The 288358-nt window shown below is 41.9% G+C and overlaps 11 protein-coding genes and 6 long non-coding RNA genes across 60 annotated transcripts; 6 read left to right on the top strand and 11 right to left on the bottom strand.

The window, feature by feature from the left end:
• Positions 1 to 58782: 58782 nt before the first annotated feature.
• nanos1 (nanos homolog 1) lies at positions 58783 to 61210 on the bottom strand. Its single transcript, XM_057043563.1, has one exon. It carries the CDS (start codon positions 61056 to 61058, stop codon positions 60381 to 60383), a length of 678 nt encoding a protein of 225 aa, XP_056899543.1. The 5' UTR covers positions 61059 to 61210; the 3' UTR covers positions 58783 to 60380.
• A 3942-nt stretch (positions 61211 to 65152) lies between these two features.
• Positions 65153 to 67008, bottom strand: LOC130531525 (uncharacterized). The gene is made up of 2 exons (XR_008952128.1): positions 65421 to 67008; positions 65153 to 65348 (listed from the first exon to the last, which is right to left on the bottom strand). It is a non-coding gene; the product is annotated as an uncharacterized LOC130531525 (long non-coding RNA).
• A 36752-nt stretch (positions 67009 to 103760) lies between these two features.
• On the bottom strand, positions 103761 to 115751 carry LOC130531321 (uncharacterized). The gene is made up of 4 exons (XR_008952071.1): positions 115520 to 115751; positions 113596 to 113681; positions 112966 to 113027; positions 103761 to 104019 (listed from the first exon to the last, which is right to left on the bottom strand). It is a non-coding gene; the product is annotated as an uncharacterized LOC130531321 (long non-coding RNA).
• An 8853-nt stretch (positions 115752 to 124604) lies between these two features.
• Positions 124605 to 126821, bottom strand: LOC130531214 (catechol O-methyltransferase-like). Its single transcript, XM_057043101.1, has 4 exons — positions 126669 to 126821; positions 125528 to 125814; positions 125095 to 125291; positions 124605 to 125021 (listed from the first exon to the last, which is right to left on the bottom strand). Exons 2-4 carry the CDS (start codon positions 125784 to 125786, stop codon positions 124692 to 124694), a joined length of 786 nt encoding a protein of 261 aa, XP_056899081.1. The 5' UTR covers positions 125787 to 125814; positions 126669 to 126821; the 3' UTR covers positions 124605 to 124691.
• Positions 126822 to 127612: 791 nt separating this feature from the next.
• Positions 127613 to 169994, top strand: limch1b (LIM and calponin homology domains 1b). 14 transcript variants are annotated; one of them, XM_057042991.1, is made up of 28 exons: positions 127613 to 127884; positions 142063 to 142133; positions 143910 to 143979; positions 146765 to 146871; positions 148736 to 148766; positions 150768 to 150878; positions 151747 to 151945; positions 154628 to 154898; positions 157019 to 157363; positions 158279 to 158314; positions 159075 to 159201; positions 159282 to 159439; positions 159517 to 160000; positions 160845 to 161126; positions 161280 to 161385; positions 161509 to 161597; positions 161678 to 161780; positions 162404 to 162478; positions 162837 to 162862; positions 163495 to 163608; positions 164937 to 165029; positions 165114 to 165278; positions 165408 to 165502; positions 165597 to 165743; positions 166156 to 166254; positions 166930 to 167038; positions 167370 to 167472; positions 168203 to 169994. In XM_057042991.1, the coding sequence occupies exons 1-28, from the start codon at positions 127783 to 127785 to the stop codon at positions 168226 to 168228; spliced, it is 3744 nt and encodes a 1247-aa protein (XP_056898971.1). In that variant the 5' UTR covers positions 127613 to 127782; the 3' UTR covers positions 168229 to 169994. The 14 variants fall into 14 exon arrangements, with proteins under 14 accessions (XP_056898971.1, XP_056898970.1, XP_056898972.1 ...); XM_057042990.1 differs by having other exon boundaries at positions 163492 to 163608; XM_057042992.1 differs by lacking the exon at positions 158279 to 158314 and having other exon boundaries at positions 163492 to 163608.
• Positions 169995 to 171117: 1123 nt separating this feature from the next.
• Positions 171118 to 173743, bottom strand: phox2bb (paired like homeobox 2Bb). The gene is made up of 3 exons (XM_057043005.1): positions 173194 to 173743; positions 172370 to 172557; positions 171118 to 172224 (listed from the first exon to the last, which is right to left on the bottom strand). Exons 1-3 carry the CDS (start codon positions 173432 to 173434, stop codon positions 171796 to 171798), a joined length of 858 nt encoding a protein of 285 aa, XP_056898985.1. The 5' UTR covers positions 173435 to 173743; the 3' UTR covers positions 171118 to 171795.
• LOC130531168 (uncharacterized) lies at positions 172414 to 175484 on the top strand. Its single transcript, XR_008952027.1, has 2 exons — positions 172414 to 173410; positions 174340 to 175484. It is a non-coding gene; the product is annotated as an uncharacterized LOC130531168 (long non-coding RNA).
• A 16839-nt stretch (positions 175485 to 192323) lies between these two features.
• LOC130531264 (uncharacterized) lies at positions 192324 to 202724 on the bottom strand. The gene is made up of 2 exons (XR_008952057.1): positions 202112 to 202724; positions 192324 to 193395 (listed from the first exon to the last, which is right to left on the bottom strand). It is a non-coding gene; the product is annotated as an uncharacterized LOC130531264 (long non-coding RNA).
• Positions 194162 to 206996, top strand: tmem33 (transmembrane protein 33). The gene is made up of 9 exons (XM_057043188.1): positions 194162 to 194171; positions 203528 to 203574; positions 204252 to 204321; positions 204537 to 204631; positions 204725 to 204912; positions 205174 to 205241; positions 205352 to 205485; positions 205730 to 205813; positions 206017 to 206996. Exons 3-9 carry the CDS (start codon positions 204274 to 204276, stop codon positions 206144 to 206146), a joined length of 747 nt encoding a protein of 248 aa, XP_056899168.1. The 5' UTR covers positions 194162 to 194171; positions 203528 to 203574; positions 204252 to 204273; the 3' UTR covers positions 206147 to 206996.
• A 500-nt stretch (positions 206997 to 207496) lies between these two features.
• On the top strand, positions 207497 to 212628 carry bbs7 (Bardet-Biedl syndrome 7). 2 transcript variants are annotated; one of them, XM_057043185.1, is made up of 19 exons: positions 207497 to 208061; positions 208166 to 208231; positions 208320 to 208382; positions 208487 to 208662; positions 208731 to 208917; positions 208997 to 209066; positions 209150 to 209257; positions 209373 to 209503; positions 209830 to 209914; positions 210067 to 210169; positions 210270 to 210462; positions 210553 to 210627; positions 210704 to 210772; positions 210921 to 211060; positions 211142 to 211306; positions 211406 to 211515; positions 211601 to 211704; positions 211803 to 211926; positions 212112 to 212628. In XM_057043185.1, the coding sequence occupies exons 1-19, from the start codon at positions 208026 to 208028 to the stop codon at positions 212243 to 212245; spliced, it is 2139 nt and encodes a 712-aa protein (XP_056899165.1). In that variant the 5' UTR covers positions 207497 to 208025; the 3' UTR covers positions 212246 to 212628. The 2 variants fall into 2 exon arrangements, with proteins under 2 accessions (XP_056899165.1, XP_056899164.1); XM_057043184.1 differs by having other exon boundaries at positions 208997 to 209069.
• A 466-nt stretch (positions 212629 to 213094) lies between these two features.
• ccna2 (cyclin A2) lies at positions 213095 to 216365 on the top strand. 2 transcript variants are annotated; one of them, XM_057043187.1, is made up of 9 exons: positions 213095 to 213200; positions 213507 to 213721; positions 214130 to 214379; positions 214490 to 214596; positions 214681 to 214904; positions 214982 to 215186; positions 215270 to 215383; positions 215642 to 215775; positions 215846 to 216365. In XM_057043187.1, exons 2-9 carry the CDS (start codon positions 213512 to 213514, stop codon positions 215895 to 215897), a joined length of 1296 nt encoding a protein of 431 aa, XP_056899167.1. In that variant the 5' UTR covers positions 213095 to 213200; positions 213507 to 213511; the 3' UTR covers positions 215898 to 216365. The 2 variants fall into 2 exon arrangements, with proteins under 2 accessions (XP_056899167.1, XP_056899166.1); XM_057043186.1 differs by having other exon boundaries at positions 213133 to 213721.
• A 1042-nt stretch (positions 216366 to 217407) lies between these two features.
• LOC130530970 (uncharacterized) lies at positions 217408 to 227957 on the bottom strand. Of its 2 annotated transcripts, XR_008951977.1 has the most exons (3): positions 226929 to 227957; positions 224228 to 224343; positions 217408 to 220175 (listed from the first exon to the last, which is right to left on the bottom strand). It is a non-coding gene; the product is annotated as an uncharacterized LOC130530970 (long non-coding RNA). The 2 variants fall into 2 exon arrangements; XR_008951976.1 differs by having other exon boundaries at positions 224228 to 227957.
• Positions 221566 to 231881, top strand: anxa5a (annexin A5a). The gene is made up of 13 exons (XM_057042590.1): positions 221566 to 221620; positions 221715 to 221745; positions 223763 to 223847; positions 224259 to 224353; positions 225801 to 225914; positions 226960 to 227050; positions 227820 to 227899; positions 228238 to 228288; positions 229540 to 229633; positions 229821 to 229916; positions 230002 to 230060; positions 230471 to 230593; positions 231502 to 231881. The coding sequence occupies exons 2-13, from the start codon at positions 221743 to 221745 to the stop codon at positions 231559 to 231561; spliced, it is 951 nt and encodes a 316-aa protein (XP_056898570.1). The 5' UTR covers positions 221566 to 221620; positions 221715 to 221742; the 3' UTR covers positions 231562 to 231881.
• On the bottom strand, positions 228078 to 230780 carry LOC130530971 (uncharacterized). Its single transcript, XR_008951978.1, has 3 exons — positions 230437 to 230780; positions 228344 to 228464; positions 228078 to 228231 (listed from the first exon to the last, which is right to left on the bottom strand). It is a non-coding gene; the product is annotated as an uncharacterized LOC130530971 (long non-coding RNA).
• Positions 231882 to 234730: 2849 nt separating the features above from the next.
• fgfbp1a (fibroblast growth factor binding protein 1a) lies at positions 234731 to 236119 on the bottom strand. The gene is made up of 2 exons (XM_057042591.1): positions 236009 to 236119; positions 234731 to 235560 (listed from the first exon to the last, which is right to left on the bottom strand). The coding sequence occupies exon 2, from the start codon at positions 235539 to 235541 to the stop codon at positions 234918 to 234920; it is 624 nt and encodes a 207-aa protein (XP_056898571.1). The 5' UTR covers positions 235542 to 235560; positions 236009 to 236119; the 3' UTR covers positions 234731 to 234917.
• A 642-nt stretch (positions 236120 to 236761) lies between these two features.
• On the bottom strand, positions 236762 to 274941 carry prom1a (prominin 1a). Of its 25 annotated transcripts, XR_008951957.1 has the most exons (31): positions 274369 to 274941; positions 261206 to 261264; positions 260901 to 260927; positions 257952 to 258157; positions 250030 to 250150; positions 249782 to 249845; positions 249402 to 249491; positions 248945 to 248968; positions 247658 to 247887; positions 247338 to 247412; positions 247179 to 247242; positions 246907 to 247066; positions 246511 to 246663; positions 246182 to 246305; positions 245897 to 246000; positions 245550 to 245634; positions 245235 to 245381; positions 244814 to 244885; positions 244413 to 244505; positions 243651 to 243668; positions 243108 to 243161; positions 242940 to 243020; positions 242795 to 242863; positions 242537 to 242626; positions 242226 to 242341; positions 241660 to 241683; positions 241194 to 241262; positions 239697 to 239799; positions 239487 to 239537; positions 239133 to 239159; positions 236762 to 238679 (listed from the first exon to the last, which is right to left on the bottom strand). XR_008951957.1 is itself a non-coding variant. In XM_057042580.1 (29 exons), exons 1-28 carry the CDS (start codon positions 274595 to 274597, stop codon positions 239144 to 239146), a joined length of 2664 nt encoding a protein of 887 aa, XP_056898560.1. In that variant the 5' UTR covers positions 274598 to 274941; the 3' UTR covers positions 236762 to 238679; positions 239133 to 239143. The 25 variants fall into 25 exon arrangements, 4 of the variants coding, with proteins under 4 accessions (XP_056898560.1, XP_056898562.1, XP_056898563.1 ...); XR_008951955.1 differs by having other exon boundaries at positions 239487 to 239799; XR_008951956.1 differs by lacking the exon at positions 239487 to 239537.
• Positions 274942 to 276258: 1317 nt separating this feature from the next.
• On the bottom strand, positions 276259 to 287674 carry tapt1a (transmembrane anterior posterior transformation 1a). Of its 4 annotated transcripts, XM_057042585.1 has the most exons (15): positions 287446 to 287674; positions 286078 to 286208; positions 285576 to 285694; positions 285228 to 285260; positions 283852 to 284014; positions 283405 to 283540; positions 282926 to 283023; positions 282759 to 282828; positions 282270 to 282350; positions 281760 to 281869; positions 281597 to 281656; positions 281414 to 281482; positions 281213 to 281289; positions 280083 to 280255; positions 276259 to 278523 (listed from the first exon to the last, which is right to left on the bottom strand). In XM_057042585.1, exons 1-15 carry the CDS (start codon positions 287633 to 287635, stop codon positions 278237 to 278239), a joined length of 1797 nt encoding a protein of 598 aa, XP_056898565.1. In that variant the 5' UTR covers positions 287636 to 287674; the 3' UTR covers positions 276259 to 278236. The 4 variants fall into 4 exon arrangements, with proteins under 4 accessions (XP_056898565.1, XP_056898566.1, XP_056898568.1 ...); XM_057042586.1 differs by lacking the exon at positions 285228 to 285260; XM_057042588.1 differs by lacking the exon at positions 287446 to 287674 and having other exon boundaries at positions 285576 to 285735.
• Between the last annotated feature and the right edge of the window lie 684 nt (positions 287675 to 288358).

The raw sequence follows: 288358 nt of genomic DNA, 5'->3' as shown, positions 1-288358 counted from the left end.
CACTATTTCAATTTAGTCCCGCAAAGCATAAAGTGAAAAAGTCCATATCATCTCTGTTACAGTCTGAATATTTAGATTAAAATATGTGGGGAGGAAAGGGAAGAAAAACTACAGGCTCAATTTGTCAAAACAACCACAACGGGTCCTGAGACTGCTCTCATTGCTCTCAGTGGGATATAAAAACGCAGCTTTTGAGCACAGCAACAAAGCAGGGGCATTTAAGCTGATAATGATTCCCAAACCTACACTCACAGCAGTCTAGAACTCAAACTTTTCGGCCCTTTTCGTGAGTTTGATGAGTTCATAGGAAAGAATTAAAAGGTTTTCCATTATCTAATTGGGACATTAAACATCGGAGTAATCACAGTTACAATTGAATCAAAATACAACATATTGTCATGTGTTTGACATTAGAAAACAGACAAATAGAGCAGCGCCGTCTGTGCCAGAACACCGAGACAGAGATCTTTGTCTCTTTATCTTGTTATTGTCGAGAGGTTTTTTACAGCCCTCTTACGTTGTAAATATACTTGTCATTTTGCTGAAGGCCATCCACTTTAAAATTGGTTAAAATTCCAACTGTCAAATCTACTATGTTTATTTGTGTACATCATGTGCTGTTGAGTCATGGCCATCTGCATTTCATTTTGCTTTTTCTGTGTTGTATTTATTCACGAATAAGCTCTGAATGAGAATAAAATGTGAATCTTTTCATGGTGAATCCTGGAACAAAACTTTCAACACCCTCTTGGGTCATGCAAAATGCTAGTTTGTCAATCACTCTGCATATGATGCCAATGAAATGTTCCAAGCCGAACACAAAAGGAGGAGCTCGTTGCTGCTAAACCAGCAGGGGCACCGGCTTTTCACCCCTCTACGCCAAAACAGCCTCATTCACAATAAAATGGTGAGAAGAAGCAAACAGAGGTCGAATCCATGCGCTCGGATTAAACTTTCCCTTTGTTTTGGTTTTTATAAAACAGACAACACGCTCTTGGCAGCGGCTCCTTCAACAGCATTTGACCTCTCCTCAAGAATGCAATGGAACAAGAGGATGAAAAAAGAGAAAGCAATGCAAACGAAATGGGAGGCCCGAGCGCCCCGCTCATATCTCATCTCTATTAACGGTTTTACGGGTGACCCCAGGGATCCTCATAAAAGTTTACGTGCGGGTTTCAGTTAGAGTTGCCTTTAAAAAAAACCGAAAGAAATTGGCTAGTTTATGGTTAGCCTTCAGAATTTTATTACATGTTTTACTTAAGTTCTCATTTTTACAGATCCTGGTTCCAATTAGCGTAGCAGCAGTGCAGAAGGCTAAACTGAGCTCCTCTCTACTCTTGGGCTAAAACAACAACAAAAAATACGAAGGAACACGTAATTGACTGTCGATCGGCGAGGACACATTCAGGTCAAGTGCAGAGGCGCAGAGACGAGGTCTGAAGAGACTGAGGAGTCTTTACCTCTTCTGCAACAAGGTTGAAACAGAGGAAACCTCAGAGAAGGAGAAATGAGACACTTTTGACAGCTAAATATCGAGACTTTGGTGTCAGAGAGGTGGTTAGTGATGAGGTTGTTAAGTTACATTTTGTCTCTAACAAAGACAAAGAGGTTGGTGAGCGAAGAGATGTTGATTTTATCCAAACTTCACAGTTTGGTTTCATTTTCATTTGCTTTGTCAGTACATGTTTCTGTTCGGGTCTGCTGTTGAACAACCATAAAGCCTCTATCTTGTGCCTTCATTATGGAAGACAGACAGGTGAGTGCTACAGGACACACTGGGCCAACTGGAATCAATGAATCACGACATGCTCATGGCAAATTGTCAAGTTGGTGTGTAGCAACTGCTGTTTACACAATGAAAAAATGAGAGAACTTACATATTTATAGATATAAGTTGAATTGCTCAATTTTATTGCATATTCGGAATTATCAGCCTAATGTTCTACATCTGTCCCAGCCGTCCTCCTCCCTGGATTCAACCATGTGCAGATTTCTCGCTCTTTATACTAAAGCAAGATTTTATTTGTTGCGACATTTATCTATTGAGGTAAATGTGGACTACATTAAATTACTCATAAATATGGAAAAGTGCATTGTGCCTGAAATTCTCAACCAGCCTCCCCAGCAACGCCACTGGAAGCACCATAAAAACTCAACTTATTTTTGATTTAAGTAACTATACCAGTCAGTCAGCCAGGAGAAGACAGGCTGATTACTGCAGAAGAATAAAGCTCACGGTGGTAATCAAAGGGCATCGGCGGAGGACGGGGGGCCACTTGGCCGTTTCATGTCATCTCTAAATCACCAACACGCTACAGCCATCATCGCCACCACCTCAGTGTGTTTACAGCTCTACAAACAAACTGTCAACGTGCTGCATGAAGCCTGTTTAACAGTTCAGACACACACTGGGAAACAGCGTGCATGTTGTTAGAGATCCTCGCCTTCCTGGCTGGAAATCAAACACGTTTTACTGTCTGATTCACAATCCCAGCACCATTCCATCGACTTTTCTTCTCCTTTAGTGAAATAAAGCCTCTTTTGTTGCTCGTCTTTCCTCTCTTTAAAGCTATGAGATTATTATACAAGCTCATGAACTCAGGCTTTCATCAGTCTGGTGTGTGTTTTTACTTGTTATTGTAAAATTGTATTCCAACCAAATATCTTGAGATGTAATTAAAATGTAATGAAAAAACAAACAATCGGTGAAGAAGTTTATGTGATATGTGATTTAATCACAATCGAGTCAGACATGCAGCAAAGGTGAAGGGGAACTCTCTCTCTCTCTGTCACACACACACACACACACACACACACACACAGTGTAAAGTATATCTTACCCGACAAACAGTGTCGGTAATTAGATCAGTCATTGTTACTGAAATAACAGATGAGGCTTTGTGGTGTATTTTCCTTTGATTTACAGGAAATCCTTCATCTGGTCTCATGCGCACACACACACACACATACATGTGTACGCGAAATAGTGTGTCGGAGAAACATTTTGAAGATGTATGTCTCTCTGGTCCGTAATAATACAGTCGAGCAGAACAACAACGTATTATTACAATTTATTATACGTGCATGTGGTTACCAGAAGAGAAACGATGGTTCATCCCTTCAAAAACACACGCAAGGAAAACCATGAAGACATTAAGAAAAAAACATTTGTCCACATACGTGCTTATAAATACACACCTACTTGAAAGAGTCCCGCACATATACACGCCAACACGGTCACACACATCCTGCGTATCTCCGGTGTGCCTCTGGGCCATGCTTTAGGAAGGAACCATACCCATAACACAGTGGTTGTTTTCCTGCCTCCAGGAGCCGTAATAGGCAGTGGAGTAGCTGACTCACTGGGCAGACTGCGGATGTCTTCCCTGAATCATGACGGCAAAGGACACTTGCTTCTGAGCATTTGCTTTCTGGTTTTTGCACAATATACATAAATGTAAATGCACAAAACAACACTCACATTTACTATAGAAATATATACACAACTAAGGATTCCTCTATTTTTATTACTTAAACTGGTATCAAAACTAGAGTTTTGTAGTTGGTCTGGTGACCAAGGGCAACCAGGAAATCCCCTGGTGTGTGTGAGAGTTTAGGACGCAACTTCCTTTCGTCTTCTTCTTCTTTACAAAAGGCAGCAAACTATCGAAATCGGATTTCTGCATTAAAATTTTCCACATTATTTTTGATTTCTCAGCAGACATAAAAAGCTGAACCAGCTGAAGGGGCCTCTTTATTTCATAGTTTGGATTTATGTTGGACATCATTACAAACACCCAGAAGCCGTCGTGTTTTGACTCATTTAACTTCTTGGGACAGAAGCAAACGCCTGTAGCCTCGCCTGACCTGACCCAGAGGGGAGGCAACAGCGCTTGCCCCCAGGCAGAGTCCAAATGTGGCCTGGCCCTCACAGCTATCGTGAAATCCAAACTGGAACCCAGAGAGAAATGCAATTCGCTCCGCATGGCCGGACACAGAGGAGAGCTGGCTGCACTTTCTGCATCTTTGTTCGTCTCGCCCTCATTCAAACTGCAGCGTGATCATCTGGAGATGTTCAAATGAATTCTTTATGATATTGTCGTAGATTTATTTCATGTGCAAAACTGTCAAGGCTGGAATTTAACTGTGAAAATTCCACTGTAACTGCTACATTTAAGTGAGAACAGACATGCGGCTCTAATGCTGATCTCAACACAAGCTCTGCAGTAGTTTTTGTCTTCCTCTGTCCTCATCTAGTAATGAAAAATGGAAGCAGCTGTAGAGCCTGGAATAATTTGTTGATTTTTATACATATACTGTTGTGTTTTATGCACAAGTTAATTGCCGTAAATCAATTGCAAATGTGCTCATTGAAACAGTGATTCACAGGAATTTTATTTACAAAAACACGCTGGGGTGGAAGTTCCCAATAAGAAGGCAAAAATGGGGTTGTATACAAAAAGATTGCATGACATTCAATTGTGAATGACTATAGATCTTGGCAGATCTTTGTCAATCAGGAAGTTGTCTTATCTGAGCTGGCTTATTGCTCCATGTTGTGGTTGGACTGACTGCCAAGAATGGATTTGTTTCTACAAGCATCCTGTCTCTGTGCTTCATTTAACAGATGTTTTGGGCATGAACTTTAGTTGTTTGGATTTATTATGCTCAAAAAAATCCCGATAACATGTCTGCCGATCATGAGATTTTGTTTTTCATTTCTCATCCCTGAACAGAAATATTGTCTTTGGCCTGCATGTATAACACCTGCGTCTTTATGCGTATTTTAGGCTTTTTCTTTGATTTGAATGTCAGATGAGATGACTTGAGTCACCGTTCTTCCACTTTCTTACCTAGATTTACGGGAGGGTGATTGTGTGAGTAAAAGGAAGCGTGACGGCTGTTCATACAGAGAAAAGGAAACTGTTGGAGAGGAACAATGACAACTTCAAATGATCGAGGTTGAGAGATGGCAAGTGCCAAAGTACGGGGACAAACAAATCAAATGGAACTTCTGGGGTTTTTTTCTAAAAAAGGCAAAGAAAAGGAAGTGAAGCCCAGCTTTATTATATCCTAATATGCCTTCCATACTCAGCTGGCGAGCAGAAGAGCACAGAGACATAATTATATCCCCTCCCGGGCCGTCTGCCTGTATTAGCGTCTCCTCTAGTTCACTGGCTGCGACAGAGACAAATGGGAGAGTTTTTCCAGCGGATCATTCTCATCCGTTACTGCCAGTTCCGTGTGATAGATCGTCGGAGCTAAAGCGGGGCAATAGATCACAGCGTAAAAGAGACTCGCTAGCGTACCCCAGCGGAGCGTAGCTTTACAGATCATCGCCCACCTAATGCACACGTGGGTTAAGAGTCAAATCCCTTTAGCTGGAGCGTGCCCCCCTAACACAAGCCCACCAAACCTTTCTCTGCTCTTATTTCCATCACCTCTCACTTCCTCTGCTGCTGATTAAGTTGGAATAAATGGGTGCAGTCATTCCATCAACCTCTCTATATTACTGCGTCCCGGGTGCTGCTGCTGCTGAATGAAGCTGCTTGAAGCTTTTACTCCGAGGTCGATGCAGGATGGATTCCAAGCATCACAGCTCCATTGTTCCTTTAAATATTTGACAGATGAATACGCTTTCTCCTGTACTGTTTCTGTTATTTTGGCTTGGTAGCATCCTTTGCCACCAGAATCTGTGACCCCGAAGATGAGCGGTAGGGTCAGCTTCTGTGGCGCAAGCGATCATCTCATGTTTGGATTCAGAATCCTGGAAGACCTCCAAGAGCAGAAACAGTGTCTTGAAAATGAAAGCTATCGGCCACAAGATGCTTCAAAAGCTTCAAAATGGATTTATACATTTTTGGGTCCTTAGCCTATACAATAACCTTGCATGTACGCACAGACTTCGCTGCACGGCTTCTATTTTCTGCCCAATGACAATAACAGCAGGGGTCAATAAGATCTCACAGTTCATATGGATCATAAAGAAAGACTCCAGTGTCCTTTTCTGCCAGCTCTAAGTGGACTTTATTAACATCGACCACTGTTAATTGTAGCACACATATTTCCTTTTTGTAGTATTTATAACGTATACAACCCGAACCCATTTATATGGTTGTTTCAAAGAGTGCTGCGTTCCTTTGTGGTTTTATTGTCTAATGCTAACTAAATGAGAAACCTCATGTAACTTCAGCTCAGTCGGACAGGACACATCCACAGACATGGTTCAAGGTGAAGCAAGAACAGGCTTATTTGTGCCACATCAGAGCCATGAGTGCAAGAACACTATTATTAACACAGTGTTGACAATGTAAATCTGTTCTGAAAGAGTTTAGGCAGTATCAGATAACGTGCCCCGTGTGTACCTAATGTGCACACACGGTGAGAGAGTCTTTGTAGATGGATCTCATTTATCAATGTTGCTGCATTACAGTTACAGAATCGGCCTTTCTGTGTTCTATTCTCAGGCCCGTATCTGTACGTCTAAGAGAGAAGTGTGTTGTTCTTCACATAATCTTCACACAGTTTCAGGTAAATGAGGGCATTGTTCCAGACCACAGCATGTGAATGTAAACCTCACTCACAGTTATTTGAATTAAGCGCAAAGCCGAGACAAAAGCAGCCGCCCCTGTTGCTGCACCGTTAAACGTTTAGCTCCTGTCTCAATCAAGCTCAGTGAATAGACGTCTCTAAATGGCGTGATGCTTCTTTATATGCTGCTGGTAACATAGCAAATTAGCGCCGCTGCACAACATTAAAGATTTCAATTAATTCTGATCAGCACAGATGTTGGATAATTCCAACACAAGGCAGGCTCATTTTTATGTAAATTGAAGCTGTTAGACTGAGACAGGGATTCTGGGAAACTGGAAAATGGATGATGATGATGCCCGTGTTATGTTCTCAGGTAACATACAGCCTGGTGGGTTTGCCTTATGGTGTGTGCTCTCAAAATTAGGTTATTTGGGCCTTTTAAACGGGACCAACTGGTAAATAGGTTTTCAATTTTCTGTTTTGAGCACTAATGAGATTTTATAAGCATTTTTGTAACGCTAAAGCTACAGAAGTGATGATACACTGCAGTCAGATACAAGACAGACATGTCCGTGTTGGTCTTCAGTGAAAAGTGTTGATGGGAACTATGGGAGCCCCCAAGGGTCAAAGGGGAAAACACACCTCCCCATTACCCAAACAGGATATGCTTAAGCAAGGTTGATGACAAAATCAACATGTTTCTTTTTCTGTAAAACATGTCAAAGGACTTGTGTTTCTTTGTTTTCACATCATGGATGTGTGGGAACCGAGGCTGCGGTGACGACAGCAACAGTGGCATCATCAGCTACGTGAAGTCTCCCCCATTGTTCATGTTGGTGCATCATTTTGGTGAACGTGACCTCTGCTGACCTCCAGATTACATGCTAACACTAACCAAATATTGTAGAAATCTAGATAAAGTGAAATCAGTGTTGCATAAAAAAGGACTTTTAAATTAGTCAGCAATCAATCATAATTAGGGCAGATTTAATTATGATTAGGTGGTTTCAGTTCTGCATTTCAAGACAGCCTATGGCAGAGCCGAGCCTACATCTTTGCCCTCAGTGTCGTGTTTGTGTGCTGTCTTCACATAATACCTCCACCACAAAAGGAGCGAGACTCCTCACAACAGGTGTGGAGGTCAGCGGCGAGGTCACGGCTTTCACATTTGGCTTGCTAAAGACTGGCGACAAGAAACCTGCAGCCAGAAAAGAATCCAAGATACTAAAGGTTGTGATTTATCACCTCTGCCAGACTTCTGCCAAGACTGTATGAAAAACAGCTACAAGGGTTAGAAAACAGGGTCTGTTGTCAATTTTTTAATCCCAGCGTGTCCACAGACTATCGCACAGCGCTCTGCTTTGGGAGGGGGAAGAGAAATGGGGCAAAGGCCACATAGCAACTTTTCATTTTCTTCAAGCTGACATTTTCATCAAGTTGACCCACAAACTTTAAGATCTCTCGAGTAGTATATTAGACAACTTAAAGTGTTAAAAGGACACATCATTTTCCAGTTGGAGCGGTCCAGGGTTTCCAAACACACTGAGGAGCTTCTTTGTGAATAGGACTCAATAAGAAAACTGCACAATCTCTGGAAAATTATTACACAATCAAGCAAATATTTCCTGCTTCTAATTAAAAAGGAAGCACACCCAGCTTTTTATTAGCTTTTGTTTGTTGCTGGGATCAGAACCTGACAAAGCAACATGCATGCTGTACTGCTCCTACTATTTTTAATACCTATTCCAAGATGGTCACGCAAATATCGGCCACCCAAGGGAAGTTCTTCTCACAGGGGTTGATGATTAAAATGATTTTAATCCTACCGATGTGCGGCAACCCCCCTCAGACACATTATACTTCCACAAGCTGTCGTCTCCCACCTTGAAAAATGATTAGAACTAATTAATCCGATGAAACACATCACATGTTAATGCAGGCCGCAGACCTTCGTGCACACATTAAAGTGCACAGCATGCACACACTGCCACGGAAATCCACTTCGCTACTAAAATGATGAACCTTCAACTATAAAGTGACATTGAGAGATTCGTTTGCACGCCGACCGAACACACACGTCTGGACTTCTTCAATACACCCCGTGGCTTCAGAATATCAACTATCCTGCGAGTGGTGGTCGTGTGAATTTGACACATAGGGTGGTGGGGGAGGGGTGGGGGTGGTGTGTGTGGGGGGTGGCAGCAGAACGAACAGCCAACCTAATAATTCTGAGCTGTCGCCCTGCAACAATCCCCGCGGTGCCTCCACCCCTGCCCCCGTCCCCAAAACGGCGGCATACGGCTGTCATCGCCCAAAACAAGATGTCGTGTCAGGGTGGGAAAATTACACCATAACGAGGCCCACTTGAGATTAGGCTAATGAGAAAATCAAAACACAATTTAATTCTTGTCACCGGGAAGGCGTCTTTAAATTACCTCTCACGCTCAGGCTGATTAAGAGAAGTCTGCCACTCAGCCCGCTGCCCACTATAAATAGCCCCTGGGCTTTTTAGACCCAGGTCGGCTTTTCTCATCGCAGAAGATATTAAATGCTAGAACGCACATGCACGCACACCGTGCCCGTGTGCACCAGGCTCCACATAACAACCGAGTCTCAGCCTTTCAGCAACTTTTATTTTCAGCGTCTTCAGACCTGTGAATTTGATGAGCACTGTTGTATTTAGACGAAGCTGCGTTGTCGCTGTCACGGAGGTATTTGGAAGATGCCGTTTTCATCACTACTCATCAAATATATATAGACTGCAGATCCAAATAAGAGAGCAGGGCGGCTGCCTGTATGGGACGCATCAGTTTTACGCAGCTTTAGAGCTCACAGATGAATTATCTGCCAGGCTGGACTTGATTGCATTTATTTACTATGTTGAATTGTTGTGATGAATAAATCCTCCAAAATGGCAGTACTGTGACCTTATATCTGTCTTATATCTAACTGTATGGAACTGCTGGTTATTCTTGGGCAAATACTTAGAAAGTCAAATGTCACCATTAGTAACACGCAGCAGATGTCCGATAGCAGACTGCACTTCAAGAACCACATCATTTAATACTGATGTTCACAGGGGTATAATTTATTATCCGGTAGATCTGAAAACACACCTTTAATCATAAAGACTTCCTGATCTCTGCTGCCTTCCTCCCTCCTTCAGAGCTTTATGCCCGTGCCACAGCTGCAGCTCCCTTCCAGTTTTGATGTCACGATGATAATTAACTGGCAGCGTGTAAGCTACAGCAACCCATGATATGGCCACGTCACTATTCCCAAACAACCTGCTAGCATATGGCACCAAATGTTTCATTTCCCTAATAGCCCCTGAGAGGAGTGGTGCTCCCATTATATTAAAAAAGGTGGTGTGGGGGGTAGCAGTGATCTCACAGCACCAACAGTCGAGCTGAGACCTGTCAATTCACCCTGCCAACATCCTGAGCTGCTCGGGCTCTGCGGTGCCTGGAGCTGCTCAGCCCTCACAGATTAGAGACAAGCAAGGCAAACTGTTCCCTTATAATTAATTAGAATATTTTGTCACTGGCAGCAGAGGAGACTTCCTGCCACACTGGTCTGGACTTTGCCCTGCAGCGGTTTGTGGCATCTGCTGTCAGGAGGTTTCTTTGTTGTCGTGATTCAGTCCCTCGGGAATTTCAGAGATTTTCGAGCCGTTTTCACAAGGAGACGGTGCAATGTCACCGAAACGAAGCCTCTCTTCTGTATATTGTTTTACTCATTCATTTTTATGTGATTTACAGCACCATCTATGATCATTTTAAAGTACTTTATAAAGAAAGTTATTATTACTGTTGTTGTTGTTATTGTTAATATTAGGTTACAGGACTTAATTTCAATGTTACCCTCAACAACAAAAAGATGCAAAAGAGCAAAATGATGTGTGTGTGTGTGTGTGTGTTTCTCTGCCCTCATCAGAAGTCACTTGGTAATTTGTGCACGTTAGCGGATGGGACCCTTGTCAGATCTGCAGCCAGAGCGACCAGGCCCGTGAACGCTGCTTCACGCAGGCTTTGAGCAGCCAAGCAGTTAACGCCGTTTTCACCTTTTTTCGTGCTCCGCTGCTCTCCCCACCGCTGGCCTCGCTCAGCCATATGGCTCATGGACGCCGTTCCCATTTTTCAGATATCTTCTCGAGCGGGAGGATGGAACTCAAGCGTGACGGAAATGTCACAGCAGGCAGAGTTTAAGAGAGTGGAACAGTTATTATTAGCTGGTCAGGGTTCTTCAGAGTGCTTTTTAAAAAATATATATTGGTCTTTCGATTTAAAACCCTCAAAATAAACTGCTTAAATGCCGAATTATTTCTGATTCAAAGGTGTAACCTCTTTACAATGACGTTAAATCGATGTCCTTTTCTGTGTTTCACTTTGAGTGAGTGTTAACATCCCTCTCAAACATCAGGATGGTGTAAATTGTTGTGATTTGATGTGTGTCGTCCACATCTCGAGCCCCAGAAACCAACTGTAGAGGTTAGCATGAGAGCGGCCAGCTCCCCACATTACCTATGCATCCCTCCTTTCTCTGGCTTCTTCCATCCTTTGTTCTCGGCATTCCTTAAATAGCTGCATCCTCAGAGCTCTCAAAGGACTCTGCTGCCGAAAGAGTTAAGACTTCCTCTCCTGTCGGCCTGATGTTGGCAATGCATGACAGCGCCAGTTGACAGTGCCGGCTATGGATGACAGATGACAGTAGAGGAGGGAGTGGTTTGGTGTGTGTGTGACTCTGTGTGTGTGTGTGTGGTGGGGGAGAAGGAGGGGGTGATTATGAAGATAAGGACACCTTTCTCCCTCTCTTTCGCAGACACACAATGATACACACACACACACACACTCCTCGCAGGCACCATCCCATCTATTTGACACAGTAATTACAGCACACACTGATTCCAATGATGGATGAACTCCCAGGCTGGGATGAGCAGTCTTCTCCTTCCTCCCACTCTCTCCTCGTGCTCTCCCTCCCTGGCTCGCCACATCCTCCAGCTGTGTTACATGAAAAGCTGTTTTACCTTTAATACTACTCCTCAGCGACGCAGAGGATGGCAGCAGAAATAAATCTGCTAGATTGTCAAAATTTAACGCTGATTATTCCTTTAAAGCTGATAAAGATACATTTACACCACCGCTTCGCCCTTGTCTCCTTTCCTGTCTCTTCCTTTCTGCCTCCGCCCATCGAAATTTGAAAAACAAGAGAGTGACACAGTGTCTGACTTATTTGTACCAGACTGTCACGGCAGCAGATGCTCACTGGCATTTAATCGACTTGTTAATGCAGCTCACAGAAGCAGACGCACCCTCCTTTGTATCTGGCTGTTTCCATCTCAGCCAGGTCGTTTTAGCGCTCATGTTAAAGAATCATAGGACACCTGGTGGGGGCCCAGACACTCTACCCTCAGCACCAGGTATGACAATGACAAGCTTAGCTCCAAGCTACGTCTTTAACATATTTGTACTGATTTTGTCGAACCGAACACATTTTAAAGTGTGAGTGCTTATTATTTTGCATATAAAGTTTGATTTTATTTTCTGCTCTTATCTACTTGTTTTAAATCATTCTTAAATCTTCTATATATTTTTTAAATGCAATAAACAACATGGTTGGGATCTTTGCATTTGCATGTTTTTATTCCGGCTTTAAGTGTAAATATATTTTTATCCTGTTTGATGATATATTGTTTAGTCTCATCAGTAAAAGGCTTTAGCAAAAATCAAACGCCAATAAAATAATTGGTAGAAATGTATTTTGCATGGCTCCTAGATAAATACATTACACATAAATACATTAACATTACAGATCAGTGTTTAAAATCGAGAAATTCTAATTCTTCTGAGGGTTGGAAGCTCAGAGGGGGGAGGAGTGATGTCGCCTGAGGCCGTGAGTGTAGTGATGCTGGGGGAAAAGTCCGTCCTGCCCACCCTCACCACCTGGCTGAGGAACCAGCCACGCCCCGATGCATCAGAACCTGTCAGGAGGGGAAAAGAGACACTGCGAGGTCACAGCGGACCGGGTGGGCGACCTTCTCGGTGCCTGCTGATGTCTTTTTCATTAGTCGCCGAGGGGAGGGGTGCGGGATGGGGGTCTGCAGATTCGGTCGGCTGCCCCAGTGAATTGGCCTGAAAACACGAGGCAATTGAGGCTAATGTCATTGCCCACGCAAATTAATGCAACTCCACAACGCCGTGAACGTTGCGATTAATACGGAGGGAGAATCTCTGAGGAGTTATCTCATCTGCTCCTGCATTTCATGATCTATGTAAATGAACGAGCAGGATGGAACTAAAAAGATGATTAAAGTGTCAAGGGTTCGATGTGAAATGAGCTTTCTCTGCTGTAACTCTTGGCCTGTGCAGGCTTTTGCTGCGTTTCCGATTAAATACGGTAAAATTCAAAAATGGGCTGTTTGTTTTCATTTTTAAACAAAACAACAGAAACTTTTCGGCACTTTTAAATGGATTACCTTCTTCGGAAAGGACTCAGCAGACCACCATCAATAACAAACTCCAGCCGCACCTCCATTATTGACTTTTTCATATAAGCTAATGATTCTTTAGCATAAGTGGTGGTAAATCATTGATGTCAGATAATCACCGATCAATAGCAGCATTTAAGCCTCATTACAGTTTCAAGCTGCTACAGTTTGTATCTGTCAACAGTTTTGACATTAACGTATGTGTTAATTTTTACCACAGCAACTCTTCATGAACCTCTGCGCTCCTTTCCTGAACATCTACATTATATTTTTATATTTTTACAGTCATTTAACTCAAGTTTAATCCCAATATGTCCATACTGGTTTGGTTTTACGGCTAAAAACATGCTAAACAACCAGAACATGAAGAAAAAGAACCCTTCCTCCTTACGTATTGTCACAGAGAAATGTCATTTTCCCCATCTAGGCTGTTTATGTAACGCCTATGTGGCTCTTCAGGATTTATTTATAAAAAACCTTGATCTGACTTGTATCCTTTGAGAAACAAGCCAAATATCAACTACTGGTCATTCAGATGAACCCCCCCTCTGGGAGTTTGCTGGCTCTGGCTGGAGTGTTAACTACTAAACTGTTCGTGCAGCGTAACATGAATCACGGCCACACACAATAGACTGCCAGCCCTCATATAACTGACTCCTTTTCCGCTCCGAAATATTGCGAGGGACCGGGGAAAGGCAACGCTTCCACAGAGGATGTGAACATGGGTCGTGGGCACATTGTTGGCCTTGAGTCTCACCGCGCTCCCTTGCAGGCGGTTTGGAGTGAAGCGGTGGTGGTCTGCTCCTGCAGCTTCCTGCCCGCCTGGCCTTTGGACCTACAAGACACCGGGGACTCGGACACAGAGAAAGAATATCCAAAGGAGGCGAGTAAATCCCCTCCTGACGTCAGAAACATGTGGTGAGCTGAGAAAAAGATGAAAACGAGCAGGCTGGACACCAGAACACTCACTCACTCAGGCCAGACGATGGAGAGGTGGGTTCAAAATGGCCATCACTTTACTGGTGGTGGATATCAAAGGGTTCTGCAGACGTTGACTAGGTAAAAGTTGGCTCTCTGAGATATTTCATTGTTTTACAAGATGCTGTCTCATGTCAACTTTGCAAAAATCTTGGCCGAACTGTCAGCACCTCCAGAGAGGAAGACATTATCAGGCTCTGTATCCTTGTCATGTTTGCACATTGCTCTGACCCCCCATTGTTGTGCAGGGGCAGAAAGTAGCTCTTTGATGCGCTAAGTGATTTACAGCGCGAGAGGACACAAACAACGTGTTCGTTCAGGAGCCTGGACAGGAAGTGGCCTCTAACTTCAAACAGTCTCTCTGAATAAACAATAGCCCGAGGTCGATTTCTCTCCTGTCATTTTATTTTCCCTCGCTGCCGGAGCTCAGCCACACAGTGCTGGACCGGAGTGTTTTACCCTGAGCTGCCATGAATCCTGCTTTATTTGGCAACGTGCCTTTTATATTTCAGCCCTGAAACTTCCATAATAAACAATTGCAAATCATTCTGGGAAATAACGAGCCAGAAAGGTCCATAATGAATGAGGAGGCCATTTTTAGATCCTGGAGGTTCCTCATATTGAATCTACAAATATAGATACAAATTCCCCACAACTACTGCCTAGTAAATAGCAACTGATGATACAGTGAACACAAATGAACACAACAACCTGCTTGTAGCAACTATCCTGCTTTAATCTAACATGTATCAAACAACATTTGCAGGTCCCAGGTGGAGGCTAAATCTCATAAATCTCCATCTAACAGCAGTGTTGATGTCTTGTTTCACTCGGGGGCTGAACATCCTCTCCCCAGCTTGGACCGCTGAGGATACTCAGCATAGAAGGTGAGGGGATGGGGAGCAGGGTACCCTTTAAATCAGCATCCTGTTGTGTTACAAAGTGAGAAATAATCATTCATTAACCCCTCTGACCCCCCTCTGGTGGTGTTGCGATGGAGCCCCTCATTGTCTCGCTCACTGTGCAGCTGGGTCAGCCGAGTGACAATACACATAATGATCTTAAATGGATTAACTGGCCAAACACGGCCTGGAGTTTCCTTTTCAATTATGAGGCGAATCGGTTTATAAAGCAGGGCCTGGTGTGGATGGAGGGGAAAAGAAGACCCCCAGGGATTACATGCAGTGTGTGTGTGTGTGTGTGAGAGAGAGAGAGAGAGAGAGAGAGAAAGAGAGGGTTGGGGGGGGGGTTGCTGCCTTGTGGCCAGGCCGAGGTTTGGAAATGTATTTTAGAATCTGAGTGGAGGTGATGTGTGTGCGTGTGTGTGCGTGTGTGTGTGTGTGTGTGTTCCTGTGCCCGAGGGTCTCAAGCATGTCATCGCACAATGAGCTCCCTGAGGTACAGAGTTTATTGTCGCAGTGAAGAGCCTGACAGACAAGTTAATCAATCTGGCAATTTGGTGCTGCATACGTCTCTGGTGTTGCTCCTACCGACACACGCGCGCGCACACACACACACACACACACACACACACACACACACACACACACACACTAAGGAGTTACACAGCAGCAGTAAAATTATCTACTTGTTATCTGGTTTTTTTGACAAAATAAATCACATGAATTTGATTAATTTCTTTGAAGAATCTATGAGGAAATTGTCTCAGTCTGAAACAGGAAAAACCTGAAACGCAAAGAAGAAAAATGTGAATTTTGGATGCGTATTTATACCTCTTGCCTCCCTAATTCCAAGTGAATAAAAATACCAGAGAGGGATGAAACATTGTTCTTCTCCTCGTTGCTCTGTGTTGGAACACATGTGGACAAAGTTTTGATCTTGATAAGTGTTGAAACCGGTGGGTCGATCACGTGACTTGAACTACATTTAAGTGTCAAAATAAGGTGGTCGCGAGTGGTTCGGACTCCACCCACCAAGGTTTTGTGTGATATCGCCACATGTTCACCTTGTTTCCATACTGTTGCTGGGTTATATTTCATGTTTCCTTTTTAGGTCTAAAATGTACTAACTTTTGCCTTTTATTTGCATTAAAAGGGTTTGTGTTTTGTCTTCTTCTGTGGTTTTTTTCCCTCCTTTGTGTGGGTGTGGTTAACAGGTGTGTCGCCACCCTTCACATGCGCACCTGCTCTTGATCACCGCACCGTCACATACCTGCACACCAGCCGTCCCTGCTCACCTGTTCGCAGTAAAAAAAAAAAGTCCCAGCTTTTCAAGAATTCTCTGACCTCGGGGAGGTTGTCCGGCAGATCATCGTGATGAACGCCACCTGTGCACAGCAAAAACCTGTGAGTGTCAGTAAGTCTGCACAGCACCTCAAACATGAACCATCACAACTCTGCAGTCGTCTTCTGAAATGTGTGTGTGTGTGTGTGTGTGTGTGTGTGTGTGTGTGTGTGTGTGTGTGTGTGTGTGTGTGTGTGTGTGTGAGTGCTCTGAAGAACAAATGCATGTGGAGCACATGTCTGCATGCCTCCTTTGCTGCACGTCCAAGTGTTACATGATCTAAGTGGTTTCTGGATCCCAGTGCGGAGTTGACCGCAGCACTCTTCTGTGTTGTGACAGCTTTGATTAATTTGATAATGATGACCTATCGTTGGGGCTTTATGCTAAGGTAAGCACAGCTGTCTGCCCGGGTCAAGAAGAGCAGAAGGAGGTCGCGGTTAGAAGAGAGTTAACTTTGTTAATAGAGAGAGGGACGAAAGGAGACACTCGGACCAAGGACGGCGATCAATGAAACAGTTTTTAATGAAATGGACAATAACCTTGAAAGAGGGGAGGTCGGGTACACTTCATAATATACACTCAAGCAATGCGCCTGAAGACCGCCAGCGCTAGTATCCTGAAGTGTTCTGGTTTGGCTTTCGATTGTGTTTTCATCCCAGTCTTATTTTGATATTTAAAAGCAATATTTTTGTATACATGTCAGAAAGGCTCTTTCGTTGTTTCATAGTTCAACCTCTTAACCGAGGCCTCAGCGGAAAGCTGCCTCTTACCCGTGAGCTTTAGCCCTCACTGCTAGCCTTTTCTTCTTTCTTACTCTCTTAACTGGAAGGAAACCTGACACCTGATAGCTGTCGGAGCTGGACAGTGAGTCATCCCTTTCCAGCAGCGGATGAAACCCGAAACTTTAATCCCAAGGATCTCAGAATCCGGAGAGTTGCAGATTCCTTATCATTTACATTAATCTCAGGAATTTGCGCCATGCCAGGAGACACAGGCTCCTCTTACTTTAACTGACATAAAATATGGCCCGAGCCATGATGATCCTCATTCGGTTTAAGCCACACAACCAAATCACTCTCTCGGTTGTAAATAACAAGTTAATAGGATTGGAGCAGATGTTTAACACCTTTTTTCATATATTGGGCATAATTAGAAGCAAACATTTTCTTTTAAAACACAGAATTCATTTGTCTTTTGCTTGAATTATTGATTTATATCATCCATCTTTGAATCAATTGGCACGGCTCATCGAAGATTTTATTACTGCCTCAGCTGTGAAGATCTGCAGCTCTCACCTTCAGCTCAGAGTTCAACCTAATCTCCTGCCAAGTCCTTTGAAGTGATCCTTGTAGAAAGAAAAACTCCAACACTTGCCCATAAACCATGCCAGGCCTGTACCAGTGCCCATATGTGAAATTAATACGTGTTTCGAAACTAGCAGCCTCGAACTGACCCGCTTGCGTGCTGTAATCTGTCTCATGAACCTTGCGCGGCACAGTGAGAATGAAATCAGCCACGTAAAAGACAAATTGTCAATAAATCTTGTCCGCGTTTGTGGAAAAATATCTGGATGAAAATAATGGCCAGGGAAACCCTATCTGTTCTTTGGAAATGCTGCATCGAGGTAACCTAAGACATCGCGGCAGCTGTAAGGATGACATAGATCGTTTCAAAATACCCCGTTTCCACTTCTCAATATCAGAACACTGTAGCTGCTTGAGATTTCTTTACAAGTCACCAATGAAAGCTTTGGCTCCGACCTATCTGATCACATCCAAAGTGAGAGCATCAAAAGAAACTTACTGGATTTGCTCTCATGGGCGGGTGTAACAGAGCCAAAAGCACAGGCTGTTAAGAATCTCAGCAATGGAGTCCATTTCTAGTGTTTTTATTACGTAATTCTGGGGGAAAAGATGCAAAACAAGAGATCTGAGATGTTAATCTGATGCACAAATAACATAAAGGAGTTCAGCTAATGGCTTGCTCCTCCCTGCAACACAATGGATTTAGCCTGGAATCTCAAATCAGTCTCAGGTCGTGCAGCAGTGCGTCTGCTTATGAGGTTATGTCATCTCAAAATAGCTGAGCTTTGTAATCTGTGCGCAGCGGCTCCAGAATGTGGCGAGTATTCGTTAATGGTGAGAGCGATCCTCGAGTCACAGCAGGTTTCGTCTCCTGTGACCAACAACAAGGTTAAACCCGGATGCTTGTTGGTTCAGAGATGTTTGTGCCGCGATGCTGATAGCATGCTGAGCATTGCCGCCACTGCTCAGGAAGGTGTAGGAAATTTACAGCCCCCCCAAAGAATTTGCTTATATTTATTGCTTGTATTGCTGGTCAGGTCCTCACTCATTAGCTTTAACTCCAGGAGTTAACATGTTTTTTGTTTTTATCACATATCTATTGTGTCATATCAATACTTTGTGCATTTTCTTCCTGCATTTTCAAGACTACATTCTTGTACACACTTACACAACTATTCTTACAACATTAATAAAAATTAGAGACCAAGATTGATGAAGGATTTAATTACTTTTCACAAGCTAGTATTAAAACATATTCATTATCACAAAATGCAACATAATATCTCAAATCAGTGTTGTGAAGATTATAATTCCAAAGTTTCCAAAGAGGAAAAAGTAAAAATTCAGAATTCCCTTTACCTACAAACCAGAATCAGACCTTGGCATGATGTGCACCCAGCAGCTGATGTAAACTTGATCCACTACATGAACAATGTGATTTTTGTGCTGCTTTTCTGTGTATAACATTACAGTCTGCTATATAGTTACACCATGAGTAGGAATGTTGATGTTTGTTGTTTGCCAACCGTGAGAGGTGTTGCAAGTTAGCCAATAAGATTGGACACAATTAATAAAAAGCTGACATCCTGAGATGAAACAAAGGGAATCTGTTTTTCCTTGCTTTTCAATGAGTGTTTTCATGCACCGATGCATATAATATGTAATCAATATTCATATGCACATGATTTTTGTCGTTCACACAGGCCTATTATTGCTGACAGTTGAGCATGCACAGCATCGAGGATGAGGTGGAGTACAGGGATTTTGCCAATAATCAGTCAACACATTCACATTGTCTTTTTTTTAATGGACTTTTGCCAGCTGGTGATGCAATTTCTAGGATAACATTAAAGAAGAGCAGTTCGTTTCTCTATAGTAAAAAAGAAAATGCTGCAAATGTGACTTAAATATGGGGCCCAGGCATTTCTCAGGCATCTGTTAATCAACTATGTTTTAAGGCTTTAAGGCTTTAGCGGGTAGGTGGCGTAGCCCGTAACGCCATAATAAAAATGTAAGCAGGTAACCAAAAGTTCCCATTTACAGCCTGGAAAGTGAACATGGCGCTTTAGAGTTTGATGCCTTGCCAATGCCAGAAAATGTTGTATAGGAAAATGTTTGCTTTGCTCCTCTAAAAACTCTAAATTTAGAAGCAAGTGCCACAAATCAGGAACAAATCCACTGAACATTCATCAAGTGATTTGTAGCTTTGCTCATCCTGATAGATTCTTGAATCCTGCACGTAATGGGGATCCCCTTTGCTTTTACTTTTGTGCAGTTCCGAGCGTCGTCGAGGAAGCGGGCTAAAGCCAAGATAAAGGGCCAACCCTAATCACAAAGCAGCAGGAGATGGAAGAGTTGGCTTCCAAGGGAAGATATATGTCTAGAATAAGACCAGGATCAGCTCCTTTGGGAACTTAAAACCTGGGATGACACTGAGAGCCATTAATAATAATAAGATGAAGAGGCTCTTCCTGGCACCAGCTGGTATGGTTAGAAGTTTACCCTGTTTAACACAAATGAGCAGTGTGTTTGTGGATTACTCACAGACACAGGCTGGATCTATAACAACACTCACTGCACCTTTGCAAAGCTTCAGAAGTCATTTTCAATACATGTGGGTATTTAGCCACTTTGTTAATTTCTCTGTGCAGCCTTCATCCATTACTAGTGCAGAGGTATGAGGGTGTCTGCCTCACCTCATTTTGGGAGTATCTCACCATGGCAGGTAAAACCTCCCAAATCAATAGCACATATGTTCCACATTACACTGGGAAAGGCCTCCAAAAACCTTTTTCCTCCAGAGTGGCTTACATTGATGACAGACACGTTTTGATTCCACATATGTTGAAATGTAGAAAGCGTTACATGGCCTCTTTGATACTGGATGATTTATAGGGTCCTGACACCAGTTGAAAATGTCTCTGGTGGGGGCACGAAAAGGCCTGTGCAGCAAGTGGATAGTGTCAATCATATCCCGTTCAAAGACACAACTTACCTTCCCGCTTTAAAGTTTCCTGTCTTGTTACATTTGCAGCCCTTATTGGGTCATTGTCATCTGACAAAGAGCTGCTCCTGAAACCATGAAAGGGCCGGCAGGGCTACATGCCAGTGTAGTGTGTTCACCAGTTTGCTCAGGATGCCATCTGGAGGGAATAAAATGTGTATTCTCGTGCAGATAGTTCCTGCTCCAGTTAGACGGGGTTTGTGGCAGATACAGACATAAAAAGAAAGCAAAAACAAAGCTCTGCCCAGCCTACACCGCGGACACTGCCAAAGTGCTCTGCAATACAAATTAAGATTGGCTGGGGTCACTGTCTAGTGTGGTGTAATTATATCATAAAACTAAGCCTTTTGCTTTGACATAATGGTAGATAAACAGAGTCTGATTTGTCACAGTTCTCAAGTTCAAATCCAAACCAATGCAGATAACTCAATTAGCAAATGAGGGATCGCCAGCCTTTTAATAGGGCTTGGTGTGGATGAGCGAACGTGTTCTTAAAAATTAATTGCCTATCACATTTCTCATAGTCGAAGCAGAGCAGGCTAATAGCATGGCTAAATCCATATTCAGGCGGTGCTCATGTTCCATTAGATACATCACTCAGTCACTGTAGTCAGCTTTACTCTTGTCTCGTGCCCTTCAAACACCCTAGCATGTAAATGATGTCTTTAGCCATGTGCCTGCAGTAATTTGGTTTAAAATACATATATAAATATTTGATTCAAAACTCTTGGTCACCCAGCTCACGTTCACACAAAGTGTCTGCAAGGGAGTAATTAATAATGTACAGTTAGAGTTGACAAGCCAGCAAAGTGTAAAAGGACGTAAGTGAAAGGATACGTTTGGCGGTTAAATGTCAGTTCACATCTGTTTTAGACCAGCCTTTATTGAATTATGTATGTATGATATTAAACCCGCGCTACACTGACAATTAAAATAAATCAATCATGACCTTTCGCCACACTTACTACTTAGTTTATTGCTTTTATTCAAAGTGTGGGAAGTTGTCTAAGAAACTTTATGAAGTCTGACATTGCAATGAATTCATGTATTACTACAGGCTGACTGAATAACTGAATTAACAATTCGTTTTGATCAACTGAAAAACACAAGTTTACGTTTATGAATTGTGGTTTATGCTAGTGATGCTTTTTACATTCTGACTGTACATATTTCAAAGTTCATTTTGAAGGTGAACTCTGCTCCAGGGTCACAGTGCAGACTGCCAAAGGCTCACCAGAAGTGAGGCCAGATCATTTTTGACCATCCCCTTGAGATGTATTGCAATAAAACTGAATTTGTGTTATATTTAAGATGTCTGCAGGGCCACAAGCTGCAGTTCATGCAAGAACTATATTTATGTTGGAATTTATACCCTCTCCCTGTGTCTCTGTTACTCTGCATTTATTTCATGCGCTCTCTAACATCCAGTCCCCGTTTGTGGAATTTGCCTTCCACAAATTTGCACAAATCTGGCATACTGTGAAAAGCCATGATACAAATGCTTGTAGTGGTAGGCTTACAGCCAAATCATGCTTCTGTGCTTCTTTTGTCTGGTCTTTAAAAAGAGCCTACACTGAAGCATTCACTGCAGGAGAAGAGCCACGGCTAACAAAGTAAAATGTCAAACATTATCTCTTGGAGTTACTTTAGTCAAACTTATCACCATTTCTTCTCCTGAGCTCAGTTTTAGCGTACATGTAAAGCCATCTCAACAACCAGTAAAACCGTCACGCCGTTAGAAAACTCCCAGAGAGGTTAGGTGGAGCAGCCAGAGGACAACCAGGAAACTTTTGCTCCAAAAAAAAAATCTATTTGCACCAAACCCAGTGAATAATCCAAATTCTGATATGAAATATTAAGCTATTACATGCCATTGGAAATTGATTGTTGGGTGGAAATCAGGTTACTGAAAACAGTTGATACTCCAAAGGTTCTAAATGACATAAGAATGGATGGGGAACATTTCTGTAAAATATGATTTTTCTAATCTAATTTCTAATCTAATCATCTTTACTTGAAATGACCCAATCCTCTGCTCCTCCCTCTGTTTTGCCCTGCAACTGTGGATGCAGCACGCAGGAAGGGGCTGGCAAGAGAAAACACTAACCTGGAAGCCATGAACTCTGCATGAAGTTGAGAAGTAATTTAAGACTTCTGTCAAAGTGCTCTGGGTCTTATCAGTATCAAGCGAATGAAATAAGTCATGACAAACAGCAAATATAGCTTAAACGAACAGTAATTTGTAGTATAAGTATTACAACAACTTTGTATTTCAGTATGTTCTTAGTTTCAACAAAGTCCGTTCAACAAAATAGAGTTGTTTTTTATTTTTTGTATTAAAATAATGTAGGAAGTTAAATGAAATACATTGACAAATAAACTCCTTCAACAGTCTATTGCCTTGGTGATAGAAAGATGGTGCACGGTGGACTGACCTTTAAACCACCGGCCAAACACCAGCAGAGCCTGAAGCTGTGAACACAATGAGTCTTCACACTGTCAGGTTGTTTGTTTACATGTGGCCTGAGATAATTAGCCCAAAAGTAATGACTGCTCTCTGATGACAGCCGCTGAAACCTGATCCGCCACTGTGACATGCTCCCCCTGTCACTCTCTCCTGGCCAACAACTGCTGCAGGGTTATTTTCTGCCTTGCCTAGCCTGGCGCCAGCCCCAAGGACCCAGTGAGCTAAGGGGCTGACAGGGCCATCGCTGCCATTTGCCCTATAACCTCCTACGCCCTGCCAATGCCAAACCTGGAACCCAACACTGAGGGCACTGTCATGGCCCCGTCCATTGACAGAATGGAATGGCAGAAATGCTTGAGATTTCTGCTTTATTCCTTTTAAGCTATGCTTTCATTAAGCAGAACCCCTCTGCAGTTGGATGGTGGTGCTGCATTCTGGAAACCACTCCAACAAAAATGTACTTTTCTCAGCAGGAATAAACAACTGACACTTTTTGACAAAAGTTACCCTCTTTGACTGTGTACTCTTCTTTTACTCTGGTTTCTGTTGTACTCATTTCAAGAGTCCCCTCAGTCCCATTTGAATTTTTTTTCATCTTCCAAAGGTCAGTAGATGTGTCCTGGGACAGAGCTTAGCTTCAGCAAGATTTTTATATTCCACAAATCTAAAGCAAACAGGCACAACATGGCAACTGAGCCACACTGCTTCACTACTGCTTTAGAAGGAAAACAATGACTTTCCCTGATTAGCTATAAAAGCTCAGCTGCCTGCCAAGTGCAAAGGCCTTACAATCCATTGTACTGGGGGATGGCGAGGACTCTCGCCAGTTCCCAATCCCCATCTGACACAACACTCAAGCAATGGACCAATGTCAACATCGTCCATATTTCATCTATGAACTCAATACTTAGAGAAAACCGCTTCCCAAAACATTTCAAATCAACCTATAAGCTAAATTTAGTAACCATGATAGGAGGAGTTTATGTGACTCAAACCATGAGGGTTGGCATTGCTCAAGTAACTAAAAGACAGGTCTTTTGAAGATGATCCCAATTATGTCATTGCCTGTACTGGTTCCATCATTTATTTTTTAAAGTGGGAAAGGAGTAGGAAACAGTTACTGAAAGACAAAAGTTTTATATATTTATGGGGTCTTTTTGCATGGAGGTCTACAGCCTATCCTACCATGAGAGCAGTGATGTGCAACACATATCTCTTTTCCTCTCAAAGGTTTAGAGGTCACATCCTTGCTCTTGAAAGGCAGACACTAACATTTAAAAGGCCTGAAGTACTGAGGGGTTGCCACTTGTGACCTCCAAATGGTATTCATTCCTTGTTGGTCCTGTGTGTGAAACATTTCTGTTGACACTTTGCAATGCAGCGTTGATGACTTAATCTAGCAGTTGAATGTGTCCTTTAACTACACCCAACCTCCTGCAGATTTTCAGAAAAACACCCAATATCTCTACTGGAGCAATGAAAAAAAAGAGGTGTTCCGCTGGATGTAAAAGACCAGCATCATATGTGAGACGGTGGCCCTCTGCACACAGTGGACTGTCCAGTTCATCAAATTGGAACACAATGGTTTTTTTTTATTATTTATCTTGGGTAGGTCCTAAAAAAACCCCAATAACTTTCTTCTCACACTTGGAGCACATAGGAAGTGAGTTTAGACAAGGTTTCTGGAACTTGTATTCTCCTATTATTGGTGAACCATGGCCCCTTGTCCTGCACGTCCCAGTGGAGACCACAGGAATAGGGCAGTAGAACTACTGGACACTACTTGAACCGTGCTGGATGGGCTCCAGGGTTGCGTGAGATCAGGACAACAAAAATAGGGTTAAAGTATGTTCACCCCTTAGTATGAAATCCACACTGAGGCTCAGCACTTTATTGTATGTGTGGCCTGCTCTGTGGATATCGTTTACTTCTCCGAACTATCTTGTAACCTGGGCTTATTAGGCAGCCTTAATAAGGCTCTCTGACAGCTGAGGCGAGTCCTTTTCAAATTATCCCAATTCCAGCTTTAACAATGGGATTTTGTAGCTGCACTGGCATGACAGGCTGCAACATATGATGGGCAGAATTGCTGTTGCTGTCACATATTTTTCTTGGACAAACTAAAGGTGAAGCTTAAAGCATCCCATCAGCGCATGACTTGGACCAATTCAAACACCTCGGCCTTAACACGGGAAGATTTGTTCCAGTCTTGATGGGTTAGAAATTAGGCAAGAACCACACAATAATTTCAGCCTCACTGATATCAGCATATTGACCTAAAAAAAATAAGATAATTGTAATCTTATGAAGAGACACAAGACAATTTTTAACTGTGGGAAAATGTGGCTCATCTTGGGGGTGTTGGGTGATGGGGCTGCACTGAAGATATATCTGAAATGTGGTAATGACCAGTGTATCCTTTCCCACTGACAGCTCTTCTGACATCTTGGAATTTATCTCTTGCGGCAAATTTTCTTGGGCTTTAAGCTGCGCTCTGTGGTCGCCTCATGGGTGTATCTCACTTACTGTATGGACAGAAACAGCTGTAAAGCTGTGTTGGTGTGTGTGAGCGAGAACAGGACATTTGTTTGCTTTGACACGTCACAGTCACTTGAAAGCGCACCATCTTCTTTGTGTGAGTGCCATTATATTTCTCTTTATGGGTAAATTGATGTGTCTGCTGGGCTTCTTAATGACTATATGGCAAAGGTAAACGTCCATCAACCTTAGCTCATTAGCCTGCTGCTTTGACACCAGATCCCCTACGCACATTATGTGGAAATGTGACAGAATAAACCTCTTACAATGCACATTATGTATTGCATGCTGCAAGTTACATTTTTTCTTTGGAAACCCACCCCCGAGAATAGGTGCAAAATATCTTAGAATGAGTTCAAAACATGTGGCTTGCATGTGCATTGTTTTACTAAAACTGGCAATAAACTTGTCAGACCATCAACATTGTTATGAACCTGTTTCAAAGGGGAAGCCAGTCTGTTGTGAAAGGTTTGTCACGCGCTTGCTGGCTGATTGGGTCAATGCTGTTTGGGTCAACCTTCATGTTCCTCTTTCTGATACTTCAGGAACCTCAACCACAGCAGTGAAATGTCGGAGAGAAAAGATCCATTTATTTCTGCAGCAGCCAGTTGTTCTTGTCTTTAACACCCAGACACTCAAGACACAACATGATCCCATTTGTTATCTGTTGCCTCGGCACAAGTTATTTAGCCTGTCAGCAGAATGATAAACTCTCTCTTGCCATGGGTGTCACTTTGACAGCTCACCCTCACATTAGCCAATAAAGTAATAAGGTGAAGAGGAACCTCAAGTTTCCAAAATAGGACATCAGTCACTCAATAACGTGGCAGCTGCTCTTACAGACGGATCAATACCACAAAATGAAAACAAGTGGTTTTTTAAAATTAATTAATTTATTAGCAGAGGAAGGTTTTTACAGTCTTCCTTAAATCAGATATAGGGATTGAAGACCCTGTAAAAACATATATGTGCTGTATAGGCTTGGGACTTTAAAAAGCTGTTATAAATGCTTTGGGTTACAGCAGAAATGCTGTGAGCTGGATCAAAGTTCTGGGTTTTGTACAAAGAAGAGATGGCGTGCCTTGTACCGCCATTAATCACAGCTAACTTGACATTATAGGACTTCTTTATTGGAGGCTAGAGTTAGAGGTGGAGTTGGTCAAAGGTCAAGACAAGGTTCATTTCTTTGAATTTAGCTGCAACGTTTCCAAACCTTAAAACAAAAACAGCTTTCGCCAACTTTTCCTCCCACAGCAGTTCATATCTGCTTTCCCTTTTTACTTCTGTTGATTTCACTGCCACTCCTACATGATGGTTACATCTTGAAGGTTAACAAAAAAAGTTAAAAAAAAAGAAAAGAACTGATAGTACAATGGCTAGTGTTTTGCTAGTGTTCACTCATGGACTTTCAATGGTCAATCATGAGGAGGTTTGGGATCAAATGATTAGCTCTTGGGGAGCAGCCCTACGTGGTGTGGTGTTTTTATGATAGCCCAGTGTGAAAATTGTCACCTCTGATTAGTTTCCTGTTACCAACAGTTTATGAATAACTGCTTGTGTGGGTGAGACTGTAGAAAATCACTGCAGTTGAGTTTTATTTGATTTCTCAAAGGTATGAAACTGACAGCAGGGGCAGAAAAGATGAGGTTCTACTGGATGATAAACAAAACCAATATGTTCATTATTTTTGAAAATGACTTTTTTTAATAAGAGTGCTCAACGTGATTGGGTCACCCAAAAACAGCAACTTTTTGAAAATTCTGCATGTGCTTCAGCTGCAATATTGAAAAGATTAAATTGACAGGGGAACGATTCACTGGGTGTTTGAAGCCAATAAGAGGAGCTTACGGCTGCAACATGCAGGGGGAAAATGTATAAAATTAAAATTATGACCGGATTAACATTTTTAACATTCTATCTATGTGTCCGAAGAGAGAAATCATTTTAAAACTTCCTGCCAACACAGATATGCAGCCTGAGTTGCAGGATATTTTATGAATAAGTATTATCATTTCAATAGCTTTAAAGGCTTTACGTTTTCATTTTTAAGTCCAAATCACGAGATAATATTAATCCCATTTTTGGAAATTTTGCTGCCGTGGACATTGAGAAAGAACATTTGGATCCAAACTCTACACTCTTGTTGCATGCTGGATGTGACCCCAGTTTTTGGCTGCTGCTCTTTCTTTTATGCATCCTCCCCACCACAGCAGCTCAATCCAGCTGGCGGTCAGACACCAAGCTGAGGTCTGACCCCTGCTGACAGACATGAGATTTGTATTTAGGACCTGTTGCTCAGCCGTTGAATAGTAGAGCAACATAGCGGCACTATACCTGCATCTAGTGTTAAATTAGTTATGGGAGACCGTTCAAGGATTACAAGATAAGATGTTGAAGCTATTGCTGTAGTGAATGTTTGTGAGAGAGAGAAAATGGGAGCTAAGCCTTTTACCTTTTATTTGTTAGCATTTAACATTTTCAGTTAAGCATTCATGCAAGTAAACATACCTCCCATTTTTACTTTGCTGTACACAAGCATGAATTTGAATGCGAGTGTTGCTTTCAAAGCCTGTTGCTATGGTGTCAAACAGTCAAAAAGTCTTTGCTGACTGATGGCCACCTGCTAGGGAGAGAAGCCCCTCAGAGGTGGGGAGGGAGTGGAGTGGGGATGAGGTGACAGAGAAAACGAGGACAGTGTCTACATGATCCAGCATCAGGATAAAACCGTGATAGTAGGTGAAAAGTCACGGATGGTCATTTGAACTGTTAATGAACTCGCATGTGAGCAACTTATACATGCGACACTCAGAAGATTTGCTGTGTGAAGGACTCACTATTTCTCCTTAGCTGCTCATGAGGGACGTGTCGAATGCCTCAATGTATCTAGAATCTACAATTTAATAAGGCTCCAGTGGAAAGTTAACCTTGGCCTCTGTAACCAGAGACTTATATCAGACTTGCTCATACAGCAAGCAAGTTGGCTGACAAAGTTGGATGTAGCATGAGCCTGTCATCATGTACTATACACATTTCATATACACACTTTATTGCCCCCCACCCCCCCAGTTTATTTAAAGGACAACAATTTTAATTTCCTTTTTAAAGGTATAGCTTTTGTTACATTTTGTGTAGTAAGGCTCTCTGCATGTGTTTGCATGAAACAGCTGCTGTTTTGAAAGATACCAGCGTTGACATATGCTGATTACTGAATCCCAGAAAATTGTGGATATGTTTGTGCTCCAAGTGTGGATCCTCCATTTCATTTCTTCATCCTCTACAGTTCACCAACAGGTGGCACTTTAATTAAAACCTCATTTTCACAATACTTATGAGCCCATAGTAGTTTGGAAAGATCACGGAGCTAATCTTTAATATTTATGGTAGATTAGAGACTCTAATTTGCCCCTTTTATGAGTTTGCCTGGCCTGTGATGGATTTGGTGACCTCTCCGGGATTCTGCTCATCAGTCTGTGAATGCTGGGAGAAGCTCCAACACCAAAACATTCTTATTTCTGTTTTAGCAGTCTTTATGAGGAATGTTCCTTTAGTTAAACACGCGTGCTGAACTACTGACTACATCGCTGGCCAACTGTTGTTTCCTCATTTGTATTGCTATTTTGATCACGTTAGCCTGGACATTGCGGACAACATTTAGCCAACAACGAAGCCAAATCCCCAAATTTGGCTCTTTCAGCACTTGAGCGTATGCTTCTATTTCCTCACCAGTTGAGCCATCATTGTAAAGTCCAGATTCTTCAGTTCTTCCCAAAGTGCAAAAACTGTAAAAGAAAATAAAAATTTAAATGCAGAAATTTTAGAAGGTTTGCAGGGAGGGTGTTTTGCATTTCTGCAGCTGTTAGAATGAAAGAATGTGGCATTGCTAATATCCACATTATCCATTTTGATGTGTGCTATGATTATTTCCATCTTCTTCAACTTGTGTGTTTTGAATATAACTAATTTGCTTAGTATTCCTGCTTAAAAATATGCACCATAAAGCATGTTTGCAACTAGCTGGCTAAAACTGCAACAGTGGCAAAGACATACTAAGGTGAAAAGTATCTGTTAATTTCATCATTGTGTAGTAAAGGATTTAGGTTTTGTGTATTTTATTTTTTAATTGCATACCCACGGTTTCGTCTTTCAGCAGCACCTGTTAACTCCTGTTCTATAGTCATACTCATGTAACCGATATCCTGGGGTGGAAAGTTAAGTACATTTCCTCAAGTTCTGTACTTAACAACTAAAGTTTAAGACTATCCTATGCAACAATATACTTCAACCCAAAGTCATCTCCTATTTATACTCTATTTCCAAGCCTTTTTCTTCTTAATTTTGTCCTTTTCGAGAGGTTTTCATCACCACATCAGATCTCATCCACTCTCTCGCTTTAGGCGCACATGCCAAAGAGTTTAATATACCTTCATTGTAAAGTTTCACATGACTTGATCGGCTGACGTGGTTTGATGTACTTTCCAAAGTGAGAAATGCCGAGAAGGGTGGGGATGGTGTCCTGCGCAGGATTATATATCATAACAAATTGCAACGTGTCTTGTGTCTCAGCGAAGAATTTGAGCAACAATCGGGTCAATTCGCAAAGGATGCGACATAGATTGAACTCAGTATTGCATTCCATTCCATCTGCATTTGCCTTAAACTCCACTCGTACATTCCAATGTACACTTAGTTTGTCATCTTCTTCCTCTCTGAATGAATTGCTCCCTCCCTTTATTTAACGTTACTCCAGTTAAGGGTAATTCAAATCTGAATTTTGACAGTGAATTTTTCTTGCTCTGCCGACATGATTTGGTGGGGATGTCATTTAAAATTTTAAGCCTTTGTCATCTTTGATTTTTACGTGGCATCATGCAATATTCAATATCATTTGATAAGAATATTATGCTAAAAATATGGCTTAGTTAATCTACATAATCAATAAAAACTATTATAAAGATTGTTAGTTAACTGGTCTAAAATGTTTTGTAAAAGCTGTAAAAATATTAAGAATACGGTAACAAATAAAGTCATTCTGTGGACGAACAGAGGGAAATATGCGTTGAACTGAGCTAATTTTGTAAACATGCTAAGGTCAGTTAGCGTTTGATTGAATGCCCACTGGTGACAGCTATCAGCAGAACATGGCACACGTCCACATATTTAACTTCCATCACTCCACTATTGCTAACCGTCTATTTATACAGTGCGAGCAAATGGCAGTATCAGGTTTTTGAAAACACGACATTAACAAGCAGAAATGTCTGAACAAAGGCCCTGGTGGATGCGAAGGGTTATGTGTGGAGGGGAAAGGCAGCTCTAAGATATTCGACATGACTTCCTCATTGTTGAACAGCGTCCACTTCCTCAAACTGGTGTTGGAGATCACTTTCAAAGGTAGTGGTGTTCATGTTCCATTTACCCCAGGGGATTGGGTACAACTGGGGCAGTCTGGGAGAGTTGCCACACCCCACCTCCCTCTCTTGCCAGATTTCACCCCATGGCTCAGCCCCCCTGGGGTTTTAACACAAGCTGGACCACCTTTGGTCTTCGTCACGCATTGTTCACAACTGTATTGCGACAGACCCCATTTTACATGGCTGCATTTGGACATCTGGTCATCCAGAGGCTGCCACCTGTTCTTGAAGGGGGGGTCGTTCACAAAACTGGGATCCATGATAGGCCCATTTGTCAGCTGCATTAGTTGCAGCACATCATGTGATGTGACAGACTAAGCTCTTTGCTCAGTACTATCTCAAATTTCCCATTAAAGATGTATAGAAAGAGTGCAGAATGGGGACGTGGTAATTAGTGTTTTCCATTTATTTTAATACGTATGCGCGCGCGTGTGTGTGTGTGTGTGCCTGTGTGTGCGTGTGAAGGGGGCAGGGAAATGCAGTGTTTTTCAGTGAATTCGAACAGAGCCAAAGATTCTACAGATGTAGTCAGTGGTGTTTGAAAGTTTTTGAGCGTTCCACACTTTTCTCAGTTAATATGATCAAAAAATTATCAGATTTTGAAAGTCCTAAAAAGAACTTTTGATTCTTTGAGAAGCAAAACAATCATTGATTTGAGTATCCATTCCCTTTTGTATGAGAATAACCAAAGTGAATGTTTCCAGTAACACTCTTTTTGGAGTAATTTCAGTTCTTCAGACAAAACTTGACTCAGATGATCTTTTCACCTTCTTCCACATTAGATTTACTGAGATTTAATTAAATATTGCTCATCGTTTTCTCTAATAGGAACATTCACTTTAATGCATTTTCAGTACTTTCTCTCAATTCTGGTGCAGCAAAAGTAATATAAAAAAAACACACACACAAAAAACAGATCTCATGTAAAAGGACATTTATTCACACAGTTTGAATGTCTGGTGATGCATTACACCACCACCACCTGTCAACAGGACCTTAACTGGCTTTTTAAAGTGAGAGAAGCCAGTTAAGGTCTTGTTGACTTTATGCTAGCACATAAAATAGTGCAAAACGAAGTCAATATCTGATGTGGAAGAATAATGTGCTAAATACAATTCATAGCCCAAACCTGCAGTGCTTGTGATAGTCCTAAAGAAAACTAGAATTGTTGTATAGTGTTATACAGCACTTAGCAACGGTTACGGCCATTTGTTGTCCTTTCCAAAACCCGTTTCCAGATGTGCTCCCCTTGAACAGCCGTGCTGTTAATAAGGTGCCAAAAGCAACAGGAGGACAGCACATCAACAACATGCAGCACCTCTGGAAAGAAGAGAGAGAAAGACAGAGAGAGGACGGCTGAGATTTGTGTCAAAATAATGAGCAGATGTCTCAGAAGATGTCAGCAGATATCACCGTTTTTGAAGGAAAAGTCCTCCAAACAAAAAAGGCACCATGAAGATACCACACGTCTTCTGATTTATGATGATCTAAACACCAGGAGGGAGGTGAGACTCTTCATCATTACTGTTCGCTCCTATAAGTCAATCTTAATGAAGTGAATCAAGCACGGCGCTGCATTTGCTGGGTAATGCAGAGAGTTAAGCAACAAATGACCCCGTCCAGCTGTAAATCTTTGTGATAAATTCCCAGTGAAACAGAGTGGGATTCTTCTTATGTACGTCCAGCATGCAAATCTTCTTCCTGTGCTCGTGTGAAATGTGCGCGTTGGAATTTAGGCCTCTTTGTTTGTTAATCAGTGTGTGAGAAGTTGCTGGCAGCAGTTGGAGTTATTGTAGGTCGGGTTAGGGTCCAGGAAAGCCTGTCCAACTTCCTGTCTGTGAATAAAAACCTCGTTCTGAGGGAGGCCGACTGACCTGGTGGGTGTTTCCCATCAGGGGGTAAAAACAACCAAGAGCTGGAGTTTCTTCACACCCACGTTGTTAATTAGCTTCCCAGTGGTGCTTGAAAAGTTCTTGACTCACCTTGCTCAGCAGGGAAGAGCAGGGGGAAAGCCGTTCACGGGGAAGAATGGCCGAGCCAGAAAGTTATTCCAGCTCAGTCTGGTGCGAACTGATTGATGTGCAGGTCTAATTTAAGAGCAACAAAAGAAGAGATCTTTAACGTTGGCTTTTCCGACATGACTTAAATGATAACTGTGTCTTCAACACTGCTGTAATTGGAAACTTGAATTCAAAGGGAATGATTTGGTTGATCTTTTGCTGAAGAGTCGCTGAGATTCAAAGAGTCAGAGAGGACGTGAGGACATTTCCTGTAGGGAGTCAGGAGAGCGTGAACAAGGAGAATGACTGTCAAATTTCTCCCAAATATCATGACATGTCCCTGAGTTTCCTGGCTTAAACTTCCAGGACACCGACTGCACTGGCAGCAAAATTGATTAGAATTGTGGGATGGCTGAATGGTGTCAATGAATGCTAGGCGTCACATTTAAATACCATAGGTTTATCTGTTTCTTTTACATTATCCTGGTAATACATTAGACAGATCTTCGAGAGAATCATGAGGTCATTCTTGGATTTTGATAGCTTTTATAAAGTTTAAACTGATGCAACCCATTTTTAACACTTCAAACCAGACACCTCACACTCATTTTTCCATTCCTTCTCTATTGATCAGAGGCCTGTATGGAACCTTTGCCTCTCTGCTTATTGGATTTCTTCACTTCATTTCTTTTGTGAAAAAGCTTGGCTCAACGTACAGAGCGTACAGAGAAATGATTCCACGGAAGGATTCTTCAGATGCTAATCCAAGTCGATTCAAGAGGTCACACTGATTCATCAGAAGTTTAGTTTAAAAACCCCAAAAGACCAAGGTGACTGACAATGCAGCTGAAACCATTCGGAAGAGAGTTTGGGATCACGTCCCCGCGTTAGGCAGCTGTTTCCATCCAGAGGTCTCCTATAGTCATCCATCATGAAGAATTTAATTTTTTGACCCTTAATGTGGGTTACGCGCTGTGCTGGAACCCACAGCAATGATCAGAATCTGACGGATAGGATCGAGGACTGAGAGCACTCAAGCACTGGCATCATCATCATTGTTCCTCATTGATTTGTCAGGAAGAGAGGGAGTAGACATGTTTGAAACGGAGGCATGTTCGCCGCAGCAGTGCCAACACTGGGCAGGATCAAATATTCAGACGTATTTCCTTTGCCAAGGACGGCAATTAAGCACATTCCAGCCTAGACCCAATCCCGGTTTTAAATGTCTCCAATATTTCCTTTTAAACAATTGTGGAAACAGTTGGGATTATTAACATATGTGTCCACTCAGTCCAGCACACAGAAAAAAAAGAATTGTTCAGCTTTGATGAGGGCTTTAATAAATAACCATATTTGTAGAGAAACACATTCCTTTGAAAAGCAGCCATTGGTTCCATTTCATACATCCGTATAAAACCTTCTGCGAGCATTAGTTTCCAGACTTTTAGACAAAAAACAAATCAAGCTGCTCAGGCCTTGTTTCAGATTTCCAGACCATCATACATCACTGTGTTCACCCTGATGCTGGTGAACGTAACTTCCACCACCACACAGATTGTTTTTGCAAGTAAAACACAACATTACCCAGCGGTGGTATGAAAAAATCACAGTGAGGGAGCTGACTGAATCTCTGTGAAACGTTTCCCAGAAACCCTCAAAATTAATAATTGCACACATGATTAATTACACCCAGTGACGGTTCTTTCTTAATGGCCCATTACACTTGGGCTCCAGTGTAATAGGAACAATGGACGAAGGTTGTTCTGAACAGGCTCTTGTGTGTGTCACAGACTGCTGGCTAAATTAAGCTAACGAGTTTACAGTTAGATATCGCTCATTGTGAAACGCTTCCTTAGGAACATGCAGCACTGAAAATATGACGTCTGTCCTATTAGCTGGTGAGAACAAATGGATGTATTTGGTGTGACTAATATAGTCATATTAAATAAACAACATGCAAATTACTTTATGAAATTTTGTTGTATAACTTACAAGTGTTTTTAACAACGGTAGAATTTTTTTAAAAAAAAAAGAGGATTATTCAAAAGCAGTAATTTTAAATGTCAGACTATTTTCATCACATTCCTTATCGTAACATTGAGGAATATTAAATGTTCTCAATCACATTAAATCCAATTGTCACGGCTCCTATTTCAGCTTTCCCGGCCTTAGGAAGCATTTATTAAGATGACAAATGGATCGCGGCCCATTATCACTGCGATTACTGTGTTTACGGTACTGCCACCAAGCTGGGCTCCTCTCAGATCTTTATCACAGGGCCTTAAGTATTTGATACCCAACATCATGCTGTGTTTATGGTACCACCAAAGTCTGGGTTACAGTCTCAGCTATCACAACAGTAGAAAGCAGAAAACTTGCAGGCAGGCCTTTTACATGGCAGCACATATGCACGGTGATAGATGTAATCCCCTACCCTGTTACCCTCTGTTTGCTATCGCCCCCTTTTACAACCCCTAATAACAACGATCCCCCTTCAAGGCTGCAAACCCACGCAGCGCTCCGGTCTGCCTTCATGCTTGTTGACTTCTGAAGGCTTTGATGTCGTTACGAAGCGGGCTGGCGCTTTGATATGGTTCCTCTGGAATTTCATGCTCCCTGTGCTCCAAAACTAGCGAAAACACTCAGCTGCAGGTACAGTAGAAATTGGAGTTTTATTGCCTTTGCCCAGGAGGATTACCAGCCAGCTCCAAGTCAGGGAGGGGGCAGCCATGGCGGCAATGTCGCTCTCTCTGCCTTGAACCTCAGAGGCAAGCATTTCTCATGCCATCTAATCTGAAAACATGTCTCAAATCCTACTAATCTCTAATGCAAATTGATCCGGGGTTGTATCGCATTCACTCCTCCAGAGGCATCTTCGAATAGGAGTCAGTTCACTGTGCAATAAGAGACATAATAAACATATCAAACAAGGAAGAAATGTTGCTTTATGACTGTGAGTCTGGGGTGTCTCTTTGTTTTTGTATGTGAAATAAAAGACCTTATACTGAAATCAAAGAGGTGGAATGAGGGAAATGAAAGAATGTATTATCTAAATCCATTGTGGACTGAAACAACCTGAAAGATAAAGCATCTGCATTTGTCAGAAAATTTTGCAGTATGTTGAGGATTTAGTGGAATGCAGGGTATTTGTTTTTAGGGGATAGACCCACATGTTCAGTGTCTTTCTCACTGCATAGATCTTTATTACATCAAACAGGCTGTTCGATGTCAAGACAATCACAAGAACAAAGCCTTGCTTATTTCCTATCATACCTTTAATGATGTAATGTATTTTGCCATCGCTAGCGGGGGCTCGCAATCAGCCGGGATATATGGCATTCCTACATGATTTCGGAGCAGATCTTCAGTTTACGGCTGCACTTGACAAGGGGACAAATTTATCATTTGGTTTACGATATCCCTCAAATCTGTTCAGAATGCTTTTAAAAGAGGCCGCAGGGAAGCAGCAGAAAGACACATGTGAGCCTGTTCACCGTGAGGCTCCCTTCGGAACATAAATTCTAGACTTCCACAGCGGGACAGGTCTGAAGCAGCATATTTTACTAATAAAGAGTTTTCCAGCTTTGTGAATAACTCTTCAACTAACGTCAGTTTTTTCTGCATTTGTTTGTTTTGCCTTGTCAACATATTTAAGACTCCTCTAATGCGCAGGAGCTATTTTAAAAGGTGAAGGGATGAGCAGCAAGAACAATAATAGTCAGTTGCTAATTAATAAATGGGAAGTATTTTCATTATGTTGTAAACAATAACACTGTCCTGATAATAAAATCAACACAGTGCTGCATGAAGTTGAAGCTCTTGTGTACAAGTCTCCAAACGTAGCAAAGAGACATTAACATGCTTGTTAAGATCCTTCTGGAGGGAAAAAAAACGGCATATTTTAAATGCATTTCCTACATTTTTCGAGCAATAACTACATAATGTCATTACTTGAATGGGAAACTGCACTTAGATTTGCATTTGTAGATAAGTGTGGTCCTCATTAGTCATTGCTTAAACAACAGTGTCAAACTTGAATTAATTACTATACGATCAAAGGCAATAAATTACACATTATGAAAACATCCAGTGTGCTGTATCAAAAGTCTTTGCAGCATTTTTAGTACTGAATCCCACAAAACGGTCTTACTAACAATAAAAACACTCAAGTTAAAATTAAGATGTTTGTGGTTATTGCAAGTGCAACTCTCCATATTACCATCTCTTTAAGTTTTATGTGGTTTATCAAAAAAAATACCAGTTTTTTGCAATGCACCCCTTTATTCTGTCCCACAAATCTAAATTATGAAGAAAATTTAGAGAAGGCAACTTCTGCTCAAAGTTTACAAACGGCATTTTTTACGTTTAATTGCTACATTTATTCTTCCTGATGCAGAGAGAGTCCGATAAATCCTGCAGCATTCTGCTGCCTAGGGAGCAAAATGAGCAGGAATAAATGTAGAATTTGATGCCAATTAAACACTCAACCACAACTTTTGGAATTTATTATTTCCCCTTTTCCCTCAATAACAGCCGAAAATGAATATTGTGTTTGGCTGTCGTCGGACAAATAAACTGCTAGCAGATAATCTGCAGTGTGTTTGAGCTGCGTGTTTGCTCGTTCTGAAGTTGCTTTCGGGAATGTTTGTTGTGTCAAGGCAACCTCAGCACAGGGTCAGAGCCTTTGAATAACTATGGCGTTATGATGTGGCCAGCTGCTCAGGATGTGAAAGGCTGACATTCAAAATGAGGGGTTTTGGTTGCAGCCTAGCCTAATTTACTGGACAGAGAACGTGCTGTGCCTGAAACCAATAGCCTCTAATCAACGAGAACAATGTATCAAAAGAGCTGAAGAACACATGAAATATGGAAAAAGAGTTTTAAGGTTAGATATAAGGCAAAATATTAGTTAAACAGATGCGACTAATTTCACTGGGTAGATCGTCTTTACAGGAAGTTTTCCATTTAAGCTTAAAAACATAAGTCAAATTCTGCCATATAATAGATATGTATAATAAATATAATAGTAAATGCTCAGTTCTTGCGATGAAGTGAATTTAAGGTTGCATCTTGTTGACCCTACTCAAAGACACATTTGCAATCACCTGCAGCTAATGATGAACAGAGAACCTTTCTAAAGAACTTCTTTATATGTGAGGAATCCCAGCATGCAAAAGTTGGAAGAGAAATAATGATCCGTCAGCACGCACACATAACTCGGTCCTGCAAAGGCTTTTGTATGCGACTGATCCCAAGCCAAAAATGAAGTTCCTAATTGTGGAGCTCAGGAACAACTGGGATTGATTAATATCCTGCATTGGGAACCGTCCCGAGGAACGGAAGAGAAATGAAGGCTTTTCATTGGAAGCGAGTGACGTGCGAGCGTGAGATGTGTCTTTCAGCAGGAGCTCTGGCTCTTTGCTGGGACACCTTGTTGGGAGTGCTCTCTATCGGAGGGACACCGCAGCTGGAAGCTCAAGAGACGATGAGCAGCAGACCAAGTGATGATGGAGTGTCCGTCTTTGATCTACCCATTCATGTTTGTTCAGTCATTCATCTCTAATGGAAAATTAATTTTAATTCAAAATGAAACCTGTGGAAAAGGTCAGATTAGGTTCAGTGACAAGACAGCCAACCTTTTTCTTTCTTTCTCTGCGGAGGGCTCAACTCAAGGTTCTGCCGTTGTCTAAAAATGATGCTGGTGTATTTCTGATAGTAGTCTGGGAATAGAAGGTAAATCATGGGGAGAAATGATCAAAAAACTAAATAATTCTGGAGCTGGAGCTCAGGCTATTGAGGACTGGGTAGGGTTGAGCTGGAGGGCTTCTGGTTCATGTCTTTCCTGTAAAGTGTATGTTCTAAATAGTATCAACAGTAGTGTTACGGTGATTTCTCCTCTCTGTGGACTACTACAATGTTCTTCCACCCTGTTCTTCATCTAAATTGTTTAAATTAGTAAACTACTTAGTAGAATATCATTGCACTGAATGTTAACAAAGACTGCTGTAAACAGACACAGCTTATATGTAATACTTAAAACGAGCTTCTCTTTGGGAACATTTTAACTTAACAAATGTTCAGCACTGCCGAGTCAGCAGTTTTTCGATTCTGTCGCGCAAGTGTGTCTGAGAGACAGTAAGCGGCCCTTCAGCCCGTGCGTCTTAAAAAAGGCCTTAACAGCCAGCCCACAATAACAACAGTAACGCTGTCACAGATGCTCGCCTCTTTTATGGTGCTCGCCGAGGCCCCTAGAAGGATTGATGCATCTCCATAGCAACACTGACCCTTAAAGTCTCAATGCAGCCCGAGTCAGAGCAAAATTTATGGGCGTTTTTAGCTTGTTACAGCAGATTTATCTTCTCAATAAAAAAAGAACAACAATCTGCAGAAAGCATTAAGGGGAGTCTGCTGGAAAGCCTGGCTGAAAGGCAAAGGTGCTCTATAGGAGCTGCTGATAAATATTGTCGATGTGATTAAGTAAAAACTCCAGTAAGAACCATTGTGTCTATTATTCTGGCCAGAAAGAAACAGCTCCAAGAGGAAGCCAAATTGGATCCAATTTGATGATGTCATGTGGTTTTCTGTATCGTATGTTGACAGGAAAGGACCGTTTGAAGGTGTTTCACTAAAATATTTTCTTCTTTGATTTTGCAGCTGCACTCCTTTGTGAGTGTAACGCCGAATCCTTCTTACATGAGTGATGAAGCAAAGATATTCAATATCCCAAGACTTATGTCGCCACGGCATGCTACTCAAGATTTCCTCAAGAATTTCAGTGGGGCTTTGGAGATTAATCCATTAACATAGTTTGAAGACAGATGGTGCAGTGGTGAAAACAGTCCGAATGGGGACGATGGCTGGAATTCTGAACAGGACATCTTCATTCTTCCTGCAGACATGAGTGATTCTGCTCCATTTGCTATGGTAGGAAGATGTGTGACCCTGCACAAGGGATGCGCTGTTGGGCCAGCCAGCAGCGCATCCCTTAAGCAGGCTTGACCGACCCGCAGTCACACACCATGCGGTCAAGCCCTGGGCAGGGGTATTTGAGATGTGACAGCATAATCAATTTCCATGATTCATAGTCACCCCAAAAAGGAGGGTGTGCTGAGTGAGTAGGCAGCTGAAAGAGGAGAGCGGGGGGGGGGGACGCTGACGACAGCAGTCAGCAGACGTCTACAGCAGAGGGGACTCATCTTCTGTCTCTGGCTGCCACCATTTGCACGATCCTCCGGGAGACATGACCACAATGTGAGACTTTAGCGACCCCGGAGGGAGGATCGTGGTTTCATTGGAAAATGTCCAGAGGAACGTTCGAGTGGAAGCGGCTTGCTGTGATTTCAGTTCAGCTTCCCCTTAATGCTCAGAACCAGTTTCAGTGTTTTTGCAAGTTTGCTAACGTCGGTGTCAATACTGGAGGAAGAACCCAGCAGCTGCCTTTCATTCCTTTGTTTTGTGAGTTTGCAGGTTGCAGATCAGAGATTGCACCCGTCTCCACCATGATCATCATCACCTTCTCCATCATTTCCATCATCAGCATCACGTTATTGCTGGTATTCCATCATTGCCTTTCCTCTAAAAGCAGCCTTGAAAGTGTCTTCAAACCCTTATTAAAATCTTCCTCCGCATTTCAAATGCATCTGCCACAGCAGGTCACTGGGTGAAGAAGTGAAGCAGAGGTTTTCTGCCCCGGTGGGACTGCAACTTCAAACAGCAATACTTTATGTGTGATGCTGCAAAAGTGCACCTGGAAGGGATTCTGCTTCTCTAAAAACGCACACGTCCTGTCAGATCAGACCAGGTTGTTGATGTTTCCATGTGTGCAATTGAGCTGGACATCTGAGCACAGGACATATTTGCTATGAACCGTATCATCATAGAAACGCCCAGGTTAATGATTTCTTTGAATCAAAAAGCTTTTGGATTTACTGCAGGAAGGAGCAAATTGTGTCGGGAGAGAAAGAACTAAATCACGATCAGTCCAACATACCACAAAGGCAGCAAACGCTTCTCAAACACGTGCAGCCTCTGCTGACTGCATCTCAGCTCGGAGCATTTGAACTTTTCACATTATTGACAGCTAATTTCATTTGAGAGTAATCAGTGTTCAATCAGCACTGAATGATTAACAGCTTACAGGCCCCACAGCTGAGAAATTCTGGTGCTGTGAATAAGAATAATGACTGAGACTAATGAGAGCAATGCCATCTGGAGGTTAAGACGTTAAATCAAGGGCTCAAAACCTTTTTATATAAGGGATTAGTGTATTCAATAAAGGACTACTGTATACACAAAAATGGTCCATTTATTACTTTTAACATTTTGGTTGCTTGTTTTAAAAGGCCCGTCTAGGCAAAATTCTTCTCTTTAGTTGAGGAATGTTAATAAAAATGACAAAATGTAAAAATAAAGTCATAAATAAGAGGCTGGTTAGTTGTCAACATGTCGTGTCGAGCTCCCTCCTCGTTTGTTTGTGCAGCTCTCAAGGTCACGGTCTCTGGCCCATTATCAGACTTCAGTGACTCTCGGAGCTATACATGGAAAGGACTGGTGTGAGTGTGTGTGTGTGTGTGTGAGAGAGAGAGGAGGGGGTTACAGCCAAAGAGCTAATATGTCTGTCTCTCCTCGGCCAGCAGGAGTTTGGCCTCTTCTGCCCAGACGACCGCTGACCCCTGTGGAGACAGTTCAGGTTGCTGCCGAGTCCCTTTGAAAACACCTCAGCCCTGCTTGAGTGATTGGCCATATGGGCGACAATGCCATCTTGGTGACCCCCGCTGTGCCAGGCATGTTTTGGGAGGCACTAATGGAAAGCATGGCAACCTTCCCCAACTCCCCTCATATTCTAGTCATCTTGTTCTGGGATCCACACGCAGGCCTTTGACACAACTACATGCCGAAAGATACAGATGGTTAAGTCAGGACTTCCCCATTACATTACACACATTCGGCTCAAGCGCAGGTGTGTATGTAAACACAATCTCACACATTCTGCAGCTTCTTTCTCACTGCAGTTATATAACTTCCAGTTTTCTTTTAACCTTCCAAACTTTATTTTATTCCAGCATTAGCTGAAATAGTTTGCTTGTCAAACAGCCTGTCCAGACATGGAGGAAACCAACTGGATGAGAAAACCAGACAAGGCTGGCTGTTTGCTTCCAAGTTGAATTTATTTTATTCACGCCTGGTTCGCACATACCTCATAATAATAAAGTGGTCACACCAGTTATCCGGTGTTGTCAGAGAGGCCACGGTGGAGTTTGATTTCACAAGTTTCTGATCTTCAAACACCAAAACGGCACCTGCAGAGCATCAAGCCGCAGATCTGTGGAAGCATCCGTAAATATAGCAGTCCAGGTGGACCGAATGGCCCCAACTTATTGACAACAGCTGAAGAATGAAACGTGTTAGCCACCCTTCAGTGGCTGATTTATTTAGACCTGATAACGAGAGGTATAAAATGATTCCCGAGGCCCCTCCCCATCAGCCTCCCTGCCAGCCTTCCCGCGCTGACAGGCTTAGTTTAAAACTGCTGCTGCTTCTGCTCGGGCAGCAGTGGAAACATTTCACCGGGGCTGTAAATCTCCTCGCCAGATTTTCTCTTTGATATCTGCTTTCTCCTCTGCTTCCACCCCCACCGTCCACATACATCAGCCCGTTTCGCTTACGCGAGGCCCCGCAAAGCCTCAAAGACATTTCTGGCAGCAGGGAAGAGATTCGGCAGATTAAAACACGCAAAAGCAGTTTTTTCCCCCCGCATTTACAAATTTGTTCACATTTCCTTTCAATTAAGAGCGAGCGCTTTACGAAAGGCTTGGGGGAAATCCCCCTGGTGTTGCCGTTTCCAGTCCATATGCTTTGTCTCACATGGTTTTCCTTTTTTCTTAAAGTTACCAGGCCATCTGGTTCTGGCCTGAGTCACTCTCAGGTCAAACTGTACTTTCACTTCACATCTACAGAAGAGCTTTTTTTCTTGCTCCTTGACTCATGGAGTGCAGGGAACGTTACCAAATACGAAATGATGTGATAACAGAAATGTGTAAGCTAATAATCCCATATGTTATCACATCTCCAACTGGGATAAGCCTTCTTTTCACTCTTTAACTGGTGATACGGACATTGACATACATGTGTTGTTCCAATTAAATTTATGTCCCAGCAATAAATCTAATATACCTTTAAAGAATGGCTTTTTATTCAAACCTGAAGTGCTGAATTTGAATAATCTCCATTCTTGATTTCTGATGCACTAAACTGACATCTGCCCTGCATCACAGCTGCAGCCTCGCACTCTTGCGCTAACCACTGTGTTTTACAGTAATTATCTAATTTTAGTTGTTGTTTGGCCTCCGGTCTGACACTCTTTATTAACTGGAAAGTCTACTGGGAGAATGAAAAAAGTCCAACAGTTCCCCAGATCAGATGCAACGTTCGTTTGATCAGCCAGCTGCAGACTGACGAAGGCAACGTGAATCAGTTGACAGCAGATTGACAGAGGTCATAAATGAAGTCAAGGTGTTAAACAGGTGTGAAAAAGGTAGAAAACAAGAGGAATCAAACTGACTATAAAGAGATGCTGAGAAAAGCGGTTGAAAGGGCATTTCACTAGACAAATTTGTAATAAATTGTAGGTCGTTAAGAGTCTGGACACCTCCTGGCAGCAGCTTCAAAAGAAGAGAGGTTCTGCCTGTTACCTTCAGATTTGGCATGGAGGACAGGCAGCTAACGCCTCCACATCTGGTTGGCAGCACCAAGGCCAAAATTGAGACTTTCTCGCTCTTAAACGTTTCTCGTGACATCTTTATGAACTCTTGCTGTTACCCACTGCGGCGCCCAGCACTTTTCTGGCCGCATCTCTTGAACTCTCCAGCCCACAACCCCAAATATCTTATTCTCACCTGTTGTTCCCAAATCCAGCACCCCTTGCAGCAGTGAAACCTTAATGCAAAGCAGCTGTGCGCTGCAGTAGTTTTCCGTTGCATGGCCCTGTGAAAGTGCTAAGTGGAACCTGGCAAACCCTCTGCGTAGCTCTATAGGGAGTACTTTGACCAGCAGAGGCGGAACAACCTGCACACCTTGTCCGTATTACCCCAATGAAGGGCTTTTATGTTGCTATCCCATCATTGAACCCATTTTGCCTACACTGATTTACCGTTTGCCCCGACAGTGCACCCCCTAGCCATCAAAACCTGAAAGTTTTTCCTTTCTTGTACGAGGCAAAAATAAAAGATTGGAGTGCACTTTTTTAAACCTCTGACCTGGACGGCACTTGCATATCTACTGTCACCATCTCTTTACAGCCCTGGCATAGAACCAGTGCTTTTTGTGGGATCAGAACAGGTGTAGGGTGTAAAGCACAAGCCAGAGAGGGTCTATAAATCAGACGGGGGGCTAAATCACAAAGCTCAGATGCCATGTTAATCTGTCAAAAGCTTTGAAGGCTGGGACAAGTGAATTCAACCTGGGAAGAAAATAAATGTTGAAGTTCCGCCTCTGCAGCACTCTAGTCCCCTATAAGCTCAATCACATGATAGAGCATTTGCAGACTGATGTTTACAAATTGCTGCATTTCTACCCACGATATCTTCATTCTAAAAGTTGGAAGTTGCAGAAATGTACAGTCAAATGTGCATAAACGGGATGTTTTCTGTCTATTCTGCTGCACTTCCTAACCTGGATGGAAGCTAACGTTTGTTGATTTGTGGTGTTTGCTTTGTTTTATCACTTTAACTTTCCCCTTTTGTGCACTGAGGCTACGCGGCTGCTCAGCCTGTATCGCCATTGACTCGATTTACCTTTCTCTCAACAATTCGTGAATAAATATTTTACATGTGAAATTTGAATCTGCTGCAGCGACCCCTGACCCTTGCACTAATTGTTGCAATTACCAGGCTAAAAAAACTTATGTTGTGTCTGTATTATTTGTTAATGTGGAAAAGCATCTCAATTTCCTTTAGGAAGCCCAGAACATCCCAGTTTCTCTCTTCCTTCTGCAGCCTGTTACAGCTACACACCTGTTTTCACTTCCCTCACTTACCTGGACTTCCCACCCACCTCCTTAGCTGCACCTCATTCAATCATCAGCCACTCAGCATATAAACCAGCATGTTTCCCTTCTATGAGATGTCTGTGGTCACTTTTTAGTCTTCCTGAATCTCATCCTTTTGTGGAAGTATAGTTCACTGATCTTTGCACCCATCTTTTTCCAGTTGACCTTCCTCGGTGTATTGCATAATGCTGTAGATCTCTGAAACACAACAGTTAGGATGCACAGTATATAATCCGAAAAGCCCTAAAAGTGGAGAAGTACGTGCATTGTGTTAAAGAACAGAAACCTGAATGCCACTGAGACAATTACGATGATCTAACTCACAAGTCTTTTAAACAGGATTTAGCCAAATCACCAGGATGGGGTGGATAATTCTTTTTTTCCCTTCTGGTATCTCATTTGACTTATGCTTCATTTCTTTGTTGTTGCGCTCCTGAAGATCCTCATGTATCTCACCAGCGTCTTGTTAGCCCCATCCTAATTTGCTGCACCCATGTGGATCTCCACATTTCACCCATGTAGACCTCTTCACAGCATTCTGAAGAAGCTAGAGCGTCTACAGTTCCTCCCAACCCACTTTCTCCATTTCTCACCAGTCACAAACATGATAGACCTGCTTGGAGTAAAGCTTGGTTTTAAACATCTCTAATCATTCTGGTCTACTCAGCTCTTAATCTGTATGTCACAGATATGAACCTGCAGATATTCGACAGGAGGCAGAAAGTATCTGTAGCATGGGGGAGAAGGGGGGTTGTTTATGGCTCTGGCATGTGGCAGGGACAGCGATGAGGTCACATGTGTCGGCTCCTGTTGGCGCTGTCCACCACACCCTGTGACCGTGATGTGTTCCTGGTTGTAAGACTTATTTTCCTCCCGAGTGAGTCCTTGGGCTGTCATCACCCGTGGGCATCGTACATCTGACCCCCCTAATTCACAACCACATTGCTCTGCATTTACAAGCAAAAATTTGCACGTGCAGAAGGAATATAGATGAGACTATATTTATTGGGAAGTATTGATACAAAGGTTTTTGCGTGGAAAGCATTTCCTTCCTTAAAGGAGAGAATAGAAGCTAAGGCCAAAGTCAAAAGTGTGTCATGGTGGAAAAACACTAAAAGTTGCAGAGGGACAGCTGGGAGCTTTCCTTTTTTGGCTTTGACAGGAGAAATAAATCACCACAATTATGGGCCAGCTCGAGGAAGCAGGGACAGATCCCCCTTATCACTCCCAAGTTCAAGGTGTTTCCCAATCGTCTGAGTCAGCTCAGCAGTTGAGCTCCGGCGAGGCCAGTGAGATCTCGATGTGCCGTGGATGTCGGTAAAACGAGAGCGGGCGTCTGGTTCCTGTGCGAACGTAAAGGAGAGCTTTTCCAGCCCACATAAATGCCTCAGTGTTACGACTAAAATGAGCGCAGACATTTCACCGCGTTTTCAGCCCTCAACCTCTTTCATGGAATCCTCTCTGTATCCCTTTGTTTCTCTGGTAGGTCCATCTGACCAGTTTTTTCATCTTTTCCTGTTCATTCCTGTTTCCCCCCCTTTTCCTCTCCCTTCCTCTCTCTCCTGTGGGGGTGAGTAGGGTAGCGCAGGACAGGGGGAAATTGGTGTAATGAATTTAGGGCACTCATGCTTGCTGAGGCGAGCCTCCCTTGGCTGCTCGTAGCCATTAATCTTCCGCACTCTGTCAGAGCAAAATGTGCCCACAATAGGCAAAGGGGGAGCTCAAATTGACTACCAATTACGCGCCTGTGAATAAAGGATATGGAGAGAGGAGGGAGGGCACAATATGGTTCAGCAGTAACGTTTATTTTAACCCTGCGAGCGTCACGGGAGCGTTAAGGCCTGGAGATGTGTGTGTGGGTGTGGGTGTGGGTGCGTGTGTGACTGCTCAAGGATGAAGATTCTTTGGTTTATCTCAGGGTGAGGACGTTCTCGCCACCATGGGTTCAACACCCTGTCAATACTATCTACTCCATGTTTCTCCTGTCAGTGATCGACATCTCTGAATGAAAAAAGTCACCCAGGAAGAAACTTTTCAAAGATGGTTGGTCCTGCAGCCACCAAAAATCACTTAAACCAGAAAAGCTGGAGTGTTTATACAAAAACGTCATTCAATAATCATCAAACATAAGGAAAACCTGTAGATATTGGAGAGAAAATCCACCTGGACTTCCAACAAATGATGATGGAATTGATTTTAAATGGCTTAATTCTTTGCGAGGCTTATGTTGGAGCACTGACGGTTAATAATTTAACCTTTAGTCTTAACTCAGCCTGTTTAAGGGATGGTAAAATATGTTATCTATATTCAACCACATCAGTAGAATTTGACTCCTCCGCTCTCTGTTCTGAATATGCCATCATTAAGAATGAGCTAAAATTCTTATTCTCATACAATTTGGGTGTGCATTTACAAGAATGGACCCTGGATAATAAAATAGTTTTCATTTCTCGAGTGACATTGTGTTTATGTAGAAAATGATCACTTTTACAAAGGCTATAAAAATGTTTTTACAGAGCTTAACACATTTGGAGCAAAGATGTATGCTTTAAAGGCAGAATAATGCGCCGCACAGCTGAGCCAGAGGAACTCGGTTGTTAGTGCAACTGCAGCCCTGATGGTTGCGATTACTTGAGGGTGGTGTTTATTATATTACCGACAAGAACATGGCAAGAACTAATATGTTCCTTAATTGTATCTGATTTCATTCAAGCCTAATTTTGCTATCAGAGACACGGGCCAGTTTGGTTGGAAACCAGTTCCCTTGTAATAAGACCATTACACGAAGGGCGTGCTCAACATGTGGCTGAAATGAAAAAGACTTGATGACGGTGCTGGAAGATAAATCAAGTCCTTTAATGAAGTTTGACTTTCCAGATTAGGGAATTTAGGCCCACGAGTTGCTCTGAAGATCTGCACACTTTTGTAATTCCAAGGAAAACTCTTGCAGCTAGAATAATACTTTTCAAAGCGGCGCACAGTTGGAGCTTCGCTCGGCTCTGCTTGGTGATTTTCAGTCAAGACTGATGAAGTTCGGGCTGTAAAGAATGTGTGGCATGTAGCCTCAATTACTTTAATGAATTTGTGTTTAAACAGGAGACGGCACGGCGGTCTGCTGCTCGCCACAGTTGCTTTGTATTAAGACATTTCTGTTTTTTAGTCCAGGTTTGGGGTCTTTCTTTGTGGAGTTTTCATGTTCTCTTCACGTCTGCATGTGTTTTGTTTCTGGGTGCTTCAGTTTCCCCTCATGCTCCAGGTTGATTAGCAACTCTAAATTACCCCAAAGTGTGAGTGGTGGAAATGTGCCCTGTGATGAGTCTGCAAAGAAGGTTTGGACCTGGTGACCTGTTCAGTTCGGAGCCTTCCAGCATCCATTTACACCCTAAATGGATGAATGGGTGTTTACGAGCTGTCAGAATATTTAACAAATTATCATTATATTCTTATTTTTATAATTATTCTGACTTTTTAAAGCCTTAGACAACCATTATGCATTATCTAGATGAATGATTCAGAATATAGTCAGTACCACAATATTTCTACTGTGGGAAATTTCAGTTTTAATAAAGTAGCGTAGTTACTAACTCTTGGTCTTCAACGCCACAGCGGAAAACCTGTTTTCATTGAGCGTCCTGCAGTGGACACTATATCAGAAATGGGGTGGGGGCAGATGGACCATGTTGTTCTGGGTGGGATGAAAGAGCCGTGAAGGCGGCGCAGTCAGCCAACTGTTCAGGGTCATGCAAGGGTTGTGCTCTCCGCTTGAAAGAGAGAGCGAGAGAGAGGCAGGGTAACCATCACACACTGTGTGTCACACACTCCCCAACACAAACATTATTAACAGAACAAACAGTCTGACTGATGAGAAAATGGACGCGTTGTGTACCTGTTCTCAGGACTTCCAGTTTTCAGTTTAGCGGGTCTCATTTGTCTGGATTAGATACTGGAGGGAGTCAGATCCTGGATCTGGACTTTCCTTATCTGGGAAGGACCTTAACATGTCCTGGAAGATGGTGAATGGAGGTGACTGAGATTTATAACCTGCTCTGTAAACAGGAAAATACATGTTCCATGATGTAATAAAACGAATATGACCTCTCATCTTCCCCCACACTGGAATTATACCAAGGAATTAACCCCAGTGTTAGTGATAATAATGAAAAAAAGGCCAAATAAAAGGAATCGTGCATAGAGACACAATGTCACTGATACGGTCACCAAAAACTCATTTCGCTCAGTTGATTTTAACCCTGGAATATCTTCCTCACAACTTCACTAAACTGACTAGTTTATGTAATCTCATCCGTCGGGATTTGAACCCTTGTTCTCTTTATCTGTATCCGTGTTTTTTACTGAGAGAAACTTCCTGAGATCCCCTGAACTGTTTTTTTTTTAATCTCCAAACTCAAAGGTTTTGATCCGCTTGCTTAGATTCTGTCATGCCGATATTTTGACACGTCTGCAGCTTTGTGACCTCCTCGGACGGCTTCATCTTCTTCTTCCTGCTCCAACCTGCAGTCTGGTCGGGGAATACAAAGCGACGGCTGCTGGGAGAAATTGTTGCAGCTTCGTCACCCCCTCACACAGACAGAGGGAGACATTAATCTTTCACTAATTCCTTCAAGTGTGAAACGGCCCTGATGGCGTCGGCCAAGGAGGGGGAAGACGGTCCAGGCAGGCCGGGGGGATTGAATGAGGGGAGGTCAGGGAGGAAGGATGGATGGGAGAAGAAGGGCCTCATCGTCACAAATACTCTTCCTTCTGAGTCCCCCCCTTTCACCCCAACCCTGCAGTCGACACCCCCGGACAGCCGACCAGATGGCGGCGGCGTTAACCCAACAAAGACTATCTAATTAGGGGTACAATGGAGGGAGTGGGGGCCTGGTGATATCCTGATGGACGGCACGCAAGAACAGCCAGGAAGGCCTCCTGAGACCAAAGCAAGTCAATAGCATACCTACACCCCCCCTCCCACCCCCTCACACACACTCTGGACACACTCATACACCCCCCTGGCAGTAATATAGGGGGCTATGACTTTATTACCCCTCATTAACACAAATTAGACCACTTGAGCCTCCCTGAATGGTGATGACAAATTGAATTAAGTGTTTGGAAACAAGTCAGTCTCCACCCCTGGCCAGGCTGCAACCATATTGCATTAACAATCACTGGAGGGGGTCTTGGAAGAGCACGAGTAAGTGCAGCCATAAAAACAACAACTGAAAAATGGGCTATTATTCAGAGGGAAATGAGGGGTTGGAGGCTTTGAATGGTGAAATTCTTTAGAATATATTGAAGCTGTGAAGTGTTAACGCGAGCGAGTTAAGCAATAATAAAAGGCAGCAGATGGAGGATTCAGTTCTTGTGTTTTATCTGGAGATGATCCACATTTATTCCATTAATAAAGAAACTGCAGCACAGAAGCAGTTAAAGTAAGTACATCGTACATTAGAACCTCTTACATTTAAGGTGATGAATGTTGAAGCTGATGCAACAAAGAAAATCTTTACTTTAATATAACAGAAGGCAAAAGAGCACGTTCATATTAAAAAGGTTCCGTTGAAAAAGTCGCATCAAACAATGAGGAAAAAAGCTCTCGGAGAGTTCAGATCTGTTGTGACGTGTGTGGTATTGTGTATACTGCAGTAACACGAGGTTACACAACATTGCCGGATTCTTTATGATCAATGGCTCTTGGACTTGAGCTTTGGAAGATCAAAAGGTCAAAGTTTCTCCGGAATCATCGCCAAAATTGAGTCGTCTTTTCCTTCACCCATGACCAACGTTTCCTCAACATTTCATTAAAATCAATTCACGACCAGACAGACAGACGGACAACTTTGTTGGCAGAGGTAATTAAAGCTTTCTGTTTATTACAACTCAGCATTAGGGAAGGTTAGGATAGATAGATAGAGAGAGACAGAGAGAGACAGAGAGAGACAGAGAGAGAGAGACAGAGAGACAGAGAGATAGAGATAAAGATTTCATGTTCAAACAGCCTTGAAAAACATGACTTTCCAAATACAAACCTATTGGGGCGAAATGAGTTTAAATCATGTGTACTGACTCTTTTTGAAAGCAACTATTGAATATTTGCTCCTTTTTTCCACTCATCATCTGCTGCAGAATGAGTTTATTTGGCTACTAAAGGTTGTAAAAGCCTGACATCTTGTGGTCAATAGTAAAACTGCAGTCAGTCGATATCAACCAGCCATTGGATGAATTATAAACTGGAGGTGAAGCATCGTTTATCCGCATCGCCCTATTCACAACAACGGCCTTACAAGTTTTAGCCTTTTAAATGAAATAATCCTGGATCCTTTGTCATTTACCTGGTTGCACTGTTTGGCTGTTGTGGAATTCACATTACCTCCTCCACATTCCAATGTTTCTTTTGTTTTTCTTTACATGCTGTTTCATCAACAAAGGCCCAAAGTTAATAATCGAGTGTGAGCATTTTCTGGAAATGCAAATAATAAGCTGACAGTCGTTCTGGTTAATTCTGAATCTAGTGGGAGGATTTTTGTCAACATATTACAGAGACTTGTTTTCTGTGTTTGGCTGTGTAGTTGTGTATGGAACACATGCACACACATGTTCTCTCTCACACACATCATTATTGCTCGGAATCGTCCTGCCACTTGCAGATGTTTGGATTTGGCTGCGAAACAAAAGAGCCTGATTTCCTTCCTCATCCATATTTAAAACATCTGTTTTATTTCAAACACTCATTTCTGGTGCTTTTATCCCCCCCCCACACACACACACACTAAATATGGGGGATTTTTTTAGAGAGTTGTTTTGTGTTTTGTGTGTTTTGTTCCAGCTGATGAGGAATGGAAGGAAAAAACTTTCATTTGTTCCCAGTTCCCATCGTCTTGTAGATGCATATAAACTAAAATAATAATCATAACTACTAGAGTAATGACACATAAAAAGCTCTCAACAATCCCATCTGAGGTGGATCTTAAATCTCATCTAATATGGAACTGATCTTTCTGGTATGAAGTTCTGAAATGCAGCTGAAAGGTTTTTTTTTAGTATTTTGACATGGAAGAACAAATGAAGGTTAACTTTTTATGATTTTTTGGCAGAAGATAAATTAGATACATTAAATCACACAACTCAACTTACCTGTAAAACTGTAGTTGTAACTGTTTTGAAGAAATGTGAAGTTAGTCTAATGCATTATGATCAATGCCCTAGATTTTCACCAATTAAATATAAAAGTAGTTAACGGCCACTGTCACACCAGCACCAAGATGTTTGTCACTGATTTAAACATGAACTTACACAGCGATTTAAACTGTAGTCCCATTTTTAAACACTAGATGGAAGTAAAGAGTAAACTGAGCAATATTCACGGTTTAGTGTTTTGTTTTAAAGGTTTAAATGTGTCGTTGTATTAAAGATGTTACGACATAATATAAAGTCAATAAATAAACAAACTAAAAAGTAATCCTGGAACAATTGGAAAATAACAGTGGTTTAAAGCCAAGTGGGAAACTTTTAAATCAGGATAAACAATTAGAGTATATTGAACAGATGGCTGACAGACAGATTGTTGATTATGCCAAATGTCCCCTGTGGTCAAAATCAAATGAGCGAAAAATACATGTGCATTGTTTTAAATAGCTTTTTTGAAAATGCAAGTCTCTAATTGAGCTGTGGTTTCCAACTGGGACACAGACTCAAACCGGTTACTTAGGGTGGAATTCTATTATAGCACCTTAAAATAACAAACATTTGTCCAGAAACTCAACGGGGGAATGCACAAATCATATTTTAAAAAAGCCAGACGCTTCTTTTAAACAATGGCTAATCAGCCTCATTTACTTAACACAATAACAGCCAACAGGCCAATCAAACACCCAGGAACAAAGGAAGAGAAAACCTAATCAAATGCTGATGCGAGTTATGTAAAAAAAAAAGTGTATGTGTATGAAAGAAGCCACATAAAGTTTCCATGGATGGTCAGTGATGACAGTCAGTAGTGATGACCCTTAAACTTGGGAAGGAACACACAAATACAGGCTAAAAATGTTTCTCCGCTGTGCCTTTTTCACAATAGGTCATATTAAGGATATTTTAATGCTAATGAGTAATTACCAGAACTGTAAATCTATTTTAATCCTGCTTCGTTTCCATGGTCACAGTCCGTGATCTTTGAACAGAGAAGCTGTACGAAGCCTTATGATTTTAATGCCCCGCAGATGCAGTACCCCTTCTAAACGGTAGGTCGTGCTGTTGAACCTTTTCCTGGCGCCTGTTCCAAATCAGATTCAGGGGTGTTGTTTGGCTCCTGACTGGCTCAGTATCCACCTGGAAGTGGTACAAAAGCACAGTTGTGCAGGAAGCGTTTGCAATTTCCTCCTCGTTGCGTCACAAACGCATTACTGTGCCTCTTACCCAAACCACAACCACATGGGACCCAGCGCAGCGCTGGAATTTTCCCACTGACAAAAACACACAAACAGTGCAGCAGCAGCAGCCTCGTCTCTAAACTTGAGCTTTACCTTTGCTGTGACGGCTTCCATGAATGAGCCCCTTTCACAGCACCTGTCACGGTTTATGGGGACAGTGAGTGGACAGTCTCGGTCCAAACCTGCCCGCGGTGTCTGTTTTTACTGTCATTTCAAATGACAATCACTCGTGTGGACTGAGTTTTGGTTTATTCGTATCTGATCTGATTGAAAAGTCGTACTTGTGACTGAAACAAGGATAAATATGGAATCTGCCTCAACTTGGTTTTGGGCTCGAGTGAACTCCACGGCTGAAACTGCTATTGATCCAGCAGCAAATAGAGAAATAAATAAAAGCTGTGGGAGCATTTTCCAGAAACAATCTGGAGTAAGTGGCTAAGACCACCCTCTGGCACTTTTAATCTACTACATTATTAAATAACAAAAGATAGAAAACAGATCAATTTACCACTCGGGGTGTGATCAATGTCGGCAAACACAATCACAAACCCACCCTGAGCTGGTTCATCAGGAACATTTTGTCTCCTGGAATGAAGTAGATGTTAATGACAGCAGATCTCACGGCAGGAATGACAAACACTGGAATAACTAATCCAGTGGTGCTGAGCTTCTGCTGATTAGCAGCTGTATTGGTTTTTGCAGGCTGTTTTCCAGGCGGTTCAGGCTGTGCTCAGAGTTATTTTGGGCAGTCACCAGCACCTGCATGGCGCTGCGTGTTAATCTAGTAAAGATCTAGTAAAGATCCGATTGCTGTGCTCTCGCACAGACGGCAACTGTCGTTATTTATTGATTATTGCAAGCACACGCCAGCGCTGAAGGTTCTGCACTCCCAGCTCAGCTCAACACCTTTTTTTTCACAGTTTGTGTGTTCTGCTGTCGCAGGACAGACGCCTGCAGCCAGGGATTAATAATGCTATGATGCTGTAATCATGTGGAATAAACAAGAACGGGGGATACAGGAAGAATGCAAAAAAGAGCTGAAGCTTGTGTGTGTGTGTGTGTGTGTGTGTGTGTGTGAGGGGGGGCAAGCAAGGTGACCTGGGGCCATTTGCCAATGTGACAGGAAACATGAAACGCGGCAGATTCAATATTAATATAATTGATGTTTTGCTCTGGATTAATATTAATATCGGCATTATGTTGGTGTAAGTTATTCAAAAGCAGAAACTTTTTTAAGAGCCGCTCTCAGTAGATGGTTTTAAATGGGCACTATTGTGAGGACTGAAGATGGGATCCTCTTTAATTCTCTCTATCGAATGACTTTCATGCTTGGCTGGTGTCCAATTTTATCTCCAGGAGTTGCTAGGCGACAGGAAGATTCTCATTGCCAGTGTATTCTGGGAAATGATGAGACCAATGACTGAATTCCTCAGATCTGTAGCTTGTTATCTGCTTTCAACACCGTCACGGCGCGGGTCAACGACACAAGCGGCGTTCTGTGAAAGGGTGGCGAAAGAGCGTAATAACAGTGAGTAATGGAGCTTTCAGGGCTTCAGGTGAGTCAGGGTGCTTTTGATGGTGCAGCTGTGCCAGTTGGGTTCCTTAAATTCCAAAGTGACACGTTCTAAAATACCCAAAAGTCAGAAATTCTCTTGAACACCCTTTTTAAAAGTCACCTTTTAAACAAAATTAAACTGACGCAACACAAGTGTTGAATCCCTTCCCACCAAAGTGCCACCAGTTTTACTCACAATCCTATATTCCAAATGATTGTATGAACATTTTGACAGTATTTATTTTACACGTGAAAGGTTGATGTTTCCTGACTGATAAAGCTGGGGGACGACAGAAGCTTTCGGAACATGTGGCGAACAGGTCCGACAGTATTTGTTGCATTCCAACATTTCCTGCCGAGCTCGGCGGCTTTGCTGACGGTATTCACAAGCTCGCACGGTTTTTCAGCCTGTCTTTGTTTGGAAAAACATCACAGGAGCTCAAAAGAAAAGAGAGGACGCTGTGTTGAGCGTATCTGTGGCCTCCTGACATGAAACATTAAAATTCTCCTGCTGACGTGTTTCTGAAATATTTTATTCATGACGTTTCTATGTTTAATCAAATAATGCATTCTTCTGGTGACACGCGCTCCTTTGGAACCTTGATTGTGATTCATGATATGTTGAACGCTGGTGGCGTGTTTATATATAAAGACTGATTGATTGATCTGAATCTCCCTTAAAACTTGGCATATTGATCAGGGCAGTATTTGCGAATTGATGAATTTAAAGCTGTATTACAATAAGCCTCCTGTTCTACAGAGGAAAGACAAACCAAAGATGATGCGTTTGTGGCTGCGTTGCCTTTAGCAAGGCCATATTTTACACAAACAGCAAGCTGCTCTTCACTTCTTCATGGCCACTAAGGCACAACCACTGTGCTGATGGAAACCCGCAAATATCCCGGTTTGGAGTTCCTGATCCATTTCATTTGAGCTGGTCCACAAGCAGAAGGAAATGAAATGGAAACACGTTGTAAACAAATGTGGTTTGTGAGGATGCCAGTAACATTTCTGGTGCACATATGTCACAAAGGTCTGACCACGGACCCCCACCCCCACCCCCACCACTGTGCTCCCCTCTGCTGTGACTGGGTGAAATTGACAACTGATCATTTCACATTAGGTCTAATATTCAGTGACTTTTTAAATGATTCCTGCAGTATTAAAGCATTTGCTGAAGGAAACGTGATTTATGGAAACAATTAAGGCAAATGGGCACAAACCTTAACATAAACACGGCCTTGTTTTCTTATTTATATTCATTTTCTAATAAGTTCAGTTCCAGGCTGTGAGTAGAGTCAAGAGAGACAATTAATATTTTGAATTTGGCACCGCTCTCAGGACCACACTTCATTGTTGCAGGATAATTAGTGACAGTTCTGTTGCTTTTGCAGGGCAGAGCTTGTCCGGATGTGCTGCAGCACCTCGGAGGATGATTTCAGCTGACAGTACAGAGAGATAAGCCGATCATGCTGTGAAAGAAACTTAATAACCTGTCTGCTTCTCTTAAACAACAATGAGTTTTTGCTTCAAACAAACCCTTTGTGAAATTTCAATTACAGCGCCAAAGCTGTAATCTGCCCTTGCGTGGCCAGAGCTGTTAGCGTGAAGTCTGGTAAACGGTCGGCACGGAGATTTCTGCAGAGAATTCCAATGACACTGAACTCGTCATTGTGATTCTTTCCATGTCACTGGCTCTGAATATACAGTGGCAAGTGTTGAAAACCGGTACAATGTTTTTGTAATGTCTTTTATCGCCACTAGAGGCAGTAATGCATCTAAAACGTGTGGTGTTTTTTTAAAACCCTTCAAAGGATTTTTCCGTCCATTTTTAAAAAAAACAGCTTGCACACAACAGCCAACAAGACATCTCATCTGTAGACTAAGAGATGTTGTCTTCTTTACATCACTCTGTGGCATGTTTTTCATGCTCAGCTGCCGGCCAATTCTCTGGGAGTTGCTAGGCGACAGATGCATCCTCATTGCAAGTGTATTCCGGGAAATGATGGGAGCCACAAATGAATTGTGCCGATCTCTAACGTATTACAGCCTTCCACCGAACTCTCCAATCTGGTCGTTGAAAAGGAAGATGTTATGCAAATTAACTACTTAGGTCATTCAGCAGAGTCATCCTGTTTAAGGGAATGCTTTCACGCCTTGAAGAGAAAAGAGTTTATTTTCAGTGTAATCATAAATCTTTCCATTGTTTGAATGCCACTAAAAACACAGCAAATATGCGGCTCCCAGATCTAAATGATCTTGAGCTGGAAATTCTGTTTAAAATCTTGCTTTTGGATAGTTAAGAGGGACACATTCGGCTTAAATAAAAACCAGTATTATGTGTTTGAAAAAAAAGTAAGACATTATGTTGCCTTCACAAAGTAGCTGTTGCCATTGTTAAAGAAAGGGTGCAGCGAGCCTTAAAACACACTTTATCTGGAGATCTTGCTGATTTTGAAAGAACTCCCAGCTGTCGCCATGGATCAAGTGCAGCCATTGTGTTCTCTCTGCAGTGAAATATTATAGAGCCAAGCCTTGAAGATAACTCATCTATCACCATAACGTGACAAAGGAGTCCACCTGAATGGTCCATGGTGCCACAATGACAAGAGTAGCCGTTGTAAAGCACAGCGAACAGCAATTAATACCCCCATGCCCTGAATCACAACATGAAAACTAACTAGTCCTGCAGGTCGCACTAACTCAGAGACTTCTCTGTCAAGCCCTGCCCAGATGATGGAAATTGATGTTTTTATATTACATAAAACATCCAGCTAAAACATTTTATAGAATCATGAAAGATACATATCACATAAATGGTGCAGCTAACTGGATTATATGGGTCTTGTCTGCAGAGTGGCTAATGGAGGCTGTGGTGCACAGGGAATAAGACCTGTTAGCTGACCACGCTTGCATGAAATACTAGCCTCCCAGGCTTTTTTCACCACAGGTCTCATGGAGATAAAGCCCTGTTGCACTTAGTAGTCATCCATTTTTAATGTTGCAACCTCAGCTGGAAAGATGCACCAAGCCTAAGAGGAGGTGGATACAGGCAGGGTTGAGCAGTCAACCAGCCAGATGCTTCTGGCTGAAGAATATTTTATAGTCCTTTTTTTATATTTATAGTCTTCTTGATGTGTTCTTGTGCTCTGGTACAGAATGGTCAGCAGCACTTGTGGATTTCAGTCCTATATTGTTCGGTAAAGTCAAACTGACAGTAGAGTCATTCATGAACACGTCATAATGGCTAATTTACTGTTTCCTTTTGGTTCCTGGGACGAACACACTGTTCATAAGCAGCCCCAGCGGCACAATTCTTGACAACTAGTCACAAGAAAAGAGAAAAAAGAAGCAGCAGAACTCCCTGCCTGTTCTGAGCCCCTCAATATGTCCGAAGCAACCATTCCACAGATGGCAAGAAGAGAAGGGCCAGCAGGACTCAGCTATTCAATTCACTTCATTGCAAACATGATCTGTTTGAATGGTGAGGCAAAAGCCAAGACATTCTTGTGTGGGCAGGCCCCCCTTTAGCAACCACAACAGCCACGGCACTGTGTCCCCTCTGAGGAAAACCTTTCGCTACAAGAGCAGCATGAATTAAACCAAATGCTTCCAGACTGAGTGTGTTGCTGTCAGCCTGTAAGGCCGTCACATGTGCAGCCAGTTTGTGTTAAGAATGTCCTGTAAGTAAAACCCGCCTGATTTAATCAGCCCATCTGCAAATCACTGAACTTTGCTCCTTCACGAGGTTTCTCATTCCAAAGAAAAAGTACAACCACATGGAATCAAATATTTGATAAGTTTTTATTTCTCTAGTGGATTCATATGTTATTCTGCACAGCAGCATACAGGAAATTGTGGTAAAATATAAATAACAAAGTTTAACAGTGTTTCTTTTTCAATTATTCATTTAATCCCCCCCTCAAAAAACAACAAACCCTCTGTTAAAAGTGGCAAGTTTTGTCCACCTTCTTCAACACTCTCTTTCACTCTCTCAAGAATGTAACATCGAACAGCTAAACTTTCAAAAGAATGGGTAGAATCATTATTTACAGACATTCACCTTCTGGTGAGCAATGCTTATAGCTTTTTGGAAATTCACTTCCATAATGTTAAATGCAACAAAAGGAAAATACAATTATGTTATACAAAGATCAAAAATACTATCAAAAACCCTTATTATAAATGGCAGCACTATATCAATAAACTGCTGTTGACATTTTACATGTAAGTACAAAATCCGGTTGAGGTAGCGCCCTCTGAAGTCACTTGTAATGTTAAAATACTGAATAAACATCACTTTGTACACACTACAGCAAATCTCATTGCTCTCTTCAATGTAATCGGATTCCTTTGGTAAACAAAACTGTCAGAAATGTGCAGTCCTGAAAGTGACACTTTCAATCTTACATTCACAACATTTTTGCATCTTTGTTTTGGATTCTTCAGAACTGAAATGACGGGATCGCGTTTGCTGACATTCGTTTGCTCTTTGTCAGGGAAAGGTGACGGAGTCGCTCCTGCCCGAGAGACTTCCTGGAAGAGGGCAAACCAAAAGCACAAAAAATAAAATAATAAAAAAAGAATCAAACACCGTAGAGAGGAAAGGAAACCTGACGGAGAAAAGAAATCCAGTGTGTTGCCCACTTATCTGGGAATGTAAACATACAAAAATGCAGGCTTGGTAGCTCTCATTTCTGAGCAAATGTTAAGTCAAATTATATTCTCATCTCATCCCACAAGATTACGATTGATTTTAACACTCCCCAGAGAATGTGTGCTCAAAGCAGAGGCCACATTGTCGTGTTGTTTCTGTCTTTTCTCTCAGATTGAAGATCATGTATTAGAGCAAGTTGGAAAATAGTTATTTGCGCAGGCAGGCGAGAGCAAAGGACTTCCTCCTGGAGTCTGATGCACACTAGTCTACGAGTTAATGACACATTCTTCAGCTTCTTTTAATGGCAAACATAACTTTGGTTTTCTAAGACGAGAGAAAAGAAAAATCATGACGAGCTGAGCTCAGCATACAAAAATACTTAATAAAAATATGACATTCATCCCCCTCTTTTTGCCAATGTCTGCCCCTACGTGATCAAAATACTTCTCTTTAAATGTATTCACTTTGTGATTATTGATACACATTTATATGCACACACTCAAATGACTACAAACTAGCAAGAAAAATAAATCCCATGTATAAAGCATAAAATTATTCTATGTGGATAAAACAACTATAAAAATATAAGAGATCTTAGCCAAATAAAGGAAAAAAACGATTAAATCAATATGTTTATGAAATTGGGATAAAGGCTAGAGCCGAAATTAAAACAGTCATCTGGAAATTGTTCAGTGCAAATCAATTTACTTTATAGTCATATCTTTTTTAGAATATTTTCATCCTCTTACCACCCACAGCCCTCCCTCCCTTTAATGGTCGCTGGGATGGTTGGTCTTTTGACAGTGGACAGTATTTTATTGTATGGGCATTGTCCCCGTTGGCACTGCAAAGGGGACATGTATAAGCTCTGAGAATTGGGCACACAACCCTGCCGTCCGGGGTCTTCAGGACGTGAGAGCCGTACACCTCTTCGGGCGCTCCGTTATTTCGGCAGAAGACGCAGATTTTGGGCTCTTGTTTGCTTCTGGAAGCAGGTTTGCGTATCTTCCTCTCCATGCCGAACAGGTCGAAGCCCGCGAAGCTCCCACCGAAGCTCACCTCTCGTTCAGGTTGGACGTCGAGTTGGTTCTGGAACGGGCTGAGGATCGAGAAACGCTCCTTCAAGTCCAGGATGGAGGCCGGCGGCGGGCTCCCGGACGGGCAGCAGCAGTCCATGTGCCCGCTCTCCCCAACGCTGCCCGCGATTACGCACGGACACGTCGGGGAATCGTCCAAACCCAGAGTCGCCTTCAGTGACTCGGTGATCGAGTTGGGGTTCTGAGGCATGTTGAGCTTGTTATTCTTCGTGACCAACGTTGTCAGCCCGAGATAGTCGTTCCAGAAATTAAAAGTATAGTCATATGGGCTGCGCGCGTTCAAATAGTTGTGATTGAGAAAATCCATGGCCACTTCTGGTCGTTTGCTCGATCAAAAGGCGAAACAACCACCGTAATCCGTAATTTTTTTGTAGCCAGAGTTCTTCTCCAAGACTGGTTCATGCACGACGGTGTGGGTCTCCAGTGTTCCTCTTATGTTTGCGCGTCCAGCGTCTGGTTTTCTGGTTTTAAGGAGCAGGAGGGCGGGGCGCTCTCTCCTCAAAACCAAATTTCTGATCAAGGTTGAAAGCAGGGCTCTTTTCATCAAAGACACATTTAAACCGACTTCTTGTCTCACGGGCATGTGCTCGATCCATATCAACCATTATCTCAAGGCTCGGGCATTTTTGTTATATATATACAAAAGTTGGTGATGATATTAAGCAAGTACGCGGAGAGACGTACGCAGGAATAGCGCCTCTGGTTCATGACTTTAATCGGCATCAGAGCACCCCTGGCACCCTTTCTGCCCTATTACGAGGGGAAGGGACGGTTTAAGATATAAAGTACAGTGTGTGAATACATCCTTCTATCTACCTGGACGCCCCTTTTTCTTCTTTTCAAGGAACAAACATTCCAGTATTGCGGTAATGTTAAAACCGAATAGCTATGAGATATCGTTTTTCTTTATTTTGAATAGAAGCAGAGTTCGAAATCGTATTTTTAACGAGTCAAGAGACCGTGTATTGCATCTCTTTCGTTAGATGAACTCTTCATTGTCATAAAACGCAGTCAAAACAACGCACTGATCCAGCGATGCGGAATGTAAACACAGGGGTGCTGTCTTTCAACAGGGGGCAGCAGAGTGCAAACCCAGCTCACATCCATTCAGACCAGCAAAACCCCCATGCCGAGTGCCAACCAAAACCTATAGTGCTGACTTCTAGTAGGAAAGTTAAAAGTTTGCCATTGTCTTCACCCAGCCGTATATCACAGATGTAGAGATAGAGAGCACGAGATGTACTCAAGCACCCTGGACACTGTGGACCTACATCATCACCTGAACTCTGCTCAACCACTGCAAAGCTGCATAAACAAGACTAATGATTCTGGAGGGGAACTCATCAATATTCCAAGTTATAGAACAATGTGCTTCCCTAAACACTTGGAACATTTGCAGCGTTAGTATATCTGGGATAATAATAATGTTCTGGTAGATTGTTTGTGGTGTGAAACCAGCAGCTTCCTGAATCATCAACCAATACTATGAAACTAGTGTTCCATGGAAGTCTGCCTTCATACAACACAAACATGACCTTATCTGACAGGCACAACACACATCTACGGTTTATCATGAGCCTGTGGGTTTGATTTGAATGTGCTTGATTATAACACAGAGTTTCAGCTTCTGATGTTTCAAGGTGAAATCCAGAGGGGATCCGGAGCAGCAGCTCCAAACACTGAACTCCTTTTTGAACTCTGATCCTACGATGGAGTGGGCAGCTCAGGAATGTGGAAGCATTCCCCTTGAAACAACAATAACGCGAGTGACTGGTGTTCTAATTAAAACTTCCAGGGGGATCTTACGGGAACTCACCGGCTTGGAATGAATATCTATTTTTAAGGGATCAACTAAGGATGTAGACAGGGTGATAACAGCCCAACAAAGATGCACTTCAGCGAATTCTTACGTTTCAGAAGTCATTTCTCACTGTTCCATGTGTTCAGCAAGGTAGTTTGAAGCACTATCGACTACTTATTGGATTTTCTTCACTCCCTTGCACCGTTTGGCTGGTGCAAATCTGAATTTTATGATGAGGCATTAATAATGTATGTAATCGCCAATTCTTTCCTCGCAGGCCGGGGCAGGTTGTGGGAACAGATTCTTACATTGCTGCAGTGTAACTGAAATATTCATGGTCACATTACTTCTTAATTTTGTTGTGACTAAGAGGGATTAATACTCATCCATTAAACAAAGCTAATTCTGCAGCAGCCATGGAAGCCATTAGACAAGAAAGCAAGATTAGAAGGGGAGCGATGCATAACATCAGCAGGGCAGCCGTGGCTGTAAATCGATTTTGGAATCCCTCTGACCAAGTGATTGTTGTACGGTATGAATAGGGAGAGGAAGAAAAAAACACAGATCATCAGGAAAAGTGGTGGCTGGTTGAGGAAGCTAATGATGAAATAATACTCCATGTACAGGCTCATTAGCAATATGAAGTCCGCATCTAAATCATTTCACTGCCTTCCAGAGCATAATGCAAATAAGCTAAGATGTGCCTTTTTATTTTCGCTGAGTTGTGCATTTGGTAATGAGTGTCTGGTGCTATCTTGTGAAGCGAGACGCAAACGTAATCCTCTGTAGCGACTTAAGCTCAACTGAATGAGAATCAGGGTTTAGAGTCTGCTGGATTCCTAGCTGAAGCAGTAATTAATGATTGATGTTATAGAGGAATGATTAATAAAAGCCACTCCTGTTCTTTTTCACTCTGAACAGTAATAATTGAAATCCATCAGTTGGGTTTTGAACCACAGACATCAGATATGGTTCCTTGTGCAGAATCACAGAACACTTTTCCCGGCTAAATCCTTGATCTGTGATTCTGTTTCTTTGTTCACTGTTGCTGATTTCATGAGGCAAGTTTGAGCAGCAGCCTTAGACAGGCACATGCATTGAGGGGGATTATGCACGCACAGAGGACGTCTTTGTGTACTGCTGCCAGAGGAAGCTCATTACAATACTCTGCTCAAGGGTATTTTAAAAGTGGGCATTCTCCTCAGCCATGAATTAACTGATAATTCAGACTAGAGCACCACCCAAAATGTCCCTATCACACTTCTTTTCAGACCCATCCCCTCGGCCTGCATGTTTACAGTGACATATTGAAGAATGAAACAAATACATGAGGGTTTTGAAGGAATAGGGGGGGGGAAAATCCATTTTGCTACATTGATTGCTGTAATGAAGATAAATGCAGACTCACCTTGCAAGAAATGGTTCTTTCACATTTGCAAGCTGCATTTTTCATTTATTTTTTTCACACTGTGAGGACTGCTGACATTTTTCAGCCTCACAGAATACCATGTGTTTCCATTCACAGGCATTAGAGCTCTGTTTGCGATTATGCAAATTAGAAAACATGCAGGAAATTTAATCAGAGCACAAATTTGATTTCACATGAAAGATTGCTTGAGGGGTGAGGGGGTCGGGGGGTATGATGGCATAATACTGAACGACCAAATTATGCTCAATGTTTGTTTTCACAATGGGCCTCGGACACGCGGCAGCTTTAGAGGCTTAAGGTGTGTCCTGGTTGGAGGCTTGAAGTTAACAGCCCTGCAGAAGGTTTGGTTATCCCTTTTCCCCCCAGAGATGATGAATGGAAACTGCAATTATTGGGGGTATTATGTTCCCTACCAGCAGAATAATAAGTATGCTTGTGTTCATGCATTTTTATTATTGTTGCAGTTCTTAATTTCCCTGTTCTCCTGCTGAAAACCAGAAAATGGGTTCTTTTGCAACGGTGCATAAACTCAGAGGGCTGCATTGTGCTGTTGTCAGTGCCAGCACAGATAACGGGTGATTAAACCGAGGCGTGGCAAAATTGAAACTAATAAAGCATGTCAGTCAGTGAGAGAGGTTGTTCTGCTAATCAAGTTCGGTGATGTGGCACAAACGATCCTCATGCAAGTTCAGCGGACGTAGTTCAATCATACTGTGACGTTAAGTTTAAAGACATATTAGTCTACCAAAATAGGAAAACAGGGAAACCCAATCTTATTCATTCTCTGGAATATTGAAATAAATACTAAAGGTTTCAGTGGTGCTGACCCTCCTTTCTTTATCTCATACTCGGGGAAGCTTACGGTTTGCCAAACTGGTTACAAAAACCTGTCGATGGCAGTGATGTTGCCCAGATTCAGAAGTCCAACTTGACTCCCTTTCTGACAGAAACAGCCACAACATTCATCAGCGATGCATTTGTGGGTCCAAGCCAAGCTAACACCTCTTCTGCATTCAAACATTACCTCTAGTTCCTCTTCGTTCTAGTTCCCAGTTGATAATCAGCCCACTGTTTTCATATGGCTGCTGGAGTGTGGCAACAGAACAAAGCAAAACCATCAAAGCTCAATGTGAGATGGGTGATCACTGATGACATCATAAACTGACCCAAATATTTAGAATCGTTTATTGACATTCACTCATGAAGGCAATAATGCACCAAAAAGCAACCAATGCCTGGCCACGAAGTGTATGCTGAGGGAACAGTCACGGCCCCATACACGCAATCCTTCTCTAATGCAAGACTGTTCTTGCTTCCACTTTCTCCTTTGTATGCACTCATCACAACCTGGAGCGTCCTCTCTCGCCCTACGAGGGGGAGGGAGAGAGACTGTTAGAGATCAAATGCTGCAAGCTAGAGTTTTAAATGCATATGGTCACCCATGGCTCTCCCCAGGAGTTTCCACACAATCCAGTATTCCGTTCCGTTGGCGACTCCCCGGGCAGCAACACTGATTGATTTCAGGGGACTCCAAGTATTCAGAGGAGAGACCGCCAGTGCAGTCATCAAGGTTCTCTGTGGTTATGACTCCACGACTGAGGAAAATAAATCAGCAGTAAAGGGTGTGTTTTATTTAGTTGTTTTACGCAAAACCTGATTGGGCCACTGGATTAGATTTCTGCTGTCCTTCCTTCCACTGGTGCGTCCAAAGTCCTCAACTTTCCCCAAAGTGTAGATCTTTAAAATGTTGCATTTCCTAAAAGTTGTGCATTAAAAGCCTTGTTTCCGGTTTCTATGCTTTGGTAATTGTTTGTCCTATTAATGTTAAATTCATGAAACTTTCATTGAGTCAGGCGGTGACTGGGGAGACTGGTTCTTACTCCGCAGCGCCCGGTAGCAGGTCTCATCGGGGACGCCATGTTGGTGGGCGTACTCCCACACTTCTCCACGGTCTCCTCCATGGTAGGTTCCAGAATTGGCCCTGTCAATCACATGGTGGACTGAGATGTAGGCAGATGGCCATCTTTCTCTATGCTTAATGTTGATGAACAAACTTCCAAAATAAACCAGCATTTAGTATATTTGTGACAAAATCTTCGGCACTAAACAACCAATTCTATAGTTTTGTCAACCCAATAGCAGACATTTATAAATGGAACAATGGAGCCTATCCTGGTGCCCATGAGCCCAGAATGAGCCACAATGCCGAGGGATGCGCTGGCTGGTAGTTACACTGGCATAGTTGATGCCATTTAGATTCCTCCAGTCCAGGACGTTGGCAGTTGAGTGAGGTTAAGAAGTTCATGAGGACGGGCAGAGGTTCTAAGGAGAAATGTAAACTCAAATGTAAACTATTCAGGCCTAAAAGTGATTGGAGAGGAGAAAGGAAGAAAATCTGAACGGCCAATAGTGATAAAGTGCCAGCAACCACACAATGAGACAGAAAAAATCTAAATGAACACAAACAGGAAATAAACTATTTACTAACTCTAAAATAAATAAAATAATTTTCATCAGTTATTTCAACCTCATGCCAAATTTTGGTTTCCTCTGCCCTGGCTGATAAGAAATCTCTTGGTAAACCAGCAGGCATCATGGGCATTAAACCAAAAAACAAAACCAAGTCACTGAGCCAGACAGAAGGAAACGGTCAACTCTGGTTTGATATAAATACCCGATGGCTTGCTGTGGGGCCTCAAGACTTTCTTGCTGTTTCCTTAGATTTTCTTGATTTGGCTCAGGTGTAAAGGAGGTAAATTTGTGATTCATCAGGGGTTTAAACCCAATCCTCAAGGGCAGTAATCCAGCCATGTTTTCTGTCCTACCAAGTAAACACAGTTTTCTGGTGGGAGGACAGAAAACCCGGGTGTAATACGGTCCTGGAGGACTGGGTGTGGACACCCTGGAAAACAGGTGCAGCAGACACATGGTGGCTGCTACATGTAAGCATAGTAATAGTATAAAAGGCTCCAAAGAGACAAAATTAAGATGGATTCATTTTAGATTTAAAAAAAATAAGAATCCTGATTAACCTTGAGTGTATTAAAGTAAAAGGAAGAAGTTACCTATATAGGTCACTGTCTAAAATAACTATTTTATCCTGAAGAAGGCATGCTAACCAGTTAGCAGTAGCTGGGCCTCTCTGCAATGCCACGTCTGTGTTGAGACAGATGGCAAGACATATTGGTATTTGCAGCCATATAGATAGTATAGCTTCCATTTAGATTTGAAGATACTGACAAAGAAACAATTAGAAGCAACCAACAAGAACAAGATGTCAAACAAGGGGAAAATGTTTCAAGATAGTGTTTGTGGAGTACAATCATTCAATTTGATGCCCACCTTGCAAAGATTCCTTCACACTGGTAAGTAAAATAATTTATCAGCTGTTCTTCTTTTTCCATTTCACTCTCTTAACAAAAAACACATCTCCTACTCAGAGACATGGACAGAGGAATAAAATATTCTACTCAAGCAAAAGTTCTTTTGATTTTCTGAAGTTTACTCCTCTCTTTTTTAATGTATTGAGGCAATTTCTCTTGCCCGCAGTCCTTATTTGCTTTGCTTGATTGTTGGACATGGCAAAGTCACTTTATAGATGATAATATTAATTTACTTTACATTGGTTTTTTTTAGCAAAGATTGAGAATGGTTGGGAACAAAAGTCATTTAGTATTAGCTCAGCCTTTGCATATTATCTTTCAAATGTTGATGTTTTATTGATGCTTCAGCCTTCAACACAACACTGTCGGTAATCTTTTTCATTCCCAAATGTCTCCTAATCGTTCTGTTTATGCTTTTGTAGCTCTGTGATAACAAAGACTTTATCTGCCTACACAGTGTGAGTGCTAACAGAGCATGGTACTAATTGACTGCCTGCCATCCCTTCTCATCTGCAGGAATAGAACGTCATATTTAATGCCTTGATTAATATCTAATTCTTTCATCTGACTCGGAGATGAAAGTAATTTTGGTGTAATGGAGGCTATTAATATTTAGATATAGAAAGGAAACCAGCTCCCAGAATTGTAATCATGTTTGGAATGGGGAATAATGTTTAAGGCTGCCAGCAGGATGGAAATGAAAATGTTTTTGCATGGATTCTTTTGTGGTTTTTTTTGTTGCTCTTGCATCTGTTTTTAAATTCATTTATTTATCCACGTGCCTTTTGAAAAGATTAATGAGACATTATTCTTCTTTCTCCTGCACCAGGTTAGTTTTTGATTTATCAGCAATTTTCGTCTGCGGGTGGGGGGAGGGGTTACATTTAACTGGTGCCCAAGCAAGTAAACACAATTTATATATTTCACATTTACACTTGTACGTATCTTTAATTGTTCTGTATAAAAGTTGTTCAGCTAAATAGGTCCAGCAATGTTGAGAGTGGAGAGCATGTGTTGTCCCTCACAATTTGTGACTTGCGGTAACTGTGCTAGCATGGTGACAAACACAGCTACAGATGATTACATCCTGATATAACTGCACCGGATTTAATAATATCAGTTCTTCTTCTGCAGCCATCTTCAAAATCTCATTGTATTTTCTAAATTGCACCATTAACAGCTCCAGTTTCTTGAATCATGGTATCAGTGATACAAACGTGTGTGTGCATTTAAACGGGCGCGGAAATCCATCGCCCACCCCTGGTTGGCAGTACTCCAGATGCAAGTAAAGGCACATTGGGTCCAGGCTGAATCAATGGCTCACTCAGCAACACAATGTATTGTATCGGTGTGATATCTCTATAATTAGCAGCGTTAGCTGCCTTCATGAGCGTGTCCCCTTCCTCATTAGCGTCAACGGCATCATTAATACACCCATGAGTCATGTGATTTGTTTACGCATCTGTGAGTGTTGTTGTGTCCCATGGGGACAGAACTGTTTACACGCTGTTTGTGTATGTCTGTGCATGCAGGAGGGAGATAATATCCACTGCTGCTGATCCGTGTCAGAGCTGGAGGTCACTGGAATTTCTCTGGCGTGATTTCTTGCCTACATTTCTTTTCACTAACTTGTCAGTTTTCATGGAAAAAAGACATGTCGGCCAAAATCAGGCAGCCAGAGGCGAGTTTTAAAGCCATAAAAGATGCCTTTTTTATCCTTCCATAGAAAAATTGAATTAAGTCTTGTTACATTCAGTTTTCTTGGATAATAAATCGGAACATGCCCAACCAGTAATCCTACATAATCCTTTACACTACGGTGGTCGTTCCAGTGATACAAAGGTCAATGGTTCGATCCCGGGCAACGTACGCCACATGCTGAAGTGTCCTTGACCAATACCGGGATCCCTTGATGCTTATCTTAATCTATCTAATCTGGTTTTGCCACGAACAAACGTTGTTGATTTGGCCTTTAAAAAAGTCTATTTTTAAAACCAAAGGGTGTTAAAAAAAAGCCATGTAATTTAAGAATAATGGCAACACAAATTTATGTTTTGCTCTAAACTACTGAATCACATGACTGTAGCGTGGATGATTTAGACCATATTGCTGCAAATTTTAGTCAAAATGTGGATTAAAGGTACAAATTACTAAAAATCAATCACTTACTCACAATATAACAATTGACAACCAATACTGAATAATGTATTACAGTTATGTAGTACATAAAATCTTAATGAATGCCTTAAGGTATAATTTAGTGTGTAACTTTACATGTTTAGTTATAGTTATTATTATTATTCATCTTTTCACAAATTTTTATGGGTTTTACTTTCTTAACTGGTCGCATCATATTAATCAGTCATTTTTCATTTAACTGTTCTGGAGTGCTTACTATGATTAGAAAAATAACCATCATGGTATTGACGTAGATAAAATCCCTTATTTGGCGTGTGTTGTCTTAAAAAGCAGCCGATGTTTCCAGATGAGGAGATTTCAAAAGCTCCTGTCTTGGCTCTGGAGGCACCTGTCCACCCAGACCAAATCCCTCCTCTTCAAAGTCTCCGTCGGGGGTTTCGTCACCCAGCAAGCCACTTCACATTCAATTGACTCGACTGATGCTTACAAAGCCACAGCGATGACAGACTTGTTATGCACATTTCAGTCAATGCAGCCCTTTAATAGAGTGAACATTCAGAAATGGCGAGAGGACACAAACCTCAGGATTGGGGGCTGTGCCCAAGCCCTGTGATCCTTAACAGTTGTGTCGTAAAGCCAATAATGTTAACTGCCCCTGTGGTTCATGAGAAGTGAGGGGAATAACAAAGGTCAAGCAGATACGGAGGTGTGGATGAATTGGTGTTAAATCAAATGGACTTTTAAGGATATTTAAAAAGCTCAAATCTGAGTGAGCAATATTAGCTTTGTAAAGAGCCATAACCAAACAACTTTTATGGATGTTCCTGATCTCCCCGTGGCTTTTATTCTCAACAGTGATTGGTCTTTCTACTTATGTTCAAACTACATGTTATTATTGGCTACCATGGGTTTTGTTTCCTGGTATGGTATGATACCAGGGTGTATGACCCAGTCATTTAAAAAAAAAAAGGTACAAAAGTCAGTCATAAAGCATTTCTCTATTCACTTTAAATTCTCTTTACTTGCAGTTATTGACCCTTCAAATGATGGCTGCTGTTCACAAATCCTCTCTTTCACCTCGAGCGTGTAACTTTCAGACACAATTTTTGTTCATGAGGCTTTCCATCTTTCTGAACGAAGGTAGAGCTTTTATGTGCAGAGAAATTGTTTCGGTTTTATTGATGAAATATTATTTTATTCTTAAATGTGTGAACTCCAGAGCCAATTAAGACCTTCACACATGTTGGCACTTCTGCGTCCGTGGTGAGCCACTTAGACATTGTTATTCCAATCATTTCTGACCTTCTCATGTCTTTAATTGTGCTGTGTCACATCCTTCTTTGGTTTCTCTCAAAAAAACAGTCTTTGAGATTCTGCTGCTGTGCCCTTTTGAGCCCGTGCCGCCACCCTCAGCGATGTTCTGTGTATTAATTGTTCAACAGCACTCCTGAGCTTGCACTTCTTATTGATTGCTTGATTGGTTTAGTTATATTTAAACATTTCTTTCCTGTGCACGCTGTGATTTCCCTAAGCAACGTTTCTTTGTGCAGAAGTGAACGCCACCAGGCGTTATTGCACCAGGTGGGGATGTCAAGATCAATGCTGTTTTGTTCTCTGGATTGTACGCCCACTACCCAGGATTTATGAAAAAAAAAAAAGCTAAAACAAAACACAAAGGCAAATGATCTCTCTCATAAAGGTAAACAAATCAGAGCTAAAAGGAATCATCACTGTGTTATTAATAAGCTGCATTGTAGCTTTAGAAATGACTTTTCAATATAATCTCTCAGATGTATCTTAATCCTCTTGCATGTCCGCCACTTTTTGGAATTTATCCCCCAGGTGCTTCTTTGGATCCTCGGCCTCGATAACGTAAGCATGCATAGAGGACACATCTGCAGATGTAATGAGTTTGCTGAGCTTGGTTATCCGTTGGCTTCAATGCACCCAGTATCCCCTTTCTTGTCGCTAAGCATTTGCAGTCGCACCCCCCCACCCCACCCCCGCCACCACCTCCCTCTGTGATCCGAGTTTTGTTAAATGAATCTTTCAAAGTCAAGTCAAACAATCTGAAAATGGTGGCATGCTTTAATGCTTGATTCTCACTAATCCCCTGCCTGAGCACCCCGTCTCCTATAGAGTGAAAGTATAGTAGTGTATCCACTGATTGTGCACCATAAGGTCAAATTTGTTGGGCTGGGCGGATCACCGCCACAGAGGACTAATCCTGTAGAATTAGTCAATCCAGCGACCACCTCTTGACCAGAAGGCATTTGGCCATTAAAATGGTTACAAATGGAATGCCTGAGTCCTCTACAAAGGATTTTTCCCCCCACAAGGTAAAGGTAACCCACAGAGAGAGTTGAATTTCCCTCTCCAACTCGGTTTGAAACCCCAAATGTCATTGTGCACATTGTTTGTACTTATTAAACATTTAGGGAGCTTAATTAGAGCAGGAACAGGCTTCCTCTGCAGCAGGGCCATAAGGTGCAGCTGAGCAAGCTTTGATTTTTATTTTGTAAATCAGAATTATCAGAGGCTGGTGGAAATCTGCTTTGTGTGGAGCTACAGACTCTGACAGCTTTAAACATCTTTAACACATCAAGGCCAACGGCCACAAAGAAATACAAAATCCAAATGCCTTTGAATCCAGGACATTCTTCTCTAGTACATGACCATTGTTACCAAAGTGCCACTTTTCATTACTCGTATTTTTATTCCAAATTGAGACCCAATTCTAGAAAGTGCTATTCCCCCTTGTTGAGTGGTCTTGACAGAAGCTATTTCCCATTTCTAATCGAAAAAAAAACTTTTTCTTCCCCCCAATTGGCACAATCCTCTAATCCTAACAATCCTAACCCTACACAGCAAAACCAGATGTGTCCCAGTAATACTCACACACACACACACACACACACACACACCACACACACACACACACACACACACACCGATGAACAGATCAGGTAAATGGCTGAATTTTTACCACAGAAAACAAAATGGGCCAAGACTTACAATCAATGTTCCACCATAGCGAAAACCCCAACTCCACTATTCCAATTTGGTAATGCAGACCATCCCTACCAAATGAGAGTCAATAATGATCTAGAAAAGTTCATAAAAACACGTTGTTCTTTTTACTGGATATTACACTGTGTTTTTACTGAATATGCTATAGCTTCATTCTTCTTAATGAAGCATTCATCCGTACCCTCACTTTATATTGCAGTAACGTTGCAGCCGGGCCCATCTGTTGTTTCCGCTTGGTATGAAAGGCAGGTGGTCAGCCGCTAATGCGCCCCAGCTTTTTACCACCATTCATCTCGGCCCACTCGTTCTCCACACAGCAATCAAAAGCAACTTGGCTGCTAAATACACCAGCTCATGCATATGCATGACGCGGCAAAACAGACTCCGCTGACACCATTAGTTGTACAGTCACACCGAGGGGGCCTATTTGGAGAATTTGCATGTGGACATTAGTAGATTAATCATGAGTGACAGTCGAGGGAAGGCTGTGGTCACAACCCGCACAGGAGCTGAGATGGACTCTGACCCACATGTACCTGTTAGATTGCCGGCCTGGTTACAGAGTCAGGTGATTAAGATGACCCACTTTCCTTGGACAGAATAATGTTTTGTTCCTCACGGTGGGACAGTTTTTCACATGAATATTTAAATTTGCAGCTACCAAGAAACACAATGCTTCATGGTAAAAGCCTCACGTAGTCTGGACAAGCTCGACTGCGTGGCCATTTAATGACCATTTTAAAGTAAAATAAAAGGTTAAAGCACATTTTTGAGGTGAGATTTTAAAGGCAAGATAAAATTTGAACTTTAAAAATGTACCAATCTTCTGTTTATCGCTTCTTTAGATAGATGATTCCATTTGTCTATTGTAATGTGTATGGAAGTTCAAGTCCTCTCTGAAAAGGTGCAGGTGGACCCTTTGCTTCAGCATAGAATTTACCTGTTGCAGGGTCCCCCAGTGAGTGTGGCTAAAATTAGAACCAGCAATATCACCCTGCACCATGGAAATCAATCACATCTATCTCTCAGAGCAAGAAAGAGAGACTGAGGGAGCTCAAGAGTGAGGGAGGGCAGGGGGACTGAGAGGGATAATAAGAGAGAGAGATTGGCAGAGAGGCGGTGACGGACAAAGCGGAGTGTTTGACAAAGACGAAAGCTGTGCAGATTCCCTTTATGTCAAAGTCTGAGACAGATATAGGATACTGAAGCTACTTTACTCTTTGCTTACCCGATATCTTTCAAACTGGATGACGTTAAATGCAAATCAAGTCGATCAAAAAGTGGCATGGCACCATTTTTCTGAAGGCCTTAAATGAACAGTAGTATAATTGATCTTGATAATGAAACGCTGCAACGGTTTCGTGGTATGTGTGCTTTGCTCCAGCTGCTCCTCGGTTGTGAGCAGCCTTCCTTGATGCAGACTCTTTTATCGGTGCTTTTCCCTTTAGTTTTTCAGACCACAGTGCAAAGGCTTGTACACCTTATATCTCTCAGCATTCTACAATGATGCCATCGTGACTTTAAGCACAGGGCTGCGCTCGTGTTTGAGGAAAAATCGTTACGTGTGTCCTGGAACAAAAAGTGGGACTCTTCTCTCTAGGGGAAATCTGTTCAATATTTTAGAAATGCATTTGGGCCGTCGGTGCACACAGAGAAAAGAGAAGTACACAATTAAAACCTCAGATATGGAGGACTTGAACAACAATGCCTCTGTTACTCTCCCTCTACTCAAACTACACAGCCATTAACTGAAATGTGTAAGAAAAAGAGGAAATACTTCAAGATTGGGTTTTATTACTTTTAAATTTCCCTCCCAAAGATGCCTTTCATTTCTGTTTGCATGTAGTTGGCGATTAAGCAAAAGCCCTTGAGATTGTATGAAATGCAGGTGTGTTTCTTTGACACAAGTAATCCTGGGTTTTATTGGCTCTGCATTCCTCTTCAAAGGCCCGCAGCCACTTGAAATTCTTTACTGCAAAAACTCTGCAGTTTCTGAAGCCTCTTTAGTGGGAAGAAGGAGGAGCTGGGCCTCCATTTACCCTGATTTCCTGTCTTTAAAAGGATGAATGACCAGCTTTAAGCTATTGAGAGTGCCCTCACCTATGGCACTCTGTTTGATCTCAGCATCATGGCCGCAAACAGGTTGAAAGAGAGAGGGCCCTTAATGTCAAGGCCATTCTTAATGAGTCCTGCTGGACAGGACCAACCACAGGCCCCTAAGAAAATGTAATCCTCTGCTTTAGCACAATCACTTCCTGTAATGTCCCCTAGTCTCTTTGATTCTTCCGAATCAGCTCGTCCTTTGACTTGGGGAAATATTGAATGTTTTTAATCAAATATTACTTCCTATTATTGCTCTTATTTTTAATTGTATTTTACTTTTAGTATTACTTATATTAATCTGAACCTTGAATTATTATTTTAGATGTCTGAAGTTGAATTTGGACGAATTAGACTGACATTTACTGGCAAAAGCAAATCTTAATAAGCTCGTTTGCTTGTTATTGTCATGTTTTTGTTGGCAAGACTTCATTTTCTGGCATTCTTTATGTTTCAGTTTCATTTAAAGCGGTATCAAGTCTTTATCAGTTTATTGTCAGCTGCTGTAGTTTGACTGACCAAACGAGCAGCGTTAAGCACTAGAATGAAATGACTTTGGCCCCGCTCCATTTATGTGTGGAAAATTACTGAGAATGAATGCAATTTAATCACATCTCCAGTGGTGTCATTTGCATATGTTAATGTAATTCCATGCTGGGAGGAGAGAGACAGGGAATTGATGTGAAATGTGGTTGTTGTGCACACCAGCAAACTGCAAATTTCCACATTTGAGCGTTGAGACGTGCCGTCTTTAGTGAAAGGCAGAACAAAGCACCGTGTACTCTGGTGTTTAACAGTGGCTTGGCTTTTGTGTGAGCCTCTCCTGAAATCTTCCACTGTGCTAGGTAGCCCCTTTGTGTCACTGTATTCCCTCGGCTCTGTTCCACCCCTTTGTTTGCTTTAGTGCAGTTTCCGTGGCGACTGAGCCCTGGGCCCCCAATCAGAGGCCCACACCACTGACAGGCAGGGATAGTGGGGGGAGGGAGGAGGCAGGGAGTGGAATCGCACAATCACTCAGACAGTTAATATACATGCATGAACATGAGCACATGTATCCATGAATTCACAATCACCCTGGCGCACGCGCGTACTTACAGGCCATCAATTATCAATGGAAATATCTTGGTCTCAGCTGCCATAAATCTGGCAGCTTGTGTCAATGACAAAATGTCCTTGCAATAACACAGCGAGCTGCGACGACTCGGGAAGTCATCTCTGTCCCTCCCACTGTCATGGCAACCCGACCTTTCATCTTAAAAAAAAAAAATCCTGCTCGCCTATGCTGAGCATTCCCCTTGTTTATTTCTCCCTCACAAAAAAAGAGAGAAAAATCATAGGAGTTTAGAAGGCTTATACTTTGAAACGTTAACTACCACCTGCCAGCAGGAGTTTTTGCACAGATTTCCACTTTGTAGATGTTTTACTTGACCTGTTATTCAAGTGTTTGAGGGTGGGAAACCCCTCTAATGCAATTTAATCGCTAATGCTGTCCAGCAAGCACATCCTTGTTTTATTTTCCGAGGGGGTACATTTTTGACTTTGGACTTCAAAGGGGTTTTGAAAGTTGATCATGTTGTGCCGCATCACTCCATTATGCCTCCCCCATCCTCCCGCCTCCGCTCCATTACCTGGAAACTAGGCAGTGTGCTCATATTGCACATTGCTGATTGACTTGCAGCCGTGTTGTCACATCTCCTGATCATTTGTCAGGCTCTAATCATCTGTTGTTGGCTCTCTGCCCCGCAGTATGTGTGTGTATATCTATATTTGTTGAGGGCTGATTTATTTTTTGTGCACAGTTGGCATGTACTTGCAGTTTTGCTGCAGGTGATGAGATTACTGATTGCCTCAGGGTCTCCCTGCAGCGTGCCACATCTGTTCCTCTGGGTCTAATGTGAAGTTTGTTTGCAAATATAGGATGAGGCGGCAGGGGGAGTGTAAATAATTCCAAATTGAGTGAAATTTAAAACATAAAGCTCAGCTGACTGAAATATAAATCTAATACACACACAAAGCAGCAATCTGCCTTGAAGTTCCTTGTACTTAAGTCTCAGACATGGAATGATTGTTGGAGTTGATGTGTTAATACTTGACTATGTGGATGAGTCAATGATGGGTTTTTAGCTGCACACCAAAAGAGGTGTGAAACACCCAGAAGTATTTCTCTTGTTGCTCTGAAAACTTGTTCCTCCACAAACCCAACCCCGATCTAACAACCCGCCTGCAATATAAGTCCCATGGAAGCTGTAGCATTCAATATTCAGCCCAATATTCTTGCAGTGTTATTTTGTGTCTCGGTTCTAAAACTCCAAAAGAAACCTGATCTTCACGTTCTTGTTTTCTGTTATTTTTAAAGAAGAATCTTGTGTTTATTCAGGATGCAGCTTCTGATTATTCACAGTATTTATTTTGTCCCTATTTCAAACTCCTGCATCTCTTATATTGAGAGGGGTTATCTAAATGCTAATGTCTCCATACATCAAACTGAAGGCACAGTTGGCTCCACAAACCGAAAACATCCTTTGTTATCAGAGGTGTAGTGGGGGTGCTGGTGGAGGTGGGTGGGGTGATAAAAGAAGGCAGAGTTTTATTGAAGGGTTTAGGACATAAAATAGATGTCTCCAACAATTCCCCATTCCATTTCCCGAACCTGCACAAGAATTAGCACAAAGGAGGCATCATTTAGATTTCCGATAGGGTAAGTCGGTGCAACTCATGTTAAAATGTTCCATTTGTGTCGTGAGCCCTTCAGTATCCCCACTGTATCCTGTATCACAAGGACATCGTGTGTGTGCTTGGGGGAGGGGAGTTATGAAGGATGTTTTTATTTGGTTTGGCACAGGATCAGGGCATAATTGAGCTGAACGTCTTGTAGGATTTTGCTTTACTGAGACATTAAAGCACTTTAGATTCTTATTGTAATAAAATGATTCTGGCCTATCCTCCTAACCACCACTTTCATCCCCATCCTGCCCTGTCTTGTCCCACCATTTCCCATCCATATCATCACCCATTGACCTCGCAGTGGCCCTGCACATGCTGAAGGTTCTCCTTGGGCTGAACTCCCTCAGCCTACTGTCAATTCAACACGGATTCTTCTACTTTCAGATTGATGGCGTATTGCTGCTGATTCCTCAACAACTCATTGCTGATGTTGATCTTCTGCACCACCAAATCTTAGAGGTGTTTACTTTTATGGTGCATTTTCACAAACATCTATGTTTAAAGATCTATTGTGTTGCAAAATCCTTCGTCACCCCAGAGTATCACTGCAATTTAGGGCATAAAAGGTACCGTAGTTTCTTTTAGCCATTTCTGATTCCGTGCTGTAAAGTTAGATTCAAAAGTCAGCTCTCTTGCTCCATTCCCTCCCTTCCTTATTGTTTTATCCACATTTCTTTCACCCCTTTGTCTCTCTGTTCTCTCCTTCTGCTTCTCCTCTTCCTCAGGAGAGGGATAGGCTCAGAAAGTTGGCTGTAACTTGAAATCCCCTGAATAAAGATAACACCCCCAAAATAACCTTTCCCTCCTCTCTTGTGGCTGATGAACCTGACAAACAGAATTTTAATTGCCTCACCTTTCACATTCAGTTTGATGATGGCAAAATCCTGAAAACCACTTGCATACAGACAAACACCAACCTTTCCCTGTGACATTTTCCCTCTGTTCCCCTCTATCTCACTTTCATCCAGTCTTTTCCCCTTCTCAACTCTGCTGGATGTAGATAAGCCTTTAAATTACCTGCACCATAATTATGTTGTTATTTTCTTCTCTTAGATTTCCAGAGTCACCTGAATGACACACTGATTTATTTATATGGTATTAAGTGTGTCTTCTATGACCGACAAAGCATTTCTAAATAAACTATCCTTTGCTGAGCTTTTTGATCACTATATTTCTGCTTGCTCAGCAGTTTTGAGTGTACAAACTAACCTTTTCCCTCCTGGCACTGATTAACTGATGATCACCTTGGATTAGATCTTCTATTTTCTTCCCAATATCCTTACTTTTTTCTCGTGTGAGAATGCCTGAGCCTGGAAATCACCTGGCTACAGATAAATACCCTTGAGGAATTTGTGTTGCTTCTGAAGTCAGCTAGGCGAGCGAGTGAAAGCCCTCCACTGTGCCCTCCTCCTCCCCACCCCTGTGTTGTATAACACTTCTCTAATGGAATCTGACCTTCACTGCATTCCACTTTTGTCAAGTGTTGGCCACAGCAGCGGTGAACCATCGGGCTGGCTACGAAGTCCGCTAATTCATATACCACAACCTGACAATTCATGAGCAAATACTCACGTGGAGACACTTTTAGTGCTTCTATATAATTGTTTTGTTTTTTTGGGAAAATCACGACTATTGAACCTACATCAAATGTTTTTCAGTAGTGAATTTAAAAGCCCAGCCACCAACATGCAGGTGTGATCATATGTCAAATGGTAAGTTCTCGGCAGGTTGACTGAAATTGTGACTGACTGATTTTGTCTGTGCCCATTGGAAACATTTACAATGGAACACACTCAAAAGACGACAGCAGATGGTCTTCGGTGGATGTGCCAGTGGGAGTTGCAGCCTCTGCAGAGGTTATTGAGGCAAAGTAGCCAGAAGCAGCACAAATGATTGAAATGAATCCATTTGCTGTGTCAGTGAAAGATGTTTAAATCAGTTAGATGTCCTGGGCACATAATGTATGCAGAGTGTACCATCTTTATTTTGTTTTGCTTTGATTCTTTTCATTTCTTTGACTTCCCACTTTCTAAGATATTACATACTGCCTTTCCCAGCGTCTCTTCTGTTCTGAAACTGACTTCTTTACAGTCTGGCTGACCTAAGTTTGCATTCCAGACTAAATCCATGGCACTCTGCTGCTGTTTGTATTGACAGAGAAAACATTGTAGGTTGCTCATGGACAAATATTGAAACCGGAGTTGTCCTAATCTTTATGCAATGATGGGAAAAGAACAAAGAGTTATTTTTAAAATTTTAACAAGACATAACAGAAAATACAATTTTATTCTTATTTGGGTTACAAGAATTTGGAGTTCGCCCTTCTGTTACCAGAAAATTAGTGCAAGGGAGGGAAATAAGGAATCTTCTCTGTCAATCTCTATCTCTATCAAACAGGAAAATCTGTTGTCAGTTCTTTTTAATATGGCACTTTACAGAGGACCGAGACAAACTCACTAGACTGAATGCAGTTTTGTGATGGTCACTGAGATATTCTGATGTGTTTCAGTGAATCTACTGCACACCACAAGGCAGAGGTTGATTTCTGAATTATATCTGGGATCATTTCTTGTTTTCCTCTGATTTCACTGTGTAATCACTGCAGCAGGGCTATCCAGGAAGCAGCACAATATAATCACAAACATTGACACAATACTCTATTGATGCATGCCTCTCACTCTGCTGAAGCTGCAAGTTTCTCTGGGAGAGGAATCCCTGCAGTGTGGGCATATTTCATCCTCCGGAATGTTTAAGTCATGAGACCAATCTTCTGTCCAGAGTTGTGCAGGCATTTGTCTTTGTGATGCCTTTTTTCCTTTTTTTCCCTCCACATTTTCTCTCTTGCTCTCCCCCCACAACATACCATCTAAATAAATACAAATCAGCAATGATTTGGTTTAAATTTGGAACAATTGTTCACAAAATGAAACAATAATAGAGAGAAAATCTCTCTTCTCTCAGCATCTGAGCTAAATGCAGCTTTGCTGACATTTAGAATTAGAAACACATTTCAATATTCAGACAATCACAATCATTCCTCAGGCAAAACTGTGCCTTGTTGCAAGGTGTGGATGTATTTTAAAGTTAAATGGCAACATTGACATTGTAACATGATACTGCACCAATTAACTATCATTCTTGATGGGGAATTTTAAAAGGTTATATCATGATCTCATTGACAACCACTGTTATCATGCAAGAAATTCAGAATGTTATATTTAAACTGAAATCTCTCAGAATAATCAAAGGCCAAATAGTGCATAGCAACTGTAATCATAAAATCACAGTTCAAAACTGCGGGCATTATATAAAGGGATGGTTTTTCATACTGCGGGTAGTAAGTGGTAACTTTGTTAATAGCATACCATGCTATGCATCCACCCGAGCAATGTTCTCTGCCTAATGGTGCAGAGAGAGCCACCCATGACTGGGACACAGCCAAGCAGAAGAAATCATTCTCGTTGGAAGGTGTGCGCACAGGTCTGGCTAGGGAATGTAGAAGAAAACGGTGAATCAGAATCTCCGGTGTGAACTGTATTTTATGGTCATGGAGACTTGGTGGAAAGCGGAAAAGTTATTAAATCTTACTGCTGTTTTAGACAATTTTATCTGGTCTTGGTCTCAGTGCAAAATCACTTTTTGGAAAATGGTATGCATCGTTAAACACACCAGGTTCTATTTTCACTCCATAATTTGGTCCTGGCATAAGACTAAATTGAGTGTGAATGATGGAACACAAGCAGCTTCATCTATCAAACTTTAATAAGGGGAATAGATTTTCTTCCATATTAGTGTATCTAATATACTAAATAACCAGAGGTTGAAGAGCTTTTCCTGCTTGTTCTTACATAAACATTCAGTTGTAATAATTTACACAGCATTTGGATGCATTTGATTTTGAAATGTGCGACTGGGTGTGTATGTTTGTGCTGTTTCCTGTCTACTTTGCCCAGAGCGTTCTCCAAGTTAACTATATTCACATTTCCCTCATCCAAGTGTTGCACACCATCACACGAAGGCATGAACTCAAGAGACAGAGATGACGGGGAACATTATTCAGAACATTCTATTCCATGGATATTTCAGTCTGTTTCTACTCACCATATTTCTGCTCCATATTTCTCCGCTTCTGCACATGCTAGGTCTGGCTCTGCATGCTATCACATGACGGTTTACCTCTTCAACTTCTTGTTATTCTTTTCTTAGGTGGCCAGTGATCCACAGCTTTCCCCTGCACAATTGCTGAGCCTTGAGCTATTTAATTAGAGCTCATTAAAAGGCCACCGTGAAAGAAATGTGGCTCCTTGCCACTGCTGCTTAAATACAGGGAGTCCATTTGGCCAAAGTCTACGACAGGTCTTCATTTCTCTGCCTAATCCGGCACGACTCGAAGAACATTGAAAGCTCCTTTTTCTTTAGACCTCATTCAGGTCAGGATTGAAATAGGGCAGAAGGTGTGGAGGGCCCTTATTAGAAACTTGGGGATGCAACACGCTGCTATTCCTGGATGGGATTGTTTGCTTTTCTAAAGTGTCTGCTGCAAAAGGAGGAGGGGAGTTTTTGAAATAAAAAAGATGATTCTTGAGCCCAGCAGACAAATGCAATGTGGCCCCTGGGTTCATCTAGGCTGCAGGTAGACTAAAGCCCCTTTCACACTGCACAAAAATAGTGAGTTGTCCCGGGATGATGCGGGTCTTTTCAGCACTGTGAAAGGGTTGTCGCGGCATTTCGTCCACTGTCGATTGCAATCGAAATCAGCATGACGAAGCAGGTTGCCTGCAATACAAAATCCGCCCTGCATCGTGCCAATAAATTACCTGATGATGTTGATGTTCCTGCCTGTCGCCTTTTGATTTAGTCAGTGGACATCCTGTCACCAGAGACGTATCTGAAGGGCAGTGATCCCCCCCCCCACCGGTTTTCAGTCAAAGTGTAAAGGTGCATGTAAAGGTGTATGAGAGGGAGAGAAAACTGGCTGCACCCGTCTCAGCGGGAGGTCAGACCCGCTACTGCTAGCATTGTGCCCAAATGCTGAGCCAAGGCGGGTCGACCCGTGTTCTTGTGTTAACGTGCTAACTTTGGTGTGAAAGCAGTAAAAGGAATCCCAAGGTGTACGTAACTTTGTCAAGGTGCTTTCAGTAAAGTCACCCCCTTCATCACTTCTGATTATTATCATTATTGCTGCTGCTGATTGCATACAGAACACTGCAGGCCATAAGAGACAAAGTCAACACTGTGTTTGTGCCCTTCATAGTCCTCGCCACCCAAAACCCCTCTTCGTGCTCAAAAGACCATGACAGTACTCACATCAGCCACTCGAGCGTGACAGTTCTGTAGCTGAATATGTCCTGTCTCCTGCTGCAGCCTGTGCTTCGGGTTCATGTCTTTGAGCACAGGTTAGGGCAACAGACACGACTCAAACTATTCCTCCTGGATGGCGTCTGTATCCCTGTTGCTAATGACTTTTTTTTCCTTTAAGAAAATGTTCACCGTGAAAACTAAAATGTATGTAACCATCAAAATGATACCCTTTGCAATCACTGGCTGCATCCAGTTACATCCAGTACCTGCCAGTCATGCGACTACCAATAATGAAATTGGCCCGTCAGATACAAACCATTCAATTCCAAATCAATGACTGTACCTCTCTAACATAATTAAGAGCTTAAACTATTCCTGTATAGATTTTGTTTGGTTGCGTTTGCACAGGCAAAGAACAAATTCAGTTTTGAAGGTCAAGCCACCATTTTTGCATTTTTCTGTCCATTAGGACTGCATGATTAATTGGATTTTTAATCATTTTGCCATTTCAATTAATGCCGTCAGTGTCAAGATTGGCAAAAGCCCACCATGCCCCTGGCTTTATTAGCCGTGATGAAATTGTCAAACATGACATGTTATGTTTTATTCATAATTTGTGACTTCCAAAACATTTGCTCTTAATATTTCTGCGGCCAGACAGATGCAATGTGTTCTATGAATAATTGTTCACATAACCGTTGAGCCAGAACCCCCATTTCATTTATACTTTACATTTTCTTTCATTGAATATTAAGATGTAATGGTGAAATTATGGTAGTTTCTGTAATGGTTGAGGTATTTCAGTTCCAGTGCATATTCATTTTAAATGATATAAATAAACATTTATGCCATATTTGACCTGTTGTTAGTTCAAGAAAATAGATTTGCACTTGTTTTGTCATCTCTTTCCAGCATCCATTGGAATTGTGTGATAAAAGTAGGTGAACAACAAAATTAGTTTCTGTTCTCTCCTGATGTTTGAACATTTGCAAGGACTGTCGTGAATAATGGGTCACTTATTGTTTCGGATTTCAAAAAAGTATGAAAGTGCTTCTATCTCCAAAGACGTGCCGTTGATTTCAAGTATGCTAATAGAATATATGTTTTTTGGGTCCAAATGGCGGGGACAATGGAATACTTTTAATAGCCTTAATGGAAGTTCTAATTAGTGAATATAATTTGCTTTATTGAAATACTTAAGTCATTTATTGTGTTGAACTTGCATAATTCATATTGACTAAGAATGCACAGAAAAAGCCAATTTATTTCACACCATGAGGTTTCTGTGTCGATAAAGGAAAAAAAAGAATTCATTATATTTGCAAATGGCAAGTGCCTCCCTGGAGTCTGAGCACTCAGCCCTCCATTTACCCGTCTTGCCCAACTGTTATGCCTTCTGCGGTCCAGATTTCAAAACTGAATTTCAGCTGCTTATTTATTCAAAAGTCCTTTCTTTATTGCTGACACCCTGCGCTTCGTGCTAAATGGTGCAGCGTCACTCGCCTGCTTCCTTTGCATACCATATTTCACACACTGATGTTCCCATTATAACCTGCCAAAGCCCCAGTGTCCTTCCATTCAGGAGTTTAAAAACACAAACCACTTGGCTTGTCTGTATTGACACAAGCACATTTTCTACACTGACTCAGCAAAGACTCGTGGTGAGGGGGCAACTGGCCAGGGAGAAGAAGGTTTGCAACTGATCCTGTCTGAGCAGCTTTTTACAACCCATAGTTATGTTTTAGGTTGAGGATGTCGAACCTGTCCATATCTTTGTTTAGGATAAGAGTGGGACAAGGCTTCAGATGTTCCCGCTGAAATGTGGTGACACCCATGCACAAAGCCGAACTCTGGAGGAGGAACTTTAATGTTAGGAGGACAGGAATCTAAATTTAACACATTACTGAAATCTGCCTGCTGAAATCCTATTAATCCTATTACATTCCATATCTTCCATTCTTTCCTAGTAAATGAAGAACATGTTGATAAGCCAAAGGAAACCTATTTCTGATCATGTCCTCTAAAGCAAAAGAGCGTCAAAGAGTCTGATTTTTGCACACGCTGCCGCTTTTATTGCTGCAGAGTGCTGCGAGTGATGAGCCGTTATCATAAGCTGCTTAGAACATCTTTACAAGGAAGACAAATGAATACAAGCTCTATTGCAGTTGGACGTACAGTATGTGTGTGTGTGTGTGTGTGCGTGCGTGTGTGTGCGTGCGTGCGTGTGTTCAGATGACAAATGGTAATGTGCAATGTGTGTGACAACAGTGCAGCACGACCGAGAAGCTCTGGCTCTCGAATCAATCACAGCAGGCTTGAATCAGATATTGTCTGGTTCCAAGTTGACAAGGTGCATTTGTACAAATCATGTAGCGATGATATCGGGATGTTCTACACAACTTTGATTAAAGATGCAAACACTGCGACAGTGCTTCCACCCCCAGTCGATAAATGTAATCGAGCCATAATCTAAACATCAACCGCCAGAGGTAAACTGGAATCATTCCAAGGCATCAAGATGTACAGCACAGGAATCTGCTTAAAAACAAACCCTTTTAAAGGTTTTAGTGTAATTAAAAGAACAAATAAATGCAATGTTAGCAACAGTGATAAATTATGATGGCTGCTGGTAATAGATTTAAAAATTATTGTATGATTGGAATTAATGGGACACAACAGACTACTAAAAGCATTAATGGAATGAGCTTCTGTCTAAGGTCAGATGTGCAAGGCTTTGCCAAGGTGGAATAAAACACAGACTGCAGGGAAGCAAACAAAAAATATTTCAATGGCAATGCCGCCCATGCACAGATTTATTCACTATTTTTAAAAAGCCCACACTTTTGATTATGAATAAAGGTTTTACCTTGGTGTATCATTATTGTTATGCTTTATTGATGGCTCCAAGTTGGCCTCTGCCAAAGAGTGCATGTTTTCTTGCAAAACATCTGCGCCTTCATTTCTGTGATGGATGGATCAACAATAATTAATTCCCCAGCAAGAATTACACATGCATAGGAGAACCATTTGCACATTTTCAAATCATACCTCAAACAAAAAATGGAAGGGTCTGTTCCCTCCACACACCAGACTCAGTGTTGCCCACAGGAAAATCAGTGATGCTCCTTGGGTAAATATCACCTTTATATTTCAATAAAAAAATATACATATAAACCCCCATAGCTGTTCAGTTCTGTTATGATGATGTGCTAATGTTGCAGAAACACAACATTGATTCAGAGGTATAAACTGTTCCATATAGAAGCTAATAAATTAAATGAAGATATATTTTGGAGTTAGTCATTGCGTTAGGAGAACAGATTACAGTAAAGGAGAACAGCTGGCCTGCATATCACTAGCCATTTCCACATTCAAGCAAAAGGACGAAAGGCCGTTCCAAATGGTGACACATGGTAGGCTCAATGTAATTAAGCAGCTGGACTTTATAGCAGCGCAATCATGAGTTATTTCTCAGCGTTTCAACAGATGTTTGGAGGGAAACTAATCAGACTGTTGAGACATGATAGGGATCACTGTTCACATGGTCCTCTGCGAAACATTCCTGTCCGTCAGCAGTAGATGTGAGGAGAATTACATGTTGGGCATGCTGTCCCTGGGTCATACCAGACCCTGGGAAAAGCTGTGCAAAATCAGACTGGGAGGCTACTGAGCAAAACCTGAGAGAACAGATTCACATTTGAAGTGATTCTGAACTGTCCATATCCTACATTCAATAGCTACCGAAAGTCCTCAACATTCAAAATGGCATAATATGTACAGGAAGTAAACCTTAGTGTGTGCAGCAAAAAAAAAAAAAACTTGTGACCAAACTCCCACTGTGCCCACTTTTCTGAATAACTCGGTTGCTGCATCGGCTCGTATTATGTAGCATGAACACGAGGAAAGACCTGGCAGTGCATGAATGGGGTTAGTTAGATTTCAAACCTCTCCTGATGAAAAGCACCCTGGCTGCATTTGGAGACACTGGAGCTGCTCCCGGCAGCTCCACAAAGGCTAGCTTACAAAAAAGAAAGGAGATGAGGGAACCAATGGAGGGTTTTTTTTCTTTCGTTGTCTTTCTTTCTCTTTCCTTTACCTCGCCTTCCATGCAACCAGGGATAGAAGAGATTTTGGAGAGTCAGAGTGGTTCGATATAAATGAAAGGCACAAAGAAAAGGAGAAGATGGGAAATTTGCCAGGAAGAAGAACAAAGATGAATAGCAGAAACAAAGGAATGGTGGAATTAAAAAGGAGGAAAAAGACTTTTGCTGATGTATGGGTTGAGATGTGCGGTAAGTTGGACTGTGAGCAATCACGATCGCTCAAGTCGTGAACGCACTGTGATTTTTCACAGCGCAGGAAGGTTAAAGGTGTTGTTAACCTTGATAAAACTTTTGGACATGTATTGCTTTCCAAAAAAAAAAAAAAGAAATCCAGTCGGAGACTGTCTGCTGCTCGACTTCTAAAACTGTAGCTCCTGTCAGAAAAACAATCCAGTGTGGAGCTGCAGCCCCAGTGGTGAAGGCATCAGAGTATGTTTGTCTGCAGTTTTTCCATAAACTAACGTAGGTTGGCACATTCATACCTGCACAGAAATGCACTTTTTTCATATTTTCATCCATCATGTTGGTGCTTATTCCAAGAAAGCTTGCAGGGGAAATAACACACCCAGCAGGAATGAACAAGCTGCGTTCGAGAACTGTTCTCTCTTTCATCCTGGGAATCAAAAGATACAGATAATCTCAATACATCTTAAAATGCGCTTGGATGTGGAGAAAACAGCCAGATGTCTGGAACAATGGCATATTTGGGCTTCAAGATTGGACCTTTAGTTCCCGTAAAGCTTGACACTAAGTAAAAGGTCAGTAAGTCCGAAGGGTTTTTCCAGTTTTTGTAAAGCCAGCTTAGATCCATCGTTTTTGTGGGGAAGAAAAGGACAATCCTGGGCAGAGTTCAAACTTCATCTCTGAGCAAACCCAGCTCAACCGACATGAACTGGAATGCAACATGCAAGCCAAAGTCTGATCTCCCAACATCAGCACTCAACTGTGCTAATGCTCCCATGGTTACCAGTATAAAAGTCTCTGGAGCACAATTTTAAGATCCGATGGGAGGTCTTTATGGTGAAGATCTTTTGGATGAATATGTGACCAAAAAGAAGGTGGAGAAAATAAAGGCATAAAGTGTCATGTGGGTGAAAGAAAGAGAAGAATATTTCAAGGATATGAAGAAATGGCAAGATGTGGTTTGAAACAGTAACTTAGGAGTATTTGTAAAAGCAAGAATATATGAATGAGTAAAGGGGGGGGCGATGTGAATAAAATGGTGTTGAGATGGAGACAGATGAATGACAATAGCAAGTAAAAGGATAGGAGCCTTGCAAGGGTGAGAACATTTAAAAAGGAAGCAGAGAGCGAAGGCAAATGTGAGCTGGGTGAGGGGGCGAGTCTGAGGAGTCCTGCTGCAAAATGCCAGCTCAAACAAAAGAACAGGTGTCTGGTGGTGTAAGGTTTCAAGCAGAGGGAGCTGACGGGATAACAGGGATGTTACCGTTCTGCACCACAATGGAGCTCCTGTTCATGGTCGTTATGTTGTTTTAAGGGAGAACATGCATAAAAGATTAAGGCATTATGAGATGCATGACGATGACGGCTATGAAATGTTATTCACTGGATATCTCGGCCTAGATCTTTATTATGTTCTGACAAATCCAAACAAGGATGCGGGGAGCATAAATTGCTTAATTTATTCGAACATTTTTGTCATCTTGAGCCAAGAAGCACAGTTTTGTGTTCAACATCAAGTCTGTAGAGGCATTGATTTCTGCCTACCTGAGACGTGAGTAATATTCTGTGAAGAAAGAAATCTGATATCTTTTAAAGCACACCCCCCCGAGGGGAACAAATTACTGTTTTAAGTGTCACATGTTGACAGGTGAGAGGCCCTGCCTTCACAGCTCATTTATTGCCGCTCTTTGTCAAACGTTATTGTCCATTTATGAGCTGGAGGCAAACCGAACCGTTGACGCCGCCGCTGACGTGCGATATGCTTTTTGTCTGTGGATTCTCTGTCATGGCGGTGGAGACATTGCTGGTAAAGTATGCGTCTACAGTAAACGGACGGGTTAAATTGGTTTCAGATTGGGACATTGCTATTGATTTGGCATTTGTGACACAGCTGTGAGCTTCAGCCTATCCTTTAAATTTATAATCTCAGCACTGGCTGCATTACTGAGGTGAAAGCCAGCCACATCAATAAGAACATACATCCAATAGTTACATAAAGGAAGTGCTGGAGGACTTTTCTACCACAATACTGGATTTCTACCTTCGTGCTTCAAAGTGACCTGAAAAGAAATCATAGTTTCAGAGTGCTGTGAAAGGATAAAATGAGAAATGTGTGCTTTAAAATACCATTCCTGACATTACCAATAATGGTATTTGCTCCTGTACATCATTACCTATGTATTGGAGTCATATAGTCAATTCTAATGCCCTTTTACAAAATGGGAAGGCCGAATAAGATATGCAACCTTTGATAAATTACTGAGCGTCTATGCAGCCCACCCTCATAAAGATAGATGAGACAATGTGCAGGCAAATTATTTTATAGTGACCTTAGACAGACGCCATCCACCGTGAATGCCACATTGTGCATAACTGTCTTTAGTTTATTTGTTCTAAAACCTTTTAATGTTGAAAAGCAGACATGTTGAATAGTTTCATAAAACATGAAAAAAAGAGAAATGAAGAAAAAGATTATTATAGAAGGACGGATACATTTATTTTCCCTGAGTTCAAATATGCTGTAATAAACCTGGAAGGAGCTGGAAGATTATATTTCCATGCTTCCCAGTATGATTTCATACACTAAATTTGATCAATACACATTTTCACGCAGTCCCTGTGAAAAGGAATTTCCAAGATAATAGTAGTCAGAGTGCAATATACAACATTGTCTCACCTCCTTTCCCCAAAACATCAGATTAAACAGAATCAGGAAAGAACCAATGTTATTGCAACTGTGTCCAAAAGCATGTTCACTGAATAGGAGCCAAAACACGGTAAACTCAGATGTAAGGTCTATTTCTCCATCAAGAAAAGTCCAAAGAATGGTGGGTCAACCCCCCCTCCTCCTGTAGGTGTTTGTGATGTAGTTGGAATATTAAGAATTCCCAGGGGAAATTTGTGATGCAACAGACACTCAAGGGCCTGGCCTGCATTTCTCTTTTTTTTCAAGTTTTAATTTATGGGTGTAACAGCTGAGGTTGTTTTGTCTTCAGTCCCATTTACATTGGTGAGAGCCACAGTTGTTTTCACCCCATGGACCTCAAACCCTGTGCCTTCCAACTTCCTTCCAAATTGTGACCTGGCCTAGTTACAAATGAAATTTTATCAGCCTGGGGCCTCTATTTTGAACCATTCTCTTCCCTGGCCATATTTCTGGAGTATTCTCACAAGGGCAAGATATGTTGCTCCCAGGCACAAAGCAGAAAAGTGCTGTAGACGGAGGGTACCCAGCAGAGTCGGCTGTCAGGTGCGACAAATTAATGGCATATCTAACTCTGCGCTGCTGCCAGGCAGCTAGGGGTGGCAGCTGTTCAATGAGAGACTTGCTCTCACTGCTGCGTGCATTAATATGGTGTGGAAACTTGTCTCGGGAATTACTGAGACAATGTTTACGAGCACCGATTCCTCCTAAAAGGTGCCGCGTGGACGGAGGAGAGGCAGAGACCAGCTGTCAGTGAAGCCCAATGGATTTTTAGTCAGCAACCAGGTTCTGTTAATCACTGCTCTCAAGGATAAATTTCACACTGTGGAGAAAATCAATGTGTACAACAGATGGCCTGAAGTGAAAATTATCGGTAACTTCTTTCTTGTTTTTGAGTGGAGGAATTCCAAACACATTCAACTTTTGATGTTGTAAAAGTCTTAGGTTTCACATGATATTGAGTTGTTTTTTCCCCATGAAGACTGACTTTCATTTTCTCCACCATCTCCTGTACAAAGGCAAACCAGTGAAAGTTAGCACGTCATCGTAAGTTCATTGAGTCTGAAACTGTACCCTCGTGCGTGCCCTCGTCCTCTGTCCCTGCGTCACTGCCGCTGAACTGAAACTGACTAATTCTGAAACCCTGAGCTGACCTGAAAACAGCTTCCAAAAATTGAAAATCGCCCCTCCTCCCATCTTTAATCCATCTGATGCATGATGGGAAAGCGGCCCCCTCGTTCACACATCCAATCAGTGTCTTTAGAAAGATCAAAGGTGTCTCGGGACACTAATGCATATCTCCTAAGATTAACACCGGATGAGACCATTGGGACATGGAATTTTCAGCAACTAAAACCCTAAAAACAACTGACAAGTAAGATAAGTCAGTAGCAGCAACAGAGACCAGCATGAGGCCCATTCTGCTTAACTAGTGACTATGTCCCCTTTCCTAAATGATATTGCCACGCTATGTTAAAGGAGCCTTTAGCTTCTAGTTCTGCACTTAAGTTTTTTCCCCACATCTATACCTCTAGGAAAACATCCCTATTGCATCAATGCATAAAGCCAGTATAGGCGGGCCAAGATTGGAAGCTACATCGGAAAACTGTTAGCTACCATTCTAGGTTTAATACTAGTTTGATTCATTGTTTTAGTTTGGGTATAACTCGTTCTGCTGCATGGCCTCTATTAAAAGGACTTAATAGAAACAGACTGACGATAACTGAAAGCATGCAGCAATCTGTGTTAATAAAGTTATTTAACCAATTGAACTAAACTGCAAGAAAAACAAAGTGCATTTAAGTGATCATGTGGGAGAAGAAATTCCATCTTAAATATCATTTCATTTCCTTTCTCATCCCGACTGAATTGACTTTATTTATTAGTCCAAAGCAGAAGGAGCCACTTCAGCTGGAGCATTTTTTTGGAAAGCCTGGCTGAGAGAATTGTGTGCTTGCTCATGCATTGCGTGAACATCCAGTCACTGGTTTGAGCTGGTGCATCAACTAAGTTTCAAGTTGTGACAAGCTCAGATGGCTCCCTGACTCTCTGGACACGGTATTTATTAAAGTCTATTCAGCTCTGTGTCTTGCAAAAATAAACAGAGTGCCAGGCTGCAGGGGAAAGTGCTGACAGTGAGCATACTTCATCCAGGTTGGAATAGAATAGGACTGAGCCTTATAACCCTCTGGATACTTAGCCTGCATGGGGACGAGCAAAGCAACACCGGCTAGATGGAGTCTGACTACATGAGCCTTTCCAGTTGACTTCAGGTGCAGTCGTTTGCAGAAATGACTGAGCTTCTGGAGAGCAAAGAGGAGGTGTGTGTGTGTGTGTGTGTGTGTGTGTGTGTTTTTAAAAAGTACAGTTCAAATCTCTCCTGCCAAAGAGGGTAATGAGGAGAAGAGCTAGGGAGAGAGCACGCAGTTCATTGACAAGCTAGAATGTCAAAGGTGAAGGAAAAATCACTTGTTAAGCCTGCAGCTTGCCTTTTGGAGTGTAATGATGTGAGCTCTGGTGTCGTACCCCCTGCTGGGCTGCTGCTCAGTCATGACTCCAGCCAAAGAGGCTTTTATATATCGGCAACATCGCTGAACATCGTGACAAAACAAACAGGTTATCCCTTTACCTCCAACGTTGTGAGTGAGTCGGCCCGCAGACAGCAACAGGAGACTTTTCCAGAGGATATTAAATAGTCAAGCTGCGCCGCCTTTTATGTTGATGAATAATTTATCAGTGGTGCTAAAATGCACATCATTATGTAAATTTCTATATTTCTTTTGGCTTCAGATACAGTTGCCATCAGCTTTTAAGCTTCCAGTTCACCAATTTGGCTCAGTGTTTTTAGTCTAGCTGTTCATAACAGTGCTTCTTATTAGCTGAAGAGTTAAAGAAAGAAAATCCTGCCGTCTTCGAGGCAGACACCAAATGCAGTGCAGTGAGATCATTATCTTTGTATGTGCTCAGCCAGCAAAACTCTCCGCATCACCATTCAGGCAAAGAAGGGGAACAGATGTTTTGCACTTAACAAGTTTGTACCAAGTTGGTCTCAGTCAAATCATTATGTTAAAACAATGAGTGTTAAAACATTGTTTTAATATATGCCTATATATAATTGTGTTCTAAATGCACCTGTGTTGATACATTTTGTCTGCAGGGTGATTTTCCGTTCATTTCCCCACGCACGGAATGTAATGATGCATAATCAAAGGGTAATGGGTAAAAACAATTGCTTTATGATTAAAACAGTAGAAAATAGCTTCCAAACAGTGTTTTTCTGTGAGAAATTGGCTTCAAACAGTCCTGATGGGTTTCAGCAGTGGATGATTGAAGACAGAAGCTGTTGAGCAAATGAAATATATTTAGATATGATTCCTATAATCAATGCTTTTGATCATATGAGAACTAATTACAGACCAGGCCATGTTTTTAGACTTTTCTCCATATCGGGAACCTCAGGAAATCCATCTGCACCTCCCCCCTCCATCCATTAATGATTTTCAGTGCAGTTCAAAGTACAGTATGCTTGCAGCTGCTGCTTGATGCAAACACTTCTGCTGCATCTGCATTCTTGTGTTCACTCTGGCGTGCAGCGCTTCCAGCTTGGCATCCGGTTTGTCTGGGGTGGCGGTGAACGCTGAACTGATCTAAGGATTCTTCCCTCGCTTCACTGGCTAGCTTCCCTCCTGTCAGATTTACCAGACAAACATCTGCCCTGGAAAATGAAGGCAAATTGAATATTTTCTTCAAAAAGCCCCTCCTGACTGCTGATTTGAATCTAAAATCAAGCTTAATTAGGTGTTGAAGTTATATCTTGGCAGTTGCTGGTGGTTTCATCTTGGGAATAATTAAATTTGAGCTTGAATTATTCTGCTCTTGAGGTAAAAAAAGGCAAAAAACATTATATATGACTTTTGGCTGGTTATGTGTCTGGTGATTTTATAGGCTGTGAATAATGATAACAGCAGATATATCCTATAAACAATTTCTAAAACTTTCTGCATTTTGTCAGAAAAGTGTCCAATCTAAGTGGAATTAAATTTGAAATGAAACTGAGATGAGTGTGGAGGCTCTTGTTGCACAGTGAGTGGGTGGAAAGCCCTTAGGGAAGAGGATTTACACAGCTGGGGAGGCAGCGGCGGTGGGGAGGGAGTACCAGAATCATTGGAATTCAATTTCAAGATCAGAGGGTGATGACCCCACTTTTAGGGAGAGCCTCAGGATAAGAGCTCGGAGATTGGCTGCCCACACTCAACTCCCACCAGTTGGCCTTCCAACACACACCAACACACTCATCTTTTGGTATCTGAGGAGGGTTAATCACTTCCTGAGACCTTGAGATGTGGCACTAGCCAGGGCCAAAATGGGGCGCGACTATTCAAAATGCATTTTTGTGTCTGTCTCTTCATGTATCCATTTCTCCATGGCTCTTCCAAGTGTTCTCTCCCATTCCTGTAATAAACAACCTTTTAACATTTTATATTGGAAAGAAACACTCCAGCCAACAGACAGAATAAGGACTACACTGACGGAGTTAAATGAGCCAGCTGGGCTCAGTGCTCTACTGTATTCTGATGTGCGTTGTCTCCTCGCTCCCTCTCACTTCCCTCTGCTCCCCGGTGGCCTCTCCCACTCAGACTGTGAATACCGATTCAGGCGGTGGAGGCATGATCCGAAATGTCAATTGAAGAAAACTGGTGAGCCTACTTGTGGTGGCCGGGGTCGTTTGTCTGCACAGCGCTCTGTTTGCACTGCCCTCAAGAGGTTCTGCAGGATTCTGCAGAGTGACTCTAAAGAGCAGCAGTGTTGGTGTTCAGAGTGATAATTTGGTTCCTGCTTAGAGCCATAGTTCCTGTTTAGTAGACACGCTTTTTATGAATCCTCTTCTTATTTAAACAGCTGCTTTTTAAAAAAAAAAGTAGTACTATTACTAAAGTCGTGATAAATGATCCAGTTTGTAAAATGGTGCTAAAAGTGAAATAATAGTTTATAAATGACAGTATAGCTTATAAAATGGGAAATACTCCAATAATAATAATAAGCAGCAACTGTGGAGAGAACTTTTTCTTTGGAACTTGAGGCTTTTATCATTTATCGTTGCTTTCATGTTTCCTCAGGGACGCAGTGGTTGCTTTCGCGTAAGTCAATATGAAAAGGAAGGAGGAACCCTTATAATACAGTCTATTGGAACAATATTTTGTTGGATAAAATTGCTGCAGGAAAATGGATTCTGCGGTGTTTTAAAAATTAGAAGCAGCTTTTATTCATGGTGTCATATTCTATTCTAAAATATTGTCTGTGATGCATAAATAACCAAATGGTGCCACTCTGACTTCATCATTTGGCGCCACTTCATGAATATGCACTCTTACTGAGCCATTAATACATAGAAAAAGAAAAGTTTTGGCAAAACAAGATACTTTTCAGTAACTTTACACTCAGCAGCAAACAATCAAATGCGGCAACCACAGATTTAAAGTAATTGCGAAAGAGGAAGAACAACAGTTACGCTGTCAAGCATGTGCTGCTGAGGAACTACTTTGGCAAATCCACAAACAGAAACACAGCATGAAAGTGAAAAAATTCCACTGTAGAATTCCAAACATGATCCTGCACCATGGCTGCATGGACTTGTGAGCGACTGCAGCTCATTGATTCGCAAATCTTGAAAGGAAAGCATGCACGCGCAACATATGGAAGTGTTTTCCCAGAACCAGGTCCACATGGCAGCGTTATCACATCAACATGACATGTTCAGAGCTGGGGGAGGCAGGAGGCTCGCTCTCTCAATCCTATATATTTATTTATTTATTTATTTGTTTATAAAAAGACCAGTATCTGATGGAGGGAAAGCGACACAGTGCTAGCAGAAGAGCCTGTCCTCGCATGGAGGCAATTACATCAAATGGTACTCTTGAGCTCTCCACCCAGCTGAAATGAAATCACAGAAATCTTTATGCCTCCTGTCAGATCTCCTGCTATTAGTCCGGCTGTGCAGCATGCCCCATCCTCATCTCTGCACACCCTCACCTTCATCATCATTTCTTTCTCCTGCAGCAGTGCCTCGCTGATGATCAGAATCTCTAGAAGTCTTATTTTAAGACACAAAAAAGGCTCTCATTGTGCAGTATATGTGCCAGGCTTTGACTTTGAAACGTCTTTGTTCACCACTGCAGAAATAATTAACATAATTGTCCATTTTAAAATTTACCTCAGGTGAAATCTTTCAGATTATAATCTTTTTTTTAATGTTTTAAGTTCCTGCAGCACATTTTAAAAACTACATATACCTGGTTTGTTTGATGCATTGTATACAATAAGAACGTCCACCGACGCCATTTCAAAGTGGCGCTATGGGTTGGTCTCACCTGTAGAAGGAGGGGGTGCATGTCAGGGAATTAGCATATTGTTCTACATAAGTTTTGCAGAAGCATAAGCACATGTGGAATTGCACTCATTCACACATCACTGCAGGAGTGAATAGGCTTCAACTGTATATATAAAAATGTTCTTTTCCTCCATTTATAATTAATGAATCCTGTTAGAACAGCTTCTCGACATTCCACCCATCTCGCGGCTCATTCTAGCCTCCGCTGTTTGTCTAGCCTGCTGGTGCCCTGCAGTGGAAGTGCCACAGATTTGCTCAAACACAACAGAGTTAATCAGGAGAAGGAGCCCTGAGAGATTGGCAGGAACAGCCAATCAGACCTTTCAGAGAGAAAGAAATGGAAGCTGCACTTCTGTTCTCAAAAGAAATAAAAAAGAGCACTTTTCTTTCCATGTATGTTTTTCAGTGTTGAGTTTTAATGCTGGTCAGCCAGCAGCACTTTATCCCAGTTTGGCTCTCATCATCTGCTAACACACTTGTAGAATTTTAGCAAACCTCGGCATTTTAAGAGGTTTAACAACAACCATGAGAGGAAATTTTTCATTGGATCTGATTGAATCCAAAATGGAATCTTGATTTATTGGCAGTGGTTGACCTCGTGAGTTCCTCTCAAAACAATGGAGCCAGAGTAGAATGTGTCTGATTAAAATGATATCGGTTTGGGATGCTCATCAAACTGTCCATAGTACACGTGAAGAAGATGATGGTGTGTAAATGAAGGCAGCCTAATAGGTGTTTGAACTACACGTTCATCGAAATCCTGCTGAAATTTGAATATAGTCAATAATGAAGGAAATGACAGCATATTTGAAGGAAATAAATCTAATTATTTCATGTGATCTGATGCAAAATAAGAAATTATTTTTCCAAAGTAGTTGCTTCACCACAATTTTTGCAACTTTTAAAAAATAATATTGCTAGTTGTATATATTATTTGTATGTATTTGGCTTAATTATATGCTGCAACCAGCTATTTTCTGTGCTGTAGGACAGAGCAGAGCCACAGTTTGGGCTCCATCAGCCACCTGCCCATCCATGATATTACAGCATTTATGGAGCTGGGAAAAAAAGAAAAATATACTCGGAGGATTAAGTGCACTAAATTACAGTTCATCTTCTGACATAAATAAAGATGTGAGTGAAAAGATTTTAATTTGACATTCAAAATTATAAGAAAACGTTTCTCTAATCGCTCCTTAACAGAATTCTTTCATGCATGCGTTACTGTGCTGGCTACAGAACTTACAGCTGTTTTGAATTGCTTATTGTAAAACATTTAAATAAAATGGTGAAATCAATAAATGCTTTTATGTAGTCTGAATGCATTGATTCATGGATTTAAATCAATAACTATATGGTAATTTGCAGTAACAACTCTTTGTTATAGTATATCAGCCAGGAAAGTTGGTGCAGAAATTCCCAAAGCAGCTGTGTAAAAAGCTGCCTAGTTCACTAAAGTTTAATAGGCCAATTTTCTTAAGCAACAAGAAAATCTGTGTTGGAATGCATGGAGAAGCAAGGAAGCTAGTTTAACCTCGGGTGTGAAAACAATAATGCTGAGATTAATTTTAAAGGTTATGAATGAAACAATTTTAAGACTGCAAAGTGTGCAGCCTCTCTCCATGCTGTCAAGACCATTTTGAGCCACACAAAGTCTGAGTATCGCAGTTCCCCCAGACATTAATATTCACCAGCAAATGCTTCAAAGAAAATCCCTTTACAAATCCAGGAATGTATCTCCTGTGGATTTCAGGCTTTGACATTTCACACATGTGGATGTCCCCCTGGCTTAACGGCTTGAAAAGTGCATCTTCAGCGCTTCATATTATGTATTATTCCTCCTTATTTGCCAAGTGAAGTCTGTATAGGTTATATATAATTCATTTTGTTCCTCATCCAAGGCAAGGTCAGCTCTGTTTGGATAGCATTCCAACAGCAACTAATATAAATATGTATCATCGAGGGGAGCTTTTCACAGTCTAACTCTCATTCTTTCAACGTCAATCAAGACAGCAAAAGAAAACAAGCACTATACACTTAATGATCAACTGGAATAACAGCGGTGCATGAATAAACACCATTCCTGGTCAAAACAAATGTAGACAAAGACCATCAAAGCTCCCAGCTCCATCATAATAGTTACCCTGGTTGCTGGCCCATTTTAGCAACCCTGCAGGGCTAGTATAAAAAAAGCTCCCCCATCGATCACTGGGCACACGTGTCAAGATTGCCCTAATAAAACCAAGGTGTAAATAATGTTGGGGGTACGATATGACATGCGGCACCATTTGCTGCCAGAAGATATAGGCTATAAAAACACAGCAGCACTGTTTGTCTCAATCTGAGCCACTTTATTTTTCTTTAGTTCCAGCACAACACCCCTCTGCATGCAAGATTTTCTTTGTGCTTTTCAACATGGTTTGTTTGCATTCTCGGAAATATATCTTTTAGGTAATTCCCACAATAAGGCAATGCAAACATCATACATATTGATGCTATTTAGGTTAGTGAGTTATCTAAGTAAAGACTAAAATTTGATGCTAACAGGAAAACTGCTACATGCAAAGTTTGCTCAAGGTGAAAATGAATGCTGGTATTTCCAGAGCTACAAAAAATAAGCCCCTTTTTCCTTTCATGAACCAGAAATGGTGCTGTTGTAAATAATGTAAATGTATAAAGAACCATTCCATTGTGTAACACCAGTGTTTGAATGCTCACTATTTATTTAAGGTTTGATGCCAAATAAAATGTGATGTTATTTAAATCAAGGCGAACATGTTTATAGGAGCCAAAAATCAATATTTACATCTACATTTATGCACATGATGGTCCTGTCTCACAAATTGCACATTAAAATGCTGCATTTATGGCCTTGTTGGGAGAAATGTCAGCGATCAGTAAAGTCGGCCTCCCAATAGCATTAATGTCTCTTTTGACATAATACAACCTGTGACACAATTTGTCCGACCCCATAAGGCGATCAGAACGACGCTCTCGGAGGAGCCTCTTACTTCCCACCTTGTCTGCGACCACTGACGTTTGCTGGGTTGGACATTCTGATGTTTAGAGCAGAGGCTTGGATTCATGCTTCGCTGTCCATATTCATGTGTGAACACTCATCTCCATTTGCTGGCTCTGTCGGCGCTGGAGAAAACCAGACCGAAGCCCATCATTGACAACAAAAACAACCTCTCCAGCTCCACCAAGTGCACTCTCGTGGGCACTTCTTGGATGTGATGGCGATGAGCGCATGATGGAAGGCAATGACTTTGAAAGCGAAGATAAATTGATATATGAGGGTCCAGTTAATTGGTGCCTTTTATGAGGAGATGCAGATCATTCTGCCCTGTTACAGGAGGTCTGGCTGAGTTCCACTGGCCTCCACAACATGACGTATTTATGACTGAAATCAATTTTCTAAATGAAATATTTATGTCACAAACTTTAGTGAGGTGGTTCGTGTCCACGAGTTCACAGGCTGCAGGAGTTCTGCGTTTGATGGCTCAGACGGAACAAAAGTTAACTTAATTTATGAGTTTATCAGTGACAATATGTCTGTGTGTCAACTTCTGGCTGTCTGTGGCCAACAGCCATTCAGGCAGAGTTCTAACAACACCTTGAGATGAATTGCACATACCAAGGCTGGGATTTTTAAACACAAAATCTAAACGCAACAGTTGTTTTCCCTTCCATTTTTTTATGAGCTAAACTGAAAGATGTGAGGTGGATAGATTATCTCTGCATTGCAGAAGTGTTCAGATTTGTGAATTATATTTGTACCCAGAACAAGTCTTAAGTCTTTGACTTGAAAAATGGGAGCAAAAACAGAAGTGCTGCATTTTTATTTTTGTTCAGTGTAATTGTAAAGGTTGTTGACGAACACATTCACCTCTGCTGTGTCCAAGTGACGTTCACAAACAGCAAGAGTTAAATGGAACGCTATTTTTTGAATGGAACATAAATTCAATAACCACAGGACACATTGTGAGAAGTTTTAAGTTAATGAAGGCCACAGCAAGGACAATCATTTATATATGGTTGCAAATGATGCCTTTCCTTCATTATTAACAAGACTTAAGTAAGATGATGCAAAAACTCACTGTGGAAACTTGCAGAGTTTACCATGCAAACATGGCAGCCTTGACTAAACAGGTCACTCTTCAGTTCTGTTTTATTTGCCAAAAGAAATCAAAGCCCCCAAAAATGCAAAGTGTCACCAGAGGAGCTGCTCTCTCATCATCGGAGAGGGTAAAGCTTAAGGTTGTGGAGGTGGTGCAGCCGGCCAGCAGGAGCTATCATACCTTTGAGCCTCGCACTCTTGTGCCAAAGAAAACACGGCAGCAACAGCCGGTCGACTATACCTGCACCTGGCTGAGCATATAGCAGGTACACTCATGAAAGTGAGTCGTCAGACAAGAACTTCTTTCAAACTGCTGCTTGTTTCCTAGACCACAGACTTTTTCAGATGAGCTGTTGAAGGAAAAGAGTGGAAAATCTCTTTAGCTTAAAGTGAGACTGGATGGTTTATTTACTGAAGGTAATATTGTTTTTAAAATTACTATTTTTGTTCATTTGAATAAACAAACACCTGAAATGAAATGTATGTGTGTGTGGGGGGGGGGGGGGGGGGGGGTAAGCTCCAGCTCCCTCCCATGACCCTGAAAGGAATAAAGCGGTCAAAAGGAATTAAATAATATCATCTGAATATAGGGCTCCTCCAGACTATTCATTTAAAGAGCCCTTATGACAGTTGTCAGTAATAGTGTGCATGTCCCTAACTCACAGTGAGGAGAAGATTATGAACTAACCCCTAAAACATGGCAGAAAGGGATCTTTGCTTTGCAGGAACCTCATTTAAAAGGAAAATAATGATCAGAAATGGTACCTTTTAAATGGTTTACAGAATCATCAGACATCCATTATGTTCACAGCTCAGTGATGAATCTGGGTCCATTTATTCTGTGTTGGTCTAGTTTAGGTTTTCTGAGGGGGTAAAACTGCTTAATGTTGTATAGTTGAGCTACTTTTGTGTGTTTATTTACCACTGAGCAGTTAGCCTTTTTAGCCTTCTGGTCCCTCTCCCAACTGTGGATCAAAAACACTACACCTTTTTTTAATTATTAAAATAAAAATAAAACAAAATAGTCCTATATGCACATCATATTTTATACCAGTAATGCATTTTTGCCAGAGGCAGCAGCATGTACAGCTGCTGTGAAACAGCTTTATTTATTTCAGTGTGGTGCAAGCAGTCACCAGTCTGAATTAACAATCCTCTTCTGAGGAAGAATTAATCAAGTTATAAATAAATGAACATGAACAAATAAAACAGTGACTCATCTGAAGAGTTCCCACTGAGATTTTCTATAAAGCTCAGGAGTTCAGCGCAGCAGCTGCTGCGGAAAACAAATTCTGTGAGGCGTTCCTTGGCAACCTCAGCACTGATGAGGGTAAATGGATTGTGTTATGTTGCGCCTTTCTGGGCGTCTTTGTCCATTCAGTGTCTATACTTAAAAATGCATTAATACACTTGGGGAGGTGAAGACGCCACAGGGTTCCAGCTCTTCATGCTCACAGATATCCAGTTGTGCACATTCATACACCAGAAATTCAGCTTTAGCAACTGGGGTTAAGTATCTTGCTCAAGGGCACGTTGACATGTTGACTGAAGGGTTCATATCACTGGAGCTTTGCGCTCTAAATATAATGATCTTGTTGCTGTTCTTCTGACATTTCATCCCAAATTTGATTTCAAAACTCGACAAAACACCATGGAAGACAAACAAACTCACAAACTAATCAGCATGTGAGGATAAACATGAGTTCATGACTTCTGCTTTTACAATGCGCAGTATGACAGCTTTGTGCAGGAGAACCATGCAACGAGAGGTGGCACAACAGCCCTGTCAATCATCCGCTGCAGCATTCGACTGCAGTCCAGTGGTGGTCTTTGCTCCTCCACAGTGAGGGGTCTTCAGGGTAGGCCAAGGGGTACCAAGGCCCCCGCTTGGACACCAAAGATGTATGCGTTGAGCAGGCGCCAGCTGGTCGTGACTACTGTAATCTCTGCCACCATTTAAATGGGCTTCCAACTGGAGGAGGGGGGTATACCATGTCCTGATGGAGCACAGCTACAGTGGAGAGAGTCTGGCAGAATAGATGAACACACCCTGTGCTGTTCTTGAAAGGAATCAACTCTGACAGCCCCAGAGAGGCATTACCTGCTGTGGGGGTCTATAAGACCAGGGGAATTTTGAAAGACAGTGGCTGGATGGTCATGTGAATAGAGGTTTAGAGATTAGCGTCAAAGCACGCAGACATGCGCTGATTCCTCTGAGCCATTAAGAAAGACACAGCCAATATATAATATTCTATCAGATTGTTTGCAGAGTGTTCTAGTCTATTTTCAGTCCCAGGGAGGATACAGGTGAGACCAGGATAGAGCTCAAAATCTTTACCCATCCATCCATTTTCTAACTGCTGTATTAAATCAATTTTCAAGAGGTTGTGGAGATGCTAACACAACTCCGCCATAATCTATTTTGTGTGAAAAGCAGGCAGTGGTCCAGCAGTGTTCAAACCAGTAGCATGTTTGCATTATATGCACCCAGTTGTCTGTCTGGTAAAAAAGAAAACCTTGATGGATTGGGGTCCTCTATAAGACTGGATTGGGCACCTCTGTTCCACAGCAACTCTTTAGTTCCAGGTGGGAAAAAAGTCCATTTCAAGATTTTTTTTTACATCCTGTTAAATGTGATTGATGTGATCAGAAAATATGCTGGGTTTATTTTCAGCAAAATGTCATAGCCGAAAAGACAAAAGCATAAGCCCGTGCCTTTAGCATATTCATATTTACAGCATAGAAAGGTGCATATAATGCAAACATGCTACATGAAAGGCATGCCAACATGAAGAATAGAGTTAATAAAACTGCAGCTGTGTGCTGGAGTGGTAGTGAGGATAGTTTTTAGCTCGAGAATGAGGCTTTGTAGCCAAGCTGCTTCAGCAAATCCTTACATGATGCATCTCAAAGTCTGAGAATCCTTTATTTTTTAGAAAGTACATGCAATACGCGGTGGAAAAGTAATTTCAGAGACAGCTGTATTGATTAACCATATTAAATCTTCAGCAGATGCCTTTTTTCAGAGAGTATAAAACATTATCCTTTGGGTATTACTCCCTCAAAAGACTTCACATATGGTTTGATGTCCTAATTCACACAGCTATGGACTCACCAGCCATGTAATTTCTTCTTGAGAGCACACGAGAGCCAGTACATCACACGGCAGGCTGCTGACTGGAAATTCAAGTTATAGCAGGAGCTGATGTGCTCTTGGGGGGGGCTAGTTTTCCGCAGGGCTTACCTGAGCTGTCAGAGGCGATGGACGACAGGGTTCTCCATCTAACAGCCTCGCGCTCTAATAACTGCAAGTCCCATCTCAGCGAAAGCTGGGCTGGTGAGTGATCAGTGTCGACAGGTAGTTTCAAGGCCACCGCTCATATCACCAGAACAGAAAACAGCCCATTTTCCACAGGCCTCAGCTGTATATGCCTGTTACATTATACAATATATCTGTGCAAGGATGGAAATGAAAATCCTCAAGATAGGTAATAAATAAAAGTCATGAGGTATCTATATTTAAAATAAAAAAAATCAGTGGTATACTCGACAATATTACTGTAGCATGTTTAATATAATAAAACCAAACACTTCACCCAGAATATTAAGCTGAAGCTACTTTTATTGACAATATCTACATATTGAAATATAACTCTGGGTTTGATATTTTAATGAGCTCGGGGAAACATGGTGAGCTCATTCAGAGAGCAAACATATTTATGCTGTGTAAATTTCCTCCTCCTGCTTTTGCTCCTTCCTGGGTCCAGCTTTCCCTCCAAAGGCAGCGTGTCATATGTTCAGGCAGCAAACACCCACCATTGGTCGGCCACAGTTTCCATGGAGACCACAGCCTCTGTTCCCTCCTGAGAAGGTGCAAACAGTGAATGAACATGAGACGATTCACATAAATTGTTCCCTAATCTTGTTATTTTTCATTTCCATGCCACTATGGATATTGGATTACAAGTATGCAGGGAGTTGAGGGGAGAGGTTTTCATGGTTTGACATTTCACTGGAGTGCAGATGTGCTGTGAAATGAGACATCGTTTACTCATTAAATGAGGCTTATAAAGAAAACACACTCCAGCTGTTGGGTTTATTGTAACTGTGTTTCTTATATTAGCTGTATATTTATACAGTTCCAGAAAAGTTTCTGAAGATCAAGTCTCAAACTGCTAAAATGTTTTGCATTCCACTCACTTAAATACACTTTATGCTTAAAGAAAAGTGTGAAACTGTTTGAGATCTTTAGTTTTAGCCACACCTGTAGTCCTGTGTCTTGATATTCCGGTGCTATTTATTGCTTTTATCAACCATCCACATATCTTGTGTTTACCAATAACCTAAACAAACTTTGTCAAATTTGTAGATCATAAGAAATATTTTGTGCCACTCTCCAAAGTGCCAGACTTCTGCCTTTTTTTTTCTTTCCTTTGTGCAATGTTGGCTGTATGTGGTGTGAAAAGACTATTTCTTTGCTGTGCAGGGGGTTGAAGATGAGATATGGATTCCAAACACGCCCACTCCTGTCAGGCAACCTGACCTATTTGGATCTGGGTAATCTCTTACTCTTTTGTGCTGCTTTTTGTGACACTTTACCTATGTCTCTCCTTTACCGAGCTGAAACAAAAGACAGAGGAGTTAGCTGCTTCACGGCTCCTGCATTTGCTGGTCTGCTGCGTTTCAAAAGGAAGAGCTATCTTTGCTTCCCAGAAGTGTAATGTCCCCAGGTCAGGGCTCTATATCACGTTCAAATATGAAAAGGCTGTCAGCAGGGTAGGGGCCCATGAAATAAACACCTATTGACCACCAGGACCATTTGAATCCATCATCATTCTACAAGAGTCACTGTTGCACCAATTATTGGAAGCATAAGACAACATAAGCTGAAATCACACTCTGCTCATACTGGAGCTAATGTTAAAGTGCTGCGCTAAGCTTCTTTTCTGCTTGCGGGTGAAATGATGCCACTTAAAGGCGCCACTACAATTCATCATGTTTTGGACACAGGTCTCAGAGTAGGGTGGCCTCCCTGCTGCAGTGTTAAATCACATAACACCAAAAGCTGCTAAAAGTCAGTGTACTAGAAACTGCTACCCCTCCCATTGTGTGTTTACATTTCCATTTGATTCCCATTTTGCTGTGGGCTGAGCTGCATGGTCGGACTATGTTAATCCCCAGAATTACATCATCTCGCTTGTGTTGAGAGTAATGTGTCTGACTTGATGATGTGAATCCAATCTTTTGTGCTTCTGCTGAATAAAAACATCAGTGATGGGTTTTGCAAACGCAATTAGTGCTTTCACTGCTGATTGTAGGAGCTTGCTATTGTGTATTGATGGCAAAAAGCAATTAGCAAAGTGAAGTCATTGCAATCATCATTGTTATCATCTAATCAGGCATATTAAAGACAAAACAGTTCCTCAATGACATGTATGGATCATTAATAATGGTGAGGGAGGATCCAGTGACTTTGATTGTGCTTTCACTTTCATGAAGTTCCAGCGATGTCAAACTAAACTGCTTTTCTTCACTTTCAGGGAAGTGGGCTTTTTGCCATTCCAGGCCATAGACATTCATTTTAAGTATCGTAATAATGATGCCATCTTTCACTTTGAACTATAATAGTTATATAATTATTAAGCTGTGCTTGCTGCTCCGTTATGGCAGTTGTCCAGAACAAAAAAAAAACCAACATACATTCAAGTCTTAGTTTTGATGTATGGATGGCTTCAATGTCTAGTGCTAATAATATATTTACAGCAATTATCCTCTTGGATAGAAATAGTGGACAGAACATTCTGTTTTGCCTCCAACAGCCACCATAGCTTCTCCAGGACCTGACATGCATTATCTTATTGTTAATTAGTATTACACACAATTTCTAGGTCAGTTGTAATCACAATGTGCTATGTAATACATTACTGGAAAACAACCCACAAAACAAAATAATAAATGATGAAACATAATGTGCTGAAAAGGATTTCGGAATTTACCAGAAATTTCCCAGAGATGCAGGCAGATTTAGAGCATCGTTGACCATAGCTGTCATCATGTGCTTATGGAAGCACAAAACATAATATTAGTCTTCCTCAGATGGTTTTAGTTAGCCAATGTAAAATCACCGACCATGCTTAAGTGGGTCCAAGTACATTTCAACTGTATTCTTACAGCACACGATTATAAGCTCATGAACGTCTGCATATTAGCAGAGAGCAACTGGTGAGATAAACTGGAATCTGCCAGTTTGTTCAAATGGCCACATATCTTCTAGTCTGTTTACCAGATTTTCTTTTACTCCACTCCATTCCTCCTCACTTAAATCCCCCCACTTGTCCCATTGATTTAGAGTTATTACGTTGGAGAGGAAGAGCTCTGGGATTAACGAGACCAGTGATAAGAGTGACAGAATCCAGCTCTCGAATGAGGTACCGCAGCTGGGCCCTTGGGATTCGATTGCACAGCAAATGAACCAACAGCTGAAGTTCTGGGAAGTGGGTCAGTTGGGCAATGCAGGAAATTAGCTTAGCGGCTGCTTGGTGTAGCTTTGTGCAAGCAGAATATCTGGTGGCAGGCAGTGAACACCCAAGAAATTGGCACATTTGTCTTTTCTGGGAAGATTAAAAGGGGGGGAGATCCTAAAAGTCAATGTTTTCATCTGTTTCCATCCACTGTAGTGTTTTTTTCATTGAGGACAACTGTTCTTTCTTTTGAGGTGGAAATAAGTTTCATCGGTATTTTTATCCCAAAAATAAAAAAATAAACAAAAAACAATTACCAGGTTTAACACTTTTCACTTGTTACTATCTACATTTGGTACTTTATAATTCCATTTAAAAGTTTATAACTGAAATTTAAGTTTGATTGTACCATTGTTGCAGAGGACAAAGGACCACTGATGCCTCCATTCAGATGTTGCTTGGAGTGGAAGTGTGAAAGACCGATGAAAAAAAAGAAGCGAGGGTGCAGAAAAAGTCTCCTTCATCTGTATGCGTACAGAAGATAAAGCTCAGCGGTGTCTGGACTCAAATGCAGTTTTCCTGTCTTTGCAGTCTTGTTTCGTGCAATGCTTTCTCCTCTTAGTCACGATTAATAGATACACTGTGCTACTTGTGCTCTCACAGGGAGGTTTTAGAGTTAGAAGAACTCACAGCATCGGTTTTGGTATGTTTGTTGTACTGAATCAGTAATCGGAGCTTTGTGGAGAGCAAACATATGACTGTGTCTGTGTTTGACACTCATGTTGTGTGTCTGTGCTGACATACATGCACGCAGCCTGTAATAAGGCATGTAAGGCCCACAATCAAAGGCTCTGCAGAGTCTGGTTTTATGAGCACTAAATAAAAGAAAAATGGGGTCTTTATGTGAAAACTCAGAAAGCATAAACCTCGCAGGCTTGTAGAAGAATCACACTCCGTGACTTGCTGTGCTCTCACCCAGTGCTGGGCCAGATTACACATCACACACATGCATGAGAAAACACAGCCGTGGCCTCTGTGAGCAAATTCAATGCATATCAAACTGCTCAGTCTGTGGTCAGTTCAAATCCCAGCATGATATTGTTGGTTCTCTGGATATAGCGGGTTGTTTTTGTCCTATTTTGACAAACGTGTTATGGCACGTCTGCTGGTTGCCGCGCAGCAATTGCAGAAAACTCATCTTCTATTCTGAACTTTGAGACCTTGGTTTTAATTGCTCCCAGTGAAAGAGGGGGAATGGATATGGAGTGAAACATATGTCACTTATTTAATTATGAAACACTGTAAAATACTGCATGAGCTGTTTCTAGAGTCTTCTAAATGAATGTAAAAAGAAATCTGCACATATGTATTCATCACACACTGCTCCTCTACATGTACATTTAAAACAAATCAATGTTCTTCCAGTCGAAGCCTTACAGTGGTTAAAGATTTTAACATTACAAGCTTTAATGGAAATGCTCTGAATGGCGGGTATAAAATCAATAAGTGCACACATGCTCTCACCATGGGGGGTCATTAGGAACATCTGAACTAAATTCCCTCACATACATCAAGCGTGCTGAAACACAATAGTCTTTAAATCCTGTTTTCAAATGGCTGACTTGACATGAGGCGGCTTTCCGCCGTTGTGTTCCACAAATTTACTTCAACCATGTGGTCCTCAACTAATCATTGATTAATCCCTCTGGCTTAATGACCTGTGTAAGGTAACATTACCATCACAAACACTGGAAACTGGGCCCTGCACCTCATATTTACGGGGACAAAGGGGGGAAAACACACACAAACACACACTTCTAATGTTTTGTGATAATATAATGATGCCATATTCCGGATGATGTGGATATTTGTCATCAGGGACTCAAACTCATATTTAGAGCAGAAAGTAAAACTGGAAATAGCGTTTGCAGGTTCTGGACTGAGGACGTATGAGGGGGATTGAGTGCGCTCCTAGTGAGGCGACTAGAGATAAATATATCAGGACATGTCAGCAAATAGCCTGGATTTTGGTCCGTATCTAATATTTAATCATTCAGTTAAACTCAGAGCCAAAATCCCTCTAGATATAATACTAAGCAGCAGCTAGATGGAATTTACCATAGGTGTTTAAAAACTGTTAATAATTTATTGTGAGCTAGTGTTTTCATTCTTATTTTGCACAAACCATCAAGCCCACAAAAATTGCAGAATAGAATAAAGCATGACTAGACAGTTGCATCTTGTTATCCCCCCATATGAAGTTCCCAAAAGTGTCAGGTGTTAATTGGATAATCAATCTCTCATAAATTGTAGTGGTCTAAGGCCTTGCTGGAGCACTTTATCAATGTCACCATGTCAGCACTTCCCCTGTCCTCATTTCCTCCCTTCAGTAAGCTGCAAAGTTCTCGGTGTAACAGCAGAGGATTTATCTGTGAGAATCTCTCGATGCTAGCAAAAGGGAGGAGAAAACTAAAGGCTATAGGAGACAGACAAAAGCAAATGGGAGGGAGCAGCTTTCCAAGTGATTTATATATCTTCACAGGGAAGTTCACTGGGGGAATACACCTCATCTGATATCTGCCACCTTTGACCCTTAGCCAGGCTTTTACAACTTATCTTGTCAGGAACTCTGGGAGATTAAAATCCCTCCCTTTGCAGCCTAAACTCTGAAGGCAGATGTTTATGGAAGGGCTGGCCTGGCATCCCCCCACTTAGCTGCTCTGATGGAACTCAGGTGACAGGAGGTAACAACATATGGAAAGACCATTAGAGACTGCATTAGAAATGACCTTTTAAAACCAGCACCGGTGCTATATTTTATCATTTTGGACATTATCAGGCCTAGATTCAATGTAATTGGATTAGAAAGTGCACTGATGTCTGAATAAGAATGCTCACATTAGATGTGGATGGATGTTTATGTGCACAGAGCATAGACTACATTTGGATTTGTTTATTTAGTTGTTCAAAACTGGTCAGAATTCAAAACTTTAATTGGTGACTGCTCAGTCCAGATGGAAAGCTCCTTTAAAAGTACTTGACACATGAGTGCGTTTTTTAGTTCTTTTCTCCCTTTTTTTGTAACTTTAAGCACATAATTACGGGGGGAAGAATTGCTGACTGGAGTGAGTAGATGTTTGCATCCAAACAAGAAGCAGATTTTACGACCTCATTACCACCTCATGGCAAGAAAGTTCTGCCTTCACAACTAAAGAACTCTGGGGCCTGATGTGGAATCTGCATGTTCCCACTATGCCTGCCTGGGTTTACTGCTGTGCTCCAGTCCAAAAACATGATTTACTCTGTGCGTGCATGCGTGTGTGTCCAGAGTGCCTCTTCAACTAAATTCCACCAGTTGCCAGAACCTTCCACGGGATTTCGAGAGAACACACAAAAACCATTTTATGATGGGCTGGTTAGAAAATAAGCTTGAACGACCTTTTATTCTCAGAGCAGTAAAAGCCAAATTGCACACTGACATTTGGTTTGAAGTTATTTGATTAAGAGCCCAGTTTTAGATTTCTTGATGATGATCCCTTTTTTTTACAATCTGACAAATTTGGCAGCAACACTCGTTCAAAAGGTTCAGAAATTAAATTAATAAATTCTTCAGACTGAAACACAGTTGGATAAAAATTTAACAGGGAATCTGTGTGTCTTCAAACCAGCAGTCCAATTATGTGCACAAATTAGATTACCAGTACATGTGCCTTCATTTTTTGGCTCAAACTGAGACTCATTTGCATCTGCAGGCTGAGCATAAATGTCAAACTGCACTCTCCAGCTCATTAATAATAAAATGGAACATCCAGATCCCATCGCCTGTGTGGCATTTTTGGCAATTAACAGTCTGACTGTTGTATTTTCAAATACTGGCCTTATGGTACTAATATACATGTGATAAATATTTAAATTAAACTGCAGTCAACGATCATCCTGGGAGAGCCAGATTTGGGCAACAGCTATTTAGCTGGTGTCAGTAACTATGAATGTTTAACTGTGGGCCTGCATACCCTGAAGCTAAGCAAGATTATGTTGTTGTCCTCTTATCAGCACTTTCTGCAGGGCTCACTTTCTGTCTGCAAATTCCACTCTGTGTTTCATTTCTGTAGAGTTTGTTTTTCCCTTTGAATTTACCTTCCATATGGTCGTTCTGCACCAACAGCCTGAATGCAGCTCGAGCTGCCAAAGGTAAACTGATCTGTTTATGACCGAGGCACAATTCCAGGCATTCTGAGGGTTTAAACAGCAGCATTACTGGCACTCCTCTCTCAGAGTGCACGCTGGCATACACACAGCATATAAAAAAGTACTTTGTGTAACAAATTCCCACAAATATGAGAGCAGTTTCTTTGCTTTATTTGTATTTCTGTAATGGGATTAAAATGTATTACACTGTGTTGTCTGTAGATCAACTCATACAATATAAAGTTGTTCTACTTTTCTCAGATGAGATTTGCTACTATACATCATCTGAATGAAGTAAATATTCAGTTTAATGATATTCTCTTCCCTTTTTCAGGGGAAGGCAGAAACACAACTGAGCATTCGAGTGGTGTGTAAAGCGTATTTAAGCCCCTCTCTCATAAATGTACAACAATAAGGTACTATTTCACACGCAATTATAAATGGCCTCCAAGTGTTAACATTTGAATTTTGGGGTTAGTCGAGTGGATTAGTTTACAGTGGTTTTAGACTCTGTGTTAAAGTTAAAGCTTCAAATGTTCATCTTTTCACTCAAATGTTCTGGTTTGAGGGTCCTTATCCTTTGTGTCCACAGATTTCTCTTATTATTTTTACATTTCTCTCAGAAAAGGTCAGCCTGTGCCCAAAGCGCTCTCCTTCAGAGTAATCGGCTCCTTCTCTGCTTCGGCCTTCACACACTAGGTTCTTCCGGCTGTTGCAACGAAAACAAAACACCAGCCGGTCTGAATGAAACAAACTGATGAAACATATGAAAACTGATGCCGAATCCAGGAAAACTAGCCCTTCAATCCCAGTCGATAACAGATATAACCCAGGACAGGATATAACCAGTGATAAATGACTTCCCATAAATGCCGTGCTTCACTACTCCTTTAAAATTAGCGCTACATCACTTTCAAAAAAGGAATTTTTCCCCCTTCCGTTAAAAGATCATAAAGACTGAGGGCATCTTCTTATCTTTAGCAGGACAACATTAGGCCGTCACAACTATGTCCTGCGTTTCCCTGCAATGTTGCCTACTGCAAAATCCATTCTGATGAAGCAGGCTGATCCTCCCTGGAGCCCCTGTATGTGTCCAGATATGATCTGTGGCCCTTCTGCTGTCAATGTCACTTTCATTGTTTACAAGGGGAGCAAAGCACAGCGGGGAGCAGTGTACCCATTCGGAAGTTGAGTAAGGAAGTCAGTAGCAACTGCACAGTGAACGCCATTATCTGGGGCCTGCATATTTAGAGGCACCAAGGGCATCAACGGCATTGCTGTATGTTTTGCCATGCTGTGAGCTGCCTTTCAATGCATTTCCAAGGGCAGCATTAGAAATGTGCTATCGAGGCTCAGAGATAGAAAACAATATTCTCAATGGGCCATCGGTTCGTGTTCTTTTCTTAGCGTCGGGATAGCGAGGGAGGGGGTGGAAGGAGACTGTGTGACCTTTAAATTTCACACAGGAGAGATGCTCCCCTCAGGGCTTCAAGATCGCTGCAGCCTTGGGGCAATATCATGCGATTCTGGTGCAGTTTAACCGTGTCAAGGGAGACCTCGAGTGCGTCATTTACAGCATCACTCCCACTGAACATGAAGAAAGAGGCGCTTTCAGTCAAAAACAGGACAGTTTTCCATGCTGCAGCACTCTTTAAATAACAGTAGGAGGTGCATGATGTTAAAAATAGCAGCGGTGTTGTTTCTGTCTGCTGTCTGTCCGCCGTCTGATTCTGCTCTGCTGTCTTCCGTGTGGGTTGAAGCCTGTTGTTGTAGGTTGCATATCAAGTCCAGAATCAGACATTGTTTCTGGTCTCTCATTCCTTATCTGTTTAAAAACCTGATATTGGCCTGGATTTACATCCATCTGACAAGGGAATCTGCAATCATGCAAATGACCTTCCTCGCTCACAAACAAAACCACTTCTATAGTGGTGTTGTTGTTCCTCTGGGAGGGGGCAACTAATGCCAACAGCAACTTCAACACAAAACCAATGTTTTGTGGGTGAAATACATCCAATGAAACATTTGTACAGCCATAAGAAAACATTACTTATCTGACAGTCAATGAGAACAAAACATATATGGCATAAATAAATAATATAAAATGCTAGTTAACTACTTAATATTTGACATTTACTGTGTGCTTTGCTGAGTCTCTACCTTGAGCTGCTCATCGCCGATGGAACTCCAAGGCCGAAAAGGGCTTGACTTTGCTTTTTCCTCTGAAGGAAACATAAAATTCAGTGTTCTAGCACATGTTTACAAGCGGGGGACAAAATGATGGATGGCGTTGAGCAGAAATACCACAGCTTTTTTGTGCTTTTGTGCCAGTCCTTTATGTTGTAACTCATTATTGCTCACAAAAGGCTGTTAGCGCCCTCATAGTACAACAGCAGCCTTCAGACAGCAACATTACATTGTAATTTAGTTTGACAAAGTTTCTAACCTATTATTGTTTGCATGTTTTTATGCTCTCTGTTATGATAATCTTCAAGTGCTTGCACACACTCTGAAAATAAATTTCCTAAAAGAAATTAGCACTCATAACCTCTCAGCATTTGACATATGAGATAATTGTTGTGTGCTTTTCTACTTCACCCGGAAAGTTTATTTAGTTGAGTTTCCCTCAGTAATGCTGTTACTAATATAACTCTAAAATTCAAATAGCACAGCATTAAATCACCCAGATATTTGCTTATTCTGACCCCTAAAATCAAATGTCACACAACTGATTTAGTGTAAATTTGGCCAGAATCAAATATTTTCCTTGTTTTGTGTCAGCTGCTTCACCTGTAGTGCAGCTATACGCTCACACAGCAGCTCGTTTTAATCACGTCCTGCTGCAAGGTCTCCTGCCGTGTCCTATATGGATACATCTGAAAGTAATTACAAGCAATGTATCAAGTAGAGCCCGTGTCGTGAAGACAAAGAGGGTGCAGTGCGGTGGTCACCATTTAGAGCATTAACACTGCCCCCACATCTCATCATTATCCCAGAGCAATCTAAAACTCAATAAAATGCAAATCAAAATCTCTGCTGTACACTCTTTGGGAGATTTATACATTAAAGTGCAGCAATAAAAGGAGCCTGCTGAGGTTTAAGGTCATGTTGAAAGAGTGTAGCGTAATGGAATATAGAATGAGGAAGATGGCTGGTTAAATTAGCGTTCTAGCCTGCACTATTCTGTTTAGTATCAGGTGCTTTAATCAGCTTAGAGGCAGTGTGTGACTGGTGATTTACACACTTCATATATGTGATTTAATGTGCTGGCAGGCTCATTTTTTCTCATTAGGGAAGGAATTTCTTTGGGGCTGTTTACATCTTTCAATGTAAAACACAACTCGGGGAGCTCAGGCTCATTTAGCAGAAGTCACCAGAAAGCTTATTTAACGCGTCTAAATCTACATATTTTTTTAATACCCATCTAGACAACCATTTTGAAAAATGCATGCATGTCTCCTTCAAGCTGTTAATACATTAGCATGCCTCTCATTGCCCCCCTGCCACTAACCACCATCTTGGCCTTTACGGACTCTTGCCTTCTTACGTTCACATTTAATCCAATTCATTATTGTGGGCCCCCCTCCATACACTCAGCTGTCAGGGGAGACAAAAGCTCTGCCAAATATGGATGCGTTTTTGTTCTCTTGGATTTGTGGAGCCCTCCCCTGGGGATTCTACACCCCTTCCTCACCTCCTTCTCCTCCTCTGCACACACACATAGACGTTCCATCTTCTCCCCAGTTCAGGAGGGGTGAAAAATACCTGGGGTTGTTCATTGTGTCACCTCTTCCATGGGTGGAAATGGCATTCAGACAGGATGGAAGTGAATGCCGTCGCAGCGGAGGGTCGTGCTTTTGAGGGTCATGCTAATTGAACGTAAAAATGTCGCCACGCTCAAAGCAAAGGAGAGATCTGAAAGGAGGATATTAACTATTGATTGATGAAGGGAGGGAGCTATGTTTTTAATTTCTCAGATTTAATTCACGAATGAATGAATGTTTGCGGGTGTGTGTAGAGACTTTAAGAACCCTTCACACACTGCAGTAATGACTATTGCCTCATTATTCTTAACCAAGTCAAGCTTAAAACTGTACTCCCTGGGCCCAATAAAATCCATTTAAATAAAAACACTTTCCTGCGCCACTAAAATTGTGGAAGGAATTGATTTACTATCTGCTGGACTGGCAGCGTTTTGCCAGCAGAATTCCTGTAAAATGCATTCAACAATTAGAATTTTAAATTACTTTTATGGTTTCAATAAATATCCTTCTGTTTTTATTAGTTTTATTTTATTATAACTGCTCAGTATTGAATTTGTGTATTGCACTTTTACTGCATGATTGGATCATATTGGGTTGCGTATTCATTGAGCTCATTTACAATCTACCATACATTAGTGTCTGAGCTGTTCCCATCAAAGCAACTTTTAGTTCTGCAAATACATGATCATTTTTAAACCAAGTATCCAATCTTGTCTCTTTATTCTTAAATAAAAAAAACACATTTTTTTTCACCTTCAAGCACAGCTGTAGACATAATTCCCCCACCCCACACACACACAAACACACACACAAACACGACAGCACAAATAGCTTTAGCAACAATAAAGCAATTACATCAACGGCGATGTTTAGTGTCCTTATTGTTTGCAAGTAAAGAAATTCTGCCACCTCCACTCTTGTTCGTTTGTCTTCAGATGTCCTCCACTCACCATGCAGCTGCTTTTGTGTTGCTTTCACGGCCTTCAGGGTAGAACGTGAGCCTTTCCTCATCCCTGGCCACAACACAGTTGCAATTATAAAGAGAAAAAGTAAACATAAACTTAAAATCTCAACAAGTCCGGTGTTGCATACATTCTGTCTACTGGGCCACTTTCCTAATGTGCCCTTTTTTGACAGCAAACACATCTTTTGTGTTGAAGAAGCCTTTCAGTCAGTCACGGCTCTTCAGTTTCCACAGATGTTAGCTGTCGGTGACTGCACTGCTACCAATTACCAAGCATGAGTGATAGGTGGTGGTGGGGTGCATGGTTTGGGCATAGACGAGGGTCACCGATGCTAGGTCTCAATTAACCACACAACTACACATGGGATCTGGCCTGGCCCTTATCTCATATTTATAGAATAACACAGAGACAAACACAGAGCTCTGTCAAGAGGCCAGACCCACAAGGTCAGATGTTGTTAAGACAGGATATTTGCAGCTGCTGCACAGGGAGGGAATAAAATGACGGAAATGCCCAGTTTGAAACAACGGGAACATTTCTTCTGTTCTGCTGGGATTAAAGTCTTTTCTGAAACACGGATGAGAAGGTCAATGGCAATTTATTACATGTTGTTCACTTTCTGCAGAACTGCCAGGAATTTCAAAGTTTTCTGGCAACTTTTACAATGATGAAAACACTCTAGTAACTCCAAGAATTATTGGGTGTGAGTCTTGTGTGGGGCCCAAAACTAAAGTCTGAAGTCTATTTTTACACGTATGTTGCAAGATGATGAACTAGCTTTTGATTCTGTCTTTAATCTTAATCATCCATTACAAATATTTGCCTACTATGATATCACTCCCAGACATGACAACCTATTATTCTGTTTTTAATAGAGCTTGAGAACAAGCTGCATCTATGATACAGGATATCCTGGAAGTCATCAGGTTTTCCCCAACATGCACCTATTACATCCCTCAACTTCTGCAAACACAATGGGGTCTTTGGAATACCGTAATTACCCCATTAAAGCAGCAGAAACTGGTACACAAACCGTAAAGGTTGCCATTTGGGATGGATGGATGGATGGATGGATGGATGGATGGATGGATGGATGGATGGATCCTGTATTTTACTGTAGCTTACTGTGACAGCTCACTTTATTGTTAGAAACAACAGATTACAAGAAAGAAATACGGCAACTTCCCTTTCACACACTCTCCTCTGTACATGAGCTTCGTTTAATGAGCTTCAGCAGATTAAAAATTGTAATCCATGTGCTAATGGGCATGGCATTTTTGCCTTGCTTCATTATGGTGATTTAATGCAGACAGAGTGAGCCTTCAAATCTCTTTTTTTATGACGACTGAAAGGCAATCAAAGCCTGCATTAGGAGGTTCGTTAGTTGACTCTTAAGGCTTTGTGAGATCCAATTTGCATCTTGAATCGAGGAGCTAACAAAGCTACACATGCACCGCGCATGCAAATAGGCCTCATTATGGTAGCTCCTGTCTTCCTTAGCATCCACATCCCATAATGATGTCTATGAATGACAAGCAGCAACATAACATATGATAAAGTGTAGCAATGTGTATAATGTGAAAAACAAAAGTCCCAGTCCCTTCCTGCCATAACTGGACCATTGGCTTAAGGAACAGTGGATGCCCTGTGACACACTCGTGGTTAGCTGGGATCTCGGATCTCTAGAAGGACTACAGATCCAAGAGCTGAAAGACGAAAATAAGAATAAAGATAACAACAGTGCACCTCCAACACAGCAGTGTTTAATAAAGGGCAGTTATTTATACATGTGACACAGCAGCTAAGCAATGGAACTGAACAGCCAGAGGCCAGGTTTCATACCGGCAGGCAGAAAGTAGCTGCGCTCGGAAGATTCAGTGTCAGTTTCCAAAGATATTGGTCAGATTTAATGAATGACTGATAAAAATTAAAGTAGGGTTTAGGAGGGGTGTCCAACGGGTGAATAAACTCTCCTGAACATAAAATTGGATGATTATTTAATTTCAGTCCGTTGTACAATGATGTTGGGAGAGCAGCATTATCCTTGAGTGGAGTTTGTTCTCTGACTGCAATCAGTCACCAGAGGGCTGTTGAGAGATGTTGCCTTCAGTTTTGATGAGGACCCATCAGCTTTCATTTCCTGGAACCTATTTAGCAGGAACATAACACTTTCTGGCATCTCAAAGAACAATCAATCTGGAAACACTACAGGTGGCTGCAAACACAGTGTCTGTGTGTGTGTGTGTGTCTTTGTGTGTCTCTTTTTTCTGTGTTTGGGGAGTGTAGGGAGGGCTTTAGAGATTCTGACTGGAAACCCTCCGGCTGCAGCCTCAGCAGAAGAAGCGGTGCCGTTGAGTAGCGACGACCCTGAAAACACAAAGACACTTCCCATGGAGCGCCGCAGATACTTTGCACGGTTTTGGTGAATCCTTCGGAGGAGCGTGACAGAATTAAGGGTGAAAGACAATGGCTGCTATTCAAACATAAAAGCCCCGGGTGCTTTCAGTTATTACACTCTAAAAACAAGCTTGTTGCGCCACGATTTTCACTTCATCTCATTTTGAGGTTTTCCTTGCAGTGTGTGTCCACTGCTGGTTTCTCATTTGGATTTTTTTTTAAGCCCAAATCATTTGAATAGTTTCATTAAAAACACAGCGCATGTGTGAAGCCAATACCCCTAAAGCAAAGTTACATGAATGCAACTTTGTTCGTGTTGCGCAATAGATGACTCCCAGTTTCTGGTTTGACATCCACTAATAACCCGCCATCGTTTTCAGAGTAATGTCCCACTGATTCATTAAAACATGTAACTTTATTTCCAATCCACTTGATCATACAGAAGCCTGGAGGAGTGTAGCTGCGTGACCTTCTGCCTCGCAGCTGCACTGTGGAGAAAGAGGATGTGGAGGGAAAAGTATTCCCTTTTAAACTGGCCTTGACAGCTCTGCTTTCTCAAAAGGAAGAAAAAGCACTCGCTTGATGAAACACTGCAAGAGAGACAGGGAACAAAAGCATAGTGTGCTTTCTTATATTCAAATCCTTGTTTTCTCAAAAATAGTCGACTCGGCGGAAAAAAAAAAGGGGGGGGGGCGGAATGGGGATTTTAAAGACAGCAAAGCAGAGACAAACATGTCAGCAACATTTATATTTAAAAATATGAGCAGCACAGTAGGATGCTCACCATTTACTGTTCCTTATTTCTCCCCACTCACACAATGTGTCCATTCAGAATTCTGTACCTTTGAAGTATAATAGAGGCTCTGATGGTGTGAAAATGTGCCCAAGTGCAGTTACACCGCCGGTGATATAGGGACCCGTCAAGAAAATCACCCAAATCAGGTCAGTTTTGCTCTGGAGGCAAATGGACACCTCTGGCCCAGACAGATTTAATCAGTGTCTGATTTACAACCTCTAAAGCTGCTTAATGCCCCAGTGCGACATCCACATCACACGCTCGTTTATTTCTCTCTCACAGAACGGCTGCAAATCCGTAACGGAGCAAACTTCTTCCCCCCGCTGTACTTGAATAACACGGAACCAAATGAAATGTCATATTACTTAGAACAATATTTCCTTGCCATAGCACAAACAGCATATTATTGGATACTGATTTCCATATAGCTGGATTTTCAGCATCTCGTGGCAAAAACAATAACAGACCCAATAATTAGGATCCAGGAAAGAAAGCAAATGAATTGCTCAAACTTACCCTTTCAGCTAGCGTGCATAGGTTGCTGTAAAGGTGTAATTGGAGCCCTTAAAAGAGCTACTAAAAGGTTACAAGATTGATTTCTCAACTGTGGTTTTCAAGGTCAAGAACCTCAGCTTCCAGGCCACCACGGACAAGAGGTACTTAAATGAGAACCCAATGTTCCATGAAGGTTTGGTAACTGCCATTGCCTGATGAAAATAGGCTGAGATCACTGGGAGCTGGAAGCAGCAGCTTAGCAGACCTTTGGAAAATCTGATGTGGCAAAGAACATATACAATCGAGATGTTTGCAGTGAGTTATTACTTTTTCAATGAGATGGGACTCAGCCAACGGGAAAAAGTGATATCTAATAAGAGATGAGGACCTGTTCATTCCTCAATGTTGTTTAAAAAAATCGATCTTAATGATTTAACTCTCAATTTCCCAACAATTTGGTTTTAGAACAGTTTCAACGTGGATTTTAAAAAAAAAACTATTTATATTCTAATAGAAATGCAGCTGATTTGAAAACAGCATGAAATACTACTGCATAATTGAAGGAGAGGAAATTATTTTATGCCTCCAGTCATGCACGTGCGGGTCAAAAAAGAGCCATAAAATTTAAATCTCATAGGTGCTGTGGCATTAGCAACTATTATAAAAGAAAAACAGGAATGCATCACATGATACTTATTCTGCTTCAAGGCGTAATACATCTACAGCAAGTTCAGTGGTAATACACTCATGGGAAATAAAGTCTGCACCTCTATAAGCATCCTTACTCCACCTATGGCAGTTTGTTGGAATTAGGCTCCATTTTAATCGTTTTCGGGAAACGATGGCGCATTTGTGTAACACTTGTAGGTATTTTATACGAAACATATCACGTATGGGCAATATTGTGCAAATAGACCTCCACACAAGGTGTCTCAACAACGCGTGCTCATTGACCAAGGTTAACATTCAACCTTTTCTGGTGGATGTATTTCACCACAGACTGTATCTGCCTTTTGTTCCGGAATTGGAAAAAAAAGGCCTCTAAATGTCACCACACTGATCCCATTAGCTTGTTTTAAAGTCCAAGCATCAAAGTGTAGATCCTCTCCAGATCACCCGGTTCAGGGAAAGGGAAAAATAACTCCACACCACTTATAGAAATGTGTTTAGATTTGTTTTAGAGTAAACGTTTACCTGAAAGTTCAGTTTGACCAGTTCATTAACTGGACTACTCAAGTGCTGCGTAAGCGTAGAGCCATAGCATTAGCTAATGGTTCCCTCGGTCTGGCCTACACAAAGCCCACGACAGTCCCAAAGGACTGGAGATGGATAGATTAATGGAAGGATGGACATATGGATATGGTGATGTTTCAGTTAAGGAAGTAAAAAAATAAAGTCGTATTCTTAGAAAGTGTGTTTGTCGTACTGTGTTTCTTGATAGTGTAAAGATCAATGCATTCACATTTCCTCAGCCCACCTTTTTGTGCTTATTTTGTTGCTGATCAATGAGCCCATGGTGAGCTTTGAAAGCCTGATGATGCGGAAACGCAACTGATCCATTAATAAAATGGATCACTCCAATCCATACTCGTTGTGAGAACAAACCATTGGACACACACACAAACACACAAACAGCACAACGAACCCTCCAAGGATACTCCATTAACATCCCCTCATGTACATCATGCAACTTTAAACTTGACTAATTCCTGTCTAGTTTTACTGATCTAAGCTTAACTGGGACTAAGCCTAACCATGATGACGGGTACCAGCACATCATTTGCCCTCCTGAGGATGACCTGTCATTGTTTCAAAGGTCTTCAATAAAAAGCTCATACATACAAAATAAAGCCTCTCAATCTATATTTTAAATCTGTTGGGTGAAGCAAAGAGCCTGAATAATGCAGTATTGCAAAGGTCAAAGTTAATAAGATGTAATACGATACACATTTATTGAAGTAATTGTTCTTGTTCTGTGTGTCCAGCAGGACTAATCCCTCTTCACCCCCCCTCAATGACCCACTCCCTCATCACAGGAGTTACACTATATTGTAACACTAACGCCTCTATTTTTACTGCTATATTACATCTTTCACAGTTAAAAAAAACCTCTTTTTCATTTTTTCCAAAGATTGCTGAGGTGTCAGATTATATTAAGCCTGTGTTGCTCTCTGATGATTTCATTTAATAGCAGTCAAATAATGACTCCATGGACAAAACTTACCGAGACAATCGGAACCAGGTAGCAGCGTTATGCAGCTGCGCTTGTTGACGTTACGTAAACACTCATTGACATTGTCCACGGCAAATCAGGCTTGAGGTTCTCGGTTTCTTCTTCATCTGCAGCCAAATTTCCTGACAAATAGTGTGATTTATTACATTCATCCCTTTGACAGTGCTCTTTGCACACACACACACACACACACACACACACACACACACACACACACGGCTTCCTCCTCCAGAAAATAATATCAGCCACAGAAGACCTGCAGCAGAATGTTGTGGGAGGCTTCTGTCCTCCTATGGGAGATCAACCTTCTACAGGAGTCCTCTCTCTCTTTCTCTCTTTCTCTCTTTCTCTCTCTCTCTCCACAGGAAGTGTGTGCATGTGTTCAGGGTTTGATCCCAGCTTATTTGTGACTTAAACTGTTAAATCCTCAGCAAAAAAAAGAATCTAGCCCTGACATGATAGCAGACTGGATCAGTGATAGCGCCACCTAAAGGAGGTAAAAGCAACAGGACAGTGAAGCAAGCAGACAGTCTTGATGAATATTCTCCATCATTGACTGATGAAACGCTGTAATTATGTCACAGCATCAGCAAAATGTTTCCCACAGAACAGGAATTTATTACATTCATATTTTACAGCTTTGGTCTCCATTATTCACAAGACACTGACAAATTACGCATGAATCTGATTCTGATTAGAGGGAGCAGAAAGTCAAATGAACCATATTTTCCTGTGAGGAAATGTTGAGAAAAAGGAGAGAATGCTAGTTGTCCAAAAGAAGGATTATATAAGAATGAGAGTCATTAAACAGCATTTTATAATGTGAAACTGACCTATTCTACCATTTCATAACATTCGTATGTGTGTGTTTGTGTGTGTGTGTGAGAGATGACCTGCTGACCTGCGTGGAGCAAATGAAATGGGAGCAGTCAGATATGAGGACACGGGGGTGTGGATTCGCTATCGCAGAAATCCACCACATTGGCTGGGCCCTCACAGGTGTTGACCTGCAGGGATCGCAGCCATGTTCCTCCCCTGAGAAGGACAGTTTGGAGACTACCTTCAAAAATAGGTAGCATGTTCACGTTTGTAGCGATTCGTGAGGAACTTAGCAATTATGAAATAACAACCAATGTATCCGACAGCAAAAATGACCGAGCAGAACACTCCCAGCATGCCTCTGACACCCACAACCACTGAGGTTCTTCTGCCTCTGTTGTGAGTCTGGAGTAGCTGCCTCATATGTTCCCAGCGCTGCAGCGAGGGGTGTTTGGGTACGAAGGCTGGGCCGTTGTGGAGGGAGCCACAGGGCAGCAGAGCACGGCTCTTTTAGAATGTGATTTCTAATTGGGAGCGGTGTTTACATCAGCTCTCGGGCCTGTGCGGCACACGGAGCGGTTCATCGTGGAAAGAAGGAAAAGACTGAGCGACGCAGCGAGATGTTTGCATTTGTTTGCGTGTCATTTTTTTTGGAGAGCAGCCGTCTGAAAGGAGGGCGCTGAAATGCTAAATTACATGTGACAGTTGGGAAATTGACCATGTTTTAAAATTTGAATTTTGAGAAGACGGCGGACGGAGCTGCTGGTGGGACGTAATGAGCAATTATCACAGCTGGTCTGCTTTGTATAATTGCACATCACAGACATTTATGGAGATGTCACAAAAAATTACCCCATTTCACTACCAGTGCCTCCGATAGGACTATTCACAAAGCAACAATGACAGGCATCCGATGGAGTTCTAAAAAAACATGACAAAATAGGATTCCAAGTACACCGACATGCTGCATTCCGTGAAAAAACACGGACATTCAAGTCAGAAAATGACAAAACGTTCCAAAAATAGTTCCCAAATATTTGGAAAGGCAACATACTGTTAGAAAAGCCTCCAAGAGACTAAAATCTTTGTGGAGACTCGAGGTCTTTCATGGACACTGCAGGTGAAAACCTTCCCAGACGACTGCACCCACCCAGGAGGATCCCAGATCCCAAAAGAAAGGCTTGAAATTGCCAATTCAGAGGTCATCACATTCAGAGTAAAGGTGCAGACGTTGGCTTCCTCGCTGAGTGTGACGTTCACTCGTGTCTCAGTATGGAATAGATTTGATTATGGGTCTATTGATGGTAATTTACCGGTATTCTCGGATTCTCCAACAAATCTGATCTTGCCCCTTTTCTCATTATTTCTGAATACAATCAACACTATACATGCAGTTCATCTGTATGTTAAAAATGTAATCATCCATGTCACAGGTTCACTCTGTAAAGCCAGCAGACAATTGAACATGTGACATTTATGCTTTTCGTTCAAGTAGCCAACAATTACCGTGGCAGTAAGTGCTATACATTTCATGTTAGTTATGACATCATTCATCACGCTGGTGGAGATCGATGGTCCGCACACTCCTGCATGGGTAACATTACATTAACTGCGCTTTTCACCCATGTTATTCATCCAAATTGTGCATTAATTTGCCTGTAAACCATGCAATGGCTGCTTGGAAGCTTCAGATGTGTATTTAGAGGCAGTTGCAACCTTCCCACTCTGCATTGAACGTGTTTGGCTCATAGGTGTTGGATTTTACACCTGAGACACAGTCTGAGCAAAATGGTGTGTACTGGGTGCAGTTTTCTTCTCATCTGATGATTACATTGGGTCAACATGGACTCAAGAGAGAGAAAGTAAACATCTTACATATATGAGAATCATGTGCGTTAAAGTAAGGTTGTGGTTCAGGCGGTTTATCAAATCAGGGCACACAAGGGACAGTATTTACGTCACTGCATATATTATGTTGTATTGTGCACTAAGGCAAGGTGAAAACGTTTTTACTCTCCTGCTGTGCTGCATGCAACTGTAAAATCAGAGGAAAGCCAAATTTCGATTGTTTTAAAGGACAAAGAGCGCCATCAAGTGGCGGCTCTGTGTTTTACATGTAATAGTGACGCTCAGACAGACTTGAACTATTATTAAGGGGAGAAACGTTTAAACTTGGATACAGCGCATCATCATTTTGTTATTATGACAATGGGATGGTGTGTAGGGAGACAACAGGGAAGTTTTAGTACGTGTTTTTGGGAACTTTTTGGATTCCTCAGTTATATCTAAGCTGCAACACCTTAGAGCCTTCATAAATAAGAAAATAGAAAAACAATCTTATTTGTTTATTTAGAACACGTTTTTGTCAAGTTAAAGAAAATATTTTATCACACACACAAACAAACTGGAATGATCTGTCAGAGGACATTTGTAGGCTTCCTACAGTAAACGATCTCCACCATGAAACAATGTTCAGATCTAACAGAATAGAAGTCAGACCTCCCGCTGACGTGAGCCACAACATCTCCGACATCGCCATGCCTCTGTGTCCTGTTGATCAGGAGGATGGTGCATCCAGAGGGGCTGAGGAGCTCCTCTCTTTCTAGAGCTATCAGGTCAGGAAGGTACTGCTGGGGGTCATGATCCATCAGAACCAGACCAAAGCCCTCACTGGCCCCTTTATCAGCTCCCACATGAAGACGCAATGTTGGGATGGCTCGGGCTGAACTGGAAGTCAACACCTGGAACTGCAAGGAATATGGGGATAGGTAAAATCTTGCAGTGTCACTAAAGCTGAACACTTCTTTTCCTTTTGTGCACCTGAGAGTGTTTGAATCCAGCCACTAAGAGGATTTCCTCCCCTAACTCTGCCGTGACCGGATCCACCTCCACTGTGACGAGTCTACCAGCAGGGGGCAGCAGACGCAGCAGGCGGACTGAGCTGTAGCCACAGTGCATCCCCAGCTCCAACACCAGAGAGGGACGGACGCGCATCACAGCCTCATCAAGCACTGCAGCTGGGACAGGCCAGAGATACAGGAACAGAGGTGCTGTTGAGCTGCAGCCATTTTTCACAACTGATGCATATGTTCCCCGTTTACACAGGTGGTTGGTTCACGTTCATCTCGAATGAAGAGAACACATATGTTAAACAGAATTTGAACCTTACTGATCAAATAACAACAAAGATAATCTTACAACTTGTTTTGTCATAATACGTCTTATCAACTAAAACAGTATGAGGCATACTCACACATCTGGGGACTGATAGAGAGGGATGGGTGTGTGTTGCCATAAAGGTCAAAGGTCTCCAGGACGCTGTCAACTTTCCCGTGGGTACAATTAGAGAACACGTAGGCATGGGTGCTCCTCACACACACTTTCCTCCGCAGCAGCACCCTATGTGTCCAGGCCAGAGCTCGATGACACAGAGCTGTGAAAAGTCCACCATACCGGCTGAATGCCACGATGACGACAGGAATCAGAGGGACGGAAACTGCCACGAGCCACATGTCACAAGGTGCGAGGAAGACCGAATGGCTGAAAGAGAAAATATGATTACCGTGTCTAGATTTAAGACATTAACATAAAGTAGTACGTATATCTGGCGCCACCTGCAGGGTAAATGTATGTACTGTAACTGACATGACCTAGTTCCAGCAGCTTTCAACCGATTAAGGGTCAACACAGTTAACAAACAACAGCCCATAAAAGCAACACAGTTTTAATGGGGGACGTCAGTAGCGACCAAACAGATCTTCTTAGAGACGCATGAACCAAACGTGACTCTATAGTATGATGACTGCAGTGACCACTAGATTTCTCTCTAGATTTCCAATTATTTGGAATACCTTTAAGTTTTTTTTACTTTTAGTTTGTCACGTATGTTGCTCGTCTTGTATTCAAGGGTTAGCCTCGGTGAAAGGGTCAATTATTGAGCAGGCAGATTATAGACTATAATTCCGATGAGAGAATTATGAGACTTGGAGAGAGCTCAGATGTCTTCCTTTGATGGAGGTTGGTGAATTTAAGCAGCTCATTTTCCAAGATATTGTGAATACGTAAAATTGAACGCAAGGTTATATAACATTGTAGGTTGCATTGTGATCAAAGCCGTTTGGCTTTAATATATGGACGATCACAACAAACTCCCTCTGTAATATGGAACACCAACAAAATTTAAGGCGCTCTTCCTCCGCCCCCTATCAATTTCCTGAAAATTTCATCAAAATTCATGCATAACATTTAAGATTATTTTAGAGGCAGGCGGGAAGACAGACAGACAGACAGACAGACAGATGCCCGCTGTAGAAAGAAAACCTCCATGGGATCTTATAACGATAATGTAATTGGTAACAATAATAATAAAAATAGTTGTAGAGGCCAATACTTACTGAGCTATCCGCCAACACCAGGAGTGTCTGCTGTCAAACACAGATCAATCTACTCAAAATCAGCTTGTTTTGGTGTCCAAGCAACACTCGACTCAAGTTGTAGATGTAACAATAGTGGAGTGGTGAGATTCAGTACACACCCACAATCAGACCTGCATGTCCGCTCAAGCTTCAGCATTATAGAATCTGTCCACAAGAGGGCAGCAAAGACACGGGCAGTTGTTATAAATTAATCTTTTTATATATTATCGCCCAAAACCTCTTTTGGTGAACCTCTTTAAAGTTCATTTGAATACATTGAAATCAATATAGTTGATATTGATTATTGTAGAGATTATTGGCCGTAATTGGATATTAGCAGCACGGAGACCTCGGGTTGACAGTGAAATCTCCGCTCTGAAAGATGCCGAAGCATCTTCGATGTGTCACTGCTCTTATTGGTTGTTTGGGCACTGGCGCTGGACTTCTGGGCTATAGAGAGGATTTTAGTGCGGCACAAATATATACCGACGAGCGTCAAGTTCACTATAAATAACAAGGTCAGCACCGGAAATAATGAAAAAACAAAGCAAGAACTTGAAATGGTAGTAAAAGAGGGGCCCTTTACAGGTGGGAGCAAATGACCTTAATTATTGGCTGCATAAACCCAAAATATGATAGGAAAGTGATCTTAACGTAAAATTGGATATTGAAAGTATATCACTGTTTATACCTTTTTTTAATGCAAAGGTTGATAGATTTTCAAAATGAGGAACAATTAAGAAAGATTATTTAAGCATGATCACTCGCGTTAGTTTATCTTTTTATAGTTTCTTTCTCTTTTTAAGACTTTTTCAAATGACCAATGAACGCTGCGTTCGTGTTGGTGACGTTTACGATGCTTTTATTTACTTGCATCAGACCGGAAGCTGTTTTTGACAATTGGACTAACTTTATGGAGTCTGCGATCAGACTTCAAACAGGAGCGACACCAGGGAGGCGCTGCCAGCCCCCCCATCCGAGAGAGAGCGGATCGACGCGGCTCTCAACTAACTGCGGCGGATTTACGCAGCGCTCTGCTGCCTTTCAACACTTCATCAGGCGTTAGTAGGTGCGAAGCAGAGCCTTCTGTTCGATGGCAAGTCCGGCTGCAGACCTTGGACCATCTCATCAGCATCACCCTGTGAGCGACTCGGCCGCAGACTCCGCGTTTCAGGAGGCACAGACATGGATAGAGGTTAGCGCCATTCCAAACATTTTACATTGTGCACCATCGCACTACAAGTTAGTACTGTGAATGAAAATTAAGGTTTGTGTCTGAAAAGACTCGTTTTCATCTGATTTATTTTGACTAAATCACCTGTTGAAGGTTAATCTGCAGTAACGCTTTATAAATTGAATGAAGCTCTTAGTACAGGAGATATTTTTATTCGTGATGCACATGTAGCCCAGTGAAGTGTTGATGGAATTCATCCATGTATTAATCTGCTGTCAAATATTGAAATAAAAGCTCCTAGAATCACCAAATTGAGTTGGAGCATTCACATCCTGACGGCTATTTCCCATTCACCCTATTCACTCCATAACACAACATTCCATAACATTCCCAACATAGTTGCAGCGCGTCCTGCAGTTGTCTTTCAGCTGTTTTGGGAGGCTGCTATTGTTGTACAGTAGCCATGCCTGCAGATATGGGGCCTGGTGTGTGTTTGGCTGAAAACAATGAATGCATCATGTGGAATGGATTTTTGCCTCAGTGAGAGCCCGGTGAACAATGATCGCACAAACGAGGTTTTGTTCTGTGAGACTCTCAATCACGGCACTTTGCCTGCCCCAGCGCAATTGAGTTTGTCATCCTGCGGTGGGCTGCGCTCTTCACAGCGGTGAGGACTGGCTTGAGGATCAGTTGCGTGTGGCTGAAATGTGGCCTCATTGCCTTCAGCAGAGGTGATGCTTTTCCCACATTCATCCCTCATTGACACTGAACAGGTGTCTGGGCGCGCTGACCGCATGGTTCAGGTGTCACTAGTTTGACCTTGATTCACTTTTCCAACCAAATTTTAGTCGCCATGATGTCTTACGCAGCCACAGACAGATAGAGGTCGTCTAAATATGACGCAGTCTTCAGCTTATTGCGCAACCCTGGCTGCATGAGGGGATGATTTTGGTGGATGAGGCCACTTAAAAACTATTCATAACATTTGCTTCAACAAATAAGGCTGTTTTTAGATGTGAGTTGAAAGGTTTTTAGCGTGGGCGACAGCGCAGCTGTGATTCACCGGCTCTTCTCTCTGTTTACCTTCATCAATAAATGTGCTGCTGTTTGGATGTCACATTTTAGGAATTCTGTTAATCTCATGATTAAGTGTTTTTGCAATCTGCTGCCTTCAGTCCAGTCTATCTACTGTAACACTGGAACTGACAGTTTCCCTGGAAAAAAGATCAGCAGGCAGTGTTGCAGGCCTCCTTACTGCAGCAACAGCAAACTCTTTAGAGCTTCATATCAACTCTTTTAGAATCTATGAGACACAGAACTGCAGGTCCTCTCTCATCTTCTCAACCATGTGGACTGATTCAGTTACCCTGTAACTCCAGGGGGGAGTGCAGCTGCCACAGGAAACTGAAACAGGTCACCGATTCCCACATGAATAGAATAACGTGGCTCTGCAGCATCACGCATGATGCCAGAGCTCAAATGTACAGCTGAAAATCTGCAGTAGTTGAACTGTTTCAAGGATCAACAAATGAATGACAGCACAGTAGATAACACTGCCCCATCCACACACATGATGGGATGGACAGTGGTGTAAGGTGTGACTGGTTTCAAACCGGCTATTCATTGAATATTTATATATTTTAAACAAGTCCAGGTACCCGCTGAGTCCGTCAAAAGCCCACTACAAATAAGCATCCGTTAAACATCAATTAGGCACTCTGAAACTAAACCTTCTTACCAAATTGAGGCAGAATTCTTGGTCATAAATGTAAGTAATTGATTGCAGCCCTCTGAACTGGAACCCAGTGAAATTCTTTCTGTTTCCCGAGCGCCTCTTTCTACCTGCAACCCCCTCTTCCTCCTCGTCTCCATGAGCTGGCATGTTTAACAGTGTTCCTTTGTATTTTGTCTGAAAGGTAAGGTGATATCATCATATCATTCCAGCTTTTCATTGTGCCTGGCAGTAAAATGATGGCACTTATATAGGCTGGAGTGTAACAGTGATACATCTGTGTTCACAGCAGGTTTCTGTGGGTTCAGGATGCTGGTAGACACAAAGCTTCAGGTATTTGTTGGACTCCAAAACTATGACCTGTTTGGTTTAGGCCAGGTTCTTCCTTTCGTGCCTTGAAACATCTGTAGTTGCTCAACTCACCCGTGATTCCGTTCAGAGTCATTATTGGCATTTCCAGGATGATTTTGTAAAGTGCATGCATTCTTCCTAAGGGAATCTAGTACTCTATCACAAACAAGGAAGAATTTTACTGAAGGAAGGATCTGCCATTAAAGGGTTCAAGCTGGATGGATGATGACCCCTTCTCCACCTGCTCTGATGGGATGGAAATGGCAACGTCCCTACAGCCGACCAGTCGAGATTGATCATCTCTTTTGCTCATTCAGGGGCAAAATTCCAGCATGCAAACTGATTTAAATGGCAGACGTTCATCCTTGTTTCCTCCTGTGTTGGTCTGCTGTAACATCGCAGCACTTTAGTCACACAAAGGAGAAAGCCCTAAAAGTAAGATGCTAATCACTGTAATCCCGTGGTTACCATCTTAAGCGCTGCAGAAGCCTTCTGTCCTCATTTGTCTTGACACAGTGGCATTAGTGAAGTAGAAAATGTGATTGTTCCGCTCCTGTATGTGCCCTGCGTGTGTATGATACACCTTTATAAGCAGCTGGGTTTGTAGATGCTTTTAATCTTTTTAACTATAACTTGAATAGATTTAAAATAAAACCATGACAACCACTCACAAACAATAATGCACTTTTCAGCAAAAGCCTCCCAGTCTAGGCCCAGATGGGACTTTAGAAATACACGCACATGTGTTTAGAGGTGATCATGTGGTGGATTACCAGAGTAGATGAGAGATTACCCCCCTCTTTGACTGCTGTGCGTGTTTGTATGTTCATGCCGCCATTCAAGAATCATGAATAAGCCTGGACCATTTTTTCTGCCGTTGGCTTTCAATGCAGCTTCACTTATACCCCGAAGAAGCCTTCAAATGACTCAGGTCCAAAGTGGATCACATTAAAAATTTGCCTCTATGAGGCGATAGGAAAAGCACCACGGGGCCTCACATATATGGTAAAATCCACACCCAATGAATTGCACAACCAAATATATTCAAATAAAGAACGACCACCTGACAGTATATGAACAATGAGAGAGAAACCGATTCACAGAGAAGACAAATATGGGTGTATATGCACTAACCCAGCTCAGAAATATGAGCATCTAGAGTCAAATGAGGATCTTTTCAATGGTGAGGTGCCAAGAGAGTGAAACCCTGAATTAAGCTAGCGAGACTGATGGACGGATGGGACTGTAAACCAGTCAACAAGTGCCTCATCCCAAACATATCAGCTGTGCATTGTGGGTGTTTCGTTGGCTTTATGGCTTTGTTGACACATCTGCGTGTCTGTGGCTGCACGTCTGGCTTTGACAAGGTGAACATATTCATCTTGTTCAGCTGTCAGTTCTGCGTGTTGGTGCCTTGAAAGAAAAAAAAGCTTTCAAGGAGGAGAGGCAGGCAGCTAACCCCCCCCCCCCCCACACACACACACACACATGCACAGAAGCGAGGGTGAAGACGGTTGTGCAATGGTTCTCTGCATCAGAAAAACGGTTGATAATTGCAAACCCTGACAAACTGGTTTCGATACAGGTATACAAGTCTATACATCAATTCTTATTTGGATGACTAAAATATGTGCTATCTGTCTGATAAACACATTATATTTTCCAGAACTTTTAATTCAGTGCTGCAGTACAGTCTTTAAATGTTTGATGGAATGTGAATATACAGTATTATCTCATTGCGTATAGTCTAATTCAGTTAAAACTTGAACATTGAATAGCATTAATTGTAGTTTCTGTGCAAAATAAACTGTGAAACTCCTGAAAACCACAGCACATCAGATAAGTCCCAGAGTTATTTGATTTAGTCTTCCTTTGACCTTGAAAGACATGCTTTTCTCTTCATGATGAGGCAGCTGTGGCCCAAAGGAGGCCCTGAGCCAGACATATAACTCATCTTTGAAGCAGTCAGGTGCATCCAAATTCAAAGCTGCCTTCACCTCTTCTAGTTTCCTCTTGGCCAATTCGCCCTGTTCACTCGCATCCTCGTTCTCTCATCTGTCCACACAATCACTATTGATTATTTACTCATCAGAAATATGGGTCACACATGCTCGTGCGTGTCTGGCTCACATTTATTAGCTTTAGTGCCGCTGTAACTTTAGCATCTTCAGTAGACGTTATTGTGCAGAAAAGAAGCTGTTGCATTCTTTGAAATAAGTAAAAGAGATGAGATGTGACTCATCTGTTGGTGCTGCTCTGGCATATGGGACCATTGATGGGTACATGGACTGATGTCTCTGCACAGAGGATCTTTCTAATTGGGTCATGCACAGTGAGCTGGTTTCTAGATGAGTTGAGACTCTGGGGAGCTGGACTCTTTCTGACTATCGAGGGAACAGGTGAAAGCCACCCTGGCAGGAGGACTGGCAGTCACGTCGCTCCAGTCCAATTCCATTTTGTAAGTCCTTGAAGTCTTGGCTGAGGGTTTGACGTGTTTTATCGTATTTCTGGTCAACGATTGATCTGTGCCAGGCTCACAATGATGAGCTTCTCTCAGTCTTTTAGGGAGAGTCCCAGTCTCTGACCTACAAACCATTTAAATCCCAGTTGAAATTTCTCTTCGAGGAAATGAGATTGGTCACGTTTTGATTTTTTCATGTCACTGCACAGAACCGGATGCCTGAAGTCTGCCATGAATGAATGAAGGCTTTCAGAACAGTGTGGGACGGACGCCATTGTCTCATGCACATGCTTGTGTGCCCACACACCCCAAACATTCCTGATCCCTCCGATCCCGGATCACTGGAGCACACGTATTCAGACACACTCACAGAGCGCCCCAGCTGCCCCCCACATCAACAATGCGTGCTGTCACTGCACTCTGCAAAGTGACACAATCGACCCTCAGCTGACTGGGTTTGTCTGAACTGGGCTGCATGATGCAGCATTGCTGTAACCATTGTGACGGTTTTATAGTTGCAGTCAACTCAAACTAAACCCATTTTGTTATGGGGTTTTTTTTTTAAGAAAAGGAGTAAATGAACATTTTCGGTCTCTGCGCGCTTCACAGCTCAAGTGATGGCGTAAATCACCCGTTATTCTTTGCATAAGGATCCAGGTGTGCTGCGCTGCTTTTCTTCGCGTGTTCTTCAAAATTTATTCTCTCACTAGACAATCAGAGAGCCAAATTTGGAAATTTTTCATGACATTATTCACATTTGCACAGATTTATCATTAAAATCTGGAGGCAGAGTGACAAGTCCTGGCAATAACCCAACATCCTCCATAGCTAGAATGCTTTCGAATTGTCTGAACTTCTGTAAGATTCTCATGGTTCAGAATAGACGGGTTTTCTTCAGAGGAATGGTTTCGGGCGGTCTGCCCGTTTAACGTGTTTTTGCTGAATTTCTCTCCACACTTGTAAAACGTACCATCACGGAGAAGGGTAAATGCGCAGGCTTGGAACCATCCCATAAATCTAATTTCAGCAGATGTTAATAGTAAACCTGTCTCTTGTCTCTCACCTCAATACACCGAGATGAAAAATGGGGTGTGAACATCCGTGTGTAGGAAAAGACAGCGCAGGGTTTACAGCCGAAGGGTGCAGAAGAGCAGCGATGCCACACCACTGAAGCATTTATGTGCACTTCATCTCCTTAACTTGGTTTGTGTGAAGGTTTTAGTTTCCACTGAGAAGACAGCCACTCACTGTGGTGATGGGATAAAGGCCTCTGCTAATGGGGTGTGTCTGACACTGTACAGTAGGAGTCCTGTTCTCTCTGACGGCTGTGGGTTAGACCCTGGCTGAACAACAGCAAGCAGAGGTCTGTATGGCCCCATCAGCCATGGACCATCGCCAGTAGTGATTTCCACTAGGAGGACTTTTTACATTTTACAGTTGGATTGTGATGGGCCTTTGTTAGCTCTCAGGCAGATTAACCTAATTTGATCCCATGCTGTTAATTCAACACCACACGGTTTCCCGACTTGAGTGTCTTATATGAATATACACTAACTGTGTTATTCATTTATTAAGACCCTCAGCCAAGACCACCAGCAGAATGGCTCAGCTTGCACTATTGCTCTTTAGTTATCCTCATCATCTTGCTGATAACGGAAGATAAAATCGAATCCTGACTAATCTGGTTAATTGCCCACCTGCGCGGAGTGTCACAAAGTCAACTTATGCCACTTATTTTACAACTTTCTTACATCTGACACCATTTGTGAAAACAAACTGCTTGTTTATCTGTATATGTGCACAAACCGTACAGTCAGTAACTCACAAGAAGGGACAATCCTGACACCAACAAGTGCTTTTTCCTCAATCTTGCCCCTTGTTCAAGCCAAACTTCGACTAACTAATCAACTCAATTCATTTGAACATAATGGCCAGTTTTGGGGGGGACATTATCATAGTGTTTTACATTTAATAAATGAAAACTTGTTGAAAACTTGAAAAATGTTGACAGTGAATTTGATCAGCCATATTTAGACGATAATGTATCCCTCCAGGAATTCCTAAAACCCCGACCCCCTGAAGGGCATTACAATGGCAGGATTTCTGTGCATTCCAGGTTAGGAAAGGCCGGCAATAGTGCTTCCTTCTCCTAATTGGATCTCAGGGCTTGGACTGACAGATGCATCTGTTCCCTGGAGTGACACAGGAGCTGTTTTTTTTCTCCATGTGTTGTAATGTGTATGTCGGTTCCCAGGTTAGGGTTAGGGGGTTAGGGTTGAAATTAGCACCTCAGTGGTTTTGGAACAATAGTTTGTACGTCTTTGTAATATGACGAAGTGAGAGCCTGTCTGAACGTGCACGCTGATCGAAGATCTTATCGCATCATTTTTGACAGATTTCAGTTTGTTTTGGCTGGAAAACAAAATTCTTCTTTTGAAAATGACAACACGGAAATGAATCTTGTTGTCGTCTTCCTTGTATTTGCTTGGAAGTGTTGAACCTGTTGCCTGGATACAGTATTTCTTAGTCCACTGCACTTCGCAGGAACGCCAACGTTCTTCAAATATTGCATTCTGCCTTGTCAAAGAAAGACTCTCTAGTTTCACGTCTTGCTCATAAAGAGATGAGCAAGACAGATACTAACTTCATAATGTATCTGCCTACTCAGGTTTTAACACATAATGCCCAACATTTGAATTGTTGCCTCTTTAGAACAGTGCTCCCCCACATACAGTAGGTGCTCTAACTTAAGCGTAGTAGGTCGGGGCCGAGTGTATGACTGGATTCCGATGGCTTCCGGCTACATCTCAGTCCTTGAGACTATCAAGCAGGATATTGGAGACTAACGGAGGCCCCGGAAAAGCCCCACTGCTTAGAAAGCTTAGGTCAGAGCACTCGTGTTGACACGGAGATGCTTCTCTGATCTTGCAGAGCCGTAGGGGGGTTGTCACTAAAATCCTGGATGGGATGTACAGGGTGGTGAGACGGGGTGTTTCCCATAGCCACACGGAAATTCCTGGTGGGTACTTTATGTTGAAAGGCATGTTTTGTAATTATAAAGGCACACTTTATGTGATGTAAATGAAATTGTTTGTGGTTATTAAAATAGGGATTATAACAATTAGCTGTAATAGCTATTAGTAATGGCTATAGTAGTAATAGCTAAAGGAAAGACGTTGTTTTTGTGCCATTGAAGGAAGTTGAGTACCTGGAATGTCTACTCACAGAGCCTTGGACGTTCATCCCCCTCACACACCACTAAAAGCCGGGTTTCTTTAGCACAAGGAATTCTCTGTTGACCATGTTTCAGCTAAAATCGGTTCCTTATTTCCTCAAAATCTACATTGTAAGTGACATCAGAAAGCTTTACAGCAGCCATTGAAGGATTGATTTGTGGTCATCGTCAAGCCCCTTAGTCACAAACACAGTATGTAAATAGCAACAGCAAAGATGTTGTGCAAAAATATTTAATCATATGCTCACAAGTTTTTATTTTAGCCCCTAAGGCTCATGAACAGAATTAAAGGAAGCGCAAGCCTGTTTATATTCTGATCCACGTTCAAGTGTGGGTTTATGAAATGCTAAATGACCGTTGGAAAGTGTCTCTGTCAGTATTTTTTCAGTCCTGAAAAGTGTAAAGTAGCCTTCTGTCTAAGTTCTCCTTCTTTTCTCCTCATGTGGGCTCATGGGGCTTTGCTAAGCCTGCAAGATAATACGGAGAGAAAAACATGGGAGGGAAGACTGGTGCGAGTGAATTGCATCAGTGGGGGCCAGGAGTGGGGTTAATCCACAACCCAAACACTGTTCCATCATCTAACTGGGAGGGAAATGGGAAGGACGGGCTCAAATACTAACATTTAGTTCAGTACAAGGCCATTTTGGTTTGTCTCGTTTAATCGAGGAGACTTTCAAGCTTTAAGGGGAGCTTGGAGTACCAAGATTGGTGTGCAATCTCAGGGTTTAGATTCAGGCCTTTAAAGCTCAAGAAAAACCCATTTGCAAATAAACAAGTCTGCTCTGCTCTGCCTTAATGTCTCTGTGATGTCAGTGCAACACACTGCGTGGTCATGATGGCAGGCTTGTGCCTCAGCCGCTCTTAACATTCTTTGTATTAGCACGGTGCTTCTAGCAGACTAAGCAGCTCTTTTCCACAACTGAATATGAGTACAAAGTCTAAAATCCTGAGGAGAAATGGCATTTAATGTCACATTAATAACTGCAATGCAGTGACAGGAGGCAATTTTGCCAAGGAAGTTTAGGCTCTTAAAGTAATCATCATTGGAACAGGGACATGTACAATTTTTAGCTTAAAAAAACCAACACTGTTCCTATTTATACTGTACTTGTGAGAAGATCCCACAGCTGTTGTTGCAGAAGTGTAATCCATTTTAAAACCATATAACTGTCAGCCCTCAGAACAGACAAGAAAGAAGGAATATTTAGAATTTGGAAGACAAATTCTTTGTTGAGTGGAATTTCATGTCGTATAATCGATTGTCCTTCATAGGGCAAAACAAGTGTAAAACTCTGCACATTCATATCAACTTAGCATTTAACACCATACTTGGGTGTTTTTATTCTCTGCTGTCCGGTGAGATTCTTTAATCTCGCTGAGGTTTACTCTCCGGTCAAATACATCTGTAAACTCTGCTAACCTAAATAGCTATTGTGATTCGTTTTCCTTTACTTCCTGAATGCTGAATCAGCAGGTCAGTAGAAAGTTGACCTTGAAGGGATTTAAGCTTCCTGAAAAATGGGTTTTATGTGAACATTTGGGAATAATTTCAATTATAAAGCCAAGTATGAGGAAGAACCTGCCTCACTGGGAAAAAAAGGCTGTTTGAGAATTAACTAATGAGAATTAGAATGCACAACAATGGGCAACAGTTTTCTTTATTCTGGAGAATAAATCCTAAACACACAAATAAATAGATAAATCCTAAATTGGCATTGTCTCATGTCAACAAAGGACACTTCTTTGAAGGCATTGATCAGATGAGTCTAAACTGAGGTCATGTGTTTACTTCTTTCTCTTCCACATTGATGGAACGCAGAATCACCTTCAGGTGGAGTTTTTAAAGGTGATTCACAGCATACTTTGGGGCCATTTATCGCTGGAAAATTAACAGGTTCTGCCTTGCGAGAGTACATTGTTCAGCCAAAAAAACAACAAGACACATTGATCGAGTGGTGATTCAATGTTTGAACTTGTGTCTTGTTAGCATGAGGAAGTATTGTGGCCATTTCTTTCACCTGAGTGCGAAGTTCGAACAACTTTTTAGTGTGGATTACACATACGTTTAACTTGACTAACAATTCCACCTGAAATTCAATGCTAACATCAGGTGACTCTGACCCACATGACTGCGGCTGCGATGGGGCTATTATCTGTGGCAGTCGTGTTCAAGGGTCAAGCGTGCTGCTTTAGATTAGGCTATACCAACAGTATGAGAATATTTCCTCGATTAAACACTTCCAGTCACGGTAGGATTTGAAATTGCAGAGCTTATCCACGTCCTGCATCAGCTGAATAAACTTTGTTCAGGACTAAGCTGTCAAATACTGTATATCTTTGTATTACAAGTCTTGGAGAAATTGAATGGAAAAAAAGACATTTGCAAAAAATATGACGATTAGTGGGTCTTCTTTACTTTGATTCGAGCCACATGTGATGTTGTACTACTGATATTTACTGGTTGTTGGGCCAACTTTGTCCTCTTAAAGTTAGCACACAATGTCCTTTAACAACTACTGCATTCATTTGTCCTATTCTTTCTTTGTGCCTCTAATCTGATTGTATTTTTATGTTTACGTGTGTGTTGCAGCCAGGTGTTCTCCACATTTATTGTTTGGATATAAAAAGCCAAGGTCTTGGCACCCGGTGGGTCAGACTGCAGAGACAAAGGTGTGGAACGCACTCAGCTACAGTAAATCTGTTCTGGTAGCTGGTCTGGCTCACACGTCACAATCCCAAGGGTCCTGTTACTTGCTCTGTTCCTAATTTACTGTGTAAGCAGCCAACCCTCATCATGTGTTTGATTATAATTCTGTTCTAATTTCATTAAAGTGAGACACCTATGGAAACAAGAATAGCATGGGTTTATGATTATGGGCAGGAAAAGAAACTGTTGTGGAAAAATACACTTTACCTTGAATCTGTGGGCTCCATTGTCTACGGCACCTGCACATCGTGTGTCCTCCCATCCCTTTTTTTATTCAGAGCAACACGGAGGAGTCATAATTCCCCCCTTTATGATTTTGCTGAGTCATCAGAGTGTGTTGTGACACAAACAGCACCTCATAAACAGTGGAATGGTGCTGACGTTAAGCCCGTTTGCTGGGATTGAATTCCTTTAATACATTTGAGGAAAATTTGACCCTGTTTTTCTACTTGGACTCACTCCACATCTCACAGTAAACACGGTTCCTCTGATCAGATCAAAGTTGCATGATGCTGAGTAGGAGCAAATGATGAGTAATCAGGTCTTGTGTAATGTTTCCCACGGCAACAGGAGCTCTCACAGAAGCGTGCATGCATTTCTGACCCAAATGAGAACGCAGCCGGTTTTTCAAAACCTTCCAACATTCCCACAATTACTGTATATATGTCTTCGTCCATTAGAGCTGAATATTTAAAACCACAAAGGTCTTGCGTAACAGTCTTTTCCCCATAACAATTGTTGTGTTGTCTTTTTGATAAAGAACTCTGTGATGTTGTTGCAGCTTTGAAAAAGAAACCAAACCCAATCATCAACAGAGATGACGCTTGTGTCTGGGATTCCTGCGGTGTTGATGGCAGAACGTCGACCTCTGACCTTGCACCGAACTTGTTAAAGCTTCCAGAAATAAGGGGAAGCACCCCTTACACATTTAGACTGGGATGTCATCAGTAGGAATTCTACTTTTCATCTTTCGGGGCTTTTTTTTAATCAAGTTCCATTTCTCTAGCAGCCAGTCCAGATCTTTATCTTCATGGAGCGATGAACTCTTAATGGTGTGCCAGAGTAGTGTTTAGCTTTTCTGCTCTACGCCTGATTTAGTGTCTGCAATACTGCATAAATTCTGTTTATATTCAGTCATGAACTTGAAACGACCCCAGACGACACAAATAACGCATTAGCAATCTCATTTACGTTTCATCCTTTAACAGACAGCATTTCTGCCGTGAATGGCCGTGCATCGTTTTTGCTACCGTTGTTTAGCAGCATTTCCAGTTTTAGCTCGTTTGCCAAGTTGAATCAACAAGGCGACTGAGCGGATGCCAGAAAGAGCATAAACATGCATTATCGAACCCAGAAACATAATGTTGGATTCAGCCGGTGTTACGCAACACACTTAAGGCAACAGCTTGTAGATTTGAACAGTGCTGGCCACAAAGCCAACATGTGACGATGCCGGCGTCTGCTCTGAGAGCGCACGTCTCTGCGGTGCCTCCCCTCCGCCCTCACAGCCAGCAGCTGTCAGCTTTTTAACAGGGCGAACAACTTCACCTCAGGGCCCAGAGGTAAATGACGTTTTACTTCCCCAAGTCCCAGTAAAAACATGTCTGACTCTGTCATTTGTTGGTTAATGTTTTGGCACAGCTACATCTACATCCAGTATTTGTAGATTTTCTTAATATAGTATTTTGTAGTTTTAAATGTAGTTCCAACACAGTACAGAATAGGTCCAATACTAAGTATCAGTACATGTACTAACAAAGGTGACTAGTTAAATATGTGGTATACTGTATATTACACGCTGCGTTATCTTTCTCCCTCAGATGAATATAAGTAATGTTGCTTTTCTAAAGTTCATTCCACTGGTGTTTAAAGGTTGTTTCTCTGTGCAGGAGACTGATTTTCAATGCATGAACATGAATTTGGCTCGAAAGAGATTCAAAGGGGAAGGAAATAAAGAGCAGGGGGGGATTAAAGCCACTCATCATCAGTTGTGTGTCCAACAATGCAGGCAACATTCCAATGAAAACAACAGAGGTGACACATTCCTTCATTTAATTGAGTAAAACACAATTCAGCCCACACTGTTCAGACGGTTCCAGCGTTTTTTGGACGCATCTTCCAGTAGTGTTGTTTTACTGTTGTAGTTGGATAAAATATAGCATAAATCCTCAAACCTTTGTAAAAACATCAGAAAGCACGGGGACTCAAATCTGCTCCGCCTGTCAGATTCTCACGCTGACCCTCGATTTTAGTGATACAGCAGGTTTGTTTTTTTTGTTTTTTCACGTAGAATTTGCTTGCTGGCATGTATTTAGTCTAAATACTCTTTTGTGCAACAGGGTGACTCCAGTCTGTGTGTAACTGTGATTGAATGGTGGGTGCACCCTGTGACGGTGGGGAACAAACCAGGGCGCCAAACTCTGGACCAGGATCCAGCACCCCCTCTTGACCTTAAATAGGAAATGTAATCCATCATGTGCCAATTTTATTGTCAAGTAAAAACATTTAAGAGAGGTCTTTGTGTGTGAGAATTTAATCTGGCTTTGACAAGAAGAGCAATGAAATCTGTGTGACACATTTACTGAGGAGATTTTAAATCAAGGTCATATACCCAGCAGCAGATTATTTTTTTAATTGTAGATATAAATGTATCTAGGCCACTTGATCTTTACTAGGAAACATGCATGCAATAACTTTCTGATTAACACATAAAACCTGCATATAGTTTATGAATAACATTGTGTTATTTCACACACCACAATTTTATTGGAAAAGTGTTGGGACCAATTTTGTTTTATATGCTCATAATAAGGTTTCATGGAAAGCTGTAAAATCCAACATGAGTTTATTTTTCTTGTGCTCATCACGGAATTTTCACTCATCCCATTTTCTGCACTGATTAGCTGTTAGCCTGCTGTTAGCTTTCTGTTAGCTTGCTGCCACAGAGCAGCTCTTTCTTTTGTAAAAGAAGCCAAGAAGCTGACAGAAACACTAAGCCACGCCAGTCACGCTACTTTTCTGCACTTTCATTCCACAGCTGTGCAAATAAATGTGGAAAAAAAAACTCTAAGGAAATTTAACCTTTTAATTGTTTTGGCCTCCAATCTACCGGTCCAAAAATGCCCTCCCTTCTGTTCTGTACGTGCAAAGCCTTTCCCCCTCCTATCAAAATAAATACACTGAAAAGGCTGAAGTAGAACTGGTCCTAAAAGTCCTGCAGCAGCAGATCGGTGTGGGAGGTAATTATCTCACTACTGGTGTTGTGTTTGCACTTGAAACCTTTGTGCGTGTGGCCACGATATTATATTCACCCGCATGATTGCAGGAGGAATAAGCCTTCTCACAGTTTCGCCACCCAGGCTCAACTGCAGTTTCTGCGGCCAACATTAAACATTTGTAAATTCAAAAAAGTTTGAGGGTTGATGTTGTGCCCGTGCTGTATCACTCACACAGGCAGAGACCAACTGCCCCATAAATCTCCTGTCACAGCTTATTAGCCTGCTGGAGCCATTTGGTTGGGTTGACTGCAGCTTATGTCAAGCTTGTTAGTGGTTAGCACTGTTCACCAGAACGGGACTCAGCATGGAGCCGGCAGCGCTCGGTCACCTCACTGCACCGTTGCCAGGACTGATTTGATGAAAGCAACGTCAATAAATGTGACCGTGCTCGATTCTCGATCCAAAATAAAACACGTTTTTCTCTCTTGGCTGTAGGCTGTGACAGGGAGATGCTTTGGTGACAAAGATTTCAGAGGAGGTTTGGAGAACGGGATCCTCTTATGCGAGTAAGTGCCTCACTGTCACTTCATTCTATCATCAGTATATAAACAGTACGTTTTGTTCTATGTCTGAATGCTCCTATTTCATTGCTTTTACTAAATGTCTTATTTAAGTCCCCATTGATCATTCAGCAATGTTAATTGGAAACATGCTACAACACATTTTTATTAGTTTGGCTGATTTGGAGTCATTTATATAAAGTAAGCAGTTGATTATACGAGGTCCGGGCACTGGGCCGGTAGGTGGGTCCTCTGTGGACCAAAGATCTCAGACTGGGATCCTGTCAAACTGCAGCAATTGAACTTGGCAGTCGACGCATAACGAGTTCATAATTTGCTGAAAATAGACACATAATTCCGACACATAATTCCTTCCTGTCTAATCCAGTAACACAAGCCCAGCGTTACCCCAAACTTATTGTCAAAACATTACATCCAATTTAACAGTGTCCCCACTGCTTCTGGAATTCAAGGAGCATCTACAGGAACAATAGGTCATCAGCTGAAGGGCGCTTCGTTGATGCATGAATGATTGTCTAAGATTGTCTTTTATATACTTCCCTTAATAGTCTCTGCCTGCAAGATCATTTATGTGCCAATGTGCTTTATTATGTTTAAAATTGACTGAAGGGATGAAAATATAGCTGATCAAACTTTAAATGTTCAGCATGTATTCCTGCAGGAAAAGTGTTAAATCAGGTGAAAATGAGGAGGCCAAACAGGAAGTTGTTTCAACATTCAACCACTCAAAAGCTGGTGATATTAATTAAACCAGATCAGGTGTCAAAGGTCACACCGAATTAATATTTCACATCTGTGAGCTTCACGCCTCTGGAATGCTGTGGGAAATTTCTTCCGATTCAGAGGAAATGTCCACGAGCGATTCAAGGTTATCGTGACTCATCACCCAAATCGTTTTTTATGATTGGTGCAAGTTTTTCCTGCAGACGTGAACACAGACTTGCTGATTATAAATCTTCTCTGGCCCGGCTTCAACGTTGTAGAGAATCTGTGAATGCATTTTTTTCTTTTGTTTTTGCAGCATCATTCATGTCTGACGCCTCAGACAGATATATATTGATCTTTTACATGGCTGTGAGAAGATTTAAGGCTTTTTGCCTGCGTGCACTTCAGACTTTTGCAGTCTCGGATCACATCAGGCGGTTTGAAGTGTGGAGTTATTGTTCTCCTCCTCCATTGTGAGAACGTCCCTCTCTCGAGGTTGCTGGAAGTTATTCTGGGAAACAGTTTTCAGTGCAGGAAATATCTAACTGAGGTTCAAGTAGCTGAGGCGTCCTGGCTGGCTGAAAAGGTGGATTACCACATTCCAGGTGAAGGCTACCTCCTGGTGTCAGAAATGTCACAGGATGGGTGTCCGGGTGGTGTCTCGCACTCACTATTAGAAGGCTGCAGAGATGGTGATAGTTCCTTCACGACTGGTGAGGTTTTCCAGCAAATGTGTTTTCCTTTATGGGTGCACCACAGGAACGTCTTCACATGCAGACTCGGCTGTGATTTGGAGTGTCTTGGAGGTAGCTGACAGCTCCCTGTGGGTGAAAGCAAAAGCACTGAATCTCAGATCTAATTTAGAATCTGTTTTATCATAAGCCTTCCACTCGCCTCTGGAAGCTCTCAACGTTTTTGCTCCGCGTTTCTTCCTCCTCTTTTCTCTGAAGAGACTCCCACAGTTTCACTTTCTTCTTCTTGGCCTTAAATCACTCTGCATGAGCTTTCTTTATGGTCAGCCGTAGCTTTGATATCTTCTCTGTCTTTGTGTGGCAGATTGTTGAGCTCAATTAAACCTGGATCGGTGAAGAAAATCAACAGACTTCAAACCCCCATAGCTGGCCTGGTGAGTCCTTCAACCACATGTATTTAGACGATAGTCTCAGTAAACTTTCTACTTTGTTATATAGATCTGATGCCTGCTAGCATTTTTTTTCCAAAGCAGGACATTTAGGAGGACATTGATCGTGTAACATGCCTAGGTTTCACATTTCCATATTTTCTATGAACAATAACCACACACAGTCGGGGCTTAAAGAGCTCACATTTCATCCCTGTGGGTCAGATTTGAAGGATCGTAACTTCTCATATGAATTAAGCAGTGAATTAGATGTATTTAATCGACCCTTTTCTCTGCAGAATAAGCAGGTAAGAGTATCTCTGATGTGCCTCTGACTTTACTGAATAGGAGCCTGTGAGGTTCAGTGGCCCTGAACTCTGAAACATTCCATTAGCTTACAGTGCAACACAGTGGAGCTTTTTCAGGATGACTTAAGGCCGTGATCTGGATGAAGGGACTGTTCAGGACCACGACTGGGGTGTCAGCAGGGAAAGACAAGCGGATCACATGGGCTCTGAGCAGCAGTCTCTCCTTTTTGTGTTTCTTCTTGAGAACTGGTGGCAAATAAATAATATCACCCCTTTATAAAGTCAGAATTCGAAAATGAAAGAAATCCCAGCTGCTTGTTTTATTCCCTTCCAAACAACATAACGCTTTGTAGACTCAAGGTTTCATAATGCTGGCTCGGCTTCCTGCAGGTTTACAGGGATTTTATTTTCCTTCCCTTGGCTTTACTTAAAGAGGTGAGAAATGCATAAACAAGGGGTCTGCTGTTATCAGGCCCATCGTTATAAAATCCTGACTACTCCCCCTTCCTCTTCCTGTTTTGGGGTTAATGGGAAAATGAGTCTCTGAGGAGGTTTCGGCTGTGTTGTAACTGGAGCAGCCACTCGGGTGTTTAGGCAGCTTTAGGCAACTGGCTGTGTGGCTCAGTGTTGGTCTCAACAGGTTGGCTGTTCAGCGCCGCTCTGAGTCTTCCCTGGGTCCACCGTGTGCCCACATTTACAGCCTGTAAACAAAACATGCAGTAGAAAAAGGCCACAAATTGTATGGTGCCACTCTGGAATAAATCACATTTTCTTGTTGCTTTTCTCTTATATAGACAGATTTGTGGATCATAGGATTAAAGAGATTTTCAGCCCGGCGTGTGCCTTAGCTTAGTTAGAAATATAACACGTTTGACATAAAGGAAATGGTTACATAAGTGATTTCCCTCCAGCTTCTCTTTGCTGGGTTCAAGAACAAAATCCGGGTTTAATCTCTAGACCCTCAAGAAACATGTTAAATGTATAACCCATCAGCAATATTAGTGTGTTTCTGCTTTAGAGTCGACACCATGTTTGGCCTAAATCTGTTATTATTCAATCATTTGTATATTTTCTCATTTATTAAGAAATAAGAGCTTAATGCCTCAATGTCCTCAATACTTCCCAATCTTTCTCCAAACATTCAGCTGTCAGTCATTTCTTTGTGGTTGACGCCCAGTTTCCTGTGGCAGTGACCTACAAATGACCACAATGTTTTTCTCACATGTGCACACACACGCACGCACGCACGCACACACACACACACACACACACACACACACACACACACACACACACACACACACACACACACACACACTTTAAATGATCCTGTTACTTCTAAATGAGTCTCTTTAATGGTCTGTTGACTCTGTTTATTTCCCTGTTTGTTTTTCCAGACTGGGTGAACCTGCTGGTGGGAAAAAAAAATGTGTTTGAAGGTGTTTTTCTGCTAAAGTCTGAGAATGTTGTTGTCAGCCCAGGAATATATGTTTAGTATGGTCATAGACAGTAGAATATGATTTACATTCATAGGCACTAACATAAACTGCAGACCTTATAAAATATCTTACTTGCTTCAGCAAACATCAATTGAATATGAAAAAATTGAAAGAATCTTTGTTAAAATTAAAATTTTAAACCATGGTGTGCCAGCCATTCCACAGTTTATATTAGGGCAAGAGATGAAGAAATAAATTAGATACTTTTTAAGTTAGTGTAACTGTGTGAATAAAAGTATTCTAAATAGTTATTTAACTATAATAATGCAAAATAATGCTATTATCTAGGTTTTCTTTTGGATTCCCTGATATATTTAATGGAGAGTACTAATCTAATCTGTATTGTATGTGACTATCACAGCACATTGTTTGGTAGTGTGACAGATAAAGCAAGTACTTGGGACAATCAGGGTGGAGAGGAAATGGTGACACCCAATGGGAGAGGGGAGGAGAGGGATTTCCCTCTAAAGAGTCAGGCCTGGAAACAAAGAGAGAGGACGAGAACCTGGGAACAGGAGGGGAGAACGTGTCTCAGGTTGCATCCAACAAAGAGGTAGTCTGAGCGTAGAAGAAAGAGGAGGAGGAAGACTGAGGTGATGCACAGAACATGGAGTAGGCAAAAGGAAAGGAGGAGTGTTGAGCGCATCACAGGTGGAGAGGAAGAGATGAGAATGTAAACAAGAGTCACTTTTAGAAAGTAGGAAGCAAAAAGTTGGAGAAGTCTGAGAGAGGAGGCGTACGAAGGCTGGGAAAAGACCCGGGTGGTGTCTGATTTCTGTCGAGCAGGTATCCTGATTTATCTGTTTGTAAGCTGCTAGAAGAGAGCAACAAAAAAATCTGAGTTTGTTGCATTCACCCACTTTTATTTGTTTGACCCGCCTAAAAAGTTCTCTGTGTGTGTGCGCACGCACCTCAGTGGTTCATATGCAGTAATGTAACCTCTTAAATTCTCTCTATATCTGGGTGTGTGTGTGTTTTGAGCAGGACAACGTCAGTGTGTTCCTGCGTGGCTGCGAGGAGTTCGGACTGAAAGGATCCCAGCTGTTTGACCCCGGAGACCTACAAGACACGTCAGCACGCCCCACTGCCAAGTAAGACTCAACACTGTCAATGTGTGTGTGTTTGCCGTCATGCGGGTTGTACAAGACGCTCCACGTCCACATCGTTAAAATGCAGCCATGCTAATTGGTGACAACCAGGAGCATTTTCTGCTCTGCTGACGCATCTCCTACTGTGCTTCAGGGATGTTTCCTTTGCTGTCTGTCCTGGTATAAACCTGCAGACACCTGCAAAGCAACTGTTAGAAGTGCAGGCCAAGTTTTCAAGAGTCCACATTGACAGTTGTGATAGCAAGACTTCTGATGGCATAGACAGAAGGGTTGGACCCATTAAATGGACTCTGTGTGGATAGTGAGACATTAGTTGTGTAAGAAACGCGTACTTGTCTGTCTCAATGGCCATGCTTCTCTTTGTGTGTCCCTCCCTGCCGTCCATTGTCCCGGCTCACCGCAGACATAAATTACTGCCAGTCAATGAGAGTTTATACAGCCTGTGTCAGTGAGACGACAACAGCGTATCTGTTAGAGGCAACTGGCCTCTGCCCAAACACAACTCAAGAGGTTGCATCACTCACTCAACTATGACTTGCATTGTTGCTTAGCAACAAGGCATAGTCCCTGTATTAAAAAACAATGCAATGCAAGTAATGGTGAGTGTATGGGTGATGGTTTGGAGGGCTGGGATGTATTGTGTTCCTGGTTCTGCAGTGAAGAGACAGTAGTAATTTCAGTCAGAGGAGGAGCTGTTTAACTGGTTCTGTTAAACAAAACATGAATAAAAGGTGTTTTGTTCAACGGTTGGGGACAGCATTATTTATTTTGTTGTGAAATGTGCTGTTAGATAAATGCAGACCTTATCATCAATACATTATAGGTCACAGTCTGAGGTTGGTTCTACTAAAGGGGAGACTTGATCACAATAAAAGTAGACTTTTAATATTCAAATTTTGTTTTGTTGGTGCAGAAATTGACTGAATGTCTGTTACTGACCATTATAGTCCTTAATATACTGTAGATACATGGTAGAATATAATAATATACACTGGTAGAATTAGTGAAGATCCTGTAGAGAATTCATTTTTGTGGTGACAGTTTTGTTTTAGCAGCGTTGCTACTTTCATTATGTTACGTAACCTGCCATGGATGCTGCTTCCTCGCAGCTTCATGACAGGAAACTGTTTCAGTTGGGTTCCATCAGACAGGTGGTTAGAAACGGAGGAAACAGCTTTGCTCAAGGAAGCGAGCTGACAGGTTCAGATTATTTCCAATTTTGATGGAAACAGAGGAGAAAATAACAGGAGTTCCAGGATTTTAGTGCTGCAATTGCAATTAATTAAAGAGCGACTATATAGTTTATATAAAATCAGGGTTTGACTTTTCCAGCTATCTGTTTGTAGTTGATTTTTGCTTCTATTAGGTGCAGACAGACAACAGTCACCTGTGTCTTTGTTCATTTTGTCATCTGACAGAAAGGGAGGATGGTGAAAAGTAGAGGAAGGGCTCACTCCCTCCAGCTACTTTCTCTTTGCTCTTCTCTTCTTTCATTACTCCTTTTGTCGGGTCGCTGCTGTCATGGAAAACTCTCGAAACTACAATTTCTTTGTCATTTTACTCTGGCTGGCTTTGGCCATTTGACCTGAAGGCTTTGGAAACTATAGAAAACATCCATACAGTGCACTCACTGCAGGTACCTGTTCAACTGCTTATTAGTGCAATGACTGTATGTGATTGAGCCTTCTGGGATTTACACACACAAACACACACATCTTTCCAATATAAAATCTTAAACACTGATAAAATGTGATATGGATGGATGGTTGGTTTAAAAGCACATGCTGCCTTATTTATGATTGATAATAAATAAAGTTATTTCTCTTGCCCTATTTTCTCCTTCCAGGGGAACTGACTGCACCCGAAAAGTAAAGAATGTAAGTGATACTTTTACAGTACAATCATTCATTTGCGTGGCAATTGTATGTTTGAATGGAACCTGTTATTTTGGTGTGGTGTCTGGGTTTGTCTCACTTCCTGCTTTTTTTGTGTCTACTTGTGTGTTTGTTGTGTCACTTTGTCAGAATGTTACTGGTATCGGTTCTCTAGATCTTCCAGTTTTCTCATCATACTGCTTTAAGAACAGGACCACATTCTGGTCCTGCCCACTCTGCAGCCAAAGCTCTCCCGCTCTCGCTCTCTCCCGCTCTCTCCTGCTCTCTCGCTCTCTCTCTCTCCTGCTCTCTCTCTCTCTCTCTCTCTCAGGCTGCAGTGCCAATCTGATCTGCTAGCTCATTAGGTAATAGCACAGAGGACTCTCAGCTATTTTATTTTTAAGCAATAGTGAATGGACTACAAAGTCCCTTCCTTCGGTCTATACCAGCTGCTGCAATACGGCGCTGCACCATGGATCTGCAAGGCACATCCAGCACAAGGAGTAAAGGTTGATATCAGCTGTCTTCACAGCACACCAAACACTGAGAGGTGAAGAAGATTTTCCTGTGTTGGTGATGATGCTTTGGGCATACAGATTGGATGGAACTGGGTGTTTCTTGGATAATGAGGTCGTTGTATAGCTATGCAAGGACTGCCTGTGTTTTTGAGTGAATGTGTTGGATACTCTATGTGCAGCTCACAGGTCTGCAGATGACGTGTTGTTTCATTTCTGTGCAGTTGCTCCTGTTTGGATAATTAACACTGTGGATGTTTTTTGTCAATGCATCACTCAGCTGCGCGTGCATGTGTGTGTGTCAAACAGATGATGTTTCGTGATTAACCACTTTGACTCGTCCTTCCACATCTGTCAGGCCAGATAGCTGCTAAAAGGAAGTCGTGCACTCCACTTTTGGGCCTGTCAGACCGTCCAAATGCCAACGACATGATTTCATTTTGCTCTTAGCTCAGAACTTACAGGACAGGTGTTTCTGCATTCGTGCTATTCAAGGTGCAATTAGGATTTCTGGATAAGTTTGCCTCATTCATCACTAAGGATTCATTTACATCATACCACCAAGCAAAAGGACACATGTGGTGCTGACCCACTTCCAGTATAAACTGGGACAGATGTTGAAAACATAGCGATTGCACCTAAATTTAGAAAAAGAATAATTTTCTGTTGAAGTGGCCCATAAAGTCCCTTCTAGTTGTCAAGTTGCATAATCCTTTTTTGCAGGAATTCCTTCTTTAAAACTAAAATGAGCTTCTTTTATTCAGCACCGTTTTTCTTTGTTCTTCTTAAAAGTGTGTTTGCTCGGCTGACAGTGTTTATACTGACAGTATGACGGAAATAAACGCATGAAGCCACGCTGAGCTCTCTTATCAAAGCAATCCCCACGGAGTAGCGGTTGACATGGACACAGTAAATATAGCCGCAACACTTCGCCAGCAGCACTAAAGGTGCAGCTCTGGGTAATCTGCCTCTCATTACAGCCGCTCGGCCCCATCTGCATTTTAGACAATGAATTAAGTGAAGAGGAAGTTGCATGAAACATCTTAAATGTTTTTAAACCTCATCTGTTACTTTAATTTGCACTTTTATGGTGGAAGACGCTCAAGTGTTGCTTCATTCTGCATCTGCTTTTAGAGGCTTATAGTGTTGGAAACAGATGACATCGATCTGGCGATTTATGCAGTCATACACATAAATCACTGTGACCTTTTAAGGTGGGGATTCTCTTTGCAGAAAAGCCCACTTTTTGGAGTTGCTTTTTGACCATCTCCTGCATCAGGATTCTTAAGAACAACTGACTCTGGTTTAGGCATTTCTCAGACAGGTTTAGCACAGTTATCTATGCTGCTGTCCTTGTGTAAACACTACTTCATGTCTCCATTTTGCACCTGTTGTATCTCACCCATCAACAACCGTCATAAACTTCCTGATAGCACTTGTCCATGTGCCTCCTTTTAATATGAAGTATCACTTGTGTTCCTCTCTTTAGGTTCTAATTACTATCTACTGGTTAGGTCGTGCTGCCAACGGCTGTACTTCCTACAACGGGCCCACGCTGGACCTGAAAGAATTTGAAGGCCTGTTGTCACAGATGCGAAAGGTTTGGAAATGCAGTATTAGTAATTTCCTGGGCTGGAAATTTCAATTTAAAATATTCTCTCACTCGGGTCATTCTGGCAACAGAAGAAATACTAATGTTATTTTTAATCTAAAGAAAGCTGAGGGATTATTATTGGTTTGAACTTTGTCAGTAGTTTTACAGTTATTTTTAACCTCAATTCAACTCTGAAGATGCATTAAAAAGGTTCTTAAAGTCAAAAATTCTTGCAAGATCAGCCAGTGTGACGGTACACCTTTTCCAGATGTGCTGACAAAAAAAAACTGGTTTCCATGAAACATGGGAATAATAAACTCTGAGTTCAAAATCAAGTTTTGACAGCAAAGTCAAAATGGTAAAGCCAAAACTTTAATATTCAACAAGAATCTACTCCTCTTAAATCTTATAGTATTGGACAATCACAGTTTTGGCTTTACCCTTTTGACTTTGCTTTCAAAACTTGATTTTCCACACAAAATGTTGATTTCCTACCAAGCAAAATAAAAATCCTACAGTTAGATGGCAGCAGATTTGCAAAGGGGGAGTACAGTGACAGATGTGTGGGAGTTTTGGGAGTCATGGTCAGGAAGTCTTTGAGTGGACAGGAAAAGGCTTTCTCCACCTTCCATTAACAGCACAGACATGTTTTCACTGTAGGACCACTAAGGGAAAAGGTCACAGAGGTGAGGAGAGAGTGACAAAGAGCCAGTTACAGACAAGTCTGTCTAAATATTTTTATGACACTGGGGTTGCAGTAACAGACACGGCAGACATCAATTTATCAGATAACCTAGATAAATACTGTGTAAGATATAAACAACTGTTGCAACTGTTAGACCAGTTTACTACCAGTTTGTTTAACTATGTTCAGGAAGCAGAAGAGGCAGAGAGCCCAAAACGCAACATCCGTGACAGTGGCTACATCGACTGCTGGGACTCTGAGCGCAGCGACTCTCTTTCACCACCACGACACTGCCGAGAGGATTCATTCGACAGCCTGGACTCCTTCGGCTCACGTTCACGTCAGACCCCGTCGCCAGACGTCCCGGTCACCCACGGCAGCAGTGATGGTATGAAACATGGGATCTTATGTGTGCCTTTCACATGTTCTTAGCCAGTACTAATTCAGCACTGACTGTGTTGTTGGCCTATCCTGTACAGATATACTATATAGATGAAGGATAATCCTTTGTCTTTTTAATGTTACTGCATTCAAGCTTTTGTTCCTACACCCAGTAGTTCTTGTTGCCCTTTTGAAATTGGTAAATGATCTGGGTTCAAGGCTCACTTCAAGCTTTTAATAAATTCACTTCAACAGGTGATGTATCATTTCAGCCAAGTGTGAACAGTGTTGATTTCTGGATATGAAGTAGGTAGTTCAAAAACACCTGTGTTTCCAAGCTTATCTGGTTTTATATTTGAGTTTACAGACCAGAGTTGTTCATCATTCCGAAGAACAGGTGTGTGATGTCAATGTAACACACGCACGGAAGACTAAAATAACAAATGTCATCACATCAGCTTTGCTCAAAAGCTCCTCAGTTGTGTCATTTTAGCACAAATTCCAACTAATTGACATTTCGTGACGGTCTGACAGGTGAGGAAAAACAAAACATTGGACTTATGTGACCTCATGGAAGCGTAGAACGATTCAGTTTTCATCATGACATGCAAGCGTTTAGGATTCGGCCTAGTGGCTGTGACAGTCTGTCTGACAGCCTCTTAGTGTTGGTGAGAGCTCGTGAGGGTTTCCAGACCTACCAATAACATCTGGATGGAAACATCTCATGCCACAGTGGATTTCTAACTTTAGATGTAATAAATGGGATGACAGACGGCATTAGAGAAGGAGAAAACAAGAGATGGAGGTGTGGCAGTTTGAATGATCGCTTGAAAGAGTTCTTGAGGTTTTTTTGACCAGCCTTTGAGAGCAGAGGGCACAGTAATAACATCATTAAATAATAGATCCTCGTCAAGTGTTTGAAACAACAGTGTCTTTGTTCTGCTTTGTTCCGCCCGCAGCCTTTTCCTAACAAAAAAAGGCAAACAGGTCATTCGTGCCAGTCATCCACAGTCCTCACGGGTGATAGATGGGCATGTTTAAATCAGTAGCTTAAGCATGATGTTAGCAGCTTTACACACATGCTTTAACTTCAAATCCCATGTGGGAAAAGAGATTGTGCATCCTGCCGGGTTGTGTTTTTGTTTTGAGGGAAGTGTAAAAGGAAACAACCGTCTCCAATACCCAGACTGCTGTCACCAGTCGTTTGGCTGAACTACTTGGATGTTGAATTCCACCTTAAAAACAGGCAAATCTTGTTACTGTCAGTCCTTTATTTCTTGTTCTAGCCTTTCTTTTATATACACCAGAAAAACCTTGCAGCTTGGTGGCAAAACAGTTTAATATGCAGCCTTAAAACATAGACTCTAGGATCTTTTCCACCCAGATTTCCCAATAGCCTCATAAGAATGTAAAGGTAACTTCCACAAGATGTTATTTTAAAGCTTCTTGTGTAAACGTCTATGAAATAGATTTGGACTGAGCAAGTTTTCTTTCCTGATTTTTCTACAATCATCACTGAAAAAAATTAGGCTGAAGGAGAAAAATGGGTGTTTATCCTTGAAGAAGATAAGGTACATGAACATAAGCTTGTTTTGGATCAAGACTGGGAGATGAATTCAAGACTGACAGCAGCCTCTGCAATTGAATGACTGTTGAAAAGACTAAGAATAATGATTTCATCTGTATGGACACATTTCTCTGCAGCTGTCCTTAATAATAATAATGATAATATTGAGCAACGGTATCCATTGCCTCAGGTTATAGTGCTCCTACAGATCATCCCATACCAACACGTGTTGCTCCTTAAAGATGGTGGATGAATTGGATCCCTTGTGTCACCTGTTTTTGCCACTGATATGGAAGACTTATACAAGTCCTCAGATATGTCATCGCCTCCTTTCATCCTTGGCAGTGTGACCACAAGTAGAGGTTTAAGTTCGCGTCTGTTTGACGAAGAGATTAAGATTTACACATTTATCCGTTACAGCACTCCGTTACATCCCACCCAGAAAAAAGGGGAAATTCCAGTAGCATGTGCTGAACATCTTGAAAAGGAATGTTGGAAAACCTTGGGTCAATCTTCATTGCTTGCTTTTTCAAAGTGTTTACCTTGGATTGAAATTTAAAAAAATACAGATTAATGAAGCTAGAAATGGTTGGTGTGCTCCCTGAAATTGCAAACAGGTCATTATCACATTGTGATCACACTTAGATCTTGTGTAGGAATTTTAGAAGCCAAGGAGGGAAAATCCGTGAGCACCACACTTCTGCAAAGCCAGGTGTTGCCACTGGCATTAAAAGGATAACACTGGGTTTCAAATGCGATACAGGCGACAACAAGGGCATCCCAGCTAAATTCTTCCAAGCTGTGTGCCAACAATCCCTCGACACAAGCTAAACAATGCAAATTTACACTTGATTTATGTGGCATATTTCTGTTGATGTAGCTGATATGTTCAACCACTGGAATGCACAGGGAGGGGAAAACACTGTAAATTGACTTTAGCCTGTTACTTTGACCTGTTAAACCTTGTCTTGAAAGTTTGTGTTATGTTCTGCGTCACTGTCACCTTTAGCAAACTAACAGGTAATAATGTCTTTGATGTTAATACACAGTATTTCTTCACTCAACACAGTATGAATCCTTAATAATGCTTAATAATCCCTTTGATTCTGGCCTCAACCACAGGCCGCGGCAGTGACTCAGAGTCCGATGGCCCTCCCCACAGGAAGATGCCAGATGTCCGCAAAGACGACATGTCGGTGCGGCGGACCTCGGTTACTGAGCTGCGGACCCCCCTGCCCTTCAACCAGTACCTTCCCAACAAGAGCAACCACAGCGGATACATGCCCACGCCGCTTCGCAAGAAAATGAACGATAAGGACGAAGGAAGGAAGGACGAAGGTCGTAAGAGTTGGAGTACCGCCACGTCCCCTGTAGGGGGAGACAGACCGTGCAGGTGAGTCTTGCAGATGACGTCGTGCGTGAGGATCAGATTAATTCAAAGGCTGCATTTGGAAAATGTTATTTTGACAAGCAAATGGCGCAGCTTCAATTGTTGATGATTTATTCTGTCTCTCATACTGTTTGAAAAGGTGTAGTTGATGGAGGCAAAAGCTGCGTTTTCATCTTATTGCAGTCAGAGACTCTGGTGGTTACTGGGTTGGTGCAGGTCACCAAGAGCTTGCAAACATTTCTGAGTGTGTGTGTGTGTCTCTCTCTCTGTGTATCCTTCATACATTTTTAATGCATCTTTTACTTTGTTTTTCTTCCATCTTCTTCCTTTTTCTTTACCTTCATCTCATGTGTGACCCTCCATTCCAACCCTCTATTCCCTCACATCCATGATGACTGTTGTGTCATATCTTTGGTTTTCTTCCTGATGTGACTTCAACACGATTCCCTGTTTGTGTCTGTGTGTGAATGGGTGATGGTATTTTCTAAATGAAATTCTTAGCTTAGCCCCCCCACCTGGAGAGTCTATCAGCCCGTCCCACAGTCAGTCCTTTGTACCCCACATACAGATTGAGAAGGTGAACCGGGCAAAGGAGAGTGAGGGAGAGGACCAGGCTGCTTCTGTACCTTGCATTGAGATCCATGCAGTGGGCGTGAGAAGGTGCAGTGAGCCTCTGTCCTTTATCCCCCAGCACCACCAAACAAAGCCCCCTGCGGAGACTGAATCTTGGCTGGTCATCACTTCTGAGCAAAGGTCTCTAATCTGTTTTCCTCAAAACCACAAAGTTTCTCCAAATCAGATTCAGCCTAAGCGATAGAATTCTTCTGTTCTGTATGGAGTAAAAGCAGGTAGACACGTCAACTTCTCCTGCGTCAGCTCACTGTGGAGAGATTTTCTCCACCGTGAACCCATCTTATCTTGCTCAGCCTAAAGTCCAAGAGGACTCTACAACGGCATGCACCAGCATACCTTTCTGCCCCAGATAGTGAAAAATAACGGCTTTGAAAATTCTCAGCTGCAGCAGATTTGTCCAACCTCTTGTTTCAGGTCATCATTTTTAGTGCTAATTTTTATCCAGTGATGCCAAATTAGAGGAAGAACATTCCTCTCCAGAGTCTACCCTGCTCCCTGCTGTTTTATTATCCCCAGCTATGCAGGCTAACCCTGATCTGTGGCCACAATTTAGCTGTTATTTTTCAAAACATCTTACAACCCGGTCTCGCTCACATTATATTCAATACTGTTGTAGAATTATTACAGTCGTACTCGCAGTTTCCAGTTTTCTGGCACTGATGGGCTTGTCAGTGTTACAGGCCTGTGACAAGAATCCTCTGAGTTTTGTGGACAAAGTAGATTCTGTGATATTTGTAAAAACGGTTTGAGGTGATTTCTGAAGCGTGTAACAGCTTGTAAATTTCCAGGAGAAAACTGTTGCTGGAATTTGTTCACTGTAGTTTTGCCAGGACTTGTTTATAAAACTGCTTGTCGAACATCATATTAGTGTTTGCTGTTGCCTGTCAAACTTGTGTTGACACATCTTTTTGGAGAGGATTGCGACATACTTGTGCATGTCAGGTCGGAGAGAGGTGGCGGGGAGAGCCGCACAATGGTTGGATTTCATTTTTCATGCACATAAAGTCAGAAAATCATCATAAAACAGATAAATATGGAGTCATGCATACCCATTTACATGCAAAATCTACTTCTCAGTATATATACCGATTGTCTCCTGGCTGAAACATGGGAGCACGTTCATGAAACCCACCCTCAGGATGTAAGGAAATGAGGCTTTTTCCCTTTCCTAACTGAGCAGGCTGAAACTAAGGCCCATTCCTGCCTGCCACGCATTCAGATTCTCAGTCCAATAACAAACCTCCCAAAATGTAGCTGTTTATCACAGAAATGACAAACACCAGAAAGTTCTGTGGATCCAGCTTTTGGCTTTCAGACTGAATCCTTTTCATCCCTTCTCTGGTTGTTTTTTAAGTTCTGCGGCCTTTCTGTACTGTTCTCTTGGATTTATGTCACATAAATCTTTTGTGGCTCCTGCAGAGAAACGGCGTCTAGTGATAGAGAGTGATAACCAGGCAGCCGGACATTTTAGTTTGCTCTGCTTTCCGCAGTACTCCAACTCGCTCATGCTCAGAGGAACTCTTCCAACATTCAACACCTCTTGCTGCAAAGGATTCAGCGTCCCAAGATGTGATCACCCCAGAAAAAAATGCACCTGCGTTGCAGCAGGAAGCGGGATCTGTGGGAACGGCGGTGATCGGTGCCAAATTAGTGACAGGACAAGAAGAATCCTTGACCTCACCTCAGTGCACCAGCACCCCAAGCCCCTCCCACTTCCTCCCAGGGTCAACTGGCTTGGCAACGACTGCTAAAAGCCGACAGCAGGGACAAGCGTGGAGTGAGAATGAGGACCCACGGGGAGGTGCTTCCTGGACAGAATGCAGTCTTCGTGCAACGTGAGCCCCGTCCAGCTACAACACATGTCATGATTGTCCACCTCAATGAACAAGAACTGTTTGAATTCATGAATTAAATTTAAGGATGCTCCCTCTTTTGCTGTCCTAAAGATGGCATGGGCTGCTTTTACGTGGCAACAGCTGTTTTTCTACTCAGGCTGCATGGAAACTGGAAAATAAAATGTTTATTTTCACATTTTCTTGCTTTTCCATTGATCCGGAGTCATCTGAGCCAGATTGTTGGAGAAGATGATCACATTGCATGTTGAAGTTCATCGTTTTAATCCATCAGCAGACTCAGTTACCATTTGAAGATATAAGCTTTGATTTAATTCAAAATATTCATTTCATGCTCACGGATAACTTAAAGGGATGGTGGCTCGGCTGCAACTCTTAATGTTCCATCGACAGATAAGAGCAAAGAAATGGAGAAAAGGGATCTATTTGGAACCTATCTGTGTTCATTTTTGCAAGGTTTCTCCTGTTTTTATCTCATCTTTCTTTTGTGGTGAGCTTCAACAGGCACTCCAACAGCAAAGAAGCAGCTCTTTGTGATTAGGGCGAAACTGCGAGTGGTGATCACAGATAGTACAAAAGCCACATTGATGATATTAATGTTCCAACTAACACAAGTCGCATGTGCCTCCCAGATCATTACCATATGTATCTGCTGTTTTCATTCGGTTTGCAGTAGAACGGGCATGCGGTGGGTGCGCGATAACATCGCCCCCTTGCGGTTTAAGAAATAATGCATCTTAACGTAAACTAATCTGCATCAACAGTAAAGAGGGGACTCATTTAATCAGTATTCTCCTTTGGATAATCTGTAATTTAATCACCTACAATGTATTAAGCCTCTAGCGTGATTTTGTGTGTGATTATGCTCTGTCCTTTCATGCTCTCTGCCTTCTGTAGAGTCAGCTGCACACTCGGTGTGTCAGATGACGCACAGTAAGTTACCATTTAGCAACTGAGAGTCTCGGCTGCTCGGGCCTGCAACAGAACTAAGCCTGCCTAATTAGTTCATTCACGTTATCATCACTTTTAGCCTTAGAGCTTTTGCCATGCAAGTAGGAAGTGCTCTCAAAGCAAATATCTCATCATGTTGATTTAGTGTGCATGTTCTTATTTAGTCAGTTTTGCAGGATTATGGGTATTTTAATGATGTCCATCAGATAATGGAGTTTTATTCCAATGATTAATACTTGTATTTTAACTTGTCTGCTTGTAAGCAACATTGTTATTCATCAGTTGTTTTAGCACTGTTTAATTTCATGCATAAAAGTAGACAAATGATGATCACATTAGCTCACATCTTGTCACCCATGCACGTTTTGATGCAACCCAAAACATTGCCATGGTTAACTTTGATTGCTACAGCAGGCTGGACTTAATTAATTTGTTTCTCACTGGCACATATGCTATTCAAACAAGTGGAAAAAAGTTAAAGGAAAATTACCTGTTTTCTGAATTCCAGATTGGCTAGATTACACCTTCGAGCTGGTCCTGAGGGCAATTCTTCCTTTCAAATACATTCATTATTTGTATTTATACTTCATTTAATGATCTTCATGCTTTTCTTTAATATTGCAATCATTTTTTAAATTCAGAAAATATGTTTTCCTTTAAGTGAATCTTGAGTAACCTGTTCAAAGACTAAAATATACGGTGCATGTATTTATACAGGTATCATGTGTCTGTCTCCCTGCAGGAGTGTGAGTATGATTGACATGCGTGCGGAGGAGGAGACCATCCTGCAGCCCCACAGTCAGGTGCGTCATGAACTGATGCACAACCAGTACAACAAGATGAAGGAAGAGGAAGACCACTGGCAGGACGTAAGCATCTCAGCGTCATCCTTAAGTTTTCTTTTGACGATTGCATCTAATTTCTCTCCTAAATTCCTCGCTGGTTTCAGGACTTGGCCAGGTGGAAGAACCGCAGGAGGAGTATTTCTCAGGATCTCATCAAAAAAGAGGAGGAGAGGAAGATGATGGAGCAGTTGCTGTCAGGAGACACCTGCACCTCCGTGAGGCGAAGAAGCATTAAGACCTACAGAGAGATCGTTGCTGACAAGTAGGCGAACTGCTCTGCAGGTACAGAAAATGTGCTGTAAATGTTGCACTCGTTAAATGAAACTGCCTCTTTAACAGAGAGCGTCGTGAGCAGGAGCTGAGAGATGCATACAGACGCGCCAGAACCCCAGAGGAGGCGTCGTCTGTCCTCCAAAGATACGCCCAACGTTTTTCAATCAGTGAAGCCGTTCTTGAACAGCTGCAGCTACCAAAGCTCCTGGACCGCAGCATATCTGCTGATCCCACCTACCCCTGCTCTCCCTTCCCTCTCTCTGTTTCCCCGTCCTCCTCCCCAACTACCCCGGACCCTTTTGACGCAGACCCCGAGGGGCCCTTGAGGTATTTGCGCCAGCAGTCTGCGCCAGCGCCAAAGTTCACGTCGACGTATGAGGCGCGGATCGAAGAGTTCACCAAAGACTCCTCACAACAGCGCCCTCAAATCCGTTCTCGCTCGTCTGAGCCGCCGACTGCTCGAGGTCTGTCTCCCAAGCCGGTGCCTTTGCTGATGCCCAAGCCTTACCTTCAATCTCGACCCCCAGCAGCTGAACAGTGGCCCAGCAAGGTGAGCCTGGTTATGAAGCAGCTGCCATTATCATACTGTATCTTCACAAGTCATTTTTATGTTTTACTTCTGTCTGTTTGATTTAATTAGCTTGACGGCTCTCGCTCCTCCCTCCCATCTAGTTTTGCAAAAATAGGACTTCCTTTGACTGAAATAGTATTTAAGTAAACCTCAATGTGCTCTCAACAGGGACCATTTCCTTTTTTCTTGCCAATGCACTGTTCAAGATGTGATCTTGTGTTTTGGTGCGGTGCAGAAGGAAGGGGGGGTGCAAGTTATTACCAGATCTAATGGAGCTCAGTGCTTTTCTGGAATGTCTTGTGAGGAGCCGGAGCAGAGCCTGCCTGTGAAAGGAGCCCTCTGTTTCCTATTGACTTAAGGAGTTGACAAGTAGGGCCCTCTCAAAGTAAAGTGGGCTCCCAGCAGACAAAGAGGGCCCACACAGGCTGCTAGGAGCAGGATGAGAAGGTGGCGGCACATGGGGCCAGACAGAGAGGCTACATTCACCCGGATCCACCACTGTGTCTTAAGTTACCCCTCACTAGGAGTTCCTCACACATACATTAGTGGGTCTTTATTGTAGATCCCAGTCTGCTGTGGAGAGTTGGATGAATAGCTAATAATGGGCAAACATGAGAGGCTAACAATGACCTCGTATGAGATGGTCAGGCTGGTTTTCCCCTTTTCCCCTAATTCTTAGGTTTATTACCCACATAGGAAACCATTTAAACTCAACTATTGTTAAGAACAGATTGTAATTATGGAAAGAAAATTCAAGAATAAATAACACCACAACTAAACCAAAATGTTTCATTCATGAGGTTTTATTTGTCTTTCAAATTAGGCAGATGGGCTGCTCCCCATCAATGGGGAAGTTGTTGGTGTCAACACCCAGACCGCATCACCACAGAGCCAAGGAAGGGAATCTCCTCATTTCCTGGCGTCCCCATCCAAACACTGGAACAATAATGCAGAACCTGCTCTATCAGCGGCCTCGTCAACTCACAGTCCTCACGCCTCCATTGAAGGAGAAAACCAAGCATCAGCCAAGACCGAGGAGACTCGCACAGAAACGACTTTTGTCCAGCATTCATCACCACCCAGCCGGCCCACCACACTCCCATCGGTCAGATCATTTAACTGTTTCACACATTGTAATATTTTGATTCCAAATCTGTATTTATGTGTAGAGTAGGGTTTGTTTATTGCACCAGGCTGTTAATCTCCCCTTATTGCTTAGTTAAGTCTTAAACTTGATAACTGTCTATAACATTTAAAGGAGCTGCACAAGACACAGGAGAGCTTTACAAAGACTAGAAGCAGTTCAGGAGCTGCTACAAAGGAAGAAAATGTTAAACTCGCAGACCGACACGCACCTCCCTCAGGTCTGTATATAACACTACTCTACTGACCCCTTGTGGTCACTCATTACCTTGCGTCTTTACACTGACGTCATCTACTTTAGATACTTGAGTTGGACCGTATAAATATTGCTCATTTATTTTTAGAAGCCAAACAAGGACAAAACGAAAACGTATCTCAACATTTTGCCAATCTGGACTCGTCTGGAGTCAGCACACAGCCAATGACTTCCCAGGTGAGGATTTAGCTAAACTGTCACAACTGGTGTTTTTATTGGGCCCTCAGCCAACATATAATCTCTAAAATGCTCCTAAGGCAAGTGTTACTGCATCCCAGAGGTCAGAACAGGACAACCACGAGGTACCAAGTTCAGCTGCACCAGGAAGACTTGGACATCATCCAGCAATAGAAAAGACAGGTCAGTGAACGCCTCACATCCAAATTCTTTCCTATTTAAACCTCCTTTTCTTCTGAGTTTACCTCCTTGCTGGGATTCCCCCTTTGCCTTTTAGCTCTTTACACATGCACTTGTGAACTTGACTTGCTTATTTTGCACTTTACTGCTCATTTGCTCAATTTTCTCTCTCACAAATCAGATTTTTTTAAGAATTGAATAACGCAGAACTTTGATTCCTGAATTACACAGAGTAGCACATTGTTGAAAAACACAAATCTGCATACATATGTGATCTAACCAAAGGCCAAATGTTCAGTAGCATTCTTTATTGTCCCTCTTTGATTTTTACTTATCAATCCTACTGAAAAGTTTTTATTTGACTGAAAACACACTGTAGAAGGTGCCAGGTCCCCCAAATGCTCATATAGGCTGTGATCAGCTGAGCTGATGGCGGACCCTGCCTTCACCCTCATGCCGCTGGGATAGCCTCCAGCATCATGTGTGACCACCCTATTAGAGGAGACCTCCTCACCTCACTTGATCCCCTTTCCAGGTCCTGCTTTTGAACGCTCCCTTATAACTCCTCTTCTTTCCTGCTTTTCTCTCACCCCCTGTCTGGCCACCCATGTTTTATTTTGCTATAGAGTTTGCAAACGGTGCCACGTCTTCGCTGGCAACCTGCAATCCCAAATTACGTTGGGAGTTCTTCGCTGCACCAGGTAAACCTTTTTGTTGCACGAGGTTTTCTCACTGTCTCTGCAGGCACTAACGCACGACTCTTTTGTCCCATCTCTCGTCCCCCCATTCCCACCCCGTGTATTTAATGGTCTTTCTCTCTTCTGTGTTTAAACTCTGGATAATGTAATGAAACCTTTATATCCATGTTGCAGTGCGCAATGGGAATCACTATGTTCATTTATCTGCTTTACATTTATATGTCAAAGGATTTCAGTCCAGATTTGACACTACCTCTTCTCATTGGTTAATAGATACACACACATGTGTTTGGTTTCTGCACCTTTACCGATCAAAGGTCGGTTTTCTGATGTTCTAATGTTCCCTGTCTTACATTTTCAGGAGAAGCACAGGAGCACCGAGGAAACGTGAGTAGAAATCAGCAACTCTCTCTTTAGGGTTCGATTCCTTCCTGTAACTGCTTCTCATCTGGCGTTTCTTCTCCTGGATTAGAGTTTAATTAGGCCAAGTTCATGAATGCAAAGACATTTTAAATGCGGATGAGTGGGAATAATCCAAGGCAGAATCAAAAGCTTCAGCTGCATCTCAGACTTTCATCGGCATCAGTAGATATCACATTAGCATTTAGCTGTTTGTGTTTCTGTGAGCTCGCAGCCTCATACTGCAACATGTGCTCATGTAGCATGCCAGATGAGGATGCTGTACATAAATGGCCGGGACTGCTTTCGTTTTTCCTTTGACCTCATCTGTTTCTTTCTCTGTCTTTCTCTCTCCTTAGTAGGAAGCCTTTGGGTAGCATTGGAGTATTGCTGTTGTGGTAGACCAACTATTTCTGTTTTTCCCTTCTCTTCCTCTTTTCCTGTGTTGGATGTGGTGCTGATGTCTTTGCATATGTGTGCCTGGGGCCATGTCGCTACTGGGGCTTTCCTGGTCCCTGATGAGACTGTTTGTGGCTGTATGCAAATGGTGTTCGTTTTTGGATTGTGATTGCGTCCATAAATATTATTTGTGTGCGTGGATGTGTGGTGGGGTCTAGCAGGTGTCATTCCCGGTGTTACCCCAGGCCAGGCAGGGTGACCGCTGGTCTTGGGACCCGGATGAGGAGCGAAAGCGTCAGGAAAGGTGGCAGCAAGAGCAGGAGCGCATGCTTCAGGTACACAGTAGACCCTAAGGTGCGGGGTGTGTGAGTCTGCTAGGCCAGCAGTTAGAGATGAAAGGATGAGAGCGGAAAAGATATTCATGAACATCTTTATTAAATAACATTTACTTTTAATCAGGAACAGCTTCACCAAATTCATGCCTCAAACTCCACACAGACAAATCAGTCTTCCCCTAATTTAAGTCACTGTCAGAGGCCATGTTTGTAGTGTAGTTAGCCGCATCTTTAGCTTTATTTTCCAAGTAACTTTGCATGATGCAGCCAGACATCAGATGCAAGTGGTTAGCTTGTGATGAAATAACCACATTTCATTGCTTCTTGCAAAAGCTTGCCTCCATGTTTGTCCAAAAGCATAACCCGCATATCCATGTGCGCACATTGACCACTAGAGGAAGACTTGTTCTTGCACTCTCATGCACACACTTTGTCCAAGGTTGCTGCTATTGCTGCTGCCAAATCACCCTCTCTCTCCTCAGCCAATCAGACATGGTCCTCATGGTGTTAAATGTTTTGTCCTGGCGTCCATGATGGACTTTGCTAACCTGCAGGACGGTCTTGAAAAATAAATCTTAAAGACAGTGGTGATGAGAGGTGATTCCTCTGTTTTCTGCAGAACTCGGATGATAAGATCTGCTGAAGGGGATGAATGTCTGGTGCATCTGTGTGCTTGTCGGCTCCCTGGTTGTTTCACTCGCTCTGTCATTCGTCTTGCTTAGGATGCTCCAAACCTTGATTAAATGTGGGCTACTTTGGGGGGTTCCTACACAAGTCTGAGGTTGGTGATAAATGGGTCTCGTGGGCTTTTCACTGGTCTCATCATAGCACTTTTGTGGATTGGTTTCCCAGTTTCAGATTCAGTTGTGAAAAGGACAAGGCATTTTCTTGTGAATTGTGTATGAACCCTTTGCTTCACGTGATGCATGTTTTATGTTCCCCCTCTGTTGGCAGTGCATGCTGTTTATCCTTAACATGCAGATATCAGCGCTGAACTAGCCAGAGTATGGCTGCAACAAGCTTTCACTCATTTGTGTCTCTTCATCAGGGTTTATATTTAAAGGGCATACTAAGACCATCTCAAGCAGTAATTCTGTAAACCTGCCGTCTATACTTTGAGAGCTCGGTCAAACATCCTTTTAAGGCTTATTTGGATGCATAAAGCAACGTCTTTATATCAGATTTCCAAACTAAAAAGCCTTTAAGTGTCTTCTTTTTCAGTCTGTTTATGCTCCTCGTTTTTTTCTTGCTGAAATGTACACACCTTCAGAGGGTTTTCAGCTGGGGCTCTCTGCTGTTTTTCCCCCCGTCTGTTGCCACGGTAACAGGAGAAGTACCAACGGGAGCAGGAAAAGCTGAAGGAGGAGTGGGAAAAGGCACAGAGGGAGGTGGCAGAGGAGGAGAGAAAGTACCATGAAGAGGTGTGTTTGCACATCAATGCACGAGTAAAACATGCAGAAAAGTGCTCAAGTGTTCTTAAGAAGCTGTCTGTCTCATCACAACAGGAACGCAGGATTCTGGCGGAAACCTTGATGCCTCTGACTCCGTGCTCCTCAGGTGTAACCACCTCCAGCAGAGGAGAGGCCTCTTCCCCCTCAGAGCCCCAAGATACCATCGTCCGTTCACTGGCTGACTGGGAACGCAAGCAGGAACTGCTGGAGAGGCAGTCGGTGAATGGCTGATTACTGATTATGTGGATGTGCTCATCGAGTTTGAAAAGAGTTAATTTTAGAGCACCGTGGGGATTGCTGTGTTTTGATTTAGCTGACTATTTTCTTGTTTTTCATTGGACAACACAGAGGGGCAGCACAGAGAACGCAGAACATAAACAGAGAACAAATGACAGGACCAGTGACATCAGCACTGCTGACGACAGCATGAAAACAGGACGAAGGTTTGTGGAGAATAAGCAGTTGACATTTTATCACCGTAGAATAAGTAACAGACATTGATTTCTTTAAAAATGTAAACGCATTTTTGACCCTTAGTTCACTGAGTCAGAGCCCCTGCCTGTCCGACACCCTGCAGAATGGTCAAAAAGCTGCTCCGGTATCACCTAAATCCTCGACTGATGTGAAGAAACAACAGCCCGTGATGGACAACAGCAAGCAAATGCGGCCCGCAGGGACCCGAAGGTCTGTGAATGTGTGAAAGAGATGGGCCTTGCAGCACCAAAGTAGACACGTTGTTAAAAGTTTCAAATCCTGATTCTTTAAAATCCCAATTAGTGTTATCTATATTTAAATGTAGCCGTATTGATGAAAGATATCAAAAATATTTTCCTGTAGGTTTTTCACCCTCAGTTCTACTATTTGACCAGCAGGTGGCAGTCTGCACCCGTATCATAGCTCAGCCATCATCATACGCAGAGAGAATCAAACAATAGAGAAAATGCGGAAATTATTAGTGTTGCACATTTCTGGATAGGCTTTGATTATTTCCCCTTATTTTGGATGTTATTGGTGTGTGTGTATCAACCTCTGTCAGCCAGTAGCTTTGCTGTCGTCCGGAGGCATCATCATGCTGCATGTTGCTGTCCATTTTCAGGATTGGTCCAGCTGATAGTAACAACACAGGTCGCAGCTCATCAAAGCCCCCCGCATCATGTCCGCCTCCTCCAGACACGGTGCCTCCAGCACCCAACAGGTACCACATCACCACCACCCTGCACCGAGGGAGGGGACAGGTGTCATTCCTGCGTTGTCATGTTCTGCTTTGCTGCTGAATGGCTCCATTTTGTTCACGACATATTCCGCAGCATTAACACGGGAACACAACAATAAAAGTTGCATGTGAAATTAATTTGATTTCTGATTTCTACAGTGACATTTTCATTTTGTGTAAATTACTGTAAATTCCACCTGATTCACAGGTCATATATATATATATATATATATAAGTAAATAAAGTGTGTTTTAGAATTAGCATAAAAACAAAGAGTGGGTGATGATGGTGATGACACCACACTTACCCTAATCAGCATAATTGAACATCAAGGAACTGATCAATGTAGCAGTAAATTCCGCAGGCGAGGCAAAACTGCTCCCAACCATTTTTTTTTATAAAGAAATGCATATAATCTGTTTTACTGCGGGCCAACAGCAGCTCAGATGCACAGGATGCTCACTGGCAGCATCGTCCGGTGTCTCTGGAGACTTTCTGAAGAAGCAGATCAAACGGGCAAATGTTCAGTTCATAATCAAGGAAAATTAAACTTCTTTCATGCTCGGTTTTCAAATCCTCTTAAACTCTGATGCTAATTTGCATGAATCTCATCTCCTTTTACAGGCTGAACGTGTTTTTTCTATTTCTTCCCTGTAGGTCTGTTAGTGGTAAAAAGCTGTGTTCCAGCTGTGGGCACCCTTTGGGGAAGGGGGCAGCGATGATCATAGAGACCCTCAGTCTCTACTTCCACATTCACTGCTTTAAGGTCAGTTGCATTATTGTCTGGGTTTTTAACTTGAATAAAAACCTAAAATGGCCCTATTGCACAGCAAATGTTGCTTCACCTCTTCTGTGGAGCTCTGCAGCATGAACAAACGAGCCGTCGTTGTCCGGAAGATTCTAATTACCACGATTTCTGTTTGAAATCATCAGTCACAAAGAGACCAGACGGCATAGCTGCTCCGTACCAAACACACAAGCTTGTTCACCGGCTTGGACTCGTTTAACTAATTGATGTGGACTAATTCCAGCGAAGGAGCCGCTAGTTGATGAGTCCTTAATGACAATGCTGTCTCTGTTTGGGTCAACCTCTTCAGTGTGGGGTGTGTAAGGGACAGTTGGGCGACACCACGACTGGGACAGATGTTCGGATCAGGAACGGCCTTCTCAACTGCCACCAGTGCTACATCCGCTCCCGCTGTAAGTCCCTCCGCTTTTATCATCCATCACAATTGGCCGCACTTCCCTAGTTGGCCTGAAATGTAGCATTTTTTTAAACATCACAGCTTTAATGTGCAGTTGTAACGCAGGAAAAGTGCACTTGTTATGCTAAAACTGTTTAATATGTTCCGTCAGTGGCGGGAAATGCTAAAATCTTCATTTTTTTCTTTATTTCTGCTTTGTGTGCACATATCCAGGTCTTAAAGCTCTTAGCTAAGACTATTTGCCGACTGGGTCTGGTATAGTTGATCCAACCTTAGCCTACGTTTCTGTCAGATTTCCAAGAATGTTAAGTGTCAGAAAGCAAAAAAAACAACACAAGAAATTTAAAAAAAATCTCCCCAAAGAGAAGCTTTCATCATTCTGGGAGATTATTTTGTTGTTTGTTACTGGTTTATGGAAGCAGCAGTAATCAAGATGCTAATAAACCAAGTCAGAAATCAGACCAGCTTTTTTGTGATTTGTCGTTTTCTAACATAACTGACAATATTTTATGGTTCAAAAAGGGAAAAAAAGCACCAGTGTGTGGCTCATTGCAGACCTGCCCCCCTGGCTTTAATAGAGAAGCGTCTGACATGGCGATTGAGTGATGTTTATTTGTTTGTTTTCTTTCACCTGCACAAGAGAGCGCCTCTCAAAAGTGGAGCTGTGCATTTAAGCATCAGAATTAATTCTGATCTATAAATATTGCTTTCTTTCTCCTTTCAAGCTGCCGGCCAGCCGACCACATTGTGACCCTCGACTGAAAAGCACACGGGTCACAGTAGAAAGCCGTCTCTGTTTTAACCAGATTATCTGCGAATCATGTCCTTCACAGCGTGTCAGGAAGTCTGCGTCCTCATGGGGAACCAATGAAGATTCATCATAGGGGGCATACAGGGGTCTGGGGACGGTCTTGAAAAAAAACCCAGTCTTGGTGTTATGTCATCAGTGAGATCTGTATTTGATTGGTCAACGTTGCCACCAAAGACTGTTTCATCATTCAGCCAGTAAGAGAGCGGGACACTGTTGTCGGGTGGCGGCCATGTTGGATAGAAAACGCAATAACGCGGATATTTGAGATGTGCGATGATGAACAAAGAAAAAAAAAATCTTTGGTTTTATTTAATTCCATCAAAAGAAAGCAGCGTCTTTTGACTCATTTAAGATAAGCTCTCTTACGTTCTTAGATCAACATTAAACCATGCAAAAGGAATCTTAATATTAATATGAATGATTTTATGTCCCGTGATGAGGCATGAAATTAACTCTCTTTTTTTTTTTTGTAGGAAGTGCAATAAAGGCTGATGTAAACGCTAACAGACATGTGATATACAGTAATCAGTCAGTTTCGATCTTTGCCTGAGCTCCTATCTCTGTTCTCCCGATATCAAATTAACTTCTGATACACAGTAAACATCATTTGGGTGTGTTATCCACGGGGCAACTACGCGACCGCTCAGATCTCAGATCTGCTTCTGTAGTTTCGGGTCACGGCAGTTTGCTCGTTGGCCAGCCGTTCGGCTCGGAAAGTCACGACTTAAATGTGCCTTAGGAAAGCGAGACGAAGCGGAAACAAAACACCCCCGGCTGGTGTTTTATTTCTTTTTTTTTATGTCTGCTTTTGCAGGCGTGTGCCCAAATTTGAGCCCTTAAACGGCAGCTGTAGGAGCCGCAGCCCTCCCGCACGGCATGCTTTACTTCTTTCAATCAGTGCTTTTTTGTTTTGTTTAAATTTGACAGACCTCCTTCATGATCCTTCCGTAACGCCTCAGAGATTTGCAGTGATTTAAAAAAACAGGAATAGAAATGTTGTCTGGAGGGGAAAATACACAGTACTGTACGTATACTGATGGGGAAGCAAGGATTTAGCTTTGAAAGTCATTGTAGGAAGAAATAGAATTCTGTATGCTTTAATTAAAGGTAATTTTGACAGTTGCTAGGCTTTTTTTTTTTAAAATAATCCAAAAATCACCAGTACGTTTCATGGAGTTGAGCATTAAAACAACCATGCACCAGCAACAGTTACGCAACCTGTGCAATATTTAGCTGGACAAAACCTGAAGGTCTGTGCTGCCTGCTTCACTCGCTTCATCTTCTTCTTTTTAACCTCGTGTGAGAAGAACTGAGATCTGTGTTGTGGTTGTAAAAATGCACGTTTAAGCCTAAAACCAAACCCTTTGCTGAAAGCAGAAAAGCAGCCCCTCCCTATAGCCAAGCTTCTCTTTTGGATTCATCTTGCTGATTTACAGTATTTTTAAGTTTCTGTTCGGATACTGTGTTTTATTTTTTAATCCTCATTTAGTTCAGGAATTTCAGCCGAGTCTTTTATAGCGGGATCTTTGAGACGGAGCTGTTTACGATGGTCATCTGATAGCTGGGGAATGAAAACTTAACGTCTGTTCTGTATTTATTGTAATATTCACATGAACACTATGCGAAATATAGATTCATTTGATGTTTAAATGCAATGGCATTTATAGCATATACTGTATGTTTATTAATAAAATGTTATGACAAAGCATGGACTTTGAGTTTTTATTATTAGTAAATTACATTTTTATGACTAAAGAAAACTGATGTTTTTTTATTGTAACTGAAATATCTTTGATTTTATTTTACCTTCTTGGGCCAGATCATTGTGGCAGATAACATTAAATACAATTGTTATAAACCCTGAAATAACGCCAGACATAATTGATGCGTGATTATAGTTTAGAAATAACTCCAAAAATATAATTCATTTCTTGTTTTACGCAGGGCGAAAATGCTTCGATTCTTAAATATTTTGAAAACCTTAATAACCTTAAAATGTCTTTTAGTTCCTGTATTTGGTTTTATTGTGTTCGGAATTGAATGAACTATTTTATCTCTTTATTTAAATCCTTTAGATTCAGTGATGTCGGTCCATTTTCTTTCACTCAGACCCAGATTTTGTCTAATTCGTCCACATTTTTTAACGGGTCACGATGTTTTTAAACCATCCTGAGGCCTTGAATTTCAATCTGTGGCGGTGCTGTCCGTGGTGCTGAACTAATCATAGTTTTTCGTTTGTGTTTTTTTATTAAAACAAAACCACACCTCATAAATAAAGAAAATATGCCTAATCCTGCGCTCTTAATTATTTATTAAATGAAAACACAACGAAGCCATCCGTATAATTATTTTTTTTGTTTGTTTTATCATCAACAACCGTTTGAATGGTACACCTGGAAAACTATGTGCACATGTAGAAATATTTCCTTCTTAAATATAAGCATTCAATACCTACATATAAATAAATTTCGGATCCTGGACAAAACATATTACATGATGATCACAAAAAGGAATCAAAAAATCATTGTAAAATCAGACAAAGAGACAACATGCAAATTATATCGAAATAAATACAATGTTTGCATCCATTCCCCTCCAATACTCAAAATAAATTCTTCCGAGGGAATTTGAAAACACCATAAAGACTTGTATGGTCGCTCTACCAGGGAATATGGCCTATGGTTCAACTATAGGAGACAAGAATACGTATTAACACTATACAGTTTGAGCCACAAAAACACTGCCGTAGAAAGACACACAAAACATAGAGATTTACTGTCAGGTGAACGTTGCGGTACTTTGTGCCTTTTCCCCTCCAGGAAATAGTAGTTTATATTGATAAATTTAAAGAAACTAATCTCTCAACAGCTTTGGAAACAAACGAACAAAAAAAACGCCTGTGAAGAGGCTCCGAGATTCTGTCTACAGAACAGGGAAAAAAGCCAAATGCGTCTTTTTCGGTGTTCGTTGTGTCAGATTTTTGATGGAGAATCCTCAGTCGAACGTCTCTGAAGCAGCTGTTGAACTGTGGCGCGTTAAATGTCGATGGCACGACGCGTTTCCAGCGCGCGAATGCCTCTCGGCCTAAAGTGTGGCCCCAGAGATGTTCACCTTAACCAGCCCAGTCGTCTGGGTTTCCTTCTTGCGTGGGACGCTTTGTCTTTTTCTTGAAACAAGACGAACATAGAATGTTTTGTTCTGATGCATGAATACAGTGACGTTTATGCTCACGTGATTTCAGTTCATGGCTGGAAACCTCTTGCCCATAGCACATGTTTTGAGAAAAAGTTTCTTTCTAAGACAATATGACTTGTCAGAATGGATATTTTTACAGCAACAGTGTCCACTGATCACAACGAACTGCGCGGGGCGAGAATAAAATAACAGCTCTCATCTTCTTTTTTCAATAACTCTCCTCTCTCTGTGTCGGACAATTGCTTTTCAGTCTCCGGAAGACGGGAAAGCGATTCTTCCCCTCTTTGTTTACCTTCCCGCTGTGAAGATTCATTAGAACATGCTGGTCTTTACTAACGTGGCTTTGGCTCCGTTCTGTCTTTGCAAAGACGACAGTACACTGGCGAACGGCCCACCCAAAGAGTCCGGGATAGAGGTGATGGTGCCGGGCGCGGGAGCCCAGCCTTGGCTCGGCGCTGTCACGCCCATGCCGGCGGACACAGAGGTCTTCACTTGGTCCACCTGTCCGTTCCCGGTGGTGTTGACCTGCCCTCCTGTGGGGCTCGGTCCCCCGCAGTTGGAGGTGGGCACTGGGTTCGGGCCCGGTCCGCCTGTGCTGTCCGGGTCAGCAGATTTTGCGTCTTTGCTGTCTTCATCTCTTGAGTCAGATTTCTTCCCGGAGTTGGACTTGGCGGCGGCCGCGGCGGCTGCGGCTGCCCGCTCCTGCTTGCGGAATTTGGCGCGTCGGTTTTGGAACCACACCTGTTACAAATCAAGTATGAAAGTTAAATATATTGTATGTCTGAACGAAAGGAACTAATGCAAATGTTATAAATGTTGTAAATGCGCAGTTTGTGTGCCATCTTGTGTAACTGGAGCAGACTGGAGTCTGCTGGGAGCTGCGTACCTGCACTCTGGCTTCAGTCAGATCGATTTTGAGAGCCAACTCTTCTCTGGTGTAGATGTCCGGGTAGTGCGTTTCAGCAAAAACCCGCTCCAGCTCCTTCAGCTGGGCGCTGGTGAACGTGGTCCGGATGCGCCTCTGCTTCCGCTTCTCGTTCAGTCCGCCGTGATCCGTGAAGAGCTTGTAGGGAACTGTAAAACGAAAAAAAGGGGCCACCGTGTAAGCATGAACAACATGCGAGTGTGTGTAGTTGGGATGTTGTCAAATGAAAGAGTCAAATTTGATTTTTTTTTTGCGTGTGTGTGTAAAATCCGTTTAAGGATGCTCCAGTAATGCTTCCAATTGTATTAGGCATTTGATTACCTGTGGATTACTTCTGAACTGATAACGCTGCTGACCTGTGATGCGGTTAATTGTAATGTTAAACTAATTGTTGCTCCACGGATCGAGGATCAAGTTTGAAAACTTGTCATAATGTTCCCATCCGCGCCGCTTGTTGCTACTGTAACTCCAATTGGGTGTCAATAATGAGCTTTAGTCTTTGGTTATCTAATTATTTTCGAAGTTTTATGTCTCATCTCAAAGTAAATAAATTATGCCTATCATTTTGGCAGCTTAAGATAATTCTGTTGGCGGTTTTGGGTGTGACTGGGATAGTATAACCCCATAACCGAATTACGGCTTGCCTGCAATCGCTTCTAACGTGATAAATTCTTTCATTTGTGTAAGCAAATTTCGTTTGGTAAATACTAAACACATTTCCATTTTCAAATGCAATCAAGACGTCCTATAATACGCTGTGTTGAAGCTGCGGAGCCGCTGCTTACCTGCGGCGTAAGGGCTGCTCTGGTGGTCCCGCAGGGTTCCCAGGCTGCAAGACCCTGGCGTGAGGGACGGACAGCCGGAGGTAGCCCCGAAAGTGGTCCTGATGGGATTGTACTGAAACCCGCTGGCTTGACTGCACGAGCTGAAGTCCGCATAGGCCGATGCCAAGCTCGACGTGTCCATCCCGGCCATACATGACTCGTAGGCAGAGGAATTTAGGTAAGAATACTCCATTTTATACATTTGAGAAGGCTCGGTGGAGTTCGAAAGCTGCACTTCCCACGAAAAAACAGCCGAAATCTATCCCCCAAAAAAATCGGGTCGGAAGGTAAAAATTTATATATTAAAAGTAAAAATGAGGAGGACGCGCGGTCTGAGGACGGGGGAAAAAATGAACTGTTTGGTTTGAACGGTTGGAAGGAGGCTGGACGATGGGTAGATGTTCACTGCTCAGCGCCTGCTCCAAAACTGGCCTCCTTTATAGGAACCTAGCCCTGTTTTATGAAAAGCCCCCTAAGAGCCGCCTAGCCTGAGGTCTCTAGAGCATATAGTCCTCATAATAAACTTGGCTCTTTCCGCTTGGACAATAGCAAAGCGTTTGGTCTTATTGCTAGCGCTTTTTTACATGACAATAACTCATCAGTCTATTGGGCTGGCACTGGGGGCCCGGGCTGTCCAACCTCCCTATCATTGATCCCCTGCATCTCTAATTAGAATTTAATACCACGCCATTACGCACCCCTCCACCACCACCTCCACCCATCTACCATCCACCCCACTCCTCTCCAACCACCATCCTGCCCTTTAATTCAATCACACCACTTGGAAATAATGAAAGTTGGGTGACGATTCTCCCTGATCCAATTTTCTCCAAGCTTTTAAGCCTTTTAAGCGTCCGTATACCTTGGGCAGGATTTCACATAGTATTCCCCTCTGCCTCCTCTCTCTGGCCGTCTGCTCCGACTCTTTTCCCTCTCCTGCGCTGTAAAACCTGTCTGTTATTGTCGGGTACTTGAGGACGTGTTTTCGTGCTCGCGTATATTTTAAAATGCATTTTTTTTTAAAAACCCACAGAAATAAATGATGGAAACTGACAAAGATAGGCGTTTATTGTGTTATATAACCACAATTCATCTGCTTTTTTTCAGGAGGCTGCTTGAAAGTAAACCGCTGGAACTGTCAACTTGCTGGCTAATTTTTCTCCTTTTCTCACTCGAACCTTCCGCTGCCAATCACATTTACAATGAGTCCATATTTTGTCATGTAGGCCTCCAGATATATATTTTTTTGTCACGGCTTATTTTCATTTTGTGTCTAAATCACATTAATTTTGATGAATTTATTTAACCTGCACTGTTAAATCGAATATTTGTCGTTTATGAGCCCTCATGTTGTCGTGGATAAAATTAAAGTAATGAATGAAAATCAGGAATTTGGGTCATTTTGCACAGGAAACGAGCGAATATGACTTTAATAATTGCTCTTTTGCGTGTTTTTGTTGCTAATCTCTGTTACACGTCCGGGTGTGTTTTTATGATTCAAATGAGTTTGTAATTGTCTTTATTACTTTCATTATTCCATTTATTTGGAAAATAACATCTTTGTAATGAAAGTAACGAACTGGCGAGGCAGTCTTCGGACCTCTTAGGCTCGCAATATTGGCTGAGTGGTTAATTTGGTTTGCGTAATAAGGTGAAGCGTTTTGTTTGCGCTTACACGGTCGTTGTGTTTCTGCTTTATTTTCAACTGGACCGAGTTCAAGTCCCGGTCGGAAGCTGCGGGTTTGTTCTCTGTCCAAATTATCTGAGCACAAAAAGGCGCAACAGGAATTCCATCGGGATAATCAAATTTGTTAGATGGGAGAATTTGCTTATCGTTGGTTGTTTCAGCGACGGACCTGCGCGTAAAAATAATATTTCCATAATGATCCTCGCTGACTGCAGCTGAATATCGGCTTAAAATTCTATCCCCATGACTGCACTTGTATATTTGACCACAGATATTGTGTTTTAATGCTCCGTACGTTTCAATAAGCCCCTCTCGTGTAGATTTGACCACAATATTCGTCTTAATTTCCTTAGAATTAAATCTTGAAAAGTGCAGAAGATCTGCGTGTTGAAATCAGATCCGCAGATATATTTAAGTTTGGCAAAGCTAAAACAGTTTTTTAAATGTCTGTTTGCTTATTTTAAGATATAACACAATTGTGTTAAGTAATGCAGAGATTATTTTTAATATGAAAAAGAAATTGTGACTTGGACAAGCTAAATGGTTTAATAAATTCAACATCTAAGGCTTCGTGAGGCAGTCCCTTTTTACCCGCATTAACCATCAATTATTTTTTTCCACAATTGCTGACGTTTTGCAGTGTGTTTCTCCCTTTTCTCCCGTGTGTACATTGTCTTTTCAGAGATCAACGAGCGCAAAAAAGTCAATTCTCTCTGGACACAACCCGTTCCTATTATGTAAATCTTTTCTTTTTTATTTCCCCCCTTTCCACACACGAGCTGGGGACCCAAAAAGTTGTACCAAATGGTTAATTTGATTATTGAAACCAAAGAGCCAAATGGTCCACCATCCTCCCTCCACGCGTCTGGCGGCGAGAAAAGAAACCATCTTTGGGAATTAATCTAATAACGTTCAAAGGAACGAGCAGTCTTTTCTGATATTTCGCCGAGCCAAATACAATTACAGCTTTTAGCCATCAGTTTCTTTCACTGAAGCCGCGCTTTATTCTTGTGGTCTATAGTCCCTCCATCATAGTCCACCTGCTATTGGGGCGCCCTCCCGTTTATGGGCCAAACATCTTTTAATCTTTTGAGCTCATTTGGGTAGAAGGGGAGACAGCAATCTGAACATTAAATCCCACGCTGTTCTGTTTTCCAGACTTTGTTTTTAATCTTAACAGGTGCAAATTGCGCACAATTAAAGGTCCCTCAGTCGCTGCCGGTTATGCCAAACAGTCACATAATGAGCCTTTAAATCTAGGTAACTGGTAGTTAATTCGTAATTATGTGGCAAATAAGGGGCTTCAACCATATGCCTTCACTTAAATAAATCAGGAAAATGCAATGTGTGCAAGACCCCTAAATCCCCTGGCAAGTGCCGGACAATAGCCACAAGATGGGAGGAACTCCTCTCCATTTAGTGCGCACTATCGTTGCTCAGCAATATAGGAATGCGGGTCGACAGGAGGGACAAAAAGAGGAACAAAATGCCATTGTCTCTGGATGGATTGGATGGATCCACTCCCCTGAAAACGGCAAAGACACCGAGGAGGATAGAGAGAGAGCGCGCGCACGTTGGGAGGGTCTCGCTGTCACATTTCGCATACAATGTCTCACTCTTCCGCCCGAGGATATCCTACACTTATCAAAACGGGTATTAATAACATGTGGTACGAGGGAGGGGCGAGGGGGAAGATAAAAAAAATCATTTTGGGGATGCTCTCGTGGCGATTTAGTCTGATGTCTCAATTTGACAGGATGGATGAAGGAAACGTTTTTCCTGATCCAAAATGAAAATGCCAGATTGCGTCCGTGCCAAAATAAAAATAAATCAGTTTTCCCAAAATATACTGATATTTAGTGCTTGATTGTTGTATATTAGAATGGTTTTCAAGCTTGGCTGTGTGATATCGTACTGAATTTGTGAATTTGAAACTTCTGAATTACAGGTGCCTCAGTCTCTGCGTAAAAAGCGAACGGCGTGTCCAAGTGCACAGATGGAAAGTGACATCTGGAGAAGAGACTAAATCTAATTAAAAGATGTTCTTTTCTCTCTGTGTGTTTGAAATAAAAAGAAAAAGAAATGTAGCACACACACTAAAAAGTCTGTACGGTCCAAGACTCCAGTGCAGATTTGTCTGCAGTTAATACTGATGGCGTTTCTGACGCTTTTGTATTTCATTTATATCTGAGTTGTTTTGGTGAAAGAGACAAACCTATTTGTCCCGAGGAAGGTCTGATACCCATGGGTAAATGGGGAATGTTTGAATACCGTGTTCTGAACACTTCTCACTGTCACATGTCACTCTTCTATCCCATTAACCCCGTTCTTTGTGATCCAGATGTACAGCAGCCAGTCCCGGCTCGTCTCCCCTGCCCTCTCCGGCCTGTCTCAGCCTTTCTCTGCGCTTCCCAAGTGACCAAGAGACCCAGCCAGTGGATTAACATAAAAATCTTATTCCGGGGGATAAGATTAGGAAACATATTACCCTCAAACGCGGCCTTGGCACGGGCGAAAGCCAGGCAAGGAATCAATTACTAAATTACTCCAACCTCTAAGTCGACATTAACGCAGAGAAATGCCATCGACCGCTTCTGAAATAAGATTTCGCAAAGATGTGATCATTAAATCACTTGCCAGTGTTCAAGAATCTGATTCATAAAATCGTCCGAAATGAGATGGAATTAAATTCTTATCGGAGCTCTTGTCATCGTTTCATCCGCGCACTGTTTAACGTTGGTCAATGGCCTTCATGAGATTCCCCCTGTAAATAAACTTCGTAATTGAATCGGCCTCTCCACGACACATTGTTTGGTTGTTATTAATTTATTGCAGCCGTGCGGGAGGATGGATGGAGGAGCGCCGTGCATGCGTGCAGGCCCCAGTTCTGGCTTAGCTGTTGCTGCCGCTGCAGGTTTTCTCTGAGCATTTAAATCCACGGGTGCCAAATTAAGCTGCATCATGCTTTGTTGATCTGAAACATCATCTGTCATTTTTCCCCTTTTTTTCTTTTCCAGGGTCTCCTTCTTTTCACCCCGATGGGGTCAACCCATATTTTATTTAGCATGGTCTACTGGCATCGCCTCGACCCCCGCATTAGCAGTTGACAATTATTAGCCCCAGCCTCATAAATCAGCTGCGTGACCCGTTATTATTGTTGAATTGAATAGCTGTTGGGGAAGTGAGGGTCAGTGTCATTAACTCCCCCCCACCCACACCATTCCCTCTTCTCTACCCCACACCACCCTCGGGCCCCCTGAAGGCATTTGGCCCTCTATACAAGGACCTGCTGGCTAATAATGCCGTGTGGCCTTCCTTAAAGCTTAATCACACATGCATTAAGCGGCGGACAGCGGCCTATTGTGCGGACGAAGGTTTACTGGAATTAAGCGATTAATGGTCATCTGAGCGGCAGGCGACAAGGCGGCGCATCGAGAATGATGGAGCACTTTTTAATGTCAAAACAAAAAGGAGGGGGGCCACTGACCAGAGAGAGCAGAGGCGTCGGATTGAGAGGGAGGGAGGCGCGGGTAGCAATTACAGTAGGCCGTGCCTCCCAATCCATCATAAAACGTCAAGTTCATTGTGAATTTTATTGATCATTATACATTGTAATGTTTATTACACCCCCGCTGCTCCGGCATTAGAATATGCAAAAGTAGCCACGTGTAAACACCTGCTATCAATTCCTAAAGCTGCTAATTTGTCTCGCTCCTGCATCTCATCTCATATTCTTTTGATGCTTTTGTAGCTAAACACGTGGTACACTTGTGAGTTTAGCCCCACAGCCACCATCTGCATAAACCATCAGGCAACTAATATGAATCATAATTTCCATATACATCTCAAGGAGACACTCCCAGAGCACAACATGCTCTTCACAACATGCTCTTCTCCATGTTAGGACATTAAATCTTATAACGCTGAAGGAACAAAAGCTTGGAATCTTACAATCTTACCCCCTACCCCCAAAAAGTACAAAATTGTGGTGGTGTTTAAAGCTCTAAAACAACATTTTTTTCTTCCAAATTATAATTGATTGCAGTTATCACACATGAATACTACGTCCTTTCTCTGCAGGTTGATAATCTGAGGCATACAAATGTGCGTGAGTGAGTATGGTTTTATTATTCTACCACTGTTTAGATTTTAATTTGGGTTATTTAATACACTGTCACCAAATGTTATGGTCAATGTCAATGATTGCCAACATTAAAGAATTCTCTATACATATATTTACTGCCGAATGTCACATTGATGACATCATGAGCCAATGATTCCAGGTTGATCGACCTACACGAGAGCACTGTCAGATTTTCTGGGAGCATTTTCACAACTCCCACAAAGATCTGGTGCCTCTGTTTATCAGGTTTTTTGTGTTGAACTTCATTCATCTTTGACAATTGAGATCCTAACATCATCATCTCCATCCTCCCAAACAGAAACCTCAGATTATGGACCATGAGCAAGTCAACTCCTTTAAATTTCATGTCCACTCCGTCACTACTGCTCTTCCTCAGGAAAGTCATCCATATTGATGTCAGAGCGTGATTTATACTGCCACGGCTGCATGCTGACCAATGGAGGCGCCTGTTGATCAATCAAGCCTAATCTGATTGGATGGAATCCTTAAAGAACAGCCAGATGGGAGCCATCAGAGTCAGTCTGTCCACTGTTGGCTCTGATTCACTTCCTGTTCCCAGAAGGCAGCTCGCTGCTATCTGACGAATGATGCAGCGCTACAGAGCTGGAAGACGTGGAGATGATGTTCCAACAGAAATCAATACATGTGATTGGTGAGCTGGCTGATACGCAAAATTGGTATAATAATGTTTTTAACACTGTTGCCAAATAAATTGTGAAATACATGAATAATATATTTGTTGTGGCCAAAACAACTCTCATGCAGGCGGTATTTAGCCCTTCCATCTCCTCACTATAGGTTTAGAGTTTAAAAGAGCAAATTAATCTGCAATTCATTATTCTAGTAGAAAGGGGCTGGGCCACGCTAATAAAGAAGGTTCAAACTCAGTTTGCTTTCTCGGCACATCCATTACCGTGTGAGGTGGTTGTGCATCTCATTGACCTGTCCGGTGAGAGAAGCATGGCAATTATTGATATTATTAGGATTGTTTTAATTAGTGGTTCTCTGTTAGTTAACAAGCACAACTTTAAGGATGCTACAAGCAGACAGATGCATAAGGATTTTTAACTCTCAGCTGTAATTTGAGTTGAATTCCTGTTTTGGGTTGCATGTCTTATTCAACCCATGACTTTAGCATTAATCTTGCAGATATTTGTCCATCAGCAGTAGGTGAAAACATAGTTAATATGTATCGAATAAAATGAACGGTTAAGATCCAAATAGCTGTAATTTTACTCTCCTCATTTTAATGTGCTTCGTGATTCTAAATTATGTGACAGAGTTTTGCTGGAGACCTTGGCTGAGCTTTTGTTCCATCTTCTTTGTTTCTGCTCTTTCCTGTGTCTTTTCTCCTCTGCCTCCCCTGTTGAAGCTTGATGTGACAAATAGCTGGATCTGCACTTTTCTGCATCAAAACCAACATGCCCCTCATCATCGCTTGGTGCAAATTTGATCAGAACACATCCAGAATCCCCCAGCTGCCTGATGATGAATTGGCATATTAGTGACAATGCTTATGCATCAGGCCAGTGCTCTCTGGCAAATGACAGTAAATTGCTTCTCAGACAAATCTCTGGTCTGGGATTCTACTGACTACAGATAGATTAAACCTGCAGGGTTCCCAGGGGTTCAAGGAAACCTTGTCAAAGAAAGTAAATGTCCATAAACAACTCAGATATCAACAAGCTTTCTATTACATGAGTAATTTTCAGTTCTTATAAGCAAATAGAAGAAATTAAAGATGCCGGACAAGACGGTGGCTCTTTTAAGTCCCGTTAATGGTTTGAATGAAGCTACAGTGGCAACACAAACTTATCTGGAAGACACTTGGCTATAAATTAATCTTTGTATTTTACTTTGGTATATGAGTAACTTTTGTTATCCATAGATTCTCACTGTTGTGTATTTACTTCACTCTGTCACGTGTAACTTTCCATTGATAGAGTGAGCTTGGAAAGTCAGGAGCTGAACTTAGCTGTTCATATCGCTTTTATATGAATTATCGTCAGTGTAAGCTGGCCTAGATTGGCTTGGTCCAGGTCCAGATTGACACTGCAGAAAGAAAACCAATAGCCCAGGGCTGATATGGAGTAGCAGTGAGAAGACAGAGGAGCCGTAAGAGGAGCAATAAAGCTAATGTGATCAAAGAAAATGGCTCTCAGAATAGAGGTGGGATGAAAGCCACCCCTGGAATCTGGCTTTGCAGGACCTGACAGAGGTGACAGCATGATGAAGTTTCTATTGGATTTCCTAAGAGCACAGGCAAAGTAGCCCAAACCCACTACACCACTCATATGCTAGATATGAAATTGATTGGCGTTATGTGTTTATTGTATCTCTCTATATAAATAACATCACTGAGTCAATAAAAGTTGAATAAGCAAGTGAATCTTTTATTGGCTGTATTAATTGAAGTTTTACAAACGTCATTACACAGCTGTAATACCATTATAACGGATCATTAGCAATTTAGCCATGTGGCTTCTACCATGGAAGATATTAATGGATCAAACCTACATTTGAGGTTAATTTAACGATGTTAGCAAAGATGTTAATTTGATAATGCAAGTATAGCACCCATTTCCATGTGTCTTAAACATAGAGTATAAATAATCCAAAGATTTGGAACTGTTATTGAATGACTCCATGTCCTCATCACCTCAACAATACGGTACCTTTTTAATATATTTGGATAGTTTAATCTGAATATGCATTGCTAAAGGTTTTAGTTTCACATATTTTGCTGTTTAAAGATGGTGCACAAAGTCACCATTAGACAATATTAGTGTGTTTAACATCTGTATGAGCACATAATAATTTACAACCTAAACTGACAAATATAGAATTCAGTTTTAGCTAAAATGTAATATTTCATAAATTACAATCATCAAATCGCTGCATCTCGAATTCCTGTTCACAATACTGTTTCCAGATTCCTCAACTTAGTATTTATTCATTTTAGAAAAATAAAAGCAACAGAGATCAGCATCAGAGAGATACGAGTGTTCTTGTTGGGTGTTTTGCCAATTTGTGAGTACAAAAGTACAAAGTCAACACCAGACACCCCGTCTGTCTAGGATAGCTATAGAACTTAGTGGTGCCGGGCACCTGTAACAGCGCCAGAGGCGACAATAAAATTGTGTTGAGGTCTTTTTTAGCTTCTATTCAGAAGCAATCACAAAATGTCCACCAGTTTGTTACCAGCAATTGTCCGCCCTCTCCTTTCTAGGCAGTGTTTACAGGTTTGCATCTGAATCAGGGGGCCTGAGCGCTTGGCCACGTGGACCAGATTGATGTCATTGTCTCGGCACACTGACCTTTGCTGTAATACCCACAGCAGACATCACAAACTCTCACATCAATTTAGCCCAATTGGATGTGGCATGTCTTGGCTAACTCAATTTGTGGAGAAATGCACCTGTCTCTGCCTTCCCTCCCTATAGATTTACTCAAGGGGAGGGGAGGGGGGGGGGTGCAGGGGAGAGAAAGGAATGGCTGTGGAGAGGGTTTTGAAGTTGAGCTTTTCCCATACCTCTCCCTAAAAAAAAAAAAAAAACCTTCACCAACGTGCACATAAACACAACATACCAACTTTTCACTATTTCTTTTAGCTTTTACCCCTCGGCTATACTTCGCAGATGTAGCTTTTATGCATCAGTGCTCTCTCTGTGTTGGTGTGTGTCTGCGTGTGTGTGTGTGTGTGTGTGTGTGTGTTTTCCAACGTCTGGGCAGAGAGTCTGGGAGGAGCAGAAGGAGAGCCATTAGCCCAGCAGTAATCGCATTAGAGCAACGTTAAAGGGGGATGTGAATTTAAACAGCCAGCAGAGAGAAGAAGAGGAAAACTTAGAGGTGTTATTGAGGTTGTTCATTACTCATATGCTCACAGTGTGTGTGTGGTTGTGTGTTTACATACCACACAAGGTCACTTTTGTATGCAGGATGTGCGCCAATACAGTACTGTGAATTTATGCAGCATGTTTGCATTAATGGCGGTCTTTTCATATGTGTTATGTGCAAGGTACGTGTGTGTGTGTGTGAGAGAGAGAGAGAGAGAGAGAGAGAGAGAAGGAGGAAGGGAGGGAAGGAGAGAGAGTATTTGTTTTATGCAAAGTGGCCGAGCTGTCAAAGATGAATAATACGTGTTGGGATCTGAGCATTAGGTAATGAGCATCGTGCTGTGAGGTGAGGCATGAGCTCTCCATCTGCACTCTTACTGTTTACTGGTAGATGCACACATTTGTTATACTATCATTATGAGGACCTAAACCCATTCGTTCTTAACCACAAATCTCTCCCAAAGCCCCAGTTTCAGTTTGCAAAGTTACGCAAAGTGCAAGTTAAGTCGTTTGTAATGACCGAAGAGGCTGCACACATTTGCAGCTTTGTGGGACCTTTCCCTTTTTCAGCTAATTGAATTGTTTTATCCCAACTCATCTGTCTTAAACGTGCGGACAGTTAAAGAAAGGATTTGCCAAAACATGCTCCCGGACATTAAATTCAGCAGATTGGAGAGAAATCCAAACAGCAGTCGCAGTGTAGCTAAACACTCGGATTGACCTGTGAAAAACTCAATTCTACACCTTTCAGGTTCTGGATGAATACTCTTGCTCACTGTAAACTTTGAATCCTGAACATATGCTGGAAATTCCTTTTTGGATGTGTTAAAACAGGAACTCGCAACCAGACGATGGGCCATCTGGTCTTGTTAGGAGTCACTGAGCCATGCAGGTTTTCTATGGCTGTGTTACCTGATGTCAGCTCCTGGTGTGTTTTTCACAGGTTCAACATGTTGAGTCATATCAGTCATCATGCCTGTGGGCAAGAGAGTGCACGCTGGCTGGCTGCTTAGCTCCAGTGAGTCCGTGCACAAGAGGAGATAGAGAAGTGAGGAAGTCAAGAGGACACACATATAAACATTACCTGAGAACACCTGCTCAATTTCCACAGCTGAAGAGGTTGCAGAGGCGCATCTGTAGTCGTTCCTGTGATCCCTGCAGTTAGTGCACGAGGCTTTGGGCTGGCTGGCGGATCACTGAGTTGGGTCCAATTGGGTTAAAGTGTTCCTGACTGTAAAGTTGTTGGTTCTGTTTATTTCTAAAGGCAAGACTCCCGTCGTCTGGCCCTGGGCTGAGCCCTTCCGATCAAATCAGGAGGATTTTTTATTATTATTATTCTTATCTTTGATGCATTGTTGTTTAATGTTTGAAACTACATAATCTATCCTGTTATTTCAGTCACAGGCCTGTAAAATCTGGCAATCAAAGCCGTTTTATGATCAAGAATCAAAGTTTGAGCATTGCAACTTCTTACACTTTTATTAAAATGCAAACATTTGCTTCCAATGCAAGAGAAAGTATTCCTGCATATAAACAAATGGGTTTTGGAAAACCAGTAAAAGGCTCACATGCGCACTCACAAATGCATGTTGATGTTAACATTTGCAGGCTTTATGGATTTTCCCTGCAGTGGTATTGACAGAGGAGACAATAAGCCAGCGGGGTAGAGACAAACCTAACCTTACTATTCACTTAACATTGACTTCAGTGGAATCATCTGGACAACCGGGAGGAAAAGGCCATTCTACTCAAAAAAAAAAATAAAAAAAGAAGTAGCACAAATGTCACAACATTTGTGTTGCTGTTTGTGCGTCGCGCTGGCGAATTAACTTATCACCTCAGCGTTTGGATAAAGGAGCAGAATATTGGCACCTCAAGATGTGCTGTCTAGTTTTACTGAGTTTGTTTTATCTTTGTCTCTTGACATGCTTCGGCCTACCGCCTTCTATCTTGTTCATAGCTGAATTTTTAACAATTGTCAAACATTTTTCAAAACAGCATCAAACGTGCTAACAAAGTACATGAATAAATGGCTCCCCTGCGAACTGCCACCTGATTATGGGGGAGTGCTTTTATCAGCCGAGGAGCAATGTTGGCAGGGGGAGCTGGCCCCTCACAGGGACCCCCAAGGCAAACTGATCCTAGGTGAAGGGACAAAGAAAGTTCAGTCTAAGAAAAGGCTGCTGAAGAGCCAGTTCCCTGATCAAGATAGAGCTTTGTGGAACAGCAGCAGAACTGCTTCCCCTGTGATTCAAACCCAGATAAGCAGATGATAAAAGATGCTGCTTCTAATCTAGTGTGTTCTACATGGATGTGTGATGAGCTTCTGATTTGCTGTTGTTCAGCCTTCGTTTTGCAAAATAACAAATTCATTGGATTCCAGTGAATTGCCCCATTTCGCAGCAGTCGACGCTCTGCATCACCTGCTGCTGCTCTTTCCTCAGCTAACACAGTTAGCCACATGGTGCCACGTCAATACGGAATGTAAAACTGACTTTGCTTTAAAAAGTCAATTTCTGCTTTGTTATAGAGCGAATAGGTTAATGAAACAAGCTGATGTTTCCCAATTTAGGACGTTTAGGTCCAAGCGCAGAAATCGGCACACTTGCGTCCTTCATTAAAGTTTGAATGACAGCTGTGTAATATCACGGCCCCTCGGGGGTTAACACCTGAACACTCACCCGTTACCAGAGCGTGTTTTTGCCCTCCTGTTCCCGACCAAATGTCCAGTCAGTGACCTATTACAGCACAGCCGCTCTGAATGACCCCTACTGCCCCCTAACACCAGCGCCCGTCCCTTTGCCATTCCTCGCTCGAATGCTGAGGCATCAGTGCTCCTGAGCACACAGTCCTGTAGCACCCCTGACCCCGCTCTGTCCCCCATTATAGAGCAGTCAGAAAGCTTTTAGGGGCTCCGGTAACGCTGAAAGATTGATGGCGTAAAATGGGGTGGAGGAGGGGGAAGAGCAGGTGGTTAAGAAGAGAATGTCCTGCTTAATGGGTTGCCAGGAATGTAATTCAATAATTATGAAAAGTGACTCAGGAGAGCTGGACGGAAGGATGGCTGGATGGCCACCGAGACGAGCAGGCGGCCTCCTGTACATGCCTCAGCATCCTCATCCTCAGGTGATCACAGCTCTTCCACTTGGCTTCACCACGACCGACTGTAAATCCCCTCTTAGACATAAATGACACTATACAGACATACTAATGAGTCACTTATGTTATATCTTAAATTAGCAACAATGCCATTATGTAACTGTAAAAAATGAAATCATTTGTTTTGGTTTGTAATAATAAATAAAAATAAAATAACTGATAATATTTTTCCCAAAAAATGCAAATAAAATGCAAATGCAGATTCTGTTTTTACTGATCATTTGGATCAGTTTAGGTTTGAAGATGCTTACTCCACCCTGTAGCTTTAATCAATTTATATTTGGATCCTGACCTTGGGTCAATTTTGGCTTCATTAACATTGATTCAGAGAATCATAAATACCGAGGCTGTTGCCAAAAAAAAAAAAAAAAAGGACAAAATAAGGTGACATTTTTTAAAAGATGTATTTTATTATCAGCTACAAATATATGAAGTATGTTACAATATATATAGATGTTTTTGATGGAATACAACTATACATTATGGCTGCCTACTCGCCTAAATAATAAACACCATCCAAATACCGTAATATATTTTATTACAATACTGTATACTGTACAATATTTTATATCAATAGCTATATTTACTTTTTTTTTTCAGTTAAGCTAAATTTGCTCTATCAGAAGTGATTATCGTGACATTTCATGGACTAATAAGGGCTCCTGGATGATTGTATAGGTGAGTATAGGTGGTCATGGTGTATTAAAGGCCTCATCATTCAACCTGTAGTTAATAACTGCAACCATTCAAAGGCTGTGGAAGTTTTAATCCATTGAGAACATCATCTATAATGTTTCAGTCGTGATATACTGCACTAGAATACATAATGTTGGCGTCGTCCTGCGGCATCACAAACGAACGCAAATACAATGTGAATTTTGCTGTCACACATTGTTTTTGGAGCCTCAGCTGCTCCCCACTGCACGAAAAACTGTCAATTTGACCCATAACCTAAAAATAAACTGATGCGAATGAAGAATATTTCCTTACGTTCACCACTAATAGGGCAGAAATTGTTATAATTGTTAAAAGATTAAAACCCGTCAACATATTCACCCGAAGCAGGTTTTCAAATGTACCGTAGTAATTAAGTGTTCAAATGGAACGGTTTTGAATGGAGTCATGCTGAAATAAAACCTCTGATTTAAGAGCATTGATCCCACCTGAAGGTAGATCAGCTGAAATTATACTCTTCCAAATGGAAACATCATAAAATTAAGCATTTTTGTAATGATTCAGCTTAGCTGGCTACATCACAGACTAAAACTGGAAGCACGGCTGCCTGCATCACTGTAAATACTGAAATATGTGTTTACTGTTATTTCCCATTTGTAAATGTTTAAAATGCCAGAACCCCCGGCTGTGCCGCTGCTTTTTTTAAAATCATATTTGGGGATGGATTTCTTTAGCTGTCCCTGTTTACTGTCTGAGCCCCTTGATTGAATTAAAGGTATTGGTTTTCCTCAAACTCTGTGTGTCATCAATATTTCAGCAGAGCAGATGCAAAACACAGCAGATCTGCCACTCGACTCAAAGACCCTCTTAGTGTTTCCCTTTTTACGTTTTAAAATAATAAGAATCATTTAAACCGCAGGAAGATCCGTCCAGCACTGAAACAACGAAATGTTGTTTTTTGTTGAGATAACGGGAAAACTGCTGATTTATAGTTTGTTTTTTGCATTTGAAATGTGGCGTGGTCATATATCTGAATTATGAATATAAATTAACTTTCCAGTATATGCTCAAAGGGGAAAAAAGATGTATAGAAGAAAAAAACAGTGGTATTAGCATTCCTTCCTATTTCTTGGCAGCTTGGTAACAATGATATATTTATTTGCCGCACACTGCTACTGTTCCACTTGTCAATACACACAGCTTACTTACTGCCTTTAACTGGCTCACAATAAAGTACTTTCTGAGCAGGAGCACTATTTTGCAGTTTTGATGTGATTTACAAACTCTAGCATATACGTCTGACCTCTGTGTGCCAATAAATCCCTTTTTTCCAGTTGGTGAAAGTCTTCCCATCACTTCTTCCTCATCTTTCATCCACTTCATCCTCCCTCTCTCTACCCAGGGTCTACTTTAGCTCTATGTCGTCTTACTTTTGTTCCTCGAGATGTATTGATAATTTCCAGCAAAAATATGATTTCAGTTTATTCTACGGAGCAAAAAAATCTAATAGCTGAGCCCTCAATTCAATTGCGTTTTACCGGAGTGGGGAACAATAAACAGGGAGGAGAGCTCCGTTCCAGACGTTCACCATGAGATTATTGTTCAAAAGAAATCTGATACGATTACAGGAAGCAATAGATGATAATTACATCAGAACATGACTTTTCTTCAGCGAACACTTATATTCATCTGGGTTATGCATCGGCCCAAAACCGAAATGCGGCAACGCATGAGGATAAAATGGCCTGTGATCACACCGGAGACTGTAGGTGGGGCAGCGGAGGCGGCGTCTGCAGTCACCGGCAGGTCATGAGTCCATGCTTGACCCAAGATGGACTTTATAAAACACAATGGCCCACTGTCCCATCACAACCTGACAAAAGCTACAGTCTACAGGGAAAACAAAACTAGCCGCATCATACGTTCAGGAATGATAATATAACATGATAAGTTAAAAAATAAATGCATATCAACACTTGAATTCATTATTTAATGCACGGGTTGGGATTTTCTTCAAATTCGGCCTGCACGTACAAATCAAAAATAAAACTAAACAGCTTCCACTGTAAATTTGATCTATGCTGTGTAGCCCTTTTTATATCAGTAATTTCCTGTCGTAACAATGTTTGATAGACTGGTTATGTATGTTTTGCAAAAGGGATAAAATCTATAAAACAAAGTTAACCTTCATAGGAGGTCATTAGAACCTCTAAACTTGGAAGAAAGTGAAAATGCTCCGACTGGGCCTGCGTGCTGGTGCTGCTCCAGCACTGTCGAGTCAGTCAACTGGCCAAACAACGTCTAAAACCTGTGGAAAAGAAACAGCAAAACAAACAGAAAAACAAACTAATGACTCTGACAGCATGCCAGGGTCAGCTGTTTGGTAAAGCGCGAGCGGTGGTGAGCGCCAGGCGGTGAAAGATGACCACTTTTACAAAGCGAGACAATGCAAAAGAAAAATCACGAAACGGGCCAACTTTGATGGCCCCTGAATATATTGGGCACTCTGTCTCAGCTGTGTGTTGTGTGTGTGTCTGCGTGTGTGTGAATGTGCGTGTGCGTGCCTCCAGCAGCGGGTGGGGGGCAGTAGGGTTAAGTAGGATAGAAGGCACCCATACTTCAGATTGGCAGCAAGCTGCCGCAAGGATAATCTAATCAGGGGATGCAATTCAATTAGCCAAGGGTCTCTGGGGCCACTGAGCCAGGCAGCCGGTGGCAGTGCTGCTACCGAGGGGGCTGCTGCCTCCACTACCCGACACCCTGACGCTAGCCTCCGACGGGGGCCCTGGCCGCTCCGCATGAATGCAGATGAAATTTGAAATATGAAAATCTCCAATAATTTATGGAGGATGTCAGGAACACAGAGCCAAGCTGCTGCTGCTGCCGCCGCTGCTGTTGCTGCCGCTGCTGGCCAAGGGGAGAGGGGAGGGGGCGGAAGGGGGAGAGGGTGTTGTTTTTCTACGGAGGAGATATTGTCTTATACAGCTGCTGCTGTAAATATTGCCATTATGATGCATCTTACAGGGAAGTGTAAGAGTGCCCTAATGAGAAAACAATCCATGTTATTGCCATTTAAGTGCTTTCTTGTATTCTTTTTTGTCAAAAAAGTGTCAGTACGGTGGTTGTACAGCCTGTTCACTTGGAATATTTTATAAATCCAATGACCACATACAGTGAAAATGTTTGTTACTACTTCAGCAACCACCACGCAAGTCATTTGCTACATCAGCCTGATGAAATTTTCCTGAATTCGTTGCCCCGCTGGAGACATCGCTCAAGTCCATTGCTAGTTAATGTTAGAAGACAGACCGTTATATTCTAAGCAGGCACTCTTTTCTAGAAAGTGTTTTTGTGCTTTCTCAAGTTGCACCTGTCAACCCCACACTGACAAAAACACATATTATTTTGCTCCTGCTATGACATTCTCAGAAACATTAGCCTGGAAAAATGACGGTGGACTTGATTCAGTTATATAGCTGGAAGATGTCCACATAACTCGGGTTGTAGTTTGACATGTTTTGGCTTTTATTTTAGGTTTTGACTCAAACTTGTCTGCCCGCTTCAGTGAAAGAACCTGTCATTGTGCAGAAAGAAGCTAGTTTAAAGCTAACTTATCACAACAAAGGAAGACAGATCCTAGTGACGGTGAGGGGTCTTTACATTATTACACTACATTTTGTATTGAAATAATCTTTTTTCGTTTCTATTTTTTACTGTTATTGATAACATAGACGGTATGCTGTATAGTGTGCTATAATTTATTTGCGTGGAAATTAGTAGCTAACGAGGATCATTTGGCAGAACTTGGTTTTGCTTGTCAGTCCTCAGACCTGTCTTTGTTTTTCACCCAGCTCGTGTGCAGACGTTACTCCTCCTCTGTGTGACGTGCTCGTCCTCAGGAGAGCTGATGAGAGCTGGAATAGTGGAGGATAGTGGGAGGAAGTGCAGGGGTGAGATACGATGAGATACAAGATGGAAAGAGAAACCAAAGAAAAGAAAGAGAGAGGAGAGAGAGATGCTCTTAGACAGATTATTGCTCATTAGAGGCTGCCTTGCACCACACCATTATGTCACGAGAAATCCTTTTTCATTTGCACAAATTTGCTTGGAATTTTTCTTATTTAGTCTGACCTCCATTATCAGACCAGGAAATCAGATTAGCCTATGATTATTCTATGGCTCCGCTTGCCAACATCTTCCCCCACCACCACCACCCATGCGTCCAACGCCAGTGGCTCAGAGTTGTCTTGGCCTTTTGTTAACCTCGGCCCACCAACAATGCACACAACAACAGCCGCATTATGAAATAATTCAGTGATGGCTCAGCCTCAACGCTCACACACTATTAGATTTGCTCATGCTGCACATAAACACGTTTCCTTGTCAGTCACCAGGAGGGCATCTCAAGTTATAGCCCTCTTGGAGGAATAAACCCTTAGATATTATTCACGTGCCATGCGGATGAAGTCTGATTAGATTTGTAAACATGTTTCCCTATTTTGGAACAGGGATTTGGTTGTAACAAGTCTGTAAAGGCCATTGTAACAGGCTGAATGTAAGCGTTACTTCCACTTCTTTGTACCTGTATTGGTTGTTTGTATGTGTGATTCAATACCTTAATTTTCATTGAATAAAATATAAGATGTCTTATCAATTTCTTTAGGATTTTTTTTTCACTAAACACATCAATGTGATCTGATTTAATTTGAACTAAAGTTATGATTTAATGTGAGCAGACTAGTGGTCATTTTTAGTTACACTGTTAATGTGTGTGACATCGCTTCGTTATTGTTCGTGGAGGACAGCATAAGTAAACTTAACGGGAAACCAAAATTTCTTTCCGTCCATTTTTCCGCAGATCACAGAACCCAGAGTAACGGCTTAAATACTCCAATCTGACATCTAAATACTGCTGAAGGAACAGGTGGAATGGTTTCCCATTGCTAAATAATCACTCCAATTAGGCAATTAAAATCGGAGACGGAAATCAGGTTATGGATATCCCATGAATAACACACCCCCCCACACACACACACAGGCACACACTAATCACAAATCAATAAAGACAATTTTGACTGCTGTGCTGTCGTTAACCTTACTTTTGAACTGCTTGCACAGATTTTCTGCAGCTTTAATTGGCTGCAAAGCAATAAGGTGTAATTTGTTGCGAGTTAAGCAGTTTTGGGGCAATTAGTAAACAATGTAAGTCATTGATTGGAAGGATGTTAAACTTAATAAGTCAAATACGAGTAAGTCTGGCAACAGGTATGCGATCTTTAAGCCATCAGTTAACATACTCTAACATATGTCAAATCAGCTAATCTCAATCTATTTAGAAGTGTTCAAACTGTTTTCAGGTCTGTAACATCAGGATTTTAAAGAATTTATCATTACAAATTGCATTTCTGCTTTTGATCTCTCGTTCGATGCAGAAATGTGACGCAGGTTTTATTATTTTTTGACTCGGAGTCATTAAAACAGCCATGGGCCCTGTATGTCATACGCAGTACACTTTCACAATAAAATCTGTAGATGAACTCTTCCTTTATTTTTACAGTCATCTTGGAATCAAAGAGATTCAGACTACACATTTTGCTCTGAAAAAAATGTTTTATTTAGAATAAGCTCGTGCAAAATCATTTACATGGAATCAACACATGTTGGTGTAAAACCAAAGAAATACTGATCATTTAAACTCAGTGGAATCTGATATTTCTACATGTTTTAATCCCTCGTATATCCAGTCTATGAACCCGGTGGAAAGCCGCTCATCGGGCCATTATTCGCTGAGACCTCTTCTCTCTCGGATCATCATCCTGCCACCTCCAGCCAGGAGATCTGCAGGACATCATGTAGCCATGCTGGAGATGCTGAAAGCTGACTTGGTAGGAGCAGATTGCTGCCTAATTGTGCTTTTGAGAGCTGCTGAGAGATGAGGGTTACAACAGGGCTTCATGTGGTCTGGGGCCACAGCAGTGGACGCGGCACCGATGGAATCCAACCTAGCAGGGTTTCATTGATGTGCTGAAGCAAAGGTCAACAGAGTTATGCATCTGTAGGCTGAATGATGGCCACCAGGGTCGAGGCAGCAGACCCTCAACCTGAGCACTTTTGTATCTTTTCTGGCTTGTGTGTGTGTGTGTGTGTGTGCGCGCGTGTGAATACCAGCCTCCAGATTTCATCCCACACTCTTGCTTCTGCTTCCCCCTCATTATGCATCCTGAGACTGGATGATCCATCTCTCCCTCTCTCCCTGTATTTCTCTCTCTCCATATCTTTCATCCCTGCATCCCCCCTCCAGCACTCCACCAGCCAACCCCTGCTATTTTCACCCCACACACATCCGTCGCTGCACTTATCCAGCCTCAGATGGCTGCTGGCTCGATAGATAAATGGATTATCCAACAACAGAGCACCTCTCCTTCTCTCTTTCCTTCTCTCCTTCTCTCTCTACGCACTCCTCTAGCCATCGGTCCTTGGAGGCGGAGGGGGCCCTATTGAGCGGAGCCCAGGCTCTCCACTAGCCAGGCTCTTTATTGAGGCGTCTATGGGGCTTTATGCTGCCAGCGCTCGGCCTTGCCCTCGCCATCATCAATCATCCTCGGCTCCAGGGCTGCTATCACGGGCCAGACAGGCGGCCAATCGCAGCTTTCCAGGAAGCTCTATAGGAGATGGAGAAAAAAAGCAGAGGGGAGAAAAATGAGAGAATCTTTCTGTTTCTTTTGCTGCCAGTCTCATGTCTGATTTGATTGGCATCTTGTGTACCTTCTGGGTGCATGACCACACTGGTATTAACCAACACTAGTCCATATGGAATTAGATTAGCTCACCAAGTGAGATTCAGAGTCATAACCACATATGAGCGTGTTAAATAATAATTAGAGCAGGCGTGTGGCAGCAATGCAGTGCCTTTATGAAAAATCTATATTAATCTTGTAAGTTTGAATTTCAGATGAGTTTACAAGTATTGCAGCTCAGCTATAAATCCCCAAAGAAATCAAAAGAATATTCTCGCAGATTAAGCCCGACGAGGTCACGCGAAGCTCCCTGACACAACAGTGGAAGTTTCTGCAAAATTTCTATGCCAAAGCTCACTTTTGTCTTTTTCATCAATCCTCACCAGTATGTCGAATTTCTACTCAAGTCTTAACTTGATTTATTTTGGTTACTTTTCTCTTCTTTTTTTTTACTCCATCTCTCTCCACAGCCCTGAGCTCTCTCATCCTGCTCCATGAGGAATAGGCGGAATCTGATTACAGACCTATTTTACAGCAGACGCCAGGGCGCAATAAAAGGAGAGAGAGCACGGAAACGGTACTCGGCCCATCAATTAGATCTCTATTAGCAGCCAATGCAGACCTCACCTCAGGAAACGCCGTGGCCCTGAAATTAAACAATTCTTCAAGACCGACAACCCAGTCAACTCTGCTTCATTTGAGAAAAGGTGGGAGAAACGTATGCTACACGCGTGTTGTAAAATAAAAAAAACAACTCAATATACAACCTACAATAATCTAAAATTAACAATAACCATATAAAACATATAATTGAGTGGTAACTTTTGATTATTGGTTTTTAATATGTTGAAATTGGAAGGGTTTATAGGACAACTTCATCATAATAATCTGGTATTAGCTTGTTCAAAGTAACCTTTAAAACTTTATGCTCTTACATTTAGAAGCTTATTAATGACACCAACAAATGTAAATATGCAGTAGTGAAGCAACATTCTGCTGTTATAGTGTTTTCCTGTCCTAATGCATGCTTTCTGTGCCATTAATCTCCAACTGTTGACCTGTTGACCTGAGGCAGGACAAGATGTCAATATTAGATGATTAGCATTCAGTATTAAGGGAGATGTTTAGGGAGGACACTGTGAGTGCTAGAGGCTCCTGCGCTTACCTTCTAATTACACTGTTAGAAAATGTAATGGTTTTTACGTCAGTGCAATAACAACAGCAACAATACAACCACAATTATAGTTCAGTAAACAGGAAGTGGTTGTTTTGTGTCAAAGCAAGGATCCTGAGTGTCCTCTGCAGACCCGCTGGATGTTTGGGTTGTTATCCTGTGTGTGTTTCCAGCTCAGCCTCACACCTGCCATTCTGCCTGCTAATCCCGAACTGTCCCGAGGCAAATTCAGATCATTATGTCTCCATTTGAAAATAGGAATCTAAAGGGTTATCCTACTTATGTCTTTGAGATGGATGGAAGGTTTAACTTTTCTTGCCTAATGGTTTCGTCCCATCCATTTCTGACGTAAGACCATGAGTCATAAGTCTGTGAACAATCTTTGCCTGTTTCTCGTTACACCGCTGCACGTATTTCTCTATTTGCTCAATCAAAGGATGGCCATTTATCATCGAGAAGGACAGCTTCGTATTTTCTACCTAGCCCGCTCGGTTCCAGCACCAAATTCAGCATTTTTATGGAAAACTGCAGTCATTTTGATTGATGAAATCCAAAGATGTCCAAAACAATCCGGGAGATCCCCAACTGTGGCGCACCGGCGGGGTGCTCCACTGTTGCCATTGTTCCTCTGGAAGAAAGGAGCGCGTCCTGAGAACACCAGGGGGAAGAAAATCCTGATTTTCAGTTCAAAAGAGGCCAAAAAGCAGCATTTCTTTACAGGCAGTGGGAAAGTGGAGGAAAACCTTCTCCATTTGTGGATGGCAACAATACTTGTTGACTTTTTTTTCTCCTCGAGACACATTGAGCTGTAAAGACCCGCACTAATAGAAACAGGCCAGAATAATGAATTGATTATTTTACTGTCAGGGCTTGATGTTATTTCTGTTCTCGCCTGTGAGCCATCTGAATGACTGGTGCAACATGTCCCTCTGCATTCATCCGATTTGTGGGTGTACAACCTCATTTTGTGTCATGCCACAGCCACAAGTAAAAAAAAAGAAAACATGATCCTTAAAACCGATTTCAAGACCATATCTGGTCACAGCTTTTATTTACACACGCTTGTCTTGTTTGCGGTGATTCATAATGTCACAGGAAATGTCACCTGTCTGGACTAATTGGCACCTTCTGTTATTAATATCAGGAGTGTGGCTCCCTTTTGCACCCGCGGAAATAAGCCCTTATTGCGTACTTAATACAGCGTCACCCAAAGGGAGATTCAATAAATCTCCCTTTAACGGCGCTTCCCCTCAAAACTCCTTCAGGCGAGTGGAGGCCGTGTCAAGATTGCGATTGTGCGCCAGTGCTTAGGACCAGCTGCTCCCAGGACAGACAAGCCCTTGTCAATTAGGCTGTGACAAGCAGGTCCTCCAAGTGCCTGCAGGCGCTCCACCAGCCAGCAGTGTACAGTCCACGCAATTAGTATCAATTTCTGTCGAGACCTCCTCGGAGCGCGCAGACACAGGCCGGGTAAATGGCCAAACATTGTCCAAATAACACCGAGAGCCACAAATGACAACGTGTAATGGGGCCAGTGTTAAGCGCGCAGCGCGCTGCGGGGAAAGAAAAACGTTTAAGTTTGGGAAGAGCAGGACAGAAACGCACGTTCTAAATCCCCAAACCTGCACACGTTCTTAATATTTAGGTCAAATGATTACTTATCCCAATCAATATAATTTACCCTTATTTTATTTTAATATTTTAGTTATACTGGACTTTGGGATCTCCTATATAAGTAAAATATTTACATTGTTCACATACCGCAATGAGCATCAAACTTACAACTTCGTTTAATCACCCAATTAAATGTTAATTATCAATTGACAATTATCACACCGCTACATGCTGCTAATGTCTTGCTCAGGTTAATAAACTTCTCAAGAAAGCCTCAGGTGATGGTTAAACCTATTTAAAATTAGCTACCATTTTAATATAACCACCACAATATCTCTCTTGTTTATGTGACTTGTTGGCACAATTTGATCATTTTGGAAGTTGCATCTTTTGATTCATGAATAAATAGAAATGGAATTGTGTGTTTTTTAATGTAATTTAGAAATGTTAAGGCACTGATGTTGACAGCTTCTGTGTTTACTGATTTGTGTCGGTGATGCTTTTAGTTTACGGTCCTGGTTTGTTCAGGCTTTTCAGCATAAGAGCCTCAAAAGAATAGTAAAGTTTAAATTGATCAAGAAAAACAAATGCCGGTTTGATTTCCAAAATAAATAAATGAACGTACTGGTAATTTAACCGGATGGATCCCGATAAACCCAAAACTAGCAGTTTTCCCCCTTTATTTTGGTCCCTGGGAGAGAGTAAATAAACGTCAAGTCAACACTGTCACAACACTGACAGCCCATAGAAGGATTGCTCACCAAGCACCCTTTGTAAATGGTGTCATCGCTAGCAGCTGGCGGTGGCATTCCCGGGCCTTGGACACTGCCCTTTGGCCCCTGGGGGGGTTGGACTCCGGACAGGGCGGTCCAGTTGTCTCCACAGCGCCGCTATAGCTCGGGTCAGCGAGGCCAAGTTTCCAGCAGGAAAAGCTGGGGCAGAACTGGGGAACAAAAACCCCAACGCTGACCAAACCAGTGGGATCATTAGTCGGAAGGTTTGTTTAACTAATTAGCAAGCTGGGCAGCAGAGGGAGGCTTGTCTAGGCGACACGGACGTCAGATATTGCGAAGGTATGGACCCCCATTGCGCGTCAACGCGAGTGAATGATGCACGACCGACTGGAACACAAATTATAGTTGTGTTAAAATACGCGCAGTTTAGAGGAGACGTGGAACTTGATAATAACCCCCCCCCCCCCCCCAAACACACACTCTAATTTAATATAATGTCCAGACGCAAGTCCGCAGCCAGAATGAACCGGGGCCACTCAGTTTGTGAACAGTAAGACGTTCTTTAGAGGGGAACATTGTTCTGTGGGCTTCAAAGTACAGGATGGGGACAGGGCAGCACACTGAAGTTCAAGAACAGTGCAAACAGCACATGCCAACAATAGAAGTCCCACAGAATTTAGCTGCGGCGGAGCAAAAGAAGTTTGGGGGCGGGGGTGTGCGCGTCCCGCGTTAAATATGGGAAAGTTTGGGGAACGAGGTCGCCGGGTCAAGAAAAGTCAACAAGAGAGCAGTCTTGATGACAGAAGGAATTTGATATCAAAAATACATAAATCTTCAGCTGAGGGCAGCAGCATAATGGGCACAAAGGAGGCGAGTGTTAAAGTCAACATGGATTTGTTGTTGGCGATTAAATGGATCGGGCCAAGTTGTTAACATTTAGCACAAAACCTTGGCACCAGAATGGAGGTTTAACAGAAAAGAAAAGGAGGTTTCATTGACGGAGCATGGCGCTCAGGTCGGGCCGCTCACGCGTTGGGAAAGCTGCGGTAACATTTTGTGCGTTTGCGCGCCGATATTAAGTGTATGAACGTTTTTAATTCGCATTTAAACACGATTATAAATTCCAAAACGGGCCTTTCGTGACTCGACATTTTGCAACTTTGGGGGGTTTTTAGTTTCTGTGGTGCATTTTCTCTGCCACATTCGCTGCGGTTTGGAGCTCCTGCTCTGACCCGACCTGCGCGTCCAGCTGCTGGACTGCAGTGTCACCGCTTGGATATCCATTAGCCACAACAGAGAGATTAATCTTCGCATCTCAAGAAATAGACCCACATTTGTCTCCACGTCCCCTCTGACTGCTGTGCCACACTGGACGCAGCGATGAGAACTCTGTCTGACCTTCGCCCTCGCCCCTGCGAAGCCCTGCAAGTTCCATTGCAGTCGCAAACAACTCTGAATTCCATAATTCTTCACGAAAAGGCACTATTAGGGAAAAATCCTTCCTTTTTGACAATTTAATAGTGCAAACTAATCATCTGGTTGACACGGGCCATTCATCTCCGCACAAGCAGACAAAGACAAGGCCTTTTCCATAGGTTCGTCTGGATCCTGCCGTCAGACCGGCCTCTATTTTGAGATCAAGTGCACAATAAAAGCATTGTGGCTGCTTAATGGCTATGTTTGTGAAGCCACCCAAAACCCAACGTATTAAATGGTTTTTTTTTTTAGCCCACACCGAGAACGACACCAACGTTGAGAGCAGAACTGGTTCCAAGATGACCGAATGGTTCAAAACTTTGCTTACCATCAAAACAAGAACAAAGGAAGAGATTGGGTGATAAAAAAAAAAAAAAAAAAACTGAGCCCCACAAAATTGCTTAAACCCCCCAAGTTATGAATTCGTTTCTGAATCAATTTAGCGGTGCAGGCATTTTCCAAACATCATCTTGCGGGAGTAACAAGACAGGGAAATTGATCCGGTGAGACCTCACCTCTTGGTGCGCCTCAATAAAAGAGACATCAGCCTCTCCCGACGACTGTATAATTTTTAATATATATGCAATAAATGTTCAATTTGTTTCCAGAAATGACGGGAAATAATAACGTCAAAATTTAAAGCCATCCATTACAGCCAAACAATGCTCATGCATACGCGCTCTAACGCGGAGGGCTTTGATTAATTCCCCTACTGATTGTGTTTGATAAAGCAATAACGTTACAGCGCTCCATTTTAGACCACTTGGACCTCTTTTGCGCATTCTAAAACAAACGCGATGCTGCCTGCAGTTTGGATTTCAGAGGAATAAAGACGTATCAATATGTATGTCTCAAATCTGCCGTGCGTTAAACGGCTCTTTTGTCCGTCCAGGTGGGGTCCGCGGTCCTTCAGGGTGAATTTAAAGCATCAAATTATCAATGCTAACCAATTACAGCTGTCATGCTATTTCCCACAGCAGTAGTCATTTAGAAAAACAATATTAATCCTCACACCAAAATCCCCCCAAAGAATACAAACATTCTTTTCAGCTAATTGGATCTTATTGGTTAGAAAAGCTGACATTTATCCATTCCATGAAAGAGTGAAATTACTTAATTACATGCTAGTGACCTTTGTAAGAGGTATCAAATAATGTTTTTTTCAAAGCCTTTTCAAATAGAGAGTAATAAATGTGTCGTTTCTAAATTTTCTACTTCAAATAGGAAAAAATGTAAAATAAAATGTACTTGTGTTATGGCAATGGAGGAGGCAGATTTTCACCCATTACAGTAATTAAAGGGTAAAGTCCGACACTAATTCATGTAGGACTGTATCAATGTCTTTAGGACGCGTTTGAGTGGTGATTGTCGCGTCGTGTTATGTCCTCTTGGAATATATATTTCTTTTTAGAATTGCGGGTCAGAAGTGCAGGTGAATGCGAGCCTTGGGGCACGGGTCTCAGATCACCGTAGACCTCCACACAAAGTGCATTAAGTTGGCTGATCTCTCTCAAACCATTTGATTAATTCGCTCCTATTGAAGCACAAGCGAGCAAGGAGTGGTGGGACGTGACCAATGACATAATAGGCTCTGTCAAACAGCCTTGCAAAACGCCCAGACCATTTGTGGTGACAATCCTGATGCCATCAGAGCCATTGTAGCCCCCATTCATCCCAGAAACAAACATAGCTTTAGTTCTGGAAAAGGGAAAAATCAGCTTTCTGGTGGTTGGTTTGGTTGACGTTTGCCTGTGGTCCCCAGGATCTCTGCAGCCAGAAAAAGAAAAACAGCATCTTCCTCCTTCTTCCCTTCAGCACCACTCCCAGAATAATAGATTTTATGTAACACCCATAACTGAAATGAAAACTGAATACATTTACTACGCTCTACAAACTAAGTTTGTTCTAAAATATGTCGGAATTTTCTTTATATAGATTAAATACTCTCATCTAAATAGGTATAAAATGCGCAGAAATGTGCGACCTAAAATGTGCATAAAGAATGAAGACATTTTTTAATGAATATGTATATTAAATAAAATAATGGGGTGATTAAAAGTGACAGAAGGTTTTCAAGCTTGTGCATCTTTGATTTACAGTGTGTACAAAACAGTGTATTTGGTCAACAAGTTCACTCAAGAGATAATATAACGTTATTTTAAAAAAACTGTATATGTAGATATAAATATTTTAATTAAGACTGATATCTTTGATATCGAAATTCAACAAAAACATACATAAATAAGATAATTTCATAATCACTGATGCTAAATGTGACGTTTGTTTTCGTTTTTTTTTTAAAAAATATTTAAACTTGTGTATCTGAAGCTACGTGCCAAGGATGTGCACAATAACTGACCATAACAGAGTTTAAATTAAAAGGCAATGACAATGTTCTGAAATCCATACATGACATTTTAATTTTCTTTTACTTTAATTTGAAAAGTTACATATTAGCTCGAATTTTAGAATCGTTATTACAAAATTTATTGAGTGTAAATTCTTTTGAAAACATAGACTCTGACGTATTCGTGTGTATTTGTTTGTCATTAAATAAAAGTGCTTTGAGTCAGTATAAATCAGTCCCCCCGCCGCCCGTTCAGGCCTCCTCTTGAACCTTCGGCTCTTCAGCTCAGCCTAACAAAGACATAAAAGTCTGGATAACTTCGTTTCTTGTTCCTTTAACCAGTTTGAGGGAAATTCACCATGTCCCTCTTTTCCTTCGGCTCTTTCTTCTCGTCGTCTTGCGCGCTTGTCCCCATTTGGAGGCCCACCACACCCTGTTTGTTTTGGCCCGATTGAAGTGGAGACGGAGATGGAGCGGTTACAAGCGCGGTTCTTTCAGCCCAAAACACTTTTCATTTCCCTTAGAAAAGCTCTAACTTTGGATTGTCACTCCCTCTCTATTATTCTAGGACTCTGATTTTGCTCAGAGAGAAACGCATCATCGTCATTATTATTATTATTATTATATTATTATTATTATTAGTAGTAGTAGTAGTAGTAGTAGTAGTAGTAGTAGTAGTAGTAGTAGTAGTAGCAGAAGAAGAAGAATATGCTGTTTATGTAGGTTTTTTTACGTAAGGAAAAGATAACATTTATGGGTGGGAAATCATCAATTATTAGCTTTACAACTTGCAAAGCATTCATTTTGATAATTAACCAAGACAGAAACTGAGAAAAGTCTGAGTAAAGACAACCAATTCTGATCTTTAATTTCTCAATCCTAAACTGACCTCCTCAACAATGTCACATACAGTCTTTAGAATTACCCTTAAAGATAGTTATTGTTAGACCAGATTCCTCCTGAAGTCAAGAGCGTCGATCCCGACAATATTCCAGCTTTGACAATATGTGACTCGTCGTCATCATAATAAAAAAGACGATTAATGTGCTACCTTCAATGCAGCGCATCTCAATAATAGGTTACAGTATGAGCCTCTCATCTATGTTCCAGCATTTTTCTCTCTAACGATGGTGAAGGTCCGAAGAGAAGATGACGCCTAAAAACCCTCTGCACTGATGCGCAACAAAATCGGAACGATGGAAAAACAAAACTAACGACAGTGTTTTTGTTTCCAGGCAGAATCAGCGACGAAACATAGAAAATGCATGCGAGTCAGAACGCTGCAATCTTACTTACTCTGTGCGCTGAGCCGAGCCTCCGCGGTTTAATTACAAACCCTAATTTCCCATCGCAGATAGTGTCAAAAATTCTGCAGCTATTTCTCAGAGATTCCGTTTAACAAGTGGAAACTTAGTGTCCTCCTGCACCATTTTATACATGATGAGCCGTCAGTAATGGGATTATTAAACAAAAACGTTTCAGGCGCTGGCGTTAACCTTTTTTAATGCCTAATTAGGTTTTGCAAAGAAATAATTAGATTCTACAGTGCTTACACTGCCTATATTTTCAAATGGCGTCTACAGCAAACACATCATCCGGCGACACTCGTGCCAACAAATATGCGGATATATGTGCCGCAGAAGCAGTCAGATGTATGATTTTAAACATGTTGCGACCAAATAAGGTGCACTTAAAGCTAAAATAGTTATTCAACTCTATCCGCAAGGCTGCAGAAACAATATTCTCTGGTCTAGCGCTCCCTCTTGCGGAAGACTTTCAAATCACAACGAATCAAAACAGAATATTTAGTATGTGATGGATTAGAACTCGCTTGTAATTCTGAAATACCTGGAAAGCCCAATGTTTTCCACTAAAGGCATGCGTTAGCTCCTGTTACAATCCAAAGAAGGTCATTTATCTTGGGACACTGAAAACCTGGGCGTTCACCGCGCACATGCGCATTTAGGGTCCAAAGTCCCTAATAATTTTATTTTTTAAAAATGTTATTGGGTCCAGAAGCTATCTAGTATTTATTTACTGATCGCATAATTGTCATCCTTTATATTTGGGCTATTTTTTAATTCCAAAAGCGGAATCTGTCTGGGTAATTAAATGGCAAATCAATTTCATTGTGCATATGAAATACTACACAAGACCAATCTAAGCAATATTAGCACTCCTCAAACTGTTGAAAACGCACTTTAATATGAACGACTCTGGAAATGCAGTATATTCCTTTAAATAAATAAAGTCACGTGTATTGTTGCATTATGACGAGCTCTTTCCTCCTAATCGTAATGTCAATGTGATATAGATTACCTTACACTTTGATCAATAAAACTTGGATCTGATGCTTTTTTTGTAAATGAACTAAAATAAAAATATTAACCCTACTAAACGTTTATTCTTCAGCGGAAGTTGAAACACAAAAAGCGGAAGCAGCGTGACTGAAAGGGGGCGGAGAAAAGTGTGGAGATTTCAAAACTATCGCGAGATAAAACGCAGCCGAAACTGAGGGATATTTTTTTTATATGATGGTGACGCCACCACCCGCCTTAAACCGTTTTGATTGGTCAGAATAAATGACCGAAATAGAATTTATTGGTTATATCTAGTTCTCACTAAGCCAATCAGAGGCAAAGTGGAGGTGACGTGTAAACCTTTACCATCCTAAGAAAGTAAAAGTATTTTCCGAGGTCAGCTGATCAATTACTGTCTCTCCATCGCCTGACCCCTTCGAGTTCAACACGAGAGTATTGGTGAGTTATATGTGTTTTAACGGGGACAAATGAATGAAAAACAACGATTTTAATTATGAGAAGTCAAAGAATTTTAAATGAGCGTAGAAACAATAACTTTTTAAAGAGCCGAGCTAGCTTTAGCGCAAGCTTCAGCATGCTAGTAACGATGGTAACAGAATATTCTAGACCCACCTGCTCCTGGCATTAATCGACACCATGTTAACATGAATTAAACCCAGTCCACCATTTTTCCATCTATTTAAAATACAACAAATGTCATTTTATAACCTGAGCTGTAACGTCGTGTCAGATTCACTCATTTGGCAACACGTTACTTTTGCAACACAGTGCTGATCTAGCGAGAGCTAAGTATGCTAGCGTAGCTAACATCACCGGCCATGCTAACTACCGGTATATCTTCCGGTAGTTAGCATGGATGGCTGTTCATTCTCATAAGAAAATTTCTCGACATGTTTACCTAACAAATGTTAAGGTAAAGAATCGTTTATGTTGTTATTTCCATTTGCAATGTTTGAAGAAATGAAGCTCTCATTAGATGGAGACGTTTGACGTTGGAACGCTCTAAAACGGACCTGCTGAATTTCTTTCTACCTGTATTTGTGACTTTAAGTATTGACTGTTCAGTGTTTTTTGCCTCTTAATTTGAAAATATATTTTGTTTTATTCCACTTCAGCAAGCAGCCATTATTTCCAAAGATGGCAGACACAAATCAGCAAAGTCCACCTCCTCAGCTAGGGCCTGTGGTATGTAACGTTTCTGTTGTCCTCAAATAATCAATAACATTATGCTAGATCATTAATAGGCTTTATTCTGCTCAATGTACAAAAATTGTGTCTAGAGCTATTTTATTTTATTTTATTTTAAATGTAAAGCTGTGACAATGATGGCATACCAGGCCCCCCACTGAGAAAATGTGCTTGGATGTGTTTCATTTAAAATGATTTCTTTTTTTAAACAGCAATTTCTAATGAGCAACAAACTGGAGACTGCAATGTGGCTTTCACGACTCTTCACAGTCTACTGCTCTGTCATGTTTATCCTGCCCATTTTAGGGTAAGTTTTCCTATTGGTGATATTGACACACACTGCTTTTAACCTCCTTTCCCAAGCCTGGAAAACTCTAAAACATTTTAATCTGTTTTGCAGACCTTATGCAGCAGCTAACTTCTATCAGCGAGCCTTGTTAGCAAACGCACTCACCAGTGCCCTTCGTCTGCATCAGAGGCTTCCACATATTCAACTGAGCAGAGCTTTCCTGGCACAAGCTCTTCAAGAAGATAGCTGCCATTATCTGCTGTACTCGCTCATCCTGGTTAACTCCTACCCCATCACAAGTATCCTTCAAGTCAAATACAATTAGAAATTGCCTGTATTTAGCAGAATGGGACTTTTAGTAGAACTCCTCACTTTTCCCAGGAAGGATGCAGCATTGATGCAATGGGAAGTCCGTTCGATTTCAGATATCATCACTGATTATTATTATTTTAAAAAGCAATAGAAAAATGTCTCACTGACTCAAAGTTTGTGCCACTTACAACTGTAAAACCTTATGGATGGCACTATATTTTGATGTTATTCCTTAATGTTTTTGTCAGTGAGCATTTTCCCAGTCTTCCTTTTTTCTTTGCTTCACGCAACCACCTATACAAAGAAAGTCCTTGATGTGAGTATCAGGCAGTGGTGACTTTTACTGATGATGCGACTGACGTAAAACTGCTTATTATTAATGTAATGGTTGTAATTACACTTTTTGATCATGCTGATTCCCTGCAGTCAGTGGGCCCCAACAGTCTGATGTTTGTCAGAAACCTCCTGGACAAACTGGGATCCAACCAGCAGAACATTTTGAAGTTCATCGCCTGCAATGAGATCTTCTTAATGCCAGCGACTGTTTTCATGCTCTTCAGGTACTCTTTTTTTTTTGGATGCTTATTGTGAGGTTTGAACCATCGGCAGTTAAATAGTTCCTGATTTCCTTTCCTACAACTCGGTTGTGAGCAGTACTTTTCATTCATTAGAAGCATTGCGTTCATCACAATTATAGTAAATGTGTTTTGGTTTGGCCCCTTCAGACTTACTATCAAGATTGAATGTACTACTCTTTATTCATTTTATTGTATGGGCAATTCCACATTTTTTTTCTTTTCACAGTGGCCAAGGAAGCTTGCTGCTGCCTTTCATTTACTACAGATTCCTGACCCTGCGTTACACATCCAGAAGAAATCCTTACTGCCGGTAAATGTTAAACTGTAACCTATGCGATATTTTAATCCAGTTGATGGTTTAGCTGGGTTTATGGCTCAGCAGTGTAACTTTTCTACTGACTGCATACTGCTCTGTTGAACCATGTACAAGCCATCAATCAATTGGACCAGGCGTTTTATATCATCCACTGTAGTGGCAGAACTGAGTTTAACCTGAGTCTGTTTCCACTGCAGCACCTTGTTCACAGAGCTGCGAATTCTTCTAGAGCACTTCATCATGAAGCCAGCCTGCCCTATCTTCTTCAGGAGGATATGTCTCAGCAGTATCGCCTTCATCAGCCGTCTCGCGCCCACGGGGGTCTGATTTCACCTTGATCATTTCTTAGCTTTTTTTTTTTTCTCTCTCACCATTTGAAATTTTAATGGACAGACATTTCTATCAACAGAAAGAACTATTTTCTTGAATGTCAACGTTAGTCTACGCTCCTCCTGAACGGTTTGAGTACAGCTAAAAATCTACAGAAACATCACGGTGATAATTTCTTTCCCTGTTTTTAATGTGACCTCATTCAAGCAGTGGATACAGTTATTGGTGTACCCTGCATGGACACAATAAACTGAGCTGACTCCTATATTTATCAACCATTGTAATGTCTTTACACAGATGTCGTTATTTATTCATGAATTGTTCATCTATTAACGTTCTAATGTAACTTAAATGAATATATGCCTACAATGTATGATTATTATTGATTACTTTTCATTGTCCTAATACAGAGATTGAGGATGGGGATTTGTTTGCAGCTTCTAGAGCCATTTTCTCTTTTTCTTCATCTTGTAGTATGGTTTGCCTAAATGCCTCATGCTGTCGCCTGCTGTAACCACTCTTAACATTACACACTGTGTCACTATGTCAAAAATCAGAATTGAATTGAGAAACAAACCATCTGCTGTATTTTCCAATATAGTGAACATTTTGCTATTGCACTTAACAGATGACTTGCAAAATATTTGTAATTCTGAATACCTTTTGAAATTGTTTCTTAATTCAAAGACTGCTTTTAATTTCCCCCTTGCATCAGTGATGTACTCATTTGCTTAATGCATGTATTTTTCTGCCATGTTAAAGTTGATTTGCTCACAGAACAACCATGTTTTTTTTATGGCACAATTAAACCCATTTGTTATATCAATAAAATATTGACGGCATTGAATACTGGCCTTTTAAGTACGGTAGTTAGGTAGCTGTAATGTTAAAAATAGGTAGAGGTGCTGCAATCATTGCGGCTGATGTTGAAAAGCACACATTCTGTGAATGTGTTGTGTTAATATTTGGTGGACAATCTAAAGTGTAGATTCTACACGATCATCTTGAACACAAGCCATTTATGCAATCTTTCAGGTTAAAAATCCGTCCACATTAACTGTCCCCGTGAAACAGTATGATACATAAAGGTTCCTACCCCTGTATTTGCCTAAAGCTACAGAATATACCCTTCAAACTTGTGCGATGGTTCTCAGTTATTATCTCTAAATAACTTGAATGTTCCCTTGGGTCGAAACCTGTTGATTTCTCCCCACGATAATATTGTTGTCCTGTGCTCCTAAAAATACAACCGAGTCTTGTTTACGCGAGCGTCCGTTTGCTGCTTAACCAATCAGAGTACGAGAACATTTTCTGTCATTCTCTTTAGACCAATTGCGTCGTAGTTTATTGCGGCGACACTGTTGCCATTGGCAACCTGTCTATTAGGTATTCTGTATTGTGCAGTGAACTTTTTCTCTTCAATATTACTGTTTTTGCCTGCTATTACTGTGGCTACTGGCTACGTACAGAGCTCCAAGCCCGGTAAAGAGCTTGCGTTGGCTTCAGTCTTGAACTGAGACCCTCTGTGGTAAAGGGTTGTGTAATTATCTGCGATCAAACGGGTATTTAATCAGAATTACAGCGGTATTTTAATTAATGTCTCTCACGTTTTAAATGGGCAGGGCTACAAAAGGACGTTTACCAAAGCTGACAGTTGGTGCACGACTAAATCGTGTTAGCCAATAAGCCTGCTAGCCACTCTAGCACGTCGAGCTAATCTTCTTGCGTTCGATGGTTAATCCCAGTCTCCCTTCACCGTTATCATCGTCCAATGTTTGCTGCTGAATCACTGACGAGGACCACCTTTGCTAAAAACTGCAAGTTTATGATCGGATAATACCTACAACTTGTAAAAAAGATTGCTTAGAGAAAGAAGATGGAGATTCATCTGAACCGAGTTGATTACATTCAGGTAATTCCAAGTTTATTGTGAGTTGCTATTTAATTGACCAAAGAGTTACTATGTTCTTCATTATATGTACAGTAGTAATGATATTTCCTTCTTAAATCTGGCAGGTTGGTGTTACATCCCAAAAAACAATGAGGCTCCTACCATCTTCTGGAAAAAAGGCAACTCAAAAGGTGCTGCAGCCTTGTTAAAGGAATAATTCTTCCTGACAGTTTGAGATTTTATAGCACTATGCTTAATTGGTTGTTGTTGTTTTTTTAGGTTGCTATTGCTGATAATGATGGTGTACTCTCTTGTTTTGGAATGAAGAAAGGAGAAGCAGTGGTGTGTATTCTGTTGTCATTACACAGCCACTTTTATTCATCTTGTGTGGGTGTGGGTGGGTGGGTGTCTATCCTCTAACAACTGTAACATTTACTCTCTTTCAGTATTTGTTTAAAACGCTTCCAGGACGAAAAATATCAAGACTGGACCTGGGAGGAGCTGTGGGAACTCCACAGGAGAAGATATTTGTGTGTTGTGGTTCAATGGTTCGCGGATTCACAAAGAAGGGCAAACCATTCCTTGCTTTTGAAGCCAACCTCACTGAGAGCATCAATGCCATGTAGGAATGAATTGCAATTGACATAAATAATATGGCCATTTAGGTCTGACTTGTTTGCCCTTTTCCAGGCATGTCTCAGGTGCTGACCTATTTGTGTGTGCAAGTTACATCTACAACCACTACTGTGACTGCAAGGACCAAGACTACTTCTTGTCAGGCGACAAAATCAATGACATTACATGTGTATCCTCTGAAAACCTCACACGTGTTGTCCCAGTTCTGGCATGCCAAGATCGGGTTCTCCGAGTCTTGCAGGTATACCAAATTTACCAAAGCTTTTTCAGTTTTGAAATGCTGTGATCAGAATTTCTGCTTTTATTAACTTTTTCTGTAGGGGTCTGAGCTTGCTTATGACATGGAAGTGCCGGGCCCCCCCTCTGTTTTGGAACTGTACAACAGAAATGGTGGCAAGTCATCTTCTACTGTTACACCGTTGCTATTACATGTTTATGTTGCACAGATCTGAACATGAGCCATTTTTCTACAGGAGAGGAAATTGTTTATGGTACAACAGATGGTAAAGTAGGATTGGTTCAGATTGGTGAGCAATCCGCCACAGCCAAATGGGAGATCGACAATGTTAAAAAGAAGGGAGGTATGCGTTTCATACCAGGGTTTTATTTAGTTGCTCATAAATTCAAATATGTTTTGTAATGACAGTCATCGCAGTGTTAAAAAACACCTACATATACATTTTTGTCTCTTGTCAGGAATTCTTTGCATTGACACTTATGACATTATTGGAGATGGAGTAAACGATGTCTTGGTGGGTAGAGACAATGGGACAGTTGAGGTTTACGGCTTTGACAGCTCTGGTGAGCCCACGTTGCGATTTGAACATGTAAGTTTAATTACTTTTTTGGTTTTGATGTTATCCATTGAGCTATTTTTCACCGCAGAATGGTCAAGGTGCAGACAATAGCATTGCTGTTTTCATATATGTTATATCTATATCTATCTCTATACACACAAACACATACTGTATGTACATATATGTGTCAGCTCTACACTTACCGGTAATTCAAAACAAAATATATTATATATTAACTATATTTTTAAAAACTCCAGCTATATCAGTGTCTTCCTCATCTCATTCATGTTTGTATTCCAGCGAATGATTAAAATACTCTATTTAACTGGTGGATTGTCTGTCTTTCCTGACTTCAGGTGTTGTCAGAGAGTGTGACTTCCATCCAGGGTGGCTGTGTGGGAAAGGATACTTATGATGAGGTCTTGACTGTCACATATACAGGTTAGAAAAAAGAAAAACCTTTCTAGAGTCTAGTCTTTTTTTGACACTGTCTGACATTTATGTATTATTTAAAAGGCTGCATTTTAATGTAAAATAGCAAGGTAGCCAGAGATTTGCTTCTGTGTCACATTAAGCATTGCTACCTCTTTCAGGATGGGTAACTGGTCTAACTACTGAGCCTCAAAAGGCAGAAGTTGGCCCTGGAAATGAGATCAAGATGAGTAAGGAGACCCAGTCCAAATTAGAAACACTGAGGTGCCATCTTTATATCCTTGTACCTATTAAAATGACCCACAACGTAATTCCAGGAAGATGTCAGAGCTGATCCATCATGCAACCATCTCCATCTTTTCAGGGCAGAGCTGGAGCAGCTGCAGGTCAGAGTCTTACAGGGACGTGAGCAGTACCAACAGACCTCCCAGTCAAGCTCTGCTCTCTCTGGAGTCCCCATCTTCAGCATCAATGACAAGTTCACGCTATGTCAAGATGATGCCAGCTACAGCCTCACTCTTGAGGTCCAGACTGCCATCGACAATCTGCTGCTTCAGGTGTGCTGGTTATTTTAGAAGCTTTGGGATACAAATGTAAAATATCTAATCGGGCTTGGAAAATATAGCATAAAAGTGAATTGTGTGCAGAGTGACGTCCCCATAGACCTGCTGGACGTGGATAAGAACTCGGCTGTTGTCAGTTTCAGTGAATGTGATTCAGAGGTGAGCTTTCTCCTTTGACAGACTGACTGTCTTGACCTTTCTCCAGAAGTTGTGACTTTCTTTATTGTGTTTTCAGCAACCAAATGGCAACTTCCTGTTAGCGACATATAGATGTCAGGCTAACACTACAAGGCTTGAGCTAAAGGTAACACTTGAATAAAAGCCCATCCAGATTGTCACTTTTCAATTAAACAGATCCATAAAATATTATTTAATTGAAATTAGTAATTTGTATTGGCAGTTATGTATACCTTTTTATGCATAATTTAAAAAAAAGCATTGTTCTCTTGTAGGTGAGGTCCATCGAGGGACAGTATGGGACCCTGCAGGCATATGTTACCCCAAGATTGCAGCCCAAGACATGTCAGGTCCGCAGGTATCAGATCAAACCTCTGTCCCTCCACCAGCGAACACACAGCATAGACCAAGACAGGTAAAGCCATAATCTCATGGCAGTAACAGGACCATGTGGTTGTACTAACAAAGTGAGTTTGCCTGTTTCATTACCATACAGACCCATGAACAGGCTCAGTTTGGTGGGACAGTTCAGTTTCGCAGAAATTCACTCCTGGGTGGTTTTCTGCTTGCCTGAGGTGCCTGAAAAGACACCAGCTGGAGAAACCATCACTTTCTGTTTCTGCAACACATTTCTTGGGACACAGCTTGAAGCTACCTACTGGTAAATACGTGCACTTGAGTATATCTGATGGTAATTGAAACAGAATTGAAATCTCCAGTTCTTATGGATTAAGTCATCCTTTTTTATTTGTAAAATTAGCAAAGGAGAGGGTCATTTCAAGTCAGACAACATCTCCACCATCTCCATACTGAGTGATGTTCTCTCGAAAGAAGCTACAAAAAAGAAAATTAATCTAAACATTTCTTATGGTAAATATACTTTTATTTTATATCCAATGTTAAATGCATTTTTAGAATGCAAACATTTATGTGCTTGTTTTGCTTTGTGATCCAGATATCAATGACGACTCTGTCAACCACACTCTTAAGATGATACATCCAAAGCTGGAGTATCAGCTCTTGCTGGCTAGAAAAGTTCAGCTTATCGATGCTCTCAAAGTAAGTGTTCTGATAGGCGTTGTCTTAGATGTTTGGTAACACATTTGAAATCCCTTAATTTATTACTTACTGCCATTATATTTGTACTCTGATTTTAGGAGCTTCAGGTTCATGAGGGGAACGCTGACTTCCTTATCCCTGAATATCGCAACATCTTGGATGAGTCTGCTAATCTACTTGAGGAGTATAAGAAGCAACCTGCACACCTTGAGAGGCTCTATGGTGCTTTTTTGACTGTTATACTTGGGCTTCACTAATCACTTAACTGATTTTCTTCCATGTTTTATTTCCTTGTCTTTTCAAGGAAATGCTAATGTATAAACAGGTGTCATTTACAATGAGCCTGACATTGTATTTTAATATGTGACGAGGATTTATGTTAATACTGTTCCTTCTCTTTTCTGTAGGAATGATTACAGATCTTTTCATCGACAAATTCAAGTTCAAAGGGCAGAATGTGAAGACCAAAGTGTCCTCATTGTTGGAGATATTAGATAATTATGACTTAAACTCTCTATTGAATTTTTTCTCAGATGTATGATTATACATAGAAGGGAATCTATTTACATGCCTTTATTTTTGTAAAAAAAAAAAAAAAAGGATTTGTCTACCTGTAATAGCAGTCTTTGCTATGTTGCTTGACTGTCCCTTAAAATAAGTTCTGTTTTGTGTGCAATACTTAAATATTTCTGTGTTTTGTTAGAATTTAAATGGCAACGATGGTGATAAATTAACCACTGTCAGGTTATGAGCGTCGATTCCCTACCTGTTTATATTTTAAGTTATTCATTGTAGTTTTTTAAAGTTCTCTAGGACTTGTAAAATATTTGGAGTAAATCTGTACCCCCTGCTGGACTAGTTATCCGGGTGGCAAAATAAAAATACCAAAATATGGAAAATTACAATAAAATAAATTAAATCTTCTTTTGATACGAGACATTTTAGTTACCAAGCAGTACAGATGATAATATAATGGAAATTTGCCAGTGAAATGAGACAATCCAACTTACTTCAATACACATAAATTTTAGTCTCAACATAGTTTTGTAGATAAAATATTTCATAAAAATATCAAGTATTCTGACAAATATTTCCAATACAGTTGTCATGACTGTAGGCCTATGGTATTTTTATTCAGTCCACAATGCACATATAATGATGTTTTTCTCGGTTATAGTGAATAATTAAACCAACCTAAATTACTAAGAAGGTTTAATATATCCAAAACAAGATTTCCATATTCATTAATATAGAACACAAACCAAACAGATATTTTAATAAAATTACGCAAAAGCCTCAAACCGGTTGTGAATTTGCAATTAAGGAAATATTGTACTACTTCGGCTCCCGTACAAACAAAGACGTCACTCAAGATGCCGCGTGTGATTGGTGCGTTTCAATCCTCGCGGGCTACTTGAATTGAGAGAAAGGCATCGCCTCAATAAAATACGCTCTGGTAAATGGACAGAAGCTAGTGTTGGTTTTGCAACTTAGTGGTGAGTTCGTAACATACGGTTATGGCGACATAATACGTTTCGACCGTGCTGTAGGTATTGCATCGCTAGCTATGCACTTTCATTTATCTGCGTTGTAGTTAATGCGTCCCCGAGTGTCGTTGTTTCAGTTAAATTTAAGTTTAGTCGAGAACGAGTCATCAACCTTTCCGGCAAGGTAGCAACCAATGCTAACATCTTTAAATAAAACTGTCCACAAGTGATAACTAAACCTACATCACTTGGCGTATTGAGCAGGCCCGTCCAACAGCTTTAATTTCGAACATCAAGGAGTCTTTTATTTGAAAGGAAACATGTCAGGAGCTACCAGAGGTCAAGGAAGCGCGGCTAGCGAATACAACAACCAAGAAAATGCGTTGACAAGATTAAGGGGATCGTTGAAACAACGAGCTCCTTCAAACGAGAACCAAGAGAACCTTCCACCAAAACAAGCAGGCAACAGGGCTGTTTTAGGACCTTTGCAGAACAACCAGCGGTGTAAGAACCAGCGCGGCACAAAACAGGTTGGTTGGCGTAACAATGCTCGATAGCATGCCTAGCTTGAGCTGCTGTCTGCTAAATGTTGACTGTCTGGCGTTCATTTGTTGCCAACAATGTTTGACGATCTTGACAAAAGGTGACAACTTCTTGATATAGCTTAAGTGCCAGTTCTGAGCCAATTTTCCCCCTCAAATGCAGCGATACTTTCTGGCTTGCTCCTTAATTGTCCGCCATTTTACAGCTGCGATCGACACGAAACATTTTATATTATAGTTTGATATCGCCAGGCATTTATTTTGGTGTGTTTTTACATGCCTCCCTAACTCTGTTGCAGAAACGTGCCTGTTGTTAGTCTATTTGAACTGAGTTCTCATGACGACTGATTTCATGGTACAGATGTTTATCATGTGTTTGCGCCTTTCAATTCCCAGCCTTTGTCTTCTAAAAATGAAGACCTCAGCAAAAGCTGTTATGAGAAGCAAGCTGACAAACAAGCCCCCTTCCAGATTTTTGTGGATGAGCCCGACGCTGCCTGCACGAAGAAGCCTCCACAGGCGGTCCAACCTGTCAATGCAAAGTCGGCGGTGGAAGAGTCTCCCCTGGCAATCAGCAATGCTGTGGCGAGGCTTCGCCAGCCTCTGGCCAGAATTGATGTTCCACTGGCAATGGATGTCAGTTTCGGTGGGTTGTAAATGCATTGTGTACTTCTGACACAATGAACAGTGTCAAACTAAAGTTGCAAATTATCGTCATTCACCTGACTTGTTTTGAAATGTATACTCTTTGCTTAGACTCTCCCATGGACATGTCTATGGTTGAGGGGGAGGACAAGCCAGCCACTGTGAATGAGGTCCCTGAATATGCTGCGGAGATCCACACATACCTTAGGGAGATGGAGGTAAACTGGGCTCCAATATCCAAATGCATTTTTCCATCTTGCCGTTCTACAGATGTTTACATTTTCCATACTGATAACTTGCAGCTGAAAACCAGGCCAAAAGCCGGCTACATGAAAAAGCAGCCAGACATCACGATCAGCATGAGGGCCATCCTAGTGGACTGGCTGGTGGAGGTTGGAGAAGAGTACAAGCTTCAAAACGAGACTCTTTATCTGGCTGTAAACTACATCGATCGCTTCCTCTCCTCCATGTCTGTCCTGAGGGGGAAGCTTCAGCTAGTTGGGACTGCTGCCATGCTGCTGGCCTCGTATGTATAAGTTAACGCTTCAGATTTAATTTCCAAACTCTAGTGTAGTCTTGTAAGACGACTCATTCTATTTGCAGGAAATTTGAGGAGATTTACCCTCCAGAGGTGGCAGAGTTTGTATACATCACAGATGACACTTACACCAAGAAGCAAGTGTTGAGAATGGAACATCTGGTGCTTAAAGTGCTCTCCTTTGATCTGGCGGCACCGACCATTAACCAGTTTCTCACGCAGTATTTCCTTCACCAGTCCGTTGGCAAGCAGGTGGAAAACTTGGCAATGGTGCGTTTTCAACAATGTTGCATCTAGCATTCTGTTTACTGAGGACAAATGCAAAACGTGACACAGCTAAATTGGACTTTCAGTATCTTGGCGAGCTCAGTCTGGTTGATTCGGATCCCTTCCTGAAGTACCTGCCATCGCAGACGGCTGCTGCGGCCTTCATCCTGGCCAACAGCACAGTGACCGGCGGCTCGTGGGTGAGGTTCTAGCTGCAATTAGCAAGTAATATGTCAAATTCCTGTTTGAAATTAAGGCTGCATATGTTTGTAAGTCACTTGGGTTGTGCTGCAATTTAGGCATTTCATATAAGATTAAGTATTACAGAGGGTGGTGGGCTTTTGTGCTTTATGTGCATTGAGTTGATTCAAATATCGGATTCTAATATTTAAAACATGTTCTAGATTTTACAGAAGTTTGTCATACCTTGTGCAAATGAAATTTGTGTTCCTTCTCAGTCCAAATCACTGGTAGAGGTGACTGGATACACCCTGGAAGATCTGCGGCCGTGCATTGAAGATTTGCACAAACTTTACCTCAACGCTTCTCAGCACGCCCAGCAAGCCGTTCGGGAGAAGTACAAGGGCCCCAAGTAAGTTGATGCTAATGAGCAATTTATAGCTGGATTCATTTGAAATGAACTTTGCACATTTCTCTTCCAGATACATGGAGGTTTCTGTCATCCAGGCACCAACAAAGCTGCAGTTAAACTGATTTCAGAGTTTCCAAACCCCATTTACTTGTAGAGTTGTCTGTCTGAATTTTTTTAATTTTTTTTAAATGTGCACCAGTGATGCAGCCTGCTCTTCTTGGAGTAGAGCTGAATGTTCAGTTTTTAAGTTTTTTTTTTTTTTTTTATATATACGTGCAAGATGCCAGTTTAATCAAGTAATTCAGTCTGACTTAACATGGATGAGGCAGAGGTCATGTTGGTCTGCTATGGTCTACAATGTCTGACCCAGAAACTAAAACCTGAACGTTCACTTTGAGTTAATGTTCCAAGCAATTGTTGCTGTTTTACATGGCCTAACTTTTTTTGGCCTCCTTGGATGTAGATTAAAGTGTTTCTCTGCCACTGAGTCGGCTGTCTCTTTACACGGATGTCCTGGAAGCAATAACTTTGAGGCCGCCTCACTGCACTGTAAAATATGGCTCTTGTAAATAAAACATTTAAAGACTTCATTTCCAAGTCTGCATACTCATTGGCCACAGGGGGGCAGTAAAGCACCGGTTAACTGGTTTCTTCACGCACAGCGCTTCAGTGTTGGTGCGTAAATGTGTATTTTTTTAGCATTTGTAAATCCGCAAACTTGCATTTTTTAAATATCAATTTCCTGTAATACATCGCGGTTGTATGGACCGCCTTCAGCCATAAGTCCTTGCAAAGTAATGCTTCTCGCTATGAATCGCACTTTAGATGCGCGTTTGGCGAAGTTGAACCTTTACGCTTATCCGCCTGCAGTTTTTAGTGTCATGGAAGGACTCTTCCTCATCAGATGTTTTACAATGCAGCCAATGGCGACCGTCTCTCTCTCCGCCCCCCTCTCAAACCGAGGCTGGTTTAGTGTGAAGAGACCAGATGAGGAGCGCAGCTGGCTGAGACGGCGCAGAACAGAACATGCTCATCCCTTCAACAGGTTCGCCTCACGGACGGGACACGTCTGCTGCAGGACTCAACCATGGAAAATCAGAACACTAAAGCAAAACAAGCTGGATACAAGTGAAGGGATGGTTCCTGCTGCACATCTATCATCCAAGAAGATCCAAGTTTAGGGAAAGAAGCGTTTAAGAACTGGCAAGGTCGGGTTTCTGTCGACCTCCATGCCTGTGCCCAAGAGATTCAAGGTGGCGTCCACCTCGCTGCCACTGGCCGTGGGCTGGGGTTGGAATCTCTGCTTGTACATGGGGATGCTCACCGGACTCTTGACTCTTATGCTTCTGCTTCTCTGGATGCTTCTAAGGCAGCTGAGGAACTCCGTGGGGAAATCCACACTACAACCTGTCCGCTCCTTCAGACAGCTTCCCCTTGACCAGAGGTTTCAGAATGTTTTGTGAATTGTGTGAAAACTCTGCTGGGACTGTGGCTTAATGAGGTGTTTGAATGTGCCTTTGCTGCTCGTGTAAGAACACACTAAAAGCTCTTAATTTGCTTCAACGATGAATGTGTTTTCCTATTAAAAGAAGGTGTCCATTTAAACATCTTTATATTTTTAACATTTCATAATTAATGCATGAAGTATCTGTCTTTATTTTCCTCTTTTGGATGAAATGAAATCCTCAAAATATTTAAATTGCAAAGCAAAAGAACAAACACTTGATTCATGCTGATTAAAGCACCAAATTGCATGGACAATTTGCATTCCTTATTAATGAACAGCAGAATATTGACCGTATGCCTCAGATGACAAATATGAAAGGGGACACAGCATTTCTCAAGGGCCGTGCACGTGTCAGGGAGAGAAGTAAATGAGACCTTAAAGGCAAAAGCCATTATCAGATGCAAGGTCCACACACAACACACTTAATAATTATTATATAAAAGCAGATTTATACAAAATCAAGGGCATGTACATTTTTTTAACTCAGTTTTTTTTGTGGTCTTAAGACTTTATGTCCATTACTTCTTCAGTAATTAACTTGGACAGGTTGTCTTTCATTGACTGGTGTGCAGAGAATCAATAGCCATTAGTCCCGTGGAAGCGTTTTTATTAGGCTACATATTGATAGATGATTTTCTAATAGCAGCGAAACAACAAGCAGCCAGTGTTGAGAATGATTGCTTTGTTGTAAAGAGTCTCAGAAGAAGCTGAATCTCTGGAGGTGAAGACACAGCGCCTGTTTATTAAGACACTGTGCAGTTTAAAATGCACCAAATGTGCATGAAAAGGGAATTGATTTACATGAGCACCACCACTGTCATCCATCATTTTTCTCAAATTAGAATCCATCACAGGCATCACTATGGAGAAGCATGGAAGCACCTTGGATTGGATACCTCCATGGAGGGCACACCCACACCATTCACTCAAATCAAGGGGACCGTAATCACAGTCAAACTAATTTGCGTGTTCTCTGACGGGAAGGAAGCCAGAGAACCCTGAGGAAAACCGTGTTGACCACTGCCATCAAGATATCTGACCCCGCAGAGGAAAGAAATGTCCATTTCTCTTAGGTCCACCAGCCCAGTGAAGCTCAGCTGATCGGTTTATGGTTACTGATATTCCACCCGATCAGCCCTTCTGAGTATGTTGGCTGCATTTCTTTCTCAGGGAGGGAAAAAAAACACTCATTTTCATCAGCCGATGAGTAAAAAATAAATATATAAAACCTCCAGTTAAATATTGATTCTAAATGTGCAGCAGCTTGTCATTCTAGTTCAGACGGATCTGTATTTACTTTATTTTCAGTTTTTGCATTTTGATAATATTTATTTGAATATATTTATAATATTGGCATTTTGAAATATTTCATGGGGTGTTTATACCCCCCGCGGATAGATCATCTGGAAAAACTTTACTTTCTGCGCCGCAAAAGCAGGAACTCATCGGAGATTTCGCCTTCACAGGTCTGAAGTCATTTCAGCCTAATATCAGCGGACATTAGTCTGAAATGACTTTAGACCTGACGGCTCGCTCGCCTGCTCCCTGCAGCACAACACTTGTGGATTAATGAGGTCTGACATCACGGCCAGATCCCACGGCTGCGTGTGCTTCACCTCCCTTGTCGAGCTGCATCGTGCCCGGCGCATGACCGTCTGCAGCCCCTCGGTCCTCTTCTGAGTTCTATTAAGTCTCTGAATTATGGCAGACGAGATGTGACGCTCGTGGGAGCTTTCTGAGCTCCTCTCTGCTGTGTGTCCATATTGGTTTTTCCTGCAGATTGGGGGGTGTCAGCTTTAGACAACATGCACTGAGATAGAGTGATGAGATGAGGACATACTGTAGATAGGCAAGTACATACGGAATCTGTCACAGCCTGTCAAATTCCCTTTTCCTTTTGGCTGCTTTTCTGGGAGAGTGTGAGAGACAAGGAAACACCTGCTTTTGATAAAGTACAGATAAAGCTAGCTCGCCCTGGCTAAAACAACAAAATAATCTTTTAATGGAGTACATTTTGGAGACAAAAGATCTGTCGCTTTTTACAGCACAGATTATTTTCATACATTGCAGTTCCTGTTTGTTATTTTATAATTCAGCGTGTTGGTAATATAGTCGGTGTTACAACCGTCTGGAGCAAAAAGTTATTAATCATCTCTGATGACAGTATCCTGTCACCTATAATGAAATTCAAGAACATTAAAAAATGAAAGCTGGTTAAGACAGACTGGTAGAATATTGCATTGTCTGTCTTCTTTATATCCTGTTCTTGCATAATCTGAGAAAAATATCACAGGAAAATATTACAGGCGCTAACAATGAGTTTTTCCCTGAAAAAATTCTATTAACGTCCGTAGAGTTTAGCTACGCTGGAGGATCGAAACATAGAAATTCTGGCTTTTGAGTGAGATAATTATGCAATTATATCTTCTATGAGGATTTGAATGGATGTAAAATCCTTTCAGAATACATAATGGGAAGAATAAACCCATTTTGAACAAACTTCAGTCTCAACATTGTTCTCCTGCATCACAGATTTTGGCAGTTAACCATCAGAAATACCAGATGATACTATGAAAAGGTCTCACACAGACCTGCTTGAAAATGATGTAATGTTTGTGGTGCCTTGTAAAAAAGGTCCACAGTGCCCCGTTGTATCCCGAAATTGATCAATTTCCATTGATGGTGGCAGCTCCAGGGAGAGAGGGACGGAGGAAACGGAGCTGATCGATGGTGGTTGGGGATGGTTTGATTGAACGTGAAGCTTATTGTCTGTCAGTCATCGCATGACAAATAGCAGCGTTGGTAGCTCGGTATCTCAGGTTGTCCCCTTGCTGCTCCGGGAATGAAAAACGCTCCGCAATTCCGTTCAGACAGCGACTCCTCAGGGGGGTGACTACAGGAAGTGGAAGCAACAATCAGCAGTTTGCCCTCTTGCTGTTTACAAATAGAGACAAAAGTAGTTTTAACCCATTTTTTTCCTTCTTAAAAAAGTTTTGTTGCCTCTAAATGTAGAAGGCAGATGATAAAAGTTTACTGTCAACATGCAATTCTTCACCTTCCCAGAAACTGGAGTCTGACTCCAACACGTTTGGTTGAACTTGTGCAGCGGCGAAGCACAAAGCTGGAGCTGCTGCAGCTGAAATGAGTCCCAATACACTGAATGAGGCTCCGGTGTAGCATTACATCTGCTTCATTATGGGGTTACGAAGGCGGCTTATTAAAGGAAAAAGGAATCTCATCAAGAAAAATTAGTTTTGTTTTCATTGAAGTGGAGCTTCAATCGAATCCCGATTGGAATCAACGTATCTTGACTGTAACAATCGTGACAGAAAGAACATCCATTATCCCAGGATTCCCCCATGGAAAGGGAATTATTGCTCGATTAGGATGGTGCTGGTGGAATGGAAACAGTCTTCCTCTAATTGTATGAGCTCCTCATTAGCTGTTGGATCTGGCTCTGTCAGTCCAGGAGGCCGTGAAAGGAAAAACAGCCGGTGTCTGCAATCGGATAGCAGCCAGAGATGGTGTTCACACTCCTGTCGCCTTGCAAGTGTTCACTTTAATTAAAGGTTTGCGGAGATGAAGACAGCAAAGATGACATGTGAGCTACACCTTGGCGACTCTCTTTGTTATTCCCAACTCTCCCATCAGCGCCGAGCATCTCCAGTTCCTCTCCTCAGAACACTGGAAAGTTGTATTTTTTATCTTCAAACACGATGAAAAGGAAACTAATGAGACACGCAAGGAATATTATAGTGGAAAAAAGAGAGAACACACTGTCTTAAACATATTGATTACTTTAGTTGTTTTTTTAAATAGTAATAAGGTTCAATTTTTCATTTTAAGTTCCTTTTGCTCTGCATGTATACAGTCTAGCTTCGATAGTTCTGATACTTATCAGGCTAAATCAGGGGTGCCCACATCCAGTCCTTGAGGATCCTACCCCGTTTTTTGTCCTGCCAGGCAGAAAATGCTGTGGAATATCCGGTAAAAGCGTTGTCTACCTGGTAGGACAGAAATCCCGGCTAAAGGCAATCATAAGTAATAACTTATAAATAAGAAGCCGGGTATATGTGAGCTTTTATACCAATGAGCTCTACAGTTACACATCTACAGTCTCAGAAAAATAGTGATTAGAAACAGCTATTTGCAGGATTAACAACTAATCATGGTGACATTTGGTGACATTCTTTATTCTGAAGTCCACAGCTGAACTAAATGAGGTCAGGACTTGTGTGCGTCCAGGGGGAGGGTGAACATCTGAGCACATATATTCTCTGATGGGGGGGTTACCTGAGCCACAGATCACCTGCCAGAGAGAGGAACCACTCCTGCTGGGTGAGACGTTTTCATTGATGTTCTCACAGCTACTAACTGGACAAATGAACTGAATTGACCTGAGAATTTTGTATTTTGCACCTTGTCTTGCCAGTTTTGACAGTCTCCCTTCAACAATAATAATGGTAAGTCTTTCCTTTCTTTGCTTTTCAAATGCAAACACCAGAACGTCACGCAGAGACAGTGTTTGTGTAGTGAAGTGTGCCTTGACTTTTAAAAGGTCACTGCCTCTTCATGGCACACTGGGACCCATCCTGCATGATCAGTCTTAGATTATATGCATCACAATAAAACCTGTCAATGCTAGATCCTCATTGCACAGGACCGTGGCTGCTTTTTTTAAAGCCTTTATGTGCACAGTCACACTGACCTCTGGATGATTCCTCACTTACTGTGAAGAGACACCTTTGGAAAACACACAAAAGTAAAAAGGCATCTTCACTTTATATATATATAATTTCCCGTGACAGAGTTAACGCTCTCCGGTGAGAATGAATGGAGTTAAGGTATAAAGTGGTGGCCAGTACTCAAGTGTCACTGTTGGCTGGTCTAATTTGTCCTGTATTGTATTACTGTGAGCACGGAAACTGCAGGTACGTGTGTCAGCTGTGTCATTGGCAGGTTACTGTTTCTTCAAAGGGCAGCCAGGAGACAATGATGCCTGATAAACTGGCTACATTTATGTGACACTTTTCCAGTTGACTTAATTGTTAACAACATTAAAATAGTTGCCATGTTCACACACGCACCCATACACACACTCACACAATTATATGCTAATGGCCGAGGCTGCTGACAGGCTCATCAAGAGCCAAACAAGCTTCCAGCCTGAAGCGACTTCCTGTACCAAGTCACTCAGATGGAACAGACGCTAATTTGTGATTCAGTATTTTCTTCACTTCAACGTGCAAACTGGGACCTATTAATAACGCAGTACTGTATATAATTATGAAAATTGATGAATTATTTGATGTGAGACAGGACTGCTGCCATTCAGCGTGCCACTACAGGGGCCAAAGGAATCTGCAAATTTGTTTTCCTAGAGACTGAAATGTAGTAAATATATCCCTTGTTATTATCTGTCATTGCCTCAGCGATGATGGTGGAGTAATTGCTTCTCTATTTACCGCTTTCTGTTTTTATTTATATTTCATGAAAATTTCATTTTTATCATTGTCAGTGTTTTCATAGTGTTGATATAAAATAACAAGGACCTGTCAATTACCAGGCTGGAGTACAAGGAACACTGCTCTGTTGATGTCATGTTCTCAGTGACAGGATACACCAACTCACATTTCATCAACATATTGCTCGATAGTCTCGAATGGGGAATGGCACTTAAAATCAGCAGAGAACAACTGAAATAAAAATGTGAAAACAGCATTGTTAAATATGCAAATAGGTAGAAACTAAAGTCAAAGCTTTGAGCTACAGGAAGGAAAACATTGATTTTCTGAATTATTGGGCATTCTCATTCTAAAATAGGCTAAGCCCCAGTCTCCAGTTGACCTGCATTTAGAAGAAAGGGGGGGGGGATGACTTCTTTATTACTCTAATTATTACACATAAGATGCATGCAGTATGCTGTATACCAACGTACTGCTGCTGTGAGGATTTTGGTAACTTGCTTGTAAAGGTGTTGCCATCCATCCACGCTACCAGTCATGCGTGTGCTGTTACATACTGTAGTGGTGAGACCTCCTTGGGAGTGGAGTCTTAATGACGAGCCCTAATGTCAGCCAATGTGCGATGAAAACAACCCCTGATTGCAGGGAAACAAGTGTGTCGTCTAAAGAGAAGCATCAAGCTGAAAAGCAGTTTTATGTCGCGGAAATGATAAAAACAAACACCCAATGAGGATGTGAAAGAGCCAATATTCTTTTGTGTTCCACACCTGCCCAGAGGACGACCAGAGACGGAGCAGGTGTTTTATTGCGTTTTCCACTGTGCTATTTTCGAAAACAAATGAGGTACGTTACATAGAACCACCACATTTAAGTCCAATGAAGATTATTTTCCCGGAAGAAAGACTATAACTTCATATTTGGATAGAAGTAGATAGGAGCCTTCATCCTAAATTCCCAAATATAGATTTATATAAATATAATTAAATATATATATTGTTTCTCTCTCCTCCTGCAGGCGTACAGAGGCAGCGTGAAACCATTTGTCAATTTCAATGCCAAACAAGATGCCGAGTTCCTTCATAAAGCCATGAAGGGAATAGGTCAGTTCTCTGATGGCACTGTTATCACATCTATCTGTCTGATAGGCTGTTAAAATTTGATGAAGGTTGAAAAGAAACAGATCTTTGACACTGCACAAGATATTTCAAATTCTTTCATTATTTCTGACAGTCTTTAGTAAAAACTGACACTGAGAACAAGTGAGGGTGTAAATCTGAACGCAGAGATAAATAAGAGCTAAATACAATAAACGGAAGCTTTAATATGAGGTCTTACATTCATCTCAAACTTTTACACCAGCTTGTCAAAACCCAGGAGCACAGATAGCCTGGATAGACCGATGACAGTTTGGTATTGTGGTGTTACATAGAAGGGAAAAGATAAGAATAAATAAATCTCAGATTACAGGGCTCATATCTACCTCACTCTCCTCTGTTTGACTTGTTGTGCAGGCACAGATGAAGATGCGATCCTCATGCTCCTGACCTCCCGCAGCAACGATCAGCGCCAACAAATTAAGGCAGCGTATAAAAAGACCTACGGAAAGGTGAGGAGAGCGTCGGTGAACAGAGAGCTGTTGACAATCGGCCGTTCAACAGAGATGGTAACGGGTCACATCAGTCCCCACTGGACTTTCTCTCTTCTGCTGTTTTTTTTTACAGAGTGAGCCAAAAGGTGCAGAAAGTGAAAGAAAAAGGGAAGCTAACATTTTTGAGACATTAGTGTTGACCTTTACTGACGCAGACGAGCTTTCTCTGGAGCTGTCTACATGATAAATTGTGTTTCCTTCACCAAAGAACAAACAGACGGGGGTGTGTTAGTGGATAAATCATGGCCTAGAGCCCATGTTTGCAACCAGAACAACTGATACATAAAATGTTAATTGTATATTAGGCCAATCAGAAACAGCCGACGGTCCAGTCCAACATTGTTTTTGGAGGAAATAAAGAAGAACAGCAGACAGAGCCACAGCGATTGTGTTAGCGTAGGTTTTTCAGGGTTTGTCAGAATGCAAATACGGTAATTAATGTATTTTTGCAACAAATCAATAGAACTGACATCTATCAGCCTTGCAGGTTAACAAAAAAGTTTGAACATGTTCTTACAGTTTCAGTGAGTTGTTTTCTGTTCCTCCCCAAAGATATTTTCTCTCCGTTTGAGATCAGTAGAGGTGAAATATATAATATTTAGCTAAACATGCATGCACACAGACGTTGCTGAAAACAAAAGCCTGAAAGATCTGTTTAATAACCCCAATAACCCTCAGTTTTGTCTTGTGAGAGGTGTTGGTTTAGGAATACAAATGAGATATTAGTAGTGCCAGACCACAGGAAGCATCGTATTTGTCTTAAGAGTGGAGCTCAGCAGCTCCACTGATGTTTGATAGTAGTCGTGAACGCCACAATGTGCTGTCATATCATAAAATCATAGCGCAAATCACTCGTGCGCATTTTCAGTCCCCTCAGGTCAGAATACAGCTGAGGAGGCTTAATGGGATTCATTTTATTCTCTCTGGCCACCTCTGTTCCATCATGCTGTCAGGTTATTTTATGACCACCTGTGGATTAAAAGCCAGTTAATTTGATTCCTGCAGGTTGCTGACAAACATCCCGGCGAATGAAACTGCTTTCTGAAGTAGTAGAAGGCAGCCGAGGCATCAGAGAATTACAAGGAGCGGTGAAGATGCCGCCAAAATTGACAGCGTTCAAGCTGAGCGAGGAAATAAACAAGCCCATTTACTTTTATTGCAAGTGCAGTAGCTTCAATCGCAGTCTGGATTGGTGGTGCCAACATGAGAAACACTGATCTCATAACCCAGAAATCTAATCTTCGAATTGCTCATGTGGATTTTATTCGTCTGTCTTTTAACAGTTTATTGCGTGACCATTGCATACACAGATATATTGCAGATATGTTTGCTATATATTCAAATAAACAATGCAAAGGTCATTCCAAATCAAATTAGTATTGTTTTTTTAATTATGAATCACCAGGACTTGGTAAGCGCGCTGAAATCGGAGCTCGGCGGCCTGTTGGAGAGTCTGATTGTGGCCTTAATGACTCCGCCCATCGAATATGATGCTTCCCAACTGCACAAGGCTCTGAAGGTAACAGCTGAACGCTTCATCAGATGCTCGGCACAACCCAGATGGGCTTCGTCTTTTACATTTTTCTCTACGGTTGCACATCGTGGCGTCATTTTGAGGGGAAATATTCAGCTGAGCAGCTCAGCCCCCACTCATGGTTGTTTGGATCAAGGCCTTTAAATCTGTTCACTCCACTGAGCTGACTGACTCAGTGTAATGAGTTGCCAGTGATAAAAGACAATTCTCGTGGAGCCTAATTTCAATTACAGAGCGCACGGCAGGCAAATCAGGAGTGATGGATCCTTTCTCTTCAGTGTGGCAGTAAGCACATCTGTCACCTTCATGCGCCTCAGTTTTCTGTGAGCTGTGTCGCATTGTGACACGTTCAAAGCTGCACATTGAAAATTCAAATAATAGGAAAGTCACTCTTGAATTTGGAGCTTAAGATAATCACAACGATACAGGATTCACCAAAGCTGCCTGAAAGCTTTAGTGGGTGCATGAGGGTGAACACCGTCGGGAGTCACAGGGCTGCCAGGGCGCTCCGCATCCTGAATCGGTGGTCTGGGTCTTGTTATTTTCAGTAGTTGGCTAATGCTGCCTTTCCCTGCATCTGCTTCATATCTATTAAAGGTCAGGGCTTTTTTTTTTGGTCTGTTTGTTTTGCATGTTCTTCAGCAATATTACACAATACAGTATTATCGTTGCTTCACATCAAAGATGGCTTCTGAGAGCAGATTAAAACCTGGAGACAGAAGAGTTATTTATTAAATTCCACTTCCTCGAGGTACAGCATGACATATGTGGGGATGCATCATTTGTTCATGTTAAAAGATAATGCCGTTTGTTTTAGAATTATTTTGTTATATTCGTTTGAACAGAGTTTGGGGAAAAAACAAACACAGTTATAGTTATAATTTAGATGATTAATACCGTCATTCTTTTTAAATGATGTATGGACTCATTGATCTTTACAAACCCTGAAATAGATATGATTATATAAGAAAATGCTGCCACACCTGTTGCCTCACATACCTTCATTTATCCCCTTGTGTCTGCGTCCCAGGGCGCCGGCACTGATGACGACGCGCTGATTGAAATCCTGGCCTCCAGGACGGGCGACCAGATTAAAGATATCATCAAAGTGTACAAGAAAGGTGATTCATTCCACTGAGAGAGGACAAACTTACATTTCATTTTGGTTTTATTGGCCTGAAGCAGCTCTGCGTGCACGCGGCCCTGTTGAATTAATACTTCAATATTGTCACAAATAAAAATAAACTTTAATGGCTGATGGGCTAGAGAATGTAACTTTTACCAGAGCTCACATTTATGTTGTGGGGAAAAGCTGCCGAAGGCTCCCAGCGGTGCGGTTTATCATTGTGGGGGATGCACAATTTGTGGAAAACAGACACAAAAGGGCTTTAAATGCAAAACCCTCGGTCTGATGAAAACTCAGCGGGTATGTAATGGTGCTATAACTGGATTAGAGCTGCACCCAAATGTAACTATAACATCCCCTTAGGTCTTGTACAATTAGCGTAAAGTGGATCGCGAATGTCGATTAAACCACCGACTGTTGTTTTGCTTTTAACCACTGCTTAGGTTTCATTTCTCACTTCTGCCTTTTTTAAAGACCATTTAAATCTGTTGCGACCACAGATTAGTTGATGGTCTGCTGTAAACTAAATTTGTTCTATTTGAATAATACTCATGCCTGTCTCAGTCAAGCATGTGCATGACAACAGTGCATGACATCAAAGGCACCGAGGTTTCAAAGGCCAGTTCATTTGATCTGCACGGCAGAGAAGACCACGCTGCCGTTGGAGATCCTCCCGACACACAAAGGGCGGCCTGCTTCGGACTGCAGCCATTACCTGTGTGGACCTCACAGTGTAAGCAGCCGCCTGCTCTTCTTCCTTCCAGAGTTCGGTGCCAAGCTGGAGAAAGACATCTGCGGCGACACCTCTGGGTACTATCAGAAACTGCTGGTGATCCTGCTGCAGGTACAGAAGATAAAAAAGAGGTGCAGCCGCGCTGTTTGTAGATAATGAGAGTCTCTGGTGCTGCTGTTACGAATCACCAGAGGTTTAAGTGCGGAATGGAGAAAGTGACACCACACAACACCCAGGAGGTCGATTCTTGGTTGTGTTTTGTTGTGCAGACAGAAAAGTAATCCGGGTATTTCCAGGATATTCAGCAAATGTAATCTTGAGGGGTTTAAGAGGGAGTGTGGGCTGGTTAGGGGGGTACAGCTTGTTCTTATTCACATTGACTCTTTTTTCTCCTCTTCTTTCAACCTGCTTGTGTTTTTCCTGCCTTGATTATTTCTCTGGCCCTGAAGGGGAGCAGGGAGAAAGAAGTAGATGAGAAGAAGATAGAGAAAGATGCTAAGGTAAGACACAATAAAGTGCAAAGTCTGAAATTTCGCTTCCAGGCTTCATACAAACCGTACTGTAGTGCTGGACGCATATGCAAGAGTGGTCTTCGGTCTCTTATCAAATTCAGAGTTTCTCCCCATTTATCCTCCTTCCTCCAGCTTCCAAAGGATAGAAACTTATTTAGAAGCTTCTGCGACCACAAAAGAGAACCAACCTTACAGCCAAGTACAAAACAAATACAAATAAGAACAATTTCTTGAAACATTTAAACAAACAAGATGTGTAGTGGTACCTATGAGTGCCCAGCAGCCACAATCAAGCCTCATTTATGTCTTGTTTTTAGCCCATATATTTTAATTGGTATCATTTATCTTTGCGTGTTTGGGGAAGTTTTCTTTATTTGACTGCTATAGGTTCTTTAGTTCTGAAATGCTAAAAGTCTTTTGTACACTCAGCATTGACTAAATTACCGACTCACTGTTTCCTCCTCCCAGTAGATTAGGTGAGAAAAACAAAGCATTAAAAAACAGGGAAAGGCAGATATTTCATGCTATTGTCAACACTAATTGGGATTTTTCTGTTTATTCCAGTCATGGTGAGTAAACATTGGTGCAGTGAATTTTGGGCTGGTCAAAAGAAATCTGGCCTCTGTAGTTATACATTTCAATTATTTGCTTTTATTTATGTAAATTTTCTTTGATTAGGTCCTAAACTAAAAGCATTAACTACAGGGCTTTATGCTCAGTATGCCACAGTAATTATGTCCTATTGCGTGATGCGTAATCATGTGCTCGTTTTGCCTTACTTGGTGTTAAAAACACAAATTTTCATTGATTAAATTTTTTAAATTCAATTTGTTCCACTTGCTTTTAATGAAGAAACTGCACTGGATATTGGTTTCTTACTCTATTAACCTCATCCCACGTATTTTGTGCAATAGGTCATATTTTTCCAGATGTGGCTTTTAAATGTCGGCACACTAAATGTGTAATTGTATTTGCTCGCTCACTGCTACTAAAAGTGGAAGGGCAGGGCCAGGGAAGAGGCATAAGGACAAATTAATTTCAAGATGGACCCTTTTTTCAATTTCTATTAACCATTTTTGCAATTCAAAGGTCGCTGAAAGGTAAATTAGCAAATCTAACCAATAGTAAACTCCCCGGAGGTCAGATTTCTGTGCAGGACAACATCAGCAATGTTTAGTTGCTGCTTCTGTTCCAGTGATTCAGGTCTGCACACCTACGAGCGTTTCTCTGCCATTACAGGACCTGTTTGCTGCTGGTGAAGGCAAATTTGGCACCGACGAGGAAACTTTAATCAAAATCATTGGCAACAGGAGTGAAGAGCATCTGAGGAAAGGTGAACATCTGACAGCTCCTTTGTCCTGGTGCAGTCGTCTGCTCTGGTCATGAATATGTCATTTGTCTTTGGGTGGATGCAGCCAGCAACCCGTCAAAGTCCTTCACATCATGCGAACCGTTCTGACGGGTTTTAAAAGTTGATCAGACAAGGCACAATGTTGCCACCTTTGCCTCCTCTTCCACAGTGTTCGACACCTACAAGAAGCTCTATGGCTCTGATATCGAGGACAGCATCGAAGGAGAGACCACTGGAAATCTGGAGAACCTACTGCTGGCTGTCTGTACGTCTTCTGAGTGTTTAATGCGTCCAGTCAAACATAACTAGGCTTCGGTTAGTTGCTGATTTTAGTCCTTTTGTCTCCACAGTGAAATGTGTCAGGAGTGTTCCAGATTACTTTGCTGAGGTTCTGTATAAATCTATGAGGGTAGGTGACAGAATTGTATGTGTTTGGTAAAGCAGTGATGATTGATCACCCACAACATTAGAAGAGAGATGTAGATAGGTGAGCTCTGCCTTGTAAGGCATAGCAACAGGATGTTTGGTCTCCGGGGTGGAGCCTTCAGTCCTTGGGATGTATTTACAATGAACTTTAGGTGTTTAAGTGGTAGCATGGTGTCATGAATATTAACGTTGTGTCTTTTGTGTGAATGGCAACATGCCTCTTCTATAATCTTATTTTGATTGACCAAAGTGTGACAAACGTGCACTTCAAACCTCTAAAATCGATGAAGCGCTCCTGGGAAAACAAATGCAGCTGCATGTGTAACAGCTGCTGATTTCAGCACGCGTTCACAGCTCACCATCTGCAGGTGTTGACTGTGTTCCTCTGCTCAGCGCGCTGGAACCGATGACAGCACCCTGATGAGGACGATGGTGTCCAGGAGTGAGCTGGACATGCTGGATATCAGGGCCAGCTTCCAAAAGAAGTATGGAGTGTCTCTCTACACCACAATCCAGGTACAGCACAAATGGAGACAGTTAAAGTTTGACTTTTCAGCATTAGTTCAGAGTAAAGCATCGTTGTGAGTGTAGTTTATTCACTGACTAATGAGAGGTGCAGGTCCTCTGCACGACCCTATAGGCTGTGCAGCATCAGTTAGATTTATTTTTAACATCTTTTCACCAAATGCTTCCTTCCTTCTCTCTCTTTTCTCTCTCTCTCTCTCTCTCTCTCTCTCTCTCTCTCTCTCTCTCTCTCACACCACACACACACACACACACACCACACACACACACACACACACACACACACACACACACACTCAAGTCAATATCTTCCCCTGGAGCCAGATGTTCTTGCAGTTATTACCATCCTCCTGTGGAACTCCCAAATGGATAATATCGAATAGATAAATAAGTCATTATAATCGAACCTTTAAATAAACCCAGTGAAAATATATATGAACTGATATAGGATTTCTCTCTCCTTTCATTTATATTTGATTTGAGCGAATATTTCAATTGGTTCAATTTTAATAGTATTTATATTCCATGGTGGTATTTTTGAGTGACATAGAGGACTGCATTTAATATATGCTGGGTGACCCTAGTGGATATGATTGGTACTGCAGTTTAAACTCAAGATTCAAGATTCAAGATTCAAGAGTACTTTATTGATCCCTTTAGGGGGTGTCCACCAGGGAAATTAGCATCTCCAAAGATCTACAAGCATCTACAAAATTTCCCACCACCATTACACCCCATTAAACCTATTAAAGATAATAAAAATATAATAAAATAAGAAATAAAATAGAATAAATTAAAAATAGAATATGAATATAAATATAAAACTATAAAACTCAGGCCAAAGCAATCTGAATTTTCTAAACTGAATGAACTGAGGATGACTGTGCTGTTTGTTGCAGGAAGATACAAGTGGAGACTATCAGAAGGCTTTGCTCTACCTCTGTGGCGGGAACGATTAATCCTGGTCCATCATGTGTTCTGCAGCCCTGAATGATGAGCCACCATGCCGTTGCAGGACAACATAAGATTAGTTTATTGATCCAGACTTCTAGATTCTACCACTCTTTAGCTTGACATTGATTGAATTAGTGAGAATTAGCTACGGGCCATTTTTGACTCAGTGTGTTGACATAAAAATTGATATACGACACAGTGTCATCTCTGTGATGGCTGCATGTTTTGGTTTCTCTCTCTCGTTCCACTGTGTGATTAACGTAAATGTTCTAAATGTGAGACACAATACTGCATCTGAATTATTAAACTCTACATGTTGACATCACTCCTCCTCTCATTAATTAGAAATGAGCTGTGCTCTGGCTTAAAAGTTTAATATTAAAGACAGGAAAATAAACATAGCCGAGTTGCAAGTTTTCCCACTTACACAGAATGGAGACATCAGTAAATTCCATAGTAGGTATTCTTCAACTGTGAAAAACAGAATCAAAAAATTAATTGTTTGGAAAATCACATTGTATGATTTTTAAATAAAAATGTATTTTATTGCATGAAATAAGTATTTGATCACCTAGCAACCAGAAACAATTCTGGTCTCATAAATTGTCCACTTGTCTTTAAGAAACCCCAGTCTGGGGAATCATGCAAGCTCTCACCTCGTAGAGAACCAATGGTGATAAGAAAGATGAGGAATCAGACCAGAACTACAGAGGAGGACCTGCTTAATGACCTGAAGAGAGCTGGGACCACAGTCTCAAAGGTTACCATTAGTAACGCACTACACCATCAGGAGCTAAAAGCCTGCAGGTCCCCCCTGCTCAAGCCTGCACACGTCCACACGTCTGAAATCTGCCGTTGACCATCTGGATGATCCAGAGGAGGTATGGGAGGGGGTCATGTGGTCAGGTGAGACCAAAATAGAACTCTGCTCTGGAATAAAGTGCACTTGCTGTGTTTGGAGAAAGGATGAATACGATCCCACGACCACCATCCCAGCAGTGAAGCAAAATTATTTGCAAAATAGGGAGTGTCGTTGTCCTAAAGGAATCCAGTGCACAGCAGTAAAACTAAATGAATAAACTATGAATCAAATGCTAAATACAGGGCAAAAAGAAAAGCACTTTAGTCCCAAGTGTCATTTAAATAGCCTTGATGTTGTCCAGATCTGGCTCGGTGCATTCTGTTTACAGCAAATCCACAGTGATCTAAAAAGAATGTTAATCAGAGACAAAAGCACTTTTGCGTGTTTCCTGAGCCTGACGCATGCGTCCAAATGGTACCTTGCGCAGCACAATTTGTATTAATCTTCATTATCCAAGTGTTCATTTGGGATATTAAACACATCATTGCATAACGTCACTTCTCTATATCTGCATGTGCAGATCTTCAGCAGTAGGAATGACTCAGCGCTCTTGTGGCCGTTGGCTGGCGAGTGCTGTCAGAAGTCGCTTCTGTTCTGAGCCTTTTCCCTGTGCTGCAAAATGTTTACAATTTAAATTCATTTAAATGAAAATTTAAGCATTCCTATTAGCATAGATTTAATGCTGGGTTTAGCAAAGAATAAGAAATTAAATTGAGACGATATGTCACCCCTGTAATGATTTGATTTAACTGCTAACATTTGCATTCCGCGCCCTGAGCTTGGACCAACTGGCTGGAAAATTATGGGCCTTGTTTCACACTAACAATCGGGTTTTTTGTGACAATTCATTATTTCAATTTACTGTAATCTTGGCCCAGAATAGGTCAAAGAGGTCTATAAACCCAGTCACACACATCAAATACCACACACACACACACACACACACACACACACACACTTAAATCTTATTAGAGGGAGTAGTGTGTGTATAAATGTGTGTAAAAGCCCACCTTTTCTCAGCCAATCAGGAGCCAGTAAAGTCAGGCCACTGGTAAATCCACTGTGGGACCGAGACTTTGGTCCGAGACGTAAAGGCTGCAGGATAGGGATCAATATGACCATCCAGAAAACATCATCAGGTACCTGCTCCAAAAAGTGCGTTTAGTACAAAAGAGTTTTACCATCTGTCTCCCGCCAGTGACAGGATAAGACATTGTCCTGTGTCATTTTAGTGTTTTTACAGGACAGTATTTACATCCTACCTTAGACTTCCAAAAAGATTTGATATAATCAGGAACAGTTATTTTCAAATCACAATGCTGAGCTTCATTCAGTCCTTTATGCTTCTGTATGTTTGTATGTCCTATATGCACATCAGGAGCAACCATTGTGTTGGCATTTGTCAGTATGTGGGACACTGTTAGTTATATAAGTCACAGTGCAGAAAACATTTTTTTAAATACTTCCATCCATGCAAGGACACTGCAATTCAATAGTGACACACTTCCTATTCTGAGTGAGCAGCAGGGGGTCACTCAGGTGGCTGCTAAAAAGCATCCGTGCACACAGAAAAGTACCTGAGTGGAATTTCATTGACAACAAATGCTCTTTTTTCCTCCCCCATCTGATGCATTAAATCCGGATGAGAGCATTTTGAACACTGCTGGTGGCCATTAGCTCATTCCAGCAAATTACTCACACTTAAAGCATGAAAAAATGCATTGTTTTATTTATGGAAATGATATATGTATATATATATACTGTATATATATATATAGAGAGAGAGCTCCTCCTGCAATTTTGGGAAGACCATCTAATTTTCTATTTATTCGCAAGGCTTCGTCTGCCTCATCTGCCACGACGACGCGTCCCCTGTGGCCTGAAATGCAACCTGCTGGGAGAGTGAAAAATGACAGATATCAGCTGTTGAAGATGAAAAATGAGCCATCCAATCACAGATTGGCCCGGAGCAGCCCCGGACTGGAACGGCTCTCGCTGGAGAAAGTTGCAGTTTTATGCATTGGAAAGAAAACAGTTCTGAAATTGTGACAATAATGAAGAAATCTTTTCCTCCAAGACACTTCATACTAATCACAAGTCGTTCTAGTCTTTTGCTGGATGACCACGTGATGTTTGAACCATTCCATGATGTCTTAAGGACTCATGGGTGCCAAAATATACACACTAGTGTTTGTAGCGCGTCACACATGCACGTTCACACGGGCTGGATTACTGTGTCAATACCCAACATGCTCAAACTGCTCAGTTCTCAGCTGAACCTTTGTTTGGAAATGACAACATGAAGCAATAAATTCATGTGTTTACTGTTGAGATCTTTTTAATTTTCAGTAAATTATACAGGAAAAAGCTTTTATCAGAGTGAAAGGGAGAAAAAGTGAAAACTACATCTGGTGTATTTCTACACCTGCTTGACGTGAATAGATCTTTTCATAAAAGTGCTGACACAAGTACATGAGAGTTCTTTAGTCTTTTCCTGTCTCAACAGTCGGAATCCTGCACCATAGTGAAGAAAAAGAGACAAACGCTGGACCAGGAGTTGCTGCAGTACTCCTCTGCTCTCTTCATGTTATCATCTTGACAGGATTTGACAGCTCTGGGTTCAGGCTGAGTGGGAGGAGGAGGGGTGCTGGTCTTTTCCTGGACATGGCTGAGCCTGAAATGAGCGTCTTTGGCAGCTCTTCTGCACAGACCTGCCTTGATTGGCACGTTGCTCTCCTGACACAAGCTCTGCTGTTTCTTCAGGGCTCGGGCCATTTGTTTCCAGTACAGTTCAGCTTTGGAGGAGTACTGGGGGCAAATGGACGGCCTGGCGTTGTACTCACAGCTGAACCTGCTGACACCTTTCTGACAGGTGACTCTAAGGGTCAGGAGGTCATTCCCTGTCACTGACCAGGTACACTCTGATTTGTCAGTGGTCACCAGTTTGCCTTTCAGTCGTGCAGGGGCAGGTTTGGGTTGAGGGCCCATGTTTTGGACGGGTTTGTCCTTGTTTTGACCCCTGCTTCCCTTCTTTCCATGGGTCTTCTGACTGCTGCTCAACACTAGCTGATGGGAAACACAAGCCAGCGCCAGCAGGAGGCTGATATTGGTGAGGACAGCCATAAAATCAGCAGAACACACGCTGCAAGAGGACAAGTCCACAGATTAAAGAACTAACTCTTTTACTCCCTTTCTCAAAAGGAATTGGTGTCATTTCCAAAAGACTTATTTATTCAAATAGTCCTTTTTCAGAAGAATTCTATGCCATTCATGAGGGCATTAAGAAAAATTATGAGACAGCATGGCTCAGAAAAGAAACACAGATGAAGGATAAAATAAGTTATTCAGCATTAAAAGAAATCCAGTCAGAAAGTCCTGAGACGTGTGAACGAATGGCCATCCAATATAATATAGTAGCAGAGAAAATTGAATTTAAATTCAAAATAGAGCCTGGAAGACCAGTGGGAATTTATAGAGTACTATACTGATACAATACAAGGAAAACAAAGAACATATGATTTGATATTCCATAAAGAAGTCACAGTAGATTCGAGATACCTGCGCAGATGTAAAATTGATGAGGAACTTACCTGAAGTTCTCAGGAAAAACTTCAGTGCTGCTGCCAGAGTGCCAAGTGTTCTTTGCCTGCAGCTATGCTGTGCTGCGCACACGCACGCACACGCGCACATACAGGCTTTACGTCAGTAAGAGCTGGGTTTAAAGGGATTTGGGTTTATGCCTTTTTAGTGTTTTTAAACATAAAAACTGAACAAAATACAAAAATACCACCACTTATATACCTAAACATGCTACATATATATACATATACATATAACATGATACATATCAAGAGCATAAATGTGCTAAGCCTATATATATTAGATTTATGTTAATAATATACAGTTTAAATCTGGATCCTTTTAGAATGTAGTTTTAATGGATCTATTTTCAAGCTTTTGAAACCTTTACTGGACCATCTGTGGGCTAAAGATAAAATTATTCAAATATCTTGAACGAGCCAGATGGAATTGGCTCAACCGATTGTGGCTGATGGCGTGTTTAATTTATACAACAGCGACACCTATAGGTTTAATCTGGTACAGCCAAACATCGATTTCCACCGTGTGACGGAATGAAGTGGTGCGTGGCGGTCCACTGCAGCAGCCATTTATTACATTTTAAAGCACCAAATAACCAAATGTTCTATGTTTCTGCTCATTTCACCTGGCCCCCTGAAGCCTTTAAACTCTTGCTCTGTTTATAAAAGCAGCTCAAACTGCATCAGAAGGATGTATTTCTATGTGGATTATCCGTAAAAATAATAACCAGCAATTAGAATCCATTCCATTTCAAACTTTTATTCACATTTTATACACTTATTTATTTTATTTTTTTTACCAGCACATCAAAAGCTTGGAGGCTCCATCTGTGCTCAAATTTGGATGATTCAAACCAGTTATCGGCCTGTGCTGACAGCAGACATCTGGGGTTTGGACAAACCACTGAGCACTTAAAATCAACCAGTTTTTCATATTCAGACTAGCAGGAAGAAATCCTGTGAGAGTTCTGAAGATGCAAACTCATCACATCATTAAAATGTCCACCTCGAAAAGAGCTATTTAAAACTGAAGAATTGGCACGATTTATTGTTTGAAATGTATCTTGATATTGTACATCATCCAGCAATTATACTACATTTACACAAACTGTATATAACATCGTGCATATTGGGCCTTAAAGTCTTATTGGTATTTCCTGTTTAATAGATGTTTGGGCCGAATAGTAATCTTTCAGTAGCTGTAAACCTCCTACTACAGCTGAATAAGAACGGTAAGGTGGACATTTTGCATCTGACACCATCAAGAGCATAAAGTATGGTTCTGCTTCTACATAGAACTTTATTTGATTGACAGCACACCTTTGTCTTACGATGGATTGTTGCTACGCTGACAGCAGCTGCAAATCTAACCTGTAAACGCAGAGCAGAGGTGGGATATCTACAGCGGCATCCTCATGTTAGTGACACGTTTCTGCACATTTCTCAGCCAACATAAACAGCAAAAAAATTTAAAAAAGCTACTGAATACATTCACTTGTTTAGTCGTTTTAAAATGTATCCATAGGCTACTGTGGGGAAATTTTAAAAAAGCAGAAAGAGAGGGCGAAATAATCATCCAAAGCACTAAAAACCTGAGAACTACAGAGATGAAAACTTAAAAAAAGAGAAAATAATAATTTGGCTTGAGAAAATGTTTCTCCATTTTAGCTCTATGAAAGAAAAAGAGTTGGTTTTTTTTAGTGAAAATGCAATGAAAGAATAACGTGGACGCCACATCTATTGGACTGGAATGTTGTGATTTTAGCCTGTGAATTGAAGGGAAAATCCACCTGTTGCACTCACACGTGCTGCTCATGTAGCATTTGGGGATACATTCTTAGACTTTCTTCATGGAATAATTTCATTTACTGTAATTTAGTTAAATTAATGATGAAAGAAACTTTTACTGCTGTTAAGAAGTGGAACTGTAACCTGCTTAATTTTAAGAGTATTGTAGCTTAAATCTCATCTGGCTTGATATGTTCACTCATATAGACTAAAGTATAGATATTTAAGATGGAAATCTAACAAAAAAGACACAGAAAAAAGCTCATATTCCAACCTAAATGATGATGTGTAACAGCTGGATTTTCCCTTTAATAAATGAAGTCAGTTTGTCCAAATATCAGGATAACAACTACATCTAAAAGGCAACCAGACATTAGCATTTCCCCCAAATCCAGTAAACTCCTGGATGTTCTGTAGTATTGTAAACATGTTTTAAAGTCTACGTAAAGTCATGCTAACGTTATTCATATTAACCATTTAGCCACTCAGCTCAAGAATCCGGTTCGACCCACGTGTTGAATGTGATGCAACCATCCAAAGTGCAGGAGGAGGAGCTCGCCGTTGCACACGTGCCATAAAAGTCTTTTCCCAACATAAAGGAGAAATACCCAGGCCTCACAATTATCGTGGTTTCCTCCTGGTTCTGAACCGGTAAACGCAGACACGGTGCTCCGTGAAGCAGTAAAAGACGAGCGTGGCTCAGATTGATGCTGAGAGCGAGACGATGGGATGGACTGAAGTCTGTGATCCACCTGTTTGATGAGGTCGAGTCGATCCAAGATTAAAAAGTAAATGTGCGGTTTGGTTTCATTCCAGTGAGAGAAGACCATCTCTTTTTAAAAAATTCTCTTGTCCCAGTCAGCAAAAGAACAGCCTAAAGATGAAAGGAAAGGTGGTTTTAAAAAACCAAACTGTGATAGAAACATGCAGACCGGTGCATGATTATCATCAAACTGGTTTTGTCAACTCTTCCGGGCGCTACCTGTTCCCTCCGCTCACCTGCTCTGATCCTTTAATAATATCTGATCATTGTCACTTGGTGCTAAAAGCCAGATTGAATTAAAGGGGAGCCAGAATGTCATTATCGGTGACCAACCATGCGCCTTACACCAACGAATTTTCCATTTTCCCACCCTTTTTTTGGTCTTTGTTGAAGAAAATTAGATTTTCGCACTCCAATTCAGGTGTAAATTACCTCCTAAATGGCCAGGGAGGTCCTGGATCATTGCATGCTACACTATTGATCTGGGATCCTCAGCCTATTCTGCCCGTGATTTAACGCTATCTGGTGCGGCTAAATCTAGAAAATAAAACCAAAGAAACTTACTGTGTTGTATTTTAGTTTTCCAGGGCACTAAAGAGGTAAAAAAAACACATTAGATTTAATTATGGTTTATGGACTAACGTGATGACATTGAATCTAAATTCTATGAACAAGCTACACAAATAATCCGATAAAAAGGTGAAAGCATGTCAAAACATGAGCTAAATACTGTATTCCTGATGTTGTCTATAAAATTATGCAACGGTTAATAAACATCCAATTTGACAAAACCACGGAACGAGCACACCCAGCATCTCTCCTCTAGGGCGCACTGACTAAGCAGTCACAAGGAGTCACACATAAATATCATGATGACATTTATGGCTCATCAGTGTTTCCAAAATAAACAGTTCTCACCATGATGGTTTTCCTGCAAAGTCACTGTGAGCAGAAAAGCACTAAAACAAGCTGTAAAGAAGCGTTAGAGGGTTTAGTTAGAGGAGGAAAGGCGGCAAAATACAGCAGGTGGACGGGCAGAACGAGAAAATGGCCGCTGTGTAGAAAGAAGGTTAAAGATTGGAGGTCAAATTAGAAATAGCGGGACAGAGCTTGTCGGGTTTCCAGTACCTTTCAGGAGCCATAACAAGAGCTGGCTCTCTGTCACCAATCGATGTGCCTCGGGGGAGCCGAGGCCCGGGGGAACCTGTTCATAGTGTCATACGTAGGAATGCTACAAGCACACATACCAGGGCCCAGAATTAACAGCAAAATACAGGTGGATCTCAATATAACTGTTAATAAGTAAATAGCAGCTCCTTCTGTGACAGCAAAGAAGAGTGTTTCATAAGAAAGAGAGCAAGACAGCTTTGAAAACATCCACACCTGAACTGCACAGCACGTTAAAGAACCAGCTTAGGTCCTCTCAGTCAGTGTTGTCATCACAGGTAACGCAGGAGTACTCAAGTGAGGCTGAAACGTTTTGCGCGCCCCCTGGCGGACGGTTGTGGTGAAAGCCCGAGTAAAAAGCAAAATACCGGTAAATCCTTCCCAAGGAATTCTTTTTAGGTATTGGCAGCTCCGTGCACTCATTATGGTCAGTGAGGATTAGAAAATGTTTCTGGCTTCACTTTTGTACAATAACAATTCACAACGGCTTTCATTTTAAATTTTGGTCATTTTACCTAGTTTTTAAATAAGTGATTCTGACTACTAGCACTAAAATCATTGTATATTAATGTATTTTTTGGTGCTATCATTTTTAGGAAAAAAATAATTAGGAGGTTTAACACATTATTTATAATGAAACTGAACAGATTCAAACATTTGAAACGTGGGTAGTAATTAAGCCCAGCAGTGTGCAGTAATTTAGCTGTTTTGCTCTCTTCTTTGATGCCCATCCAGGGCAAGACCACACAATTTAAATAAAACATGCGGGTTAGACTTTTTGTTAGATGAGAAACAAATGAAAGAAGCAGCATTCCGGCATCCCAACAACGTTTAACATGCTTGCCTCTCTCTGAACAAAATGATCAGGTGTACATTCATTGGACTTTGGCTGAATCTAAATAAGAAGAAAGAAGAGGTTTTGTTTTTCATTCCAGCACACATCGGCATGCGTTGTGTTAGTCAGATGCCCGTTGAAAACATAGAATAGAATGTTTTATTATGCACGTGTGAGAAGTAATGGTAGCAAAGCTTTGATAAAACACGAGCAGACCAGAAGTGACGGCAACCTTGCTGACAAAAACAAGCTAATCTGATAGTAGCACACACTTTGAGACTTTTCCTATGAATGCGGTTTTTTTTTTTTACATGACAATTCTAATCCACAAGGGAATGAGACTTCCAGCAACATGAGGGAGGAAATTACCAAACAGTTCACTGATAATTCCATTTTTTTGGTCTGTATTTTACACTCACATAGAAAGTCTTGTACTTAGATCAACTTAAGTCATTTCCAATAAAAGCTACCATTACTTTTCAGCAGTCAGATACCTTCCTATTTCCCTGGTTACATTATTTTCATGTCATGCAAATTGCCCCCTCCCTGGTTAAAGTTTCCACCACTTGAAGCATGCCTCCACCTCCCCCAGCATGCAAAAACAGAAGGTTTGTAATGTTTACCTTGTCATCAAAGGATCTGGGATAACCTGCGAGCGCTCACTATGATAACCATTATTATCAATTTCCATACTGGAAACAAAATGTTGTATAAAAAGGATGAATAATGAGTTACATGAGAGACACAGCATGCTGAGCAAATGTCTGAAATAAAAAGGCTCTTATTTGTAGTAAAGCTTTCTTTTTTGTTATGAATGTTAGGAGATGGGTGGTTGATGTTATTTACACTATCGCTTATAAAAACAGGTGGATTTTAAGGTGATGATTGCAAGAGCCCTTCGTGAAAGGTAAGGGACACTTTTCAAAGGTAGCGCACGACAAGAAGCCAAACAATCCACCCAGAAGAGCAAAATCCAAGCGTAGAAATGTAAATCAGCACCAAGAATTTAGTAAACAGTTCTATGTACAAGATCCAGAGAAAGAGCACAGAGTGAGCGAACAGGACAAGGAGGTGGGAAGAACGTCTTACGTTTTCATGGGAACTGTCTCAATGCTATAAAGGTACACAAAAAAGAACATGTTACTGAAAGGTTGAGCGACAGAAATGCACCAGGACGTGGGCAACCCAGAGCGGATCAGATGGCGATGGAAGCCGCAGATAGACACAGTTGGATGAAAAGCTGCTTGACATGAGCCCAGTGATGAGGAACATGAGGTTCTCAACAAAGAAACGCATCAATGCTTCTTTGTAAAGTGCCAAGTGCTCGACCGAGAGGAATGAGACAAAAGATGAGGATCGCGGGAGATGGAAATTGTAGAAATGGTTATCACAAAGTAAAATGCCAAGTTCCAGACACAGAGGAACTACACAGAAGAGAGAGGGAGGGAGAAAATAAACACAACAGAGCAAAACTACAGCAAGACTACGTAAAACTCACAACATTAACATGAACGTCAGAAAATTAATGATTTGCAACTAAGATGAGAGAAGGAAGTCCTGCAACCACTGACATTGTAAAATGAGGAAACCTTTTTTTAAGGTGAATGAAATCTAAAAATAAAAGGCAGCAGGGAAGAACAAGCAGGGTCACTCACTCGTCGTAAACATCCTCCGTCTCCATCCTGCGGTAGAACTTGGCTAGTTTCACTGCTAAGATGATGCTTGGGAGCAGTAAAAGGGTGCTGCAGCCCAGACCCATCCAGAACGTGTTCTGTGAGGGGAACAAAAGCCCGTTTATCAACCTTAATGCTACATTAAAGGTCTGTGATGCAATTTTCCCAGCCACAGAACCGGAAAAAATGAAACCTAATTAATGAACCTAGTCTAGACTGTATCACTGCTCATTTAAAACATCCTGCCGCCTGCTCCCGTTGCCTGTTTTATCCCGCCTTTCTTGCTTAATTACCATGGAATCCACCAAAAAGCTGCAGGTGACGATTTCTACCGTGTCGATCATGTTGCTGAAGGGTTTACATGGTGCAACCTCCATGGCCAGCTGCACACAACAAAACCAAACTTACTTAGAACATTAATGCCGTTTCAGGAAAACACAACATCCTCTTTATTTCATATTTCACTTTAAAATGCAGCAATGAGGTTTCCACTAACATTTCCTTTAAATCCAATAAGAACGACTAGAACCACAGCCCGAGTTGATACTTACAGCTGTTTTGACCCACTCTATATATTGATGGAAGTAGCCAACAATGGTGGCTGTAAATTTAGCAGTTTCCTGTGATAGACGAAGGCAGCGTCAGTAACAGGTACTTTACCATTTAAGAACACAGACAAAGAGAGCGGCGCTTTACCTGATTGATTAGGTGTGTTGCATTGTGGGAGATGAGATATTGGGCAGCTTCGATGGCTTCAATAACAGCCAAAACTTTGTTCTGGAGTGAGGAAAAATGTGAAGGAAAAAGAGGATTAAGCTTAGATGTCTGACTGGATTTCAGATTGACCTGGTTTGGTGGACTTACTGGCAGGTCTGAGGCCGTTCTCTCCAAGTACCTCATACTTTGGTTCAACGCACTCTTTAAAGGGACAGAAGGAGCCCAAATTAGCATTGAAAATGATGGCAGATGCAGACAGATTTCACACCAATACGGGACAGATGGCAGGACACAAACAAAACTGGCACTGGAAGGATATTCTGCAGGCATGCTGAGGGGTTGTTCCAAAACTCAATATCCACGGACATTCATCATGCAATGACGGAAAGGTTGCTCCTTTTGTTCCCAAATGTGGATATTTTGCAATATTTTGGTACAAAACCCTTCATCTTTAACAAATGCTATAAAGAACGGCCACTGCGTCCTTCTGAGACCTTTTCTATATGTGCATACATGTCCTCATGTGAGGACCCAGGGTCTCAGATAATTATGTAAATGCATATCAAGTACAACCACATAAACATAAACTAGATAAAGTACATTGTACCCACCCAAATAGTAATATTTCAGGTTTAAATCTCTCTAAATATTTGAGATAATGGATAGGGACACAGACATATCTCTGCTTACCCTTGCTTTAACATATTTCTTGAGTAAAAAATAAAGAAGGAAAAGAAAAATAAAAAGCTGTTGTTAAGGCTGCGATCAGACCGCCGGCTGCAGTGGCAAGTAGCTGTGAATCACTGGTTTTATTCTAAAGAAAGGTATTCTATTTGACAAACAATAGAAAACGGAATATTTAATTTGCTTGTTGTGTAGTCAAGGAAGAAAACAAATTCTTTAACATGTCAGTTAATCCCACTTAGTACAGCAGGGATGGGAATAAGCAGATATACGACGACGTGACAACATTTTAAGGCACAGAGCTAAAGGAGCACATCTTAAATATACGCTTACATCGGTAGATTTAGTCCCTTTAAAATAAACACTTTCTTCTTTGCACAACAGTTAATAAAAGAACATTAAGGGAAATTTAATCACCAGTTGATTGGTCGGACAGGAAAAAAGTGGCGAGAACGGGAAAGACTTTACAACATTTGCTAGAAAATTAAAACTAAAGCACACATTCCCCTTAAACAGAAAGCATCTTTCAGCATCCCCCTAGACTGCATTAGGCTACGGGCTTCTGCGTTTGGGCTCTACACCAAAGCAAAATGTGAAAACAGTGTCACGTCAGTTCATGTTTCCCAAGATGAGACTAACTGAAAATAGGAGTCTTCAAATCACCGACACTGGCCGGGCAAAAAACCTGCAGATTAAATCTTAAAAACTCAAGTTCGGTCAGGCGTGAACATCAGAGCGACTGAGATCAGAGACAGAGAGGAGCATTACCATGGCCTGCTCCATGGGGATGATCTGCTGACTGTGGATCTGCCGCAGAGTGCCAGCGTGACCTTTCAGGGCCATCTGCAGACCACCTCTGGGCTGAAACACACACACACACACACACACACACACACACACACACACACACACACACACACACAGGAAGTTCAGCCTAAAGATATTATACAGTATGAGGCATGAATCTCATTCATAACCGGCTTTTATGCTGCCTGTTTGGCAACTGAAACTATAAAACTGCTAAAGTTCAAAGCATCACCAAGCCAGGACAGCAAAATGCTTCAACAGCATCGACAGTTTTTAATCAATCAGGTGCGTCATTTGCATGTGTAACGCTGTAAAAGTCTACTCGAAATGTTTCACGAGCAAGAGCGTTTGAGTAGGTTTACCATGAGGTCGGTCTGAGCCTCCAGCTCTCTGGCAAATGACAGCAGATCCACCACAGTGACTCCTTTGTTGACCTGAAGATACAAAAAAGAGATTTCCATTGACACATGGAAACATCTCATGTATCCCAAAAAATACTGGAACACCCATTATCATCAAATGTGTATCAATTAAATAACAACATTCTCATTATTAATTGCTCCTGTTTGAAGGATATAATATTGTTTTGGATGAGACATAGGCATGGTCACCTGCTTCAGGGATGGCTTAATTTAATATTCCTAAGAAACCTTTCACTTTGTACATTTGGTTATGGTTCTATTTCTAAACCATGATAAGATTTTAGTCCATAAAAGAGGAGAATGCCACAGAACATTTGAGATTTAAGGTGTTCTGTCCTTTGCTAGCGGGTATTTGAATCACCTCTTCCAGGTAGTCGGCGTAGTTGATTTCCAAAAGTCCTGCTTCTGAGAAATCCAGCAGGTTCTGCTTCCCTTCTGCCTCCAACAGGATTATTCCCCTCAGGTCTATCTTGACATTGTTCAGTCGAGCCACCACATCTTTCGTAAACTTGGGGGGAATAGGTATAATCATGTTTTAATGAGGTGCAGAAACAAATACAATACAAGCTGGTTGACTGAATGTTATGTTAAAATAGACAATAATTGCGCCAGTATATAGAGAAACGATAGCTTTAGCATGTTAGCAGACGTACAGTTGCACTGCGAGGATACTGACCATTGTGGTGTTCAGGAAAGAGGAGACGTTGAAGACTTTGTCCAGCCGCAGTGCAGAGTAGATGCCTCTGTTGTCTTTGCAAGTGCTAAAAAGACAGAGACGAGAGTTTCATCATGCTTGTTGCTCGTTTTCAGTGTTCCAGTCAGAGGTGTTTTGGCAACATTCCCCACTGTGGGAAGAATTAGGTCTGCTCATCACTCCATTGACGCCTGACGCGATTCCCCATCTGATAATTAACAAGAGTGAGTAGCGTGTGTGTGTATGTGTGTATGCAAACATGTGAGAATAATCATTATTACAACACGACTCCTGAAAGGTGCCAGAAAAATAAAATGAGTTTGCTTTGCCTGTAAAAGCTCTCGGCTGTCAGCTCCATGTCAGAGTCATTGTACAAGTATCCCGGGATGAAGTTCTTCCAGTCTGGGTGGACCAGATACGGAGTGTCGACAACCTGCAATATCACAGAGCAGAAGGAGCAGCGATCAGTCCTCCAGGAACACACCGATCACACTGAAGCAGAATTGAATTACTTCCCATTTCCATGACTGAAACGAGGTTTGAACTGCTGAGGGCAGCAGGATGCTGATGAATGGTGCGGGTAATTCCATTAAAATTGTGGTTTAACGACTTGCCTTGAAGACCTCTTTAGTGTGGAAGGGCTCACACACGAGCTTCTCCATGTTTCCTCCAGCCAGGAAGATGATGGTCACCAGTCCCATCAGCACCCAGGAGAAGATGAAGCTGATCCCAACCCCACTGTGGAGAACAGACACACTCTTAGGCCAAATGAGATCGTAGACTGAAGTGCTTTGAGTCCAAAGTGGAATCGATCCCAGTTTGGTCACTGTGGATCCAGATACGGAGCCTGAGATGAGCATCATTATGAGGCGAGCACCAGCAGAAGTGAGATCAGAGATATCTATTCATTCTTTTCCAGTTTGAATTCAGGCAGAAGACTCACGCAATCAGCATCGTTCCCCCCGTGTTCGAGATGCAGCCTCGTGTCGTGGGTGAGGCGTGCTTGTCGTAGCCCAGGGTGCCGCACAGCAGGCCCAGGTAGTTGAATGCCAGTACCAGAACCACCATGCAGCACAGAGTAATACAGCCAATCCACCTGTGAGTAAACAGTTAAGACAGCAGAGAAATCCTGCTGGACTGGGGCTAAAAATGAGACACTGAGTGTCTTTGAGAGACAGAACTGAGATGCGAACTTTCCTCCTCCTGCACTCTTTTAACATAAATGAATGTAGAAGTGATATTAATATAAACCTGTCTCATAAGACGGAACATGTAAAGCCAGAAATGTCACAGCACATAACTGTTACAGCTTTTCTCAGGATTTGGGACGTGGGTTTACCTGTAAAAGTCCATTCTGTCAATTTCAGGGTAGTGGTCCTCAATCTTGGCGTGAACATGGCTGATAAAGATGGTGAAGTTGGACAAGCAGCTCTGCACGGGGAATATTTTGGAAAAGCTGCTGATGTTTTTGCCGATGTCATCCATCAGAGTCTGCACATCTGAGTGACAGATCGTTCAATGAATCCATCAGTGTCAACAAAAGGCCAGAACACAGAACTGGGGAAGAGACGACTAAAGAAAGAGGGACGAGGTGGGTCCTTCCGAACTTACTCTCCACAACACTCCTGGTCTGTTCGGTCACCATGTGCGGTGTGTCATTCAAAGAGGAAAAGCCCTGCGGACACGGAGGACACGTTAAATCTGTCAGTTGAAATAAAAGTTCCAAGTTAAACCGGTTGAGTTAGCGGTTGTTACGTGGTCCAAGCTCACCTTCTGGACAATGATGCTGAGGTCCATTTTCAATACGTCTTTCATTCTTTCTAGTTGACTGTTCACGTTTGGCAACTGAAATGTAAAAAATGAAGCATGCTAAATGATTAGCAACTCCTGCTAAACCTTCAGTGATCTGCAACAGGCATTAATAGGTGAGATCAAGCAGACGGATGTGGGGTAAACATCATTACTGGGAACCATTCAACCGCGTTAACACAGTCCGTGGTTTGTTTTTCTAAAAATGCGGTTTTTACGGTTTTAAACTGCATCCACGGCTGCATCTCTGCGGCCAAATGTGCCTCGTTAAGGTTACGCACGCGTGTAAAGTTTGCACTGATCTGCAGCTGAGACAGCGACTGTCTGATGTTGCGGCACAGCTGTGCAGTGGTGGCGTCCGACTTCTCGTCGTGACAGCCGGGGTCGCTGAGGGTGCGGTTGATGCTGGTCCGGACCAGGCTCAGGTTGAAGCCGAGTTTCCCAGTTCCGTCCTGGAGGACCTCCAGACCCATGCTGGAATTCTCCAAAGCCTCCTTGGTTTCTCTCATGGCTGAATCAAACATTAAAATAGTAAAAAATACCATAATTAATACAAACATCACCTTAAAATCACCCTCAGCTCTATTAAATTATATAAAAAGATGTTTGATTGTGTGCAAAAAGACCAATCATGTCGAGAAAATGTTGTTTAAAGATTTTTGTTTTGTTTCAAGGGAATTATGCAAAATTGTTAAAAGTGTAGGTGAACGACAGGAAACACAGGGCATTAAAAATGTTTGTCAGATGAACTCAGTAGAAATACTTTCATGCATTAAATGTTGATTTGTGACACCAATAATTAGTAAGTTACATGACGAAATGAGAGCCAATTAAACAAGATCCAATGTTGCTTCAACTCAGACCTGAGCCGAGTGAATCTGAATGACATTCAGACGAGTTAGGATGGAAAACCTACAGTTTCTACTATTTTATTTTGGACTTGATTTAATCTTAATCTCATTTGACAGTTTTTGTCTTTACTTTGACCCAGTGTTCTTAGCTTTTCTTCTTATCAGATGAATCCCAATATGGATTCTTAAGACTGATGGAAGCTACTCGGCTCAGCCCCAGTAGGAACACAACGCACACTTATGAGTGTAAACTGCTACATTTGGTGCATTTTAATCATCAGCACTTCTCTTTTCTGCTGGGCGACGAGTCCAGTAATGAATAATTCACGTAGTCAAACGTCTGTTTACAGCTGTATACAAACGTACGGTCGACTTGACATTGGGAGGTAAAAAGAGACATTTCCACGTTCAGGTTCAAGGGAATTTGGGCAAGATGAAGAGGTTTCACTCAATTAAAGCCGCACTAGGCAAGAATTTTTCATTTGCAATTCAAAAGAAAGGCAAATCTGTTTGTATTCAGGTGACCGCTTTAAAACATCACAGAATTCATTTGTCATTTCTCGGTTTCGCCAGTTAAATTAGACCTTGCCTTGTGCAGTTTTAACAATATTACCAGGTTATCATTCCTTGAGAAACTCAGGATCACAAAGGAGCAAACCACGGGTCAAAAGGTCAGGGGTCAAAGGGTTGTGAGTAGGTTTCCAGTCACTGTGTTACCTTTCATGGCTCTGTCGATTTTCACTTTATAGAAAAAAAATATAAAGATAAAAAAAACAAAACAACTACTGTCAACAAGAACAAGTAATCCAATATTTCATACAGATGGATCGTAGATATGGGACTGTGGGATAACTGAGAAAAGGTAACAGGGTATGATACATTTGTAGGATTCAAAGGAAGGCATGTTATTTTTTTAAATAAGCATATAAGCATCTGGGGGGGAAAATTGATAATGTAAGCCTACTGTCATAACTTCATATCTACAGAGTAATCCGCTTCTCCTACATGAGTCCAGAATGGAAAAAACTCCAACAAGAACTCTAAAGAGAGGTTTACTTGTTGGTCCATGGAAAAGACAACTATCACAATTTTACACTGTGCATTTAGCCGCCTGGAGGTTATAATGGCAACATGACCGTGTCATAACCAGAGGAAATTAAACAAATGTTGTTACCTGCAGCCATATTGAGCGCTCCGTCCAGGGCTGCATGGACCTCCTTATCCAACTGATCATGTATCCTTCCACCTAATAACGGACCTATATCTGTAGACAACTCGCCATTAGATCAACAGAAGAAAACCGCACCATATCCGACGCCTCTTTCTTTATGGCACACATTTAAAAACTGTTTTTTGCAAGTCTTTTATGCTGTCAGCATTTCTGCAGGAGCAAAATAGGGTAGACTCTCAAGGGAACAGTCATTGCAGCTATCTAGACCTAGTTATGTCAGATGTCTTTTGTGAAAACAAGTCAAAGAAAGTTAATTCAGATCATATGCAGGGGATTCTGTCCGTTTCCCTCAGTATCTGAGAGGAAGGAGCAGGTCTACTCACTATTTAGGTCATAGATGACTTTGTTCTTGGCGGTGGCGTACTGGGATATTAGGTAATCAATTTGCTGCAAACATGAAACACAACAGAGGAGAGCAGAGTTATAAACAGAAGCAGATCCCTGCAGATTCCACTCCTAAGAACATTTTTTTTGTTTCATGGTATTTTGTCAATGAGAGTGTGGGACAACAACCACGTGTCTTTGCACCCTTTTGCTACGATGTGCATAACCGGAAGAACGTCACTCTCACCATGGGTGTGTCATTAGCGAAAGTGTGCAGGTCCCTCATGTTGCTGTTGACGTATCTGCGGATGTTCTTCACCTGAGAGCTCAGATTCTGGTTGGCAGCATAGGCACACAGTACCCCAATCCTACAAAAAAAGGAAAGAATTGCAATGCTGTTAACTTTATCCCAGGAGACTGAAAAACTGGGGGTGATAACAGCTTATTAACAGTAGGGGGCGGTGTGCACGTTGCCTTTCCCTGCTCTTCCTGAGTGGACCTGTGGAGTCAGCTTCATTTCCGTGACAGCAATCAAAATAACAATTCTTCTAATTGCTATTCATCAAGACACCAGCAGTTTCTAAATGTGCATGTCAAGGTTTATTCAATTTGAAATGTTAATTCATAAATATTTACATTAAGCCTGTGGATGATGTGGCCTGTATTCATTTCATGCATATTTAGGATAATAAGAGATGAAGCAGATATTGAGGCAGAGAATGCAGGTATATCTTCATTAAGCTCCCCGTCTTGAATAATATCAGGTCTGTGGGTTGTAAACATATTCAAATTAGAAGCGAGAACACTGACGAGCATGAAGCAGACCATTAAAGAGAGCCTCTTGCACACTTCAAAAAACCAAGTAGCCTGGTGCAAAGCCTAATTAGCGTGAACAACATCAAGGGAAACACACCCCGTAATATTTAGCCATTTCCGTGACTCACCCTCATCCACACTGAAATTTTCGATTCAGCAGCTCAAAGCGATGCTGCGCGTCCAAGGGTGCACGCACGTGAGCATGTCCAGTTCTCACAGAGTGAACATCTTCAGGATGGTTCAGTGGAACGTGAACATCAAGTCTTTGACAGTTGTGGAGAGGCAACCGTTGTGTAACTGGCTGCATCTCATTTTTAGAAAGGCCTCGGTGGAAAAAGCAGCTTTATGAATGATGTAAGATGACTAACAGGAGGGAACGACGCGATTGCCTAAAGGCTCCTGGGAAGGTTTAGATCAATGGAGATGAATCAAAGCAAAAGCTGCCTATGTTTATATGGTATATATGTGACTGAGGTGCAAACAAGGTGGGGTTATGTCTAATGGTTGAGGGCCTGACGAAATAATATGTATTTCAACTTTGCAATGCTTAAGTTCTTCCTTCCAAACCAGATCAGTGTCAGTGGTGTTGTTTTTATCTTTTTGATTTCTTTTGGCATTGACTGGGAGAATAGATGTGGAAATTCTGATCATATAACAAGCGTGTGTGATGTTTATCCTGTCATACATCGTGACAGGATTAATGGCATCATTGTAGACGAGGACTTCATGAGAAACTGGGCCAAAGATGCTGGGACACAGAGAAGAGAGGGAAAATGCCCACTTCCACTACAAATGCCTTTTGTCAAGCTCCACACGAACCCACACAAACACTGTTGTTTTATATTTGTCTGTGATGCGTCTCACATTAACAAACCTGCCCTTTTTATTCCTCTCCCTCCTGCAACTTCTTGTCAGACCCTCCTGCTTTCATTCTTTTCTTGTTGCATCCTCTTTTGCCCAGGGTTCCCTCTGTGTCCCGTCATCCACCTCCCTCTCTTCCCCCTTTGTCTCTCGCTCGCTCAGTGTCCAGCAAGGTCACTGGAATCCAACAGCAAAACAAAGAGGCTTTGAGAATTTCAACCGCTTTCCAGCAAACGTGTGTAGTAACGTTCTGCAGTCCACCTTCAACAGTCTGGTTGTTGCAGGCACTTGTGGTAATGGAATAATGAGGTCTTAAACACTCTCTCTCTCTCACACACACACACACACACACACACATTCTTTGTGTCTGTACTGTAGTGTCTTATTGACTCAAACACGGTGGCAGGAAGATTTACCTCTGGCAACTTTGTGAAAGCGCTCTAATCCTTGTTTGGGCTAAAGCCAAATGACACATGAAACTCCCACAGGGTGGAAACCCCCAAAACAGCAGACGAAGACAAGCACAGAAATAGTGCAAAGAGCACCAGTATCTAGGCCATTACTGGGGCCTGGGTAGTGAGCGTTACATGGTCTGGTGGCTCCACAGCTTTTACAAACTTCAACAATGGCCCCCATTCAGGCTGACTGTGGTTGCGAGGCTGAGACAGTTGCTGTCCAGCCCCTCCCTGCGTTCACACAGCTGAAACTGGACCTTCATTATCTCTCCAGAGATCACAATTGTCACTGCACAAGTAAACGCAGAACAAAAAAAAAAGGCTGCTGAAACATTTGCACAGCAGCAATACACGAACATCGAACCAGTGGTGTCAAGTGCACGGGGAGAAAATCAGCATGCACAACCAAATAAAGCCTTTAAACGTGGACCCGTCACACTTTAGTCACCTGTACCATATATACAGTTACTTCATAACACCTCAGACACTAATAATACACTAATGTACTATGCTAACATTTGTTTGAATTTATATTTCCAATGAACAGCTTGATAGCGAGAATCAGTAGAAAATATTAACAAATTTGATCTTTTGAAGGATTGATTGGTAGGTTGAGTCATGACTAATCATCTGGATCTGCCTTCCCAGGACAGGGCGCGTAGCTCCAAATATTGAGAATTAAAAGAAATTGTTGAATACTTAAGCTACGTGACTGCACAGCTTTTCCTCAAATTTGCTGCTTATTTCCCTGATGTTGCTTCCTCCTGTAAGCCCATAATCCCTCTGTTAAGTGTCCAGGAATGATACAGCTGCTAAACTCGGAGCAAAACGGCCGACGGAACCAACAAAACCGTTAAAAAGGAACTGCTTATGGCATGTTAAATATGGTCAAATTCTCTTTTTGGTTATCTGAACAGCATCCTATTTTAGGAGTAGGAAGAGTCTGCACTCTGTAAAGCAGCCAGACAGATGAGGATGGTGGATTTGCCCAGAAAACCTTCACTGGAAAGATGAAGGTCATGAAAACAATTAACCTCGTATTCGCGTATCAGTGATTAAATTTTAAGAATAAATGCCATCTTGTTGGCAATTTACTTCGTAAAGGGTAACTTGAAAACAAGTTCTTGCACTCTATTAAGGTCTGACCAGACCAACACACTTAGAATCGATTCAGTTTTGATTTTAATTTGATTATTTCTCTCAGAGCCTGCGTCTACAGGGTCTCAAGAGAAGGACGTGGGATGTTTGGTGAGGTCAGTAATTAGGTTTTTACTTTTAAAGAGCTAGTGTTAATGAATAGTGACTGACTCGGCATGATAAAAATATAGAATATATATAAATTCATGCATATGGTTATAGCTTAATTTTTACAGTCATTAAATATCCCCTAAAACAAAAGGCTGCCAATGTCTCTGGTCATGTTCATCTTTGATAAATGTCATTCATTAGGAACACAAGTGCATGAACAACCACAGACAGAAGACTGATTTTAAATTCATCTTTTAGTTTTTAAATTCTAACTCTGTTTCAGTGACCTTCTGAGCCTTTCCTACAACTACAAAGCTTTCAGGCGGTTTCATTTAGTATGATATTTTGGCTATTTTTCAAGAAATCTTCTGTGGTTTTATTAAAAGATGAACACTAGACTGAACTTTGATGGTATTCGTGCCATTTTTTGGTTTTTAAGTATGAGAAACCATATTGTGAGGATTCATCTAAAGCATAAACTGAGCGACTGTCTGTTTATGTGATAATCTCAGTTAATCAGGACGTCAGATTTACTCTTGGTGTAACTGACCCCAGCATGATTGATCTCATTTGACCTCCTCAGATTTCTTTGTGTTGATTTTGCTTTTGTCTGTCAGACATTTATATGGGTCAAACCGCTGTCCTGCTTTATTCGGTGTTCAAAATGAGTCCCCCCGAGCTTCATTAGGAGACGGCGTGCCTTTACAACATTATCATTATCTCCAGCTCTGACTCCAAGTCCTTTGTATTTTGCACAACACCAGGGAATTTCCGAACTTTTTAAATTTATATGGATTTTAAGATTTTTTAAATCCAAGATTTATCATTATCATTATCATAGTTTCTTGTTTATTGTAACATATAAATCCTTATAACATTTTGCACCTTGGCTTTTTACCCTTTATCTCTTTTGACTGAGTTGAAGGTCAAAGGTTTATTAATTAATATTGCTGTTTTTTCACCATTTTATTCGGTTAAATGTGTTTGTTGACTATTATTTGTTAGCCTGGTGATCCCGAAAGACTTAAAGTATTGAATGACAGCTCCCTGTGCATTAGAAATGCTGCTATTTCTGGATCATAAATCCCACGTCCCAATCTTCCCTGACACAGAGACCACCTCTTGGCTGTAAACAAGCCCTGCAGATTTGCACTTTGGAGTTTCGACTCTCTTCCATGAAATAACGTGTCACATCACCGTGGCAACACGAAGGGGAAAAAGGCCGCCAAAGCTGCAACATCAATTAGATTCACTCTGTCAAATCGCTGTTGGACTGGTTCACGTCACTGGTTTACTGTGGAGAGTGCACACAGCAGCACAAGAGCCCAGTAAAGCCTGCAAGGCCCCAGAGGATGTGACAAAGCTGTGATCATGCAGCACCAGATACAATCTTTATATCTTTGATATCTGTGTTATCTCATTACATTTATGAAATTTGTTATAGCTTAATTAATCAATCGAGTTTTGTTATCAGTGTTTTAGCATATGTAACATAGCTGCTGGACTGGGGATCTGCCAAAAACCAACAAAGGAAAATGGGACACTTCATAATTCAAGACAATTGAGTTCTTATGACAGAAAAAATAAGAGAAAATATGTAAGATGATCATATATGGAGACAAATTCTTAATTCTGGGAAATAAAGAGTAAAATGAGTAAAATCCTAGTTTTATTTTATTTCACAGGGCAGAAAGTGAGCACTTCCATATCCGGCAACATTGCCACCTTAAGTTTAAAGGGCTTTTGTAAGATTGCGTAGGATTCTAGTTAGGCAGCAAAGAGAGACATAAGACATCTCTCTCTTTCTGTCACCATCTAGAAAAGACAGCGACATTTGAGCCATGAAGTTCGCTGTCACCCGCATTATCATTAATTAGGCCTAATGTGATTAGCATGAATTACAGAGCCCATAATGTTGGGACCTTTAGTGTTAATGGTGTTGGACACCCAGCGACTGAAATAGATTGCTGAAATGCATGCTGGGAAACAGCACGAGGCAGGGGTCTTCCACATGGCTGGAACTGAGGAAAGCATCTTCTATCTGTCCTGTTATCATTTGAAATCTGTGGATTTGTGAAATCAGAGCTTATGAGGAGACTGCAAACAGCTCCCGTTGTTTTGTTTTTTTAATGATGTGTCACGTGTTGTATAGTGGCTAAAATTACACCGCATTTTATTTGCAGATCTTCAGTTTACACTGGAGCTCTGACATCATCTGTCTGAATGAAGACGTAATTAGAGATAAAAAAGATAACACCAGATACCACCATTCCCACCAGTAAAGCGCCACCTGGTGGCCGAGAGTAATGACAGATTAAGCTTTGAATCCAATGAGCACGAACACATCCACTGCACCAAAAGTAAAGATTTATCCATCTAAGTCCAATAAGAACTCATCTGATTGTCAGAGAAACAAACTTGGACTCCATCCGATATGCTAATGTACTGATTTCATGCCAGACTACTGGCGCATACCTGTTAAATATTCACGCGTATCTCGACGAATGCTGATTTGTGAAGCTGATTCAGAGCTTGTATGAATAAGATGAGCCTGTTTAATCAGGGCATCGATACTTTTAAAATGATTATCTATGTTTGTGTAACAATCAATAGGAATCTAGTCAGTGTTGCAGGAAGAATGCTCCGCTGAGCTCCACATCTGCTGCGTTTGGTGGCTTTCTCAACAACAAGCCCACCTACTTTGACAGCGCATTTGTCGCCTTTGTAGCATTGGAGCAGGAGCGTTTTCTGCAAGACTGATGCCCGTGTGAATGAAAGCAAAAGAGAACTAATCCCTGCAGCACTGCTCAGGCGCCCGCAGCATCACTCATTCATGTTTACAACCAGAGCATTTAGCTCCTCTCAGATTTCACCCCATCACCTTCAAAGTGTTTGGTTGTAATAGAGCCCATCTCACTCAAAATCCCCAAATTACTCAAGAATACTAAACAATCTAAACGTTCTGGGAACAGCATTTTGTGGAAGTGTATGTTTTAATATGTAATAAAGTTGAATTGTAAAGATCCATGTCTGCAAAATAATCCAGATCTTGACAACTTTGTGATCATTATCGAACTTGAAGGAAGCCTGACATTCACATGAAAATCAGCGGTAATACCTCTCCATCTCTGCCTACACGAATTAAAGTCAAAGGCTTCATTTTTATCTAGCAGCTATTAGTAGAAATTCAGTGATTTTCTGCATTTAATCTTTTTTGACTGCAGTCAATCATGGAGATAATACAGGAAACATTTAATCAGACCCAGATTCCACTGATAGACTGTGTATTAGTGTGCACGAGCCTTCAGAAGCCAGCAGCAGCGGGGAGGTAATGATGCCAAATATCTGAATTTCCATGCTTATAAAGGAGGCGGCAAATGAACATCTCTGCTGCCACTCCTCTCTGTCTGCTTCCTCCTGACAACACTCTGGACCCGAGCCTGTTGCTCATCTCTCCTGTCTGCGATTGCTTCATTAGAGCCACTGCAGTCTCTGCAGGGCTGGTAGCCGGCGGGAGATTTAATAACGGCTCTGAGGACGCTCTTAGATTCCTGCGTCTGGGCACCGAGGATATTGCTTTGGAATTTCTAATAACTGGCTTCATTCCACTGAAGGCAGAGAGTCAAAGGACATCAGACTAAGCACACTCCTGGATCTTTTCTTCAGCACAAGAGGCAAACACACACTTTCCCAGGCCTTTTGTGCCGCGGCTCCATCTCCAGCAGCTACGGAATCTCCTGTAGCTGAGACTCGAGTGAAGAAGGAATTATGCACCCTGTGGCCTGTAGCATGGCTGAGAGACAACAAACTTTATTCCCACACCTTTCCAGCCCACTAGCTCCTATATTTCCTTCAACATGAGCAGAGGGAAGATCTAATCACTTTAATGTTATTCCACACTTACCTAATATCAAAAATTTAATCTACAAGTAAAATAGTCTTTAAAAAGCCTCCATGGATGTATGAAAAGCACTCCGAGTAAGGAGTTGCTCTGTCGGAAAGAGTTCAGCTCAAATTATACTTAAACTACGCCACATACTGGTATAAGAGATAGTATTAGCATATTTATTCAGATTTCGTCAATTAATTGCAGTTCAGTGTCAAAGGTGAGTAATCCAGGAATGTGTTCTGGGTCACACATGTATGTCATATTGGAAAACCTCCATTAATATCTAAAAATTCCATGTCAGCAGAGGAAATGATGTAGCGACATAACAAAGTATAATAGCACTAAATGCAGTCATAGCACTAGAAAAGGCAAGAGCGATGATCAGATGATTACGTTGGAGCATTTCTAAGGACATTTTTAAAGGATACGTGGCAGACATTTTATTTGAAGATGATGTTCAAAATGTGGTTGAAATTCCTTTTTGCCTTGAATGAAAAAAATCCCACCAGAGTAAAGCTTTAAGAGCAAATCCCTGCAGATTATAATGACCAAAGAATACAAGTATGAAGGGTGCTGCCACATACTATCTACAGTAGGACTTAACTAAATATAGCAAAGAGTGTGGGGGATGGGGGGGCTGATCTGTGCAAGACTGTGTTTGCGTATGACCAGAGTTGTGTGTGCACGCGCACGTGTGTGTACAGTGACATTTTGCATGAACAAGCACTGAAGAGTGCATGACTACAAATCTTGCCACTACTGTAATTCTGGTGTTTGAACCTGCGCACACGTGACTCATGCACTTCTGCACCACAGCACACGAAAACCACGCCAGCGAGCAGCTATCTGCATATTCCGCCTCAGCCGTGTCATGTGAGCGAGTGCGTGTGTCACACTCACGTGATGACCAATGAGGTGGAGAAGAGCAGCGTTCCCAGCAGGCCGCGCCGACAGTCTGCATTCTTCCGCTGGCGTTGGTGCATCTCCCCGCCGCAGTTGTCACAGCAGCGGCACATGCAGAAGAAGAGCCCGACCACTGGCAAGAGGATGGCGAAGAGGAGGCCCACCGCCGCACACACGAGGAAGCCGATCTCATAGTAGATGGCCTGGGGTCGGAGGTGCAGGGATGGGAGGGAAAATGAGATGAAAATCAAAGATAGAAAAACACGTGGGAGGCAAAAAAGGAAAAAGGAGGCAAACCTGACAACCCGAAATGATGAAAACAGATGAAACAACAGGAGGAGGGGGTGAAGGGATGTAGGGTCGTTGGGAGAAAACAGGGACGGATCAGGAGGGTAGCGGCGGAGTTGAGGAGGGAAACAAAAAGGTGGATCCAGAGCAACAAACGGGAGAAGAGAGGATGCACAAGGAGAATGAAATGAGTAACAGATCTAAAAATATCTGATAGAATCTCACCATGGGGAATGTCTTTACGCTTCGAAAACAGAATGATGGATAAATAATAAACATGCTGCAACACTGCTGACAACACATTTCCCCCCATTTCTCCAATCAAAGCCACCCTATGATTAATAACCAGTTACAGAAGCTCCTGAAAATGATGGAGATCATTCTCTCCTCAGGGCTGGTGGGCAGGTTCACAAGTCCTACGGGTTAGTTTAACGTACAAAACCCAAATGGGCAGCAAAGGAATGGTCCCTGCTCTGCATGTGGTGTCGCTGAACCTCTCATGGAAGAACCCGACTTCAGTGGGGACAGATGGAGGTTGTATAGAACAACAAAAGCCTTTTTCCTTGAAAGTAGGTAACAAATGAGCCCCCTGGGAGAGACGAAAGCCACCGGTTCAACTCGATACTATTCAACCATTTAGGCAAGACTTCATCTGGTGCATTATTGTGTCAATCAAGATAACATCAAGCTAGCGGCCTGTCACCGCCACCGGAGCGTTTCATTTGATTTTCTAATTCATTCATGTTGCTACTTTAGCAACCGACACTGTTGGAAAAGAGTTTTCTTTCATCAGATCAGGAATTGTTTTGCTCATTTCCTCGTAAGCTTGTAACCTTTCCAGTCGGATCATTTATTTTCTGCTTGTCCCCCCCATCCATGACCACCTTTGCAGAAAATGTGATTCCCATGTGTTTGAAGGCTTCACAGCAAACCCATGTGCTGCATCCACCTGCTGTAGCCTGCAGTGCTAATAAAGTGCCAGCATTAAGCACTGACTTAAGACTTTTTAAGAGACAAGACTGGGTGAACTCGGGATGCCAAGCTAATGCCTTTGATCACAGACATGTGCTGCTACAGGTGCAGCTGCCTTCAAATGTCTTGTAAAAATACGGAAGGCTTTAGGTCAAGGATAAATTGGAGGAATGGGGGATTGGATTTTGAAAATGCAGTTGATTATCATCTAAGTGCACCAGTCTTGGTTGTTGAGGACAGTCTGCTCATCGGCATCCTTGCTTTGTTTTACTGCTTCTGCGCTCTGCTTGTTATCAGGTGTCTCTTCATTTAAAAAAGGTGAGAAATGTTTTATGTTTCCCCTCGCTGTCGCTGTTCCACGGCCTGCAGCTCTGACTATTTTTGGACCGCAGCTTTGTCTTGGCAAGTGCCCAAAAGAAGAAAGTGCCCTTCCAAAAAAGAAGAGCAAACTGGGTGATGATGTGGCGTCTGGGAAGAAGAACCGAGATTTGTTCAGAGAACTGCACACCCAGGGTCTGCCACAGTGCCCTCAGGCAAGGTGGCGCTTGCTAAATAAAAAGAATTTGCCAACATTCCTGAGCTGGAGAAACCAGAAATCGCTTAGAATTTGGTCTTTTTAGCTTTATTCCTCCGATATTGTTTCATTAGTCTTTCCAGGAGATTCATTTAGTCATAATTCATCCAAAAGTTAAGACCATGCGATTATCGACTCCCACTCAGGTGGAGGTAGGTTTTTCATTCCACAGATTTCAGAACTCTCTACTTGTTTCAAAGAAGTTGAATCAATGTTGAATCCCCAACAGGCAGACCTTAATGTTTTTTATTAAGTTTTCTCTGCACAACTTACAGGCAAAAACATAAAAAAATAACTGAGAAGGGAAGCAGTGCTTGCAGAGATAATGTGGCAATGTGATCTTAGAAGGTGATCTTGTGTGTTTTAATCCTAACAAGGGGGCGGTTTGTGTGTCAGACATGAACCTGGTGGATGGTGGCAAATCCAAAACGCCCATACTTTGGGAGCATGGATTTCCTTTTTCCTTCCATGTTCAAGCCCTCACACTTTGAAGCACTGCGTGTTCATGTCACTGGTTCAAGGGACTGTGAGGAGAATTACAGCCGTCGAATGAGTTTTGCCAACATCAGCATGAAGCAGATCAAGAGTGGGATCATGTGCGTTTCATTGTTGCAGCGGTTTGGGTGGATATCAGAGCAAAGACTGCTGAGAAGGAAATGTGAGAACTCGCTGACCAGCACTTTTAAACTACCGGGTTTGGATATGAATGTTTATGGAGTGGTTTGCATTAGCTGCATTCTGCTGTAATCAACTTCAGTTGTAGAACTGTGAAACAAAACCTTTATTCTATTAGCATCTTTGTAGCTTTTCACTAAAAGATCATCTTTTTGTTTAACAAACTTCTAAAATTGGGAGTATTTTATAACAAAATATGAGTGTAAAAATCCAGTCAGCATTGCTGCTCCTCTATGAAGCTGAAAATGTGCATTTAGAACATTAAAAATGAGCTACGGCTAAAGCTAATCTAACAGTTAGTACAATAGAAGGTGGGAGTTGGGAAGCTGCACAACTGGTCAATCAGCATTGTTTTACAGTGGAGCACAATGAGACAGGAAGGGGGGGGGGGGGGGGGGGGGGGTGTTACAGCTATAGGTACATTGTGCAGAATTTACCTGAAGGGTCAGCACTATGTTCTCTGGCTGAGGGAGACCAGAAGACATGCAGAAGACAGAGGCAACACGGCGTCAAAGGAAAAGCAAAGCAATAAAACAACAGAAGAGAAATCATTTGAAACTGGCATGCATATCCACACGTAACATAAAATCCCCCAAAGTGCTGTGAGGCGATGGAACAGAGTGAAAATCTGTAATTCTCTTCAGATGTCAAAGTGATAATGAGAACACACAAAGAAAACAAGGAATGCAATAAAGCAAAGAAAAACACACACAGAAATCCTTTTAAAAACACCCGCAGTTACCTTTTGGTATTCAGTCTGAAGGGCTCCAAACTTGTCCTTCGCCAGTTTAACGATAAGATCTGCAACAACCCAAAATTAAACAGTCACAAATGTGCAGCACGGTTGTGTTTCTATGCAAACATTAATCATAAATGCACTGACTATGTTTGTATGGACGCTTTGCTCACTTTGTTCCGCGTAAATGTCAAAGAACCGGTGAAGTCTTTCATAATATTGACAATAATGAGACAAGACAGAGAGAAACTCCACAGACGCACAAAAATCCTAAAGCTAACAGCAACTTGAAAGCCTACAGATGACATTTCATCTTAGATTCATTAATTAACAGTAATCCATCAAGCTCAGGGCTGTAAGCCAGATTTCAGCGTGGAACCAGTGAATTTCTTTGACTGGGTTGTTTTGAAATGGAGTTATCCTACGTTCTGTATATGAGCTAGCCTCCTTGGCTGTCATTTCTGCAGGGAGCCACACTCGGCGATGAGAACCGACACAGCAGGCGCTTTTTGTCTGTGCGAGTTGTTCGAGGTCGCGTTTCCGTGTCCCGACTCTTATCGGCTAAATTTAAGGCAAGTTACGCCGAGAGCAGAATGTGGTTAATGTGCGACATTTCTGCTGTCAAGCTGGAGCAGAATGTGACAGGAGGGTGTCAGGAAATCCTGCAAACTCCGACACCGCAGCGCCCCAATGTCGCTCCCCTCTGGGTTTCCAGTGAAACGAGAATTTATTGTATTGGGATTTAGGGAGTCCAGAGAACCATCCATCTGTTACCTTTACAAGTTTGGGGAGAACCAATAAAAGATATGAAATAAAACATATAAAAGCAGGACGTTGGAATAGTGAGTTACAGTACAGATTTTAGATAAAAGCATTCAACTTTTTGTGCATTACTGTTAATTATCTGCATTTAGGAACCAAATTGTATCTTCACTGTCCTGCTGTCTTTACATCTGAAGGCTTCACAGCCGCAACGCCTCCGGTGTTGCCAGAAACAGCAAGTCTGGGTTGCAACAAACAGGATGCAGATTTCCCCCTCTGCAGTTCCTGAGGCAAGAGAATATCCTAAAGATGAATTCTTGACATGAAGTGATTTGATTTGATTATCACGGAACAGATCCCTAAACTCAAAACAGGACATTTTTATGTAAACTAAGAGGGGCTTCGGGCTTATCGTGCAGCGGAGAAGATGGCTGCAGAAGGAAGTGACTGCTCTATTTCAAGTAGAAAAATCATGAACTACTTGCTAGTTTGTATATGAACCGCTTCCCAGAACTTCCCATCAAAATGGAGAAACCTGATTTCTAGGTCACTTTTCCACAGTTTCTCAGTTTCTGGGTTAGCTTCTCCACCCAAAGAAGGCTGTTGTTAGTCCCTATTGTGTGTTTCCATGAGATCTGTAAAATAACACTGGCTTTTTTGAGAAAAATAAAGCACAAAGGAGCCATCAGTCTTTGATTTACTGCTTTAGTGACTCTTCATTCCAAAGAACCATTGACCTCGTGGTGGAACTAGTGTCCACGGATGACATGTTGGCCTGGAGTTGGTGTGTCTCTACGTAATCTACCAAAGCCTGAGAGAGTACCAAGCAGCAGCTTTCCTGCAAAACACACACACGCGCACACACACACACACACACACACACACACACACACACACACCACACACACACACACACACACACACACACACACACACACACACACACACACACAGAATTCTACCCCAAACCTTAAAATCTAACTCTTAACCTTGACCTCTGAAGTTGCCAAAATGTCCTGATTTCCTAAGAATGTCCTCAGTTTACTAGTAGAATGACGATATTGGTACTTATTATGTACAAGAACAGACAGACACACACACACACACATTGTAGTTGGACCAGGAATCACATCGCTATAACTTTGTTTGCCTGAAGCTTTTTCATGACTGATCTGGGATGAACTGCCTCAACCTTCCCGTGGAGCAGAGCAGGAAATATCTCTAGGTAGAGAACACAAGCTCAAGGAGAAGCTGAAAGAGAAGAAGTGAGGTCACAGTGGTTTACAGCTGGGCTTGCAGGTGGAACATGGAGATCAGGAATGGCAGAAAACTGGAAATAACTAAATCTGGATAAATGTTGCCCCCGAAGCACATTGAAGAGAAGAATCAGCCAAAAATTTGAAACAGATAAATAAATACACATGAGCATGTTTTTTAGGGTGAGCATAATGGTTTTGGTGTTACTGATAATGTCACTCATCAGCTATAATATTGGGATTTGTGCAATAACTTTTCTATCCACTTTTCACCGCTGTAGTGAAATATCTGAACTCAGTTCTGGGAAAACCCGTTTTGTTCCTCAGCACAAAGGTAAAAAGGAAAGAGAACACGGGCACAAGTTCTTGATATCTGTGCTCCCGCCACAAAATACCAGCGGATCTTAGACACTCCAAAGGTGAAAGACAGCTAAAGATTTATCCTTTTGTTAAAAAAATGATCACATAATTCTCTGGAAATGGAACGAGAGGAAGGAAACAATGGAGGATTCAGATGAAAAACACGATCGGGGCTCAAAGAAGGGAAGAGGAAAGACGAATGCACTTTGATGAACGAGAGAAAAGCAGCTCCGGCTGAGTCCAGCCTGAGTGGTCTAATCCCCACCCATGAATGAAAACGATACTTAATGCTAGTGTCCCCCAACATCCACCGCTGACACTTCATTTTGAATTTCCTAGCTTTTAACTGCTAGCAAACTTGATGCCTGCTGTTCTGACACACTTCCAGAGGTCTGTAATGCTTCTTCCCGGGCGGTAAAACGACCCTCTTTCAATGTAAATGTGAAAGACTTAGGATAATTGCAGCGCCTAGCCTCGGTGGCTGCAGCTCTGGCTAATCGCGGCGGAGGTTTTACAGCAGATTTAATAAAGCTTCGCAGGAAGCGCGGGATAAAGCAGAACCTGGAAAGATGAATTTTTAATCAGTTTCACCAGAATCGAGTCAATAGCCGACAGGAATCCATCAGTTCTCTATTCTAGTTTGACAGCAGAGAAGGAGCAGCAGTCCTGGCGTCATGAATATATTCAGGGGTTTCACCGGTGCTGGACCCAACTGACTGGTCTACTCTCCAGGACCTCCAGGAACTTTATTCCTTCAGTGGACTGGCAATATTGATTCAAACCAATAAAATCCTAGTGATTAGCTTAGCGGTTGAGCGCCCTCGTCTGCTGCGCCTCTTTAATTCCTCCCTGGGGTGCTTTGGAACCACATGATTGATTGCAGCGCTCTGTCAGATATCAGAGTTTTGGGGTATTAAAATATGCATTTTTACACCCAACTTTTTTTGGCTGCATGTTTCAAACCCCTCCTGAATTGTGAGTGGGAGCAGTTATCTATAGCTGAGGGGTAGAAAGGTGAGGTGACAGGCTGCATGTGTGCCAATCCTCCCAACAATCAGGATGATGAAGAAAGTGAAGCTTTCCAGGATTAGTCGTTACTCCCCTCTGAAACATGCAGCAAGTCATAACGAGGCTTAAACAACACCAACTCTGGAGGGATATCATGTCTTTGGATGAGAAAAACTCACATCCCACAATAGACTATAATGATTCACTCCAAAAAAGGAAAAAGCGAATCCTTATTTCAATATTTGTTTTAACATCGGAAAAGGGAAAGACTGGTTTGTTTTTGAGGCTTTAAGCCATTATTTTATCGACAGGGAATTCAAAATGTATCAAAGCTTTATTGAATACAGGAAGGGGTGAAATGATGAATGTTTGCTATCTGCTGCATGTTGATGGAGCCTCCTCATGCTACTAGTGTTAAATGAAGCATCCTTACATAACTTTGTTAAAGATCATATGCTACAGAGCTAAAATGGGAAGTGTGATTAATAAAGACACGGGAGGAAAGCCTGCCAGAGGGCAAAGAACCGGCTGAGACAAAAAGAAAACAGGAGAAAGGAATGAAGACAGTTTGCACTGGTGTTAGATTACACACAGATGAAACACGGCGATGCTGTATTTGCAGATTCCCGCACGTCTGAGTAGAAACTGAACTGCTTTTCCAAAAGAGAAGAAAATCTCATTCAAGCTGCACTAAAAACTACAGGCAGAATCTCTAGAGAAAAACTCTAATGCAGTCCGAAATAAGCTGCAGCACTTGCACAACAGCCACGCTGAAAAGGCTTATTAAATGATAAAAAATAAATATGTAAGCCAGGCCATGAGATACACTTCCACACCACGAAATTCATCCAGAAGTTAGCTTGTAAAGAGCAGCCCAACAAAGCAGAGAGCCGGTCGGGGATTTTATCCTGAACACGAGGAATGCTGCAACGAGCCACACACACACACACACACACACACACACACACACACACACACACGCACACACACACGAGCACAGCAGTAGCTGTAAACACTACTGCACACTCCTGTATCTCTTCAGTAACAGAAACCAGCACTTTAAACTGGCACATTTCATTTTTAATACGTAGTTCTGCGCAACAGACGATCATATTAAAAAGCTGCATTATGAGAGTTATCGGCTGAATATTTTTGCATCATTCCAGCTTCTTCTCATCTGGTTTTAGACACCGTGGAACTGAGAATGATAAAGCCACAGTAGAAAATCACATTTTAAAACATGTAATTAGAGACATTTGCTGTGAAAAGTGCATATATCAGTATATTTCCATCTTGCTTCAGATTTGTGGTGCCACCAGACCAGAGAGTTTCTCTGTCTCTGTGCACCACTGTGAACAGAAGGTGCACGAGCATGAGGAGAAATATTTCCTTGTTCTTGTTGCCATGCAACAAAGTAGTTTTCTTTGACAAAGCCTTGAAATGTCATTAGCAAGACTGAAATAAGGCATACATGAATAAGAGAGTTATGTAATAAAGCCTGAGCTGATCACAGATTCATTTGGCTCATCTGACCAACTCTGAGTTTCAAATAAGCTCGGAGCAATCAAAACACAACTTCAAAGCACGAATGAGAGAGTTTTAAACATAATATTTTAAGGTGAAGAACCCTCCCAAAACATGTCAATACATCCAAATATCCCACACACGCTCACTCCTGTATTGGCTGTTTGCACAAACCTTATAAGCGCCTTCACAGCTTTGCTTTTTCAGCCTCTCAAACAGAGAAGCAGCCATTTAAACCAAGAAATCGAATCTGTCTTTGGCTAAACTGCCCTGTACTCATCTATGTCAACAGCTAATGGGTAACACGGGAGTAATAAAAACAGTGATTAAAGAAAAGCAGAATAAGCTACTGCAGACACATTTACCCACAGTGGAATCGTACATCACCTGTATACGAGCAGGTACCGCCGTAAAACTTGATTTATAGATTTTAAACTAATTAACAGCACGGATTTATGTGTTTAATTATTAATGCCTCATCATAATTAAGATGCAGATAACAGTTTTGTGAACCATCATGGGATGTGTGCTAATGTGACTTTTTGAAAAAGTGATATATATTTAACTGAAATGTTTCTGATGAGGAAAAACAAGCTCTTAGAGTGTACTCGCGTGTGCATCTCAAGGGCTAACTATTGAATCACAGCTAGCTTCCCAGGAGCATGACACCTCCGCACACTGTAAACATTCTGTTACCATAGAGACCGTTACTATGGAGGGACAATCTGCCTTAACTGTACTAAAGGGGGGGATGGTCACACAAATATGCAAACATTTAGGACCGTACACAGGAGGCGTTTCAATTAAAACTGTTAATATTTAACCTAAATGTCTTGGCAGCAGTGACATATGGGTGTTTAGGTAACGTAGCACAGGAGCCCGGGCGACGCTGCAGCTACTCAAAATGGAGTTAGTGGATCCCAAAAAAAGTTAGGTTTTAATGGAGGACTAATATTCCTGCAGTTATTCTCCACCAATTCTTTTCTCAACTGGATCCACTGAGAGCGATTTAATGCTCCTTTTACCCCTCCTTGTGAACAGCTGAGTCTATAAAGCTCCTCAGTCTGAAAAAGTCCGGATCAAACAGCAGCCAGACGAGCACCTAAGAGAAAACATCCACATCACTCGTCCGCCCATGCACATAAAATATCTGGAATGTAACTTTGACGTGCTCGTACTCTAAATACTTTACGTAATGAACCTTTCCTGAAGGGGAAATTCACAAAAGACAAAACGTTCACATGAAATAAATCTGAGCTAATAAAAGTGTTATACTGCTGCAGCCCTGTCTGGCTGATGTAGTTACACGTCCTCTGCTGGAGTGATAAACGCTGCCCTTGTACTGAACCTCTGTGTGCTGTGGCATGAATACTCAACAGTACATCCATGGGTCCTGCTCCTTCCTCATTGGATCTACATTGACTCAAAAGATGGTGGATTGATCCGGAGCGCTCCACACGCCAAGGTTCCCCTCAGAACCATGGACGTGAGTGCGCGGATGAATGTAAAGCTCTTTTCATGTTCAAAGGGATGCAAAAATGTGCTTTACATTCATGACAGTTTTAAGCTAATTCAAACATTTGACATGATGCAAATAACAGGATAGGAATGTAATGCATATTACACTGAGGAAGGAACAGCCTGGAGCCAGTATTCCCAGTATGAGCCACAGAGAGTGGACAGTTTCGTGAGAGACAGCTGAGAAATTAAAGGCAACTGATACTGGAGAGAGACACGGATATGATCATAAATGTGTGTTTTGCTTTTGCTTGGAGCGCAGCAGCCTGTTCAGGAGCTCCATGGTGAGTCTTTCTCTCCTCGTGTCATCTACAATTTTAAAAAGATGGACAGAAAAGATAAAGTGGTTTTCCTCAAGAAGCCATTTTGCTCAACCATCTAGGATGGAGTTGTCCATATTCTTGCTATTTTATCCTGTAGACTTATGAGCGAGTCTGGGGACAAAAGGACAAGTAGTCTGGTCAACCTGCTGACTGCTGGAAAAACAGCCAAGAGGATTGGCTGTGCAGCAGTGCACAGGTAAACCCCATCCAGATTACAATAAGCTAATCAAGGCTAATTCCTCCTGCAAAGGTGACAGTATAAGAAAGGAACAGTGGCCAGACAAGGAAATCTAATGGTTACCTGCAGATAGAGAAAGCAAGAGGACGGAGGGGGATCATTCATTATTATGTAAACCCTAATGTAATATGCAAATTACAAGACCTGTCTAAAGATGATTTTAGGCCCAAAGCTGGTTGATTTTGGAACATGAAGGAGAAGAATTCTCTCCTAGTCAACTTAACAAAAGTTGAGATTGATTCTCAGCCCTTTGAGGGGGACGTCGTAGCTCCAAATGAAAGATTAAAAGCTCATCTTAGTCGTGACGCTGCCACCTTGGCTGTGAAGTGTTCCCTCCAAGGGAATCTCTCTGCGCCACTGACTGAAGGTACGAGAGGAGCGAGGCTGAGCTGCGACACTTTTACTGGTGTTGGACCTTGACCGCACCCACCCTGGCTGCTGAGTCTACTTATGGGCACCGATGAAGCCACCAGTGAAGCAGAACGAGGATGACTTTCTCGAAAACCGTGAAGAAGGGCTCCGTTTTTCACCATGATTTCCCACCCCAACATCATATTGTTGTCTCTCCTGCTTCTTTACATAAGCTGCTCTTTTCCACCTTGCCTGTTCAGTGATCCTTTCACTTTCATCTCATGCTTCCTCTCCATCTGTCACATATTTTAAGGTGCCTTGTCTCGCCGCTTTAGCCGAAGGTGGCATTATGACATTAACTTTAAATGCTGCAGCTTTTATTTCCCATCTCCTTGTGTGCGTATACACCAGGGCGGAGTGAAGCGAGCACTGCAAATGAGATACATCACTTCTGACTTGGATTCTGGGAGCTGTTTGGTCTATTGATCTACTTTCCCCCCTTTTCTTCTGCGAGAAAACATTTCACTACTGAGACTCGGTGGATGGCATTTTACCGTGAAATGGAGAAGGCAGAGCTATGTAGTACAACACTTAGCTCTAAATGTGACTTTTTAAAACATTTCCCTCCAGCAAATTGCTCTCTTTAAACACTCCAATTTTTGATGCCGTACGCTGCCAGTGTGGCTCCTCGTCTGTCCCTTGGGTGGCCCTAAAGAAGGTGTTTTAGAACGTTTGTCACATAGTGAATGCCCCTGTAATTATTTTGAAATGAAGCATCTGAACGACCGCCTCGGCTCAGTGCCCTCGGAGAGACTAATCCCACATTTGTGGATCAATTTAAAGAGTGAGGGCGCGCAGCTATGTCTTGCCCAGGATGGGTGCTGCAGGCGGCAAATTAAAAATGACACGCGGCGTTTTATCGCGATCACGCAGCACGATCTCCAAACCCGAAGCTGCTGAAGCATCTTGGGTCAGGGTGTGAGTCAGGGTGGGGTAAGCTGGTGGAAATGAAAGGCTCCCATTTGCCTTTTGATTATAAAAATATACGACGATATGGTGTCACAGGCTTTCAGGGGAAGACATTAATTCTGAATGGCATAAAAAGGGAATAGCCTGTTCTTCTGACATCCAAGTTTGATGCGACGGGAACAGGAATTAACACGTCAGTGTTTGATATACAGGCCACTGAATGGGAGGAAATATGCCTGCAATAAAAAATAACATATGAAAATATTCATGAGAAGTCTATAGGTTGGGCCTCCACAGCTTTGACATCATTCTTAGTTTATCTTTCCTGGTTTTATTGTGAAAAAAAAACAAAAAACCCTCTGCCTTGTGCTCACTCTGAAAACACAAATTTGCCCTTTTCTCTGTCTGCATTATGTCGCCCAGCTGAAATCTGTTTAACCTTTAGCCTTTGGCACGCTTGATCCACACTTTCATGAAATTTCTTGAGACATTCCCAACCAGCCCCTTAAGATTATATCATTTAAAACCACCGGTTTGAATGTGTGACGTAATTCCACCACTACTCCCCAAATAAGGACACATTTTTCCTTTTCTTTTCACTTTAACAATTAAAATGAGTCTAAATACGTGTGTCTACTAATGTGTCCAACATGGAACAGGCTGTCATATGTTGTGGTGTTGCGTCATTAATGAAGGCCCTGTCAGCTCTGTGTTACAGTGACACACTGCCTGTGGCCATCAGCTGGGGTTTGCTGTAGGCGAGGACGGCTGTCCTCCCCGAGTGTGTGTGTGTCCCGGTGCCAGCAACCATCACCGTCAGTCCAGCAATCTGACTGCATGTGACAAAATCAGAGTGGAGGAAGCGCATACATCACTTCCTCTCATGCTCGTTCTTAGAGAACGGCTGGGTCAGAGGTCCAGGAAAAAGAAGAGGCTTCAGAACAGAACGGAAGCTTTCTGAGATTAAAGGCGATTTGAGTCAGCCCGTTTCATGACGGCCCTCCCTGTCGTTCATGCCTCAGCCCCATCTGTCCTCATTTAGTGACACAGAGAAATACAATCAGTCAGCGATACGAGTGTACAATAATGAGGACATGACTCCTCCATCCATGTTCATATTGACAGCCTGAAGGCGGCTTTGTTTAAAGGAACAAAAACACAACATGATTTTATTTTCTGTGTCACTCACTGTGGATGTCAACACATAAAACAGATTATTCAGTTTGAGTATTTAGTTAATCACCGTTTGATGTTTCTGCTGTGAGTAACCTTTTAAGAACGACGCCGTCAGGTTTAAAAAGACCTTCCGCGACCACAGAAAGCCGAATCGCGCTCATCGTTTCGGCGCTTGTTTTTGCTGTGAATGTGAGAGACGGCTCGGCGCCGCCAAACATTGTGATTGTGAATCTAAATCCTCGTGGGAGATCATCGCAGCATCTAATGATGATCAGCACAGAGGTGGCTGCTGCCGCGGCTCCTGAAGGGATCTCTAATTAGAAAGATGCTAGGCAGGAAAAAACATCTAAAAACCAAAGAGTCGTGACGTTTCTTCCCTTCCTTTTCTTTTTATATCCTTTTCTTTTTCTACCTGTGAGCAGCCTCAGTTGCAATCTTCGTCTTTTTCACCCTCGGAGGTTTTGCTCATGGACACTCCAACAGAGCACACGCTCGTTATTCCACGCCTGGAGCGCTGACCTTGTAGCCCAAGGACATTTTAGTTACTGCGGCATCTCAACCCTGAACTGGCCAGTCAAGTACGTGCGCAGAATGGCCTGGAGCGTTCTGCTGGTTCAATTCAACCTCATCTGTAATCAAGGCTGCAATAAAACAGAATAAAAGTGTTACCATCGATTCCATTGCTGGAGAATTTGGCTTTTTAGGGTAAGTACAAAACATCACTGACTCTAGAAACGGCTAAAGGACACAAGTGGCGTCCGCCACAGCCTACTACAACAAATCTGCAGTTTTAATTGGATGCTTCCTCGAGATGTTTCAGCACCACCTTTCTCGGACTTTTCAGGAGAGATCGAGCCAGAGACCTCTGGAGCTCATAATCACAGTAAATCTCTGCTGTTTATGTTTGAGTCTCCACCTCATCCTTGATGGATAAAACCCTTTTGAAGTGTTTCTCTTCAGTCTCTTTTATGTCTGCAGCCTTCATGAAGACTCCCATCAGGCCTCAGTCCTCTAAAAACACACAGTGGAATCCCTTTTGATGACTTTTACAGCAACGTGGCTCCAGAAAACATTAATCAGCTGCAGTGATTCGCTGTATATTGTCAAAATTGTGTTTCTTTTTTTTTTACATATCAGCTTAAAAGCTGCTGGCAGGTTTCCTTGGCAACTGTTACTTAGGTTGAGTCGATGCCCCAGTGCTTTGATCTGAATTCTCTTTCTAAAGAGATGGAATCGAGGGAATACAGATGCTAATGAGTGAATATTTTCCAAAGGGGATCTGCTGCATGATGGTGGCTGATGCGTCTCCCCGGACACCCTCATCCACGGGCATGAAACGACGCCGCCACCACGGCAGAGAAAGCCAGCTCGGTCCTCAAAGGACTGGCCGACTGACGTTTAGATGAAGTAAAGGGGTTGTGTGCAACAAAAGTGATTAAAAACTGCAACCGTTTGTTACTGTAGAACAGACCAATGAATGACTACAGTCCCCAAACGTTTCTGTTTGCGTCACCGTATGTTCGTGTTTGAGCAAAGCACAGCAGCACGGGCTCTCTGGAGGCTTCGTCCACTGGAAGATCAGAAAATATAGTCAGAAAGACAAGTCGGTGGATGTGTATTCAAAAAAAATAAAGAAAAAAAGGAAATACTGGCCATTTCTGGCACCATCATAACAACCTCACCTCAACAACAGGTTGTCTGAAGATGATTGTGTTCCAATGTGTAGGAGTTACACCCCGAACAACCTTGCAGATTAACTCATTTTGCTGGTCCGAACGCCACAAGCCGTTACCATGGAGATTTACGTAAATGGGGCTGTCAGATGAGATCAGTGACGCACAGAAACCTCTTTCATTCATATGATTAAACTTTTCAACTCAAGGTTCCTCAGAGACAGAGCACGTGCATGAAGCACTGATTGATTGAGGTACAAAAATGTGCACCGCCCTCTGTGTCAGGGTGGAAACAGGCGTCGCTTTGACATTACTGGTGAAATATCTGCCTGATAATGATGAGTGTGAGCTCGTGTGTTGGCATGCGGCTGCAGTGAGGTGGTGAGAAATGTTGACGTGGAGGGAATATGTCACCTTCCACTAGCTCTGCGTGGGTGCTGCTTTTTTTGCTAATAACACCTCCTACGAACTTGCAGCTACGCAGAGGGTCTGACGCACAAAGAATGTGTCAGTCGACTGTATTGGGAATCAACCGGATTAGGATGTGTTACACCCTGAATTAGGAAAGAACGGTGATGATAGATGGATGCTAATTGGACTGCAGCAATTTTGAGTATTAAATTCTTTAGTCCATGAAAGATCTGATTATTATTATTATTATGGGGAAGGAAGGTATCTGGGTTCATGAAACCTTACAGGAGGAGGAACAAGCTCTGGCTTCTAGCTTCATAATGGGCCACTCTTTCATCAAGTCTTACAGGCACAAAGCTGAAATTTGACTTCCCCAAGGGCGGAGGCGAGCAGAGGTCATTGAAGGGCTCTGTCACAAACTCAAAACCCACAACTTTTATGCTGTGAGGACACAGCGCCAACTCTGTAGTCCTCTCCTCTTGACTGGATTCTCTCATTGTTTTGCTTGGGAAACAGTTTTAAAATGCTCATATTTGTTGGCTGTTACCAATGTGAAGATTGGCTTTGTTCAAGTGTATTGAGCTCTTTTCTTACATCACAATTACAACATTGCACCTTTGAAATCATGTCATGCCACTTATTGGTTTATGATGTATTGCTGTAAACTTTACAGGTTTAATGTGATGATTCCTGTTTTTCCCCTTTGTTTATTCAATTTTTCCAACATTTGAGAAACACAAGTGGTAAAATCAACTCAAAAATGAACAAGGGAGAAGAAGCCAGGAATGTCTGCTGATTGAACCAACAACCTTTCGTTTGACTTCCTCTCTGAACCTCAGAACTTGCACACATGAATGAACAGACAACTTCGCCCAGAAGTGATCTGCTACATTCACACGCATTCAGAACAGCCCCGGTGTGTTGGTGACAAACCCCAGCCTAAAATGACAACAACATATGGTGCAAAAGCTTATGGGATTACCTAATTAACACTGCGACTCAGAGTCCGACTAATCTGCAAAATGTCCAAGTGGAGTAAGGACGCAGAAAGTGACGCACAAACCAACCAGACTTCCGCGAACGCAACATACAGACGAACTGCTTATTTAGAATGTCAAGTGCAGTTGCGCGTAAAAGGAGCGATGTGCACAAATGGCTTATTAGTGTTGCTCAAACATTATTTCGGACGCGTGAGAGCGCGCCGTCGTGTTCTTCTGCGTGCGCCACGCCGCGAGAAAAAAAACCCCAAAACCCCTTAACGCGTCTTTCAGCTCTGTGCGCAAATCAAAACGCGCGCTTCATACAGGGTCCTGACGCACACAATTCCGCAAGTGGCTCGTATTGACGCGAAGGAGCAGAAGTCGGTCTCATCCTGGCAGACCTGGAGTGTTTGTGCTTTACCATCATTTGTAAGAAAAACAGTGAAAAACTTGTGGTACCAAAGTGGTGAGAATCAAACAAAAACATGCTCCTTGTATTCTCAAGATGAGCTCATCACTACACAAAGGGATGCATTTAAAAATATTCCAAAGCAGACACTCGAGAATGTGCTGTAGACAGAATGATGGGGGGTGCATGTTCCCTGGATGAAGACACTTACCTTGAGGGAACGCGTTGGGTTGCACGATGTGGAGAAAACCTTGCACCAGTTGGAACAGGATCCCTATTGGCCCGGGTTCATAATGGGCCACTGTTTCATAAACTCCTGCAGGCACATAGCCGAAGTCCAACTTTCCCGGGGGTGGGAGTCTCCGCGGCTCCGTATCTTGCCGGAGTTCGGCGGACACAGAAAGCAGCAACAGCAGCGGCACGAAGGCGGAGGTCCACATCCCGACTGGACGAAGAACTGGGGTCGAAGAGATGAACTAGAAGGCTGTGGGATGGGATATTATTGCACTATTGTGTAAAGGGAGATAGGAGGGAAAGGGGTAAATTAAAATGTAAAAAGTGTCCTGGTCGATCGACCGCAGCTCTCAAGTCCTGTCGCCCACGGAGAGCCTCGGTCCGAGCATGGTTCTCCGCGGTGTGAGGCTCCTCACTGAGGCGAACCGGCTGATCTTCTCTCCGTCTCTGTCCTTCGAAGCTCTGAGTCCCATCGAGATGAGCGCGCCTGTCACTCCAGCTGCGTCTGGACGCGCAGTGATGCGCTGCGTCACGGAAAGCGGAGGGAGGGGTGCGCGCCTCCGTTCCATCCACACAGGACTGGTCCAGAGGGAAGCGCACCTCCTGCCGGGAAGAGGAGGTGGAGAAAGACATACAGAAGGAATACAATATACTTTCGAGCCTTTGATGCGACTAGTCTCTAAGAAATGAATAATTGATGAGATTCAGATTCATATTAACATAATAAAAAGGGGCGTGTGTGTATATATAAATATATAGGATATATTCCATGTTAAATATTAATAATGATGAATGCAATATCATTGTTTTAAACCTAAACACAGAACAAAATCACGCATCTAATTATTTTCATCAGAAATGATTTAAACAGTTGGATGCAAACTGTGCATTTATGCACCATTTCTACAGTACGGTTTACTTCTCTTTCCATGCTTTGCTCCTCTAACCTTCAACACAACCAACTTTCCACCTGTCTGGACAACAGCTGCTCTCTGTCTCTGTCCCAACCTTTGTGCATTTCTGCTCCCAGAGGGCAGACAGTGGATATCTGAGTGCAGCTCCCAGGAGCAGTGGGATTGGTGGAGCAGGCTTCAGGTGGGCTCTGCGCCTTTGTTTGTGCACAGTAACTCTGTTGTCTCCATCCCAGAGCAAACGGACCCCCACAGCAATGGAGGACAAGGAGGACTCTTGTTGGTAAACCTTTGATAAGTGATTGTGAGCGCCTTTACTCGCCGCCCACACCTGCAGACCAGGGGACGCTTTTGGCTTCTCATTCTGGGAAGAGAAATTTCAAAGTAGACTTTAGTAATAAATGCTTTATACACCAAACTATAGCTCAGAATCCTTCTGTGATAATGCCTCGAACAGACAATACACCTTTGATGCCTCCGTTTTTAACCTCTTATTACTCTGGACACTATTGTCATCCTTTGACAATGTTTCCTGTGAACTGCAAGAGAGCCAAAGCACGTCTCAGTCTTTAAGATTAGCCATTTAAGACTTCCTCCACTAACCTCACCTTTTTAAAAAGATGCCGTGTTTGGCTCGACATCCATGTTGTAACCCTTCATTTGCTGCACCAAATGAGACCTAAGGTCGTTTTGCTATGACACATGGCCCTCAATGTGCACTAGCACTGTGAATTTATATTCCTGCCAAAGCTTTTGAGTGATTATTTGATGTAATTTACACTTGCTTGTAAAGGAGGTCAGAGATCCACGTTCTTGTGTTGGTTCCTGAGGAAGTAGAGAAATGAAACGCCTCTAAAAATGACCCCACCTGTATAGAAGTCATGAAAAGGTAGAACAAACACACAAATAGCTGTGGCTCACAATGACTATGTGATGATACCGCTTTATCACAAGTACACGCTTAAAAACAAACTTTTATTAATCCAAAATGGGGGGGGGGGTCGTACAACATTGAGGTAGAATTTAAATAAAAGAACCAAATCAGCAAAACAAAATGAAGCAGGCAGTGAAGTGGACCATCACATCTTGCACAAGAATGCTTCTCCCTCATCTCTTGATGTGGGACCACAAACGACCCTGGAGGAGGGAGATTTCACAGAACCACCACAGCAGATTTCACCTCATCACATCTCCAAAATAACACTAATCTTCTTTATTACAACGGTAATAGGCATCAGGGAGAACCTCTATAGAACAGAAATACAGGCTCTTTTAATACAAATGTTACCTTTTTAATAAAAAATTACGAGTGCTTTTGAAAACTTTAAATAGAACAAGTCATAAACATTACAACAAAGAATGAGTGTAATAAATTAGAAAGAATGCAGAAATAACCCAGTCTTTTGTTATTACCAATCGAATCGATTAGGTTTCTATATAAATATGCTAAAAGGAAAAAAATAAATAAGTTTAAATATTTGGCATTGCTGATGTCAAATAAAGCTTTCTGATAAAGCTCATCCGACAAATGATTGAAAATTTCAGTTCCATACGTTTAAATCTAAACCGCTGTAATAAAAGAGCTTTGCAGCCTTTTTACCATGAGGTGACTGAAATAAATGCACAGTAAACATGCAAAAAAGCATTTTTATGGGGGAATATTGCTGTTATTTTCTGAGATGTAAACAATTAAACTGAAATTCAGTCCATGGTCCATCAGCACAGAATCTGAAATCCACGAACAAAATAATGCTTTTGTATTCAACACAATGGCAAACATTGCATAACATTGTAATAACTACAGTTTAATGTGATTTTCTACGTTTGAGAACTGAATTCACAAAATGTACCACGAGTACAAAAAACAAAAATAAAGACATTTTCAGCCTCTTTTAGGAGTTTGTATTAGCAAAGGCATCTTGTTACAGCGTAAACCTCTGGAATTTGTCGTTGTGCATAAGCAGCTGGTGTTCTAGGCAGATTTAGGGTCAGCAGCATTTGCAATGTGGGCTGGAAATGACTCCATTTATCAGTATACAAAAGGCTCCGTTTAGGATCTAATTAAAAGTCTCTCTTCTTGGTCAAGTGTGTTGATCACATAAACTGCTGCCGGAAAGTTTAAAAAAGGATGCTTTTTAATGTTTTACATCAGTTTTAGACTCCTGAACCAGGACAAAAAGCTTGAATGAATGATCAACAAACATCGCCGTCTATCATAAATGTTGCCTATAATCAGATTTAACCCATTTCTTGCAGATCAAGGCATCAGATAGGGAACGGTGTCATCAATTAATCATCTCTTCTAGAAGCCTTTTCACACGGTAGCTAATTTCAGACAAATCTAAATTCTGAATGCATTTATAGTGTCTGCCCGTAAACAACTCTGACTCCGATCAATATGAATCACTGTGTTGGCACTATAGTCGATGAAAAGCAACAGCTAAGTTCTTGAAACCAGTTTCCTTGAAGGAAATGGAAACACCTGAAGCAATGAAACATGTTTCAGGCCTTTTCCTCAATAAGAGTTGGGAAGTTTCTTTTCTGGGTGCTGAGCAAGCTGAGATTTTTCTCTCATTCTGGTCCCAGTGCTGCTCAGACAGCAAGTGCTTGTGTACTCACATACAGTTTTACTCATGCACGCACACACACACGCACGCACGCATGGTTGCACACACCCAATAACAATAACTGAGCTACACTCACTTTTTTTCTTCCTGCTGTTTAATCATCAGCAGGCTGAAGTCTTTTTATCAAACTTCTATTAAGGCTTCCAGACGAGCAGGATTGTCTCTGTTGTCTACATTCAGAATCATTTACTATAGGAACTTAATAAATCCTCAGCCTGCTGCTGTTGGTCACAAGGGCCACGCTGGTTTACCATTTTCTCTCTACCTTTCCTGAGTTAGTCATGGCTACAACAGCGGCGGTCGAGGCTCAATCGATGCGGTTACCGCAGAGTGTGAAGCGGTCGATATCCAGGAGAGTCCTGTGCTTTGGCTGAGAGGGTCCTTGGGTCTCTTCTTCGTCCTCGGCTGGCGGTGGTCTCGGCTCTTCAGTCTCAGGTGGCGAAGCTGAAGGAGAGTCTGATGGACTGGAACAAGAGTAGTCAGTGGTAGGAGTAGGAAACAGGTCAGTCCTGGGGGTCGGCTGGCTGGTCACAGAAGAGGAAGACGGTGGTGGGTGGCCGGGGTTGGCGGCGATGTGCTCCACTACAGCTTCAGCTGTGAAACAGCGGGGAAAATAGTTATACACCCTTAAAAATGTTGCTGGGCTCATATGATCCATCAAGAAACCCACAAGTGACGGCCCAGTTTTAAAGTGAGAAAAGAAAGTTGAAAAACTGTCTCCTAACAACTTATACTGCATTATGATAAGTGAACAAACTGCAAAGCATCAACAATCTGGGCACAGTGCAGATCACATCAGGAAACCTCAACCAAACAGAATAATTCATGGTACAGAGAGAATTGAGCAGATCGGTGGCCCACAGAGACAACCAGGTGGCCCAAGGCTTGCAACACCATATTTCTAGTTCTAACTGTACGGACCTAAACCCACACAGAGCTACCACAGGCCACAGAACATGTGTTTAAATAGGACATAAAATGCACATGTTTGTAGAATAACTGGCAACCTGAGGTTATATTGGTGGAGTCAGTAATGCACTCCGTTGTTCTTTCTGCATTACTCTGATTAATGCTCACAGCAGCTGCTGATCAATACCAGTGAATATTTCAACATCATTTCCTGAGATTTGCAAAGCATCATTTGTCTTGTAACATATCATTCTATTTATCACGATCAATTCTGGAGGACAATATCTCAAGCCCCAAGCACCACACGGTCAAATATTTGTGTAAAGAAACAGAACTAAGCAAAGTAGTCGCCTAGTTTTAACTGATATCGTATAAGATGTTTGAATATAATAGTCTTTAGTTTATTGTTTTCTTAATTAGACTCGTTTCTAGCAGGTTTTTATGATCGAGTTCTTCAGGGTGCACTATTTGGAAGCAAAGTTCCCCCCTTCATCTGTGCAAGATGTGCAAGCTTTGATAAAAGTTAACCAGCATATGGTGCTCAGAGTGGCTGATGTGAAACTGCTCATTACCCATTTCTGCCCTGCAGCCAAAAACACACAGATGGTACATCTAGATGTGTGTGTGTGGCTTTACATCATCAGAGAGACAAAAGACATGATGAAGATAATTGTGACAAGTGCAGTGAAACCACTGGAGCAGCAGGTGAAGCTGGAGGAGCAGCCTGGGACGTGAGGGTGTTGTTCGAAATCCCATCACTTTATTCATTATGTCACATTAATTTCCAGCTATTATTTATTTGTTTTAGCATTTTGCCTTAAGGATTGCACCAGCTCCCTTTCAGAAAAGCAGAGTTTAAAACAAGTACAAAAGAGGTTTAGATGTTTGATTTGGTGGGGTTCTCCATCGGGAGCTCAGCGGGGTTTTGGCTGCAGATGAGATGGAGATCAGTTCGCATCCATGTGCCAGAAGAGAAATATTTTATTAATGGACTGAAAGATATTTGTTTTGGTGTTGGAATGAAATTCAAAGTTCTGTTTTTAAACTAAAGAAACATATTCTTAACAAATATCCTGTAGATGAAGTTTCAAACCACACTAAGATAAAGTTTGTTTCATATAAAGACAATATTCACAATAACATACAATTAGCATGCAGAATACCTTGCAGCTCACATGTAACCTGCCAGTACTTGGTTATTATCTTGCTCAAGCACGTATGGAATGATCAGTTCCGTGGTTTACCTGAAGGTGCGCGACATCTGGAGTTCTTGTCTGCTCTGCTGGGGTCATTCTTCATCGTAGATGAAGAGGGGGAGGCCCTCTCAAAAAGTTTGTCCTCCATCTTGGCCCGCTTGACGTAAACACACGACTTCCCCAGCAGCACGATGCTGTTCAGCAGTTTCAGGGTTACAAGCCTAGAGAGGGAGACGGCAGCTCTTTATACACGGTTTTCAGTGAGTGGATCAAAAATCAGAAGATCCTTAATAAAACATTGAAAAACAACAACAAAACGACCCCTCCATTCAATATTACATTTTCAATATTTCAAAATGAAATGAAGAAAAGGAAGGTGGAGTATCAGGCGCAGCCCTGCTCTCTGTTATCTGTCTGAAACTGGGCAGCATCTATATTAAATCACATCCACCATCTGGTATCGACTACTGGCGTCCACATCCCAACAGTGACACCACATTCTTGATGTGCACCATTATTCTCTGTTTCACAGTTATAAGCCTGCTCCCCTGACACTGTGATGGAAGGGGGACAGACACATTTGGGTCTGTGGACCACAGCTCACTGTGACAGGGCTTTTCAGACCGAGGGACTAAGCGAGGCTGAATTGTTGCCAAAGCATGCAGCTATTTTTAAACTGGGGGGTGGGGAAGGACAGGGATGGCACTCTAGATGACAACATTGTATTCTTCACCCTGCCTGAGGTAAACTTTCAATGGTAGGTGCCCAGTGGGATCGGCCAAATAAGAATGAGCGAGGCAATCGGCAACACAGCGCAGGGCGAATAAAAGGGCACAGTATTAACACTTACATAACTGTGTGTGTGTGTGTGCGCGCGTGTGTGTGTGTGCTTAGCGTTCCTATGCACCCAGACCCTCGGAGCATGGCTGTATGTAACCCACGATGGTCGGGGTTCACGCAAATTAGACACACTGGTAGAATTTGCAAATTCAGCCTCACAGTAAAGAAACCATTTCAGTAATGCATCATTTATATTTACACAGGTAAGTTTCATGATCTTTCATTTAAGCACATTTCTTTTTATGGACAAATGAAACAATCTACGCAGGAATCAGACTTTGAGTGGTGCTAAGACCGCAATATCAAATTCTAACATTTAAGACAGGTTTTAGACTTACCCAAGATAAAAAAGCAACACGCAGGTGTAAGAAAGAGCACCCTGCACCTTCACTGAATTCATTAGCACACGGATGAGCTGAAAAATGGATGAGAACGCCTTATTAAAATTAATTAAATGGCAGAAAACTGGTATAGTTTATGTGGCAATGGCTCGTTTTTAAAATTTGGTGCCCGAGTAGTTAGAGGTCAGCCTCTTTTACCAGAACAGCCACGGGCAGAGGGATGAAGCCCATCCTTCGGGCAACTGAGTCACTGTAGTCTGTGCAGGCCTACCCGAAGACACAACCACTGATTATAGCCCACGTCCAGAAATTAGGATGGCACAATGTCATTAGTATTACAGAATAATAGTGTTTAGAGATTGACACAAGAGAGGATCTTACGTTCTTCTGTCGACTGCTGACGAGGTCAAAGGCCAAGCTGGCTCTGTATTCACTATAAACCTGGGAAAGAAACATGACAGGTATGCAGAGACAAGAAAAAAAATAAAGAATATTAGCCGATTAACGTACACTCTAGAAATTGTGAGTACCGTGGGGTCCTTACATCTGCAGAAATGTCATTAAATTTGGTGATGAAGGCATGTTTAACAACGTCCACAGCGACTTCAGAGATGATGACCATGATAACATCAGGAACCAGCCCCCACATGTAGTCTGGAGGGAAAACACACAAATACCCAGATGCACATCTTTATTTTCTTTTATATATTGCACATATTTTTGAGGTACTGGAAGTGTTTGGAAAGTTGATTTTTTTCAGTCTGATTTCAGCTGACAAGCCACATCTGTCATCTCCCGTTTGTTTGGTTTTCAGACTGACAGGAGGAGCTGACTTTTCAGAGGGCTGTCACTCCCTCTGTTCTCACTCCACTTTGTGGTGAGATGGAGCCCAAAGATATTGAAGTAAGACAACAAACAGCAGATGAAAACGGAGGGAACTGCTCAGCAGATATTTATTTTCATGTTTACAATGGCAACATTAAAAAAGACACTCTTTACTGGCTGTTTACTTTTGGCTCTCAAATAGTAGTTGAACAAAAAAAAAAGGTATTACCTGGCTTCCAAGAAAACTGCTCCATATTCCTGAGGCAAACAATGAGTAGGAGAACGTGGTTGGTGAATCGTTCCTTGATATCTGTGGGAAAAAACAATTTTGCTAATTTTCCATCAATTCTGCAACAAAGACATCCGTTTTAAATCACACACATAATAACAGGGCACCACCAGAAATGTTGAGCAGCAGCAGGCTAACATCTGATTTAAGAAAGTCATGCCACCAGACGCTTGCTTAGCTTCAGAAACAGAGGGAAATGACAGCTTTTGATATCTGAATATAATATATGAAAACGATGAAAATGGAAAAGGATAATGTGCTCAGTGTCTGTAGCAAAAGAAATGGATTTTGGTAAAACTGTGTTTGTAAAACCAGATTTCCTCTTTTCGTTTTTCCTTCATCAGACTGCAAAGAACTGTAAATTTTCATCTAAAGCCGCATGTTGATCCAGGATTTTTCCATTCACGGGAATCACATTGAACATCTTACCACTGTTAGACATTTGGAACAAATTGTTCTTTCCGAATTTCTTGAACACGCTTCCTTTAATCTCCACAAACTGTGTTGGAGAGAAGAGAAGAGAAGTGCACTTTTAGCAAAAGGAACATATTAATGCCACGATACTTGTGCGCTCCCATCCGTGCGTGTTAACTGACGTTGCTGGACATCATGATGGTGAGCAGAGACTTGTTGTGCGAGTTGAAGGCGACGTTGAGGGTGGACGCTTGGATCATGATGAGGATGGTATGGAAGACTGAAGAACAGCCACTCAGGAAAATCACTGGAAACTATTTTAGCATTGAGTACCACAACACTAAACCTCAATTTGAAACCACACATCTTATTAGCTGAACGAGTCTCCCTGGGGGAGACTGACTTTCCCAAATGAATTCCATCCAGTAGGATTAATATTATAATATAGGAGGTTCAATCACAAATGAAATGTATGGTTAAGACACAGCAATACAAAAGAGCATCCGAAGGTATTGTACGGACAAAATACTGCTTTGAGTCCCTTGTGAGTGACATTGATAACAGTATATTTTATGCTTTTCAGTTCTTGTCCATCAAAACATAGCTATTAAAAAAAACCCAAATAGTAAATTTCCATTTTGACTTCAGAGAAGAAGGATACAGACATAAAAGACAGCCATGATGAAGTGAGGAATGACGCCTATACTGTCTCTTTTCCTGTTTTTAGGTTCAGTGGCTGTCCAGTACAGAGCATCCAGGATGTCTTGTCCAAACGAGGAAAACAGGCGGTCAGCCACCTGACGGGACAAAGAAAACCATGATTAAGTTAAAAATTTGAAGGATTTAGTTTGGGTTATTGCTCAAGTAACTCTCAACTTAAATGCTGTGACTCACTTTATTAGTCATTGTTGAATTAGGAAGCATAGTTAATTTGCAACTAATGCAATTACAATATGGTCATCTTATGGTCAAATAACTAACCATCAACTGGAATAGACTCCAGCTACATCTGGCAGAAGGTGAGATGCAAATTTCCAGAAATCCTTTTAGTTTCTGGTCATACAAATGTAGCATTTACTCGAATACTCCACAAATCATAAAGTAATACCTCCAACATGTTGTAGATGATGTAGAGTTTGATGATCGACTGCCCTCTGATCAGGTGGTACATCATTGAGTAATCTAGGTAATGTGTCATGGAGAAGGACAGCACCAGGATGGAGGCCTTCAGTATATCGCAGACATGTGCTGGCTGCAGCAGCCGAGTCCCGCTGTCAACACACACACAAGCCACAGACAGATCACCTTACAGTAGCCGTACTGCATATATTACCATAGAAAGCTTTACCCAAACCCTGACATGGTGATATCTTATTTTCATGCTGTCAGGGGGAAGCATAGGTGGTAAGGTCAATGTATAACATGCACACACGACCACTATCTGCAGACAAATATTACTGCAGCATAAAGGTATGACCATGAAAATGAATAAGTGCAGCATGGTCCCACTTTTGTATGCAGTGTTTTTTATGTAGGAACACTGAATATTCGACTGAGAGGCAAAGAAAAAAAAACCACTTAAAATAAACACCAATTACCACCTTTTTAATCTTTTTGTTTTACATATCCTCGAGTCAACATAGCATTTGGAAGAAGATGGAACAAATGTCATCAGACACAGTTTCCTAAGCTTTTGCTGCAGTAAAAGCTATTTACAACAGAATGGACAGATACACACTTCAAACACGGGCCGAAACCCCTTATTTTACCATGGAAGCATTTATAATAAATGTGCAGCTTTGAATAATGCTGAGAGAGAAATAAGGGGCTTACTTGCAAGACATTCTGCTAAATGTCAGTTGTGTCACATGTCTATATGTCTGCAATCAGCCCCACAGTATACCACACAGAAAATTCTAATGTGTTCTGAACAGTGGCTTTTTTGACACCATTAGACCAAACTGTTCCATCCATATTAGCATTAAAGCTCTCAAACACGAAACACGTGTGCAAGGTCTTCACAATCATGGCTCTAGTTACAACTAGTGCTCAATACTAATCTTTACTCAAAGCACGCAGGCTAATGATCAGTTTACTCCAGCACAAGTTGCAAGGAAAAGGAAATTGAGAGGGATGAAAGGTGTGGGAAAACTGCACCAATTCAGGACCCAAATCCAAACATATGGAAGATGTGCAAATGAATGAGCCGTTCCACAGTCTGAATCTGTTAGCAGCTGAGCCCAGAGCTGTAGGGAGGAATGGGTGGTGTTAACACCTGGGCCACACTGCAATCCATACATGGCAATAAAGTGTGTATTAGCAATTTAAGGTGCAAATACTCTGGAATGAAGATTAGAATGTGTAACATGTGCAAACTGCCCATTACAGGACAAAATGGAGATGAAGTCAAACAGGTGAATGGGTGTGGGGGTCATCTGGGATGAGCAGTAATGAAGATAAATGAGACTTTAGGGGGGGGCATACCTGCTCCTTCTGCAGTAGGGACATGTATGTGTTCTGGGGTGGCATGAAGAGAATCAGAGACAGGGTTAGGACTTAAGAAGTTAAGAGGTTACCTAGGACCCACATATTTCTTTTTTGGGGATCTGCAGGTGATTTCAGGATAGTAGACTGAAAGTTTTTCTCTATTATTATCAAATTATTTTTCAGGGACTCCAGATCTATACAGAAAATGCTGCAGGCCACTGAAACAAAAACCAGTAATAGGTTTAAGGTAAATATCTTCACTATTTACGTTTTCTGTTATTTAGCTTGCAAAATCTTTCTTTAATGTACACGTATAGGGTGGAGAGTGTGTGTTTAAGCTCCTACCGGAAACCACAGCATGGCAGGGTGAGAAGACGGAGCACAGCAAGGAGCACCCTGAGGGGAAGCAGGGTGAAGACATACAGGAAGGCATCCATGCACAGGAAAAAGCCAAAGATCATCAGCTAGAAAAGTCACACAGCAACACCTCAAAGTCAAACAGCAGCTATCAGACAGAAAAAAAACATTCCAATTTAACAGCTATTAGTGAAGAACATGCACAGTCTGACACATATGACACTAATAATCCCAACATGGTTTTAAAATCAGAAAAAAAAAATTGTTATAGAGTTCGAAGAGTATAATGAAGATTTTAGGACTAAATAATAGCGTAAACATAACATGAGATAACGGTGCCCTCTAGTGGTTTACAAAGAGAACAGCACAACTAAAACACTTTACTATTGTTTTCTTAGGTGAAATATTATATTGATAAGTACTACGAGAACTCTAAAGATTAATATTTATAAATCTCTCAATTTAAATGGACATTTTTTCACTGTTGTACCTTTTCCAGCTCCTTAGGAATGCGCATGCATGTGTACACTTTCTCTCTCCGTTCAGTGAATTTGGCCTCATTGTGTTCCAGAAAGTAGCCTCTGGTGAGCTCCGCAGTGACGAAATGTGTCAACGATGGTTCTGCAACAACGTTAGAGCACCAGCATTAACGAAATGTCACCGTCAACAGTAAACTGGAGGGTGACGGGGAAGGAAACCCCGAAACAGTGACAAGCTTTGCCTCAAAATTAAACTGGCACAACCTTTGCCAGTCAACCTTTGCCTCTACAGTAGCACGGTGGATATAATAACCCGATGGAGTCGTTAAAGACAGAGATAAAAGGTGTAGACTTGCATTAAATTGGCAGGCAGCAGCTGTTTCAGATGCAGCGTCAATACAAGTGAAGAAAATCAGCATTATGCCGAAAGCAAAAACAAACATACAAAAAAGAAGAAATGAATAAAGCACACAGATAGTAAAATGTCGCACCATCTACACAAATCAGCCGGACGGCAGACGAGATAAAGCGTCAGGACTGGATATTCAGTGTTCAGCGAGGAAATAACGGTGGGTACCGGTCAGGAACAAGAAGATTAAAGTAGCACAGGCGTGATCAAGAGGAGGATGGAAATAAGAGAACATGAGCTGCACTTTCTGCTCACAGGCATCCAAATGGTGGAAAACTGACAGGATGCAGAAAACTTTTGGATAATACACTCCAAGAGTACATACTGGTGCACACTGGTTTTAAAGCGACAGCCCAATATAACTATCCCGAATGCCTATTTTTTTAATCAAAGCCATCAGCTGGAATTGTAATTTTCAGAGGATTTATGTGGATTTTACTAATATGTTTCTATGCCAAGCATCTAGGAGTAAAGCAGAACCACATGGAGTGGGAAAAGGATGATCACCAGGCAACAAAACACATCATTTAAAAAACGAGACGATTATTTACATTTTTAACAAAAAAACCCTCCATATTAGTCATTGTTTATAATGTTAATCACCAGTCCCCAGACACGAATAAAGTTACAGTCTGTAAATAAAGGGTCAGACAAAGAAAAAAACAGCTCTCTAGAATGTTCTAATGTACTAAAGTTGCTATTGACCGCAGGTTAAATGAGTAGCTGTTAGCTAATGCTAACGTGTTTGTAAAGGGAACAATAACAACAACCAGTTTTTAAACCCCCCTAATTTGCTTTCTTTCTCCCAAATCGGAAAAAAGTGTTTGTTTCCAAGCGTGTCATCCGAAAAATAACCACTTTAAACCTAACGCAGTACACAACTAGGAAAACATATAATTATGCTTCCAGGAAGTTTAATATTTATTAGCTGTAACCTCATTAATGCCATCAAGGGGGCCTTTGACGTTACCTGTCGCGTAGTCCTTCTGGCGCTTCCTGACAGCGTTTAAATCGTAAAACCCCAACGTTTCTGGCAGTTTCGTGGTCAGACCGAATTTGCCCGACATTTGCAGATACCCCCAATTTCGTCTCTGTCTGGTTTCTGGTTCAGTTGGGGCTCCTTTCTCGCCTGGCAGCTGGCTCTCCGACGCGTCCGCCATCTTTGCTGTGGTCACCGCCGACACTGGCGCGCGTCGCTCTCTGCAACGTCATCGACAGCAGCGACACGCGCGCCTCGCGCGCGCGCACGATGATTGGGTTATAATCTATTGATTATTGATCTCATAGAATGAAATATAAAAATCCGTCGATAAAAGTTAGAGACACTTTTGCAAGGACGAGAATATTGGTTTGATTGTTGCTGTTACGTTTCTAATTTTTTATTCTATAGTGCATATTATGGGTTGGGTATTATTATTATTTTTAGAAAGCCAGAATACCAACGTACATCTATATTTTAGGGGAAAACAATAGGAAAATCCACATTTATATTCGTTATTGCTGTCAGTCACTACCCCCTTGGCTCCACATGGTGGCAGTAAAGCTCCATGAAACGGTTTCAGATTGGAAGTTTACCCAACAACAGTGTGCGGAGCTACAGCGTCTCTGCTGCAGGATGTCATTAAAGAGCTCAGGATTCTGACTTCTTTTTGATCAAATAAAAACATTTGTACAAAATGTAGTATAAATTACAGGACTGGCTATATTATGATTTGGAATAGTCTTAATGTTTGAGGTTGTTTATGTACGAAGTTTGGTGACCCAAAGTAAAGCAAATTAGTTGATCCCTTCAATGCAGCCAGATTAGTTGAAACCAATAAATCCTGACGCCATCCGTCCGTTGCCATCACCATATATTTAATTTTTCCATGAACAATGCAAAT

This window comes from Takifugu flavidus, chromosome 9, assembly GCF_003711565.1.
Source record: "Takifugu flavidus isolate HTHZ2018 chromosome 9, ASM371156v2, whole genome shotgun sequence".
Taxonomy (NCBI): Eukaryota; Metazoa; Chordata; class Actinopteri; order Tetraodontiformes; family Tetraodontidae; genus Takifugu; species Takifugu flavidus.
The sequence above is the reverse complement of the archived record's forward strand: the minus strand, read 5'-3'. Positions and strand labels throughout refer to the sequence as shown.

Bases quoted from the DNA above. Each gene is read 5' to 3' on its own strand.
- nanos1 (XM_057043563.1), bottom strand. From the start codon at position 61,058: ATGGATTTTCTCAATCACAACTATTTGAACGCGCGCAGCCCATATGAC.
- LOC130531214 (XM_057043101.1), bottom strand. From the start codon at position 125,786: ATGTGGCTCGTGGCAGTTTCCGTCCCTCTGATTCCTGTCGTCATCGTG. The intron at 125,292-125,527 runs GTGAGTATGCCT...GGCCTGTCCCAG, and splicing joins CTCTATCAGTCCCCAGATGT to CTGCAGTGCTTGATGAGGCT. The intron at 125,022-125,094 runs GTGCACAAAAGG...TATTCCTTGCAG, and splicing joins CTGGATTCAAACACTCTCAG to TTCCAGGTGTTGACTTCCAG.
- limch1b (XM_057042990.1), top strand. From the start codon at position 127,783: ATGGCAAGTCCGGCTGCAGACCTTGGACCATCTCATCAGCATCACCCT. The intron at 159,440-159,516 runs GTAGGCGAACTG...CCTCTTTAACAG, and splicing joins AGAGAGATCGTTGCTGACAA to AGAGCGTCGTGAGCAGGAGC. The intron at 161,598-161,677 runs GTGAGGATTTAG...AATGCTCCTAAG, and splicing joins CACAGCCAATGACTTCCCAG to GCAAGTGTTACTGCATCCCA.
- phox2bb (XM_057043005.1), bottom strand. From the start codon at position 173,434: ATGTATAAAATGGAGTATTCTTACCTAAATTCCTCTGCCTACGAGTCA. The intron at 172,558-173,193 runs GTAAGCAGCGGC...TTCGTTTTACAG, and splicing joins GAGCAGCCCTTACGCCGCAG to TTCCCTACAAGCTCTTCACG. The intron at 172,225-172,369 runs GTACGCAGCTCC...GATTTGTAACAG, and splicing joins TGACTGAAGCCAGAGTGCAG to GTGTGGTTCCAAAACCGACG.
- tmem33 (XM_057043188.1), top strand. From the start codon at position 204,274: ATGGCAGACACAAATCAGCAAAGTCCACCTCCTCAGCTAGGGCCTGTG. The intron at 204,322-204,536 runs GTATGTAACGTT...TTTTTTAAACAG, and splicing joins CTCCTCAGCTAGGGCCTGTG to CAATTTCTAATGAGCAACAA. The intron at 205,814-206,016 runs GTAAATGTTAAA...TTTCCACTGCAG, and splicing joins AGAAGAAATCCTTACTGCCG to CACCTTGTTCACAGAGCTGC.
- bbs7 (XM_057043184.1), top strand. From the start codon at position 208,026: ATGGAGATTCATCTGAACCGAGTTGATTACATTCAG. The intron at 209,915-210,066 runs GTTAGAAAAAAG...TACCTCTTTCAG, and splicing joins CTTGACTGTCACATATACAG to GATGGGTAACTGGTCTAACT. The intron at 210,170-210,269 runs GTGCCATCTTTA...CCATCTTTTCAG, and splicing joins TCCAAATTAGAAACACTGAG to GGCAGAGCTGGAGCAGCTGC.
- ccna2 (XM_057043187.1), top strand. From the start codon at position 213,512: ATGTCAGGAGCTACCAGAGGTCAAGGAAGCGCGGCTAGCGAATACAAC. The intron at 214,597-214,680 runs GTAAACTGGGCT...GATAACTTGCAG, and splicing joins CATACCTTAGGGAGATGGAG to CTGAAAACCAGGCCAAAAGC. The intron at 215,187-215,269 runs GTGCGTTTTCAA...TTGGACTTTCAG, and splicing joins AGGTGGAAAACTTGGCAATG to TATCTTGGCGAGCTCAGTCT.
- anxa5a (XM_057042590.1), top strand. The intron at 227,900-228,237 runs GTACAGAAGATA...CTGGCCCTGAAG, and splicing joins TGCTGGTGATCCTGCTGCAG to GGGAGCAGGGAGAAAGAAGT. The intron at 230,061-230,470 runs GTAGGTGACAGA...TCCTCTGCTCAG, and splicing joins TTCTGTATAAATCTATGAGG to CGCGCTGGAACCGATGACAG.
- fgfbp1a (XM_057042591.1), bottom strand. From the start codon at position 235,541: ATGGCTGTCCTCACCAATATCAGCCTCCTGCTGGCGCTGGCTTGTGTT.
- prom1a (XM_057042580.1), bottom strand. From the start codon at position 274,597: ATGTGGACCTCCGCCTTCGTGCCGCTGCTGTTGCTGCTTTCTGTGTCC. The intron at 247,888-248,944 runs GTAACACAGTGA...TGTTTGATTCAG, and splicing joins AATCGACAGAGCCATGAAAG to CCATGAGAGAAACCAAGGAG. The intron at 247,067-247,178 runs GTAAGTTCGGAA...TCTGTCACTCAG, and splicing joins GACCAGGAGTGTTGTGGAGA to ATGTGCAGACTCTGATGGAT.
- tapt1a (XM_057042585.1), bottom strand. From the start codon at position 287,635: ATGGCGGACGCGTCGGAGAGCCAGCTGCCAGGCGAGAAAGGAGCCCCA. The intron at 285,695-286,077 runs GTACAACAGTGA...TGACTTTTCTAG, and splicing joins TTCCTAAGGAGCTGGAAAAG to CTGATGATCTTTGGCTTTTT. The intron at 281,483-281,596 runs GTAAGATCCTCT...GTCTTCGGGTAG, and splicing joins TCAGCAGTCGACAGAAGAAC to GCCTGCACAGACTACAGTGA.